Source organism: Saccostrea cucullata, unplaced genomic scaffold (assembly GCF_032062105.1).
Source record: "Saccostrea cucullata isolate Sc308-1 unplaced genomic scaffold, CSIRO_AGI_Scuc_v1 ctg756, whole genome shotgun sequence".
Lineage (NCBI taxonomy): Eukaryota > Metazoa > Mollusca > Bivalvia > Ostreida > Ostreidae > Saccostrea > Saccostrea cuccullata.
The window spans coordinates 1,448-289,805 of record NW_026930876.1 but is presented as its reverse complement, the minus strand read 5'-3'; the positions used below and the strand labels follow the sequence as shown (position 1 = coordinate 289,805).

Sequence of the window (288,358 nt, the reverse complement as noted above, 5' to 3'; positions counted from 1 at the left end):
TTTTATGCTATAATTGATTGTGTTTTTTTTCAAAAGTTCGTTGAACTTTCTTATGTTGGGGAGATATTGTCACAATCAATATTTAATTTTAATTGCATTTACATTATGTTTATGGTTTTTATTTTATTTACCCTTTACTGGACCTCTATACTTTTGTTACCTTATTGAACCTCAGTTAAGTTTTGCAGGTATTGGTCAGTTACGACCTATTGTATTTTGGGGTATTTAAATCGCTGCATAGCTGACCAGGTAACCAGGGTCCACGTTTTCATAGCTTTTAAATGGTTGACATACAGTCCAAGATGAGTGGCTAAATTTTTTCTTTCAACGGTAACCATTTCTCCAAAGGGGTAAGTTTGTTTTTTATTTCATATGTAAGTTTTTGAGTAATACATTTAAAACGTAGAACTATTTAAGAACTTGAGTTAATTAATGTTTTTGTTACTATTTACGTATACAGGTTTTGCTGGGTAGAGTTACTCATGCGTTTATTGTTCTATTTTTGTGCAATGTACTGAGTTATATACGCACGTAGGCTATTTTGTTTTGCCGCTTATAAAGTCGGTGTTGTGGGTTTAATAGTTAAAACCACTTTTGTTAAGATGTTGTGTATTCTTAACGTTTTTCTTATTATAATAGTGTTCGGTTAAAATTACCGGGACTGATTGTATGGTGTGCCATAAGTGCAATTGTAGTCAATGGTGACTTGAGTTTTCCTTTTGTATACGTGGCTTGTGACTTAAAAAAATGTTATTTAATTCAAAGGTTCCTGATGTTATCCAATGTTAATCTATCCATGTGTGTGTTGGCAATGAACTTACCAGACCGGGATACCCACTGGGAGCCAGTTGGCGGGAGTCCGTCGTGAAACGGGTCGTGTCTGGATAGACGTGGTTTAGAGTCAACGATATTGAGGATTAATAGAGACTTTAATTTCTGTGTATTGTAAATAATAGCTGTAAAAATATGTTGTAAATATTGTTTTTATTGATTTTATTTATAGATAAAAAAAAATTGTAAATAGAAAAAAAAATCTTGTTATATCTGACTGGACAGAGCACGACGGCTGTCGTGACACAATAGCGTTGCAATTATGCTTGATATATATATATTAAAAAAACTTGAACTGATGATCATTACATACATGCATGTGCATTAATCAGATTTTCAACTGTTATTGCATCTTTTAAAGAAAAAAATACTTAAGTCAATTCATAAAACCTCTTCGACGTTTGAACGAAGCAATATTAAAAGATTTATTTTCGAACACGCGCTATAGTTGTTATATTGAAATTACCAGAATGTATAAATTTTTTAACGTTTCAAAATTCAGAGAGTTTAAAAGCAACTATAACAAGCTGCAGACAAGAAACAAAAACTTATTTATTAAGAAAAACTCAATATACAAAAAAAAAAAAAAAACAAAAAAAACAAAAAAAAACATACATTTGTATTGATAGACTGAAGAGCTACGGTGTCACCCATTGAAAACTAGAGGTACTGTAAGTACTGAGCTCACTAAGTGATACCCCCGCCTCCCACATGATTATAATGACAAAGTCAATGGTTTGCTCTTGGAGACCCTCAGACTTGAAATATGTTCTAGATCAAAAAGTAGAATGAAAAGTGCACAATGGCATTATTTAGTAAAGAATCTGTAAAACTATCATTAAATTTTATTCAGTGGTGAAGGAGGAGTTGTGGATAAGAGATGGATTTATAACCTTCAATATTATAGAAAGAATGGCAGTGTCCATATCTTGTTATAAGAAACTCAAAATATGTGCATAGCTGCAGAACTGTAGCTCTCTGCTTGAGAAAATTCGGACAGATAAAGCAGAGAGCTACAGATCCAAGCTTTGCAAAAACCTTCAATTTACGCCGACGATTTTTGTCGCTACTTTAGGTATTTATTTCGTGTAGTTTAAGCTTTCTATGGTTTTTAGAATGGTACCCTATTATAATTCATATATTTAACTCTTATATTTGATACTTTGTTACCTTTTAATGGCCCGAAAACAGTCCTGGATATAGTTTTGTAATGTCGGTTTAAAAGAGTTCCATTTCGACGTCCGTAACCACAAACAGTCACTTGTTAGCGTTGAGAGGTAAGAAAATGATCAAGAATTGAAGTTGAATATATGATTAATTATTAAATACCATTTAAAATTATTTTCAAAGCTGGGGAAAGTATAAAATACACGAAAAAAATACCCATAGTGAGCGACAAAAAATCGTCGGCGTAAATTAATCGAAGGTTTTTACAACGCTTGGATCTGTAGCTCTCTGCTTTATCTGTCCGAATTTTCTCAAGCAGAGAGCTACAGTTCTGCAGCAATGCACAATGGCACTTTGTAACAAAGAGTTGAAAGTCTCATCAAATTTCATACAGTGGTATAAGAGGACTTGCGGATAAGAGATGGGTACCCCAAAGCGTAACAGATGGACAGAGGGACGGACGGACGTACAGACGAACGGACAATTCGATCCTTATACTTACCCTCCCACTTTTCAAACCGGGGGGTATAAAAACTGTATAGCATGCAAAGTTGCATGGCTTTATTTCCTCAAAATCAATTTCTTTACTTAGCTGTAGGGTGAATTCAAATTTTAAAGATCGGTTAAAAAATTAATTATATCTACATTTGTATTTCAGCTATATATACTGTCGTAGTTCATATTTGAAGCGTTTGGACCGATTGATCCTATATATAGATTTTAAGACTGCACCTTCTTCTTTTCAAATTTTGCAAAGAATGGTTGTAAAACTTGATATCCCCAAATTGGGGGCATACATGTTCAAAAGACTATTTTATAAATATAAAGTAAGATAATAAGATATAATTCTTATGGTGGCATATTTCTACCCCCTACATGCAAGATAAATTATGTTAACATGCAACATAACTATGTAGACATGCAACATATTTATGTCAACATCCAACATAATTATGTTGACATGCAAATTACCAATCTTATAAGAAAATATAATTTAGATATGGTTAAATTTACTTTCTAACGCTCGTATCTGACATTGTAGTTGCAAGATAATTATGCAGACATGCGACTTATTTATGCCAACATGCAAAATAATATGTAGACATGCGACTTATTTATGTCAACATGCAACTTATTTATGTCAACATGCAAGATAATAATGTTAACATGCAAGATATGTATGTAAATATGCAACTTATTATCTTGCATGTTGACATAAATAAGTCGCATGTTGACATAAATAAGTAGCATGTAAACATTATTATCTCGCATGTAAACATAAATATCTTGCATGTCTACATAAGTAACCCGCATCTTGTCATAATTATGTTGCATCTTGCATCTACAATATCCGATACGAGCGTCAGTACGGGATTTTACCCATTTTAAAATCAGATTCTCTTAAATACGGAAACGTATAACCGCCTCGTGTTGTTGTTTTAGAACGCGATATTATGATATAAAGATGTTGTCAAATACAATAACTTCAGGGTTTGGCGATTTGATAATGACAACAGTCTTTGGTGAATAATACTTTTTTGATATGTTTTTACGACTTATACACTTTTATATATTAAAGTTGAATTCCTAAATGTCGCACTAAAATAATGCATAAAAATTAAGCCGCTAAAATTAAATATCGCAGACATTAGTGCAATATAACATTTCTGAAGACTTCGCGTAGACGACTCGATTTAATCAAAGAGGAAATTCAGCAAAATTCGAACGACTTGTAACATCAGATTTATTACTATAACGTATTGCATTGCATCGATGTCTGGTTCAAATAAAATAATTCAAATCGTTATACCACTACTTGGGCCGTAATGCATATCTAGAAAATGCTTTCCTCTTTTTCTGAATGTGTGTTTTTCATAGGACCCGGAACACTCTTTGAAAACCGTAGCTACGTGCCGGATTTTTATTGTCCGAAATTGATTATTTTAAAAAAATGATTTTTAAACATAAAAATCTAAAAAATTTGATGCTGTCGGTAACTGCAATGTTTTTTATCTTAGAATAAACAAAGAAGAAATTTGCAGGTTTTACAGTGTTATAAGTCTTTATGTACATGTATTTTTAAATGTACTCAAAGGGCAACTTCATAAAATGTATATGATGGTATAAATTATAACAAAAATCTGAATTTACCGAATAAATCAAAGCATGATTGGGGGGAAAATGGTGTCTGTGAGAGCACTAACTAATGAGCTTGTGTGTTATCTTTAAAAAGAAAGAGGATAAAATGCAAATTATTTCATTCACTTTATCATTCTACACATCATATTAAAAAATAGAGTATGTGCAGACTCGCGCTCGATTTTTACCAATTGAATTATCAAAGAAAATATACAACTTTCTTGAAATTTTGAATTTACAATATTTTGAGGTCATATTTAATGCATGACATCACATCAGATGAAAATATTAAATGCTTATATGTCTGCATATGTTCTCTAAGCTAAGAATATAATTAAGATGGACAAGTATTACCAAATATAGTGCCTGTCCTTTGAAGAAACATTCATAAGATTTATTATTTAGAAAAGAGCCTGCAAGGTATCCTATAACTATTTGAATTATTTTATTTAAGTCAGACATTAATTCAGTGCAATATACGTTATATTTTAATTAGGATGAAATTCATTTTCTCCTGGTATGTCCTTATCTTAATGTAAAAAGACTTGAACTCATAAATATTTGTAAAATTAAATGTAAAATTTTTCAGTCTCTATTCTATGATAATCAATTTTATTCGCTCATGAATAACGAAGATTGAAGATCCTGACATCCTTGGATCAATTGCTAGATTCCTTGGTAATCTACATTAATTTGAGGATATTTTGATATGCATATATGTACTTTTTCCCAGTTTCTTGCCTTTGACTAAAATATTATTATAACATATATACAATACATGTATGTATATTCAGTGTATCTCTTATATACATTTTTAACAACTGCTCTCATTATATGTAAGATCTTCCTTGTTCTATCAATTGGATCCTCCTCCTTCTTTTGTTTGTAAATCTTGTTTGCTCCTCCAAGGGCCCAAATTGGACTGATAAAATCTTGTATCTTGTATCAATCTGAAGTTACAAGTCGTTCAAATTTTGTTGAATTTTTCTCTTTGATTAAATCGAGTCGTATTAAGTGAAGTCTTCATATATGTTATATTGCACTAATGTCTGCGATATTTAAGTTTAGCGGCATAATGTTTACACATTATCTTATGTGCGACATTTAGGAATTCAACTTGGATATATCAAAGCGTATAAGTCGTCTAAAACATATCAGAAAAGTATTATTCATCAGAGATTGTTGTCATAATTAAATCGCCAAACCTTGAAGTAATTGTATTTGACAACATTTTTATATCATAATATCGCGTTCTAAAACAACAACACGAGGCGGTTATACGTTTCCGTACTTAAAAGATTTGTAACTTGCATGTCAACATGATTATCCTGCATGTTGACATAATTTTCTTGCATGTTAACATAATTTATCTTGCATGTAGGGGGCAGAAATATGCCACCACAAATTCTAAATAATATTTAAGAAAAAATGGCAAGTAAACAGGTGCGTTTTTGAGAATTTATCAAAATTAAGGTATTTTGTGCTTTTTTTCTATATGCCGTGGGCATGCAGATTCAACATCAATTTTTAAGGTCCATCGATACTCTGATAAGAGAGATAACATAAATGTCTATTATTCCTTTATAGATTTGCCAGGTTGAAGTGTTTGTTTTTTTGTTGTTTTTTTGGGTCCAATTTTGCCCCGCAAAATATGCTATTATTGTTTGCATTTTACTTATAACATATTAAAATACATTTCTTTTGGAAGCAACATTTTATATGAGTCAGCAGACGGTTTATGAACCTTCATGTTTTTCAGGGAAATTTTTCAAAATTCTCTTGACATTCACAAATGGATATATATATATTTTATTTTGATACGTTTTTATCTGAATTCCATATGTTTTGGTGCATTCCTTAATAAAATACAAGGTCATACTTCTCTGTGTTGTCTAATTTTCAAAGGTATGTACTCCGAAACAGGTTGTAGTCTGTTCTCGGTAAAGTTTATGGTCTTTGCCCTAGGGGCCAGGAAATGTTGAGTGGGATCTAAGGCCATTCTAAGTTTTTTTCTCTGTTTAGCGTCCACCCTTATCTCAAAAACCTACCTACATATTCGCATAAACACACAAGCCAAAAATAAAACAAGGAGTTGAAAGTCATTAAAAAAATGATGCAAATCTATGGAAGGATTTAATTTCATTTTATTTTAGAAGGTATATATATATTTTGTAAGCAATTTCTAGGTTTTAAATGCTTAAATACATAAAATATTACACTGCACAAAATATTAAGAGAAATTGACAGAATTCAATTATTTCGACCAAAATAATCAATTTTCTGACTCTGATTATGTTTGTTTTTTCTCATATGGGGCGTCAAAAACCAAGGAGCACGCGGACGCTAAACATAGAAAAAATTTGTTATGGCCTAAGTGTAAGTAGAAATACATTGGGTGTTTTATATAGTTTTCATGGTATGAAATACGACTTTTCGGACTTAAAATTAATTACCGTGTAAGTTAACTTATTATACTTTATGTTAAATTGTTATAAAAACTTTTCGTATATTTCGGCAAATTATGTGATGAATTTTATAAATTCCAAAGAATTTTTTTGAATAGCACGACAATCATATGACTGCAAGCAACGTCATAGCTTCAAACAATCTAAATGTTCAATACATAATTATATAAATACATAAACTTAAAGATTCCTCAACAAGAAAATCCTCAAAAATTTAAATATATGAAATAAACATTTTAAAATGATAATTTTAACACTTTAATTGTGCAAAAATTACATCTTACACGCGACCCAAATTCTTTCCTTTTTTCGGCGGGGGCGGGGGGGGGGGGGGGGGAGGGGACACATGCACAAGTACATGGGTCTTAATTCAAAAATATTTATATCTATATTGCATTGTTGTGTACTCTTTTTAAATACCAATAGGTTTACATATTTATGAACCAAATCCTAAGAAGACATAAATTATGGGAACTGTGCGAGATTATTTTTAAGTAAAATATTTATCATATCCTTACCACTTTTTTATTGTTTTATTCAAACATTTTATAAATATATGTAATTCTGTTTAAGGTCACTAAAATAAGTCAAAAAACCTAAATTTAAAAGGTCTCAAAATAATAGAACATAAGAATGCGATGAGGATAAACATCGGGATCGGAGTGCTCTTTTCTTTCAATATAGTCTTTAAAACGTTTTTCATCTCTGGGTTTAACTCATTTAAGTTAACATCATCAAGAACCTGGAATGTGGGTGTAGGTAGAAATTGTTCACCTAGTGTATGCAACAAAGATGACAAACTCGGACATGTGGGTAAGTCTTGAATAATTTTTAGTCTATTTTATTGCTCTTAGCGAAGCAAATACGGAAAATATAACTTTACTTTGTAATGACAGAAAACTCAACTTTCAATCTCAACTAAGTTGAAACCCAAGTCCCTTACCTAGACAACAAATACACACCTATTGTTTTCAATATACTTTCAGCACTTATTGTGTAAATGCATTTGTTACACTGTTAAGCTACCAATGATACAATGTGTAACTGAAATAATACATGTTGGTAAGCACTCTGCAAAATTATAAATAAATTGTAAGTGAAGATCATTTTGGATGTAGCCGGATATAATTTGTCAGGGTATAAATTGACTACGTTGTACGACCGGTTTGGAGGACATTCATTCCACCAGCATGAGTCGAGCAATTGCCATCGTAAGTAGATAGATCTAGTATGTATGTGGAAAACAGGTCAAGCACGTACGTATGTATTGTCAGTCTCTTAGTGGGAAACACAAGTCTCGTGCCGTCTATGGTGCACGTGCTCAGTCATCCGTAACAAGGTCAAAATTTTGACAGGTGGCTAGCTGATTCTTGAATCTTGATTAGGTCCTGTTTTGTGAATGCATTATTTTGTAGCAATCGTTGTGTTGGCACTTACTCTTGGGACAAAGTCTTGGGATAACATAGCTCTCATGCTCAGCTGGCAATGATATTTTATTGACATTTAAAAGGATCATGACTCTGAAGGGAGGGGGGCTTGTAATAATTTTCCTAGTCAGATATTTTTATTTTCATGTCGGTGGAGGACAGATTGTTCATGTCCAAGATGATTGAGTCTCAATCATTGAGGACAGATTTTTAAAATTTTCTTCTTCACTGAAAAAAAAAACTAAAAAAAAAGATTGATTGATTGTATGTTGTTTGACATCCCTCTCAAGAATTTTTCACTGTCTCATATGGAGATGCCACCACTTGCTGGTGGAGAGCTACAAATTTTTACCAATACTTGGCGCTCAGGGCCATTTAGTAGTGAGGGATCTTTTTTGTGCCAGTATCTACTGCGACATAGGACCTCAGTTTATATGGTCTCATCCAAAGGGCCAGTCTCCATGTCCCACAGTGGGATTCAAACCCACAATTTAGGGATCAACTCATTACTTCGCTACTCCAGAGCAGATGCACTAACCACTGTGCCATCTAAAAAAAGAGGAAAACACCCAAACCAAACTCCAAAAACTATATTTTTCTATTTCAGGGTTGGGGGTGGGGCTGAAGCACTAATCAAGAACATATTTTTTTTTCTTGACAGTTGAGGACAGATTATTTATTTTCAATATTTATAGGACAGTTGATTTCTTTACAAAATCTGCCAGCCCCCCCCCCCCCAACATACTTGTCACACTGGGGGTTTTGGTGTAGATAGCCCTGATTTTCTGGCAAATATTCTTGTACATAAATGTTCCTTTCAGGCTTTCTTAAAGCCCACTATTAAATTAACAATTTTAATATTGTCAAGATTCACTCGCTATATTTGAGGACCCCCTTTATAAAGCCACTTACTTAGTCACTTCCATTGAAATCATTATTTTGTCACCTGTGTTGGTGGATGCATGCTACACAGTACACTGTAGGGTAAAAAAAAACGTACTTCCTCTACAACTGAAGAAAAAGATACCATACAGATGATTTATATTTGACAGGGTGTGCCAATACTGATAGGAATTTTCAGGTTATGACCTACTTACTGTTTTGACCCAGTTACTACTGATGATTTACCGGGTATATTTGACAGGGTGTGCCAGTACTGATTGGGGTAGGTGTGGTAGCTGTCACTGCTGTCCTAGCAAAGATGTTCTTGTTTGGAAACAAGAAGAAAGCCAAGTCCCCCATAACACTACAGGACCCCAATACCAAGTACCCCCTCAAACTGGTGGATAAAGAGGTAAATAAATTGAACTGAAATTTACAATCAAAATTTTGGATAAGAATTAACATCAGAATTTCGAAACATAACAAAGATCTGATTTTAATCAGATTGAGTATGATACCTGTGTATATATAAATGTACTTTAGAAATATTGTTTGACAAGTATATATGAATTTGGGAGATTGAACATTTTAGATATGTGAATTCAAAGTTATTTATGATTCTTTTTAAAGGAAGTCAGTCATGATACAAGAAGATTTCGTTTTGCCCTTCCAAGTCCAGAGCATATCTTGGGACTACCTGTTGGTAAGATTAATATGATTGAAGTACATGTACTACATGTATAAACCTAAACCTAATAAGTTCAGGCATAAAAGACAGAAAAATATTATAATTTTACTGCCATGCACCTTTCTCAGAGTTGTTCTACTTTTTTTTTTCTTTTGTAAAAAAAACCCCATAGGACAAGTTAGTAAAAATAGCCCTCAATAGTCTGTATACAAGAAAAAAGCCAGAAAAGAGAGCTTGCTTCTTTCGACTCAGCAAACAAGATAAAAATTGAAGGAAAAAAAAATTTGTAGCCTGAAAAACTTTTATGATAATTTGATAGCTTGAGGCTGTCCTGTCTATGATATTAAATTTTGATGCTATACTTTTTAAACTATAAAAATCTTTTTACACAACACATCTTAATCAGCAGAAATTGCATTATTTTCCCCATTTTCTTTGTCAGGCCAACAAATGTATAATGGGATGTACTTATGTTTTTATCCACAGGTCAACATATTTACCTGACCGCTCGGATAGACGGACAGCTGGTGATCCGCCCCTACACCCCGGTATCTAGTGACGATGAAAAGGGGTACATGGACCTCGTCATTAAGGTGGGTCTTTTTAATTAACTAATGAATGGGGATTAAGACAACAAATGAATTTTGAATTATATTGCTAAATCAGAAGTAGTAAAAAGGGAGCATAGTAAAGGTTCTGATTAATTCATGTATTAATCTACACAAATACACTGAATAATAAAATGTGCTGTCAGTAAATTATTTGATTGTTTTTGGCAGGTTTACTTCAAGAATGTCCACCCTAAGTTTCCTGAGGGTGGTAAAATGTCCCAGCACTTGGAGAACATGTCTATAGGGGACTACATTGATGTGAGGGGACCTAATGGTTTACTGGTGTATGAAGGAAAAGGTATGGTAATGGAAATGGTTTAGTATCTTACATGTAATGGCATGGCCATATAGTATGCTGTTTAAGATATGCATCTGAGAATACCATTTGTTGGAAAAAGTAAATCAAATTATTTCCAAAATTCAAAAGTATATTGGTAATGAGGATTTATATAGGACATATTTATTCAACATAAAATATTTTTGAGTGCCGCCAATTTGATTTCCAGCGATAAATCTTGAAACTGATGATGTCATAATGGATTCAGTTGCATTGTGACGTCATCAGGATTTCAGATTATTCTTGCAGAATTATCTTACTCCAAAAAATTCAAACCTCAGAAATTATATTATACATCAGTATAATAAAATGCTTATCCACTGGTTGTGAGTGGGATAACTCTTTTATCAAACCCTTGACAGGAACTATCCCCTTGGGCAAGCCCTCAAGGAATAGTTCTCTGTCGTGGGTTTGATAAAAGAGCTATCCCACTCACACCCAGTGGATAAGTGTATACTATCAACACTGCAGGTTGCACTATCCATAATATAATTGAAGAGACACAAAAAATAAGAAACTTTTAGTACATAAGTTATAAGGTAGCAGTGTAAATCATATAATAGGTTCAGTTTCCCATGACAAGTGTTTATAAACCTACGTAAACTTTGGTTGTCGATTGATTAAACTCGTTTATCTGTAAGAGTTACTTCCCTCAAATCATATTGACTACATCTTGCATTGATTTTATCCACAGGTGTGTTCAAGGTGCGCCCGGACAAGAAGTCTCCACCTGAGACAGTGACAGCTAGGAATGTGGGAATGATCGCGGGAGGGACGGGAATTACTCCCATGCTTCAGCTCATCAGGGAGGTGTTCAAAGACCCAGAGGACAAAACTAACCTCTCTCTTCTCTTTGCTAATCAGGTTTGTGCTAGCCTGTAAAGTATAGTCTGTTGTGCTTCATTTGTATTTAAGACTTCCAACTGACGCTTTTTGATGTTACATAGAGAGTTAATTAAGTGTGCATGAATATGAATTTGTTTGAAACGACTTGGAATAGGTAAACGTAGCTAAAAGTTGATTGATGTACAGTAGTTACATGTATTTTGGGAAGCATTATCATTAGAATTAGCTTTAAAATTATGCATTTAAATTTTTTTTTTTTTATTTTCCTAAATTTCACAAATGTACTTTAATATTATACAGTATTTTAATAAGTATTTTTTCAGACAGAAGATGACATTCTGTTGAGAACGGAGCTAGAAGGTTTACAAGAGAGCTACCCAACTCGTCTCAAGGTGTGGTACACCTTAGATAGACCAACAGAAGGTAACTGCTTGTAACAACCTGACAAAAAAATCAGGTCTAGTAGAACAGGACTCTACAAAAATTGAGAATTTGTAAAGAAAATTTAATATTTATCACTAGTTATTGTTACGCATCGAGCTGAAACATGAGGGGCAAATTTTATCTGCTTTCCGCTCTTTTTGCATGCAACGTTAACTTTTTAAGGTTTACTCAGTTTTGATGTAAATGGTATGGAGATGTCAATTTATCTCAAGAGAGTGTTTTGAAAGTGTTTTGTAAAGTAAAACACAAGGTTTTTTTATACACGTTTTGGATACTAATGATAACAGATATTTAGTGCATGACCTACTAATTAATGAACTAAAGACAAGAAAATTTATGCTAAAAGTATATACAAATACAGTAATGTTCTGAATACATGATGCTTCAAAGTTGACATTCAAAGTAAAGTTTCAGGTAAATGTATATAAAAGTGCAATACAAAGAAACATGAATCTCCATATGTGGTGTATTATAGGATTAAACGTTCTTTTTTCAGAATTTATCGATGTGTAAACTCTGCCTTTTTACTCACAAACTGAATAAAAGTGCGAAGCACTTTTATGTAAAGTTTGTGAGGAAAAAGGCAGAGTTTACACATCGATAAATTCTGAAAAAAAGAACGTTTAATTCTTATAATTCCAATTACGAATTTTTAAAATTATTAAAATTATTTCTCTTTGAGGCCGCCATACAATCCGTTATTTTGTACGGCGTAGGAATACTTTATGCCGCAAAGAAACATATACAAGATGAATATCGATAAAATCCAACTTAAATTGTCAAAACAATCAATAAAATAATTTTATAAAAACTCATTGAATGTTGTTTAAGTCAACAAATATCGTAAATACGCGTATTCTCCAGAATAATTCGTCCTTGACCATGGCTATGTTGACATTAGATCTAACGACGTCATAGCGAAACTTGCAGACCGACGACGTCCTCGATTTACTCTACGTCTCTGATTTACTCTGGTTCGTTCAAAGATTTAGGGAGAATATGGGATCTGTAGGATGTAAATATATGAATTTGATGCTGAAAAGGCAAGAGTCTGAAGTACGTTTCTTTTCCCTATCACAACGACACCAACTGAGCTGATATGGAACGTCGAAAAAATGACATCATGATCAGCGATTTTTTAAAATTAACACTCGTAATCCGACAGTGACATAAACATAATATTCCCGTCTGTCAGTCCTGTTTATCTCCTTTTCATTCATTCATTTTTTATTTCCAGTTTCTTGTAATCATAATTTAGCTAAAACGGAATAGAAGTATCTGTTTTCATTGTTTTTACAACAGTCGAGAAAGTAGTTCTGATTGAAAAATTCATCGATGTGTAAACTTTTTCTTGAATTTGTTCTCGTCCAATCAAAACACAGGGAATCAATAAATAAAATTAAGATTGGAATTATGTAACAAAATCCTCTTATTTATGATAGAATGCTTTCATGAACCTCTAAAGTTGTTATATGTCCAAGTAGACTATAATCCTATTTTTTATTAAACACAACATTATTTGTTGATAGGTTGGAAGTACAGTAAGGGGTTTGTCAGTGATGAGATGATAAAGAACCACCTCCCTCCCCCTAGTAATGACACTGTCATCCTGATGTGTGGCCCCCCTCCCATGATCAACTTCGCCTGCCAGCCAAACCTGGACAAACTCGGATACAGCCAGAAGTCCAGATTCGCCTACTAAACAGGGCTTTCATTGTTTAAGACCAGGTGTATGGTTGGTTGTGGATTGTATGTTTAAATTATTTGGTAAATGATGTGCAATCAAGATTTTTGCAGAGGGATTCGATAAAAATGACAGAAAAGGCACTTTATAGCCTTGAGAAATGAGAATGCCTGCAGTGAATGGCCAAGCTAGATTTTTTTATTTGATGCAATATATGCCAGCCTGCCTAAGTAAATTATTTGTTATGATATAAAAAACTCATTTATATTGTTGCTGGGCATTGTCTTACAGTACAAGTAACTGTACTACTGTGTAGTGTACTTTGTAATATATTAATTCACTTTACTTATAGGTAATAAATTTATTTCTACTTTCGTAAAATCTTTACTTTTTTTTAAAGGGCACAAATATCAGAAATTACAAAAAAGTTGTGTGATGTCCAACTTTTCAACAGAGCCAAAAAAACCCTAAAACCATCCAAGATGGGATCAGGTGTTGTGGAGGAGTAAACATCCCCTAATTGACAGGTCAAACACACTGTGTGCTCCTTGTCATGATTAGGGCAGACAGAAATTTTATGCAAGTCTAAAAAACAGATTATCAGTTATTCCATTCACGAGTTTGGGTTGCAAATATCTCTCAAATATGGGTAGGGGGTGTTAAAACTTAGCATTTTGCGACTTTTGTTATCAAAAGCTAGTCTGAAAGTCGCTGTATTCAGGGACTAAAAATGCATCAGGACAGAAAATGACATTTGTATTAGATGGAAGTTGCTAAGCTCAGGTACCTGTAAAATCAAACATTTTCCTGGAAGGAATTTAATGGTCGCATTTGACAGAAAGTCTCTTATTAATGGTGAGCACTATGAAAGATTCTACTGTGAATTTGAAAAGGTTGCCTAAAAATATGAAAAACTTGGAATTGAAAAAAAAAATTATCAGAAAAGTTCACTTGAGCTGCAGATAAACTTCCTATTCCTCCAAAGTGTTCATATCTGTATTGATGAATTCTCTAAAACTGCTTACAAGTTCAATCCACACTTTGCAAAAGTTATGTCTCTTTGCGGGGTCAACCAAAAGGTCAAAAGGGAAAGAAATGACATTTCTCGTCTTTATGCTACTAAACATTTGGGCATGCTCTGAGAAATCCAGTGTTAATTTTTTTTCTCCCAGTCTGGGGCAATCAATATACAAGATACACAGAATTTATTTTTAGTCAGATGACCAAGTTCAAACCAGAAAACTTTACAGACTATACTGTAAGGATTCTATGGGTTTTCCCCAAAATATGGCGGCCAAGGGACAAAACTTTTGAAAAGTGTGGATTCAACTATTAAAATATTGTCTCCCTCTCTTTAGTGATCATCTATATATTTAGAATAAAAAATAAAACGGATAAAAATCAACTTTAATGACAAATTGATGTTCCAGATATAGTACAAATAATATACATAAAATCTTAAATACAAATGTACATAAACATTTGGTTCCGATTCTTTGTGTATGTAATAGATGAAATGAATACAAAGCAGCTAAATAAACATTTAAATCAATGAAAAATACATTTGGTAATTGAATTCTAAAGAATTGATCATTATAATCCAAGCTAACTTTTTTATTATTTCTGAGAAGGAAATTTACAAAAAGTAATTGCACAATGCCAACCATCATATTTCAGACAATTTTAAGTGAGGGCAACAAATATATTAATCAGTCTTATATTGAAAACATTTCAATTAAATGAACGTAAAAATATTATTTATTAGTTTTCTAAGTACAAGTCATAAAATAAGGGGAAGTTCCCTAATTAATTACTTCTCTTTAACCCTCTAATACTGATTGTCTGCATGCACTTATTTCTGGAAGATAATATCATTGTTCACACAAATGAAGAAGACAAAAGCAAGCCCCTGCATTCATATACAGTGGAGCCTCATTTATCAGGATGCTTTGGTTCCTAGTCAATTTGTTCGGATATGTGAAGCGTCCGGATACCTGAATTACCAGTTAAACAAGACAAAGTAATGTTATAAAATTCCGTTTCGATTAAAAATCGTCCGGATACTGAAGCATCCGGATATCTGAAGGTCCACTGTATACTTATGTAACAGTATAAGGTCACATTTCACAGAAAAAAAATTATGACATCAGTATTTTGGTAGCACTGTAAAGACACTAGTATTCCTATGGGATCATAATCCAGGTATCAAGTAATTTTTCCTGATATACGTGTGGGTGATGAAGCATATTACATCGTATAAGATATCATGGTTACTAATCATCTATGAATCTCTATATGGTTAATATAATAATACACTTACTTTGAAGATAAACATTTAATAAGATAATCTAACTACTTACTACAGACCTAATGTAAACTTTTTCTCAATAAAGCACTGTCAAAAAGGAACTAAGTGGTGTGACAATAATATTTTTAATAAGTACATTTTTTCACATAACTGCAAAACATAGGGCAGAGGGGGTTTTAGTTCTTTTTGTAAAATGTTTTCCATTTATACAACTTTGAATTGTAAAACTTTATTAAATACATAATGAATATAAGAGAATCTGTAATTCACAACAATTAGGTTTCTTGACTAGTAAAATCATTAACAAAAACTTTGTAACAGCATTCATAGAGAATAATAACTAGCTATTCTATAACATGACAACAATTTCTGGTCAACAAACAATATATCACACAATCACACAATTCAATATGAGGAGTAAATGTCCCAATAAATTGTAGATTTTTCAAAAAACCTTCCTCTCTGTATTTGTATGAGAAGCATTTTCCAATCTTTTTCAGAGTTGGAACAAAAATCCAATTGTTATCCTAGCTATGTTTAAATCTTCCTAATTGGTATGTCTTCAAACATACAAAATTCACATGGAACATTAAGTCTACAATTTACTGTTACAGGCCTCATTCATACACACATTCTAATTTCTTACAATCAGGACTTTCAATTAATTCATAACATAGAACACTAAGAAAATCTGGACTACTGCTGGACTACAATATCCTTCTGTCTACATAATACACTATTACTTTATAGCACCTCTGAATAGCCAGTTGAGAAACTCACAAAAAATACATCAAAAAATGTACAGTAGTTTTCCAAGAAAATTTACAAAACTTTAAGACAAATATTTGAAATTTTGTTACCATTATCTATTGCAAAGTTAATCTAAAGACGGACAGGAGACATTTTTATCATTTTATAAATTTATCAAGAATTTTGCCAATACAGATAACAACAAAGAGTTGACTTGGACCTTTCAGAGTTACTGCTCTTGTTCCACAGTTTTACGTGATCTTTTCGTTGCTCCTTTCTTGGAGGAAGTCCTGTTTAGGATGGGGAAGCAGAATCTGTAGCCCAGCCCCCAGTAATATAAACAGTTGATCAGAGCACTGGACCCTCCCACCAATAGCCCCCAGGTGGCTCGACGTCCCCAAAATATCACCCAGATTGTCACTGAAAAACAAAATTGTCTATTGATCACCATTGTTCCCTTGTTGGCAAATTTTTGCCACAAATCACATTTTCTCAATTAAAAGATTTTTCATCAACTTAATCAAGCTGAATTTAACATTTTTGAATACTCGCTACAATTGTTCCCTATAACTTGAAAATATTTGCCACAAATCACATTTTCCCAATTAAAAATAAATTTTTTATCAACTTAATTTAGCTGAATTTAACAGTCTTGAATACTAGCTACAGTTATGTGCTAAATAAAAAGTTTGTCAAATTTCTTTAAAATAATGAAAAGTGAAAAAAAAAAATGTAAGAAATTTTCATTCATTGTTTCATATATTTTCATTATTTCTCATTCCTTCAATCTCTCGAAAGAAATTTAATAACTGGTATCTATATTCAAAACGCAGAGATCCAAAAGAATATCTTTGCTATTTTCAGTTATTTAAAATTAAACTTTTTTTATTAGAAACGTAACAATAACCTAGCTCTTTCAATCGATCAACTCAAGTCAAAATTTTTATTACACTGTTGTGTCTAGTCATTACTTATGTTCTGGCAAAAGAAAATCACAGTTTTTATTTCCTGAGACCACTTTCCTCCAGTCTTTATCATTACATATTGATTGTGCAAGCTGTTGTCGCAGGACTATTAGAGTGTGTACACAGTATGAAGTTACTGACAGAGTACTACGATAAACCAGTAACTGATCAGCCATTCACATTCTCAAGATATTGTTCTCTCTTTTCTGAATACTTCATTACTAAATGGCTAATAAACAAGGGGCTTCGCTCATGTTTGATTTTTACTTATGAATTGTTGACCAGAGGTGTTAGGTTCAATGACAGACAAATATCAATTTTCTGATTGTCTCTGTCAGACAATAACTTATTAATTGCCCCATGTCTATATTAGATCTATTATTTTTCAATACTGTCTTCACCCAGACTAATATATTCTTCAGAATTGAGATATCTTTAGTCATTTTAGTCATTTTCTTGCCCTTTCAACATCTATATTTGATTTCAATCTTTTATAATATAGTCTTGTGTTTTATTTCCTGCGTTGAAAATATCAAGTAGATCTAGATTTCCTTAAGTGTAACAGGAAAAATGAAGTTTCCATTCTAAAGAAATTTCAAATAACATAATTCAAATGAAATGAATTATTTTTTTTTTAATTCAGCCAAGGGTTATCTTTCATTTCCATCCTGGAACTAACCTTATTTTTCAAGGAACATAATCTAGAGAAAGAACAGGCCAATAGGCTATATGGGTTACCTGATGAGTATCAAAAAACTATTACACCAATATCTAAATGATGTACTTAGATTTGTAAACTGCACTCAGGAGCTTTTACCTTCTGAGCATGCACCAAGAATTTAATGATATCCCCCACCCCCTCCCCCTGGAGTTTTTGCCACTGGAGCAGGTATCGATAATTTAACTATTTCATTGAGACACTTTGCTCTTTATTATGCTCAGAACTGAAAAACACCATTAAAGCAAAGTCCTTCAGGGATTTGTTATATAACTTAAATTACCTTACAAAAACCATTATAATACCTGTATTTGTTTTATAGTGAATTTAGGCCATTTGCTAAATGCTTTTTACTTCCATTGCATGGTTATATAATATGTCCAGGGAAGTATAAAACAAATACTAAAAGACAGATATACCATACCAACACAGCCTGTAAGCAGGTGAGACTAATGAAACTCAGTGGTTAACTAATCCCTCAATTAATATACAAGAATTTTCAGAAAGTGACCTAAAGGAAGAGCTGAACAAATGGACCCTTTTCCATCCAGACACTAATTATCCAGATAGTTCATCTTTGAACAAAACTCTGGAGGAATAGAATAATTTTTTTATGTATCAATTTAAGAAAAGTCTGTTTCTGTAAACTGAACTCTTCATTAATCTGGGCGAGAGTTCAGGTTAATGAGGTTGGCCTGTACCAGGGTAATACCTTCTTTTCCTGACTCTACCCTATCTTTCTATAGTGCAGTATGTATGTACTGCCTGTTGTTTGTACCGTGCGTGACATACTACCTGTTGTTTGTACCATGTATGATACTACTACCTGTTGTTTGTACCATGTGTGATAATACTACCTGTTGCTTGTACCATGTGTGATACACTACCTGTTGTTTGTACCATGTATGATACTACTACCTGTTGTTTGTACCTGTTGTTTGTACCATGTATGATACTACTACCTGTTGTTTGTACCATGTATGATAATACTACCTGTTGTTTGTACCATGTGTGATACACTACCTGTTGTTTGTACAGTCGCCAGTGCTCCTTGCTGGAGAGTTTCCAGTCCCTGGTGAACACCCAGTAGAAGTAGACACTAACACATATACAGACGAGTCTAAGACACAGGAAAAGTAGAGGAAAAGCACACAGTGTGGTCACAAATGGTAGGCAGAGGGCTGAAACTGAATCAAAGCCCAAATCATTACAACATTCACTGCAGGGGGTATACCCCCCCCCCTCCAATCACTGAAAAACAAAAGGCTGGCTATATCTGTATCAACATCAAATCACTCAGCAAGGAATGGTATACATAGCAATTCCAGGTCACATGACTATATAATAATAATAATACATATGAGAATACAACACCCAGCATATATACATGTATATAATAGCTCATAACATGCATGGACAAACAAGTTGTAATAAAATTGTTAAGGATTTCAAATTATGCATATATTACACTATTCTTTCTTATCATTGAAATCAATGCACATCAGAAAGTACCGATACATCTCTTTTTAACACAATTTAGATTTTTAGCATTCTTTAGTCATGCAAACAAACTATGATCTACTATATGTGACCCAGTGAATAAATATGAAGTAAGTTCATCTAGCAAATGATAGCTGCTCAATGGTGCTGTACAGAATTGTGGTGAGATAGTCACTATTAGCTATATTATTATAAAAAGGAGATTGCATGATGCCACAAAATTTGGGAATTTCAGCAATATGTACCCGGGGTACTTTCTTGTGTAAAAACTTGCATCAGTGGGCCATTTACTGTGTTCACGAATTATAGTTCCCCCCCCCCCCAAAAAAAAAAACAAAAAACATAGGTAATCAGAGATTACAGAGCTCACCTCAACGAATGTTGTCTTTATAAGGCAAAGTCAGACAATTAACCAACAAAAAGTGTACATTCCAAAAATGAAAATATTTAAGCAATTTTGATCTGATACTTTGAAACAGACCTACATAAAAAATTTAAATTAGTTCTTCTTCATGAAAATGTAATCAAAATCCAGCATCTGAAGCAAATTTGAGAGTTTCCATCTCTTGATGCAACATTTGTGCAAGTTTGGTTTATACAATGTTATATAAGCCTTATAGTTTTGTGGAAATAGACCTGCAACCATAACTTTTACCTGGTCTATTATCTGAAAAATGTATGTCGAATTCAGCATCCGAAGCAAGTCCATTAGTGTGCATCCTAAGATGTATCGTCCATGCAAGTTTGCTCATTATAGGGCTCATACTTAATTGGAAATGAAACATGCATCAAAAACTAACATTTTCACTCATCCAAAAAAAGGAGGTCAGATTCAGCATCCGAAGCAAGCCTGGTAGTATGCATCCTTAGATGTATCTTCCATGCAAGATTGGTCATTAAAGAACTCATAGTTACTTGAAAATGAAACCTGCACCAAAAACTTTAACCTGTTCACTCAACCAGAAAATGTAGGTCAGATTCAGCATCCGAAGCAAGCCCGGTAGTGTGCATCCTTAGATGTATCATCCATGCAAGTTTGGTCAACATAGGGCTTAAAGTTACTTGCAAATGAAACCTGCACAAAAAAATTTAACCTGTTCACTCAACCGGAAAATGTAGGTCAGATTCAGCATCCGAAGCAAGCCCGGTAGTATGCATCCTTAGATGTATCATCCATGCAAGTTTGGTCAACATAGGGCTTATAGTTACCGGTACTTGGAAATAAAACCTGCACCAAAAACTTTAACCTGTTCACTCAACCAGAAAATGTAGGTCATATTCAGCATCCGAAGCAAGCCTGGTAGTATGCATCCTAAGATGTATCATCCATGCAAGTTTGGTCAACATAGGACTTATAGTTAGGCCATCCTTAAAAAATTGTTTGTTTGGAATTGCCGCCTGAAGGGTTTCAGACACAGGAGGGAGGGAGGGAAATTATTTTTTTTTTAATTGAAAACCTAATTTTACATAGATCTGACACTGTATTTCAGTGTTTTGTATGTGATACATGTAATAGGCAAAAAAATTGATTAAATAAAAAAAAATCTTCCTACTTTTGGTCAATAAAATTTTTTCAGGAGGGGGGTATTTCAATGAGGCGGGAGGCAATTCCAAACAAACTATAATTTTATTTTGGCCTTACTTGGAAATGAAACCTGCACCAAAAACTTTAACCTGTTCACTCAACCGGAAAATGTAGGTCAGATTCAGCATCCGAAGCAAGCCTGGTAGAATCCCTCCTTAGATGTATCATCCATGCAAGTTTGGTCAACATAGGACTTATAGATACTTGGAAATGAAACCTACACCAAAAACTGCACCAAAAATGTTAACCTGCTCCAAAAAACATTAATCTGGTCATTTCTTTGTTTAAACTGCAGCATCTGAATCTTGGACTGGTACAATGAAAAACACTAGAAGCATCTCCCATGCATGTCTAATCAATATAGGACATAGAAGTACTTAAAAAGAAAACTGCTCCAAAAAACTTAACCTTAACCTGGGACGCCGACGCCAAGTGTATCACATAAGCTCCTCCCAACTTCGTTGAGGTGAGCTAAAAAAAAAAACTAAAATTTTTGACAAATGGGTCAGGACAAGGAAGTAAAAAAATTATACATCTTTATGAAAGGTGTTTTCACAGGTAATGTAAATTAGTAAAATATGAAAGTTCAAATATGAAGCATTGAATAATCCTACACATTTTTGTAGGGTGTCACTATTACTGCTCAAAATGAATAGCACTGGATAGGGAAAAGTAAATTTAAGCTATATAGCTTCAGGGCATTAATAATCACTAGAAATTTTTACTTCCTTTAAAATTGCCTTATATACAATATAACGGTACCATAATTCCTCTTTGACACGTCAGACGGGAGCTTAACAAGGAAATTTCTACCGCTTATAAACTTCTTATTTCCTAGCTCTTATCTTATCACTTAATTAGCATACCTCATCAAACCCTCCACGCCAGACTTAAGGGGAAAGATACCTTTGAAGGAGTCATGTTATATCAAGATGAATCAATATTTCTTAAAAATTGATTTCTTCATCTTAACATGTTTTGTCCATTGTCAACTTGTGGATTCCTTCACAATGAGGTCTAATTTGTAGGAAAACGAGTGAAAATCAAAGATCCGGCCTCTAATGTCTAATGATGATGTATTCTGCAGAGATTTTTAATACTAAAACATTCTATCACTTCTACTGGTTATTTGGCTACATGCAGTCATATGAACATCGTATTAAAATCCAATGTAAGGGATTGAATCTTTTCGAGTTAAAAAGAGTCAAACAATGATTAGAGATTGTCTCATTTTATGGCATCAGAAATTACCAGTAGAGTACACAAATCTGTTTTTGTTACAGACTTGAAAGTTTTTTTTTAAACATTGAAAAAATTGGAAAGGCCAACATATAAAAAAAATATCTAATTCATCTTCTTACAATTAACACAGACTATGAACTTGTAATGAGCAACAGAAAAGCAATAGATATACATGTATATTCTCATCCACTCAATCAAAGAGTCCTGTTTTTTTGAATTTTAGACATGTGCTTCAGCAATTTTTTTGGACAATTTTCAGGTTAGATAGTGAAAATAAATTGACTTATGCATACATGATTACTTGTTTTTTTCACATTAAGTTGTATAATGTTTGTTTTTCCCTGTCAAACAATACAACAATTTAATGTTCAATTCAAATTCCTTTTCCATACAATTAAGGAAAATAAGATAGGGAATTAATTGAGAATGCACATTTTTTTCCATATTGCATAATTCTCTTCCAACATAAATGAGCCCCTAGTATTCAATCATTGATTAGCAATTTTCCAAGGCAAAGATAAGCAGTTGATGCATCGTTGCTTTTGTTATGTCAATATGAAGTAAACATGAAAGGCAAACATTTAGGAGATCAAGACAATTGTTTGCCATATTCCTGTTGGTCAAGGAGTATGTTACACCAGTCCATGACAAAATGAGCAAATCTATGTTATGATATACTAGAAGTTAATAGAGCTGTTAATAAATGGGTGAGTGTTTTTTGCATCCCCATGCAAGAATGAATTTTCTAATGTCTGCATTTTATACATACTGATAATCAAAGGAATAATTATTAAAGAGTCCTAAAACTTTGCTAAAAAAACACAGTCTGCATTTCATGTTACGTCTTATAAATATTTACAAATCATGCAAGCTTAAAATGAGCAACAGTACATTTTTAAAAGAACAAATGAAACAAAAAATGTTCTTAATATAATGAATAAGAGATTTAATGCAAAGCAAAAACTAGGAGGATACTACATTATGAATATGCCTAGAGCCTAAGACACATTCTAAATACCATATGGTAATGTGTATGCCTATAAGGCCTATATTCTACATGCTATATGGTGAGATGTGCCTTTATATGATTGGGAACTACTGCCTGGGGCCTGACAGGCTAACCTACACACTGCTTCCTGAGACACTTACCGATGGTATGAAGTGAGAAGAAGAGAATGCTACACAGCAGTAGGAGTCGGATCATGTCTTTATCCACCGTGTTCACTGTGTACCAGTACAGTAAGGATAAACCTAGAGAAAAATTACAGGAGAGTTATAAACAGTGGTAACATAATGATAAACCTAGAGAAAATTTAACCAATGTGTTGACTATCAAACACTATGATGAAATCTAATGGCAAGGATTTTATACAGTGGGTTCTTCTGACCTTGACCTTTGATTTAATAAATGAGTTCAAAATTATTACACATTTTTACCCAGGGGAAATCTGTTGTTGAAGTACAAGCCAGATTTAGCAAGGGGGAGGAATATATATTCGAGAAATGAGTTTACACAGGGATGTTTGTTTTAAACTTGACCTTTTAAGAAATGTTTCTAGATCTATGCACATCCTCTACACAAGGGCATGCAAGTAGTAAAGTTTGAGCCAGATTTGACCAAGGGGAGAGATGTGCTTGTGACAAGAAATGAACAGACAGACAGATGGGCAGGGGTATCAATTAGATTAATTGGTCACTACAGGACATCTGTAGAGCAGGTTCCTGATAATGGTAAATAATTTACCACATATTACAAAATAAAGCCATTGAATGATGTCAGACAGGGATACCATTATTTGATATAAAATTCAGCATAATTAATCAAAATTCAATAGAAATTACTACAATTTTCTGTTTATATGAAGAGGTAGGACATCCAGATTTTTTAATGTAATGTCAAGAAAATGGATGGAACTCATTCAGTAGATTCACTTAAAAGACCAAATACATGAACGTAAAAGCACTGGTTAATGCACCCGAATGCAACAGGCTTGTCATTACAAAAACTGCCGTCACCCACGTGGTGCAGTGGTAAGAGCGTCCTCTCTAGTCGCAGAGTAAGCTGTTGATCCTTGCATCAGGGGGTTCAAATTCCACTGTGGGACGTGGAGACTGCTCAATAGCACTGGGTGCTGAGTATGACAAAATTTGCAGCTCTCCGTCAGCAAGTGGTGGTGTTTCCATAAACAAATAACAAACAAAAACTGCCACACTGATGTTTATGAGTACACCTCACCACCTGTAGATTTCCTCCTATACTTACAGAGAAGTGCCACTCCATACAGGCGGATTGGTAAAGTGTTCTCATACTCTCCATCATACATTGTGGTGAACAGGTGCCTCGGAAAAATAAATGCCTAAAAATATAATGATATGAGAGAAACCTTTTGCAATGTATTTTTTTTTTTTTTTACAATACAATTAAATATTATTTTGGGACATACATATTAAGTAACAAGAACTATAAACTTGCAATAAATTGACTTTTGTATAAATTGTTTGTGTTATTTTTAGATCTGTCAATTCATGCTGATCATAAATTTTTAGGAAGTTTTATTACTCATATATAGAAAAATATACTCATATTAATCTATATTGATGCAATATTTTAAGTTCAATTGAAGAGACTTTTTTAAAAACATTTTGTCTAATAATGGATGAGCTTTTAATAATTTACCCATGATGCCATCACTGTCATAATGATTGCCATGGCAATCTGCCATATTCGTAGACCCGGAGGAAGTCGTATATAAAGCTGGTCACTGTGTCCCAAAATCTGACTCAACTACAAAATCCAGAAATCATTGAAATAACTCTATAGATATATTATATGCATCAATCTTCTGCTTCAATTAATTAACCACTAATATATTTTTGTATGATAATGTGCTATATAGCCAATTGCAATGAAGAGCTGAACTGAAATTAGATGTCATATTACCATCCTAAAATGTATATAAATACACTGTATTGCTTTCAATACTATATTGAACTGCATCGGTTGATTGACCATAGCCAGCGTATTTGGCAAACTATGTCCATATACTCTTTGTAATACTGATGTGTACTTTAAAAAATAGTGGGCTTCATATTTTAGCGGATTTGGTGTAGACGTTACACTAATTCGTGAATACTGCTAAAAAATCATATATATAAATACAATATACTACACAGCAATGTGTAGCGCTAATTCATGAATATGCCAACATCTAAATACCCAGCGATTGCGCTAAATTTTGAATACGCTTATCTATGTACATGTTCAGTATATTGAACAACATGATGATTGACCATATAGCCAGTATATTTTACAAGCATGTCCATATACTCTTTGGATTAATCTTAAAAGTATAAACCAGATCACCAACACTTCGTGAGAATGCAGCAGTAAATTTATTTTGTTGACCGGTTTCGACCTGTGACGGTCGTCATCAGAACAATCAAGCATGTAAATTTATCTACTGAAGTAAAAAATGCGGATGACGTTGCTATATACACAAAAATTGCGGATGGCGTTGCTAAATACAAAATAAAATGCGGAGTGTTTTGCACATATGCGGACTTGCTTAAGAATGGTACTTTATACAAAATATACTCAATTTACATTTCCTCTAAAGTTTTTTTCTAACTTAAGATTTAGTCAGTAGCTAATATTATTGTTTTGTGATTGATAAAAACGTCCATAAATTGTGTGGATTATTATTCTTCTGTTGCATCATCAAGCTGTTTCGGTAGACTGTGACGTCACAATGGAAAAAAATACGGATGGTTTGTACATGTATATATAGAGTGCGTAAAATTATACAAATGGACATTAGATTACATTTCCTATAAATGTTGGGATAACATAAAATGTAATTTGGTTTCATAAATTGCTACTTCTGAATAGTTCTATTTTATGGAGGATAATAATTGTTCGTAAAAATACATTAAAATAATTAACATGTATTAATATCAACAACGCTAATTTCTTTAAAATGTTCAAGAGTTCATTGTAGTTTTATGACAAAATTCGTTCAGACGAAATGTGAAGGTACGTAGATCCTTGCTCCAATTCGTCCATTACATCAATAGGGGGGTGTAGTTAACAATTACTGGGATTTTTTATTGTCCTTGAATGCTTTTGTTGATTCCTTATCGGCTTCCTTCTTCTTCATAAAGTTTGGGATTGCGGTTATTAGATCGTTTATATGTTCCATTTCGTTAGTGTTTTCTTTGTTTTTAAGCTGGGATTTTAAATCAAGTATCTGTGTATTAATCGTATTAATTCTTGTATTCCAATATTCATAAAGTAAGCGGATGAGGCTGCGGCTAAAATTAAGGTGTGCTTCCTCCCACTTTAGGAGAAATAAAGCATTACTGTCTGGAATTTGTGGAATGATTTTGGCTCTTAGTGTTTTTGGTATGAGGTCCTGTTGTTGGCATTTATGCAGGTATGCGGCATGGCTTTTAGTTCTTTGGAGTTTAATATGAAGTTTTCGGAGTGTCCTAAAAATGGCAACATTTTCTTCTGATATTTTCGGTTTCTCGGAAGATTCCACTGGATCGGATGTTGCAATAGCGGTTTCTTTCCCTGCTATTTCTTGTTGAGATTTGTTAGTTGTTTCTGAATATTCTATATCCGTATCAGATTGTGAAGAATTGCGGAATCTTTTTTTGGGGTTGCTGATGTCTACCTTGAGGGATTCACTCACTTTCTGGTTAATTGATTCTTTTAACTTTGGAATTGAGTTGGTGGCCATAATGTATAGCGCAGTTCGGAATGGTGTATACCTTATGGTATGCAGGGGTCCCAGTAACAATGTAGAATACAAAACAAAGAAAAGCTGGAGACCAACACCTTGAGGTTAAAATTGCGGAAGATTCTCACGTGTGGATACCGAAAGGTATTCAATAGGGTCTGTAACTAAAGTTATAAACTTAAAAGTATAAAACAGACCACCAACACTTCGTGAGAATGCAGCAGTAAATTTATTTTGTTGACCGGTTTCGACCTGTGACGGTCGTCATCAGAACAATCAAGCATGTAAATTTATCTACTGAAGTAAAAAATGCGGATGACGTTGCTATATACACAAAAATTGCGGATGGCGTTGCTAAATACAAAATAAAATGCGGAGTGTTTTGCACATATGCGGACTTGCTTAAGAATGGTACTTTATACAAAATATACTCAATTTACGTTTCCTCTAAAGTTTTTTTCTAACTTAAGATTTAGTCAGTAGCTAATATTATTGTTTTGTGATTGATAAAAACGTCCATAAATTGTGTGGATTATTATTCTTCTGTTGCATCATCAAGCTGTTTCGGTAGACTGTGACGTCACAATGGAAAAAAATACGGATGGTTTGTACATGTATATATAGAGTGCGTAAAATTATACAAATGGACATTAGATTACATTTCCTATAAATGTTGGGATAACATAAAATGTAATTTGGTTTCATAAATTGCTACTTCTGAATAGTTCTATTTTATGGAGGATAATAATTGTTCGTAAAAATACATTAAAATAATTAACATGTATTAATATCAACAACGCTAATTTCTTTAAAATGTTCAAGAGTTCATTGTAGTTTTATGACAAAATTCGTTCAGACGAAATGTGAAGGTACGTAGATCCTTGCTCCAATTCGTCCATTACATCAAGAGGGGGGTGTAGTTAACAATTACTGGGATTTTTTATTGTCCTTGAATGCTTTTGTTGATTCCTTATCGGCTTCCTTCTTCTTCATAAAGTTTGGGATTGCGGTTATTAGATCGTTTATATGTTCCATTTCGTTAGTGTTTTCTTTGTTTTTAAGCTGGGATTTTAAATCAAGTATCTGTGTATTAATCGTATTAATTCTTGTATTCCAATATTCATAAAGTAAGCGGATGAGGCTGCGATTGGATTAATGTCAAATCTTCTACTTGCTGATTTATTAGAGGCTCTCTATTATACTTTTAAAAGTACACAGTTAACTAGATGTAAATAAAATGCAGCTTGCCCACTAGGAATGAGATTAAAATCAGATTCCGAAAGATATTACATAATTTATAAATCTTAAAGACTGCTATCTATTCAGCATGACATTCTTTGAAATACAAACAGTTTATCATGCTGTAAACACTAAATCAAATATTAACATATGGACATTTTTTATACATGAAGGCCCTCTTTGAAAACAGAGAGGAAGAGATTCTGGTATGCATAAGAGAGCATTTTTTCTCGTGAGATATAAAATATTGCTTTACTTTTTACAACAGAACTTAGTTTTGTATTTAAGATGAAATGTTTTAGAGCTCTTAAGCTAAAACCTGACACAAGTGTTGTGACAGAAACTACATTAAAGCACAGTTCAAGTATTGTAAGCCATCACTTTAATGCTACATTACCCTACACAACTAAATGCTGTCTGTCTAAATGGAGATCTATGGATGTTAGCAAACTCCTACATCACATTATATAAACAAGACTGTCAATAAATATTTCATATTTCACAAATTATTGGAGGCAATCCCATACTAAAAGTGTGCATCTTCCAATCTGAACCTTAATACAAGAGATGTTTGTAAAACACTTATGCCCCCCTCCCCCAAAATTGGAATTTTTCTAAGTCCAAAAGGACATAACTCTGTCAAAAATGGTGCCCAAAACACTTGACCTAGATATTCACTGACTAATCTGTATACTAAATTCCATCTCAATGTGTGCAACCTCTCCAAAGAAAATGAACGGAAACTACAAATAATTGGAATTTTTTTAAGTCCAAGGGGTATAACTCTGTCAATTATGGTGCGATCATACCCAAAACAGAATCTGACCTAGATATTCATCTGACTAATCTGTATATTAAATTCCATTTGAATATGTGCAACCTCTCCAAAGAAGATGAACGGAAACTGCATATAATTGGAATTTTTCAAATCCAAGGGGCATAACTCTGTCATTTATGATGCGATCGTACCCAAAACATAATTTGACCTAGATATTCATCTGACTAATTTTTATACTAAATTTCATTTCAATATGTGCAACCTCTCCAAAGAAAATGAACGGAAACTGCAAATAATTGGAATTTTTCTAAGTCCAAGGGGCATAACTCTGTCAATTATGATGCGATCGTACCCAAAACAGAACTTGACCTAGATATTGATCTGACTAATTTTTATACTAAATTCCATTTCAATGTGTGCAATCTCTCCAAAGAAAATGAATGGAAACTGCAAATAGTTGGAATTTTTATAAGTCCAAGGGGCATAACTGTCATTTATGGTGCGATTGTACCCAAAACAGACATTGACCTAGATATTTATCTGATATACCTGTATACCAAATTTCATTTCAGTATGTGCAACGGTTGTGAAGAAAATGAACGGAAACTAAATGGTACGACAGACAGACAGCAGCAAAGCAATATGCCCTCTATTCTTCGAAGGGGAGCATAAAAAAAATCTCTTGATACTACCACTGAATATTATCTTTAGACAAATCATGTTAAGGAAAAGATATTATGGCCTTTGTACATAAAGCTGTATATTGAATTTGCAAAAACGCTGTATTACAAGCAACCAATAATGACAATTGCACTAGCTGATATTGGATCTTTTAAATATTATACATGCTTATAAACATGTAAACTTTAGAAATTGACTGTGAGAAAATATATTTTCATTTTTTCTTCCTATTCTCATTTAAATTTGAAGTGATGTACATTTGAATCTTGCACATTTCAATTTTTTTTTTTTAAGCTAGACATACCTCTTTAAAAATGATGGTCACAGACTAATTCCCTCAATTCCAATGTACAGCTCTATTAAGTATTTTACAAGCTTTTACACTGTACCACATGAAGTTTGAGCAGCGTTTACCTTTGACCTGTGGACATCACCATCGTCTGTTTCCCCCACCCCCAGGAGTTTCCGGGTCTTCAGTCGACTGTGTAAGTCACCACTGCTGTGCTTCCTGACAAGAAGAGAGAAATTCATTTTAATGAGCCAGTATTGATGGTTCACAAGGAAAAAGACTTCTTCCCATATATAAAATTAATTTTGCTTGCATCATAATCATGATAATATAAAAATAATACTGTTATTATTTTAATCTACAATTAACACTATCAGCTTTTCACTGCTTTTCTTTGTAATTTATGATATATGATTTTAATTACATTTAGTGGCTTAGCAACTGAATAACACATATAGTGGCTTAGCAACTGAATAACGAAGATTCAAGTCTCTTGTCTATCAAACAAAATCATAGATGACAGTGAAGTCAGAACATTATAAGAACCACTAGATAACAAAATTAAACTAGCTACCATAGACTTTTATTCAAACAAAAAAGAATCTTTCAATTACATAATGGTCTACCATAATATAATTCCTCTCTCTTGTTTGTTATTATAATAAAGCATTACATTTATCAAACTTTGCACTCTCTTGCATCTTTGCTAGCCAAGGAATTTTGGTCCATTCCACTTAAAGGACCAAAACCGTTACCTAGCAGAGATGACTCTCTTAATAGTGAATTTCAACAAATTGACAAAACAGAACCGATTAAGAAGACTTCTGATGATCTACTGGTTATGTATGCAATTAAGAACACCAATATTTTGACCATAACAGTGTTGTTAAGTTTCCATTTTTCATTTTTTACCATCTTTGTCGTGGCAAAATCAAAACTGCAGTAGCAGCTACGTTAACACAATTCAAGAGACATATGAAAAGACCACTTCAAATCCTGCCTATGATTTTTACTCTATAATCAAACTCATCAGTAACCACCTGCCTAATGCTGCTAGCTGTCCACTTTTTCCAGACCAAAGATACATGCATATCCTTTTATCAAAATTATAATCATGAGTGAGCATTTATCTATTTTACCATAAATAGAAATTTGCGAGTTTTCAAAGCATTCAATGCATTTTCTGAAAAAAGGAATTATGGCAGTTGACAATTTGATTGCAAAGGCCCTTTATAAATTCTATACTTTTAGCTGGATCAGTAAAGAGCTCTAAAAGATGCCATAAAAACAATCATCATTTTAGAATTTTATAATAATGCATTATGATATTTGATTCTTCTACTCTGCATAAAGAAAAATTGAAGAAAATGATCCTCCTTCTTCAATAATTAAAAATTCATGTATTTTCTTTTGAACATTATGGAATAGGTTTCATATGTCATGAACCTTGTCTTCTTTGGTTTATCTTTACTTCATAGGTTTTTAAAAGGCCATAGAATTAATATCGGACATCCATACCAGTGAATGAAAGACCGCCCATGGTGACCCATTCTTCGGGCCCCCTGAGGAAAAATTTGATGTATATAAATGAAAGCGTAATCATAATCAGCTGATAATGCTGATCAATATTGAGGAGAAAGATGCTCTATTTTTTCACCAACCACGAAGGCAAAAAAGATTCCATATTATTGAACCAGAAAGCTTTTATACAGAAAATAGGCTTTGTCTATGACAGACAATTGTGATTAACATTACATATCACCAGAAGCACCTGCTTCGTGTATCACATGCTAATCAGTCATTGTACATACATTATCAACCAACAGGTCCTTTACTCTTTATACTAGAAATATGAAGTCATAATACAGATCAGCGCCTTAGTCTTAATGCACTGCAGGATGCTAAAGGCATTTATTTTTCAAACAAGAGATGTTTGTAAAACACTTATGCCCCCCTCCCCCCAAACTGGATTTTTTCTAAGTCCAAAAGGGCATAACTCTGTCTAAAATGGTGCAATTCTACCCAAAACAGAACATGACCTAGATATTCAGCTGAAAAATCTGTATACTAAATTTCATTTCAATTTGTGCAACCTCTACAAAGAAAATGAACGGAAACTGCAAATAAGTGGAATTTTTCCAAGTCCAAGGGGCATAACTCTAACAAAAACGGTGCTATCGTACCCAAAACAGAATTTGACCTAGATATTTAGCTGAAAAATCTGTATACTAAATTTCATTTCAATATGTGCAACCTCTACAAAAGAAAATGAACGGAAACTGCAAATAAGTGGAATTTTTCTAAGTCCAAGGGGCATAACTCTGTCTAAAATGGTGCGATCATACCCAAAACAGAACTTGACCTAGATATTTACTTGATAAACCTGTATACCAATTTCATTTCAGTATGTGCAATGGTTGTGAAAATGAACAGAAACTAAATGGACCGACAGACCGACGGACTGACAGACTGTGAGCAGCAAAGCAATATGCCCTCCCTTCTTCGAAGGGGGGCATAAAAATACTACATTGGCATTTAACACGCATGAAAAATAGGTTATTCCATAAGATATAACAGTATTGAATTTTATTTGGGTTAACCATGATACTGAAATCTCTGAAGATAAATTCTGCATGAAACCCTTTTTTTCTATAGTTCAGTTGAATCATTAGTACTTTACTATAGTACAAGCCAATAAAGAGACATGACTTGGCCTTTGATGAACTAATTCATCTAAGTATGTATCCAAGATCAGAAATTTCTATTATCAGTACCTGGTAATCAAAATTTTAAGGGGACAGACATGCTTCCTCGTAAAACAGTATTGCAATATCAATTTGGTCCACTATATCTCACTAAATGGAACAGTGTGTAATTGGTGAAGCAGAAACCTCCATATCTGAGGAATCAGCTGACAAAATCTACATGACAATAACTTGTTTCCAATAACTTGTAAATATCCATGATTGTGGCCAGAAATTAAAGTTACAGAATTTAAGACTAGATAATTTTTGTGTTAAGAAATGTATCTTGGTTACTAAAAAGATTTCTATCAGAGAAGGATGTTGAAAGCGGCACAGTTTTACAATATATAACATCTCTGTACCAATCCATCCCCAGGGGATTGGCTGTTAAGAGGTTTAGAACCTTCTTCTTCCCAGAAGCTTGAAGTCATAATAGGATTAAGATAAAGAACTGCATGAATACATAGTCAGTGTATTACTAATCATACAAAATTTTAAGGAAATGAAGTCTGCTGAAATCTTTGAAACAAATGCTAAAGGAAAAAAGGGGTCAAGGTCATGGAGAATGTTGAAGGTCAGAAAATGTCAGCATAATTGAATGGTTCCAATACATACAAGCACAAGAGTTTTTAAGAAAATTATCATAACTGCTTTGATACTGAGCTAAACAAAGCTTTATATGGTCATGCTAACAGTCACAGGGAAGAACAGGTATTAAGTTAGATTAAAATATCAAAACCCATTCCTATGAAACTGGGTCAAGGTCAAAAGCAATGTCAAGGACAGAAAAATTATGCTAATATATGTAACAGTATAAGAGTTTCAATAATAGCTTTTTATGATAGTTCTGATAGAATTGCTTTTCAACTAGATTAAACACATCATAGATAACAGTAAGGTCAAGGCAATACAGAGTTCTCACCAATGTTTTATTGATGTAATTTTTTTTATAAAATATCTTGAATAATTACTTTGAAAATGCAACTGCACAATTAAACACAAAATACAGTAAGGTCAAGGTCATAGGGAGGGTCAAAGTCAGAAAATTATGTGATATTCACTAGCTCTCACAAAAATGTATCAGTGGCAAAGCATATCTTATTTTTTTAAACTTTCTTTGAAAATGTGTTAATTTATACAAAGTGTTATAAAGTTATACAGAGGACAGGATGGAAAAAATAGATGTCAGTCAATATTGTTTCTTTTCTAATCTTCTATATATAAACACAGGCTGAAATGAGTTGACAGATGATGGGAATATTATCGCATGCCACTAATACAGACATGTAAATGAAAGTTCACATAAGAGTACAGGAAATACACAATAGGGCATAACAATTGTATTAGTATGACAAAGCTCATAACATGAAATATATTATATATGGACTGAATTCATATATAATATACACGTTAGGTTTTTACATTGTCTAATGCAGTTCACAATGGCATACATTCTGATAAACTTTTTATGAATTTAAGTGTATTAAAACATTTTTTATCTATCACATTAATACAAATATTTACTGCTGGTCACTTTCAATGAAACTTCCCTATTTCCTAGTTCCTGCCTTTGCTATGTATATCTACAACTTAAATCCTGATAAGTCCATTGTTTATTTTTTATACGTAAAACTCCAGAGCAGCAAGAAACTATTACCTGGTGACACTGTAATGAACATAAGATTAGCCCCTCCCACTAACACACCTGCCATATATCCAAATAATAAAAATTCCCAGCATTGTGAAATAAATAGTAGAATTCTATACTGACTTACTCTGAATCCCCTATGTTATCCATGAGATAAACTCCCCGTTTTGTCAGCCTTAGTGTGGACACAGAGAGAGCCCCGCTTACTAAATCAGTCACAGATCAGGAAGTCCTTATAAACAGTATCAGTCATCAAAATGTTTCTCCCTTACGAGGAAAAAATTCCCCCTTACACTATAGGAGGGGTTTGTAAAACTGATATTTTAAGTGTGTTCATTAACGTTTCCTGGTAAACAACTTAACTGACCTGCCAATATAAAAAATTGGGCTCATCAAATTGTAGTTTTTTCCCTGATAAATTTACCTGTTATGTGCTAATCAAGCCTGAATCGATCAAAGAAACCCCTGGCAAGATCAGACCTATGCATCAATTACCAAGCTCTTGTGATTACATAACATCAATTATGATTCATTATTTTTCACTATATTTCAAATAAACAAGATAGAAATGTCAACTATACAGGAATAGTATGTTGTCGTATCTTATCTCAACTCACTGTGATCTCTTCTGAAGAAAAAACAAGAGATGTTTGTAAAACACTTATGCCCGGCCCACCCCCCACACTGGAATTTTTCTAAGGCCATAACTCTGTCAAAAATGGTGTCATCGTACCCAAAACAGAACTTGATCCATACATTCATCTGATATATCTGCATACTTAATTTCATTTCAGTATGTGCAACCTCTGCAAAGAAAATGAACGAAAACTTCAAATAATTGGAATTTTTCCAAGTCCAAGGGGCATAACTCTGTCAAAAATGGGGCGATCATACCCAAAACACATCTTGGCCTAGATATTCATCTGATATATCTGTATACCGAATTTCATTTCAGTATGTGCAACAGTTGTGAAGAAAATGAACGGAAAATAAGTGGACCGACAGACCGACAGACAGCAGCAAAGCAATATGCCCTCCCTTCTTCAAAGGAGGGCATAAAAAAAACTCAATTAGAAAAGGGGAGCAGGCGCGGATCCAGGATTTGGAGTTAGGGGGGGCGCCAAAATTAGGCAAGGGGTCTGGGGGCCGCCTTGAGGCCCCCAGTGGGTCCAGGGCAAAGCCCTGCCCTCAAAGCCCCCGGAAGCTTGGATTCTAGAGATTTTGAAGGGTTAAAATGAGGTCTACCAAAGCCCTGGTGGGGGCCCAAAGGAGGGATTCTAGAGATTTTGAAGGGTGAAAATGAGGTCTACCAAGTAGACATTTTTGATTTACGCTAACTTTGACAATTTTAGGGGGGGCGCGCGCCGGGTGCGCCCCCCCTTAAATCCGCCACTGGGGAGGGGGGTATATGGGCCACAATGCTCAATTTGGTATTAAATATGGCTCTTCTTGTTCATCACTAGTAGATCTTTATACCTATATAAACTCATGTACAACTTTGATCACCCATTGCATTCCAACCATTTGCTTTCATTTCCTGATATGACTGATCATGACTTTTCTGTTCTTAAAAGTTCTTAAGATGTTTCCTTCACAAAATTATGCAAGACTTTTGAACTTTTATAATACAGCCCAATCCTACTCTTGGGAATCACATGTTATGAACTCCCCTTAAAAGACAGTTCATCTTTCATTTGAACAATTGAATTCCCTTCAACCAAGGATACTGTTTGTCAAGTTTGCTTGAAATTGTCCTGTGGTTCTGGAGAAGAAGATGAAATTGTGAAAATTAGTTTATTAAGACACTGACAACAACAATAACAACCAGGAAAACAACAAATAATGTAAGTTTTAACTTACTAACACACACACACACACACCCCCCCCTTAACCATTTCATTTAATTTCAAAATAAATTTTTATTTTCCTTCCTGACCAAAAAGGCATTCATTAATTCTTTAATTTACATCACTGAGCAAGAAAAGCATGTAATTGTACACCAAAAGAGAACTGAAAATGATTGTTGTTAAAAATATAGTCTTATAATTCTGTAACAATTTTCCATACATAAAAAATCCAACAGTCCTTTGACTGATTTTGTGTGACCAAATTAAAAAAAAAAACCCAGCTACAAAACTATTAAGGAAAACATTCAATTTTTATTGCTCTAAAGATAAAGCCTAAATTAGTGCGATTTTTTGCTATAAAGAGTGCTATCAGAGTTTCCTTACACTGGATAGAGAAGTTCATTTCTATCTCATAAATCGCAATGTAGAAACACATTAGTAAATCAATATGACACACGGAGGGGGGTTAATGTGTAGTAATCATCTAACTTATTCAGTGGTGCTAAACTGCATAGAAAAAGACATAAACCAGATTCCCTGTGTAATTACACAGCCTTACAATAAAAGTCACTTGTATTCCATGTGAATTATCCTCTGTGACATCATCAGTATCGTACAATGAACAATGTAAAGCTAGCTAGGTGTCATCATTTTTTGCATTCTACATTAAGCTAGAAAAAATGAAACTTTTACAGATTAAAAAATTTGTGCTTTCTGACTCAAATTGCATGGTCTTTGACCAGAAAAGGTTAACACAAAACAGTTGAACTTTGGTATCTTAAAGAGTGATCTTTAGAATACCATTGACTGATTTTATTAATGAGAGGTAAAAATAAGTATTTTAAAAATTCAAATTTTCATGCCAGAGCTTAACTTGGAAAACTGCCTTACTTTGTACCTATATAGTTACTTTGTTTTATATTGAATGTAAAATGCTTATCTTTTGGTGAAAACACTGAATTTCATATTTGAAGTAAACCAAATTATACATGTTACCATTATTAAAACTGAGCTGGTTTTACCAATATTTTCAGCATAACTTGGTTTGAGAAACTTATACTTGTATTGACTAAATTTAAAAATGGAAGAATTTTGCATTTAAAAAGTCCATTTGAAAAAAAAATCCCTTCCTTCTCCAGAAAGTTTTGGTAAAGTTGAGAATCAAAAACTTGCATTTCTTTGGCCTTACAATGTAGTTACTTTGGCAGTCTTTGTGAAATATGACTAAAATCAAATTATCTGAGTCTTTCTCTATATTCTCCCTCTAGGTTTATGGTACTTATTAAACAATATCAGTTTACAGTATTAATAAGCATTTATTTCTGTTTATTAGGGCTACCAGGGAAAACTATCAGTTATTAAGATAATTATTTTCATACTATTAGAGCTTATGTTTGTATTACATTACATCTTTATTACAACATATGACCATGAAAATGAGACACAAGACTGTATCAAAAATGCTACTACTATTTTATTCTGAAAAATGTTCAAAAAAGCAGGTTAAAAATTTAATTCCAGGTTCAAGTGCCTAAATTTGCATAAAAAAGCATCCTTCCACCAAAGGACTAGATTTTATTCATTTCCATGAAGTCCTTATAAAGCCCATTGTTTGTCGGTGAATCAGGATTATGTTCAAAATGCTCATCAGCATATGCCATCATCTCCACTGGTAGCTAATCCGCGCTTTACTCTTAATGATAATCAATTGACGCACTGATCTGTCACCTTACGGAACAGTCCGTACAATGCCCTGAAAAAGTTCACAGAATAGCCAGCTCCTTACTGAAAGCCACCGAGACACAGCCCGGGCTAATAAAACCAGCAAATGCTGCAGAAGAAATGGCTCCAATTGGATCATCAAATCTGTAATTTTTCTGTCTTCAGTAAATCATTGTAGACACTTGAGGAAGAGGAGAATGGAGAGCCTACCAATAATCTTGGGATATTCACCGAATCCTTGGCAACAGTTAATTTCCAGATCAAGTTTTTGTCATTTTTTGATAACTATACTGTTCAGTTAATCTTACAACTTCAAGCAAACGACTTGTTTACTACACCAGTACAAATATATATTCTCGGGACAGCTAAATTGCCTTTTCCTGTAACTGAAGCTCTAATGTTGATTTGTTGAATATATGTAAATGCACCATTGCAAATAGTTCATCCTATTACTCTAGTATTTGTGATCTTTGACAAAGAAGACATTTCTCTCAATTCATATTTGTCAAGAAAACAAAACAGCAGTGTTTGCCAATTGCAATATGACTTAATTATTTTTAAATAACAGAACAATTAAGTATCTAAAAAAATGTTAGATCTTTAATTAACTACAGTATAATCAGTTTTGTATAATGCTGACAATTCCTAGGGAACTTAGCCAATATAGCTTTGAGTAAACTTAAAGCCATGGTCCTGTTATGCACGTACTGACAAATGCTGTTTGAAAGACAATCAAACTTTCGCTGTGGTTAATATGAGAGAAATTTGTTTATGAACAACAGCTAAACAATTAGTGTAGAACTTCATTATATGAATGCCCATGTTAAAATTAACAAGTCAACACACCTGATCCATGACTGAAATCAAGCAAAACTTAATTGTCCTCTTTTTCAATCAACTCAGTTTCCACTCCACTCAGCTTAATTCACATTGTTTGGACAAATGCTCTAAACGCTGAGCCACATGGGCCACAAGACAATTTTTACTAGTATTTCGAAGTCTATGTGTTTCTTTTCTGGTATTAAAAGAACAATCCACAAATTCTGACTTGTCTAAAACTGCTCCAGCAATTCCTTTTGATTATAGTTTGAGTTTCAAAATAAGCCATTATACAATTGTCTAATAATGATTGATAGCCTAAAAATTGGACATATAGCATCTACAGTCCATAGAGGAATTGCAGGTATTTACCTCTTAGATAGAAATAAGCCAAGATAATCTGTCATCAGTGAGAAACCCAAAACAATTCCTAAATAGGGCAAGCATCATTAATTCAAAAGCAATAATAAACAAGCTCTACCTTTAAATTCATAAACCCCAAGGGGAGACAATTCTCTCAGTTTCCCTGACAATTTGTTTGTACAAGGTGTTTGAATTAATTTTAAGGCAATGATTGATTTATGACCACAATAAGAACTTTTATAGGAAATAGCAAAAACTACGTAATAAAGGACTCACACTGGAGCCATTAATTAGATATAATATTATAGTACTGAAATTAAATGACTGAAGTTTTTTAACAAGTATTGGACATTGTTTATATGACCTAGGGAAATCAATAAATTTGTATTCCAACAAAGCAATCACCTTCAGAGATATAAAGTTTCAAAGTGACATTCATTTTATCAGATCTCTATCTTTTAATCTTGTAGCGGCAGCTATTCGTTTCTTTAGGTCTTAATGTTACAAATGAAGACACCAGTATCTGCAGTTATCAGTCTCCAAAAAAAAAAAAAAATGAAAAAATAAAGACCAATAACAAATCTCTCAAGTCCATGTCAAAAGTCCAATGAAATCCTACCAAGTCTTAATTCAGCTGAAACCGGTAAACTTCCTATTGTTTCTTATAATAGTCTTGGCTTCTGCCGACAATCGGCAATGCATCCTTAACTTCTCTGTAGGGTTCTTACTATACAATTAATGTTCATTATCACTAACATCGATTTTCTTCTTTTTTTTCTTTTCTTTTGCCCTTTTGAATATAAATCAGCAAGTCGGAATTCTTGTTAAATAATTCAGTTTATGAAATATTTGTCTTGCTCTATGTGTGACATTAGATTAGATTAACCTTATGCATGATGGGTTGCCTTCATTTTAAAGATGATATATATAAGTCAAACACAGTATTCCAGAAAAGTTTTGAAATTCCATCAAAACCCATAATCTGACCTTGACCTTACATCTGTTTGTAAGTATTGATTGTGCTAAAGATTTAGGAAAATGTGTTTTTGACAGAATACCTGAGTATGCTATATGATTTTATCTGTAAAGTATGGCATGGAAGAGCATTTAAACTCTGATTCATGTGACCTTGACCTTATGCAAAAAAAGAAACCTGACCACATTCTTAGTCACAAAAATAATTTCTCCACATATATCTTTCCTGAGGCTCCTCCAGTTCTAAGATTTGTCTTTAAGAGTTTTTTGATAATTTTCCACTACTAACATGTGACCTTCACTTTGTTTTAAATGACCTTTGTGCAGGGTCATAACATAAGATCAAAATCAGCCCTGGGGCAGTTATGATTTTAGGTTAAAAAAATATGTGGTGGGCAAGACCTTTACACTTCACACTTAGTGAACTTGCATGACCTCATTCAAATGACTCCAGTGAGGGGTTACATGTATTATTCACAGTGTTTGGTTTTTAGCAGCATTTGAACATTTACAGCACAAGGTAACATTTTTTATATTGTGATCTGTTTAACCCCTATTATTGTTCTATACCCCTATAGTTGCCCATCCTTGCTATTTTTACTTTGAAAAAAATATTACATCCCTCCTATGTCCTTATTTTTCTCATTTTAAAATTGATTTCTAATTTTTGCAAGATAAAATTTTCTGAGAGATCTATACCCAGAATTTTTTTTTCCTTTTGGGGAAGTTCTTAAAAGTTTTTTCCCCCTTTAAAATATGGCTATTATGGTAAAAAGAAAATCTGACAACTGGAGAATGGTTTATTAAAGAAATTGAAGAAAAAACCCACACACATCCTACATCTAATAAATCACTATAATGTTTTAAAGGATTTACTCAAGCTCTCAACAGAAATGTTTTATACTGTGTTCTCAGTCCAGATACTTGGTCTTCCTGGCAAATGCTTCAAAACAAATTATGTGTCTGCATGGATGCTAAAGCAGTAACTATGAACACAGTAAATCACTCAGTGCAGCAATTATAAAGTCTTGTAACACTTTCCATGATATCAAACATATCATATGGTTCTAGCAGCATTTGTTCCCCTCACAAGTTTAGTTCAGAATGATTGTCCATATCTAATGCACATTTCTTGTTATCTAAAAATTATCCTGATATTTTCACCTTGATGCAGATCCAGTTTTTTTTTATTTTGTACATCTAATTTCTTTTTTAATATGACTTTACTCAAGTGGCCATAATAAAATTAATGGCATAAATCAATTTCATTTCTGAAATATGTACAGTCTGTATGTTCTCAATGGTTGGGAATAGACCCTCTGTGTATTTATTTAGTTGTCCTGTATGGATCATAACAATGGACCCCATTCAATGGGATTCTGGATATAATAATTAAAATATCTTTTAACTGCTAGAATCAAACTGATGTATCTTATAACTTCTATATGAATTCTTTTAGTCTTAAGTTTACATGTCTATTGATCAAATGGAAGCTTTAAGCTCATTTATTACCCCTTCCATCCTGTTGTATTCTTAATTCTTTTTCCCTTAATTATTAATCAGACTTGGGGAGAAGATTCCTTTTCTTTGTTCTTTTTTTTTTTTTTTTTTTTTAATATTCTTACAATGAAATTGTGACTTATTCTACTTCATATTAATTAACAAAGTCCTGCCAGTGTCTATCAGTCATTGTCTTTGTAGAGAGACAATTTAAGGAAGGTAGGAATGTAATGGATGTAATGGATTTGGGCCATGGCTATAGCTCAGTTAATGGTAGCTAGAGAACCTGTGTTGAGTAATACAGGGGTACCAGGTTCGATTCCTGGTCCAGCCAGTTTCTTCTTTACCTTTACACAAGTTATAAAGTTGAGAAAAGAATGAAGAGCCATATTATGTCAGCTTTCAGTGATTTGATCAGCACTAACATAATTTTAACAATGCATGTCTTGCAGACTTGGGTACTCAGCTGTTGGGTTCAAGTCTGCAAAAGCAGTTATAAAAACTCAATTCTATTGAGGGAAGTTGACATGCAATGGCCTTCATCCATCCAGAAGTTACAGACATACAAAATATCTGTCCACTTCTTGACAGGGAATATATGTACACCTCTGTATCTGTTTTTAACTCTAAAATTTAGAGTCCTCAGGTGAGAATAACAAAAATCAACGGACTAGAAAATTTGTCTTTCTTCTGTTTTTATAAGGTCCGTCTGTCTGTGTCCTAAAGGAACTTTTTATTACCACACAATCCTCAATTTTAGTTTGTTTATACCTAAGTCATGTTTGTATCTTTATTATCCAAGCATAAATATACATTAGATGAATGTTCCATGCAAGAAACAAAGTTTACACTGTTATATTTACAGGACGGCAAATTTAATCCTAGTGCAGGGCTAATTAATACTTTGAACGGCAAATCTGTTTATAAACGTGTTTTAGAAGTTTCAGATAAAAATTGGAACTGTTGATAAACTAGCATGAATATGTGAAGTTTTTATATATTTAATTTATATGCACTTTCTTCTTTACTTTCAAATAACACAAAATCCCTAAACTCATATTTTACAGATTTTTATTTTTACATGAAATAATTCATGAATGCTTTTGCTACAGCAGCGGATTTAATCCTTGCTAAGAGGTGCATCAATAACAGACTTTTATTTTTTATGTTTATAAAGAGCATCTCTATCTCTCTTTCTCTCTCTCTCTCTCTCTCTCTCTCTCATCCCACATGGGATTTTTTTCACCACACCTATTGATAAACCAGAGGCTTTATGCAGAAATCAAGTATTTTATACAATTTGCAGTTTTATCTTGGACAAAGAAATTTAATTCAAAGATGTGAATATTTCAAAATGATTTTTTTATTGTTTGATTGAAAATCATGCATTGATTATTAGAAACATTTATTGGCTGAAATATTAAAAAAAAAAAAAAAAGATGCATTTTGTAAGACCAAATTTCTCTTAAGGACAGACGAGACGTTTCCCAAATATCTGTTTTGTACATCTTCATAATGTAGGAAAAATATATACAAAATTTTAATTACTTTCTGATTTCTAAACTGGTTTCTTTTTGAAAACATTTAGTTTTTAAAAAGTAGAAACACTAAAAATATGTTTTTTGCAAACTAAGTTTTTTTTCCCTAAAGGATTATATAAGAAATGCCATCCTTTGGTATCTCGTTCAAATGCCTGGTAAGGTACCTTTTTTTGTGAGTAAACATGTTAAAGTAGTAATTCTTCAAGGACAAAATCTTGGAAAAAGTTATCTATTATTGAGGAACGTCTCGTCTGTCCTTAAAACATGTAAAAAGAAATTCTTAAAAGAAACTTTTTGCAGAATTACAGTAAAACTTGGATATAACAAAGTCACTGGGACCTATGGAATTACTTCACTATATCCATAATTTGTTATATCCATATAGGGAATTCATTAAATTTTTGTAGCTGGGGATCCAAGATAACTTTGCTATATCCATGAATTTGCAATAACCTGTGTTCGTTCTAAAAAAGTTTTACTGTATTTAGGATATGGGGCAAAGGATGCAATTCCCGACTTCATAATGCATACACTAGAAAAAATTATCAATTTTTTTTTTATAGATACACAGTCACCAATGGTCTAAATGATATTTACTTCTTGGTCAACTTAACTAAGCAATTTCACTTTTTAACAAATTCAAGAAATTCACTGGGCAAAAAAAAAATTACAGCCCCAACTAAACCCTTGTTCTTGAGCAAATAGGAATTTGCACTTCATTGTCCAAATAAGCTAATTAACACAATTTTTTTCTATATTCCCATCAGTCAGAATTCTCTACACATCTAAAATTCTTCCATTTTCCACATATTTCAGCTTGTGGAAGATGTGTGTGGCACCAGTCCTTTTCCAGCTTGTGGAGATGTGGCACCCTTACTTAATTTCTAGCTTGTGATGTGGCACCCTTACTTACTTAACTTGTGAAGATGTGGCCCCTTTACTTACTTTTCTAGCTTATGGAGATGTAGCACGTTACTTACTTTTCTAGCTTGTGGAGATGTGGCACCCTTTTGATATGTGGAGTACGGAGTTCACTTCCCACAGTATCCACTTCAGTCAGAGAAGCATCATTTGTTTCCACATTTTCTGACTTTTTCTCCTCTACATTTTCTGATTTTTTCTCTTCCATTTTTTTTTCTTCCAAACTAAATATCCAGACACTAATTAATTCTAATTACACTGTAAATCCCTTTTTAATGCCTCAACATGAAGTAAGAAGTAAACTTTCAAACTAAAACACTGGACTTTCAGCCTCCATAGAATCTACTGACTATTCCCCCACGTTGTGCGTTAGTTTCTGGACGGTGGCATCTGTCGTCTGCTGAACCACTCTGTTTATCAGGATGACAGATTTTCCAAACTCTCTGATGACACACAAGGTGTTGCTGAGATCTATAAATAGTCAGATTGATCTTCCAGAGAGGCTTGCTGCACAATCGGAGAGAGCATCTATCAAGTCTCTCACCGATAATCAAAATATACACAAAAACTATCCAAAATAGATCTATCTTGTATCCACTTTCCTCAAAGTAACACTTCAATATGTTTTCTGATGATTTTTTTTTTTCTCCTCACAGATTTCCTTTATTCAGTATTTCCAATTTGTTGTGCAGACGTCTTAATGATCAGAAAGATGCGATAAAAGATTTCTTTCTCCATCAAGTGTAACATAAAAACGCCACACCAACTCAATAAAATGCCCAGTTGATAAACATCAAATTGAGAAAAGTTAAGCCCACGATTGAACTGTGGTCATTAACTTAAATGATAAAACATGTTATGAAAGCCTGAGATAAACTTATCTATACCCAGTGGCAAATACCACAGATAGAGAAACAGTGTAATTAAAAACAAATGATTTCATTTCCTAAATACGTAAACAGGCTGGACATTGCTGGAGGTGGAATATATTTAAGTTACGCACTGAATAAAATGTGATCTAAACATTAAAGTAGTGCCTCCTTATGTGTATATCCTCAATCTCAGAGCCAAAATAAAAACAGTCTTCTATTATCATTATCTCTTTCCAAAATATTTTTATACAGACATAATGCAAATATTTCTAATGTTTCTTTGAATTTAAGTTTTCTTTAATCTTTAAGTGCAGGGTTATTTCACATAAATGATGGATAAACTGAAATAGAAGCCATTAAAAGCTGTCAATTTTAGGCTACCTCTAATGTGATGTTCAATTTGTGATACAGATTGTGTATTCCCTGTGGTGTGTGTCATTAGTTAGATTAACTCTCAGGCTGCCTCTACGTAATGACAGATTATTTGAAACCAAAGCTTATACTGGTCATCACTTACAACACAGGATAAGGTGAAAACTATCTACACAACATTAAGGTTCATAAAACCTCTGCTCTAGCTCTCATATAAAATAAAGCTTAATGCTTATTATTTTCTGAATGAGTATTAAAATACAGTCTATTATTGTATAGATTGTGGGGTTAAACTGGAAAAAAAAAAAGGGATTTCAACTTATTAAGAAATATTAGTCATTTTTTTAAGTTAATTAAGAGTTATCTCTCTTATCAGAGGGTCAATGAACCTTAATATATATATGCAAACTTTAGATATGCATTAAGTGGAAAGGTTTCTATATGTTAACACCCCTTCCCCTCCCCAAACCCCAAAAACTCAATTAAAACCTTAACAAATATGACCACTGAAGTAGGAAATCATATCCCCAGTTTGGGATGAAATTAATGCTCAAATTCTTAAGGACATTCAAGAACAAAGCCATTATCACTGTTTCCCCTATGATTTTCACTCTACTTTAATTTGGTCTAATTGTTATGTAGAGAAGAGATATTTATTACTTATATATATATAATTACTCAGAATACATGTCACTTTCAGATTTTGCTATAGTCAGATCTGTAAAACAGATAATGCAAATATAAGTTTTGAAAGCCAATATTCAAGATAACTATATTCAATATTCATTCAATACGTACATTTTAGAAAATCTTAAATAATCAATGCTATTTATGTGCATTTATTACTCCTTGTAAGCAGTACTTAAAGAAGAGAAAGACATAGACTAATGTGGCAAAGGCATTCGTGCGACAAGATTAGCAATTAGTGGACAGAACGTGAAAAAGAAGAAAAACAAGTCTGATTAGATAAACGCTTATAAGCTCTAGTAGCCTACAGAAGTTACGGCTCTGACAGTAAGCCGAGGATGTGTCTTCGAGATGTGACAACGAATTATAAAACACTGGTAATGACGTCAGTGTAAGCGGAAAGTGCACAACTTACGCAGGATCAATGGAATTTCAAAAACATTGGGACTGTTACAATAATACTTGATCTACGTGACCTCTCATATGCTATAGTAATGAAGCTGCCTTTATGTCCTCCCATTAATAACAAAATGTCCAGAATAAAGCCAAGGTCCAGATTAAAGTCAGCCAAGCAGTGACAAACGTATTGAAGACCAAGATCTCAGCAGGAAATTACTCAGTCTTTAATCCTGGATTTCTCTTTAAAGAAAGATTCTGACTTTTTAGCTAATTGATCCTAAAACTTATATCCTCAAACAAATTTTTTTTTACAATTGTAGCACACAAAAAAAAGAAAAAATTTTTGAGATAGTAAACCAATTTGCAGAGATCAAATTATTTCGAAGATGAAATTGTAACACGAGGCCCATGGGCCACATCACTCACTTAAGAACATGAGCAAATTAACAAGAGGCCCATGGGCCACCTCGCTCACCCGAGCACTGTGGCTAGGAAAAAAGTAGAAATTGGTTTATTATTGAAAACTTTAAATCCAAAAGTAAACGTTTGACCAGTTCTGGTTTTGCTATTCTTGAGAAGATGATTTTTAAAGAATTTTCCTATATATTTCTATGTAAAACTTTGGTCGGCCATTTTGGCCCCGCCCTACCCCCAGGGGTCATGATTTAAACAAACTTGAATCGACACTACCTGAAGATACTTCCATATAAATATGATCAATTATGACTTTGTTATTCTTGAGAAAAAGATTTTTAAAGAATTTTCCTATATATTTCTATGTAAAACTTTGGTTGGCCATTGTGGCCCTACCCTACCCCCAGGGGTCATGATTTGAATAAACTTGAATCTACACTACCTGAGGATGCTGCCATATAAATATGATCAATTATGGCTTTGTTATTCTTGAGAAGAAGATTTTTAAAGAATTTTCCTATATATTTCTATGTAAAACTTTGGTTGGCCATTGTGGCCCCACCCTACCCCCGGGGGTTATGATTTGAACAAACTTGAATCTACACTACCTGAGGATGCTGCCATATAAATATGATCAATTATGGCTTTGTTATTCTTGAGAAAAAGATTTTTAAAGAATTTTCCTATATATTTCTATGTAAAACTTTGGTTGGCCATTGTGGCCCCACCCTACCCCCGGGGGTTATGATTTGAACAAATTTGAATCGACACTACCTGAGGATGCTTCCATATAAATATGATCAATTATGGCTTTGTTATTCTTGAGAAGAAGATTTTTAAAAGAATTTTCCTATATATTTCTATGTAAAACTTTGGTCGGACATTGTGGCCCCACCCTACCCCCGGGGGTTATGATTTGAACAAACTTGAATCTACGCTACCTGAGAATGCTTCCATATAAATAGTGATATGATCAATTATGGCTTTGTTATTCTTGAGAAGAAGATTTTTAAAGAATTTTCCTATATATTTCTATGTAAAACTTTGGTTGGCCATTGTGGCCCCTACCTTCCCCCGGGGGTCATGATTTGAACAAACTTGAATCTACACTACCTGAGGATGTTTCCCCATAAGTTTCATCTTTCCTGGCACGGTGGTTCTTGAGAAGAAGATTTTTAAAACATACCACCAAATTTTCATTAATTCCCAATTATCTCCCCTTGAAAGAGGGCGTGGCCCTTCATTTGAACAAACTTGAATCCCCTTCATCCAAGGATGCTTTGCGGCAAGTTTGGTTGAAATTGGCCCAGCGGTTCTTGAGAAGAAGTCGAAAATGTGAAAAGTTTACAGACAGACGGACAGCTAGACAGATGGAAGCCGGACAAAATGTGATCAGAAAAGCTCACTTGAGCCTTAGGCTCAGGTGAGCTAAAAAACACAAATCAGCTCAGCATTGAAAAGTTTACTTGTTGGGGGGAGCAGGATTTGAATTCTCTATTACTTAAGAATGTCACTATATCAATAAATATTACTTGATCTCCCATTGTGACCCCTAGCTAACACCCCCCCCCCCCCCCCCCCCCCGACATTCTTTGAATTTATTGAAACCTTCAATACTTGCAGATGCTTATATGTCAATTTGACTAATCAAAACTTTTCAGTTCTGGAGAAGATATCTTCCTTATATCCTTCTGGAAAACTTGAAAAATGAACCCTCATTGTGGCCCTGCCCTAACCTGGGGGGGGGGGGGGGGTCATGATTTGAACAAACTTGAATCTACACTACCTGAGGATGCTACCACTTTCATATTTCCTATATATTCCTATGTAAAACTTTGATCAGCCATTGGGCCTCCCCCCAACCCTCGAGGGTCATGAATTGAACAAACTTGAATCTACACTACTGAGGATGCTTTCACCTGAGTTTCATCATTCCTGGCCCAATGGTTCTGGAGAAGAAGATTTTTAAAAGATACCATTAATTTTTCATTAATTCATAATTATCTCCCCTTGGAAGAGGGCTTGGCCCTTCATTTGTAAAATCTTGAATCCCCTTCACGTCGGTGATTCACCCAAGGATACTTTGTGGTAAGTTTGGTTGAAATTGGCCCAGTGGTTCTTGAGAAGAAGATAAAAATGTGAAAAGTTTACAACAACAACAAACAACAGCCTTCGGCTCAGGTGAGCTAAAAAGTTATTGAATCAATGAAATTTTATGAAGGTAACTATGAAAACAATGGACAATTGACAAATTTCAGTAAAGATCACTTGTGCCTTAATTTAGCTCTTGATTTAACTTTGTTCCAATCTTTTTGTGAAGAATGTAATAAAATTCTCAGTCTACTGCAATTCATTTCTTTAGACTTGAGACAATGGTAATTTCAACTTACACATTATTTGTAGCGCACAGATACAATAAGGAGGCCGGAAAAAGCGAGGCTAAAGATTTTTGTCTTGGGGCACAAAAATTCTTTTTTCTTTATAAAAGTAGATAATTTAGGTTTCTAAACCTGCAATATTCTAAGAGGTCATACTTAAAAGAATTGTTTTTGATTGTTTTTTGTTTAACATCCCTCTTGAGAATCTTTCACTCATATAGAGATGCCAAAACTTGCTGATGGAGAGATGTAAATTTCTGGCCTTATATGCTTGGCAATCAAAGCCATTAAGCAGCAAGGAATCTTTTTAGTGTCAGCACCTACAGCGATACAGGACCTTGGTTCATACAGTCTCTTCTGATTTTTAGCATCTCTTACCACTGCACAAAGTGGGCGACCAACAAAATTTGGATGTCATGCAAAAATTCTGTTTCAATTTTTCCCATTTTGCCTCCAGGTAAAGCTTTAATTTCTTTCCACAGGTTTATTTCTCAGGAGCTAAATCTGAATTGATCGAACTTGCGTGGAAAATGACCATTAAATTAGGATATAGATGTACTTGGTCTATCAATCGTAATTTGGATCTGTTTATGATATCGATATTGTCAGAACAAGTAACAATTTTTTATGCAGGTTCATTCTATGCAAGCTCTATATTGTTTGCAAGTCCTGCCTTTGACAAAGATTGCAGATGTTGCATCTTGGGATATATAATTATAATACGACTTTCAGCTGCTGCATTTGACCTACATTTCCCAAGGTTATTAGGATCAAAGTAAGACTTTCATTACTGGATTCTGTATGCTTTGTGAATTTTACAGGAAATCTGTATCATTAAAAAATATATATATTTATTTTATGTTTGTACAGAAGTTTGTGGATTTGTGGGAAAATTACCTGATTTTTTTTTTTTTTGCTGACTAATAAAACCATCATCTCCAAAAAACCCTTAATTGTGATGAGCATCTTACTTAATGAATATATATTATTTATATCTATCTTCCATTCGACTACATATCATATACAACATTAAGCAAAGTTTCTGAATTTTAAGTTCCTATATGCATGTAAATCAATATAATCAAGACTTTGTGAATTTTAGCTAGGAATGTTAGCTGCTATGTGCCAGAAGCTTGTTAGTGAAAGCTACACTTAATTGGTTTCTTTGGAAGCCTTATATTCCAAGAAAAATACCTTTCATGTTAAATTGCCTAATCTTAGTTCTTGTACATGAAATCTCAAATCAATGTAACAAGGCAGTAATGGTTTGTTAAAATCTCGACATCCACGTTAGATCAAACCACGAGGGGAGATATGAACAAAGCCATATCTCTCCAAAAAGACATCCGAAAATCAATCCAAATTAAGGAGCAAAATTGTGATATTTATTCCATTCTTATTTGAATGACATGAATTGTCCATCCAATTACATTAGTGTACAATACTGACACGACGCAGGTCTGGGATCTGATCCCCGCAACAGTGGCTAACAATTCGGGGAATAACGAGAGTCCCAAAACAATTTTCAGATAGGACTGAAGGCAATTCTAGGCTGAAATCTTGTTCCAAATGACATTAAACAGACCTTCATATTCTGTAAATACTCCATCTAAGTCATATTAAATGATTCTCCATAAAGTAGGTTCTGCAATCTTTCAAAGGATATGAAGGTAATTTTGATTTTTTTTTTTCTACAGTGTAGGAGCACTCAATCTCAAAATAATCACGTGATATAAGACAGACACCATTGTATTTCCAATCATTTTTCTTTTATCAGTTAATCTTATACCCCCTGGGCCAAATATATACAAGATATGTTTTTTTTATGATGATTATAAAGAAATGATGATGAAATCTGCCCAATACACTGAATTTAAGATTTTATTTTTAAGCAGCAGGCAATTTTTTTAGTGACTGTTTCAATTTGGAATTTACTTAATGGAAAAGGGACCTATTATTGATCTTTCTCTATTTCAAAAAGATCAGAGATGAAAAAGACTATTTACAAATGATCAAACAGCAAAACAACAGCTAACGCGGAAAGATTACATCCCCAATACACTTTATCCCTTGTTTGAAACGCGCAAAGGACTCTAATCTGGACTACCTCGGAATGCCATTAACAAAACAACAGAGGTTTAATCAAGCTGACATAATTAGATTTTCAAGATGAAATTATAGAAGTGTATGATGGATTGGACGAGGGGGAAAGAGGAGAGAGACTGTCAGTGTCACCGGAGGCCGGTTCCTCTGCATCAAAATCAATGCTGTCAAATAATATGCTTTTCTGTGAAATTCAATTTCCTTTAAAAAAAAAGTAATTTTTTTTCAATCATTACCAAAATATTCATTTTTTTTGCATTTCTTTATTATTGCCAAAATATTTCATTGAAGTCCAATACCTTTCTTTCTGAGAACATGCTCTGAACATGATAACTATGCATATTCATAATTTGAGAAAAGGTGTCATTTTTTTTAAATTCTCCTACTATTATTGCTGAGATCAAAGAAATACTGCAGATATTATTCTCCAATAAATCTTATATTGTCATCAAAAATTTATCAGATGAGAAACATGTATCAAACCTGTGCAGGTGAAATGTACATTTGACTTAAGAATGAAATACATATTTAGACCATATAGACGTGTCGTCTTTTGCAATTTAAACACTGTATATTGCAGAAAGTAGCTGATGAATGCAGGTTTCTAAAGCTAAGCTGGGCTGTTTCACGAACCTCCCTACGCCATATTTAAACTCTGTGGTTTTAGTGATAGAGTGGTGAAATAGGAAACTTATTTTGTTATTCTATATTCCAAAAGATTAATCTATATAATCTACAAACAGATTTATAATTAACAAAAGGCTAATTTTAATGCGACGAAAGCACAAATCGTCTGCATTCTATTCACAGGTAAACAAACAAATTTACTATCAAGGTGGTAAATGGAACAGCGTCATTGCAGCTTGGTGACCTAATTCGTTTCTCTATAGAGAACGACTAGTCGTATGTTACTGCTACTTAGTAGAATAGAAATAAATTAGTCCTAGTTGTCGTAAATGATGCAGAATAACCTCCTCTGTCTCGAAATGTTGTTTGAAATATAAAAGCCTCGGCTTTTATCTTTCAAACAATGTATCTCGACCTCGGAGGTTATTCTGCAACATTCAAGAAAACACAGACTTTATTTCTCAACTCAACATGGTAAGCAAGAAAAATTTTATTTCACCAAGTCATTTCTATCATTTCCTGTCTCTTTGTGGACATACTGGATTCAGTTTTTATATTAAATCATAGAAAATCTGGAATGAGAATTAATTTCTAACAAAATTAACAGCTATTTCAACATGTTAGTTTCAGATGCATTCTGTATACATCGAGAACTTCAATGAGATGCTCCCTGACATCAATGCTGAAGCTTTGATCCCTGCCTGATAAATTTTACAAGATTTATGATTATATAATATGGTATGCAGTTTTATCACTTACATAATTTGGATTTTTATCAAGTACGCAATATTTGAGCCACATGAGAAAGGCTGCATACAGCTGTTTTAAACATTCTTTTCTCTGCCATCAAAATTACGCATTTCTGACTGTCATCCCATACAAGTTTATACTCACCAGTACTTTTGGTTACTTTATAGAGATAAAAAAAAATATACAGGCAGTCTCAAATAAAGTTTTTGCAAATAAAAAGTTTTTTTAAGTAAGTTGAATGACTTAACATCCATAAATATTTGACAGTACTTAAATAATCGCGAGTCTGACAAAAAAAAACAAAGCAAAACATATGTACATATCTGATTTATCTTCTTTAAAACACTTTAAAAGGAGGAGAAAACTAAATAGGGTGAATTCACCATGCATCGGATACCCTTGTACTTCAACAAGTTCTAGCGATATCGCTACCGACGGAAAATTATCAAAATGGAGTTTAACATTTAGTTTGTGATTAAAATATCATTTTGGGAAACAATTATATGCCCTTTATTTAGAAAATATCCTCAAAAATCGAGTTTTTAGGAATAACTCAAAATTCACCATGGATCGGACATTGTTTACCATGCATCGGACAGACGGTATTTTGACCGGAAAAATATCATACCTTTATTAAAGTGCTTTAAAATCCTTGATATGGATATATTTTTATCTTTTATCTAAGATTTAACCCTCAACTTAAATTTAATTGACAATATCGTTGCACAAATTTAGAACGATTCAGGAGACCCCACTCTGCCTTAAAAATGCTATAAAATGCTTATAATGCGGTAATTGGCGCCTTTTTTCATGGTTTATCATACTCTGGTTTGTAGAAATAAATTGAGTCAAATTCCAGACTTCATATATCGATAACTTGTATTTTGACTGAAAATATAGAGTTTTTATTTTCTTTTTCCGCAAAAAACAGCTATCAGCTGGGTTCTGTATGAAAATGGTAGTGCTTACCTTTGCATCGGAAAGTGTCCGATGCATGGTTAATTTGTGTCCGATGTACGGAGAAATGAACATACTAGTGAAAACCAGCTCTTAAAAGAATTATACGAATACTGCAGTGAAATTTCTTTAAAATTTATGTAAAATTATCAATCTTTGACTTTATTCACCAAAGTCTGCCTCGTTCCGTTGAAGTCGAATTTTAAAGAACGATAACTCTAAAAATCGTAAAATCATAAATTTCTGGTTGTTCCCATTTGATGATGTAAAATATGACGCAACTTCAAGGCCATTCTCGGGGTATTTTTATCACAACATTATAATAACAATCGGTATCATTAAAAAATTTAAGTCTTCAATACACGGAACTCTTAAGTTGAAAGAGAGTTAATTGTCTAAAGTTGTCCGATGCAAGGTATGTATCCGATGCATGGTGAATTCACCCTACTTTGAAAAATACAAATGTAAAACAATGTTTTCTGTGTGATTTACAGGTGTAGAAGATAAAATTGCAATTAACACACCGAACAGATGTAACAGGTGGAGAAAAAATAACATCACAAAGTAAACAACGGAGAGCTCACATAATCTGATAACCAGGATCTAAAACAAACCATTCAGGATACCTAGCTAATCACAGCTGTTTCCTTATGCATGCTTGTGTTTTACCATCTATTGATTTTTAGCTCACCTGAACCAAAGGCTCAAGTCAGCTTTTCTGATCAAAATTTGTCCGTTGTCTTCGACGTCGGCATTGTCACTGTAGTTGTCGTCGTAAACTTTTCACATTTTCATCTTCTTCTCAAGAACCACCACCAAACTTGCCACAAAGTATCCTTGGGTAAAGGTGATTCAAGTTTGTTCACATGAAGGGCCATCCCCTCTAATTATGAATTAGTGAAAAATTAATGGCATCTTTTAAAAATCTTCTCTTGAACCACAGGGCCAGGAAAGATGAAACTCATGTGGAAGCATCCTCAGGTAGTGTAGATCCAAGTTTGTTCAAATCATGACCTCCCAGGGGTAGGTAGGGGTCACAATGGGGGATCAAAGTTTAACATAGGAATACACAGAAAAAAATCTTTAAAAATCTTCTCAAGAACAACTGGGCCAGGAAAGATGAAACTCAAGTGGAAGCATCCTCTGGTAGTGTACATTCAAGTTTCTTCAAATCAAGACTCCCGGAGGGTGGGATCAAAGTTCAACATAAGAATACATTGGAAAAATCTTTAAAAATCTTCTCAAGAACAGCAAAGCCATGATTAGCAAAAGTCATATGGAAGCATCCTCTGATAGTGTAGATTCAAGTTTGTTCAGATCATGACCCCAAGGGATTTGATTGGGCCACAATGGGGGATCAAATTTTAACATAGCAATACATAGGTAAAATCTTTAAAAATCTTCTTCTTAAGAATAGCAAAGCCATGATTGGTCATAGTTATATGGAAGCATCCTCTGGTAGTGTAGATTCAAGTTTGTTCAAATCATGACCCTCAGGGTAGGATGGGGCCACAATGGGGGATCAAAGTTTAACATTGGAATACATAGAAAAAAAAATCTTTAAAAATCCTCTTCTCAAGAACAGCAAAGCCATAGTTATACGAAAGCATCCTCAGGTAGTGTAGATTCAAGCCTGTTCAAATCATGACTCCTGGAGCAAGGGTGGGGTCATAATGGGTGATCAAAGTTTTTAGAAGGATAACATTGAAAGTTCTTCACAAGAAGAACAAAGCCATGATTGATCAGCAATATAAAAGCATCAAAATAAGTATAGATTAAGTTGGTTCAAATACCCCCCTTCCTGAACTCACTTTTATACTTAATCTTTTCAATATGGAACTGATTTTTCTTTTACCTAGCTAGTTGCTTGGGTGAGCGATGTGGCCCCTGGGCCTCTTGTTTACAATACAACATACATGTAAATGGTATTGTATAACTGTTTCTTTTATACTTATACAAAAACACATTTCAGATACCTTATATACAAACATGAGGAAATTTTGAATAGACTGAGGTTATACCATTCAATAAAATTACTTTGAATTCTTTTTTATTTAATTTTTGCTCAATTGCATGAGAAACTTTTCTCAACGGTTTCAAATTCCAAGTTCTCGCTACATGTACTGGACAACTAAGCACTTGCATAAAATAAGGAATTTACAACAATGTTTCAAATTTAACAATGTTAATAAAATGATGAGCAAGTTAAAACAAATGATTTTAATATAACTATGGTATTAGATGATATTAAAATTCATTTAAAATTTCTTTAGTGTATGTTCACGGTGTAGTACCTAAACGGCTGCTATCGGAACAAAACCGCGTTCAGTGCTGCTATTTGAAAATTTTACGGCTGCTAGCAGAAATAAATATGTTGAAAACTCTTAGAACAAGTTGTAAAACAGTGAAATCATGACCCCAAATCAAGATAGTCTTTGAAAAGTCCGGGTGCACGGAACAAGTAAGGTATTTATAAAGATGTTGTCATGTGTTATTTGCAGAATAGCCCTCTAATAATTTAGAATTAGTAAAATTTCCGAAGCCTGTACCAAATCTTCAGTCAATAAATACCCAGTTTTCATGCTTTTTTACATCATCTATTATTCAGATTGTGGGTATTTTGGTATTTGAAGATGCGTAAATCTATAATAATTCTTAGAAATAATTTTTAAAAGAGATTTTTGGACAAAACACGATTTTTTAAAGTTACGGTTGCTATCAGAGTCTTAGCATATATTGCACCGGTTAATAACTGAAAACATCGCATCGGCTGCTATTTGAACATTTTCCTTATTAACAGAGATGTGAAACAAACTTATGGCAGCAAATGTCTAAAATATACATTTTAAATATCTAAAATTGCATGTGAAATAAGATGTCTATATATGCAGTTGACTTTTACCAACTTAACTCAGGGGTGTAACTTCGATTTTGAAAGGGGGGGGGGTAGAATAATTCAAATCTATTTTTTAAAAAGCAGACATGGGAAAAAAAAGGAAAGTTGTCAAACTTCTTTCAGTGACATTCTTTCTCACGAGCTACTGCCTACCCTTCTTTGACTGTACTGCAATAAAAAGGGGGCCTTCAATAAAAATTTTCAATATAGTAAATGTTATGCTTGGAAGAAAGTCAACAGACCTTTCAATAAACATTTTAGGAACAAATTGTGGAGGGGGGGGCGTCTGTAACTCGAATGTAGATCGTATTTTTGCAAAGTAGAGCTGATCTTCGAAAAGCATTGCTAAACAACTCAAAAAGAAAGCTTTACGAAAGGACTCGTAAATCAATTTGAAATAGCATATAATATATATTTACTATCATTTAGAATCATTAATTTTCTTTAAAACCTTTCTTAAGTTAGAGTCTTAGGGGATTTTTGTAGCCTAAATGTACACTTAAACATATATAATATCTAGAAAAGTTTAAGTGTAAGCTTTGTCAAATATTTCTAATTCCATATTTCTTTTTCGAGGTACGGTGATGCATTGGTTCGTTGTATGACTAACATGCAATATTCAAAACATCGACCCTCCTTCCCCCATTAGGCTTTTAAGAGTTCTTTAAATTATATAGGCAAGAAAAGATATACCCCCCCCCCCCCCCCCCCCCCCGAAAGAAAGCGTGTTTTTTAAATTGATGTTTTCCACTTTTTTTTACTGTCATATTTCTTGTAAATTGACTTAATATATTTCATTAAAATAATTGTTGGACTCTGGGACTCTGACACTACTACAGCAAAGATTCTTTAAAAAAAAAATAACAGAAAATTCTCTTAACACAAAGGGGGAAAGAGGAGCAGACACCCCCCTCCCCTTTACCTTCAACGTGCTTTACCCGATGCACATGTACAGTATTTGAACGTATTATACGTATCCAAATCGTAATAAATGTAAGCTCCTATGTACATACGTTATTATCCACGTTTTACTCTTATGTACATTGTGCAATTTACATGTACTTGAGAAATTATCAACGTTGGACAGCAAAACTTTATAACTTTATGTGAGCTTTATTCATTTTTCAATTCATTTATTTTTTTAAATCAGATATAGAGGTTGTTAATTTGTAGGTTTATGCTTGGATTTATAGAGGTGGGTTGCGTGAATGTTTGAGACAAATAATCTCTCGTGGTTTGTGAATCGATAATTACACATGATTTTTTAAATTCCAAATCGTAAATTTAATCAAACTGGCATAATAACATACCTGAAATATAATAAATTGAATGGTCACATGATTTAATGACCAACGCAAAACTTTAACAGTTGTGTGTGCGTGCACACGTGCCATAGGAGTCGGAAGCAAATTGGAAGTGGGGGGGGGGGGGTATACCAATAAAAAAAGATTTGCCGAAGTTTAATCATTAAGAAAGTATATAGTTTTCTTAACTATAATTGCATAACATATGTAAATTGAGGATGTGATTTCATGAAATTTAAAAACTCAAACCTATTCCAATAGTAACCGGTGCCGTTGTCTAATAGTAGCCGTAACACAAGATTCTCCTAATAAAAACGCTCTAGCTTTTAAGAAACCCATCAAAGTGGACAATGATATAAAATAACCAATACTATTTACAAATACACAACGAACTGTCGATTCATTTTTATCAAATATCTAAACCTTCTGACGCAATTTTAAAATATTTCTTACGTGCATGTAAATGTGTCCAACGCTTTCGACAGTTTTCGTCTTATATATCGGCAATTCTTTAATTCATTAAAATTCTAAATATACATGTTAGTTTCAAAATGTATGTAACGTTCCGTAAGGGTGGAATACCAGGCAGCTAAACTTTATTAATTGAATTATTGACCATTTTGTTGAGCCAGCGAAGAAAAATACTTACAATTTAGTCCATTTTTTCCACTAGCAACCGCTCAATTTTCGGATAGCAGTGATGAACGCGCAATTTTTTCTGATAGCAACCGTTTAGGTACTACACCGTGATGTTGATTTTTAATGCTTACTTGAAGGATGTACGGTCCACATATTTCATCCATTTATAGATATTGATCCTGTATGAGTTAATTAACTTAAAGACTATTTTTGACAGTAGCTAGTATGATTTGTATTTGTTTATAGCTACATTTTCTAAATATTAAATATTTTAGATGTTTATTGTAGGCCATATCATATACTAAGTGTGTTATACCTCTTTCTTCTGAAATGATTACACATCAATATGACATTTATGGTTCTGCTTTCTTACCAAGAAGATTTCTATAGATTTTTCCTACATCATCCCATGTGAATCATTAACCACTTTTCCAGTCTGCCCTTAGTCCAAGTCATTTTAACTCAACAGATCTTTATTTATACAATTTTTAATGTTTTCTGTAATTGTATTTTCATATTTTTAATTTGACATATTGTAGCATTGTCCATGTGTCACAGCCATTGGTTAGAGGCCTTTGCTCTAGATTTGCAGAGTAAGGAGCTGAACCATGTGTCATGGGTTCAAATCCCACTGTAGGACGTGGAGACTGGTCTTTTGGATAAGACTGTACAAACAGAGGTCATGTGTTGCAGTAAGTGCTGGTTTAAAAAGATCCCTCACTGCTCAATGGCCTTTAGTGCCAAGTATAAGACTCTCAACTGGCAAGTGGTGGAGCCTCAAAATAGTGAAAATTTCTTGGAATGGACATAAAACAAACAAACAAACATTCTGCAGCCAAACTACTTTGGAAGGAAAATCTAAACTTCATTAAGATCTAGGTAATGCCGTAGATATAAACTCCAGTACAAACTTTGACATGAGGCCTACCTAAATAAGCACAGTGCCAAACAAAATGGCCTTGACCTTTTCAGGACAGAATCATTAAAGTGCTATTCTTTCAAGACTCAAGTTAAAACAGCCTTAATTTCTGAATCTTCCACACAAGAGAAAATTGTTTTGCAGAGCATCATGCAAGTATATATAAAAATATAAATTTTATCCTAAGGAACTCTACAAATGAAAATATTTTACACTTTGACGGACCTTTGAAAACTGCAAGAATGATGCTTCAATTTAAATTTGAAAAAGTGAAATATTTACCTATCATGTGGTCTCAACCCAATAAGCTGATGGTTCATAGTGCTACTCCGTTGATAATAATGTCTATTTTTGGGGAAAATGATTCTCCTTAAAGAAATTCCCAGGGTGAAGAAACACAAAAGAGAGACAGATTTATGTAGTATGGCAAACCAAGAAGAACATTTATATACTAAATTTAAAAATACCATTTTCAGTTGCATACGCAATTCAAATAAAACCAATCCTTAGAGCATGAACTTAATTAAATTTACCTAACAGAAAATTACAGAGACAAATGGATCAAGCTTAAAACTACATTAGAACAATGCCATCTTAGACTATGCAATTTAACTGCAGCTTGCCATGAGTTGTTTATAAAAGATGAGAGACCCAATAAATCATTTTTAGAGTGGGGAACATTTTGCTTTTGACATAATCATAACTATTGGGAGAATGATAAAGGTTTTCCACTTCAATTCAATTTCGATCTATGAAAGTCTTGAAAATTTTCATGACTGCTGTAAAGAGTTTGTGTACGTGGGAGGGGTAAATGTTATACGAGATAAAGTGAGGAAATACATGAAAATACTAATATAGTATATACTGCTATTCCAGTATATTTTCATTATTGTATACATTTAAGAAATAAACAACGTTATTCAGTGAACATGGCGTTATGAATAGCAATTGCTCTGCTGGCATATTCCATGATGCGCGCTAGAGCATCATGGAAAATATGCCAGCAGAGCTATTGCTATTCATAATGCCATGTTCACTGAATAATCGTTGTTTATTACTTATATTTGCATTCTTTGATTTTTTTTTTCAAGAATATCAGAGGAAATCCTGACTTACATAAGGACGCAGCTTCTTGTCCTCAGTAAAGAAAAACATACGGCTTTAAAATCAGTAAACCTGATTAATGCTCCTTTTCTCTAATAAATCACAAACAATTTATAAAGTATTTCCCTCTCAAACACAGTTATCTGGATACAAGCAGCGCCGTCATCACATTTTTGTTTTGATGTAGTTGTGACGTCATCGATCAACGTTATGAAAACACTCTGACAAAAATCAATAATTTAACACTATGATGAAAAATGAGAATTTTTTTATCATGATTATTACACCAAAATGCTTTTTTATATTTTTTTAGTTTTTCTATTTATTTTTAATAGCTGAAATCATTCTTGAAATAGAAATTTTCTTTTTCTGAATGTTATTTACCCAAGTGTGAAGAGTTATCGTTCTTTGTAAAAATATGCATGATACGAAAAAATAAAAATTTGGCAGTTCTCTAAGATTTTATAAAGGTTTATTGTACAATTAAATACATTACAAAATTAAAGCTGGAGACCAACACCCTAAGGTTAAAATTGCGGAAGATTCTTACGAGTGGATACCACGTGGTATTCAATAGGGTCTGGATCAAAAGTAGTAAACTTTATTAGAACAAACAGATCACCAACACTTCGTAAGAATGCACATGTAAATTTATTTCGGTTTACCGGTTTCGACCAGAGACGGTCGTCATCAGAACAATTATACAACAAGAGGCCCATGGGCCACATCGCTCACCTGAGAATCTTTTGTCATATTGTTCTTTACAAGATTTCCCCCTTGTAATACATATTGTGGCCCTGCCCTACCCCCTGGGGTCATGATTTACTACCCCAGGTTGCATCCACATCAGTTTCAGCTTTTCTGGCCCAGTGGTTCTTGAGAAGAAGATTTTCAAAGATTTTTCCTATATATTTCTATGTAAAACATTGATGCCCCATTGTGGCCCTGCCCTACCCCCTGGGGTCATGATTTGAACAATTTAGAATCTACACTACCCCAGGGTGCTTCCACATCAGTTTCAGCTTTTCTGGCCCAGTGGTTCTTGAGAAGAAGATTTTCAAAGATTTTTCCTATATATTTCTATGTAAAACATTGATGCCCCATTGTGGCCCTGCCCTACCCCCTGGGGTCATGATTTGAACAATTTAGAATCTACACTACCCCAGGGTGCTTCCACATCAGTTTCAGCTTTTCTGGCCCAGTGGTTCTTGAGAAGAAGATTTTCAAAGATTTTTCCTATATATTTCTATGTAAAACTTTGATTCCCCATTGTGGCCCCACCCAACCCCCGGGGATCATGATTTGAATAATTTAGAATCTACACTACCCAACAATGCTTCCGCATGAGTTTCAGCTTTTCTGGCCCAGTGATTCTTGAAAAGAAGATTTTCAAAGATTTTTCCTATATATTTCTATGTAAAACTTTTATTCCCCATTGTGGCCCCGCCCTACCCTCGGGGGTCATGATTTGAACAATTTAGAATCTACAGTACCCCAGGGTGCTTCCACATGAGTTTCAGCTTTTCTGGCCCAGTTGCTCTTGAGAAGAAGATTTTCAAAGATTTTTCCTATATATTTCTATGTAAAATATTGATGCCCCATTGTGGCCCCGCCCTACCCCCGGGGGTCATGATTTGAACAATTTAGAATCTACACTACCCCAGGGTACTTCCACATCAGCTTCAGCCTTATTGGCCCAGTGGTTCTTGAGAAGAAGATTTTCAAAGATTTTTCCTATATATTTCTATGTAAAACTTTGATTCCCCATTGTGGCCCCGCCCAACCCCCGGGGGTCATAATTTGAACAATTTAGAATCTACACTACCCCACAATGCTTCCACATGAGTTTCAGCTTTTCTGGCCCAGTGGTTCTTGAGAAGAAGATTTTCAAAAATTTTTCCTATATATTTCTATGTAAAACTTTGATTCCCCATTGTGGCCCCGCCCTACCCCCGGGGGTCATGATTTGAACAATTTAGAATCTACACTTCCCCAGGGTGCTTCCACATCAGTTTCAGCTTTTCTGGCCCAGTGGTTCTTGAGAAGAAGATTTTTAAAGATTTTTCCTATATATTTCTATGTAAAACTTTTATTCCCCATTGTGGCCCCGCCCAACCCCCTGGGGTTATGATTTGAACAATTTAGAATCTACACTGTTCCAGGGTGCCTCCACATAAGTTTCAGCCTTACTGGCCCAGTGGTTCTTGAGAAGAAGATTTTTTAATGACCCCACCCTATTTTTGTCTTTTCTTGATTATCTCCCCTTGTAAGGGGACTTGTCCCTTCATTTTAACAATTTAAATTCCCCTTCACCCAAGGATGCTTTGTACCAAGTTTAGTCAAAATTGGCCCAGTGGTTCTTGAGAAGAAGTCGAAAATGTGAAAAGTTTACAGACGGACAGACAGACAGACAGACAGACAGACAGACGGACAGACGGACAGACGGACGGACGACGGACAAAATGTGATCAGAAAAGCTCACTTGAGCCTTCGGCTCAGGTGAGCTAAAAATATTTCTTACTGAAGTCAAAAATGCGGATGACGTTACTATATACACTTAGAAATGCGGAAGATTTAAACATTATGCGGATGACGTTGCTATGAAAATGCAGAAGATTTGTCCAGTCTGCGGATTAGATTTACATTATTATATAACTTCTTTAACACTTTGACCTCGTAAATAGAAACTTAAGTGTGATTTACAATATATTGTATGGAATATTTTTTAAGGTAATTAATTTAATAGTCCATAAATTCCGTGAACTGTAATCGATCTGTCCCATAATCCTGGTGGAAGTTCATCTTGACATATGGTTTCAGTGGATGTTGATTGCGTGGGTTCATATGGTTTGTTTGCTGGTAGTATCCGGAAAATTGGTTTTTTTGTAGTTCTTGGGCGGCTTTCAAACGGGCGCTTCCATTGTTTCGGTTTCTCAGCTATTTCCCTGGGATTGGTGCAGGTAAATATTAAAGACTCTTTAAATTCCGTTTCTGGGTGCTCTTTTGCGATGTGGCGTTGTACAACATCTTTACGGCAATAGGATTTCTTGCAAATATCACAGTAAAATCTGGTGACAAATGGGTTGTGTTGGAGTTCATTATGTCTCTTTAAATTACTCGCTTGCTTGAAATTACGCTTACATGTAGTGCACTGGAAGTCCTTTTTGTTTGTTTCCGATTCCTCTGGGTTATCCATCTGTTTCCTCTTGGTATATTTGACATTAACCATATTTTTGATTCAATCCTTGTGGGTGTAGAGTTTTAAATATATGTATGAAGGCTTCCTCCGTCCGTAGACGTTGGTTTATATTGTTTTTGATTTTCACGAGCGGCGTGATGGAAACATCATTAGGAGTGTGTAATTGTGACGTGTCTGATTGTGACGTGTTAGTTTGTGACGTGAAGTGACGGGACACTGGTTTATGTTGATTGGCGACTTTCATATCTGCGAAATGTCCATACATCCTTTCTCTTAGGGAGTTTCCTGTTTGGCCAATGTATTGAATAGAACATTTTTTACAAGTAATTGCGTAAATGACGGAAGTACTATTGCAATCAAGATTTTGTTTTATGGAATAAATTTTGCCAGTGGAAGAAATTCGGATGTTCTTATTATTACTGACAAACGGGCAAATTTTACAATTCTCATAACATGGGTGGCTTCCGATATTCTCGGGACTGGAGTTTAACTTTGAATGAACTAAGATACTTCTTAAATTTGGAGGTCTTTTATAGGCTATGATTATTCTCTCCATTAATTCTTTTGTGTCTGGGGATTGTTCTAGGATCGTCTTGTATTTATTGATAATTGATCTAAATTCTGGATTAAGTCTGTTGAATGTTGTAACTAGTGGGATTACTCGTTTTTCGTGTGTTTTATTTTTATTCTCCGTTAGCAGATTGTTGCGGTTGAGTTTTCTGGCTTTATCTATAGCTTTTTCAAGCATTGACGATGGATAGTTTCTGGCTAAAAAATGTTCCTTCATTATTATTGCGTGTGCTTCAAAATCGTTGTCCGATGAGCATATTCGTCTGATCCTTAATGCTTGGCTGAATGGTATACTTCTCAACATGTGTTTCGGGTGGTTAGAGTTATAGTGTAAATATAGGTGGGCATCGGTGGGTTTCGTGTATAAGGTGGTAGATAGTTCTCCTAGGTTATTAATCCGCACGGTGGTGTCAAGGAAATTGATTTCTTCTGTTGAGTGTTCATAGGTGAATTTGATTGTACGATGGAATTCGTTTAGACGGGACATGAAGGCATGCAGATCCTCGCTAGTTTCCGTCCAAATAAAGAAAATATCATCTATGTATCTCCACCAAATTAGCGGTTTCACTTCTGATTGTCGGAGAAATTCAGTTTCTAGGCGGTCCATAAATATAATCGCATTTTGTTCCCATACTTGTTCCCTGGGTTTGTAAATAGTGGTTACCATTATTTAAATTCGAAGCATGTTTTAGTTAAAATGAGGTGTAAGAAGCGGAGTATAATCCATGTGGGTATTGTGGGATTTTCTCTTGTTTCCAATGTTTCTTTGCATGCTAATATGCCATCGCGATGTGGGATAGATGTGTAGAGGGAAGAGACATCTGCTGTGACTAAAATGCTGTTTCTTGGAACTTTTTTTAATTTTTGGAGTTTTAATAGGAAATCGTTCGTGTCTTTTATGTATGAATTTACGTTTTGAGCGAGTGGTTTAAGGAAAAAATCGACTGTGGCTGATAATTTTTCGGTTGGTCCGCCAACTGCGGATACTATAGGTCGGCCTGGATTGCCAGCTTTGTGTATTTTTGGAAGCATATAGAAGATTGGAGTCCGTATCTGGTTTATTTGAAGTTTGTTGTATCTGAATATTTCGGGTGGTAACAAATGTTTGACTCTTTGTATGAACTCATTGATGGTTTTAATAATTTTTGGAGTGAAATCCGTTTCCAACAGTGTGTAGTTTTCTTGGTTGTTTAGTTGTCTGTGAGCTTCTGAGATATAATCTTCACGATTTAAAATGACTATTGCTCCACCTTTGTCTGCGGGTTTTATGATGATGTTTTGATTATTTTTGAGGTTAGATAAGGCTTGGAATTCTTCACTAGTGAGGTTGCGGTAGGGGATCCGGTTTTCATTCGTTTGGGTGCATTGGTGGGTGAGTATGTTGATGAATGAGTCTAAGAAAATGTTTTTTCCACTCGGAGGGGTCCATCCTGATGGAATGTAAAATGGATTAGGATTGTTGTTATCAGTTTGATTTTTAAAGTGTACATTTAATCTGAGGCGGCGGTTAAAAATAAAAATGTCTCTTAAGATCGTTGATTGGTCTGGAGATTTTGGAGTTGGGCAGAAAGATAGGCCTTTGGATAAAACTGATATCTCTTGTTGACTTAGTTGTTAATTAGAAAGGTTAACGACTGCTGTTTTATTACGGTTATAATGTTTATGTAATTTCCTGTATTGTTGCCTAGGGATGAATTTTCTATTGGGCTTTTTTCTTGGCATCGGGGACTTTGGTTTCTTTTTGTGTTCTGTTGAAGTTCATTGAGGTAGGAATTGCGGCTAATAAATTGTTGATGTGTTCCATTTCTGTGACGTTGTCTTTATTTTTGAGATTGGACTTTAGCTCAAGGATCTGTGTATTGATAGTATCGACTCTGGTATTCCAATAATTATGTAGTAGACGGATGAGGCTGCGGCTGAAGTTCAAGTGTGCTTCCTCCCAGTTTAGGAGGAAAGTGGCATTGCTGTCCGGGATTTGTGGTATAATTTTCACTCTTAATGTTTTGGGTATCAAATCCTGTTCTTGGCATTTCTTTAAATATGTGGCGTGGTGTTTTGTTCTGTAGAGTTTGATGTACAGTTTTCTGAGGGTTCTAAAAATGGCTACGTTTTCTTCAGATATTTTATGGACCTCGGTTGATCCATCGGGATTATCTGGGGTGGCGGCTTTTGATGGAGTGGGGTGTTCTTTTTCTGTTATTTTCTGTTGTGATATGGTGGCTGTTTCTTTTTGATACTCTATGTTGGTGTCCGATTGGGACGCATTGCGGAATCTTTTTTTCGGGTTACTGATGTCTACACCCCACTCCATCAAAAGCCGCCACCCCAGATAATCCCGATGGATCAACCGAGGTCCATAAAATATCTGAAGAAAACGTAGCCATTTTTAGAACCCTCAGAAAACTGTACATCAAACTCTACAGAACAAAACACCACGCCACATATTTAAAGAAATGCCAAGAACAGGATTTGATACCCAAAACATTAAGAGTGAAAATTATACCACAAATCCCGGACAGCAATGCCACTTTCCTCCTAAACTGGGAGGAAGCACACTTGAACTTCAGCCGCAGCCTCATCCGTCTACTACATAATTATTGGAATACCAGAGTCGATACTATTAATACACAGATCCTTGAGCTAAAGTCCAATCTCAAAAATAAAGACAACGTCACAGAAATGGAACACATCAACAATTTATTAGCCGCAATTCCTACCTCAATGAACTTCAACAGAACACAAAAAGAAACCAAAGTCCCCGATGCCAAGAAAAAAGCCCAATAGAAAATTCATCCCTAGGCAACAATACAGGAAATTACATAAACATTATAACCGTAATAAAACAGCAGTCGTTAACCTTTCTAATTATCAACTAAGTCAACAAGAGATATCAGTTTTATCCAAAGGCCTATCTTTCTGCCCAACTCCAAAATCTCCAGACCAATCAACGATCTTAAGAGACATTTTTATTTTTAACCGCCGCCTCAGATTAAATGTACACTTTAAAAATCAAACTGATAACAACAATCCTAATCCATTTCACATTCCATCAGGATGGACCCCTCCGAGTGGAAAAAACATTTTCTTAGACTCATTCATCAACATACTCACCCACCAATGCACCCAAACGAATGAAAACCGGATCCCCTACCGCAACCTCACTAGTGAAGAATTCCAAGCCTTATCTAACCTCAAAAATAATCAAAACATCATCATAAAACCTGCAGACAAAGGTGGAGCAATAGTCATTTTAAATCGTGAAGATTATATCTCAGAAGCTCACAGACAACTAAACAACCAAGAAAACTACACACTGTTGGAAACGGATTTCACTCCAAAAATTATTAAAACCATCAATGAGTTCATACAAAGAGTCAAACATTTGTTACCACCCGAAATATTCAGATACAACAAACTTCAAATAAACCAGATACGGACTCCAATCATCTATATGCTTCCAAAAATACACAAAGCTGGCAATCCAGGCCGACCTATAGTATCCGCAGTTGGCGGACCAACCGAAAAATTATCAGCCACAGTCGATTTTTTCCTTAAACCACTCGCTCAAAACGTAAATTCATACATAAAAGACACGAACGATTTCCTATTAAAACTCCAAAAATTAAAAAAAGTTCCAAGAAACAGCATTTTAGTCACAGCAGATGTCTCTTCCCTCTACACATCTATCCCACATCGCGATGGCATATTAGCATGCAAAGAAACATTGGAAACAAGAGAAAATCCCACAATACCCACATGGATTATACTCCGCTTCTTACACCTCATTTTAACTAAAACATGCTTCGAATTTAATGGTAACCACTATTTACAAACCCAGGGAACAAGTATGGGAACAAAATGCGCACCAAACTATGCGATTATATTTATGGACCGCCTAGAAACTGAATTTCTCCGACAATCAGAAGTGAAACCGCTAATTTGGTGGAGATACATAGATGATATTTTCTTTATTTGGACGGAAACTAGCGAGGATCTGCATGCCTTCATGTCCCGTCTAAACGAATTCCATCGTACAATCAAATTCACCTATGAACACTCAACAGAAGAAATCAATTTCCTTGACACCACCGTGCGGATTAATAACCTAGGAGAACTATCTACCACCTTATACACGAAACCCACCGATGCCCACCTATATTTACACTATAACTCTAACCACCCGAAACACATGTTGAGAAATATACCATTCAGCCAAGCATTAAGGATCAGACGAATATGCTCATCGGACAACGATTTTGAAGCACACGCAATAATAATGAAGGAACATTTTTTAGCCAGAAACTATCCATCGTCAATGCTTGAAAAAGCTATAGATAAAGCCAGAAAACTCAACCGCAACAATCTGCTAACGGAGAATAAAAATAAAACACACGAAAAACGAGTAATCCCACTAGTTACAACATTCAACAGACTTAATCCAGAATTTAGATCAATTATCAATAAATACAAGACGATCCTAGAACAATCCCCAGACACAAAAGAATTAATGGAGAGAATAATCATAGCCTATAAAAGACCTCCAAATTTAAGAAGTATCTTAGTTCATTCAAAGTTAAACTCCAGTCCCGAGAATATCGGAAGCCACCCATGTTATGAGAATTGTAAAATTTGCCCGTTTGTCAGTAATAATAAGAACATCCGAATTTCTTCCACTGGCAAAATTTATTCCATAAAACAAAATCTTGATTGCAATAGTACTTCCGTCATTTATGCAATTACTTGTAAAAAATGTTCTATTCAATACATTGGCCAAACAGGAAACTCCCTAAGAGAAAGGATGTATGGACATTTCGCAGATATGAAAGTCGCCAATCAACATAAACCAGTGTCCCGTCACTTCACGTCACAAACTAACACGTCACAATCAGACACGTCACAATCACACACTCCTAATGATGTTTCCATCACGCCGCTCGTGAAAATCAAAAACAATATAAACCAACGTCTACGGACGGAGGAAGCCTTCATACATATATTTAAAACTCTACACCCACAAGGATTGAATCAAAAATATGGTTAATGTCAAATATACCAAGAGGAAACAGATGGATAACCCAGAGGAATCGGAAACAAACAAAAAGGACTTCCAGTGCACTACATGTAAGCGTAATTTCAAGCAAGCGAGTAATTTAAAGAGACAAAATGAACTCCAACACAACCCATTTGTCACCAGATTTTACTGTGATATTTGCAAGAAATCCTATTGCCGTAAAGATGTTGTACAACGCCACATCGCAAAAGAGCACCCAGAAACGGAATTTAAAGAGTCTTTAATATTTACCTGCACCAATCCCAGGGAAATAGCTGAGAAACCGAAACAATGGAAGCGCCCGTTTGAAAGCCGCCCAAGAACTACAAAAAAACCAATTTTCCGGATACTACCAGCAAACAAACCATATGAACCCACGCAATCAACATCCACTGAAACCATATGTCAAGATGAACTTCCACCAGGATTATGGGACAGATCGATTACAGTTCACGGAATTTATGGACTATTAAATTAATTACCTTAAAAAATATTCCATACAATATATTGTAAATCACACTTAAGTTTCTATTTACGATGTCAAAGTGTTAAAGAAGTTATATAATAATGTAAATCTAATCCGCAGACTGGACAAATCTTCCGCATTTTCATAGCAACGTCATCCGCATAATGTATAAATCTTCCGCATTTCTAAGTGTTTATAGTAACGTCATCCGCATTTTTGACTTCAGTAAGAAATATTTTTGTATAATTGTTCTGATGACGACCTTCTCTGGTCGAAACCGGTAAACCGAAATAAATTTACATGTGCATTCTTACGAAGTGTTGGTGATCTGTTTGTTCTAATAAAATTAAATACATTGACCAAAACTGAATTTTTTAAGATATAAACCAGCAATTTTAAGTATTCTGAATTTCCTTTTTTTCAAAAAATATTATTAAAAACTTATTTTCATTCCTCTTACGAAACATTTCATATATATACTTCTCAACATGTTATATAAGTGTAGTCGAGACTGTTCTACACGAGAGTGATAGAGCAACTGCACACATAGTAGAGGCAATTGCGTCTATAGTCCAATAAACGCAATGGAAGACTACATGTTCATAGTGTGAGAGAGCAATAGATATGCAAATATATATTATTTATAGCCAACAAGAAACAGTGCAGAAGGTGCTAAATTATAATTACAACTACTTAGTTTAAAGCTCAAGTCACTTTCCCTGAAATTGTACGTCAGATGCAGCATCCATTACAAATTTTGAAGTATTCATCCATAAATCCATCATCACCTCGCAAATTTGTCCACATTAAGCAAAAACATAAAATTACTTGGACATGGACTTGCTCCAAAATTTTTTCAGAACAGAAAGGTTTCTCATTTAATTAGAAGTGGGAAGGTGCAGCATTCCATATAAGTTTTGTATTCTGCATCCATTTTAATGTTGGTTTAGTCTAGGTAAGACTTGTACATGACCTGCCCCAAAGACTGTTTAACCTGGGCTCCCATATGATGCAGGCATGTCAACATGGTCAAGGGAATAGCATATCCCAGACATTCCAAATTTTTATCAGTACAACTACCCACAGAAGCAGATATAGGTATTCAAGTCTCTTACAAAAGAGTCTCAACTCAAAATTTTACTTGATTTACAGGATTAAATAAGCTTATACCCATTCATTCACACTTTATTTCTTGCTGCTTCTCTCGGATTATTTCTTACTTATTGTTAACTAACTTCCAAATATAATTGGTGTTAAATTAATTCTTGATTGTCCATCTTTCTTTAAATAAGAAAAAATATATAAAAATTTGCAAAAAATTGTAAAAATGTGTATCTGATTGTATCTATAAACACCCCAGTTGATAGACCCTAGTCGTTACAGATATGGGTATTTTAGATTTCTCTTGAGATGCTATTAAGGCCCTCCATTACTGAATCTTTTCAGAGAATATTTTACACATCAGTAAGAATTCAATTTAGCTAATGCTGGTAGGGAGGGTTCACAGACCTTTCTACAGACCTTACGGTCGTCAAGCATTTTTCTCCCCTCCTCTACGTGAATTATTGATCAGTATTTTTCAATGCCTCCGTAAAACTACTAAAGCATCTTATCGAAGTCACCTTCGGCATTTTACACTTCAATATTTCTCAGAAATCTATTCATTAAATCTCGATCAATGAAAGGATTCCTTATTCTGTCTTAATTGTGAAGATCACGGATTTGGTTCCATCTGATCCAATATAGTTTCATCCTACGTTATTGTATATACTTCACCTGGACAATCTACTTTAAGAAATTACATGAATATTTCAGGTATTCCGGGTTGAAAAAAACACAACCAAGATCATAACCAGAAGTCTCTGTCGAGACTGAAGCTCTACGGGTTTGTACTTAATATAGCAGAGGAAGAGAAAAGTTCTTAGGAATTGAAACTTTACCACAGCAATAAAAAGAATAATAATCCTTGATTAAGTCTCTTTATGTTCTTAGTATAGTCTACTTGCATGCCACATTATATTATAACCAGACTTAAACTGCAGGAGGAGTAGCATTTTTAGAGTTTTTAACAGAAATTTCTATTTTTAGTTACCATGGCAACAACGTTCATCGAAATCAAAAACCGATATACAGAATTATGTATCTTAGTGTAGTCTACTTGTGTGCCAAGTTATATTGAAATCAGACCAAAACTGTAGGAGGAGTAGCATTTTGAAAGAATTTCACAGAAATTTCTATTTTTAGTAACCACGGCAACACCATTCATCGAAATCAAAACCTGATACACAGATTTATGTATCTTAGTGTAGTCTACTTGTGTGCCAAGTTATATTGAAATCAGACCAAAACTGTAGGAGGAGTAGCATTTTGAAAGAATTTCACAGAAATTTCTATTTTTAGCAACAACGGCGACACCGTTCATCGAAATCAAAAATCATTACACAGAATTATGTATCTTAGTGTAGTCTACTTGTGTGCTAAGTTATATTGAAATCAAACCAAAAATGTAGGAGGAGTAGTATTTTGAAAGAATTTCACAGAAATTTCTATTTTTAGTAACCACGGCAACACCGTTCATCGAAATCAAAAACCGATACACAGAATTATGTATTTTAGTGTAGTCTACTTATGTGCCAAGTTATATTGAAATCAGACCAAAACTGTAGGAGAAGTAGCATTTTGAAAGAATTTCACAGAAATTTCTATTTTTAGTAACAACAGCAACACCGTTAATCGAAATCAAAAACCGATACACAGAATTATGTATCTTAGTGTAGTCTACTTGTGTGCCAAGTTATATTGAAATCAGACCAAAACTGTAGGAGGAGTAGCATTTTGAAAGATTGTTTACAGACAGACAGACAGACGGACAGACAGACAGACGGACAGACAGACGGACGGACGACGGACGCATTACTATCGCATAAGCTCTTCTGGTCTCTGACCAGTAGAGCTAAAAAATCAGAGGTTGATTTCAATTTGATGGTCGTATTTTTTTTCAGAAACATGAGATTGGTTCTGAATTATTAAGGAGTATTTCCTTGAGAAATTTGAATTGGATACATTGTAATACAATAGGGATTTGCTTTTAAGAAGTAAAGTTAAAAGAACTCAAAAATATAAATATTAAGGAGGCTCATTAAACCCACAGTTTCATTTAGATTTCAATACAGCAACACATTATGTAGATTTCAAATATCCGAAAGGAGGTTGTACATTTATATTTCTTTGTGAATTTTTAAACTTTTTTCTAATTTTGGTTCAATATTCTAATTCAAGTTTATTATTAAAAGAATTCCAGATATTTGAGTGTCAAGTGATGGGCATCTTCTTTGGACATGTAAACAAATTGACAATACTCCGTATAAATATTCAATGATATTTTATTAGGGAAAATAGTTTTCTCTAAAAAAAAAAATTAGATGTAACAAGTAAATGAAAATAGCTGACAGATTCATCATTCATGAGAAATCAATATCTTTAACCATGTTTTAATATATATTTTTCTAATTTTTAATCTTTTTTTCTTACATATGTCCCTTAATTGAAAAAAATATTTTCTGTGATCCAACCCTTCAAAGGAACCTTGATTTGAACAAATATAAATAAGCATTGGTTCTGAAGAAGTATTTAAACTGATATAATTCCAATCTTCATTTTATCTATTGATTTCCTGTGTTTTGATTGGACGAGAACACGTTCCAGAAAATTTTTACACATCGATAAATTCTTTCAATCAGAACTACTTTCTTGATGACACTACTAGGTTATCGTATAAACAATGAACGCAGTTATTTCTGGGTCTGTTCTGGCTAAATAATGAATACAAGAAACTTTAAATTTAATTAGGGCTTAAACAAAACTGGCAACATACAAGACTGCCTAACTGATGGACGCCGTGAAAATGTTTATGTCACTGTCCGATCACGAGTGTGAATTTTAAAAATCGCTCTCTCAACGTTCATACGTAGAAAATAAGCTTAGTCTGTATCGTTTTGACAGGGAAAAGAAACGTACCTCAAACTCTTGCCCTATAAGCATCAAATTCATATTTACTTTCTATATTGCTCCTCAATATTTGAATAAACAAGTGCAAATTGAAGGCGTCGTCGGTCTGCAACTTTCAGTTGTTGTTTATGTCAACATGGCCATGGTCAAAGACGAACTATTCTGAAGTAAACTCGTAATTACGATATTTGTTGACTTACACAACATTCGATTAGTTGTTATAAGTTTATTTATCGATTGTTTTGACAATTTAAATTGAACTCTATCGAAATTCATCTCGATTACGTTCCTTTACGGTAAAATGTATTCCTACGCCGTCCAGAAATAACGGATTGTATGGAGGCCTCAAAGAGAAATAATTAAAATATTTTTAAAAATTCGATATTGGAATTATAAGAATTAAACGTTCTTTTTGAAAAATTTATCGATGTGTAAACTCTTGACATTTTACTCACAAACTTAACATAAAAGTGCTTCGCACTTTTATTTAGTTTGTGAGTAAAATGTCAAGAGTTTACACATCGATAAATTTTTCAAAAAGAACGTTTAATCCTATAATACATCACCTTAGTTTTACTTTCTTAACAATTATCTATCCTCAGAAGGGGCTTTATTATAGGATTAAACATTCTTTTTGAAAAATTTATCGATGTGTAAACTCTTGACATTTTACTCACAAACTGAATAAAAGTGCGAAGCACTTTTATGTTAAGTTTGTGAGTAAAATGTCAAGAGTTTACACATCGATAAATTTTTCAAAAAGAACATTTAATTCTTATAATTCCAATAACGAATTTTTAAAATTATTTAAATTATTATTCTTTGAGGCCTCCACTAAATCAGATATTTCTGTACGGCGTAGGAATACTTTATACCGTTAAGACACGTAATTGAGATGAATTTCGATAGAGTTCAACTTAAATTGTCAAAACAATCAATAAATAAACTTACAAAAACTTATCGAATGTTGTTTAAGTCAACAAATATCGTAATTACGAGTTTACTTCAGAATAGTTCGTCCTTGACCATGGCCATGTTGACATTAACGACAACGCTCAGAGCGAAAGTTGCAGACTGACCATGCCACCGACGCCTTTGATTTGCACTGGTTTGTTCAAAGATCATCAAGGAAGAATATAGAAAGTAAAAATATGAATTTGATGCTAATAAGGCAAGAGTTTGAGGTACGTTTCTTTTCCCTGTCACAACGATACAAACTGAGTTGATTTGCTTAGTATTATGAACGTCGAGAATATAACATCAGCGATTTTTTAAAATTCACACCCGTGATCCGACATTCGCATAAATATTTCCAGCTGGTCAGTCCTGTTTGTCACCAGTTTTGTTAAATTTATTTAAATTTGAAGTTTCTTGTATTCATAATTTAGCTAAAAGAGACCAGAAATAGCTTGCTTTCATTGTTTATACGATAACCTAGAAGCTTGGTTAAGAAAGTAGTTCTGATTTCTTGAAAAATTTATCGATGTGTAAACGTTTTCTTAAACATGTTCTCGTCCAATCAAAACACAGGGAATCAATAAATAAAATAAAGATTGGAATTATTTATTGACTCTTCCTTCAACATAAAAATTGGTTGAAATTAGCTCATTAGTTCAGTAAAAGAAGTCAAAATTGTTTAAGTATGCAAGCAGATAAATGACTGATTGAAAACAGAAAAACTTAGAGGAGAAATACTCAGAATACCTTCAACAGTATAGGATTAAACGTTCTTTTTTCAGAATTTATCGATGTGTAAACTCTGCCTTTTTGCTCACAAACTGAATAAAAGTGCGAAGCACTTTTATGTAAAGTTTGTGAGTAAAAAGGCAGAGTTTACACATCGATAAATTCTGAAAAAAGAACGTTTAATTCTTATAATTCCAATTACGAAGTTTTTAAATTATTAAAATTATTTCCCTTTGAGGCCGCCATACAATCCGTTATTTTGTATGGCTTAGGAATACTTTAATGCCACCGATGCCACAAAGAAACGTGTACAAGATGAATATCGATAAAATCCAACTTAAATTGTCAAAACAATCAATAAATAAACTTATAAAAATTCATTGAATGTTGTTTAAGTCAAAAAATATATCGTAAATACGCGTATTCTCCAGAATAATTCGTCCTTGACCATGGCCATGTTGACGTCATGACGAAAGTTGAAGACCGACGACGTCCTCGATTTGCTCTGGTTCGTTCAAAGATTTAGGGAGAATATGGGATCTGTAGGATGTAAACATATGAATTTGATGCCAGAAAGGCAAGAGTCTGAGGTACGTTTCTTTTCCCTATCACAACGATACCAACTGAGCTGATATGGAACGTCGAGAAAATGACAGCATGATCAGCGAGTTTTTAAAATTCACACTCGTGATGCGACAGTGACATAAACATAACATTCCCGTCTGTCAGTCCTTTTTTATTCATTCGATCATTCATTTATTTTTTATTTCAAGTTTCTTGTAGCTAAAACGGACTAGAAGTATCTGTTTTCATTGTTTTTACAACAGTCAAGAAAGTAGTTCTGATTGAAGAATTCATCGATGTGTAAACTTTTTCTTGAATTTGTTTTCGTCCAATCAGAACACAGGGAATCGATAAATAAAATTAAGATTGGAATTATACTTGGCTAAATACAAACCCAGCTACCATACTTGACTTTTGCAAGCTTTTAACAAATTCCGGAGTCAATAAATTCAGATTGAAAAAAAAATTTAATAATCATAAAGTAAAGAGAAAAGATCAAAGACTTTAACCCAGAAAATGCACCTGTGTTATGAAGAATGGAGGCACTGCATCAAAGATCGTGTAAATGAAATCCTACTATACAATTATCATTAGAAGAAGGCTTTAATCCGTGGCATATCATCAGTACAAGACATCATATCAAACAAGACCAATTCAGTGTTGAAAAGGTTCAACACAGTGAAGAAAGACAAGTCAAGCAAAATATATGAGAGGATAAGGGGATTGAAACATGACTAAATAGATGAGAGAGAGAGAGAGGATGAAGCCAATATTCTTGTCAGCAGTGTCAAAAGAAAGACAACTCAAGTCTCAATCTGAGTATTAACTCTACTTTACAGTGCATTTGAAAATTGTGAAATCCATAAGAATTATCAACAACATCAAGAGCTTATCTAAACTTAATTCTAAATGTCAAACTCCAGTTTTTATGACATTTTCGACCTTTCCATACCACTTCAATTTATAAATTCCAATTTTAAATCATTCTTAATTTCTTTTATTTCCAGATGTTCATCTCATATAGTCTATATAATATGGTATATTCCTGTGGATCTAAAAAAAAAAAAGCCTCCTTCTATATAAACCTACAATCAATTTCTCTTTTAACATATACACATAAGAAATATTTAAAAAGGCACCACAAATGTTCTTGCAGACAACTCTAGTAATATGCCACAATATGCTGCAATGATGTATTATTGAAAACAGATGTATTTCAATGAAAACGTTGTAATTTATTGTTGAATATTTTTTATCATTGCATATGTGATTGAATTGAACAAGGCAAGTTCCCTTAATACTTGATAAAATAAATTGTTTTATACAAGGCAATATACATGTACTTGTACATGCTGTAAAAGAATGTTCTACTACAGGACAGACAGACAACCTGATTCTAAGAGCTGCTCTGATTAGGATACATAAAAAAGAATCTCCACAGCATCCAATTTACTGCTGGTTTCTATGAACTACACTAACCGGAGTGCACTTTATAATGCATCATTAGTGAAAATAAGTATACTGAATGTGTTCATCTTTTTAAAGACTGAAAGTTAAGGGGAAGATCAAAAGTTCAAGGTTTGACAAAAATAAAACTAACATTGCAGAGTTTTCACCAGAGCTCTCCCTCCCACCAGTCAAAACTAATTTAAAAATAAGGAAGTTGATTCATTATCAATTATCAATTTATACTAGTGTTAATCAACTGTAAACTTGAAAACATCTTTAATTATTAATGTCAGAAAACAAAATTATTTGGAATTCTCTGCCTAATCAGACATCAGCATATTTTTTTGTGCCCATGCACTGGGAATGATTCCAGCACAAAATCCCTTGGGGAAAAAGCATTCAAATGTATCAATTTGAAAAGGGAATTTTCTTTCATATCAACAAATATAATTTATATTACATTTATTCTAACCTCTATAGACAAATTTCACATTCCTAAGAGTTAAATTATCTCCCTTTGTCGGCGTAATTGTCATTTGTAAGTTACCTGCTTATATTTTTAATCTTCCAACATTATCGGACAATTTCGATCTGTAGCTGTATTGCAAGAGTGTGGGGCAACATGAAAAACACAATGAACATATATTCATACAGATTCTAAGATACTGACCCATAAAGTTGGTAAAGTTACAGAGGGAAAACAGTTTAAGCCTGTTGACCCCAGATTGACCCTGCAAAAGGGAATAACTTTTGTAAATGTGAAAGTCATCTATTATTCCATGAACAAGTACTCATTGTTTAAATTACCAATCTCTATTCCTGTCACACATTTTGAAGTTGTCCAGAGTTTCCGAAAACCAAATGTTTTTATCAGCCAGAGTGCGTTCTACCAGGGCATATTCTATCAGTCCGAAAAACACAGTGTATATTGAATATGTAAAAAATTTCCCAAGCTCATCAACACTGATTGTGATACCAGGGTTATGCAACTTATAAATAATTCAAGCATGGCACCAGCCCACACAGGCTTGTGGCAGCTTATCAGCCCCAAGTAAATGTTGGGAGAAAGAAACAACTAATTATAAAAAAAAAAGTTAATTCTTGAAAAAAGAAAATTTCTTATGGTTTCTAGAATTCTTTTTAAAATTAAAAGTTTAATTCTCACTTGCAAAATTGAATCATATAAATAAATAGCAGTTATGATAGAAATTCAAAATAAAAATAAATTTTTTTAATTATCTTTACGTTTTCTCAGTGGGCACTGCACTTCATGACCTATATACTGCATGTGTTTACCATAAACAGAGGAATGGAGGAAATTCGGATTAGGAAAAAACTCGTTTTTGGAAGTAAATAAGTGTGGATAAGATAATCTTATCTTATGGATATTTACAAAGAATAGGAGCTTGCTGCATTGAAAATTTTCATTTATGAAGGCATTGCAATAGGTGTTAAATTAATCTCACCACAATACAATCTCACACGGACCGGTACTATCCTGTCACACATTTTGGTTTTGCCGGTAAGATTTCAAACTTATTGTCAATTATGTCAGATGTTATGCTGTCTACAAGACAACCTCTCGATAGGGGATGTTTACTCCTCCTAGGCACCTGATCCCATTTTTGAGAAGTGTGCAATCCTACCATTTAGGAATTGCTACTGTTGTGGACATACTATAGCCCTGACCATTTTAAAGAGAGAAATAAATCTACACTTCTTGCAGACATTTGCTCATCACCTTACCACTCTTTACTATTCTTGAACAGAAGAATAAAAAAAAAAATTAAGAATCCTTTCTGAACATTCCTGTTGATCATCAGAATTTTTTTTAAAAAGAATACCTGAAACTTCGGGGCACCCCTTTTGTTTAGAAAAAAAGTCTTTTGAGGCACAAGAGGTTGAAGAGCTGACCAATCAAATGAATTAAGTTACATCATTTGTCTGAAAATTTTCTCCCCTGAGGAGCAATATTCAAGGTGTCAGCTTTACAAGCCATTGAACTTTTTATAATTAACATATTGCCTTTCAATCCAGACACTGAACATTTTATAGCATATTGCATCATAATCTATTAATATCAGAAAACAGACAGCCACAGGTGAAATGCAACAGTAGTAATCAGACAGCTATGTAAATAATCTGATAATAAGGAATATTATAGACATATTAAATAATGTCTATAATACCCCCACAGTGTAATGATAAATCTTACCTGACTTCCGGCCCGCGCGTCTGTAAATGTTCAGTCGTCATTTCTTCTTTATAAATGGCCCCTTCCTTTGGATTGTTAACCGACTGATGGCATGTTAACGTTGTAGTAATTAGAGGCTAAAATTAAAATTCCTACAAATACCAAGTATGTGTTCAGTTACGATATACTCCTGTGAGCAAAGAAAACATTAGCTTAAGGACACTAGCAAGGTACCTAATACCTACTGATAATTTTTTAAGATATTCTAAATTTAAACTTATTATAACATTACATGTTCTTTGGCAAGAAATCAGCATGCATTACCAGGGGTTTTGAAAAGTTATCAAATAATGAAAATTTATGCATTATTCAAATATAAATGTACAAAAATTTTGAAACATAAATCCCAGATATTTTTCCATTAAAATTTGTTTTAAAAAGAGGTATACAAATCCATATAAAGACATTAAAAATATTGCACACAGGTCCTTCATATAGTGGAACTCTTCAACTCCAGGAAAGAACCCAATAAAGTTCAAACTATGTAGCGTATGACCTTAATTTAAATTACATCTGGCTAATCATTGTATCAGATCTCAAACGATTCAAAAATTAAATTAAAACTTCTGCCTAAATGTTATTTATTGAGTATAAAAAATAAATTAATAAACAGAAATGTTATTAATTTATTTTGTTAAAGTACGCAAATTGAAAGGATATACACACTTAACCAAGACATGACAACAATTTAACACGCTTCAAACTTTAAAAGCCACAAGTTGATATTACTTACATTCTGTGCAGCAAGCATGGTAAAAGTGGTTTTATATAAATATAGTCATTTAAGGACTGTCAAAGCTAATTTCAAACTTTGTTCAGAACATTTTCCCTACCTTGTTAACTAGCGTAGCAATCAAATCCTTACACCGAACTCTTGTCAACTCCGCGGGAAACAGATCTAATTTGCTGTCTGTTTCATTCCACTTTTATTTCATATCTTGCAAGTTAGCTTCCCAAAATATTTCTGTAAAGCATAAAAAACATCAATCAGTCAAACCAACACAGTCAAATTATCTCCACTGCAGAAGGAGAGAAGTTTTCTATATTAACGTGAACTACCTGTTTTAGAGCCAAGAGACAATTAACCAATAGGTAGTTCTATAGGTAATGGGCTGACAGGTAGACAGGTATCCCAAGATGCACCGGTACTGCTAAAGGTTGTCACTATCCAATACTGCACTGTGAAACTAATCACTCTATCCGATGGATTCTGGCGTGTATCTTGGAAAATTCCTGCAATTAATTAACGCTGACTTATTTAGCATGACAAAGTATGTAACCTGCAGGTGTAAGCCACTTATAGCCCATCGTCAGAATCAGATTTTTTTCATGACTTTGCAGATTTTGTACAGAAAAATGGCATGTGAATGAAAACTTACGATTTTGCATGCAAAACATTACTTTGAAATGAAAAGTAAATCGTTAAGACCTCTCCAAAGACTTCAGCACAGATAAAGATGATACCTTCTAATCTAATCTCAGTGGCCTTGGAGGTGATAAAGAACTTTTCCCTTCACATCTGCACGTTCACCTAAAAAAAAAAAATTAAGTGTTTAATGATTTATATAAGCTTCCCGAAACTCTATACTTTATACTTTATAATATGTTATGACATACTCTCAAGCCTTGTTTTCACTTTATCTAAAAATATGTGATATACAAGGTATATATAGACAAAATATTACAAGCATACACAACAAAACTGAATGAAAACAGCAAGCTAGCCACAACATCTTTAAAAGTTCATACATAAGTCTCATACAAAAATTGAGATCAATGGCATTTCCTCATCAAGAAAAATCCTTCCAAAAATTACTCAGTAACCATTAAAAAAATATTTGAATTGTTTATAAATCTTTCCTTAGCTAATAGTACGGATTTCTCCTGAACAGTACATTAAGTGGGAATTCCGCCTCCTTATCTCTTACGATGATAATTACCACTTACAGCATATTTAATAACAATAATGGACACAAAATTATCACCAAATCCTCATGAAAGATTTCATAATATCAGGAAAAATTTCATTAAGAATTCATACTACTTAAAATCTGTGGGAAAATTCTGCTCTGCTTATTATGTTCTTTGAAATTATTGATGATCAGAATATCAGTTTTTAGTATTATTGCTCAAGAAATGGTGCGATAATTTCTAGTCAGAGCATAAATTATTAGTCTGCCCACATATCATATATAATAAATATGGATGAATGATATTGTTTTGGAATAAAGACTTGCATCAATCAATGTACTTATATCACATAATTGTCAGTATTTTAACTCCCGTGTATAAAAATAGCATCATATTATCACATCTAAACAACTTAATTGTTGCTACTGTCAGCGTTACACCATTCCTACTTGTTCCCAACTGTTTCTATGACTTGTACCATCCTACAAGTTATAAAAACAAGTTAATTCAGAGAAACTTTGTCTCCCATTTAAGGGGAAAAAAGGAAGAGCATGTGCAGATCTAAGGGGGAGGGGGAGGGAGGGACGAAAGAGGGACACTTAAAGGCAGGCGGGTCTATAAGGAGGAGTAGTATGAAATTTCATTGCAAGAGCTTAAAAGCTTCTTGAGATATTGCCGGGAAATTTAAGTTTTACAAACAAACAGTATGTATGAATTTACAACTTAAACTTTTTTTTTCGGACTTAAAAATATAAAAATAGGAGTCTTCCTTTAGCCTTAAGAGATTATGGTTTAGAATTTCTCTGCAAAAGCTGAAAAGTTTCTCAAGATATCGCAAAGAGACAAAGTAAAAATAGACGGATTTTATTTATAAAGTTAAAGACCTTGACCTTTTGACCTCAAAATCAATAGGTGTCTTCCTTAGGGCTAAGGGAGTTGCTGTGTAAAATTTCATTGTAAAAGCTCAAAAGCTTATTTTTTTTTATTTGGAGATGTCCCATGTAAATGAAAGTGTTTCAGACAGAAATGCAGAATTGAAATAAATATCCCCTAATTTGTGAGAGCGGGAGACAAAAAATCAAGATTGCTTTAAATTGGTGTCTGTTTTACATACAGTCAAACCTCGGTATCTTGAACTTTTTTTTTCAAATTGGGACCGAGAAACTACTTGGAGATATCCATGGATTCGAGATACTGTAAACGTATTACATTTAGCGGTGTATTCCATTTAGCGATTTGGGCGGAAAGCAGAGTCCGCTAATTCAAGTACATTGCTAAATATACATTTATAACTTGCACATTCAGATAGCGCTAAATCAAATCTACGCCAACTTGTTGAAAATTGAATTTCCATCAAATATCGTACACGCCAAATGTAATACATTTACAGTATTCAGAGTAAAATACTTTAAGAGGTTGGGACTTCCAGACACTTCAACATATCAAATGGTCTTTCAAGATATCAGTGTCTGAGATACTGAAGTTCAGCTGTATATATATTTTTACTCAGAGTCTGTGTTTCTTGTCAGATGGGAAGCACTTGTTTCATTTTCTTGACAATATCACCACCAGATATATATATATACAGAAGGAAGTAAATCATCATGCCAAAAATTTCACTTGTCATCAGGAACAAGAAGATTTTGACATCCACTTGTCCCCCGTTAATTTTCACTTCTGAAAGACTGGGGAAAGTGTTTTTTCAATTTTTTTGCACCCATGATGGAATTTTCTAATGATTTACTACTGTAGGAATTTAGGCTGGACTGAGGACATCGGCCTGGATAGCTCAGTGGTAAGAGCACCTGACTAGTAATGCAGGGGTCCCGGGTTCGATTCCCGGTCTAGCCATATGCTTTCATTATATATGTATTTATGAATTTTCAATGTAACTACTATGTTTACTTATTCCTCCTTTCCATACTACAGATCCATTAAACACATTCAATTCTCATTCACTTTAACAATGCATGAAACATTTTACATTTTGAAATTAAATCCGTCATGTGATCTTTCTGTTGTGAGGGATTAGATGACGAAATGGGATTCAAAAAACATCAAAACACTCAGAAATCATAATTATCATACAGAAATATTCAATTCAATTTGTACTGATAAAAAAGTTATAAATACTGTACTTCTTCAAACGTGATGTATATTTATCAACAAAATCTATTGTTAACGCTTTATTCAGACAGATAAACTTAGATTCAATCGTAAACTATAGTTAACAACTGTTAAATATAGCCTCATGCTGCATGAAGTTTACGGGTAAACTATAGTTTACAGTCGATAAACCTAGTTTATCAATTGTGCAACTAGGTTTCTCATTTTTGTGAATTTGGCGTGCCATATCAATCTATAAATGAATAGGTAACTGTGTTCATCCCAATAACTGAAATGAATTTCATAATGTAGATTACGTTCAGTAATTAATTTGTATGTTAGGAACTCCTATGGTCACGACCTTAACATATTATCTTATTAAAATCTACATGATTTTTTTTATTTCCATATTTTATAACAGTATTTTATTAACCAAAGATAACATCTAAATAGGTCGAAAATACGATAATAATATCGCAGCATGTTATCTCGGATAACCACATATGTACCCCTGGAATTGACAGAATCTGAGGTAGAACTTTTTCGGCATAGTATTGTTCAATGATTATAAAGTAAACAAACTACTTATTCCACTTTGAAATACTTTGCACTAACTTACAGCCAGTTACACATCACTCGTACAACTCGACTGTTGACAAACTCCACCCAAAGTTTTTGGCGCCACAGATTTTGGAATAAATGAAATACCGATCCCGATTTGGGGAATATTTCTTGATTCCCACATATTTCCTCTGAACATTGGCGATTATTAACGGTTGTATTTAAATTCAATTTAATTTAATATATGCAAAAGCAGTGTTTCTTGCATTGATTTGGTTTTGGTTTTTAGCTTTTTCCCTCTGACGAACAACTGGAGTAAAATACTCAAAAAAATATAGATACAATGTACATGTTTATGGAAGCTAATTTTACTGACACTTTTCTATGAATTAAAAACTTAAAGTGATTCATTGATATGAATTTTATGGTTTACATTTCATATAAAATTTGACAAATCTTGACTCGAAAACACTCGTTTTTTCATTTTCAAAATTAAATGTTAACTTTCAAATAATTTTTAGCCAAAAGTATTGCCAATATGAAAAATCTTTGATATAAGGGGAAAATCCTACTCTGGGAAAAACCGGGGGAAATTGGCTTTATTGTGAGATTTCCCCTAAGTAATTCCTGCTAAATGGGATTTCCTGGAGCAAAGCTGGTTATAAAGGAATTCCTACTCTGCAACACCAGTAGTAATACATTTATCGTGAACAAAATACATTTTCCTGACATTCTTTTTCTTTATTGTTCAAAACACTTCTTACTTTCAAGTTTTATTCTAAGATTTTTTGAAAATAAAGTAATAAAGAGTGATCCATTCTGGCTGAGGCTGAGGAGCGAATATCCATAACTATATGGAATCTTAAAAAGTAATCTTTTGGAATGTAGATCCGACGCAATCAGGAAAAGAAACCGACCGGCAATATTTGCTGATTTTGTTGACTACTGACTGAATTACAATACCTTCGACAGAGATGAGATTTCAATAAAAGGTGGATATTATACGGACCTCCCGAAAATAATTTTTTTAGATTGAATAGGAAGTGGAAATATTTAGGAGCTGGAAACGTCTCTGATAAGAGAGATAACTTTCCAAGTAAAAAAATGTACTGATATAATAATTACATACTCATATAGTTTATCATTTGAAATCCGAACAAACTTAAGTCCATTTTTGAAACCCTGTAACATTGACTAAACTCTATCTTTTTGGATACCATTTTAATATTATATGCATACATGTGTATATCAAGTACAAAATGTACAATTTTTATAAGTATTTAATTTTTAAAAATTAAAATTAAAGGATGGGGGTAGAGAACGGATGCTTTGCAAGAAATCAACAAAGCTCAGCTTATGGAAATCTCAAAACAAATCAAAAATAAGAATATTTACCGCTTTTGCTGTCTGTAAATTGAATTAACGCAATAGTCTTGTCAGAATTGAGATTTCAATAAAATCTGCATGATAATAAAAAGAACAAATTTAAGAAGATAATATTGAAAAGGAGAAAATTGAGGACTATGAAATAAAGTGCATATTTTATAAATGCTCGCCTTGAATTCACATTTGATCTCCAGAGCAGGTGTTGAGGTTGTCGCCCTTTGCATGGTCTTTTAAAAAAGGTTCTTCGACACAGATTTGAAGTTAATATTTTCTCCAATTTTCTGCATACTTTCATGACTTATATATATATACATGTATATATATATGCATTTCATTGGGGGGCACTTATTATTAAAATATAATTTAAAAAAATATATTTTATCTCTAAGTTATTGAAACATCGAATTTCTGGACGTATTTGATTGACACATCCTTGCATTTCCACAAATTTTAAATTTTGTTTATTCTTAATACTTAAGAAAAATGGCAATTTTTTTATGTATTAATGAAAAATATTACCACTATACATGTAATCCAGAAAATTCAGAGTAGAAATGTTCGAAAGCAAAACCGACGCAAAGTATTGCCAGTCCGTGCTCAGTGGTGTGTGCAGAGTTCAACTGTACACAACACTGAGCATGGGCTGACGATACTAGTGAGTGGGTTTTGCTTTCGGACATTTCTACTCTGAATTTTCTGGATTATAGTTGTACATTTTTCATTGATACACAACAAAATTGCTACTTTTCTAAAATTTAATATTAAGGATAAAATAAAAAAAAAAAAAGACAAAGAGTGTGTTAATCAAATGGGTCCGGAATTCGTAGTTCTAATAATTTCCAAATAAAATACGTTGTTTTTATTATTATTATTATATTCTCGTGTGAAATGTTATTGCAATATATAAGTCGTGATATCATACAGAAAACTTGAGAACTTTTCAAATCTGTGTCTAGGCACCTTTAACCGTTGCAGTTTTCATGCCCCGTAATTGAAGTTTATAGTTTTTGGTCTATCCATTCGTCTGTTTGTTAATTTGTCAAGAACTTTAACCTTCCCAATAACTTTTGAATGATTGTTGCTGGGGCATTCATATTCCACTCGTGTTTTCCTGATGAAAACCGACAAGACTTTCTTTAGATACCAACATATCTAAGCTCTTGACCTTGTATTTTAAAATACTTTTGCAAATTTTTCCCAAGGTTTAACCTTGGCCGTTCCTTTGGACAAGGACTCCGTATATTTCATAGAAGAGACCTTCTAGGATTCTGATGTTTGCTACTGAACAGTTGGTGATGTATAGGATATTTTTAAGTTTCGTATTTCTTGTGATGACCTTTCATTTGGTACGGATACTTATGACCTCATATATATCATGTTGACCTTAAAATATGAATTACTATTGAAATCATCATATTTTCAGAATGGATGGTGTCAGGGCTTTCTTTCACGTGTATATTCCTTGAGAAAAGACCTTTATTCTGGACACCAAGATTTTACGAAACTCTTAGCCTTGGGGTTTGACCTACCTTGAAAGTCTTTAATCTTGGTTTTGAGCCGCCTTACAGTGCACCACCGTTTCAAAAAGTGAAAAATTTAACTTAGAAAAAGGGGATCAAACTGGGAATGATTTTTTTAAACTATTTCCTTTATCCATAAAAATAGAAAACTTCAAGTTGTAAAAGAATTTAATATAACAAAAACAAATTTCATACATGTAATTTGAACAGGTTTTAAATATAGATTGATTGACTAATGCTTTCAGCTGACTAGACTAAGCTCGTATAGGCTTATTGTGTACCATCCTCGATAATCTAGACATCCTCTTTATGTTGTTCTGCTGGCAGTAAGGTAGTTCTAGATTTATTATAGACTGATGTCCATTTTTTCTAATACTTTGTCCATTATAAAAATGTCTTTGGTTACTAGCTAATTCAAAAGCTGACTTAGGACGAGTATATGGAACTTCCACTCGTTCTAGTCGCCGAGATATAGAGTTCAGTTCTATATTTTTGCCATTGTTAATTTTATTGTTTCTTGCAGATTTCACCCTCGCGAGCGGCCACACAGATTTATATCCCGAATGTTTCAATGACATTTCTGGATTTTCAGGGTAACCCATATCCTCCATATGAAGAGACTGGGATAGATCTACAATGTTCATGAGTCCGTTGTTGTTTTCGTCCACTTCCGGTGTTTTCATGGATTGTCTCATTCTAGAACTTAATACAGGTGCGGTTCTAGGTCTTCTAGTTAAACTCCTGCTGTAGCTAGAGAAATTTTCCTTTTGGTCGGTAGTCATCAGGAGTTTCATGTTTATATGAGAACACACTTGGCCATTTGCGTTTGTTTTTATTGGAGGTTGACGCGATGTTTCATTGGCTTCTCGAATTGCGTTCATGTCTATCGTTGGTTCTGTATTTTGCCGTTTTAGAATGCCCTGTTCCAGTCTTTTAATCGTCTGTATTTTACTTGCTGACTTACAACGTTGTAGTTGTCTTACTGGGAAACCATTATTGTACTTTACGAATAGCGGTGCCGTTTCATACATACTATACTGCGTCACAGACACATCATTTTGCAAATCGTCGTCAGTTCCAATTTCACAATAACCATGACGCGAATCAAAGTTCTGAGTATAGTAGATTTGTCTGTCGCTCATGCTGCCTGTAAACCTGTTATTTTTGATTGGCTCTTCGTCATCAGAAAGAGCCATGCTATCCAATTCTTCAGACAAATTCAAATCACTGATGTCTGCAGAACTATGAATGGCTCTTTCATGAATACTACCGAGTCGGCTCCGAGCAGACGACAATCGACTTTTTCCTGACTGCAGACGACTCCTAGCTGATGACGTCCTTCCAGACGGTAAATCATCCGTGAACTCTCCGAACTCGTGTTCCGACTCATCGTCAATGATTGTCACGTCCTCCGGTATACTGCGGACACTTGGTGTTCCTGACACGGGGCGAGACGAGGCAGGTCGCTTTCCAGAATCTACATCTTTTTCACCTTCGTTTTCTGTTATGGATTCTAGGTGCTTCACAGTAACTGAAATAACCCCAGAACCTGGTCTGTTTGAATCATTATTTGAGTTCGCTTCAACTTCGCCTCGGAGCTCAGCGGCCCGTCTTTCTCTTGCCTCTTTCCTCCTCTTGGCATCTTCTTCCAGTCGTCGCGCTATTTCCTCCTCCTTTTTCCTCTTTTCTTCTGCTTTTCTTTTTTCTTCTTCTTCACGTTTCCTTTCTTCTTCCTTCTTTCTTTCCTCCTCCTTTTTCCTCTCTTCTTCTTTCTTCCTCTCCTCTTCTTTCCTTTGCTCCTCTTTCTTCTTGTCCTCGCCAACTTTGAGTATTGTCGTGTATCCCATTAACATGCTTTTCATCCTCCTGTCTCTCCTGGCTTTTTCTTCCGGAGTTAGTGCGGACTTTTTAGGTTCCTCTTTATTCTCTTCTTCTTTCTTTTCCTCCTGATTTTCTTCCTCTCCTTCTTTCTTTTCCTCCTGATTTTCTTCCTCTCCTTCTTTCTTTTCCTCCGTCGTTTCCTCTTTCTTTGGTTCCTCTCGCACCGGTTCTTCGATTGGTTCACCAGTGTCTCCGAGTAGAAATATTCTAAAATCTGTTTATGAAAGTAAGAATTCTTAATAAGAATGTGTTTTAATTCAACATTGTATTTTTCAATACTGAGCTGAAAATTTAATACACAATGAAGCGCATTGAAGTGGTAAAATTTTCCATTTGGACGAAACGTTCTGAGTCATGTTTCAAACGTCAATTATAACATAACGACACGCCCATTTCTTAGCAACGAGAAAGGAATATTCGTCGTAATGTTTTAAATAAATAAAACGAGGACACTACACTTTCCGCCAAAAAACAACACGAGTTATACTGTTTTTCAAAATGAAAGAGTTGTGTATATATGGAGTTAAAATTTACACGCATTGCACACGAATTTGTACATAATTATGATTTTATCATGTTTATTGGATGTGTTTCGGTAATGAAGACCGTCAATTTCATTGGCTATTATATTTACGAGAATACCTGTTTTACAGGTATTCGATTGAAACATTTGAACAGATTATTTTCCTCTCTAAAGAAATGGGCGTAGCATAAAAATAGCTCAAAAGTTTAATAGAAAATACCACTTCAATGCGCTTCATTGTAATTCAGTTGCATTACAAGTCGATACTAAGACGGCAGTTTACTTTATTTTACATACAGAATTTACGTATAGAATCTGGACATACCCCTATAATTGATTTGCCCGTCGTTGTCTAGATCTGCCGTCTTTATGAGTTCGCCGATCTCCTCGTCCGTTAACATTTCCCCCAGCCCCATCATCAGGTCGTAGATGTCAGTCGTGGTGATGACGCCATCAGCGTCCTTGTCAATCAGACTGAAGGCGGATTTTAGATCCTCCTCAAAATCCTCCCCCGTCACCTGCCGTCTCTGCTCGATCACCTTATCGTCCCACTCCAACTCATTGATGTTTCCGTAGGCTGAAAGGCAGAATAGAGAGGTCTTACATTAGTATGACATGCTGAAAAACAAAAAACAAAATATATACTAGTAACTTTGATAGGTTTCTGTAATAAAAGGTTCAAATTATCAATCGCTTTTATTTTATTTTTTATTTAGATCACACTCGCCTTTATGTCTTAAGTCACAATATACATGTAGATTACATTCTAAGTACTTGTATATAACCGCTGAAGATAGAAAAAATTCAAGCATCTTTAATTTGATAGTTTAATGTTGGCCTACAGATTATTGGGGCAAATCATTCGATTTTGCACCTGTTGAATATTATACATTTATAATGAATTTAAATGAATCACTCCGTCTATTTTACATTATAACGAAGTGATCTGCATGATCTTGTTACAGCTGTTAAATAACTCTCTGTATCGATGTCACGAATCTCTCGGGACTGGGGGTACCTATCAATGAATTTAACGATATTTTAGCGAAAACTTTTTATAAAATGTATTACCCATATGTGCCTTGTATAATCGTTCTTGCATAGTATAAAATCTACATTACCCCCACTTTGCTGGAAACACGATATAAATAGTTTTAGTTTTATTCGTAAAAAAAATTCATATTGCATCAATTAATACCAAAAAATTTAAAATCTTAAATTAAATCGTCAAATTTACGAAATAAAGAGATATTTAAAATGCCATTGCGGGGGACGTCTACGTCTAAATGGTTATAAGCCTTCTTGCTGTGAATAGCTTGTAAAAGACTTTTTTCTTTTCACGTCTTTACATGTTTTGATTCTGCTATTTTGATACTTGACTTTAAAGTGATCCTTTTTTCTTTCTTTTGTCAGATAATGTCACATACAGACCTCCATGAGAGGATTTTTTAGCCGGAGAATTATGTTTCAGATCGTCAAGGATGGTTTAATAACAATGACTATTCGTGACAAATAGCATTTTTCTTAGTTTGTGTCAGAGGATGGAGCAAGTGCATGTACACTAAAATCTCTGATTAATTCATGTAAAACTTTTTATTATCTTTTAAATATATCAGACGTGATCTTCTATCTGTTCAAAATTTTGGATTTTACTGATCTAAATTCAGCAAGATTATTCATAGTATATAAAAAAGTGAAATTCTACATTGTAATAGAAGTATTATAGAAAACCCCAACTATCTAAGAGGCTGTCCTGATGCTATTTAAAGAAAAAGACAATATGTTGTCTTTGCAGGCCGACCTATTCATAGAAATAGACACTTCCTGTCTATACAGGCTGTCCTGATCATATAAAGAAATAGACACTGTCTATACAGGCAGTCCTTATCATATAAAGAAATAGACACTGTCTATACAGGCCGTCCTAATCATATAAAGAAATAGACAATGTCTATACAGGCCGTCCCAATCATATAAAGAAATAGACACTTATTGTCTATACAGGCCGTCTTAATCATATAAAGAAATAGAAACTTCCTGTCTATATAGGCCATCCTAATCATATAAAGAAATAGACACTTCCTGTCTATACGGGCCATCCTTATCATATAAATAGACATTTATTGTCAATACAGGTCGTCATAATCATATAAAGAAATAGACACTTATTGTCTATACAGGTCGTCATATTCATGTAAAGAAATAGACACTTCCTGTCTATATAGGCCATCCTAATCATATAAAGAAATAGACACTGTCTATACAGGCCGTCCTAATCATATAAAGAAATAGACACTTTCTGTCTATATAGGCCGTCCAAATCATATAAAGAAATAGATACTTATTGTCTATATAGGCCGTCTTAATCATATAAAGAAATAGACACTTCCTGTCTATATAGGCCGTCCTAATCATACGTGTATAAAGAAATAGACACTTCCTGTCTATATAGGCCGTCCTAATCATATAAAGAAATAGACACTTATTGTCTATACTGGCCGTCCTAATCATATAAAGAAATAGACACTTCCTGTTTCTAGAGGGCGTTCTATTTTTATTAATAGACTAAATGTACTTACTGTCTATACAGGCAGTCCTAATCATATCCATGATGGGTTCATCGTTTGGGTTCAGTTCCAGGGTTTTCATCAGGGGGAATATGTTATCTACATTGATGTTGATTTCTCCGTTTACGGTGACCAACTCAAACGCCGTCTTGATGGCTGTTCACAAAAAAGAAAAGAACAAAATGTACGTGTAAAATCAATAATATACATCTAATCTTCTTAGAGTCGGAAAAATGACTGGGATTTCTTATATAGAGCAAAGAAGGATAGAAGCAAAGAATCAAAAGAGAAATCGATTTTATTTTCATTAAATTTCGATGGTTTTATGTTCTGGAATGTCTTCTTTGAGTTTTCTGATTTTTCATTATTACTCTTACTGCATATGATGAAAAGAAAGAAGTTCGATTTTCTCGTGTCAGGGAACATCGAACGTGTTTTCTTGGGGCTCTTTCATTAGTCTTTTTACAACCTTTGCATAAGATTTTCTGTTATTATCCCGAATTTTATGAACAAGATCAAGATTATTAGAAGCATGGAAGGATGTTACGTTCTGCAGTTCAAGATGGACGTTTCCCTCTCATTGTAAAGAGACAACGGATTTTTTCTTTTTTTGTTTGTCTTCAAGATTTAAATGTTGGAAGTTTCAAGAGCAAAAATAATATGATATATTTATCAGCGTTTTTTTTTTAAACCAATTTTATTTCAAATTTATTAACAGTCAAATGACAAAGTATATCGTTCTTTTATAAACATATACAATATTGTCTTAAAAAGCAGCATGCATACAATCACAAAGGTTAAGTTTTATGTCAAAAAATAGCATTTTGCTTAAATTATAGTAGAGATACTGTAACATGGAATCTTGTCTAATGTGTAGAATTAACCGACAGAGAATGGAAGTCTTCTAACACCAGTCATAGTGTTAAACTATTTTACCTATCTGCACCTACATAATAAATTGACAGGGAATCTTTATCTCTATTGGTGTTACTACGTTATCAAAGACACCAAAAAACGGATCAATGTATTTGTGTTAGGGTTTTCTGACACCTTATGAGAGCTAACATGGAAATCCTTAGAGACATACCAGAGATCTAACGCGGTCAATATCAAGCAATCGTTCTCAAAAGGAAAGTCAGTTCTCTCTAGTACAAGTCAAGATTATTTTTAACAAGAGTCGATTTTAATCTCTTTGAAAAACACTGTGGAGTGTTTCAAAGTCTGTTTGTTGTAAGTTTGACATTCAGTCATCTTCTTCAATATTTCAAAAGCAAACAAACTTTGTTACATGTACGTACTTCTTTCTAATGGTTGAGTTCAGCATTGATATTTTTGAACCGTGTACTGTAAAGTCCTCAATAAGATGTTGTCTTTTACTATGAAACCCTATCATTATGCATGAACATGTAATTATAGATGATACAATAGTCCTTTAACTAGTAATAACACTAGGCTACAGTGTAAATTCAACTTCTTTGCAGGTATGATTTGTCTCGTTAAAATACAGTAAGTCCTAAAACTTTTGGCACCAATAAAAAATACAATGTTCAAATATGAAATAGTTAAAAAGAATCGCTAGGTTTTTTAGGGAAATAAAAATTAAAAGAATTCCAAGAATATAAACTGGTTCCCTACCGTCGAGGACGACCTGTCTGAAGGCTTCCTGTGGGTCCACCTCCTCCTCCACCACCGTCTGCTTGCTGACGTCATTTTCAGCCTGTGGAGAAAACCGAGATGTCATTTCGGATATTACATATTAAATTCACTTCATTGTCAACATCAGTCTTGTACACATTACGGTGCCTTTTCAAAAGTCATCCCGTCATGGAACTTCGACGCCGTGAAACCGAAGTCCCATGCTCAACATGACAAGAACCCTCTCTATTCCTGTCGGTAGTTTGGTCCAGATTTTGTGCAAAATATACCGGATGTAATATCCTTATATTCCAATACAGAATCAATAAACTTCTTTGAGAGCAATTTTCAAAACTCTCGTGACTCTAATTCTCACTTCCTTTGGGCCTTCGTTAAATACTACCCCTTTGATTTTTTCCCCTCTTCGGGAGTAATTTGTTCATACGTAATCCAAATACTAAACAGTTTTTAGGGGAATAACAAGCGCCTTCGTTAAATAATCGATGCTTGTAAAAACAGAATTTAAATTCCTCAGAGCAAATGATCTTTCATCTGAATAGGTAATCTTCTACCATACTGAAATATCAGACTGCGGTTCTTATAAAAGACCATCCCCCAATGATGCAGAGGAACCATTGGTGGACGGGAATATGTAAAAGTTTTCATCCAAAAGATGGAAAAGTTTTGTGTCAACATGCACAGAATGACATTTGAGCTTTATTTTTGACAAATTTCGTTTGTCGCTTTTTCATTAATTTAAAAGTCCAGGTGATCAAACAACAAATTGAATCCATCAACTTTACGGCAATGCCAAACTGTTAAACAGTTTCAGGGACAAATTGATTTTATTTAAATCCTTAAATTCTTTTGACTTTCTTTGTTATTTAAGTCAAATAGAGATTTTTTTTCACTCACCATTACATGTTATAAATCTACCTAAACAGAGAATACAGTTGACTGTTCCACTATAAAGGTGGAATGTCCGAACACGACGGATATCGGGTATGTTTTATGATTATAAATTAAGACTGACCACATTGTTTTATAGTCCTCATTAAATACTTTGTTCTAAAATCATAAAACTGGAATCAACAAACTCCATTGACCTCGCTCTCGTAAGGAGAAAAGAAGATATATTATAGTGCACCAACGTTGACCCTCATTGTATTTGTGTCCCTTTGGTAAATTCATAAAATAAATTTTATAATCGAGATTACAAACATTATGTTCTCGAACCTCGACTCATCAAATCACGAACTATATGATACAGTCAATAGTACCTTCTATTCTCTAACTTCAAACACCATTTACGATGAGATTTGCACGGTGGGTAAGTACTACTTCTAATATTAATTTTTATAAAAAATAAATGTCATACACTAATGTGCAACATCATAATTATGTATGTTTATAGCAATGTTTTTTGGCATTGCGTTGTTGAAGGCAACATTGGCAGTGATCAAGATGCATCTCTAGTATATGTAACATTGATTGATTGATTGATTGATTGATTGATTGACTTTTTTCAATTTTCTTTTTAAAATGTGATCATTCTCCCTTGGATAAATCTTGCCTTCATGAAGTACTAAAAGACATAATCTTACTATTTTTCAGGTGTGATCAAATTCAAGCAGAAAAAATTGAGGAATTTTTTGTTATACATTAAAATCTGGATTCTTGCCATTATTTATGTGTTTGCATATCAACAAACATACCATTATTTTGGTCTGGCCTCATTATCAGACCGTCCACTGTCCTAACTGACGTTGACCAATCTCGCTAGGGGCTGACCATGCTTGTTTGTTTACGGTATTAAACTTGGCAAACCTCAGAATGATTGGCTTTTATTGGCTCCGTGATTTGATAATGGCGTTAGATACAATAGACTTAAGGGCGTTTAATTTCCGATGAAAAGTGACTTGGGGATCTTTAAATTACTAATTATGATATCTTAGTTTGTTTACCAAACTGTCTTATGAAACCTCTGAAAATTACACAATACAATAGAAAATGTCTAAAGCCAAAAGCACAAGATCAAATTTGTGTAAACAAATGTCTATGCGCTATTTGAAAAGAATAAAATATGAGCATGTTTTGATGTGATTTTAATTATTAATAACGAGGTATACGTTGACGTTTTCAGAAATACTTTATACCATAGATCTTTTCAGCTGCAAATCACAGGCGATTAGTGCTTGTAATCGTGCATTTAAAAATTCCTCAACAAATCTCTATATACAACAAGAAAGCATCCTTCATTTAAACTCCTTGACGTGAGAGAGCTGTATGTTTAATTACTTATTAAAGAGTAGGAATTTGGAACACTTTTTACGGTATTGAAGCCGTCACTGCTAGCCTCATTAGTCTTCAATGGAACGTTACGATCCCATGTCATGTCTGTTGACTAGTGCTTTGTATAGATACGTCTCAATTTTTTTAATTTATTTTTATCAAATGTAAATTTGACCCATATAAGAAATTCGTCACTTATGCGGAAACATCCATTCATCCTTTCTTTTTTAATGCTTTAAGCTTATGCTGTTCATTTTTCCATTGACAACTCTGTATTACAGTTTGTTATTTAATTCAGAATTCTATTTCATTTCAATGAAAAAAAAACTTTTAAACCCGTGTTTTTCTTTTCATGAATAATAAATATTAAAAATATTTTTTTTTATTATAAAAGTACATATATTTTATGAACGGTATGGAATCTTCCCGGTATTGACGATTGCAAATTCTCTACGGAATTACATATAGTGAATCATAAAACTACAATAATAATACAAATATTGCACTTTAAAATTGAAGAAAGGGTGCAGATAATTCAATGACATCGCACCACCCCCTCCATCTCAACTTTTTACAGCAGTCTTCACGATATTGAGACTACCTTTCAGTAATTTTTTTTTTATAAACTGAAAATTGTCCTTCAAATTAAATTTGAAGCCCAGTTCAAACTTGAGATTTTAAAGTAAAGGCGAAATGAACAATGGAAGGAATAAGTGCAGAATGTATACAAAATGCCAAACAAAGATAAAAAACGATTACAAGCAAGTGTTAGCATGTAGAGTAAAGTTTGGGTTTTTTCATCAGAATTAATGAAGAAGGTTATTGTTAGAGAGTAAAATCATATGTCATGAAGATGGCTCTTATTTCGGTATGTTTTGTCATAAAATTACAATAATGAAGGTGGCGATGGCTTGAGAACAAGAAAGGTTTAATCTGCCAAATAATAAACTCTTTCTCTCTCTATTTGAATTCCAATAACATTTTGCATTTGTCATTGAATCCCCTTCCAGCTTCTATTTATTTCCACAAAACAAAACCAGGAATTGATGCCGCTGTCCTGACAGCAGACGCTGGTCATAAACAACATCATATTCAATAAAAGACAAAATAATGCAAAAAGTTAGGCTTTGTAATTAGAAACCCTTAAGTGGTGCCAAATAGAGTAACAAAAAGGAAAAAACAGACAACCATTGTTTATAAATCGACCATTTAATTCAATGGCGAATTCCTCATTGATTTGACCAAGGGTATTTATCGAGACATCCACTTTTCCCAAGCAATTGTAAGAGGAATAGTTTTTAAGTGAAAAAGTCTTATGACAAAACTCCAGGAATAAAGCTTATTCAAATAAGGGATCAATGATAGTTGTTACGTTTAGATGTATTCTCTTACGTCAAAACAAACAACTTGAAGATGTTTATCCCTCCTGCGAAGTCTTCATAATGTGATATTCATTGAGTTGACAGTGTTAACTTTGGAAAATTCTGCATCAATATTATATACCGTCATTCTGAGACTTATGTATGCTGCACAGATATCATATCAGTCATTCTAACACTCAAATATGCTGCGCCTATATGATACAGAGTCATGCTGACACTCAAATATGCTGCGCCTGTATGATATAGAGTCATGCTGACACTTAAACATGCTACACCGATATGATATAGAGTCGTGCTGACACTTGAATATGCTACATGTATACCGATATGATATAGAGTCATGCTGACACTTGAATATGCTATACCGATATGATATAGAGTCATGCTGACACTGAAATATACATTACCGATATGATATAGAGTCGTGCCGACACTTAAATATGCTATACCGATATGATATAGAGTCGTGCTGACACTTACATATGCTATACCCATATGATATAGAGTCATGCTGACACTTAATATGCTTCACCGAAATGATATAGAGTCACGCTGACTTAAACATGCTGTACCGATATGATATAGATATAGAGTCATGCTGACTTAAATATGCTGTATCGATATGATGTAGAGTCTTGCTGACACATATATGCTGCATTGATATCGTATGTGTCATTGTGACACATAAATATGCTACACCGATATGATATAGAACACTTAAATATGTTGCGCCGATATGATACAGAGTCGTTCTTAAGTGGTTAATCAATGTTTTTAAGATTTGTGGTCCATAACAAGGATTCAAATTTCATACATGTAAATTATATATAAAATGATCGGGGAAAATAATGTTTACAACAACATACTGTGAATATTCTAAAATATAGATAACAAAAAACATATTTAGAAAATGAATAAACCAAAAACCAGAAAATTAAGAGGATTAATGATTGTTTATATTGTATTTAGGGATTAACAAGTCCTTAATCTTTGCTTTCTCAACATGTGAATGAACCTTTGCGATATTTTTCATATCCATAATTAATTCTGCTTTATATATAAAACCGCATTAATAAGAGATTATCAAAATTACACGTATACGGATACGCACTGACATTCAAAGAAAGTCTCATTCATTTTGTTTGTCAATGGTTTTGAAATCAAATAATTTTGTACAAGCGGTTTTCTGAATTACCAGAAACGATTTGTTTTCAAAAAAAATTATTATTGTAAATAAGATTTACATTTTTTTTTTTCAAAATTCAGTTATATTTCTCTCTGATATTATATTTGATAGTATCTTTATACACCCAAACTTATTCAATATCGTACTCTTAACTGGTTAAAATTATGCTGTGGCAATACTTTTGAAGAAAAACTTACTCTTTACCCATACACTAAAGGTAAAATTAAATTCGACATTTTAATAGAGTTTAAAATTATTTATTGACAGGTAACCACACTTCATTCATTTTCCAAAATTCTTCATATACAAGCCCCGCATTTATCACGGAAACGGAATTGTTTATACTAAGAGATTTTTTCTTCTTTTGATGGTAGTCAAATTTTCCTCTTTTGATGACAGTAGTCACAAATTTTTGTGTTTCCGTTTATTTTGCTTTTTACTAATGACAGTCTTTTTAAATATATAAGCAATGCCCACAGTAACAAAGCCATAATAAATAAGTTGTTTTGTAGGGCTGGGACGATACAACTTTTTCCATATCGATACATATCACGATATTTGAGCCACGATACGATATGTATCACGATATGTTTAATTGCTTCTAAAATCTTTTTTTGCATTGAAATAAACAAATTATTTCTTTGCAAATAAGAATAATTTATTCAAAATCATTGTTTATATGTTGTAAAACAAAAATATTTTACTCAATATCTATACTTATATTTAACATTTATTGCGTGGACCTCATTTAAACCGGATGCTATGGGCAAACGACAGGCTACGCATGCATGCTGGAGAGTACACCTTAGGTAACTTGCGCCCTTGTTCGCCATTTTGGCAAATCGTGCTTTTAAATCCGCATATCGCATTTACATATTCATAGGCGGATCCGAATTTCCCTTTTATACATATACTTTTATATACAAAGTAAACTTATTTTATAGTACAAGCATTTTGAAAAGTAGGAAGAACTTGCAGTATATAGATACATGTAACTTATAAACAACTTGAATGAAAAACGTCATTTAACGACTAAATCAAGCTTTTAAAAGATAGAACAAGTTTTCACCGGCATTTGTTTTGTGCTTCAAGGCTCGCAAAATATTTTTTTTTATTTCAGCAACCCAATACCGTTTGATAGAGGTCAATATATAGCAAAGGCTTTTAATGTGTGTGAGTGTGTTGGGGGGAGGGGTGGTTCGGACAAAAAAATCTGCGTGCTACAGAGCTGTAATACACGTGAACCATCAGATCTCTATATTTCCCCTGATAGATTTCTTTCGCATAAATCCAGAACAGGTGTCAAGTCTGAGCCATTACGGGTTACATGTATCTAAATAGCCAAATATTTGAAACTGGCAAAACTAAAGGCCGCTAATCGGAGATAAAATTTAACAATTTTGCTTTGAGATTACAATCAGTCATAAGTAGGCAGATCATTGTGGAAAATGTGAACAAACCTACATAAATATTCACTACACCTAGAAAATTTCTTAATTGAATTTCGGTTAGAAAAACATATATATGGTCCACGTATTGTAGTCCTTTTTTAAAGGACATCAACTTGTTTTATATATTAAACCCCAAATGTTAAATAAACAAAGAAAAACAGAAGTAAGATTTTTTGGGCGATATTTCGATATTTTTTCAAATGTATCGATATGTGTATCGTCCTCACATATATCACGATATATCGATATCTCGATATATCGTCCCAGCCCTATTGTTTTGTTACTTTAGTTTGAAGATACTCCGACCGCATTATTACAGCATTATTACCTGTTCAGCGCCCTTGTGTCGCTTTTTGGGGTTCAGTACAGTAGATTTCCTCCTCGACTGTTTCTCCCCCGCGGCATAAGATTGTCTTCTCCCTGCCTCAGCGGGTAACTTCTTAGGTTCACCAAACAGGGAGGGTTTCCGGGGGGTAGAGGGGGTCTGGATCGAATCCCTCCTTTGCATATTCTCAAAAGCTGTAGAAGTACGGCGGGTGGTCATTGTTACACATCCAACAAGAAATAGCAGTGCTCCAGTGCCTAAGATAGCTTCGTGTAAATTCTCAAGTGCTCCTAATTCAACTTATGGTGATGCAAAATGTATAAACTTTATATAACGCTCAAGAGAGTTTATTACTCGATTATATTAATGAACATAATGCCACTTGTGCCGCGATTTACCTGTGAAAAAAGTAGTTTTGATTGAAAATGATCCCAAGACAAAACATTGCTGGACTAGAACTGTCCGTTTAAGTGGCGTCCATAGAAGACTTAATCCGCCAATGAATGTGTTGTTTTTCACCTGTTTGAACCAACTAGCCCTTGGAGCACCTGTTACAACCACTTCTTCCTTCTCTGTGTGTATGGACCAGAAGTCAAAGCTAAGTTTTATTGTTCCACCAGGTCCTATACACTGCCTTATTAGAATAAGGCAAAAATAATTCCTCTCAGTTGTTGGAGCTAATTACTCAACACAATAGGTTCATTTGGCCAAAGCCCATAAAATTATTCCGTCCTCGTTCTTTAAAATGAACGCATTCCAAACTTTCTTCTTCATTCAATTTCTACGATATAGAACATTCAATGGTTTTACTTTCAATTCATCTTCAGACCGAATTTCTCGGATGAAAGGTCAACTTCTCCAAGATGTTGGTCATTTGGTCAATTGGTTATTTGGTCAATTGGCCATTTGGCTAATTGTAGAAGGTGTCGCCCAAATTCACTGTAAATCAGCCTGTGGTGTTGACAACAAGAGATACATGTACTACTAAACTTTGGTAAGTTACCAGGACACTATTATTGTCTATCGATATTGGATCTGCTAAAACATACTATACACGTAACGCTTTGTGATCCTGTTGCTGCATAAAGCAACAATCCAAAACGGTCGAAGTACATGACAATATTTCATTCTACATATTTATATGTATCAAAATAAGCATGTACATTAAAAATCCCATGGCTTTTCTCTTTTGGTCATCTTCTATTTTTTTGCGAAAACATCTTGTCAAAAGATGTTTTCGCAAAAAGATGTTGCTGCATAAAGCCACGATCGGAAACGGTCGAAGTACATGACAATATTTCTTTCTATATATACATGTATATTCATATGTATCAAAACAAGCATGTACATTAAAAATCCCATGATCGACAATGAAAAATGCAAGAAGCATCCTGATAATTTTGCATTGACAATGTATTTTAGCCCTCTGTCGGAATCTGCGTTAATACAACTACACTTTCAAAAATCATTGAAGTTGCACGAAATGACCAATATAAGCAATAGTTTAGCAAATTTCCAGGAAACCAAGTGAAACAGACTAACAGACAACGAGAAAACCTTTTGTTCCCTCTAGATTCACGAGAATAAACCAAATTTTACATTGAATTTCATGTAAGATCGGCAAATGATATCAATTGCAAATATTGCGCTAAGATGTAAATCCAAATTAGGAAGTGTAATTCGATGGCATTGGTCTTTGTTAAGGGTATTCTTTTTGTAAATGCAAACCTTATGTACATGTTTAGGAGAATGGATTTGTTTGTTTGTGTGCCAACGGATAGAATATTTAGCTTTTCTTTGTTGATCTTAACAATTCAATGTTATCAGATCAAGGCTGTCGTTCTTGTTAACTTTAATACGATATAATTTTATATCCCTGACATGTCGAACAAATGGCAAAATAGACTTCTTCATATCGCACTTAATTAAAAATTAATTTTTACACATCACTTCATAGATGTACAAGATATCGTCTTTATCCAACACCATTTTTGAAATCATTAAAATTACATTTAATTTGATGACGAGAGAAATATAAATTGAACACAATAGTTAAACCAATGATAGGGAGATTTGAATGTGTAAGTAAATTATTCTAATCCATTCCAGTTCTTATTAAAAATTATCCTTAGTAAAATTTAACTGTCTTTGGATTATATACGAACTTGAATGTTCATTAATTATATGCCAGTATATAAGAATTATAAGAATTTATAAAAATTATTTGGTTAATCATATATTTTAAAAATCAATCAAAACAAAAGCATGCAGAAAACCCGCGGAACATGTTTTTTTTTCTTCAGAATTTCTAATGCATTTGACGGAAGTAAAAGTGAGCAAGTTCAAGACCTTTTTTATTTATTTATTTTACATATTTTCAATAATAATAAAGTCATGTTTGTTTTTCTAGTTAAGTTAAATTTAAGGACAGTCAATGGAAATTAATTTTTCCCAGTTTCCAGAATTAAATGATCGATTCCTCGAAGGATGATTTGTCCGAGAAATTCACTTTGATATTTTATATTAATTTATTTTTCCTAATATTACATGTACATATTGATCTTATTAATACACAAAACAGCTAAATTAAAGTCCCCGATATATAATCATATTTTGTACCACGTTTGGGTGTAGTTAGCATTGAATTTTCTACAAACTGAACTCAGTCTTTTCTCCATACGTATATGGGTGATGACAATTTTAAAAACTATTTTACTTTCAACACCATACATTAATTATTTGAAGTTAAAGTAATATTTATCATTCGGGATTTATTTTATAGCACTAATCATTCCCCTATAACATTTAGACCTGGCATTTTTGTTTTGAATCCGAATTGATTTTTTCAACCAAACTTATTATGATATACAAGAAAACAAGACGATGGTGTATATTGTCTGCCCAATGCCCATGGTAATCATTCCATATATTTTTTTCCTCTAGCTTTTATTAAAGTTGAGTACAAAATATTTTTTTAATGCATTTTTTTTCTATACACCCTTTAGCTTTAAAAAGAACCATACTGACCTTTTTGTCATCTGATTTCTTTTTGCCTTTCTTGGCTCCGGAGATGGAATCTTTTCTCAGCACTTTGTGGACATTTTTCACTTTCGTCCAGTGCTTATGTGAATCCGACATTTTTTCCAAAATTTCCAGAACCAGAACTTAATCCAAAACATTTACCATTATGGGCGAACACTCGTGTCTGCAAAGATGATATAAGGGAAAATTCTTGAAGTGAAGGGCGTAATTGATAACTGAAAATTAGCTAAACTTCACCCGGTTTTGATATCTCGTTTTCATGGATAAATTGGTTATTAAGATATAATGACATTTCCATTTCATAATTCTACCCAGGTGGCTAGTTATGATGAACTTGCAGTCATTTTAAATTGCTTACCACGTGTGTTCATTTGTTCCCTCTGAAAAGAAGTTAATTACAGCCGAATTAGGACTTGTCCAAGGAGAAGACGAAAGAAAACTGCATAATGATCCATAAAAATCACTCTTTTTCTATTATTAACATGACAGTCAAAATTCTTGTATTTTTGTATGTCTCTATACCCAATTCTGTGAAAAAATATTATCGAGTTTTTCTTCCTCGAGGAAAGTGGATAAAATAACAAAGATAGCTAAGTGAATGTCCAGAATTGTTTGAAATTGACAATCCATGACAAACATAAGTAAAAGTATTTACTTGGCGTTGTTTGTTTCACTTTCTTGACAAACCTCAAAAGATTCTAGCTTGTTGTTTTGGCGGATTAATTTAAGAATTTCAATAATATTTTCTTTAGTAAACAATAGAAAGTGCGTAAACGTTTAATCTTTTTAAGAGTATATCATTTTGATATTATTTCAATCTCAACAAGTTTTATATGAAAACAACTGTTCATCTTTCCCCTTTTAATAGTGAATGTCTGATTAGTTGATATCGTCGATGTATTGTAAGACCTATACAAGTATATTCTGATTTCAAATAAAGAACATAAAAAAGATAGATTGCTGAAAATACTGTATATATTAATTGCTGGCATTCGGCGAAACACTTGTGTGCAATAGTAAAAAAGATAATGAAATTGTGAATAGTACTAAGGTTTATACTTGCTTCTGATTTAAATCGATACTGTATGGGGTAACTATGGCGGATTTAGGAGTTAATCATAAGTTTAATGCGCTTAAATATGTCAAAAAATAAAGATCTATTGAATTCACTTTCCTGCAATTAGTTCCTTTGAGAGTATACAACAATATATATGGGCAATCTGTATAATGAACTTTAATGAACTTGATTGGTTCGAACAGACGAAGGGGTAGTTATAAAGAATATATCAATGTGGTTTAGAATATTTGGAACAGAGAAATCCTAGAGAAAATTTTGACTAATAGGAAAGGGGAAATTCTATTGTGAAAGATTAAGAAATCTCAAAGTGATTTACTCGTTTGTAAATCATTTAATTTTAGCTGTAACACGTCATTTGATTTGATAAAAGATTCATTTTATATAGTATAACATTAGTTGCCTACGTCTCATGAGTTACGAGTACGTCAAAAACGTATTACTCCGCTTGCGTCGTTTAAGGAATTTAATTTCAGTGTAGACAATTAGATAATTTTCCTCTAAAATGGCTTCAAATTGAGCATATTTTAAAAATAACGTCAAGCGGAGAAAAACGCTTTTGACGTAACTCATTGTGACGCAGGCAACTTATGTTATACGATATAAACAAAATCTTTTATCCAATCAAATGACGTGTTACAACTAAAATTAAATAATTAAGTGACAACTTGAAAAAGAGAACAGAGAAGTCTCAATTAGTTGCAGAACTGTAGCTCTTTGCTTGAGAAAATTCGGACAGATAAAGCAGAGAAGGATTAAGACTATCAAGAAAATAGAAATGCCAGGGTGACAAATTATCTGGAAAAGAAAAATTCTCTGGTGCCAGAGAGAGACAACAGGAGCAGAGAAATCCAAGGATGACAGAACATACCATTTCAGACTTGAAAATTACAGTGTTCACGCTTTAATGCAGAACAGTTATCTTTGTCTCTGAAATGACTTGCTTCAAGCTTTTTTTCTATATAAAAATTATGGTTGCATTGGGAAGTAACTAAGTGCTATATCCTGAAAATTTTGTTTTTGTTTCATATGTATGTATATCATATCTCAAAATTTAACGATGAACGTTCCCAAATACCACTGAATTTTCAAGAATCGTAATAAAAATACTACATGTAGCTCCCGACGTCTGCAGACGTATGTTCTTGAGAGCAAATACCTTCAGACGTCTATATAGTCCTCTCTGCCAGATACAGTAGAATCAAAATCAATGTTAGTTTTAGTAACAGTGTACACAAACAGATAATATCTTTTTTAGACTATAAATGTTTAAACTATCACCAAGGCTTCAGTAGTCTTTTAGAATGGTTTAGACAACTAATATTGAATTATTGGCATTGAGAGAAAAGGAGAGAATATATCAATTATCAGAATTAAAAGAACTGGAGATTTAAAGTACACAGATCAGAAACACCCAAGGCCAGTCTCAATGTAATGACATTTAAAAATTGAAACATGACCACAGAGGAAAAGGAACAGTTAAAATTGTACAGAAAAAGATAGCATTATCAGATGGTTGCTTTTTGTTTTGCCTGGAATTTAAGGGTTTTTTAAAAGAATTTGTTATAGGTGTTTTAGTGCAAATTACATGCACATTTATTCAAATTAAACTAAGAATTAAATATAGATATTTTTTTAATCAGATTTGTCTGAGGCAACCGTCTTTATTTTCAAATTAAGAAATTAAGTGCCATTGTGGCATTATCGCACGATGAGAAATTAACTCCCATATACGTTTATAACGAATAGAAGAATGTCAAATTTAGACAAAATATTATAACAGATTTTTTCAAATGATTTTATTCGTCATTTCCAACTTTTTAAAACTAAATTTTAAAGATTTAACTAGATCAGAAATAACTTTGACTAAAAATATTTGAAACTTTTATTTCCTTTATTTCTTTTATCAATCTCCATTACGAAAATCATTCAGAACAAGGAGATGACACAATATTGTGAAATTTAATTCAGTGGATTTGATATCAAATCCTTCCAAGGACAAACCCGAGAGGTAAATCGTGCAAAAAGAGGATTTAATCTGCTTTGAAGTTTAAATTTCGGTGTGAAGTATTCTCTCAATCTTAAGAAATGATTTATTCAATAGACAGTTATACATAACATCTAGTTTTAAATCTTGTGTCAAAATAAAGGAAGTGTAATACACTAAGCCCACTACCCACCCCCTCTTCCAAAAAAAAAAAAACAAGAAGAAAGACATGAATTGAGGCGAGAGGCGTCATCACATATGATACTATATTTGTAGGAGAAACTACACCTATAAATGCTAATTATAATTTTTAATTTCGCCTTGGACCAAATGGGGACCCTGAAGAACCCTGTCTCTTATATGAAATATTACCCCCTTTTTCAAAATTCCTGGATCCGCCCCCAGGTTGCAAGAACTTGAAAAATGGACAATTGAAACTATTTAATGTTGTTTGTTTGGGCCATTTGCATTGGCAAGCTAAATTGTGTTATACGAACATGTATACTTTATTTTAAGCAGTTTTTTCAGAGGTCAGGTTCTACACTTTTAACTTATTTGTCGTTTAAAGTTGAGATGATTATAGAACTGGAGAAAAATGGTTAAAATCGGTGACGGGAAAGTAATTCAAGGGGTTATCTTTAAAAAAATTTTAAGGAAGAATCTAAGAACTTTGAAAATTTCATGTACAGTAAAACACAGTTATAGCGAAGTGCAAGGAAGGGACGATTTTACATCGTTATAAGCATAATTCATAAGGCTGATTCACATCAGTCTGTAGGAACAGCCCCGTTGACATGTAGCACATTTAGAAGCAAAACTAATATTTTTTCTCAAATATATGGTAGAGTATGGTTTGCTTTTCTGAATAAGTTCGTTCAAATGTTTTTTTTTTCTTTCCTTTTTATAAGTAATTTGTCCAGGTAAAATTAGCCATTGCAGAGCTACCAGTCTTTTCCAAGAGAATGCAATAAAATACTTTTCACGAATAGCCATATGATATATTTTTGATTACAGGTATATAGTATATATGATACAATCTTTCTCCTTAGTCCAACTATTACGAAATGGTAATTCAAAAATTGTTACCTGCAAATGTCAACGACATCGATGGTAAATCCAGACAAAACGAACGGAATATCAGAACGGGTGACATTTTAACACAGGACACATAGCGTGTAATTCCAGTGTTAATAGTAATTAAAGTAAACTGTCTGTATAACATTACGGAGACTTAGTCTATATAAATACAATAACCAGATTAATGTCTAACACCAAACATAATTGCTGTATTTAAAAATAAAACTTCATAATCCTTCCGTTGGTTTCTTTGCCCATTGCATGCCCTGCAAAAATTCAACAAGCAATACATGTATCGATAGTAATAATTTGAAAAAAATATGATTAATATTTTTAAGATTTTATAATGAGAAACAATCTAAAACATCTTTGCTGTTCGCCCGAAAGAGATAAAAATTCAGTGGTAAATATATGATACAACAAATTCATTATTATATTTTAAGGTTCATAATTACCCTCCCTCATTTAAATTGATAACTTTTACACTTAAGATTTTAAAATAGCTTGCGGGTTGAAATTGGACACAAAAGACATTCCGAGTTGACAAAACTATAAAGGAATAATAGACATTGATCACATAAAGAGTTATCTCTCTTATAAGATTATCAATTATCCTTAATGTAGTAAATGCTCTAATTTGAATCATAAACATGGCAAGATGTCACCTATTCGAACCTCTAATTTGAACCGTAAACATGGCATCAAGAAAAGAGTTTAAATTAAACTTTTTAATTAAAATATAATATTGGATGTTTCAAAAGCAGCCATGATATTCATCATCTTTATGTAGTTCTCTTGTCAAACTTCCTGTTCCTAATACACGTATACTTCCTTAACCTTTGAACCCAACAGGTATCTGTTACGTCATCAAACATCGCGACTCCTGCCCCGGGGGTCGTAATTCGTCAGTATAGGTAGGCACCCGGTAGTCAGTCAAAATACACCACGTTAGTGCAATCTCACACGTGTATCAATGACATTCACTGGATACTTGTGAAAACTTGCAGTCTATTCTTAAAATAAGAGTAAAATCATTGACAATGTCTCATTTGTTTGTCTTGGTGCTTTTGATTTTTGGTACTTCTGTGAATGGACAATTTCAGCGAATGTTTCAGCAGAATATTGTTGACCAGCCGCCAGATACTGGGAAGATCCTCATCCAATCAGAACTCAAGATAGAGACCCTGGTAAGTGATGGTCTCACCGGACTAAAGCATTCAAATTAATTTTTATGTCGCTTTTTCTTAATTTAAGATTATATAATGACGTATTTAAAATATCTTATCTAACGTTTATCTAAAATACAGAGAAATATTTATTTGCTTTGTACACATTGAACAATTTCCTACTCCGTCAACATATCTTTTGTATTTTTAAAAATATGTATCCAAAATGAAAGGGGGGCTAAACCACCATAAAAAGGTAAACCCCAAATTTCAATGCCTATATTATGTATACATTTGCAAAAAAAAAATGGGGGGGGGGGAACCCCCCCCCCCCCCCCGGTTCCGACGCCTATGTAGCGACCTTGAACTTTCGCCTATGTCTTGATCGATACACTTTTCTTATAAAAAAGAAATGACATAAAAATTCCATACAGTATAAGAACAATAGATAATTCAATAAGATGTTCTAAATGAGATATGGAGATTTATGGCCACTTTGATTTATGAACTTCTTTCAACAATTCTTGGATAAAATCTTTTTTACTGAAAAAATCGAGTTTTAAACAACTCCTTTAGGTGGCAACCCTTAGTTATGATCGTATCGTGCTTTATGAGTAAAGATTTGCACATTTGCGAGTACTTTAGGCATACTTTAAACGTCCAGATTATTTTTTTAATCTCGAAAGTTTAGACGTTTCTCTGAAAATGATGGGAAGACGATAACTACTAGTAGCTTTCACATATTGTACAGATTCATTACCGTTAGGCATTTGATTAGAAATACTATGTTCATTCATTTTAAACATTGATGATTCATTGAAAGACGAACGATTTTCCTTTTCCGAAAATTGATAAAAGATATCATATAATCTAAGTCTTCTTTATATAATTATGTATTTTGTTCTTTGTTTCCTTTTCTGTAATCTCGCTTTTTGTCCCCACCTTCGGGGTGACATTAAATTTCTTTTATCTGTCAGTCTGTTAGCTGCAGATCTGTAGCGTTATGGTTTTATATATTTGTCTTTGACCATAATGTCCGTCTGTCGAAGAAATAATATCCTTGGTTTTACCTTTGGAATGAGAAGCGAAGTGACTCTCATATTTCACATGTACATTATCTGTGACAAGATTTTTGACTCCGTGACCTTGAAGTTTGACCTACTTTTCAAAAATGTACACATTACTTAAAACTGCTCATAACTTTTGAAAAAGAAAAGATAAGGTTTTCATATTACAGATGTATACCTGTATTACCTTTGACGTGGCCTTTCTAAATATGCTGCAATTTATGAACCGTTGACCTTGACCTTGAATAATAAACCTATTTTTCCAAAATGTTATCTTTCTTATTTCAATATCATATTGATTGAGAAGAGATAGAACTTTCATATTTGACATGATCATTACCTGTAACAAGATGTTTCCGAGCATGCTTTTATTTTGACCCCTTGACCTTGACCTTCATTGATATTTGACCTTATTTTGAAAAAAAATTAACTTTGGTGTTTTCTTCTAAATGACATATGATAGGGCGTTCATATTTGACACAATTTGCCATGAATAATGGCATTTCATATCCTAAGAAACCGAAAGGGAGGGGGGATTTTTTTTTATTTTCGTGTTTTGTTTTGAAATTACGTGATGAAATGACGTAATTTGACGTATTAAACAATTTCTCTAGCGCGATGCGATATATTTAGCTTGGTTACAGACCTGACAAAATTTCGATCAAAAGTTTAAATAAATCAAAAGAGTCCTTTGTTTTGTTTATCTGATTTTGTGGTCATGCATTGTGTTTCGAGTTTCTTTTAAGAAATTGACGTTTTGATTACTAGTATCTCTTCTCTGTACTTTCAAGATTAGTTGTTTTATCGAAAAACAAAACGAATCGAAAAGCAAGCAAACAACAAAGACACCCCACCCCACCACGCACCCAAAATTTGATGGTCAAATTATAAATAATCTTTGCCTATCAGTGTATTAAATTCTACGTTTATTTTCATTAATAGGAAATGCCAGAGGACTGTGCAAAGAAAGCCATTTCCGGTGACACGCTCGTGTTCGATTATGAGGTTTGTAAATCACGTCAGTAAAAATTAATTTGGAACGATATTACAATTAAATCTGTATTAATCAGTAAGTTAAACAACTTTTATGTTGAAATATTTTGTTAAGATAAATTTGTAAACATTTATAATATAAATTCAGTTTTGCTAGATCACTTCAGAAAATGCTTGTATTTTCAGGGCTTAATAAACGGGATTCATATAGAAGACTCCCACAATACAGGAGAGAAGGGGGCCACTGACAAAGAACCACTGGTGGTACCCACAGGGAAGGGGGCTGTTATACCGGGTAAGTGTCCAATGAAGCAGGTGCGAGCAATGCTTTGAGTCAAGTACAGCTAAAGTATCTGCACGACTGCGTGAATGTTGTGATTTATACTTAATAAATATGTCTTTTCATGAACAATTTCTTAAGATGACTTAAAATTATTTTAAACTAAAATTCAAAACTTTTTTCTCTAGGACTAGAGGCTGGGGTATTAGGAATGTGTATCGGGTGAGTACTTTTTTAACGTGTCTCATAAACAATATACAAATAAACGTCTTTCTTCTAAAAAAATTGTGGTTTCTTACTTTAAGACCAAGAAATTTATAACAGTTTGTTGTGATCCCCATTTTATTATTATAGAGAAAAGAGGAAACTCATTATTCCTCCTCATCTGGCTTTTGGAGAAAAGGGAGTCACTGACGTCATTCCTGGTAAATATAGCACTATATTTGCAATTGTTTCCCATTCACGGTTCAGTAGGACTTAATGCAATTGGCAGATCAACAACTCTCATTGAAGACATCGAAGTATAAACGTGTGTGCGTATATTATTTTTTAACTTTTTTTCAGAGAATGCCGAGATAACCTTCATTGTGACCCTGCTGGAGATCGTTCCTAAGAGTTGGGGGGAGTGGTACGTGGATATCGTCTGGTCGGCCTGCTACCTCGCCTTTGTGGGGGGAATTATCGTCCTTATGGGGCAGGGCATCCAGGAAAAGAGGAAAGCGCTGAGGAGGGAGCAAAAGAAGGCGCAGTACTACAGCCGATAGGTCACGTGACTTACAAGGGCCTGTCGTTGTGCAAAATTTCATGCAGATCTCATGAAACATTCATAATCATAGGATCTATTTAAAAATATTTTAACTTAAACACTATTCTTTTAAAACTGTAGGCGAAACGTCACGTCAGTACCGTGTATAGCGTACAAGAGCTTTATAAGTACGCGCATTCAGATCTTGGATTTACTACTGTTGTTATATCAGAAAATGATGATGGTTGTTAATTTTGCACATATTTTGATATAAAATACTCTCCAAGTCCTTTTTACATCGTCAAGTGTATTAAGATATATTAACGATGTCATTTTACTTAATGAAATGTATTTATTTATTTATTATATTTTCAATTACCCATCTAAAAGTGACTATTTTACATGTAGATGGTTAATAATGCAATCTGAATTGCAAGTTAAATAATGAACTCCCAAGTTGATATTTATGATTGTTTTTTTATTTTTGATTTGAATATGTGTGATAAAGTAAGAAAGTGTAATACTACATTACAATTTTATCAAGAAATGTTTATGGTTTGTTCTTGTGGCTGAGTGGATACACATTTTTGAAAAGGGGCAACCAGACAAAAATTATCTTTGACTACCTAGTTGGTCCAAACTGTTTGGGGGTGGGGTAGACCATCCCTGCTACTATGTGCCTGTGTCACATTATTAAAATAAAACTTTCATTGTGTCACTGTTCTGAAAAATGTCAGTTTCATCTTAATGTAAATTAAAGAACCAGAAATAATACTATAAATATTGTTTTTATTAATCAAGACATTGAATCTCCATATTCCAATACCAGGTATACAGAAACTGATTTTTCTTTTTCAAAAATAAGATGCAAATAATATAAATATACAGCTAATACTTCATGCATTTAAGAATGACTTATATCCTCTACCCCTGAATCAGAGATGAATTATACCCCCCCTTTCTACTTTGTACATGTAGGTGAGTAAATGCATTATAACCTGTAGCTTGATATAAATGCCTTATGATCATAATCTAGAAGAAAAACTTTCATAACATGCAATTAGCATCCTTTTTCCTATGAAATTTCTATAAATATATTAAAATATAAATTATGAAAAAAAATGGCAGTAAATATCTTGCTTGCAGAAAGTAATCATTGACTACATACATGTATAAAACAAATGTAGATGCAGTATGATGTAATATGCTATATAGGTACATTTGTTGACACCTGAAATTAAAACAGATTAATCAAACTTCACAATAAGCATCAATTGCATGTAGTGATTTATGGCATAATATTTGAAGGAAATGAAATCTTAATCAATACTATGATCATAGTTACAAACAGCTAAGGAATCTACAAATATAAATCTTCACAAAATTATACAAAGAATGGAATTTTAGTAGCAAATAATAGTATGAAAACACACTGTACTACTGAAAGACTGCGTTACGAAAGATGTCAATCATTTATGAATTTTTCTCCTTGATTTAAAGTTCATTGGCATATTAGTAATATACTTTAAAGTCTAATCTACATGTACCTGTACACAGTCCTTCTTTCGTAAGTTCACCATAATGCTCATAGATTTATATTACCTTAACTTTCTGATTCTGACATATCAATTGATCCATGCTTAACAAATCTTATTAGGAGAAGAGAAATAACTTTCATATAAAAATACAAAAGTTCTTCCATACATTAAATCCATAAAGTTCAACAATACACTGTCAGAGATTACACTTCTAGCAGCTTTCAGTAAATTATACATATAAATACAAATCAATTTATACATCAAAATGATTTAATCATGCTCTGCTATGTATGGAATAATTCAATTCTCCATGAAAATAATTTAAACAGAATCAGAATCAGAATCAGTTTATTCGCTCAAACCATACAGCATGGTACATGAGGAACATAAAGTATATACAATGTCTATAATGTCGTCAGAGGTGCATTAGTATAAATATACACACATATAAATAATTAATATAAATATATATACGTAAATAAATGTTTTACAACTGCATGTAGAGAGGATACATATAGTACATGTAATAATAAAGTATATGCAAAAAGAAAATACCAGGAGGACAGCTAAGAAGGACAGACAGTCTCAAATATTTTTGAAATAAATGTACATAGTTTTTGTAAAGATTGTATATTTGAATTGGCCATGAGTTCATAAAACTGACAACATTTGGTCTGGTGCAGTAACTTTTGTGTAAAAATTTTTTTCTTATCTCTGAAAAAGCTGTACACTCTAAAATGTAGTGGTATTCATCGCCTATCTTTCCATTGTTACAAACTAAACATACTCTATCATTTAATGGGGTGCCACACCACCTCCCTGTTTCGACAGGTAGATGATGATTTGAGGTACGCATTTTCATCAATAGCTTTCTTTGTTTTGGGCGTAAATTTTTAATGTAGCTTTCAAATCCGAAATTGGTTTTAAAAATTTTATAAATCTGGCCTTTGGAAGAACTATTTATGTCATTTGACCATTTTTGAATGAACTGGTCTTTTAAATTCTGATTTACAATAGCACTTAGCCATTTAGCATTGACAACACCTTGCTCATTCCATATAAATGAAAGTCCACAATTATTTAGAATTTTTTGAATACATTCAATCCATTGACATTTAATACCATCGTTACTTAATTGGTTATACATATACTTGTACACAATATTGACAATTTTATCTTCTGCACATGTAAACATCTTTGACCAGTAAGTAATCATTCTCAAAAACATTGATGTACAAAGGGAATCTTCCAGTTTCTCCGTAAATCATGTAATTTGGTGTAGAACTTTTCAAATTAAATATAGTTTTTAAGAATTTTAAATGAACACGTTCAATTATTTCCATATTTTCATAGCCCCATATCTCACATCCGTAGAGTAAGATGGGTGTGACTATATCAAACAAGTCAAGCTGACATTCGATCGGTAAATTAAATTGTCTAATTTTTCTTATCACCCCGTACATTGCTTTCTGTGCTTGCTCACAAAGATGTTTCTTCGCTTTACAGTATGAACCTGTTCTTGATAATACAATTCCTAGATATTTAAATTCTTTTACATTTTCAATATTTTGGGTATTGTAATAAAATTTCCTCTTTAACATTGCCCCTTTGGAGAAAACCATGACTATCAAACATTAAGTTTCCATTGAGTACAATAAGTATAGAATTCATTCAATGCCTTTTGTAAATCATCATTCTGCCAAAATAACAGTGTCATCAGCATAAAATAAAATCAAAAGTTTTAAATGTAGTAATAATTCATCTTCAATTTCTTTACTAATAGTTTGTAATCCGACTATGTCCTTTTCTACCAAAAATTCTTCAAGATCGTTTATGTACAAAGAAAATAAAAAAGGTGACAGATTTTCGCCTTGTCTTACCCCGACATTACATTCAAAAAATCCCGAGGACATTCCATTTTGTTTCACTAAAGACTTAATTCCCATGTACATATTCCTTATATAATTGAAACATTTACCGTTAATACCATTTCTGAATAGCTTATTCCACAAACCGTTTCTCCATACAGTATCAAATGCCTGTTTGAAATCAATAAAGGCACAAAAAAGTTTCTTTTTTCTTTTCATAAGGATATCAGATCAAAGTTAAAATATGGTCTAATGTTGAGTAATTTTTCCTAAAACCTGCTTGATTATTATTTATTGACATACATTTCTAGTCTATTCGCCAATATGCGGGTAAAAAGTTTGCCTAAGCTTAGCAGAGATATAGGACGATAATTTTCACAGGTCTAACAATACCAATTAACCATTCATCTGGAACGAAACTATCAAAAATTATATTAAAAAACTTCTTATACAATGGTAAAAACGTTGACAATGTTGTAGAAATATGTTCATTTAGAATGTTATCATACCCTGCGGCTTTACCATACACAGCACTGAATGAAAAATATAGCACAAAAGTAATGCACATTTAACCCCATCTGATAGTTAATCCAGCAACTCAAATGGTAAGAAATATGTATCAAAACACCTATAAACTATCTGCAAAATGAATAAAATTATCACATTAGTCAGGCTTTTTAAAGCTATAAATACACTTATTATGCTAAGATCCATACAAATGTCAACAACATTGCTTCAACATTCTGTCAAAAAAAAGTCCTTGACTTGCTTCAAGAGGAACTTGTATTATCTTGTTGATAAATCCTGCATGCCCTCCATTATGACCTTCTCCGAGGAATCTGTGAATTTCTCCATGAAGTAGGCTCTCTGAAGATTTGGAGGCAAGCTACATGTACCTTCCCAATGGGCCTCATGAAAAGAATGTGACTAAAACAAGAAAGATATAAGAGATAAGATAATATGTAATCAGTTAAATCAGCATCCACTCATAATTCAGCTCTACTTCAAATGCATGAAGGAATACTGTATTTTCTCCATCATCAAGTTTAATTTAGTTTGCAAATGATTATTTATCTCAATAATGAAATGTTTATCTTTAATGGTCTGATAAATTGCCAGTACATTTATCTGTAAAATTCTACGTGCCCCATGTCACACAACAAATAAAATAAATAAAAGTTAATACATTTTGATAGATCTTACTCACACTTGTCTATAACATTATCTGAGCTTATGGACTTTATCTGAATACTTACGGACTTGACGTTCCTGGTCCAGGTCTTTTTACAGCGACCGTCACATATAGGACAGGGGCGCTGTAGGGGGTAACCTCCACATTCACGACAATTCTGACTCGATTTACCATCATACCAACATTTACCACATCTGAAATCAAATGTCATTTAAATTATCAAAGAATAATGCAAAATTATTCAGGCTATAAAGCCTCTTTTGAATCTTTCTACAGGATGCTGATGCAAAGGAATTCACATGGAACATCAAAAAAAGAAAACTTTGTCATCACGAGAGAGAGCATACAACCATGATAACAATATGTTGATTTTATGCTTACTGATAAAAGATTTGAACCTATTTTTGGTTCACTTTTAACATAATTACCATAATGTAGTTTAGACGCATTTAATACAAGAGCTTATATACATGAAGTTAAGTCAGTCAATCTTTCGATATGAAAGTTGATCGAGTGATAGTTTACATGTAACACGAAAGCATAAAATTGGTCATTTAATTCATCAGCTCTTGAAATACATGATCTAAACTTTTGATCCACAAGTACATAATTCAGAGAAGCAATGTAATGAAAAGTATGTGTGGTAACCTACAGATGACAGGTGTCAATCTTCCTCTGATAGGCGTCTGATTTCATCATCTCCTCCACCTCCTCCTTAGAGAATTCCTTCTCCTCCCCCTGGTCACCGGTCGTGTAGAATACTGTAGCCTTTGGTCCATTTAATACTTCATCTGGTAATTATATTAATGAGCAAAATATTATAATGGCAATAATATTTACAATGGAAATTCAGTATATAAATTATTAAAATTACAGATGTTTTTTCTTTTTGTTAATTTTTATATTAAAAAATCACACAGGGAATTAAATTAATAGAAAAATTTCAAGATAAAACATAGAATCCCCCCCCCCCAAAAAAATGTTATACATGCATTTTTTTTCATTTTGTGAATTATTTAATTATTAATTCCTAAAATTCATTTAAGACTATAATATAATCTTGTACAACCTTCCCCCTCAGCCCCAGCTGTCAGATTAACATCCATGGGGACCAGTTCATCATCTGGTGTGTTATCTTCAGCGAAGCCTTCATCTCCATCATCATTCTGTGCTCCCTCCATCTTATGTTCTAAAAATAACCATATTATCCTTATTAACAATAGTCACCGAGAGTCAAAACAAATGTACTATACAGTCTAACATGTTGAACATGTGCAGAGTCAGGTATGGTTACTCTAAGTAAGTGCCGGGCACACCCTCTAAAAACAAAAATGCATAGTTTTCCCTGTCATATTTATGTAATAAGTGTAATATTACAGTCATTTTGTTTTCAAATTCAGATCTTTTATTGGCCTAGCTGCAAAAACTCCACCTGACACTGCCCTTGACTTACTGGGCCTAGAAGGTATCCAGCCCGCTCACCAATCATTAGCAACCCAGCCATAATATGGTGTATTTTTGAACTTTGAAAAAGATACTTAAAATTTATACACTTTTATCAATCTCTACTATACAAAAGAACATCATTAGTCTTATTGTAAATATTTACGTCTTAATCTACATGTGTATAATTATGCTGCATGTCCTGTAAAAGTGAGGACAAAGAGCCCCTTGTCACTGCGAGCTCTTGATAAAAGCAATGTCTACATGAATAGATAATTTGGGCATTACATATTGATCTATGCAAAATATGTTCTCGTGGTAATGAGACATTCCAAGAAAAAAAATTGCCTTGATTAAGATTCGCACTGTTTAGACTTCATTTTGGTAAGCAACATACACATTAAATGTCATGTTACGTCAGTCTAGACGTACATGTAGCAAATATCACATGCAGTTTAACGAGTCGGATTTTGATTAAAACTGTGTTTGCCCTAACGGTAGCACCATCCTCAGTGTTTGAAATAACAGTGCGCCCGACCGCCCGAGACGCACAAATTTCATTACGGGTGAACAGATTTACACGTATCGACGCCCGACTGGACGTGTTAAAATTTCCCCTAAAATAAAATTCATATAATTGATAAATCTTTCTTAGATTAATGTCAAGTATAACTATTGGTAGCAAAGTGCAATAGGTACAGGGGTAGAAATCGTTATCGTTAGTCTGTAGATTTGGAATCATAATTATGGTGATCTGACCGCATTCACATTATCGCTTAATTAAGACAAATTTGTAAAAGACAATTATTTCTCGGGCTAGAGGATTTTTGGTAGGACTGACAACTTTCACTAGCAGCCAGCCCTGCATGTCTTGCTAATTTTACGGTGAGTTTCAAACACTGCTATCCTAGTTCATGAAATGGTAATCCAGAGACATATTGATAACCAGACACATTCTCTGGTAAACCCTATGTGTTGGTATGATTGACAGACACGTCTCTGTTATCATGATGTCAAATGATCCATAATTCATTCCGCATGAGCATTTTTGTTGTTGTCAAAGTCTACTTCATGAAAATGGTTCAACAAAACATAATATCTACAAATATCTGTGTAACAACCATGTACATCGATGATCTTCAACTGCTGTGTTGAAATGATCAATGAAGAAGCAATTCTGCAAAAAGTATTCAGCGTGCTACTCAAAATCACTTTAAAAAGGAAGACAATGATATGAAATATTTACACTGACAACCTCGTTGTAATTAACCTGAATAAAAATGAACAAAAAATTAACAAACCAGCAGAATTCAAAGCTTCAACTTTGTTTACTTCCCGTGGCTTTGGTTTGCGTTTCTGAACCCCGAACCCGAAATTATTATAATTTAAGAGAAAACATATATGTATGGTTGAAATAATAAATCGTTTATATCTTAAAATTATGACTGATTCATACAGTTTTAATAATATTTAAGGCGAAGAAAAAGACCCGATTTTATTTTTTAACTCTCTTTACATCGGGATCGGTATTCTAGGTCCAATTTTTAGCAAGCGCGAAAGACAAAACAAACGATAAAAAAAATGCTTGCACAATACAATGACTGAACGAGAAAGTGGTGAGTTCAGCCCTTATTCAAAGCCACTGATCATTGAGCTGTTAATGAAAAATAACATTTTATTCGGGGTACAAGGCCTTCTAAACAAAGTACGAAAGAATAGGACCTACTTTAGAGTACGCTAGAAAAATTGTGCAATTTAATGCAATTCAATTTTTTATTTAAGTATATTCAACTTGATTAAACATTATTATAAACTAATATTGCAATATTTGTTTCAAATATGTTTTATTAGCGATATTTTGACAAGAAAATAACAGTCATGATTCAATGCATTAAAGATTATTAACACACCGATTTCGATTACTATTTTGTTTCAGACTTAAAAATTCAAATAAATTTTATCAAAAATTAAATTAATTGCATTCTATATTGGTACATCACAGTAACCCATAGGGCTTTAACGTGACGAAGAGAGGGCGCGTTTAGTGGTTATCGTTATTTAGTAGGGCGAGAGAAGGTGCGTTAAGTCGTCAGCATTATGTAAATATTTTCACAGTAACAATGATTGAAACATTTCAACATGTTCAAGTTAAATTAGATCGGGATCAAACGATAAACTGTAACCTGATATCAAAAATTGAAATAACTCCTAAAATAAGGAAAACATACTAATTTTATTTAAAATATATATTCATTATGTTAAACTTAAGTAGAAAAACATATACAAAAAGCATTAATTGCATTAAATTATAAAATTTTACTAGTGCACTCTAAAGTACTCTATCGTACTAGCATAATCTGTTTAGTAGGACTGTTTTATTCATGTTGACATATTGTTCAAAGTATAGGAATGAATGGCTAATGAAGGACTGAGGAGAGTCCAGGATTGCAGCCTTTGCAGGAACTAGATCCATAAAGAACTTCTGAAACAGATTCCTGATGGAGAGGAAGTGTGCTGATATTATTAAGGAGGCCTTGATGCTTCACACCAAAGAAATCAATGGTAGTGATACTTGCTTTTCTCTGCAATTTAGTGCATGTCTGCATCAGTGCATGGCACATCATTTCCATGACTATTTTCAAAGTGGTATCATTATTATAATATAATAAATACACATTGAAGTTTGTTCATAAGTTATAAACATTGCAGATCTCACACATCAAGCTGAACAGTGGAAACAGAAATGTGATATTCAGCAAAACCAAAAACAAAGGTAAATTTCAAGCAAATTAAAAGAAATAGCTAAAAACATTTAAAACAAAATAAAACAAAAAACAGAAAAAAAGAACTCGTGTAGGTTACAATATTTTACCCTTCTTTCACTTGTCTAGATTGCAAGATGAATGCAAAACTCTTGAGTCCAAAAACATAAGCCTTCAGAGCACAGTAGAGAGTTTTAAGTTTTTTGGAGCAGTTTTCTTTTTAATTACTTCTGTGTCCTATACTGATTAGACATGCATGGAAGATGGTTTTAATGGATGATACATCTAAGGAAAGAGCAAACAGGTTGATTTTTGGTGCAGGTTTCATTTCCAAGAGAGCCAAACTTGCATGGTAAAAAATTAAACTAACTCACAAGATGATTAGCTTACCTCCACAAACTTGAATCCTCCCATCTTTTTCTTCCTTTTTTGCCTCCTAAGTCAAAGGCACGTGATCAAATTCTATAACTCTGGAAGGGCATTATAGATCACATACCAACTTCATGTCATATCCCAATTTTTTATGTAGGTCTAAAACTTTTAAAAAAAAATGTATACTTTTTGTTGGTTAATTGTGTGACTTTGCCTTACTTAAAGACAACATTCGTTGAGGTGAGCTCTTTAATCTCTGATTACCTATGTTTTATTCGTGTTACAAGGAAAAATAGGCACTATTTAGACTTTCTTTTGGAAATGCAACATTTGGTATCTATGGCATCATGTGACATCACAATCTGAACTTTCCAAATGGCTGATGCTGTTTTCTTTCCACATGAATGAAAAGTTTCTATAAATGCTATGATGAATGCACATTGAAGTATGAGAAAGAAAAGAAGTATAGAATCATAGTTCAAACAGAAAAAAATCTAAGATGTATTTAAAAACTAGACTTTGAAATTTCAGAGAGAATCCTAGCTTGGGTTGTAAGATGTGTGATCACCTCCAGCGAATGAACAACAGTCTAACGGAGGCCTACAGTAACAATCTAAAGGAAAAGGACCGACGAATCTCTGATCTCGGTAACTATTATCTAGAACAATGACATTTTTTGTCTAGTCATTGGCAAAGAACCCTAATCTTGATCAGATTCAATGATGTAAATAAAAACTTTGTCCCCTGATAACAATCTTTGGGCAAAAAAAATTGTGCATTCATTTAACTAGAAAATTAAGGATGATTGTATGGATTCATTTCTGTTTAAATCTGTTCTGCAAAAATAAATTAGCTTGCTCACCCTGAAATATTTAAATAATAATTTGCTTGCTATTTTTTTTCTCAGAAAATCAGCTGTTTGAATATACAAGAAATGCTACTTCAGAGAAGCAGTGGGACACAATAAAGTAAGAAAGATTTGTGATTGGTTTTTTGCGATGATAGTTATATTCTAATTCACAAGCTTTATTGATTGTCCAGTAAAATCCTGCAAAGCAGGCAACCTCATGTTACTTTTTTTTTAAATAACTGTATTGTGTTGAGTTCAAAATTGATATAGAAATAACATGAATTAAAAAACACCATTCAATAGCAACTAACACATTTCTTGTAATACTGTTAAAAATGTATGTAACAAGTGACAGGTTGGAAAGATGTTCCATTATTTTTATAGAGTTGTTCAAAAGCTACATACATGTATTATAATGAATAGGTTGAAATTGTCAAAGTGTTTAGAATATCAGTCATATGAATCAAATTTTCATTATTGTAGCAACACCCCCAACAAAACTAGCAGGAAGCAGAAGTCCCATCTTAACCATAGTCTAAGGAGTGAGAGTCCCGACTCAACAAGCCGCAATACTCCACACAAACCTGAATTGATCCCACAGAAATCAGCAGGGGGGATAACTGATAGTAAACAGCAAGGGTCCAGCTCAGAGGAAGGGGAAACAACCTCCAAAGTCAGTCCTGGTAATGACAAAGGTCCAAAACTACGACTCAAGTCTCGGAAACGGAACAGATACACAGAGGTTAGTTTACATCACAGTAATGGCATGTAGAGTACTGTAGGCTTGGTTAAATCAATTAAGCATAATAATGATCTTAATGATCAAAATATGATGTAATGTAATGAAATATGGCTTTAGAAAAGAAAATGTGCAATATCCAGAATTAATACAACAATTTTATGAACCCATTTTATTTGAGACAAATTTTTGTAGGATCCTTCTCCGGAAAACAAACGTTTAAAACAGCAATCCGGTGAGAAATCAGTACACACGCCGATCCATATCCTGGTGCCTGAGACCTGTGATCCTGATATCCTCCCTGGGTATCAGGAGGGGGATCCAGAGAATGCTGAGGGGAGTGAGGGGTTTTGTCACAAGGAAGAGAGGATTCCAGACACAGAGGCTGTGGGGAAAGGAACGTCAATGTCAGACAGCGAGTCTGATACAGCCCATGAGGTGACGGGAAATCGTTACAGTCTCCGGAGCTCACTGTTCAGTCCGTCCTCCACGGATTCAGACACTGTCAGATCACCAAAGAAAAAGGACAAGGAAAGGAGCTCAAAAGACAGCTTGTCTAGCAGTGCTAAACATGATAGTGCAAACAAATCTTCACTACCCACAGACAAGAAGGTAAAACCATCAGAAGAAGTTATATCATTAGGAGAGAAAGGGGATGGGTATATTCAGTCCTCTCCAATATTCCAGATGTACAGATCTTCCAACTTGGAGTCCCCTGATGTGAACAGGAAGGAAGCCTTTGTAGAGGAGGATGCAGAGTCGCCATTATTGCTGAAGGTCGCGCGGAGTACAGAGAACCAGTCAAGTCCAGCACAGACAAGACTCTTCGATGAGGACTGTATCACATCTCCTACTGCTAACAGTTCATTTAAAAGTTTTAAAAATCTGTCTCAAGGTAGACGAAAAGGGAAACTGAACCAAAGCAAATTGATAAGTTCTCAGGAAAGGAAAAAGAAAATGGATGCTGATGAGGATTGGCTGAATGCTACAAAACCAGCAGCAAAGGATTCCCCTACCCTGAGACAGAGCACGCTGAGTCAGGTCTTTATGAACATGCCTTCAAAGCCACAGCCAGAAAAGACTGAAATGGATGATATCCAAAAAGCCATAGAACTGTCACTGAAAGATGTTTCACATAATCAGGGAAGTAAGAGTTCTGAAACTTCTGATGTGAAAATAATTGAGAAAGAAAATCTGTCGCCCTTTAAAAGACCTTTAACTCCAAGGAAATGTAAAAACAATACACTAAGACAGAATGGTCTAAAAGTCAAAAGGCGAAATAAAAGGAGTCCATCCATTGACTGTGATCCTGATGAAACAGTTGCACCAGGATCACTCAGTACTGGACCTTCAGAGGCGTCTCAAGGTCAGGTGTCCTTGCTACCCCCTCTTAATGGCAGTGTTGATCCTGGGGTACAGCTGTCCTTGTTATGTGATGACTCCCAGAGTTTGAAATCTGATGACCTACCAGACATAGATGTGAATCCTGCAGGGGACAGTAGCCATATTGGAAACCTGACGGACTTTAGAATTGAAGACTTGAGGAAGTCCACCAATCCACTGACCTCCACCTGCATTGATGTGGATGATCCACAAGGAGGTGGAGAGGAGGAGTCCCAGTCCATTCCCTGTAGTATGAAGTTTGGGGGTGGCAGGAAAAGATATATCAGGATTCCCGAAAACTTCTCAGAAGGTAACTTTAAAATAAAACAAAAAAGATTTGTCATTTTAATATATACAGTGCACTGTACATTTTGAGTACATGCATTTTTTTTTTTACCAAATGTAAAGTATGTTTTAATGGAAATGCATTAATTATGGACTTTCAATGCATGTTTAACTCATCAATGAATCAGAAATCCAAAGTACTGTACTTCTGTTTCAGAACAAGGGAGCAATTTTCAAAATTTAGAAGAGGATGGCTTTATTCCAGATCATGAAGACAGTTTTGATAGGTAAAAATTACATATTGATTAATGTATGAATCTTTGAGGAATAACATACTTAAAAACTTTTTGTCTGGTTACAAGTATTAACTTTTGAAACTTTTAGGGGCCTACACATTTAGTCAAGTGTTGTCTGGTTACAAGTATTAACTTTTGAAACTTTTAGGGGCCTACACATTTAGTCAAGTGTATTAGGGCCCTAGACAGTAAAACACAGTTATAGCGAACATGCTTATAACAAATTGTCACTTACAATGAAGTGATCTGTATTCTCAAAATTTCTTCAAAATTTATTATAAACTTAACAGATATAATGAATTACACTTATAACGAAGCAAAATTGTCTTTCCCTGGCACTTCATTATAAGCATGTTTTACTCTACATCTTCAATACCCAAGAGATTCTGATGCAGCATTATTTTTTCATAAACCCTGTCTCTAACAATAAGCTGATTGTAGATAGCTTTACTTTTAACAGAGTGCCCAGTAAGGAGCAGCCAAACTTTGCCCATGTGGATGTTGTCAGAAAGCAGGACGAGAGAAGAAAACTACCAGCTCACAAATGTGACGAGTGCAGAGAGGTCAGTTACTCCAGTCTGTTACTGCAAAGCAAGTCGTATTCTAATATTAATACATTGTATTTACAAAATTTTCTTATGTAATTGATAATAGATTAAAACTCTATTACTGTATGAGTTTGGGTTGGCTGTTTATTGTTGAAGATGTATGAAGGGTGGGTGTCTGTAGCTCTTTTATTTTCACATTAATTTTTTAGAGAAAAATAAGGATTTTCCTTCAAAAAATTTTTATACCATATGTACTCCATATTGTTCTTGTAAAAACATGAAGGGCTGGTTCTTAACTCCATATTATTTTAATGTATTTTGTAGTACTATGAGGGACTGGGTCTTTCTGAGGAGGAGATACAGAAGAGAATGCAGACCTGTTCCAGACACCGAGCTAAACATGCCGCCCCCGGTACACCAGAACACTTCTGGGACATCGGCATGGAGGACACACTGGAATGTGAGGAGAAAGGTAATAACTGTAAAATAAACTCGTGTATCAGTATATCAGCTATGTAATGGGGATGGTGGACAGGGAAGTGAAAGATTCCTGTGGAATGTCTCGTGAGGCTGATGCCGTTATCCAACAGTTCCATTTACAAAGATGTGTACAAATGTACATGTAAATGTACTCTAAAGATACCAAAGTTCTTGCATCGGAAATATGCCATAATGACAAACATGATAAATTTCAATTAGGAATCATATACATGAAAAGATTTTATGTATTTTTATTAAATTAAACAGAAAAACAAAACACCGCAATTATCACAAAGAAAAGGCATATTACAGGAAGTCGCAAAATACAGGTGGTTGCTATAACAGATTTGACAGTACTTGATTTTCAGTTTCAGAGTTTATCTCAATCATTTATAACTTTGATTGAGCTTTGCAACCTTTATTATTTTAAAAAAAAAATAATTTATATTATACAAGTGATATTTGATCTATATCTTTTGTATTACTAAGACTTTCAATTAGTAAAAGTGTTTTTTCTTATGATAATTTTTTTCATTTTACAAGGTTATGTTCAAACAAAAGACCCGGATAAAGAAAAGCCACGATTCAGGAGAAAAAGACAACTGAACAAAATGTTCTAGAGGAAGTTAATACAGAAATGAGGGGAAGAGTTAAAACAGGGATAAAAGCAGCTGATTGGAGCAAAACTCAGGGTTGAATTAGCTAGTATTTAACAGTATGAAATGTATATATCACATATTTATATTATTTAGTTTTGTTTATAACAATCCCTCAGGATTTAATTAATTAAAATATAACTCTCAGGGAGATCTTAATATTTTCACATCCATTTGACTATGTTATGTTAAACATATCATATATAAATGTTTGCTTTAAAAATCAATAATCAACTGTTAAATATATATTTATTGAATTGTAGATTATAATCGGTACCACAAACATACATACCGCACTCAAATGTTTTTTTTTTATTATATTACATTTATAATATAAATATATATTTATACATGATTGTATATATTATTATTATTAAACATGGTCCCCTTATTATTTTACATACGATAGTCCCCTTTCAGTGAAACTGAGGGACTTGGTTTAACCAGTGTTCAAAATAAATAGGGAAGTGCATATTTATTTGAAATATGGTCCTTGATTAGAATTATTGATGAAATTATAATTTCCAGAAATGTATTTGTTACATAATGTATTTTTGTTTTGTTTTGGAACTTTGAAGCTTATAAATAATGTTCTGAGTCGTGTTGATTTTTGTTCCCCATTTTTGCTGGCTGGGTCATCCATCATTTTCTCTGTAACAATTTTGATTCAAATGATATCTCTAAAAGTCTTTAACATTTTGTGATGAAATTGTCCCATATCTCCTTATGTTTTTAAAAGTTTGAGGTCAAAAGTACAGGTAAAAAATATGATTATATACTTACAAAAAGTCAAGGTCACAAATTCACGCATAGTATGGGAATGCTCTCAGTGAGGAAAACATAAGCTCAATTACTACTAAGATGAAAGGGTCAAAGGTCAAGGTTACAAACTGTAACAAGTTGTTTCTGACATGTCTCCAACTTTTGCTTGTGACAAAGATTCCTTGAAACTAGATTATTCTGTATTTATTTTCATTTAAAGCATTGGTGTAAATTTAGGTATTTAAAAGAAAATTAATCTCATGTGTAGAATATTCCAAATTGAGTTATCATTTGTTTGTGGATTCGAGAATTTTTGTCTTGCTCACAGTGTACCTGTATAAATTGTGAGAATTTGATTTGGATTACATGTACTGGTCTCTTGATGTAAGGTCAGTATAGGATGTACATTGTATGTAAAATGATATATGTTCATTTATGTCACAGAAAGTTGAAATTTCACAGACAAAACATGTTTTTTTATGTATAAAATACATAACATTGTTACAGTATTAGCAAAGAAATGTATGCAAAGATTGCATTTGTGTGTCTAAAATATCAAATAAAATAAATAAATCGCTAGATTATGGGAAAATGTTGCGTACATGTGTCTAAAATATTAGATAAAATAAACTGCTAAATTATTTGAATTTGTTTTTCTTTTCCATTTTGTGATGACATCACACACTATAAAGAAGCAAATGTAACCAATTCTATACTCCTATGTCAGACAGGTGGATCCAGCACCTGTTTTTACTGGGGTGAGGATTTCGCCTCCCACATATTAACTAAACTAAAAATAAGGAACATTTCAGAAGGAACAGAAAGATAAAAATTGTTATGATGCATATAACACATGACCTGGTCAAAAGTTGTACAGATTAAAAATGTGGGGTTTTTTTTTTTTAACAATTATTGCTTACATTTGGTCCAAATTTCATTTTGGAATTGAGATATCCCCAAATCAATTTTAAACAGAATATTTAATTAAGAATGCTAATATTCTATTAAATTTATCCAAAAGATTTTGCCATTAAAAAACAATAATCTTGCCAATATCACAGATTTTTTTTTTTCCATTTTAATTTCATGTGTTGATTCTGTGCAAATGTTGGTATACCACCATGTAACTTAATAAAGAATTCACACATTTATCAGCTGATATAAAAAATTGAAATTTGTGTGTCTTTCAACATTTTGAAAAAGGTCTTTTATATATGTCATGTTAATCTAAATTAATGTGCAATGATTCGTTTTTCATCTCTATACGTCGGGTACGGACAACCAGAAAATTCGTTTCGTGAAATGTATTGTTCTGCAAAATGGATGCTGGACCGTCTGCTGCAGATGCATGACAACAATCGTGATTTATGATGCAGCAGACATCACAGGTAAAGAGATTCAAAGAAAGTAATTCAATGCAGAAACTTCTTGTGCATTTGGTGTATAGAACTGTCTGTCTAGTCGGTGTTGTAGTCTGTAAATGGAATACATTGGTACCAGGGATGCATCGCGCCGAGACTCCACAACCAGAATTTCCTCGCGTTTAAAGTTCATTTTTCTTGAAAAGTGTACTTGTAAGTGCTTATATTTGATTTAATAGAAGATTAGCAGATTCAATTATGAAGCCATTCCTAAATTCAAATAGGTTTTGGGTGTTGACGATAAAAGGGGGGGGGGCAGAATGATTTGAATCAGGAAGAAAGCCAGCTAAGACCGGATTTAATCGGTGTAAATTGTTATTAATTGATACTGAACTTGTTTTCAAAATAATTTTATTTTTATAGCAATGAATCATTACTTTTTGAAAGATATATAACGTTAGTCTTATAACTGCAACGGTGTGTGCAAACAAATAGAATAACGCGCTTATGCATGTTATTCAATTGTAGCTTTCAAAAAATAATGATTCATTGCTTGGGCACAAAGTTCCAGTTAATGGAAGAGCTAATGCAACAGCTTCTCTTCAAAGTGAGCGTGAAATTTCATTTTTCATTAGCTCCTCAATGAAGTTGGGGGAGCTTATGTAATACCCTCGGCGTCGGAGTCGGCATCGGCGTCCTGGGTTAAGGGTAAGTTTTTTGGAGCAGTTTTCTTTTTAAGTACTTCTACGTCCTATATTGATTAGACATGCATGAAAGATGTTTCTAGTGAGTCAAAGTTTCAGATGCTGCAATTTCAGCAAAGGAATGACCAGGTTAATGTTTTTGGAGCAGGTTAACATTTTTGGTGCAGGTTTCATTTTAAAGATACTATGAGCCCTATAATGACCAAATTTGCATGGATAGTACATCTTAGGATGCATACTACCAGACTATGCTGAATCTGACCTACATTTTCCGCTTGAGTGAACAGGTTAAAGTTTTTGGTGCAGGTTTCATTTTAAAGATACTATGAGCCCTATAATGACCAAACTTGCATGGATGATAAATCTTAGGATGCATACTACCAGACTTGCTTCGGATGCTGAATCTGACCTACATTTTCTGGATGAGTGAACAGGTTAAAGTTTTTGGTGCAGGTTTCATTTCCAAGGTACTATGAGCTCTATAATGACCAAACTTGCATGGATGATACATCTTAGGATGCATACTACCAGACTTGCTTCGGATGCTGAATCTGATCTACATTTTCAAGTTGAGTGAACAGGTTAAAAGTTTTGGTGCAGGATTCATTTCCAAGTAACTGAGCCCTATAATGACCAAACTTGCATGGATGGTACATCTAAGGGTGAATTCTACTAGGCTGGCTTTGGATGCTGAATCTGACCTACATTTTCCAGTTGAGTGAACAGGTTAAAGTTTTTGTGCAGGATTAATTTCCAAGTAACTTTGAGCCCTATAATGACCAAACTTGCATGGATGGTACGTCTAAGGGTGCATTCTACTAGGCTGGCTTTGGATGCTGAATCTGATTAGTGAAAAGGTTAGTTTTTAATACAGGTTTCATTTCCAAGTAACTTTGAGCTCTATGTTGAGCAAACTTGCATGGATGATACATCTTAGGATGCACACTAGTGGATTTGCTTCAGATGCTGAATTCAGCATATATTTTCCAGAAAATGGACCTCGTAAAAATAATGGGTGCAGGTCTATTACCAAGAAACTATAAGGCTTATATAAACCAAACGTTCACAAATGATGCAACATTCGTTGAGGTGAGCTCTGTAATCTCTGATTTAGACTGATTACCTATGTTTTTGCTTATGACATTGCACTTCCATGGCGTTCAACGTTTGTGAAGTCAAAATAAAACATATTCTTGTCTCTGTGTCTGTGTTGTGGTATTTTGAATGCCATAAATTTCCACACACTTTATCATGTTTATATGCAAAATACTTGTGTAATGTAAATATATATGTTCGTCAATGCTTTCTTACCTAAATGTCTTAGTGCAGAAAGGTCAATATATATGACACAATAGTATGAAAATTAATGAAAACTAGGCTTACATCATTCTCTTTTATTTTATCGTAAAGGTCTATTTTTAGCTCTTCTGAGCCAAAGGCTCAAAGAGCTAATGCTATGGCCAATTGTGCGGTGTGCGTCGTGCGGTGTGTGTTAACTTTTTAGAATATTGGCCATAACTCAAGAAACCCTTGGCCAATTATTGTAAAATTTGTCACAGGGTATCCTTGGCCCAAGGGCTACTATTTATACTAAAACTAGGGGTGGGACCCTAAAACAAGGGGAGATAATCACGAAAATAAAACCAAAAGTACTGGTTGCTAAAAAATCTTCTTCTCCAGAACCACCAGGCAGATTTTCACCAAACTTACATACAAGGGTTGGGATATGTTGAAGATTATAAATTGTTCAAGGCATGACCCTGGGGCAAAGGGCGTGGTCTCAAGGTCACTTCAAAGTTGACCAAAATTTACACTTATTAAAAACGTTGATATTTTGCTTACTATAAAGACTAGGATCGTCAAATCTTGTAAGTTGATGCATCTCAGGACTTGATATCATGTTAATGCAAAATTAGGTCAAGGTGACCTACTTTTTAAATTTTACGGGCTTTTGTTTTCAAAATGATTTGGAGGCATGTTTTGGACACTTTAAGGCCTATGATCATAAAACTTTGTCAGTTGGTGCATCTTGGGTCCACAAACAACATCAACTTAAAAATAGGTCATCGTGACCTACTTTTTGAATTTTATGGCTAATCTTTTCTAAAACATTTAATCCCATTATTTCAGACACCGAGAGGTTTAGAAGCACCAAATCTTGTAAGTTGATGCATCTTGGGACCTTAAAACATATTTATCAAAAAGAAGGTCACTGTGACCTACTTTTTGAACTTTGCAGGCATTTGTTTTCAAATTGTTTAAAAGGCATATTTTGAATACTATTAGACTTATGATCATCAAATTTTGTCAGTTGATGCATCTTTGGTTTTCAGAAAATGTCGACCAAGAAGTAGGTCACTGTGACCTACTTTCGAAATTTTATGGCTAGATTTATGTATCTCGGGTACTAATTGGCTTAGAATCATCAAAATTTGTCAGTAGATGCATCTTGGGTTTTCAGAGATTAACGACCAAATAGTAGGTCATGGTGACCTACTTTTGACATTTTATGTCTATGTTTAAGTATCTCAGGTACTTGTTGGCTTAGAATCATCAAACTTTGTCAGTAGATGCATCTTGGGTTTCGGAGAATGTCGACCAAAAAGTAGGTCACAGTGACCTACTTTTGACATTTTATGGCTAGTTTTATGTATCTCAGGTACTATTTGGTTTAGAATCATCAAATTTTGTCATTTGATGCATCTTAGGTCTTCGGAGCATAATGACCAAAAAGAAGGTCACGGTGACCTACTTTTGAATACTGTATACAGGGTTATTTTCGCCCCGTCTTATTTTCGCCCTTTCATACTTGCAAACAATTTTGCCCCTTTTTACATTCCCCCTTTCATACTTTTGTTTAAGAAATTATACTGTATTCTTTGAATTCGCCCCGTTTTAAATTCGTCCAAATGAGAGTAGGGCGAAAGGGGCGAAAATAAAACAGGGGCGAAAATTTCCCTGTATACAGTATCTCAGGTACTGATTGGCTTAGAATCATCAAACTTTGTCAGTAGATGCATCTTGGGTTTTCGGAGAATGTCGACCAAAAAGTAGGTCACGGTGACCTACTTTTGACATTTTATGGCTATATTTAGATACTGTAAATGTATTATATTTAGCGTGTACGATATTTGGCAAAAATTGATTTTTGAACAAGTTAGCGTAGATTTGATTCAGCGCATTTCTAAATGTTGTTATTAATGAATACATGCGCAAGACATTTAGTGTTGTACTTGAATTAGCGGATGTGTCTTTCCGCCAAAAGCGCTAAAAAGAATTCACAGCCAAATGTAATACGTTTACAGTATTTCAGGTACTTATTGGTTTAGAATTATCAAACTTTGTTATCACGTCGAGTTACCTTGCCTGTCAACGAGACGTGATACGGCTCTTGGGATCAATTTGATGCATCCTGGCTAAGAATCATCAAACTTTGTCAGTTGTTGCATCTTAGGTCTTAGGATAGATTGTATAATTTATCAGAAGAGCGATTCAAGGCCCTTGGGCCTCTTGTTTCATTATCAAAATAAAAAGATAATTGATTCCTTTTAAGAAAATATGAATTACAATAATTTCACCTAAAGAATTTTATCAGATATTACTTATAATGCATGACAGAATTGCAGAAAATACAGCAAGAAAAATGGGGTTAGACTTACATTGTGCTCCATTATATTTTTTTATGCAAATAAAATAGGGCCTATAATAAGTTTGCGTTCATTTAAAAGATACAAATCTAATAGTTTAATAAATACATTTTGATTTTGAATGTGTTTTGACATTTGGTTCTTTTTAGTGCAGTTTTTGTAGAATTGACACTTTATACAAACAATCTATTTTTAGCATTTCACACTGCTTTTTCAGTGCTGCGTGAAAATTAGCATATAAAGGTATTATTTTAATAATATTGCCTAAAATTTATAGGTAAGTTGCAAGGAAAGAAATTTAACAGTTGAGTCTTGCTCAGATAAATTTATTAGAGAAAATTCTTAGAGGAAGCTTGTGAACTCAAAACCTGTGGTTTGCAACAATGAAGTCTGATGGTCACGCCAAAGTCCAATGGTCTGCACCAAACCCCGATGGTTTGACACGCACACGTCTGATGATGCAGAAAACAATAAACGTTAATGACGTCATAGTACTATTGTGCAGAAATGTAATGCTGCGCAATGCCAAGGCCCAATGGTTTTAAATTACTAAATTGCAAAGACTTATTCTCATCTCTTGGATAGGTGCAAGAGTAACCCTAATCTATTAAATATCTTGAGTGAGTGCTGGAATAACCCAAATCAGTCGCATCGTATCTCAATGGAATCAAGCTATCACATTTTGGCGTGACCATCGGACTTTAGCGTCCGTAAAAACAATGAGCCATATGGGTTTGGCGCAGACCATTGGTCTTTGGTGATACCATCAACCTTTGGCGTGACATTGCACTTTGGAGTCTTACATGTACATATTTAAATTAGATTCAAAATTCTATTAATTTACTTTACATTTAACAATCCAGGAGACAAGTCCCTTTTGGGCCCATAGAGATGGTCACCATCCTGACTATTAATGATTGTCTAGTTTCTAGATGATTGAGCAGCTAGGTTAAAGGTTTTGTAGCATGTCTCTTCATAAAATTTAATATTGTAAGTCCTTCATAGGCCAAACTTAAATGAATGATGCTTATGTTGGACACAACAGCACCAGTTTTGCTGCAGATGTTGCAACTGATCTACATATTTACACATGCATGTTTTTGTAACGAGGGATTTCATATTAAAGTTTTTGAAACAGGTTCATTTCCAAGGAGCTATTTTATACCTTGACCAAACTTGCATTTGTTGTATCAACTAGAGATGCATACTTATTACGGCCTCATTTAAGATGCTGCCAATGGCATTGCGTATTTATAATTTAGATGTTTAATAAAAGCACTACAATTCAGTATGAAGAAGAAAGTTAGCTAATGAAGGAAGTTGTTAATGTCGTCTTGTAGCACTCAAAACTCAAATAGTCTATATCTTCTTAATATCAAATTGGTTTTCAATGAAAGAAATGTTCTCAATATTGGGGTTATGGAACATTTTTTAAAGAAGGATGTTTAATTGCATCATATGCCTGGCTACATTTAATTCACAGAACATGTATTATCCTTGTTGGATTAGTAAGTTTCAATAAATGTGTTTATAAGAGTTAAGATATTTAATTTATACCATGAAAAATTGCAGCATTAAGCATTGAAGATTTTGTATCAATAGATTTGTTAGAATGGCAGACAGAAATCCCACAGTGAATTGATGGGAGAACTGTTATGATGTTCTCCACCGTTTGTCACCATACCAGACAAACTATTGAATTTGTTTGTCACCTATGTTTTGTTCAGCTGAATATAGGACCTAACCATGAACTCCCACAATCTATTGGGACATTGATTGCTGTATGTATAACAGTCTGTTATAAAGTAGCCAAATTGCAAAGGAGGACTTTAACTTGGGATCAACTTTTAATTTGTTCTGGACATGTTTATCTTAAAGTTGATAAGTGAAAAATCAAAGAATTGTATGGATGCACCCTGTGAAATATTTAAAAGCCATTTTGGAGTTAACGACTGAGATATGATAATCAAGATAATTGACTGTCACCTGGTGAATCGTGTGTTCACCGAATTTTTTTAAATCGGCAACTTTCATGTACTTTGTGTTTAATTTGATGCCAAATATTACTCTGCTGCTGTGGTACTAGCAATTGTATAAATCAAGAGAGTTTTTCATCCAAGAATTTAGCATTCAATATTTGATAGAAGACATTAGTGTATATATTGATATCTTTGCATGGATAATTCTTTTTTAAAAAAGGTAAGTTCTGAGTAATTTTCAAACTTGCATGATCATATTACTTGACTCTCATGTTTTTATGAAGGTGCTTTATTATCAATTTTACAGTATACATTGTATGTTGGAAATTAAAATTGCCATCTTCTGTGGTACTTTGGAGCTTTTGGTGTAATTTTCATGCTGTATACTTGTTGGAAATTAATATATGGTTTAATTGATATGCTCTTTACAAGAATTTTTTTCTTATTTCTTTCCCAAAGCAGGACAAACCCAGGGTTAATTTATTAGCTTCAGCCTTGAGTACATAATCCACTAAGTAAATACACATCATACAGATACAATGAAAGTGACCATGCCATTGTAGATACTTCAATTTTTGTCAGTAACTCAGGATAAAATTGAATATTATATTCATTTGGCTATCTTAAGAGTTGACTATTACTGATTTTCTGCTACTTGATTATAACACCAAGAGCTACAGTCTATATTGAGAGAAACAATTCCTTATATTCTTTAGAGGTAATTTGGAGTATGTGATAAAACTAACGATATCTTGTTTATTCGTAATAAAATTTATGTATTTGGTCAAAAGGATTTGGAAAAATTACCATGTAAATCGCAGAGTTGGCCATTCACATCCGATTCTGTAATTAGATTAACACAGTACTTGGTATATTACGATCAATAAGGTAATTGTGAAGATTGTTTGCTAATTTGTTGTTTACTTTAGCTTGCTATGTCATTTTTCTCGGAAAAACTGAAGAAAGCTTTAGTTAAAGAGTGTAGATGGCACAGAATCAAGTGCTACTCTTCTTACATTAAAATGAAAGAAAAATCTCCTTTGTGAAATAATGTGAACACCAAAGGAAATATTTATTGAAACTTGATCTTCTTGTTCACTTTTCTTTTTTTTCTTTTTTAATATACAAGACTATGTTATTCAGAAAATTATCCCTAGGTAAAGTAGAAATATTTAAAAATACTTAAATCAAGCATTACTTTATGTACATAGGAATACACTGTACTTGACTGTGGTTTGGAAATTTTCCCTTGGATGTGCTTTGTGCATTAAATCTGTCATACAAGTTAATAAACCCATGGGTCTTAATCAAGTTGTAGAAATAATAACTTCATAAGATTTTTAGTGGTTTGAAAAATTTTAATTGGATATACGTTAACATGTTAAGGTAGCTCATTGAACAGGTAACCTCATTTGAGATTTAAAGTTTAAATGATTGATATTTGGAGATTTTAATAATGTGTACCCTCTCAGTATCATATATTTTTGTTATTATATAAAAAGCGGTTTTTATAGTTGGACAATCCAAGGTTATTAATGATAGAGACATCGAAACACGCAGTGCACTATTAGGTAAACAAAGGTTTACACACAAAGCAGCCCTGTTCTGTCCAAGATTGTGATCTTTGGTTGAAGAAACTTGATATTCCCTGATTGTTTAATAAGGAATTACCTTGATCAGATTCCCAAACTTTTTTTTTCCAGATCATTGATATTGTGTTGCAACGGTCCTAGGAATAGATGTGTCCTAAGCAGAAGCTGGTTATACCTTTTGCTCTGAGAGAAGTCTATCGACGGAGAAATACTTATGTCTAAACCAGGGAAAAAGAAACGGTAAGAAAGAGATTGTTTTTATTGCAGTTCATTTTATTTTGGAGGGTATGTAATGGAAATTAGAATACTGCTTGTCTTTATGTAACCTTCGTTGCATTGGGAAAAAATTGAATGGAGATTGTATGTTTCAGATTGAACTTGAAAAACCAATAAAACCATAAATTTGTTGAGTTTTAGAATTTTTATCTTTATTAGGTGACTCGTCTTTAGAAATATTTGATTTCTGTCAAAAGTTTAGAGAGCTTGTTGGCAGTTCTATCATTGGGGGATGATAAATATTGATCATAAGGGGGTGAGGAACTGTTGATTTATATGACTCCAGCCCAGTCGGTTTATTTAAATTGATGATAATGTCAACATAATATCATTATGTGGGGGGCTTAGTAGTTCCAAAATTAGATAATCTTTAACCTTTTGTTGAATTCTGCCAGGAGAATCAGCAATGATTGTTATCAATTTATCATTGAAAATTAAAGTCAACCTGATTACCACTGAAGTTCTGGTCAGATTTAGTGAAGGTGCTCAATAGTTGACACAGTTTTATCTTGTTTTATGTTGAATTTTTCTTTTTACCCGTTTTAATGTTGAAGATGAATCAAATACAGGTATTTGATAAAAACACTATATGCCAGCATGAAACGAACATAAATTAAAAATAAAAAACAAATTACACTGTTGCAGTACTCAAGAATTCAGCTACAAAGTAATTTAAATGAAACTTAAATGCAAGCGATCAAGATTTTAAATTGTCCCTGCAGATAATAGCTTTTTAAAAACCTGATTTTTAACTTTCAATGCTTCAAATAACTGACCATGACTTGAACATGTTATAACAGATGTGAGGAGCTGGACAATTGTTTGATAAGAAAATGATAATAAACATATTCCTTGTCAACTTTACCTACTGAAAATTTCATATAGCTATTGTTTAGAAGAGGTTTATTATTTATTTCAAATGTTAACTAATATGATATCATACATGTAATTCTTAATTAAGGTTTAAGTGTTCATAAATGTTACAGTTTAAAATTAACAAGATTTTTCTATGTGTTACTTTTTCCATTTTGTAAATATAAGGAATAACTGTAAGATTTTTTGGTTTCATGATCAATAGATTGGCTTGTTTGATAATTTTATGCAAATTATCGTGCAAGCCACTCGATTGATCACATCATGAAACCAAAAACTTAGAGTTTTTCCTTAAGTAAAGTCTGTCCAGCTGCATGTGGTCAGCCTAAAAATTTGTGGGTTTATAAACTATAAATATTTTATGCACATGATTCCTGCAATTCACTCGCAAAATACCCTCGTCTTTTTCTCTTTTTAAAGAAATAAAATTAGGTCAAGGTAAAAAATGTTTATGAAATTGAATAGCACCGATCAAGTCAAGGTCAAAGGAAAGGTCAAGCCAATTTATTTTTGTTAAAGTTGAATGCATCTCATCAATATAATTTTATCAACATAGTTCTAACGTTTAATTGATAAAAATATCTTAAAAATAAATTATATGATTTTTTTTTTATATTAAGCAAAACTTTAATTTAAGAAAAGGGAGTTAAAGATCAAAGGAAAGGTCAATACTATTTTTTTTTTGCCCTGGCATGAATATGGCAGGGGCATAGGTTTGTCATGTTCATCTTCCACCCCTCTGTCTTTCTATTCTTTCCTCACTTGCATTTATCTCAGTTTCAAAGAAATTATTCAAGTTTTTTTGTCAAACTTCATATGCTGGTACATATTGGTAAGAGCCATAAAATGCATTAAATTATTTTTTATATTAATAAAGTCCAAAGAAACTGTTCGATTAATTTTATCAAACCTTATATCCTAGTGACATGTATTGGTGAGAGCTGTTCACTTTATATGCACTTTTTGACATTGACCTTTCTTTTGACCTTGACTTAACCCTTGACCTTGACCTCACTTATCTTAGAATGATATTGAAATAGGGACTAAAATTCTTGTTTGGTCATTGTACTGGAGAAATGTTAAAAGTTTCTTATGAAAAGAAAGGTAGACGAGGATCAAACTGTTTGTCAAGGTCACAATAATTGTTAAAACATGCTGATTTTCTCAATCTCATTTTTGCTTCTTGTTTCTTTTGCATCCTTGCATCAAAGGAAAACAAAACACCCGTAAACACTAATAAAAAACAGTCTTGAGTGATCAACAAAAATGTTGGAATCAATATCTAATAAGTCATTTCAACTTGAAGGCTGTTTTGTAGGACGAAATTTTGAGAAGAAAATAAATTCAATCCTTATTGATGCTGTGCCTTGTTAATTAGCATTTGTTTTCTTTCTGAGACCCCCATTATTCAAACATCAGCACTTAGAAAACCAGTGCTTCCAATGTAATTGCTGCAATCACCAAGGGCTAAATTGTTCCCCAATATCCATATCAGGGAATGGTAAATTGAGAACAGGGCCATTAACACAGATCTTTTGATGGTTGTACTGGATTATGTCAAACTGTTTTGTTATTTTTTAAAAAGAAAACTCAGAAGTGAGGTATTAAGATAATAGAAGTAAGTTGTTAGCAGTCTCCACTGATATCCTGTCAGAGGCTTTTCCTGGAAACCAATGGCTGAAACCATAACATCGTCTTATTTTGAGACCATATTCTTTGGCCTGTATCTCCCCTTTTTGTCATTATGTAGGAAGTGGGTTAAATTAAGATACAGGTCTAAGAGTACAGAGCAAGGAAAGAAGCCAGTTAATTACATTGGCACAATTACTGGCAACAGTTTGATTTCATTTTCTTCATATCATTTCATTAACTACATTATTTTTGGCCTATTTAAGGGAAGAATTGGCATTTTTGTTTAATAAGATTCTGAAACTGACCTACATTTTGAGATGAGTCAAAAGGCCAAACCTATGCATAAGCTTTGCTTAATAAGTTTTAAGTCAAAAAACAATTTTTTAAGATATGTCTGTCTCGGTTTCCTTGACTCCCCTGCCCTTAAAACAACTCTCTCTTCCCCTTTCATCAATGGAGACTGTGCGCAAGTGAAATAGTTTGATTTTTCTGATAGTACATGTATAAATAATTATTAAGAATTTAAAATAAAGGGTACTTCTATTTTTAGCTTAAGGTTGGGGGATTTAAATCTTCCTGTTACAATGAATATTTCCTACCTGAAAATGCTCCTCAAAAAGGAGCGTGATAAAGATCCCAGGTAAGACTGCATGTCTACAGCATGTCTAAGGCATGTATTTATAACGCATGTCAGCAGCATAATCTAAAACAAGTATAGTGCATTACAGCAGCATGTTTAAGGCATGTATAATGCATGTCAGTAACATGTCTAAGGCATGTGTAGTGCATGTCAACAGCATGCATAAGGCATGTGTAATGCATGTCAACAGCATGCATAAGGCATGTCAGGTGCATGTCTACTGTATATATAAAGAATGTCTAATGTGTATATTAAAGTTTGTATAACAGAAAAGATGGATTAAATGAGTGAATAGAAAAAAAATATAATGATTTGTACTTTGAGATTAGTTTGGGGGATTAATTCCATCATCACAAGAAATCCTGAATTTTTATTGAATAATAAATTCAGTAAAACTTTTACATAATAAATGTATTGCATAATATTTCTTAATTATTCTTTTGAAAAAGAACTAATTTCCCTTTTTTTTTTAAAAAAACATACTACTGTATACAGGGAAATTTTCGCCCCGTTTTATTTTCGCCCTACCCTCATTTGGGCGAATTTAAAACGGGGCGAATTTAAAGAATACAGTATAATTTCTTAAACAAAACTATGACTGGGCGAATTTAAAAAGGGGCAAAATTGTTTGCAAGAGTGAAAGGGCGAAAATAAGATGGGGCGAAAATAACCCTGTATACAGTATTTGACCTCTTTTAATTGTAGAAGTGTAAACCCCCCCCCTAAAAAAAGTAACTGATGAGAGAGCTGCAGTGTCATTGGAAAAAAATATTTAACCCAGTGGTTCATTGCATGTTTTTAACCCAGAGTGATGGGTGAGATAGTTCAATTGAATAATGCCATTTAAAGTTTGCTTAATAATTAATATCAGTCAGAAGAATCTGAAAATTACATGTAGCTACATTGAACTTTGGATTATATTCCACCAAAATTACCCAAGTTGTTGGGGATTAACTTTATAGAAGTGTGGACTGACCCTGCATGAGAGTGTTTTAATGAGTTCATTCTATTTTTATCCACATATGATGCTCAATTCTTCCATCCAAGTGTTTGTTCCTTTTCAATTTCCTATTACTATCCAGAAAACTCTCCATATTATTTACTGGAATTGCATGTGTCACCTGAACCATTTTGTAGATTTTCTTGGAATACATTTCTGAAGATTAAAAAAAAATGTGGTACATGTAAAAAAATATATGATGTAGCTCATATTAATGTTCATTGTAGTTTGTTTCCATTACAATTGATTTATTTTGAATCCTACACAATTATATTACTTTCAGTTTATAAACTGTAATGATATGCTGGTCAAGGCTCAGGTGAACATCTCTGATCAAAGGAAGTCCAACCTCCATCTGTCTTGTTGACTGTAAATGTTTCACATTTTTAGCTCACCTGAGCTGAAAGCTCAAGTGAGCTTTTCTGATCACCCATTGTCAGTCGTTTGTCTGTCCGTCTGTAAACTTTTCACATTTTAAGCTTAAAATCTTCTCAAGAACTACTGGGCCAATTTTAACCAAACTTGGTACAAAGCATCCTTGGGTAAGGGGAGTTTAAATTGTCAAAATGAAGGGCCAAGTCTGGGCCTTCCAAGTGGAGATAATCAAGAAAAGACAAAAATAGGGTGAGGTCATTGAAGAATCTTCTTCTCAAGAACCACTGGGCCAGAAAAGCTGAAACTTATGTGGGAGCATCCTGGGGTACGATAGGGAATCCAAATTTTACATTGAAATATATAGGCAAAATCTTTAAAATCTTCTTCTCAAAAACATTGGGCCAGAAAAGCTTAAACTTATGTTGAAGCATTCTGGGGTAGTGTAGATTCTAAATTGTTCAAATCATGACCCATGGGGATAGAGTGGGGTCACAATAGATATTGCAAGAGGGAAATCTGGTAAAGAACAGCATGGCCAAAGTTACTCAGGTGAGTGATGTGGTCCATTGGCCTCTTGTTTATTTTCTCAAGAACCATTGGACCAATTTTAACCAAACTTGCCACAAAGGATCTTTGATTTAAGAGGATTCAAGATTTGTATGACAGTGCCTAAACAGATGAAACTTGTGTGAAAGCTTCTTTGCATAATGTAGATTCAATTTTGTTCAAATCATAACCCCCATGGTATTGGAATATATATATATGAAATATCTTGAAAAGAATATATTCAAATATATTCTTTTCAAGAGCAGCATTTTTTTAAAAATTAATTGATACTCATATTATCTTGGAAACATCAAAGGCTTTGAAGCTCACAACCTGACTGTAAATTTATATGTGCAATATGCTAAATTTATAATAAATTAATAAAGTTATCCAAAAAAAAAGTTTTACTATTATTTTATTTCCTGCTGCCTAAGACATTCATCAGTAAGATGATATAAATGAACATATAATATATTTCAAAATAATCTTTCAAAACTTTGTAGATATAAAAGAATGAAAGAGAGATCTCGTCTTGAACAGAACTCCAAACACCAATTTGTACAAGCCCTGCAGCCATTACAGCTTCCATTTATAGTTCCAGTGCCAACTCAAGTAAGTACACAGGCTATAATTATGCTTGTGGCATAGTCCCTGGCAGTGCCAACTGAATTAAGTACAAGGCTTTATGCCTGTGCCAACTGATGCAAGTCCAAGGCTATATGCCTGTGCCAATTTATTGGCTATATGCTTAAATGCTTGTGACATATTGCCCATGCCAACTCAAGTAAGTACAAGGCTATATACTTGAGGCATAGTCTCAGGGCCAACTCACAGACAAGTAAGTATGAGGCTACATGCTTGCTGCATAGCCACTGTGCCAATTCAAGTTTGTGGCATAAGTCTAACAACTTTCCAACATTTATAATAGATGTGTGGTTCCATGATTTTATATGGTTGATTCCCCTTTACTTTGAAACTTGCAGGAGGGGAGACAACTGCTTAACAGCTGTATAACAAAAGTGATAATTACTGGTTAAAAAACTAGAATTATCTGAGGAAGTACATATATTCAGAGGTTTAAAAAAAATTATAGAGGTTGTAGGCTAACAAGTTCAGCTGCGGTCCCCTAAATATGAAACCCCAGGAGGCCACATAACTAGAGGAAATAAACTCTCCTGCATCTGTCCTATATTATTGAGTGAGTGACTACTTTCATTTTTTTTTTTTTTGAAGTAGGTTAATTTCCAGTAACTTCAAAGCCTTTCCTAGACCATATTCTTCATGCTGCAGTCAATTTTTTGGCAACATTTTCAAGTGTCTCACTATCAGATTTAGGTGACATTACCAGTATTTGATTTAAGGTGGAATGCCACACCATTTTTAGCTCACCTCAACGAAGTTGGGGGAGCTTATGTAATACCGTCGGTGTCGGCGTCCTCGTCAGCGTCGGCGTCCCGGGTTAAGGTTAAGTTTTTTGGAGCAGTTTTCTTCTTAAGTACTTCTATGTCCTATATTGATTAGACATGCATGGAAGATGTTTCTAGTGTGTTTCATTGTACCAGTCAAAGTTTCAGATGCTGCAATTTCAGCAAAGGAATAACCAGGTTAATGTTTTTGGAGCAGGTTAACATTTTTGGTGCAGTTTTTGGTGTAGGTCTCATTTCCGAGTAACTATAAGCCCTATGTTGACCAAACTTGCTTGGATGGTACATCTTAGGATGCACACTACCAGGCTTGCTTCAGATGCTGAATCTTACCTACATTTTCCGCATGAGTGAACAGGTTTATGTTTTTGGTGCAGGTCTCATTTCCAAGTAAATATGAGCACTATAGTGACGAAACTTGCATGGATGATAAATCTAAGGATGCATACTACCAGACTTGCTTCGGATGCTGAATCTGACCTACATTTTCTGGTTGAGTGAACAGGTTAAAGTTTTTGGTGTAGGTCTCATTTCCAAGTTACTATGAGCCCTATAATGACCAAACTTGCATGGATGGTACATCTTAGGATGCATACTACAAAACTTGCTTCGGATGCTGAATCTGACCTACATTTTCCGGTTGAGTGAACAGGTTAAAGTTTTTGGTGCAGATTTCATTTCCAAGTTACTATGAGCCCTATAATGACCAAACTTGCATGGATGGTACATCTTAGGATGCACACTAATGGACTTGCTTCAGATGCTGATTTCGACATACATTTTCCAGATAATGGACACCTCGTAAAAGTTATGGATGCAGGTCTATTACCAAGAAACTATGAGGCTTATATAAACCAAACTTGCACAAATGATGCATCAAGGGGATGAAAACTTTCAAACTTGCTTCAGATGCTGGATTTTAATTACGTTTTCATGATGGAGAACTAGTTTGAAGTTTTTATATAGGTCTATTCCAAAGTATCAAATCAAAATTGCATAAATTTTGCATTTTTGGATGTACACTTTTTGTTGGTTGATTGTGTGACTTTGCCTTACTTAAAGACAACATTCGTTGAGGTGAGCTCTGTAATCTCTGATTACCTATGTTTTTTTATTTTATAGATCTTTGAGTCATCCCTTTTAAACAATGGTTTCAGCATTGAAAGGCCGATATTAGCTCTTAATTATTTTATATAAATTTTTTTGTATTTTTTCAAAGAAAATGAAAAAAATTATTTATATGCAGATAAGTTGTTTTTGAGTTAAAAGTTTGCTGTAAATGAATGCATCATATGAATATCTGATAAAATATGTAAAGAAAGGCTGGCTAGACTTTTTAATATTTTTTTTTTTAAAATTATTTATGAAAATAAAACACACTATTTGTGAATATTTTTTAAACCTATGGTTAAAAACACCATAAAACTAGGCACAACTGAGGAGAACATGTTTGTCAATCATATTTTAAAAAGAAATTGAAACGAAATTGAGAAATTTTAGAGAAATTACCACGGAAATTTTTTTAATGTTTGGACCTAACCAGATCAAAATTAAACTGATCCCGATCAAAATTAACACAAAATGAATAAAATACTAATTTATTGCCTCTTCATGTATTTACAATGAAGAAATCTATTTTATTGTCAAGTTCAATAATGTTTTAACCCTTATTACACCTAATCAGACTAGTGTTCTTGGGGAAATGTTAATTATTTCCAATAATTGTACAATTATGGTTGGGATTGGTTTCATTTTGATCGGGATTGGCCAAAATTTAAAAAAAATAATTTCTTTAAAATTTGGCTATTTCGTTTCAATTTCTTTTATAGATATGATTAAGGAACATGCTCTCCCCAGTTGTGACTGGTTTTAAGAAGATTTTAACCACATTTTCAAGTTTAAAAAATATTCACAAATTATGTGTTTTATTTTCATAAATATTTTTTTATTTAAAAATTTTAAATAACTATATGGTTTTTCTTTTCTTTTTATTAGGTATTCATGTGATGCATTCATTTACAGCAAAATTTTTACAAGAAAGCAGGTTATTTTGATGTAAATAATTTTTTTCATTTTCTTTGAAAAAATACAAAAAAATTCATATAAAATAATTAAGATCTAATGTTTGCTTTTCAATGCTGAAACCATTGTTTAAAAAGGTTGACTCAGAGATCTATAAAATAAAAAGTTGGTGTGGCATTCCTCCTTAAGACTGATGTGCTAAAAGGTACTGGTTAAATTTATTGAATCAAGAATTTTGATCTTTTATTAACCTTGTGTTTTATTCCTGTTGTAAATTTTATGGCTCTTTATGTTTTTATTTCTTTAGGAAGTGTGAAGAGTTATAACTGCATGATAACATGAAATTCTCCGCAAAAAAATCCTATTCAGCAAACAAAAATTTCGGAAGAGATGCACTTTTACGGAATTATAACCTAAAAGTGTTTGTGTAGTATTAAGTTTATCAGAATGTTCATAGATAATGTGTTGATTTCAATTCTTGAGGAGTTATAGTTTTATTCAGAAGTACATCTGAACTGTTAAATATCACAAGTCTTGGAGTTTATGGCTTAATTGTGTGTGTTACGCTTTCGGTAACTGGGAGCATTTAATTTTTAATCAATTGATGTAAAATTGAGATACATAGACTTTGTCAAGAAATTAAAAATTGTAAGACTTAAAAAATAACAGCTATTAAAAACTCTTATGTTATAGAGTTATCCTTCTTTGAAAGTATTTTAAATAGCATTCTTCTGCAGTGTAAACCATTTATTAATAGGAGATTATATTTACTTTTTTTGCTCTCTTGAGTTGAAGGCTCAATTGAGCTTTTCCGATCAAAACTTGTTGTATGATGTCATTATTGTAATTTTAAAAATTTGTAAACTTTTCACACAATTTCATCTTCTTTTCCAGAACCAGTAGATCAGTTTTAACCAAGTTCTAGCTTACCTCAAAGTGTTATGGCTTGTGTATTTCTATGAAGAAGGGCCACACCTTCTTTCAATAATTTTTATTGAAGATAATTAAGAAGTTAGATTAAATTTCATAGCATCTTTCAAGTATCTTCTTCTCTAGAACCATTGGACAAAAAAGTTGAAACTTATGTGAATAAGTGAGTAAAGTCTCATTGCTTAGTGTACAGTGTAGATTCAAATTTATTCAAATCATAACTCCCAAAACTAAGGGGGGCAGTTTGAAAACAAAAATTTAGGTGAAATAATACCTCATGCATTGGGTAGGTTGAATTTTTACTAGCCTGTGAGCTTCCTCCTGCAGAAAACCACTAGCCTAGTCCTAAGATATGGTACATGTAACCCTTTGTTTCAGGCACTTATATACTAGTACCGAATCAGTTGTGTTTAAGAGATACAGCAAAACTCGTTTAGTATGAACACGGATATTGAAAATTTACGGATATAGCGAAGTCACATTTGATCCCCAGCTATATAAATTTAATTACTTTCTTATACGGTTATAATGAATTACGGATATAGCGAAGTAATTTCACAGGTCCCAGTGACTTCGTTATAACCGAGTTTTACTGTAGTACTGTTGTTGAATTTTTTCTTTTTTAAATTTGGCCTATTGAAATAAGGATGAAATGGATGAAAATAAAAAGGGAGGGACAGAATTTTCATGTTTACAGTAATTATTTAATATGCAAGCAACCCCATTTACATTCTCTAACCAGAGTTGTCTTCCGCTACGCTCACTACACCTCTGTCAACGCTCGTTGTACAAGATTCTTGTACAAATTTTAAATGGTGAAAATTTGAAGTTATAATAGTAATTAATTGTTGTAATTATTGATAAAGATGATAATTCATCATTTATTTCAAACATATATTCCCTCAAAACGACTTATTTTCAAAGCTTTAAGGGAACTATTTTGCGGAGTAAAAATTAAAATCTTAATTAAAAAATCCTTTTAAGGTGTAACAAATTTAAAAAAATATTGTTTTCCGATGAGAAATATAATTATAAACGACTATTAATACAATTTTTAATCATTTACAATTTTTCCAAGTATCTTGTAAAACAAGCGTTGACAGAGGTGTATGTGGGAGCGTAGCGGGAACGACAACTCTGGATAGAGAAGGCCCCATTTAGTGCAGGCACGTAGCATCGTTTTTGAAAGTGGGGGGGCCAACCAGAGAAAATTTTTTTTTACTTACCTGAAAAAGTTGACAAGCAAAAAAAAAAAAAAAAAATTAGAAAATTAAAAGTTGCCCAAACTCGAAAATCCTATTTCGTGGGGGGGTAGTGGCCAAGTTTTTCAAAGCCAACTTACTATCACTTCCAATTTTTTCCCTACAGTCCTTGATATCACTATACTATGGTTATAAAGTGGGGGGGGCCAACCATCCTATCATTGAACATTTACTATAGTAAAGGTTAAGTTGGGGAAAAAAGTGGGGGGGCCAGGCCCCCCCTGGCCCCCCCCGGTTGCTACGTCCCTGTAGTGAACTCATTTAAATCATGAACAAAGTAAACGTACTAATTTTAAGGAAAATTAAGTTTTATGATCATGTGTCCAATTCAGTTGTATATATACATGTATACAGTTGAGCTTTGGTATCTAACTGCTTGCTACAGATCTGTAGCATTATGGTTTTATATATTTGTCTTTGACCATAACACTACAGATCCCGTAATGCAAAAAAGGTGCAATTTACGGCGCAATATTTTTTGGTAGAATTTCTCAACTTTCCAGCATCAATCTATTAACTACCTTTCACTCCCTAATTTTAGGCACATTATTTAACTAATTTGTATATTTTATCCATCTACCTACCCTTTAAAGTCGTCTCTACAAGTGATATACTCGCTTGATTAAAATTATATGTTAAATTGCTGAAAATTCACTTCAAGTGAGTTTATTGCACGTAGATACAACTATGAAGGGTTGGGAGGTGGATAAAATACAGACCCTAAACCGTGCTACTACACCTCAGAAACGAACCGTACCATTCCGTGCACAAAGCGTACTGACCGTGAACAAAGCGAACCGTTCCGTGCACAAAGCGAACCGTTCCGTTCACAAAGCGTACCGTACCGTCCACAAAGCGAACCGTTCCGTGCTCAAAGCGTATCGTTCCGTCCACAAAGCGAACCCTTCCGTGCACAAAGCGTACCATACCGTCCACAAAACGTACCGTTCCGTGCAAGAAACGAACCGTACCGTTCTTTGGTTAATTATGCAAACCACGCCCCCAATGATTTTTGAACTGGGCAATGACCAAATAAGTCATTTTGGTTTATTTTTCGCAATAGCGCCCGTGAAAAGAGGAGGGAGTTTATGTCTGGCTGTTCGAAACATCTTTATCAAGTATCATGCATCTGGGCTTTCAGCTGTGAAACTACTTGAAATAAACAACTTCAAAACAACTAGACAGAGTTTGAGACGATTCCTTATATGCTATAAATTAGATCAACTCGTTGTGTTTGTGATCAAAGGTACAGTACAGACCACGGGTTTTTCCCGCAAAACACGTGGCACCGTGAACCTCGAACTCGATGTCGGCATCCTTGATGTCAGCGATCATGGACACCATGTAAGAAGGTGTATCACAGTTCCCCATTACGGATCTGATAATAAATATTTTCATTTTCTTTATTTGAGCAAATTAAATCAACTTCTTTTTGAAATATTTGTTGTACTTAAATATTCGTAATTAAACTATACAGATGTTTTAACTAATTTCCTGGTTTTCCTGACTTAAGATTTTAATTTTGCCCATTTAAATCATTGATTCAGATACGTGATCCTTTTTGCCGTAAGTGTGCATTCATATCTAGTTCATATCAGATGCGTGATTTTACTAATTAATCATTAATTTTGTAAGAATTTTAAAACATATACGAACTGTCTAGAGTTAAAAAAAACCGTATTAGACTCGCACATTAATTCTGCTCAGATAATTACTAATCATTGATGCAGTTAGACTTACACTGAAAATCGGTAATTATGTCAAATATGGATTAAAATATTACATGCAGTAAAAAGGAAGATTTCTACTGAACGGATAGAGATGATAATCTGACTAATAAAATTGTGATCAACTTACAAGCTGCATACAAAAAAAAAAAAAACAATTTGCGAAAAATTATAGATATGATAAGGTTTGTTACACATCCCCTTTCATGAAAACGATACGAATTAGCAGGTTATAAGTTCTTTAGAAGTGTGCAAAATGTTACGTTGCTGTAAATTTTACAAAAAATCATAATCTACAGGACACCTGCTTATTTGTGTCTGGAAAAGGATAATTTACAAAAATAAAATGAAAATAAAAAAGACAATGATTTTTCTCAATCCTCTTTCAAGCCACATTTTGTTTGATACCCCCCCCCCCCCCTTTCTAGAAGGCGATACTAATTAGCTACTAAAAACTCATCAAAAGTCTGCGAATTTATGTGACGCTATTGTACATTTTTTTTTTTTATGTAAAATGATAATTAAGGGATTCATGCTTATCTAATTGCGTCTGAAATGGATATTTTAGGAAGAAAATTTCTAATTAGTGTTGTGGTGAAACCTGGAAGATGAGTTTCGCTGGATGTCAGTTGAGTGAGTTTTAAAAATGCATGTACACTTGATGTGGTCAGAGCTAAATAATTTGAAAGGTGTGTTAAACACACGGCACCCCGGCCCTCTGGCTGTTACCCAATATTTTTTTAAACAGGTGTGAACTGACCATAAGAATGTTTCAAATCACAAGAGAAATTCTTTCAGCGTAAACAGACTCTCAGGGTCACCTAGCGTCATGCGATTTTGACTGACAAGTGATGCACAAGGATTTCGTGCATGTGCCGAGAACGAATGCATTGCGCAATAGTTGTAAATAGGCTGAGTTTGAACGAAAGTTGTGGAAATTAAATAGCATCATAGACTGATTAAATGTGACTTTGGCGAGCGATGTAAATAAAACGGAGAATGAGAATAAATACATCTTTTTTTACAGATTAAGAAACAAGGGGTTGCATTTCTCTCTCTCTCTCTCTCTCTCTCTCACAACATTGTACATGTATTTACACACTTATTTACTTATTAAGATAAAGAAAAACTTATTAAAATAATTACTAAGACTGAGAGGATTTTTGAAAACATAATGCTAGTTTCTGAAAAGAAATGTTTTCTGTTATGAGAAAAACGCCCGGAAGTCATTTTATTGATTCCGAGTTTCTGCTGCCGATTTTCGTATCTAAATTCAGAATAATCAAAGATTTTCAGAATAATTAAAGATTTACATAAGAAAAAAAAACAGACAAACAAGTCTTCTATGCCCTGTAAATTATTCTTATATTCTTTTTCTTTAATTTTTTTTATTAATTACATGTAATTTGTTTTTGTCTACTGATATTTCTCTTCTAAGGCAGACGTTTAAACGACAGATCTACAATTTTAAAAATAAGAAACAATGTACATTTCTTATTACTAAGAATAAAAATATAAGCGCGAATAGTCATATTTTTTTCTACAGATCAATCAATTAAAAATAATTTATATACGTGTGTAGTATTATATAAAGAACAAGTATATATTCAGTTCTGTTCAAGCTTTATTTTAAAATGAAAAAAATATTATGTACATGTATATATTTTTTCTATTTAAAACGCAGCCTCGGCATACGTAAAAAATACGCACGGAAATATTTACCTTCTATATATCAATATATTTACAAATGCGAAAAGATCAGTGGGACGATGTTTATTTCCTTTCATTTTTTTCTTATTTTCTCCATCACTGCTGCAGTGTAAATTAATATTTAAAATTGAAACCAAGACATAGCATACAAGACTATGATCGACACAATAACATACATGTAATAAAACATTTAAACTTCTCTAATAAATAGAAACTCATTGATACTTCAATTGATATGGATAATAAATAAATTACATTCTGTAATAACGGAAATAAAATTGTAAAATTAGCAGCCAATCAAGAACCAAAGCTAACAGGCTCCGCCCACTTCATTTGCATACCGTTTCCCAAAGCATACCTTCCACAAAGCGTACCGTTCCGTGCAAGAAGCGAACTGTACCGTCCACAAAGCGTACCGTTCCGTGCATAAAGCGAACCGTACCGTCCACAAAGCATACCGTTCCGTGCACAAAGCGTACCGTTCCGTGCACAAAGCGAACCGTTCCGTGCAAAAAGCGTACCGTACCGTTCACAAAGCGAACCGTTCCGTTCACAAAGCGTACCGAACCGTACCGTGCAAGTGGTGTAGTAGCACGGTTTGGGGTCTGTATATACGAGGGTCATTCAAAAAATACGTAGACAATGCTTCTCATCGTCATATAATTATTACAAGATTATAGATCAACACATTTTCGTTAAGTTTACATAAACATTTATTTTGTCGAAGTGTGAAGTTTCATACCATTTGATTAAATAGAACTCATGTTAGCCAAATTTTTAAGCAACATGTTTTGTTAACACGGAGCACGGTTAACCAACATTGTGACGTCAAAGACAATGTTGAGGAAGTTTGTCAAAATTATACTAATTTTCTTAATTTCAAACACGGTTTGTAGTGTCATCTCCATTTAAAAAACATATCCATAACACTTAACACCTAGGTTGCGAACAATTGTACAAATATAGCTTGAATAAGAATGTCATTGTTTTCAAATCCTTTAATTTTCTTTGTAACTCCATTAATTCTGCAACAGTGAAACACACATCACGTTCAATGACGTTCCTAACTCTTTCGACAATATTTTTGACTTTAACCTGTTTCTTTGCAGACAATCCATCGTCCGATTCAAACTCGCTACCACTCAAAACTGTATTTTCCATTTAATACAAATACACAGATTATTTTTCATACAGATCCAGGATTATACGGATTTTTTAAGCTTGTAGAAGAAGTTTCCCGAATGTAAAGTACAATTCTTTGCTACTTGCTGCTCCGTGACGTCCTCCAACGTCATGGTTTATTGCTTATTTTAATCAAGTCCATATGTATTTAGATACTGATATCTTTTAAATGGAGCGACATATTACATAACCTGATTTCATTTTGATTAATACAGCAATACTTTATTTAAACATGTAAATTTTATTTCGTTTCAGCTCCATTCATTAGAGGTATGGCTGTAAATACTATAAAGTGAAAATTAGGAAATTACTCAATTTTGACGGTGCTCCGTGACCCCATTTTTGCTGTTCTAAATCCTTGGTAATTTTAATAAATATGAAGATACATTCCAATTTTTTTACTCAAATTATTTGGATATGTTGTTAAAATATTTGTATCAAATTTGGATATAATATGACGTTAAATAAAAAAGTTAGGACAAAAGTCTACGAACTTTTTGAATGACCCTCGTATATTAACTACAGAATGTGTCTAGAATGAGGAAGTGAAAGGTGGTTGATTGACCGATGCTGGAAAGTGGAGAAATTCTCCCCAAAAGTGCACAAAAAATGTTGCGCCGTAAATTGCACCTTTTTTGCATTAGGCCATAATAAATAAATTGCTAGATTCTCATCCGAATTTTTTTTAAAAATCGAGGCGGGCGGGCGGCTTTTATTTTAGGCCATAATAAATAAATTGCTAGATTCTCATCCGAATTTTTTTTTAAAAATCGAGGCGGGCGGGCAGCTTTTATTTTGTATTTTTTATTTTTTCAGTTTTGCAGATTTTTTATTGACCTGGTCAATCGGTGTAATTTTATCTACAATACCTGAATAAAAGTCATATAGTAAAGGTTCAATTATCTCTTACATCACATCATCACCAATCTTTTTCAACCTATGACCCTTGTTTAAAATATATACGCATGTATTACAGCAATTACCATCTTTTCAGCTATCAACATCATGTCCACTTTCACGGGATTTAAAACGAAAGTAGAATGGTAGATGAATACCGATCCCGATCAGAATTAAGACGAAGAAAAACGGAAATAAAAAAAATTGAGGCGGGAGTATAAAATCGGGGCGGGCGAGGATGAGAATCTAGGAATATTTTTATTATGGCCTTACGGGATCTGTAGCGTTATGGTCAAAGACAAATATATAAAACCTTAACGCTACAGATCTGCAGCTATCTAACTGCTATCTCAAATACCATGGATATGTCGAAGCCATTTGGAGGTCTTGACCATTTATTCAATACAAGTTATTTTTTCCCCTTATATCTCAAATACTCAGATATTTCTAAGTATTTTTTGGGTCCTATTGAATTAAGGATAACAAGTTTCAACTATATTTATAACAACATTTGTGTTTCTATTTGTTTTCTCTGTGATAATTCTTTGAATTTTTTTCTCTGTGATAATTCTTTGAAAGTTAGATGAGCTGATTTCTGAACCATTCTACTGGAATGTAAATTTCACCAAGCAATAGGCCAGGAGCTTAGGAGGCCTACTATGCATGTAAATCTCGTACGTCTGTTTTAGTGTCTGACACTAAGGAGGCCTTATATGCATGTAAATCTCGTGCATCTGTCTTTGTGCCTGATGCTAAGGAGGCCTAATATGCATGCATATAAATCTCCTGCGGCTCTCTTTGTGTCAGTGGGTGGGAACTATTGAAATTGACCTGGGAGGCCTTGTGTAATTTAAAATCTATTAGTCTACATTTTTAAGATCTAAATTTAAAATTTTATTTCACACAGAAGTGGAAATATAAGGAATCACTGTCTAGTTAGTAGAGTATGCCAGGGACGTCATAGATAGTTGGAAATGTGGGATAATTTTTGCATAACAGCCTTTGCCCATTATGCAAATTATCCCACATTTCCAACTATCATTGATGTCCCTGGAATACTCTAGCTACTAACTGGACAGTGATTCCTTAAATGAATAAAATACATGTATTCACATGAATTACAATTTTTTTTCGCAAATTCTCCTCTCAAAAACAGCAATGAAATAATTTATGCAAGCATCCCAATAATAGTGAAGACTCATATTTTGTTCAATATCATACAAATTATGGTCTCTGAATAATGGCTAGGGATTGGGGCAAGATATACTAGTATACAAATATTGACTGGGGTTGAGGGCAACATTTATTATGTTAGCCCCTGAGGAACGAAATATTGCCCAATGCAAAGCGGAGGGCAATATTTTCGTTCCGAGGGGGCTAACATAATCAATGTTGCCCGAAAACACAGTTAATAACTGTTTTGTTTTATGAAATACAGTACAGAATTAAGTTTTTTTTATTGTGAAGAAACATGGCAAAATGAGACATAAACAAAATTGTCTGTTTACTTTTATGAAGAAAGTGTAAATTTTTAAGGTACTAATTAGCGTCTGTCTACTCAATCCTAACTGTAATTTCTTTTCCTGAGTTCCGCATAAGATTTCCTTAATACTGAATTTAATTTCTCATTAGAATGGCTTCCCAAATCTTCCAAGGAAATGTTAGTCGCTTTATCTTCCAAGTAGTCCCGGATGATTTTCATGGCCATAGATATTAAATTTGAAGTGTTCTTGCTATTCCTATTATCCAGCAGTTGGTCAATCTCTGCTTCCGAGGTGTCCGCAAATCTAGCCATTTTTACCTGTTTGTATATTTGACTTCAACGACGAGCCTATTGTGACGTCACATTGTTTTTGGAGTTGTGAAGGTTTAATTACGTCACTTTTTAGAAATCTTCCAACATACATGTTAACCTATTGTGATGAAAAATAGGGAGATTCAGACCTCAAAAGCGGTAGCATTGCGCGTGCGTTGTTTTACGCTTGGATTATCGATATATTTCATGTAATATACATGTATGTACCCTTAAATGAAACCTACAATAATTAATCTTAAATATCAACTGCAAAGAAGAAGACAGAAGTTTGACATAAATTGTACAAATTCAAAAAAATTTCATGCTCATCATTTTGCTTGGATTGTCTGTTTAAGTAAGCCTTTTGAAAAGTGATCTTTGCCAATATAGCCTAGAAGCAATAATTCTGAATGTTCATTAAGTTGTTAAACAAAACAAATGATGACATGGTTTAAACTTTATCTAAAACAAGTTCCTATCTTTCGTTATATAAATCAGATTTCCCGCGATGATCGGAAATGAAAGTAGAAATCTTGTGCCACATGACTTGGTCAATCAAGTGATTTCTATTGACTTTATTGATAAAATTATGAGCTCCAATGCTTTTATAGACGATGCCAAATGTTTTCATCTAATTATTAAAAGCTGTATCTCCTTTTTCATGGCAGTGATGTTGACTAAATTTATCGTAACCAATGTAATCACTGGTAATCTTGAGCTGTTGTCGTTGTCAAATTCGTGCTTGAAAGCTATGTACACATCACTAATAAAAAAGCGTTTGTATGCTTCTGAGTCAAATCATGCGATATCTAATGAGATTTTATGAGAGTGGCTTCAAAAATGGATACCCAAGCGAACCAAAAATACTTTAGACGCAACTTTTGTAGAAAAGCGGTAGATTTCTGAATTAAATCGGTAGGCGGGAGGTGGAGTGAAAAAGCGGTAGACTCCCGCCTAAATCGGTAGAGTTAACATGTATGCTTCCAATAAAATGAATTTAACAGAAAAGGTGGGGAAATTCTCTACGCATTATTCCTAGCCGTTCAATAGTAAAAAAATATTGACGGTCAATATTTTTCAGGTGGACAAATATTTCAATTATCTACTATTTGTCTATATAGAGTTATATAGTGAGAATATCTTACTGAATATAACAATATTTTGTATTCAAAATTTTAAAAATCTGAAGGAAAAATATCTAGAAGAGCAGGATGAGTAGAAAAGGTTTCAAGGTTCTATTAACACAGCGCATCTTTTTTTTTTTTGAAAGGTAAATAATTGATAAGTAAGTATGTGTTGTGTTGCTTATTGAATCTGTGATCCAAGAAACTGGAAGACAAAGATGGATAGATAAGGTGTATTGATTAAGGTAAATGAAATATTCATCTGGTGAGTGGGGCAGCTCGAGTTCTCTGGCTCTAGATACACGGTGGATAGGCTGTGATGTATGATGGGATTTGATAGATAGACTGTGGTGCATGATGGGATATGTTATGTCACAAGAAGATAATTGTCCACAGGTATGTCCCATCAAATGTCTCAGTTTATCAGGTGACCCACTGTCTTAAACAATATGGCCATATTGATTAATTCTTTTTCTTGCCTTTTTTTGCATAAATAATATATTGCAGTTTGGGAGATGTGTATGATTATAGGAAGTATATATGTAATAGTTAGGTCATTGTTAACCAATTTTGTTAGAAAAGCCAACAAAGCAAATTTATTTAGATGGTGATGTAACATTATGCATGCATGCATATTATAAGATTTTTTATTTATTACAAAAACTTAATTAGATTATAGCTTTTTAATAAGATTATAGGACATCAATAGGCTTAGCTGATTTATCTGTAGATCAAAGAACAGTAAGATGTTTGTCTAGCTGTCTGTCTGTAAAACAATACTCCTATCGTTAGAGTCCAATTTCAATAAGACTTTGTACATACACAAGTAGAATCTACTAAGATAGATAATTCTAAATATCATTGTTTGATTTCATCACAGTGTTGCTATGGTTCCTAGAAATTGAAAATTCTTTGACATTATTTCAAAATACTATTCTTCCCACAGCTATAATCCATTTTAATACCACATACTATATAGGTGAACTAAATACTAAGATGGATAATTTAACATACATGTATAATTTTTTCATTGCAATACAAGGTGTTGTCAATTTAAGTTTTACTAAAATATTAGAAATTTCTTTTAAATTCTTTCAAAACTTTCTCTTCCAAAGTTTTGGTCCAATTTCAATACTATTTGGTTCATTATTAGAATTAACTACGATACAAGAATTTATATTGTGTATCTTTTTTTATAATCAAAGTGTGTTGCCTTAGTTACTGAAAATAGAAACTTATGTGAAATTCTCTCAAAATTACATTTTTTGGTGGATTTCAATTTTTTTTTTTTACAGAAATAGAATATGACTATAAGATAATTATGTAATGAAAATGTTGACTTAAAATAATCTAAAAAAAAATCTACATAAGATTAAAATTTTTTGAACAAGGCATGAAACACAGACACCTTGAAAATCAAAGGTTGGGATCAGGTGCCTAGGAGGACTAAGCATCCCCTGTTAAACTGTCACACCTGACCTAATTTCTTTAAATTGATCAGATAGCTGGGGCATTTTATAGTTTAATTCAATCTAAAAACAAAAATTTAATGAAATTGGTTGTCAATGAGTATTAATAAGTTCTATTAATTTAGGAATTAAGTTTTTTTGGGTACCATTACTAGAACTCATGCTTAGCAAGAGCTACTGGTCCAGCATAAAGGTACTAGATTAAGTATACTGGTAGCTTTCTACAGAAAATCTTTTATACACCACAGAATACCAAAAGTTCTACCAGGGAGAGAATTGCAAGTGTTAATTGTGATAAAAGTGCTAACATGTCATAGTCAATTTTCCTAATGTACCTCTGTCATGCTTGAGTTTGTCTTATTGAATTTAAAATCCTTAATGTTCATGTCTGTGCTTTAGTTAATTGACTGAAAGGGGAATATAAAACAAGTGAAATTTCTATTGTTTAGTTTCTTTGCACTTTTAAATGAAATTTGGGTGTACTTTGGGAAATTAAACTTTTTTCGGCAAAAAAAATTCTTGGTCTACATTTTTTTGGCAGAGCACTGCCTGAACTTTGATGAAATAATGACTATAAAAAATTACATAATTTTCATGTGCTTGCACTTTTAAGCAATTAATTTATGATATGAATGAAGACAGTTCTTCAATGGCCTCTTGGGGTTATTAATGTATTGTTTTGTTTTGTTTGTTTTAAATTTTCCTTTGTAAAACTATAGTGTGGTGTTAGAAAGTAGGAAACAAGATTCGTTTGAGAACAAAATGGGAGTCTGTTCTTATAACCTCAGAGGTACAGGGATATGGACTATGTAGGAGTCATTTGATTATAAGGTGTTTTGAGGAGGGGTAAAAACAAATTATATGTGATGGGAAACACTACACAGATTACTGGAAAAGTTATACTTGTTCATCAAGTCCTAGCTCTTAACGTAAGTAAACATGTAGCTGACCTTATGATACTTTCATATTGAATTTACACATTCTTAAAATCAATTCATTAATATTTTCTAAACCCCTAAGATTCACTGCAATTCACTCTTTCTCCCAAAAAAATTTTGTGGTAAAAATAAAATTCTAGCAGAACATATTTAGATCATTCCTCTCTGACATTTGCTGAAAGTGTTCATTTGCTTTCTGATGAGGTCTGCAATCTTAAAATTTGTCATTTGGTCAAAGATGAGTATAGGGAAAAACACATTGAGATCAATTTGCCAAGTGTCTGTATGTCTGTCCATCTTGCTAATTGAGACCTTTAAAATAGTTACTGTGATCAAATGAATTTAAAGTGGACCTTTGAGCTGCTTTTCAGAGATTTCATACTATAATTATTAATGGGGTCATCATTTCTCAAATTCATGTCCAAGCAAATTTATATTATTTACCGGGTTAGTTCATCAGTATTTCATTTTGGAAACTACATTAGAGGAATAATAAATGTCTGAAAAATCTATGTAAAATGACCCTGCAATGACAGCAGGTCCAGCATAACTCAAATTAATGTGCAAGCATCGCTATGAGTGTAGATTCAGGTTTTATGAAACTTGGACTGATTGGTTTCCAAGGACTATGAAGAAGCAACAATAGGAGTATGCTATTATAATTATCCATACACGCAGAATTCTACATGAAGAACACGGTTACAGTTTATAAATATGAGACCTAGATTAAATACTGTACATGTATAAAATTTGTTTAGTACAAATACGGATAAGATTAATTCATGTGACAGTTTTTTGTAAATAAAATTCATAACAACTCAATGAAAAACACATTGTTATAATGAACATTGATATAATGAGTTTGTGGATATAGTGAACTGATTTTGAGCCCTGTAGAGGTTAATTACAGTATAATGAACTTTCAAAGATCTCAAAATTAAAATGAATTGAACTGCAACTTTATTTTCCTTAAGAACTTGTATATAAAATTCAATTCATTATGAAACCTGTTATCCAAGGTATCTTTTGTATTAATTGCTTTTCTACCATTTTCAGTACTAATACTTTAAGGAAAATGTGCATATTGCGAATTGGCTATATAAATTAGTTATACGAATTGGTTATACACATATATGGAACTACGAATATGGTGAAGTAAATTCACAGGTTGATCCTCAGGACTTCGCTATAACCTAGCTAGTTTAACTATGCTTTAATTTAAATGTTGGAATTGTGAAGATGGTCACGTAAGGGTTATCCTCAAATTGATTTGAAAAAGCATTGTGAGTCATGTTAGCTTTGTGACCCACTGGCCTTCATATAGTTTGAGCATTTTGTTTCATTGTGAAATAAGATGTAACTTCCTTTATGTCCAAACTGTAACTTTAACAATCATATCCTAAATTCGCTCAGCAGGCAACAATAATAATTATTATACTTTCATGTTAAATACTAAAATCTGATTGGTTTAGACGCAGTTAACAATCCGTTCGATTACCCTGAGCCTTAGCAACACACGTGACAACGGGTAACACAACGGTAATGCCACATGCGTGGAAATTATGCGCGTACGGTTCACCGTAGAATTTAAAACGTCAGTTGCGCGTTTGAAAGAACCGGAATTAACTTGACGTCAATAAAAGCTTGCGTCCGATATAGCTTACTTGAAAACAACAAACGACAGACGATAAATGCTTGCGAGTGTAGGAAACATGCTTGCGAGCCAGAAATAACGAAACTTTATATGATAAATGACTCTAATTCGAGTATCAAACAAACAATAAAGAGATTAGTGAACCGGTGAGTGTGAAAGCTTTCTATACATGAACATAAAGACGATCGACGTTTTTTTTTTTTGCTGACGTTTAAATCAATAAGACATTCAGTATAATAAAATAAATGGTGCCTGTTTTGTGAAAGTACCATTTGAAATTGACACCCCTCGGAAAACCATTGTCAACCTCCGCTGACGCGTCGGTTGACAATGGTTTTCCTTATGAATTTCAAATGTTAAAACCATAATAAATTTATATAATGAAAACTTTTATTATGACATTAAAACATGAAAATTTCTGTTTTGAAATACAATGATTTGAAATATAGCAATTATAAATGTTGTGGTTTATTAGGATTACGTACTGGTTTATTGAGTGGGAGTTTTAGATTAAGGAGGTCATATTGACCTGATTCAGATGTATAATTCTGCATTTTTAAAAAAATATTATGGAGAAGTTACTAGTACTAATTGACATGTATAATTCAAAATCACAAAAAGTATCATTATCACAGAATAGCTGTCACACAAGAAAAAATACTTTCTCAAGTCATTATTTTATAGACCAGTCATTTCATTTATGTCTGAATAAATGCCAATTAAAATATTTAAACTGAGATTGTTAACAAATACACAAAATGAAAGGGATAGAAACTTCAGCTTTAAATTAATTAACAAATTGACTGTAGGACTTTCCTTTGTATTGAAGGCATGAATATTTAATTAAGTACTATCTGTTGCTATGGGATACCAGGGTACATAACCCTATAAGGAGTGTGTACAGATTAATTAAGTTGCAGTGCCATAATGAAGGTAATATGATATTAAGTGGTCACTTAATGGTGATCTGTTTATCCAAAATCCTAGAGAATATGAATCCCCAATAAAGAGGTGTCATAAATAATCATATCCATATATTCATGTGTCATCCGTCAAACCAATAGGGGAAAAATGGATTTCACATCAACTAATCCTGACAATCATTGAACAGCATTATAGACATTTCAAAACCAGTAGAATTAAAAAGTATTAACTGTCCAGCACATGGAAGGGGTCTAATGAATAGGTGAATTTAAACTGTGATATAACATTAAAATAGCCCATTGTTTTGTGTAAGCTGTTTTGTAAGGAAACTGAAAGCTGATAATCTTCTCAGTATATTAATATCCTCTGGCTGCTAAATGTCAGCTCGTAACTCTGTGTACATTGGATAGCGGTGATGGTAGGATGCTACCAATCGTTCTCTGACTCGGTCCGCGTATTGAAGGATAATGCATGAAAACATCTCACATCGCAAGCAGGTTAGTCAGACTCTCTTATTTTACTTAATTAAATATCCACTGTTGTTACTTAATAATTTACAGGACTCAAGAAGTAGACTAGCTTAATCTAGGCTTTGAACAAATTGCTAAAGAACATGAGTAAAAAGTACCTAAAGGAAATTTAATCATAGAGATGAAATTGTCAATTTTAAAGTATATTAAAGAAATTGTGTTATGTCGGTCAGTAAATGCTTTACCGATATTAATTAATGACAATGATACATGTATTTATAAAAGTGGCATGTTTAGGTCTTGTTTCTAATTGTATTGAATGTGTTTGTAATGTTGTCACATAATATAGGCTTATGGAAGACAAAACTTAACAATTGCATTGCATGTAACATCTAGGCTTGTCTAAAGGCCTGAATAAATATTACTTCCATTTACTCGGTATAATGTGGAAAAATGCTGTTTGCCTAAAATTAAATATCCAATTAAGAACTTCTTTAAACCATTAGTGCATACAATTTTGCCAAAGTGCATTGGCATTTAAGTGTTATAATTAGGCTGTTTTAAGCTGCACATTTTTAATATCATTGTTGCAAAACTTCAAAGGGCTTTAATGATACAGTAAAATAAGAAGCTTTTAGAGGGGTATTTCAATATTGGATGATTTGTGGACCATAAAAAGATGAAATATATAAACATTTCTGTCTGAACTCTCATTGATTTCCCCCTAAAGTATATTTTGTAAATTTTCTGGTTTGATACGTTTGTTATCTCCCTTTATGATGCTTACCGGTAGTAACTAGAAATCCATATTAGAGTTGATAATGACTCCATAGTTGATACATAAGTCAGTGTTATGAATCCTTACTTATGATTGTCATTCTTTGAATAATAAACAAATATTGATCATCTATCACGTCTTGTGCTTAAAGTACTTCTTTATTAGCAATTTTTCCAGTGTTTTAAATGTTACAGTATTTCATTTATAAAAGAGCACTAAATCATCTTCATTTGTGCGGAATTGAGATTTGAAGAAACTCTGTTGTTAAAACTGGAAATCTCATATTTCTAAACATTTATAAAAATTGAGTAGTAGAATGATGGAATGTGAGATGTATATCCCTCCCCCCCCTCTCTCTATCAAATATGTGAGAATGCGCACTGGTCTGTCTTAGACATAATTTTGGCGGTGCACGTTCATTTGGGGAATTGTTGGTTTAGCTTCACTAATAAATTAAGATATTAAGAATTAACAAAGTAAATGAATTTGATGCATGGTATGAAAAATTAGTAAAACAATTAAATATATGTAAAATAGGTATCAAAAGTGAAATGGGAGATATTTCACTGATGATAAATATATGCACAATCCATAACATGGTATAAATCTAGGAGGAATTGTATACAGATGCATTGTTACAAACATGCAGGTCACAAACCCTAACAATGGAGGAGGAAGCTTTATAGACTTGTTCTTTTGGATACTGTTGAACAGCAGACTTTGTCAACTATCCTAGACAGAGGACCTTGGCTGTGTGTCTGAAACTCAGTTTGTTTTGTTTTGCAAACATGGGTCCTTTGCACTTTTGCCTCTAGCTAAGAGCAGTATTGATGGTCTGCAGGCACACATTCTTTTTCGATGCATTTGAAGACACAAAGGGTATAAAAAATGTTGGATCTAGTACAGAATTAATTGATTGAATGATTAAAGTTCTGTGTATTGGGCCGTTGTGTTTTGATTGTTTTACAGATAGCATTCATCACTTCTCCACATGGTGAATTTGTTAAGAGATCACCAGATCTGATATATTTTAATGCTTTAAGCTAATTGTCCTCTTTTCATACCCCATCACTATAGGTGCAATTTAATCTTTTGTGTCCCATGTATTTTGTCTCCAAGTTGATATGGAGCCTGAACACATAAAAAAAAAAAATAATATTGGAGCAATTAACCATAGCGAGATTGATGTGTATATCTACATGTTTCAATCATAGTCCAGCATGGTACCTTTACTAGGGAACAGTCCAGACCATTTCAGTTTTTTATATGAGTTTTGTTTTTCCTTCAACTTTTAAATTCTTCTTCACAATTGTTTAGATAAGTTTATGGGCTCAGAAAGAATTACAATCTTAATGGCTGTTATGAATAATCAAATGGAATTGTAACTGAGGGGAAATCAAAGGCACACAGTGTAATAAATTTGGAAATATCCTGCCAGTTGATTCAATGGATTACTGTTTTTAAAAGAGAAAGTGGACAATCTGATATACTAGATGTTCATTTAAATTTTGGATATATTGATATGAATATTATTACTGACTTATTCTTATAATGACTATAGCCTTTATTCGGTGTTTGTTCAAGATACAATTTGTTCCTCAGTGCAGTGAATAAAATGTTGATTCAGACTGAACAGTGAAAGGAATTAAAGTCTTAAACATTGTGAACGAGCTAAGATATTGTTTATATCACCACTGGGACTTTTAGCATATACAGACAATCTATGATTATATGCCATATGAGGAGGGAGACAGCTATTTGATATTACACTGTATTCCTCTAGCATACTTCTGAGGTCCAAAGAACTTTTTCTGATGAGCGAAAGAATATTCCTGGAAAACTAGAGTTTTAGCACATTCAGTTACTTGTGAGGAGATGACATGAACAAAGCCATTAAATGTTTAATGGAAGATAATCTGAGAAAGATATAGGGATATTTATTCAGGTGCAAAAAAAACAACATCACAATGGCTGAACCAGGATTTTGGCCTCCATTTGACCAAAAATTGATGCGATTGCCTAATGTAGAAAGACAAAGGAATAAAGAGAGAGAGAAGGAAAACCAGATATCTATAGATGTGGTAAGGTTAATTATTAAGGTCCCTTTTGTTTTGATTATCAAAGGGAATATTTTCCTCTCTCTGGCTAGCCTATAAAGACAGCACTCAAGACTTTCATCCTCTATGGCGTAAAAAGTTTCTCAAGTCATTATACTGGTCTATTGTTGTCCAGTGGAAATGAATTTAAATTTACTTGTATTATACGGGATCACAGGCAGATTTTAATTCGCTTAGGATTTGCAGAACAGAGAAATAAATAATATCCAGGTTAATTCTCTTCTCAATGTATGGATCTTTGGTAAATCTACAAAGGGGATTTTCTTCTTTGTAAAAGTAGAACAAAGTAAAGCCATGAAATTTATTTTAATTTCTTAAATTTATTGTTTACTCTCAGTCTACAAAATGACCCCAGATTATTGAAATGCGCACGTCTGAATAAAAAGAAAATAAAATTATTTTGATGATAATTTGGTTAACTAGCTTATACACTAAATTTTATTTCTTCAGAAATTTTGAGCAACTTACATGTTACAATGTGTGGCAGTCAGGCAGGTCTGATACCAGTGGTCAAATAGTTCTGTTGGTAGAACACCAGAGGTTATGTTCAAATCCTGGTCTGGTCTGATGCATTGTTCTCCCTTGCTAGTTACATTTGGTGCTGTGCCATGTCCTGGAAGTGACAAGTTATTTTTAAATAAAAACAAATTAATTAACCAATCAAAAGACGTAATTTCATAATAACTATCGGTTGCAACTTTCCAGGAAAGAGTCACTTTTCTGAGAACTGGCAAAGGGGTAAAAATGTTTAAGGTCAGGGAGGTTAACCATGATTTCATTCAACTGATTATTATCACTTACATGTCTAATGTATTTTATATTTCATTGCATAACAAATAAATCATGGTTATTGCCAGTGTGTTGTCTTACTTTATGTCATGGCTGCAGTTCCTAAGTTTAAGGTAAAGCACCTGGAAGTGACTTAAAGACCGGTTGGGGAGGCATAAAAATCTTTAAGGTCAGGGGACATGAGTTTGATTGCCAGTGGCCAGATGCGTTGGTAAAGCACCTAACATGAAGGCATTCAGGGGACCTGGTCGAGACCAACACCTTTTTTTCCCAAATGCACAAATTCATGGTCAATAAATGTATGTTTGGCTGATAAGTAGAAGAACCATTTAATTTATTTTAAGTACAATTATTATTAAATGAATTTTTAAAAAGTGCACTTTTTCGGAATGTGCAGTTAATTATTCAATTAATATGAAAATGCCATGGTTTTGTTGCAGTAGTTGCAAACCTTGCAAATGTAAATTTATTATTAAAATTCCTATATAAATTTTAAAATGTTTTAATTACTAATTATATCAGCAAAACTGGTGGGTTGAAAAGAAATTTTATTTAAAAAGTGTTATATGTTTGGGAAATTTAAATTCGTATCTTCATGCAGTCTGAGTTTGTAAAAACTTAATTTTCCCTTCCTTTCACTCCAGGTCAGTCTAGCCTATTCCCATATTATTTAAAAGTGCTAAGAAAAAATATTTTGTTTTTGTATTTGCACTTCAGAGGGTTTTTGTATATAGATAAGATTTTTATGAAATTAATGTGAAATTTAGTGGAGGCTTTAACAGTTTCTTCCAAACAGATTATCCTTTTGAGTTTTAACAAAATATGTGTATATACCTCCTCTTCTCAAATCTCTATTTGGGGTAAGAAAAGAATGTTATAACTTTCCCACAACAAGAGTAGCCCCCCTTCCTTTCTGACTATATGTGCATATATTTTTATCATTTATCATTTTATCATGATAATGGGTTATGTTATTTTTAGTCAATTTGATGCCAGTATTATCAGAACATCTGTGTTATTAAGTGGCATTGAATTGCCTCTTTAATTTTGATAATACAGGTTGATTGATTAGTCAAAATTTTAATATGGTATTGTTTAAACCTAAATAAACATAACATTGATTCTTATGATAGATTGGGGACTCGGTAGGATTGCTTGGCTCAATATTCTAGATGTTAAGATCTTCCCACATCATCATACATAATTCAACAGAATGAGGGTCAAAGGTTTTAGCTCACCTAGACTAAGACACAATGTCGGTCAGCTATGTATTTGAATTTCCATTTTAGTAGATGTTCCTTCTCATCTCGTATTTGAATTTCCAATTTTTTTCCCAAAAGAAAGGTGTAAATTTCCCAATTTCCATAGCAAAAAATTAATTAAAAAATAAAAGTCCATGAAACTTAATCGCGAAAAAAAGAAACCCAAACAAACACACTTGCAAATGAAAGTGAAACTGTACTACTATTTTACTATTATGTCACTCAGAAAGACATAAAACCGCAATATCAACACTCAAAGATAGTAATGACAAAGCTAATGTACTTTCATAAATAGCCTACGTACGCATGTTTGTTCTGTTTAATTGTTTATTCAAAACCAGGGTTAAATTGATGACAAAATGCTAGAAAAGCAAAATTTGAGGATTTTTTTTAATGAATTTTTGGTTATCCATTTTTCCAATGCTGATAATTTTCCCAATTTGAACTGCCCCGGCCCCAGTCCCAAAAAGTGGCGTGAGAGCCCTGCTTCTATTATTCTTGGTGATTTTATGCATAGGAGGTAGATTCAAAGTACCAAACATATTCCATACAGGGTTCTTAAGACTAAAGTTACGGAGAACTGTCACATCTGTTGTGATAAGAGTTGCAAGTAGCCTTAAAAATGGCTGAAATGGAATGCTTTAGAACAAATGGACTGCTTTAGAACTTTTGAATACCAGGATTAAATCTTTATTGAGAGAGATTTTTTTTCCATAAATGCCCAGCACTTTTGATTTACATTTGGTCAGTCTTTTTGCAAGTAGTTCATCAGTCATGAAGAAATGTTATGTTGATCAAGCGATGAGCAGAATTTCAAGCTTAAATTGACTGTGCCTTTCTTATTATGTCTGCAAACAGTCTAACTCTTCATTTCAATACTCCACATATAGAGCAGTTAATTGTTTGACTGAGAAGATATTAAACCAAGCTCATGCAAATACAGTAAAACACAGTTGTAGCAAACATTTGCACTTATAGCGGATTTTCATTTCCTTTAGTTTTAAATTAGTATTATGAACTTAGCGGATGTATCTTAAGAAATAAATTAATCACATTTATCAAAATGAAGCAAAATTCTTCCTTCCTGGCACTAAGCATGTTTTACTGTGCATTAACTCAGCTTCCAAAAGATCTTGAGTTTTGGGTTGCTCTGAAAATGCTGAAAATTCATTTACAATGCAAGCACAAATTTTAAATGAAGAAAAATTCACCAAATTTGAATTTGATAGTTTCATGTGAGCATTGCGACCCATGGGCTTCTTTATATGGGCGTGTTCAAAATGATAACAGGTGAATATGGATCATACTAGTATTTAGTTCAAACCAACAGTTCCTTTACAATGCTTAATTGGCACTCAGCCTTGGTATGTTGAACCATAGTTCTTGCACTTGTTTTAGATTACATGTAGTGAGGGAATTTTTATTTCTGCATCAAATAGGTCAAAAGTTTGATGACAACAATCATGAAACTTCAAAAATAAACTGTCAATAAAAGAAATGTATTTACAGGAAAAGTTATTATGGATGTCCTTTGGTATCAGCCATTTTTTCCAGTGTTAAGTTGGAGGCCAGCTTGAAGGTTGCAGACTTACTAGAACTTTAGCAAGAATTAAAGCTCAGTTGCATACAAGACTTTTATCTTTTTTTCAGAATTTTTTGTTAGTGTGTTTGTTTGTTTTTTTTTTTTGGAGGGGTAGGGTGGGGATGATTACTAGTAAATGGCATTAATAGGAAATATTTGCATTTTTACCTCTGCTGGTTTAAGAGGAGATAAGTTTATCCTAAAGTGTCTATTTATCTAATATCTATAAACAATTTTTCTATGCTATAATTCCTCCTATGGTTTTGGTCCAATTTCAATTTTAAAAAAGTCATAAGTATAATAAATTTATAGATACAAATTAAATCCTTCTTTTCAGTTTTGACAAACAGTGTTGCCATGGTTGCTAAAAATAAGATATTTCTACAATGAAAATATTTTCAAAATGCCAAACCCTTTTTAAAATTTTTGTCCAATTCAAATTTAACTTTGGTACAATTAATTAACGCCTAATCTTTCGCATAATTTTCTGTGAATTGACTTTTAATTTCAATGAATTGTGTTGTCATCATGGTTACACAAAAAATTGATGAACAATGTTGCATTGGTTAAAAAATATAGAGCCACGTGTATTTTTTTCCCCCAAATACTGCATCACTAATTAAAATAGCTTTTATCAGATTTCAATAAAACCTGGTACACAAATCTGTATTGAGACACATTTAATTCTTCCAGTTGATATTGCCAATTAGCTTTAAAGAATCTGTGAAGATCTGTTAAAAATATATTTGATTTGATTTTGAGAAAACTTAATTGGTACAAGTTAAGAAAACATCAAGAAATGTCCCCCCAAAAAAGTCAAACCAGTTTCTTTTTTCATGAAGTCCTCATTTAGTATAAGTACAAACCAGAGGAGCTACAGTCTCATCAAAGACTTCTTATTTAGACTAACACAGTTTTAATCCTGTTATTAACCATTAAGTGTTAAATATGGTAATGTGACAATATTTGTAAAGTTAAATTGTGTTTATTAAATATCTCTTCTATTACACCAGAAAAGCCAGCCAGATCAAATGTCTTATACCTATGTAGCTATCAGCCATTATTTTTAATCTTCATATAAATTTCAAAGTTAATTGTATATACAAAATAAATATATTGGAATATACAAATAAAAGATCACATTATACCCCTATTTTGCACTGGGTATTGTAAAAAACAAGGGACAAAGTAGCATTTTTCTGATTTTGTTAATTTTTGATCGGAGTAATTTGATGACTTAGTTCACACTTTGTATATCAGAATTACGTGGCACATTTGTTCGCAGGTGTAAGGGAATTCTCCATTGCTTAAGACTTCCTCGGGCACTTTAATTAATTCCTTGTATAAATTGTTCTATGTTTATTTAAAGTATATATGCATTAAGTTTTATAAGGTTTAAAGATAAAATATGATACCCAGTCTTTTGTGTGATGGAATCAATTGTTTGGTCAAGTTTTCCACCAGTGCGACACATTGGTCTGTTTAGATTATATTTGTTCCAGTACCAGGAATATTTAGACACATGCATTTTTAATCCCAGAGTGTAACTGAACATTGAAATTCTTTTGGATTTGGGAGCATATCAGTGTGGGGTAAAAATCATAAGTGTTGTGTTCAGAGTGCCACTGGATAACTGAAGTATCAATTAATCAAACAATAATTGTGGATTGTCGTAAAGTCGTGGCTTTATAAGTGTAAAGCTGCAATTCTGTCTGGCTGACCAGAATGTTTAATGGCCTTAATTATTGCAGGATCTATTGAATTTTTCTTCACTGCTAGAAGGAATGAACATTTGACCGAATAATTAATATTTGATCAGTTTGTTTTGATTTCTGCATAGTTCCAATGGATTATTTGTCATTGAGCTGGCTTACCATTTCTATGGACCGATTGTGGTCTTTTAGTGTATCAATTCAGTAACTTTTCACACTGTCTTGTGGAAAAATTTTACCCATGTAAAGTGGCCTAAACCTTTCAACTGACAATAAGTCAGGAAGATATTAGTTTAAATTACAGCTTTTATACACTTTTAAATACTGCAACAAATTGATTAGACAGTGCTTGGAGTTAACGTGGAAAGCGACATGTGATTCTCATCCAAAAGGAAGATTAACTTTAAAAAGCAATGCAGATTTTTATTATTGTGTTGCCACACATGGCCCATGTATACATGTGATGGATAAAAAAAAAATGATGAGAAAGAAGATAATATAGGTTTGATTTTAAAATCAGTGATCTGTGATGCTAGAATAGCTGACAACTCTGTTAATCCCTATGGCAGACATTAATTTTACTGTATCCAGAAGGGACCTTCACTCGGCCCTCAAAAGAAGTGGCATAGGGGGACTGGTGTTTAGAGAGGTATTAAAATCCAGGGCAGAAAAAAAAACATAAGATCCTGTCTGTCACAGAATTTGGGTTTTTTTAAAATGTGATTTTTGTTAATTTGTTTGAACTCCTGTGTCAATGAAGTTAAAAAAGTTATCATGTAAGTCATTTGGTAAATTCTGTAACTTCTTCACAGAACTCAGAAAGTGAGTCTTTATATAAAGATCTAAGTCAATTTAAATGAATTTGTGAGCCTTAAGTCTCCCAGGGCCTGTTCTGCAGTGACAGACTATGCTTTACTAATTATTAATCTCATTTTTGGTGGAACTTTTTACCCTGTCTGTGTAAAGAAACCAGAATACAGGTCACATATGGTCCAAACACAGAAAAAAATCAGTTAATAGCCTCTTTGTTTGAAGATTAAAAATGCAATCCATATAATGTCCCATAATATTATTAGACTATTATGTCGTGAATTTGTAACTAATTTTATTTTTAATCCATGTTTTAAACAAAGGCTTTCACACTCGAGTCTTTAATTGGGCTGTATGCGCTGTTGCTACCCACAGCCAAGTTAAAGCCAGCTTTCTGATATTGCCTGAATGTTGCTTTAATTGTACGGAATAGTGACAGGATTTCTTGATTGTTTTGTCTATAGACTGTAGTGTGTTTATTTCTGGTATTTTATGACTTCTGAAACTTCTTCTGTAAGTATTATTTGTCTGGAATTAGTGTTATGTAATCATTCTGTTATCAAATCAGATTTTTATGTAAAGGGCATTCATGTAACAATCAGTAATGAATTGTGGTTAAATAATCATTTAAAATTTAATATCACCTTCAAACATTTTTGTTTAAATTTTATTCATTATGCAGTCTCTCAAATAAAATGCCTAAATTTTAAACAACCAAATCATAATTTCTTTATTTGAAACTACATGTGCCTTTGAATTTCATTAAAAGCTTTTGTGTTGTTTTTTGGTTGTCCTCTGGCAAACTTCTTTTAAAAATGGGTAATTAAACAAAAGGCTTTTTGTTGTATATAATATTAAGCAGAAATATAATTTTAAAAAATGGGGTCATATGCAACCTTGCCTCTGTGTAATGTAATGAAAAGTTCTTAGAACTAAAAACAGCATAATTATATTGAATGAATCATTATAAAAATTCTAATGAAAATACAATTTTACAAAACTAATTTTTTTCACTTCACTTTCCTCATATTTGATTTAGAGGAAGGGTATAACATCTTAGGAACCTGAGAAATAGGAGTCAGACACAATTATTGGAATTCTTTTATAACAGAAAGAAGATAATAAATTTCAAATTTATTCCATGTATGTCCTTAAATAAGCTAAATAATATACTGTCTGCAGTATGAAACTGTTTGTTATTGTGTCTTTTGTGACATTTCATAATATGAAGTATTTTTGAAAAGTGTTTTATTTTTAGTCCTCTGAGAACACCTGTTATTTTTTTTGACATATGCTTATGACAGTGTTTAGCAAACTCATTTTATTTTTTTCTAAGAATGTTTACAACTTAAAGGTCATGGAAAAACCATCTTTAATTTATATTTTATAAAAGGATTTACGTCAATTGTAGAAGGTTTGAATTATCAATTAGGGATATTTGTCATAAACTATCAAGACCTAAGCTGTTAATTGATTGTTGTTGAAATGTGCATGCTTTTGATATAAAACTCACTGAGCAAAGAGAGAGAGAGAGAGAAACTTGATGAAGGGTCCATGCTATTTTAACGCATCAAATCAGTTTAATGGAAGAAGTAAATGGCACTTTCTCATTTAGTATAAATTTATTATTTTCAGGGCTCCATTTACTTATGATATAAGAGTATTGATTATAAGAACCACAATACCTTTCATAGGAGAATCAGTTAAAGTGTTGATATTTATAGTTTGATATCTGTTAACAGAGTCAGTAATATTTCTTACATGAATGTTATTTTGATTTCAGAGCCCTCAACATGCCAATATCCAGCAGCGGTCAAATCGACTGAATGCTGATGGCAGCAAATATCAGTCCTCCTCCCAGCAGATTCCCAATAAACAACCCTCCTCACACCACACCACCACACAGAACAAACACAAGTCAGGGGTCTCCTACACCGAGGTAAGTCATCAACTCACACCACCACACGGAACAAACACAAGTCAAACCACACCACCACACAGAACAAACACACCACAACACAATACAGAACAACACAAGTCAGGGGTCTCCTACACCGAGGTTAATCATCACACCACATCACCACACAGAACAAACACACCACACCACCACACAGAACAAACGCACCACACAACCACACAGAACAAACACAAGTCAGGGGTCTCCTACACCGAGGTAAGTCATCAACTCACACCACCACATGGAACAAACACAAGTCACACCACACCACCACACAGAACAAACACAAGTCAGGGGTCTCCTACACTGAGGTTCATCAACTCACACCACAGCATCACACAGAACAAACACACCACACCACCACACAGAACAAACACAAGTCAGGGGTCTCCTACACCGAGGTAAGTCATCACACCACACCACACCACCACACAGAACAAACACAAGTCACACCACACCACCACACGGAACACACCACTGCACAGAACAAACACACCACACCACCGCACAGAACAAACACACCACACCACCACACAGAACAAACACAAGTCAGGGGTCTCCTATACCACCACACAGAACAAACACAAGTCAGCGGTCTCTTACACCACCACATAGAACAAACACACCACACTACCGCACAGAACAAACACACCACACCACCACACAGAACAAACACACCACACCACCACACAGAACAAACACAAGTCAGCGGTCTCCTACACCACCACACAGCACAAACATAAGTCAGGGGTCTACTGTGCTGAATCGTATTTTTAATATGAGGAAGATGTATGCTTGTAGCTTAGGTAATTTTATCTCTTTGTATATTCACAGGGCGGTAAGCTAGTAGCTGCTGTTGCTCCAACAACAACACTTCCACAGCTGAGCAATCAAAACGACCTCAAAAATTCCCACCAGAAACAGCACCATGAAAACGATTCCAACACCCTCCCTCAGCTCAACAAGAAATCAGAAGCTTACACTCGTCAAAGTTCCTACTCCACTATCAACACAGGTACCCCTGACAGGACAAAGAGGGATGCTTACGGGAACAAGCTGCCAATGACTCCTGGAGGTGAGGGCAGGGAACCAGTTTATCTCTTCTTTTTTTTTTAACTGAGCAGTACTACGGAATTGGGTTGTGAATAGTTAGATATTCAAATTTACTTATTTTTTATTAAATCATGATATGAAATTTGTCTAAGAATCATAGAAGAAATCTATTTCTAGACTTTGTGTTAGTTCTGTACAATTTAGAATTTAAGACATTTCAAAATATTTTTCAGAATTTTCATATAGTATCTAATGAATCTGAATTTTGTGCTTGATTTTGCATCTCTGAAAAAAAATTGATTTTCTTCATTTCAGAGGCTCTTAAGCAATTTAGAAGTAAATTGACAGCGTTTGAACAGACAGAGATCTTAGATTACCCAGAGATCTGGTTCCTCGGTCTTGAGGCTAAGAAGATCGAAGGTGTCCCCGGTGGAGCTCAAAACAATGGCTACGATGATGAAAATGGATCCTACATCAAGGTAGGATATATAAAAACCTGTAGCTGGAAGTCTTTCATCCCGCAATGATAATTTCCCGTGATTTAACTTTCAATTTAGAAGTTAGCTGTGGATAGTCATCAGATTTAATGGAACTTTAAATGTGTTTTTCTAATGCCACCATATGTAAGTTGTATGAAAAATAAATAGGAAAGGACTATATTAGGTATGCACTAAAAAAATTGAATTCAGATTTTGTGATTTAATTTGAGTTTGTGACAATCTTCTAGATAATAGGTGACCAAATGGCATTCCGCTATGAAATTTTGGAAGTCGTAGGGAAAGGGTCATTTGGTCAAGTGGTTAAAGTCCTTGACCATAAGCGTGATGAGGAAGTGGCTATTAAGATTGTTCGTAATAAGAAGAGGTAAAACCTGATTCGGAGTGAATAGTTTTGGCCGCAACATTGCTTGGAAAACACACAATATAGAGCTTGGCTAGAAGTTAAAAACCTTTTATAGGGTTTTTAGTGAACTTATCAGCTTAGTTTTAGAATCATATATATATTATTTATGTGCACGTTTGAATTTTCTTACACTTATTTTGTAAAGTAGTTGGTTTTACCCTATAGAAAACTTTTACCTGTGCCAGTTATCAACTTTTGAAACAGTTACTGGGTTCTGAGTTGATAGTGACAATAACATTTATTTAAAGTATTTATAGTTGTGTGACTTTAAAAGAATCTTTAGAATAGGATTGCTTAGGACAAAATATTATTTAACAGGGTAGAGAAGTCTATAAATAATCATAATATTTAGAGCATGTTGTCATTTGCCTAGCCATTACCAGTTCGTCAGAATGAATATATTTTCAATTATAAATTTTTAATTTTGATTTCTATATATAATATGTGGTAATATATATTTATTGAGTGATAACCTATTAGGGTACCAAGTGATAATGTAAAAGCTTCTGTAAAACAGACCTCTACATAAAAAAAAAATTCTTTATATTAAGTCCATTTCTGTTTTGTAAGATAGGATGCTGAATAATGCAGCCTCATCTCTCTATAAATGTTTTAAAGTAATACTAATATAACTGAGTGTAACTGACTTTTGGCAAAAATATTACTCACTTAGCCATTTTATACTTAAAAATTGACTATCCTCTTTGAAAACATTGATTTTTTTTGTAATTTTTCATTTGTTACTCAGTATACCATACATGTACCCGGTATATTGGATATCCACTATTTTCAAATATACATTTATATATTTGTGTTTTGGATAGATTTTCTGCATTATCCTTGCTTTAGCCCTTTTGGATAATGAGCATATACTTTGCACCCTTCTGCCATTTTGCTATTTCTGCACTAATTATTTTCTAGGTCATGCATGACCACATGGTGTATAGATATGAAATTCTTGAAGTGCTGGGTAAAGGGTCATTTGGTCAAGTGGTCAAATGCTATGACCACAAAACAGATCAGATGGTAGCTGTCAAAATTATCAGAAATAAGAAAAGGTAATATCTTAATCATTTTGCACTATAGTGAAAGTCGAGATATCACCGGTAATTAATGTGTTAATTTAGAAATGAGAATAACGTCAATTTGTTTTGATTCAATGTTCAGTACTATGGAATGTAAAAATATTTGAAAATGGAAAGAATTCAACAGAAAAAGAATTGAAATACCTTTAAATATGAATGCAGGATGTTATGAATTTGAAATTATTTTGGCTGGCAGATGAACATTATTGAACTGATTTGACTTTATAATTAATTATATTGTTGACAGATTTCACCACCAAGCTTTAGTGGAAGTAAAAATTCTAGATGCTCTGCGTCGACGAGACAAAGACAACCAATTTAATATCATCCACATGGGAGAATACTTCTATTTCCGCAATCATCTCTGTATCACATTCGAGCTCATGGGGTAGGTTTACATGTAGTTATAATGTAACTTCTTCTAATTATTGATAAAATCACGAAACAAGATGTATTTTTTTTTAGCATTGCTTTCCTGATTACTGCATGTTTTATGAAAAATATTTGGCTAGGAAAATGACAAAATAAAATAGAATATATATATGCAAAATATATGAATTATGTTTCAAACAACTAAACTGAGATTGATTTATTGCTAAAAGAATTTGAGAACTTGATTAAAAAGCTAGGAATATAAGGAATATGTTTAATGTGCCCATGCAGTCAATTATGTGCCCACTCAAAGACAGAAAATCATCTAATCATTGATTCACCATTCTGCTCAAATTTGCACTTTTATGTATCTAATAAATTCTAATTAATTAACAAATTGACTTATAAATATATTTTTTGTTTGTTTACAGGATGAATCTCTATGAGCTAATCAAGAAGAACAATTTTCAGGGATTCAGTATAGCTTTAATTCGTAGATTTGCCTTTTCTCTCCTGCAATGCCTTAAAATGTTGCATCGCGAGAGAATTATTCACTGTGATCTGAAGCCAGTAAGATTTTTATTATATCAAATTAAAATCTGTATACATGTATCACTATATCGGTTACACACAAGAAAGTTTTGAGAGACATATTTAATCTGTATTAAAGAAAGATACTGATTGATCAAGAACCAAATTTTTATTTTACAGGAAAATATATTACTTCGACAACGAGGTCAAAGTTCAATAAAAGTGATAGACTTTGGATCAAGTTGTTATGAACATCAAAGGGGTAAGATGTGATTATAATATGTTTTAGAACGATTGGGAATAAAAATCAATTCACCATGAATTCATTATAAGTGTCTTAACTATACCCATGTTTAACTGTATGTTTTTTTCTCTCCAGTGTACACGTACATCCAGAGTCGTTTTTACCGGTCTCCGGAGGTAATCCTAGGTTTACCCTACTCCATGCCTATAGACATGTGGAGCTTTGGCTGTATCCTGGCAGAGCTCTACACGGGGTACCCCCTGTTCCCCGGGGAGAATGAGGTGGAACAGCTGGCCTGTATTATGGAGGTCCTGGGACTCCCCAGCGGGAACGTACTGGACCAGGCAACCAGAAGGAGGCTCTTCTTTGGTAGGTTACAGTCAAACCTTCATATGTCTGATAGGGTACAGTCTAACCTCTGAATATTTCAAGTGTTTAAAATATTTTTGGTATATATGAAAACAAATGAGTACATGTAGATTTTTTTTTTATCAGATTCCAAGGGTAATCCCCGTTGTATAACAAACAGTAAAGGTAAAAAGAGGAGGGTGGGGTCTAAGGACCTGCAGCAGGCTGTGAAGACGTGTGATGCTAACTTCCTGGACTTCATCAGGCGTTGCCTAGAGTGAGTATAGTCAGGGCATCAAAAATCACAGAATCACAGGATGGAAAATGTGTTTTTAAAAAATCAAATGAAAAAAATTGAAGTCAACAGCTATGTTAGGAATTACTTCAGTAAATTAAATTAGATCAAATTATGCAAATTTAAAAAAAAGGTTGGGGTAGAAAATAATTGAGCTTGACACAGTGGATCATTGCAGTTGTACAAGTTTACTGTACTTATTTAGATGGGACCCCAATATCAGAATGACCCCTGAGGAGGCCCTTCAGCATGACTGGATCAAGGAGGGTCTGGTTAACCGTAAGGCGCGGGATTCCAACCGCTCACAACAGAAGGCCTCCCACCGACCCTCACCCGCCGTGTCTGACCATAACAATGAAGCCCAGAAACCTACAGACCCTTACAAGGTGCCGGCCCAGGTTCCAGGCAAAGGTAGGGGCTCCAAGGGGTAAAAAAAACATGACTTCTATATCTGTGTGGAGTCATTTACTGAAATATGTAAGAATTGTTTAACACTAAAAATGAGAAATACCTGTACCTTATTTTTCATTAATCGTTTTTCTCTATACTTAATGGCTTAAATATGATTTTAATTAAAGTATACAGTTGTTGACTTGGTATAGGGAAACAGTCGATCCGTTCGACACGAGTGCAAGCTGTTGCCCAAGGCCGTAGTCCACAGGCAACAGTTTGCACTCTGGTCTAACAGGTCGATTGTTTCTCGAGACTCCTGTCAACAACTGTTTTGTTATACTCCTTTGCTGAATGAAAAGATAACTCAGTTTAGCGCCATTTGACATCAGTGGGCAACAGTCTTTTTTAAACAGTCTATTCAAACAGTTCCTGAACCGACAGTTGGGGAAAACAGTTGAACTGTTAGACTTTTTAAAGTAAGAATTATCAAGGGACAGTTTTGTAGGGGTATAACAATTGTTAATGTCAATCAGTGTGTATATATTTATACTGATTGATTCGTGTACTGATTTCTTGGTGACCACTTCAGAGCGACAGAAGAGTGATGAATGGAAAGTGAGTCTGAAGGAAAGAAAACAGAGTGCCAAACGGGTTCCCCCCGTGGGAGCCTCAGCTGAGCACACTCGAGAAGAGCACAGTGCTAGAGGTAGCTACCAGTGTTTGTCTTAGTGTGATGATCAAATCTCATTGATTGTAGCAGTCACTTGTACTTTAGCATGATGCAGAAATGGCACACAATGAGCCCTATCAATAAAAAAAATATTAAGTATGATTTGCTGTAGAAAATCAGTTAGGTCCAGCACAATTTATTTATCCTAAATTTTGCAGAAATATAATGTAAAATCTTACAAGCAACACAGATTATCATCACCAAACAAATTTGAAGATGTTATTGTGTGAATACCACTACATTTGCACATGTCACTGTTTGAAATGCCCTGGAGTCTAGCTGACTTGAGGATGATGATGGTTCTATTATGCGCATCACTTAAAATGTTCATGTTTATCTCACATTCAACCTAAAAATGCAGCATTCATTTATCATCCTACCAAAAATTAACAAGGGAATAAGGAATAAGGACATAAACTTTTTAAAAAATGAGTCCTTTTTAAAAAAAGTATTTGCTTGTTTGAAAGCTTACAAATAAACCTGCTATTTTATTTTACACCTGCAGATAAGACCACTACACATGTCACCTATATAAAGTTATTTTAAGGAAAGCAGTGCCCCATTACAAAGAGAAGTAAGGAACTAGACAGTGATTTGTTAACCTTCTAATAACCTAATCTAGCACCTGGATCAAACTCCTCACTGTCCATCGTCTACTAAATGTAATCTCTCCTCTCAAAACGTCTTAATCTGGAATGATGCATGAACATTAAATTTACTCAAATTAAAAACCATTTAGAAAATATGCTAAATCCATGCATGATCATGAATTTGGATTAAAACTTTAGCATATTGCTACTACTGAAGTAATATTTCAACAGTTTAGACATCATTCCTTTTCTAACCAACCAAATTTTCTTTTAGAAAGGTATATCAGCAAAAATTAGACTTATTCGTTTCTATTATCAGAGTCTTTCTTATCTCTTAGTCTAAATATTTGGGGGATGGTGGGTGTATTGGTAAATTATTTCTTGTTTGTCATGCTTGTTAAAATCAATCTGAAATAAATTTTGAAAGGGCAAACTACTTGTTTGTAGCAATATATATTGGGGACAGTCTTAAGATTTTCATCACTGTTACTTTAAACACAAGAGGCACTTGAGCAAAATTTGACAGCACTTTCACTGAGTGCTGGACCTACCTTAGGAATGGCACGGTTTGAGATGCATGTGATTTGGGATGCCCAATAGCAGTTGTCTGGAATTCCAAATCAGTGGATTTAAGTTTCGTTTTCCTTTCTTTTTGCTCTTAAATTTATTACATGTTCCTGTTTAATACTGTATATTGCTAGGTAGAAAATCTAGAAAGTATCTTATATGAACAATGTTGCACAAGCTCTAGTTAATATTAAATATGTGTAAGATAATTAGTAAATTATATTAATTGTTGCATTGTATGTTTGTGCACGTTCTTTGCTTTTTATGTTAATACCACAGTTTTCCAATCAACTACTGGATCTTTGACGTCAATTAATTACTGTAAAATCACATATTTTTGTTGGGTCAAACTTTTGTACTTTATATATGGAAAAAATACTGGTTCATGGGGACTGATTTTAGGGTTGAAGATCTAGAAATTCTGAGTTGATTTATCTTTGAAATTTTACTTTTCTTGGGGGCTTTATAACACAAAAAGAAAATTAAGTTGTGATTTTACAGTAAAATAAAAGTAAAATGAATAAATATAAGCATAGAATCAGCTTCCAGGAGTTGTGATCTTGCACTCTCGTGTGAGGGGTTTTTACAGAGCAGCAATCAGTGTGTCTGTCTGTGTGGCCTGTGTTGTGCACCTGTCTGCTTTCTCTGTAGTTTGTCTTAACAACTAATCTCCAACAGGACCCCATTATTTTACAGCACCCAGTGCCAAGAGTAACAAGGACAGTGCCCGGAGGGACCCCAGCCACACCGTGGTCAATCATGAAGAGGTCAAGAACCTGGCCACCGGTCACCCCCTCCACCCCAAGCCGGACCCCACCGCCACCGACGAGTCCAAATTCTTGCCACCCATCGGAAAATAATTTCAATCTCTTTCTTGCTGAAGCAATAAACTGCAATTATTTTATTACTCTTGAAATGGACTTAAAAGTACAAGTGACAAAAATGTTTTACTTTTATTGTGGAATTTTTTGTCTTCTTCAAATACATAGATTAACAGGATTTTTAAAAATACATTTGAAATGTTGACTTTTGATGTGATTTTTTAAAATACAATCATTCTCAGATTTCACATGGCTGCATCCGTCCATTGCAGTGGATTATTTTTTACTATGCATGTCTATAAGAGAGTTTTGTTAAATGTTTACTGAAGATTCCAGCCAGATATTTTTTACTCGAGAGCAAGCCAAGACACCTGACCAGTATTATAATTTCTTGTATGTCTTATGTACATAGGTTCTGTCCCAGTATTAGTTTCTATAGTCCTGGTGGTCAGTATTGAATAGGGTATATCATACACAGTCCCCTTGTTCCCTGTCTTGTTAGTATATAACATTTTAACATGCAATCCATGAATATTTATTTTCCAACATTTTTATTGAATGCATTTATTATAAACACATTCTACTTGCATTTAGAATGACCTTTTTTAGTCATGTTGAGTCAGACATTTTGTTAATTTTTTACATGTATATATTATGTACAGTTTTATCAGCTCAATGAGGTCTCTGTATATAGTACTTAATAATTCCTTGTATTCCGTCCAATGTTGTACATCATTAACATACTGTTAAGCCCATATTCAGATGAATAACCAAATGTATATCGTTTGTTTATTCTAAATGAGAGTTTTATGCAAATTACAAAAATACTGGTGGTATGAAAAAAAAAGAAGAAGAAAATTTAAGGATGGACTTAACTAATTTATGTTTATATTAATTGATTGAAATATTTTGTGTTATATAATGAGTTTATATAGTAGAAAATGATGCCAGGCATTCCTTCATTTAATTTTTGAAACAGTGCTGAAAACCTTATAAATTGTGTAATCTTGATTTGAAGTCATATTTTGCTTATGATTTTTTTTACTGTGATTGCCATTGTAGATGTTCTTTCTGTTTTTTTTTTTTGAAACAATTTAGAGCATAGTAGATTTTGATGGAGCCATTTTTCTATCCAGTAAAATGAACATTGATCTTATTTTCATAGTTTATTTGGCATTTTAAAAAAAGGTATTAAAGAGCAGGGTTTCTTCTTACAAATTTAAAAGCTTTACTTGGAAGGCATAACAGATTTACTTTGAATTTGGAGCTTATTTAAATGATAGAGATTTGGAACTTTTTGGATCTATAAGATCAATCTTTAAAAGTGTGCTCATCAAAAATCTACTCTTAGAACTATGCTTTATAAGAAGGACATGCTAGCTTAGACAGAAAGAAATATAGCATTGATAGGAATAGCAGAGTACCGGTAGTTGTAATAGTGCTAGATGGCAAATCCTAGAGTACAATATATTTTGTTTGATATATATCTTTCATTGGGTGATTCTTCTGTTTTGTTTAGTTTTCGTTTACGTAGAAGGATTATTTAATGAAGAGACTTGTACTTAAGATAAATACTAAGATATACAAACATGTACATAGCAAATTACACAGCAATATGACACTCAGCATCAATTGTGCATCTTCCATGATCAGATATTGTGATAATCTTTGTGCAATAAACATTTTAGGTTTTAGATTTTACATTGTTTTCTATTAGAGTATATGCTTAATAGACATGTACTTAAAAGATTCCTTAGAATAAAAAATTTGGAAAAGAAAGTTTTAAAAGATATATAGTATTTTTGTTAACAATGAATGGATAGGGAAAACTTTTTAAAATAGGAAGTCATTTGACAGCTAACAATGTTTACAGACAAGTTTGTATGATAATAATAAGTGATATTTATTGTGTGCTGGTTATAACTGTCAAATACATTACATATGTCATATTTCATGTTACTGTAAATCCATCTACAAGCAGAGTGAAGAATTAAACTTTTAACTAACTTGTATCACAGATGACTTGCAGGCACAATAAGCAGTCCTTCTGTGAAGATAGGTAAATCATTGCGAAACATTTGTTTGTTAGTGTAACTGAGCCAAAGGCTTCAGTGAGCTTTTCTGATTAATGTTTGACCAATGCCATTCTGTATGGTGTATACATGTATATGTATTTACAAGTTCTATAGAATTTTCCTGAATGATCTACCCAAAATTATTCTTTTCTGAAATAATGCTTGGAAAGAGATAAAATCTTAATTTGTGCAATTTTTTAAAATGGGAGAACAAATAAGGAAGAATTGTAAAGAAGATGAGGCCAATTTAAAAAGCTTTTTGTCCAAGAATATTGAATAAAAACAATCTGTAGATGTCATTTTAATGTTTAAGGTATAGATTTAATGTACAGTTTGTTTTCTTGGGACCCCAATTCATCTACAGACAGACTTGCCAGGTGAGCTTTGTGGCCCATGGGTCTGTTGTTAAAAATCAGTTATGTTTGTCTGAGAAAGTTATAGTAAACAAAATATAAAGTCTACAAATTTAATTTTCTCTGTTTATTTTTGACTTTTTGAAGGAAGACCTTTGGAAAAAAGGGGTATAGTAAATATTATGACTCTGAAATCATGCTGGATCTCTTGATTAAGAGAAATGGGGATGCTGTACATGTGTGCAGTGGCAGACCAGGTGTATTTAAATTACTGACAGTAACAAAGAGCGATTTCTTAATTCAGTAATCCTCCATTGTAAGAAGGTTCAGTTTGGAAAAACCTCATGGTTTAAGTACACATTTAATCTTGTTAATCCTGAATTATATGAATTCAAAGGACTTTTTAAGCACACCATGCTACTCTAAAAGAGGATCAAAAGTTGAGCAATAAAATCACAATAGGTATCCAAAACAATCACCAAGTCGCACGTTCTAACGTACGTGTAAAGTGCAGCAAGTACATTTCACCGATTTCTACAAGTACAGGACTACTTATATATCAACACATGTGCAAGTGTGTTGTTTGCTTCGTTCACTCTCAGATGATTAAGTTAATCATTAAAAGTGGTCCTTGCTACATTGTAATGATGGTACATCAAATTTGAACCAAGCTTAATACATGCATCAGGGAAAGGTTAAGCCCTCTTTGCAGGATATGAACTCAATTTTTTATCTAACAAAATTACAAATACATGTAGTCTCTGAGGCCAAAAATACATGTACTTTAATTTTTGTTTACCTCCACTGTGAGTATTCAGGACCCTGATGAAAGGTCATGTCAAAGGTCAAGGTAGCTTTGGATTTAGCTAGTCTGAAAGAATGGACTGTCTCAATTTTTACAGACCAGCAATACATTTGTGCAGCCAAGGTCAAGATCATGATGCAGTGGACTTAAATTTTTCTGGCCAACTTTAAAAAATGAAAGAATGGCCAAGTATTTTACTGATGATAACCCACACTGCATATTGTACTAAAAAGTTGTAAAAATCAATGATGCCTGTAACAATTTTTTTTTTGTCCAGCCCACATCAAAGAACCACTATGTACTTATAACCTAACCCTGTGGACAAAATCCTGTCGAGTACTTGTAACCTGGCAGACACTGTTATGCCACATTTATACATGTACAATTTCCGGTGTGGTTGTACCTGATGAACAAAAGTCCCAGTGAGCTTACATGCTTTCTGCAGACTTTCAATCTAAAATTCATAAAGGATTATTTACAAGTCACACTCAGTCTTTAGATCCGTGTTGACTGTTGTAAAGTAGGTGTCAGTGACTGGACTGAAAACCAACTGACTCTATGACCGGAATATCCAGGTCATTTGCTCATCACAATTATGTATAGCAGGTATGAGATTTTTGGTTTTTGTAGTAAATTAATGTGGACACAAGCAGAAAAGCATGTACTATTCAATCACATATAAGAAACCATATGCAATTTACATCTTCATGGTCTTGATTTTGGGACTGTTTAAAAAATTAACTTGTACAACAATAATGCAATGCAGTAGACTTTTTATTATCAACAAAATTTTTTAAAAAATTGACTAAAACAGACTGAATTGTTGGTGACAATGAAAATACACATAACACATAAACAATTTCACAACTGCATTCGCTATCACAGAACAGTAGAATCAAAGCCGATTTATGACACATATATATGACGGGGTAGTCTCCTAAGACAACATCTGGCTTTGGACTCCGGTAATATTTCACTCACATGGGCAATGTGAATTGTGTTGGTTCTTCCATTCTGTAAAAATAATCATTTCTGAAACAACCTACTTCAAGTATATTTGTTTTGAATATCATAAAATTGTATTGTACGTTTCAGTTGTAAATATCTCCCGTGACAACAGAGGAGTTAGCATTTGTCCACAAATAATAAAAGCATGATTTACATCAGCAAATAAATACAACTTAACCTGAGTTTCAAGTACACTTTGATTCAATTATGAAGGCATCTGCTTAAAGATATTTTTTTGATTTGGTGGTGTGGAAATTTTACACCTTCTTTATAAAGATTCTACATATAAAGCCACATTGTAAAAAACAGGGTCACAGATAAACTATGCATGTACAACACCAGTCCAGCACGCAACTTTTTGTCAAATTTCAGCTCTTGGTAATTATCCAATGAGAGAGCAGCAGTAAACTTAATCATAAAGGAGTTTTACGTCATGTACGAAGGTGTCAGGGCCTTTATCAGAAAGAGATACTGCTCTTGGCCAATGAAGCACATACTTAAAGCAACACTCAGAGATCAAAGAAAATAAAGAACGAAAAATGATCCCGTCGTTCACAGAACTAAACAGTATGTGTGTTAAACAAACGAAAAAAGATCACACCAATTATCTTATAGCCTCGGCTACACCGAATTTCTGACATCAATACTGAGTGGTTTCTTAGACGATGACAACAGCAGAACTAGGCACATTGGTAGGGTGCATAGAAAAAAAACTTATTGGGATTCAACATACTGTATAATTTTTCTCCTCTTGTAAGAATTTCAACAAAAAAACTAAGTTGTCATGGATTCTTCACCTAATGTTAATGATTGAACATACAAAAAAATCCAAAAGAAATGTTTGACTTGTTATTTTCAGAAATAATTTTTGAAGAGGCAAGTTTTTCAAAAGTTTATACAATGAATTCTGAAGAATAAGTTTTTAACATTCTACAAATAAGAGAAAGACGATAAAGGGAACATGACACAGGGAAAGATGAGGGAAGAAAATATTAGAAAACACAAGTGTTATACAGTAAAACACGCTTCTAGCGGATACACTTATAATGAATAGACACTTACAGTGAAATTATTTTCATTCTATGAGACTTTCAGCTGCATTGTGATACAGGTGTACTAACAGATAAAACTAATTACGTTGATTTCAAATCGAATTCATCTGTCGCTGGCACTTTGTTAAAAGCGTGCTTTACTGTTATAACCCAGTTCTGACATTATTTACGACTTTACACTGAACAGTGACATATACCCTAGGTTAAAGTGTAAACACGAGATTCCAACGTACACCCTGACTCTAGACAGGAATATCAGATTTCAGATGCTAAAAAAAATAGTTACTACTGAAAATTTTAAAAAAAGAATGTAACAGGTTTCGTTATTAATAGACACACTAAATATTTTCAAAATCAACTCGGATATAGATATATAATATATATTAAGTATAAACCTAACAACAATATTTAAACATGGAGTGTAAAAATACTATTTTTTCATTGTTAAAATGTTGACCTTTAGCCTCCATTAAACACAGCAAAATACAATAATTTCTATATGCCCTCTTCCATCAGCTGTGTGTTTTTTTGTAAATCTGAACAAAATTTCACTGAGGTTTTTCACTGCACATGATCTTCACTAAAACTGAAGTGTATAAAAATATCATCCTATAATTTGTTCTAGCTAAATATCCGAATTGCACAGTTGGAGCTGATAGTTTGCGTTATTATGGGTTTGTATGAGATCAGCTGCAGCGAGGTTGCTTGGTAGCACGGCTAGAATTGTCCGTGTTTCAGTGTCTTCGTTCTGAACCTCTATTTGAACTCCTAGTGACGTTAGGTCAGATAACATCTCCATCATGTCCTCCCTGGAGAGATCTGACGACACACCATGAACTTCTAGGAACTCAACTACAACAACAAAATACAATACATTAAAAAAACATACAAATCCTAACTTATGCTACTCCTACTATATCATCTTTCATCTGATTCATCTCAGAACTAGCTTGCTTATGCATGTATTTTGAACATATTAAAATATAGGTTTTTGTATCTCTTGTGCATTTTTGAGACAGTGAAATTTGACTGTATATAAATTTTCATAGTGTATATGCAAAAACTCATTTTTGCTAGCCACTTTGTTCCACTGTAAATGGAGAGCAGTGCAGACCAAAAACCCTTGGCTAGTGAAGTTACAATAGAAAAACAAATCATTCACTTTTCTGTACAATTTCAAAACATTCTTCATAAAATGATGCAAAATTAACAAATCTTAAAGACAAAGTTGATATAGTCAATCAGATAAAATTAAAAAAACAAAATTACATTAACACAAGAGGCCCACGGGCCTTATAGGTCACCTGAGCATCATGCAACAACTTTCAAATGATTGAATTTGGTTTATGTTTTAAGCTAGATGCTATGGCATTCACAATTTTGAAAGAGGCACCATTGCTAATCATAACTTTACACTTAGCAATTGTTTAGTTTGATTACTTAATACCCATAAGCAGGGTTGGGGAACAAAAATGTATGTCAACTAATCAGTAATATTCAGCGTAATATTCAGCAATAATCAGGAGTGCTCCTACCACACATGAACACCTGACCCTAAGTCTACACATTGCACAATTTTTGAAAAGGCACACTTGCTTATCAAAATTACTTGATTAATACCAAGGAGTAGATTTCAAACAATTCATTTTCAGTATATAAGTAGAGCCCCCCCCCCCCCCCCCCCATTTGGTATCCCTGACTCAGGGGCCTTGAAATTCGCAATTCTGGAAGAGGAACCCATCATAACTAAATAAATAGTTCATCTGCTTATTACCCAGAATTAGAGAAAAAGATTTTCATAGATGTAATAGATGTAATGTATTTTCACTATATAATCATTATAGAGCCCCGCCCTAACACCATAACCCCTGACCCTGGGGCAATAAAATTCACAATTTTGGTAGAGGCACTTTTGCTCATCATAACTATGAACTTAATAAGTTTATTTAATACCTAGGAGCAGAGAAGAAGATTTTCAAAGATTTAATGTATTTTCACTATATAATCAATAGAGTCACGCCCTAACACCAGAACCCCTGACCCTGGGGCAATAAAATTCACAATTTTGGTAGAGGCACTCTTGCTCATCATAACTATGAACTTAATAAGTTTATTTAATACCTAGGAGCAGAGAAGAAGATTTTCAAAGATTTAATGTATTTTCACTATATAATCAATAGAGTCACGCCCTAACACCAGAACCCCTGACCCTGGGGCCATGAATTTCACAATTTTGGTAGAGGCACTCTTGCTCATCATAACTATGTACTTAGTTAGTTTATTTAATACCTAGGAGCAGAGAAGAAGATTTTCAAAGATTTAATGCATTTTCACTATATTATCAATAGAGCCACGCCCTAACACTAGAACCCCTGACCCTGGGGCCATGAATTTCACAATTTTGGTAGAGACACTCTTGCTCATCATAACTATGTACTTAGTTAGTTTATTTAATACCCAGGAGCAGAGAAGAAGATTTTCAAAGATTTAATGCATTTTCACTTTATAATTAATAGAGCCCCGCCCTAACACCAGAACCCCTGACCCTGGGGCCATGAATTTCACAATTTATGTAGAGACACTCTTGCTCATCATAACTATGAACTTAGTTAGTTTATTTAATACTCAGGAACAGAGAAGAAGATTTTCAAAGATTTAATGCATTTTCACTATATAATCAATAGAGCCCCGCCCTAACACCATAACCCCTGACCCTGGGGCCATAAAATTCACAATTCTGGTAGAGGCACTCTTGCTCATCATAACTATGAACTTAACAAGTTTATTTAATACCCAGGAGCAGAGAAGAAGATTTTCAAAGATTTAATGCATTTTCACTATATTATCAATAGAGCCCCGCCCTAACACCAGAACCCCTGACCCTGGGGCCATGAATTTCACAATTTTGGTAGAGGGCTTAATGCTGATTACAATCATACCAACAGTTTGACTGTTTGATGTCCAGGAGTAAAGAAGAAGATTTTTAAAGATTGCACTAATTTTAGTGGTTTTTGCCCCACCCCCCAGGCCCCAGGGGGGCAGGGACCACGAAATTCACAATTTTTGTTCCCCTTCACGCATAGATGCTATATGCCAAAATTGGTTGAAATTGGTTCAGCGGTTTCAGAGAAGAAGCTGAAAATGTTTAAATGTTAACGCACGACGGACGACGGACGACAGACGACGGACGACGACGGACAAAAACAGATAGCAATAGGTCACCTGAGTTTACTCAGGTGACCTAAAAAGCCAGAAAGACATGCCAAATAGCAGGCAGGACAAGGATGCAGTTGAGCGTATGTTAGTGGGACAGTAAGATAGTGTTAGTATTTACTTTTTGTCATTTCACACCTGAGGGGCTCTCAGAATCCACATTCTGGGGGGAGGGGCATGATTCCAAGCCTTCCTTGCTGCCCACAGTTCTTAGTTTCTGAGGCTTACTACTGGGCTGATTTGACATTCTGAAATCCAGCAAGAAAACGGGCTCAAAACCAAGCAATGCTTTAAAAAAAATTCCCTTACACAAAATACATGCAGCTCTGCAAATGAAGCTCATACTACTATGGATTCTTCAGAAAAAAATATAATGCGCTACAATTTTATCTGCCTATACAGCATTTTTTAGCAAAACAATCTAAACGTGCAGTACAAAGTAAAAATTCGTAAAGTGCATCTTTAAAGTACTGCACATTATTCAGCAAAACATTACTGTTGGAATATTGTCCACCGCCATTCCCTATCTAACTGAGCTACTCACCTTGGTTTTTGCTGATGAAGAACATTCTGTAGTGGAATTTGTGGACGTATACTAGGTTGTCCTATTAACTGAAGGTCTGAAAAATACCATCCACATTACATTGAAAACTTCAATGTACCAGTATATTAGCATCTTTATAATTGTCCATGTTTGATAAATGACAGAAAATTATGCATTTTAAAAGAGAGCTAAAATAATGATACAAATCCAATTATTCAATTCAAGGGGTTAGCTGATTAAGAATATTTTAAGACTTTTTAATTTTCTAGAAAAATAAGAAGCTTCATTTTGTACAAGTGACTAAATAATATCATATGACTACAGGGGGAACTTTTGGGTAGTTTGTTGATCAACCATCCCCCCCCCCCAAACTTGCTGACAGAAACGATATACCCTTAAGTTCATTGATCAAAGATAGGCGACCTACCTGTCTGTGTAGGGGGTCTAAGAATTTGTCCTAGAGGTCGGGGCCCTGTCACTAGGGGGGATCCTAAGCTCCCTATCCCCCCTAAAACATACTCCTGCTTATCAAAGTCCTTTTTTGGCAGTGTATTTTCAAACGTGCATCCTTTGGCACTGACAGTCACTGGTCCTCCGGGGGGAACACTCTGTGTCTGGGACACCACGCCTGGAATCTGGGGCACCTGCATGTTCATCTGCAGGCCCCGAATGATGGGAAACGGCTGGGTAGGATTTCCTGTGGGGTTCAGCCCAGGCTGGCTCGGCACATTTTGATACTGCACAATTTGAGGGCTGGCCACTCGGGGCTGCCCCTGGAATTGAGGGATTTGGGGATACACATAGTGGGATGAGGTGGGGGTGGGGAGGTTTCCTGGGATGGGGATAACCCCAGAGCCCTGGGGCACAGTCTGTAAATGTCCATTAGCACTGGGAAGAGTCTGTTGACTAGGTGGGGAGGTCTGGTAATGTCCTTGATTTGTTCCAAACGTGTAATTTGACATTCCTTGCTGTATGTTTGGTGTACTGGGATAAAACATTTGCTGGGGCTGAGGCTGCTGCCCTGAGGAATATTGCACGGGATAAGAGGAATATGTCACGTTGTTTTCACCTTGACCTACAGGATATGTAGTCTGTGAGTAGTTTACAAAGCTGTCCATTGCCTGACTTGCCACAACAGGATAGGAGTTGTAAGAGGCTCCATACTGGCTCCCAAATCCTTGAGTAGAACTTGGGGGGAAAGTTTGATTTTGCATATCACCAGACATCTGATGCTGGCACTGATTCTGACAATTCACTGGGTATACGTATCTCACTGCAGGCTGTCCGTTTATGTTCTGGGGACCCTGATAAAATGGAGGCTGCAAATATCAATAAGGGTTCAGGCTTTACACTTTCTATACAAATATGAAAATTATTAAAGAAAAAACAATTTTAAAGAAATAGAAATATGTCAATATGGCATGGTTACAACACCCACAGTACATATGAAAACAGACTTTGTCCCACCAATTTGTATTTTATTAATATTGTGAATACTTTTTTGAAATATAGGGTTCTGTAAAATCAATAATTTTTTTTTTGGGGTGGGGGGGGGGGGGTTCAAATCTTCATGGTTTGTGGAAAAAATTACTTGTGGATGGAGATTTGACTTTATGGTGAAAGGAATGTAGAATTTAAACATTTCCTTTTATCATCACACAAATAACAAAGGGAAGTAACTTCTCTTACAGCAGTGTAAAAATATCCATACATGAAACATTAAATTAAATTATTGGAGCCCTAACTTCACAATCCCTCACCCAGGGGCGATGAATTTCAAAATTTTGGAAGAAGCATTTCCTCATAACTATTCAATTTAATTTTCTGCAAGATACCAATGACTAAAGAAGATTTTCAATCAATAGAATTTGAGCGAAGAAGTGTAAATTTTCAAATGTTAATTAACCGAAGTCGCACAACGAAAACTGATAGCAATATGTCACCTGAGTAGTGAGACAGGTAACCTAACAAGAGGCCCACGGGCCTTATAGGTCACCTGAGTATTGTGTAACAACTTTCAAACAATTAAATTTGGTTCGTGTTTTAAACCAGAGGCCATGAAATTCACAGTTCACAATTTTGAAAGAGGCACCATTGCTTATCATAATTAAAAATACTCTACTTACTCAATACCCAAAGGTAGATCAGAGTTACAAAGAGAGAAAATGTTTTCCCACTTTATAACCAGTTGTGCACCTCACCCCAAAAGAACCACTGATCCTGGGGCCACATATTTCAAAATTTTGCAAATTTTATCATAAAATGGTTGATTAATACCAAAGAGCAGGTTTCAAAGCATTAATTTATTTTCAGACTACCCCCCCCCCCTTGGGCATAAAAATAACCATTTTGCTAGATGCACCTTTCTTCATCATAAATATATATACTTGGATCATTGGCATAAAATTCATAATTTTGGAAAAGGAACTCTTGCTCATCATAACTATGTGCCTAGTTAGTTTATTTAATACCCAGAAGCAGAGAAGAAGATTTTCAAAGAATAAATGTATTTTCACTATATAATCAATAGAGCCCCGCCCTAACACCAGAACCCCTGACCCTGGGGCCATAAAATTCACAAATCTGGAAGAGGCACTCTTGCTCATCATAACTATGCACTTAGTTAGTTTATTTAATACCCAGAAGCAGAGAAGAAGATTTTCAAAGAATAAATGCATTTTCACTATATAATCTATAAAGCCCTGCACTAACACCAGAACCCCTGACCCTGGGTCCATAAAATTCACAAATCTGGAAGAGGCACTCTTGCTCATCATAACTATGTACTTAGTTAGTTTATTTAATACCCAGAAGCAGAGACGAAGATTTTCAAAGAATAAATGCAGTTTCACTATATAATCTATAGAGCCCCGCATTAACACCAGAACCCCTGACCCTGGGGCCATAAAATTCACAAATCTGGAAGAGGCACTCTTGCTCATCATAACTATGTGCTGTGTTTGAGTATTTGATACCCAGAAGCAGAGACGAAGATTTTCAAAGAATAAATGCATTTTCACTATATAATCTATAAAGCCCCGCCCTAACACCAGAACCCGACCCTGGGTCCATAAAATTCACAAATCTGGAAGAGGCACTCTTGCTCATCATAACTATGTACTTAGTTAGTTTATTTAATACCCAGAAGCAGAGACGAAGATTTTCAAAGAATAAATGCAGTTTCACTATATAATCTATAGAGCCCTGCCCTAACACCAGAACCCCTGACCCTGGGGCCATAAAATTCACAAATCTGGAAGAGGCACTGATGCTCATTAAATTAGTTTATTTAATACCCAGAAGCAGAGAAGATTTTCAAAGACTAAATGCATTTTCACTATATAATCTATAGAGCCCCGCCCTAACACCAGAACCCCTGACCCTGGGGCCATAAAATTCACAAATCTGGAAGAGGCACTCTTGCTCATCATAACTATGCACTTAGTTAGTTTATTTAATACCCAGAAGCAGAGAAGAAGATTTTCAAAGACTAAATGCATTTTCACTATATAATCTATAGAGCCCCGCCCTAACACCTGAACCCCTGACCCTGGGTCCATAAAATTCACAAATCTGGAAGAGGCACTCTTGCTCATCATAACTATGTACTTAGTTAGTTTATTTAATACCCAGGAGCAGAGAAGAAGATTTTCAAAGAAATAATGCATTTTCACTATATGAACTATATAGCCCCACCCTAGCACTAGAACCCCTGACCCTGGGGCCATGAATTTCACAATTTTGGTAGAGGACTCAATGCTCATTACATTCATGCTAACAGTTTGCCTGCTTGATGTCCAGGAGTAAAGAAGAAGATTTTTGAAGATTGCTATAATTTTAGTGGTTTTGGCCCCACCCCTCAGGCCCCAGGGGGGCGGGGACCATGAAATTCACAATTTTTCTTCCCCTTCACCCATAGATGCTGTATACCAAATTTGGTTGAAATTGGTTCAGTGGTTTCAGAGAAGAAGCTGAAAATGTTCAAATGTTAACACACGACACACGACGCACGACGACGGACGAAAACGGATAGCAATAGGTCACCTGAGTTACTCAGGTGACCTAAAAATACAGCAAAGAGAAAACTGTTTGGATGAAAAATTGTGATGAACAGTGGTTTGTACCTGTGCCATAGGATAAGACTGCTGAGGTAAGTTTACAGATGGTATCTGATTTTGTCCCCCAACAATAAACTGGATGCTGGGCTGGGGGCCGGGAGGTTCCCCAACACTGTCCAGGGAGGACTGCTGACTCAGGTTCATCGCTGACAGGTGCTTACATAGCTCCGTCCCATTCATACTATCATTTACCTACAAAACAGGAAATTCTCCTGTAACTGCAGAATCTTTCAAATGGATTTAATATTATTCATTCTTAGATTTCTGCTGTTTCTATGGAGTGATAATTAAATTATTATCATATCAAAATGTTGAGAAGTTCATGTTCATGCCTTATTAATAACATGAATCTTTCTGTAAAAAGGATCTAAATATAGACTGATAAAAAGGATTTACATATACATGTACTTATCATGTATAAAAAAATGATTTCCAGACATTTTTAACATTTGGTTGTACACAAAAAAAATTAATTTAGAGAAACTAAATCCATATTTCAAACATTATTATACATATCATTGCTAACTTTTAATATTCTATAGGATTTAAATAATCATGTAATGAGTAATATGTCAAGTAAATGTCTTGCTCACACACACATATACAGTACTGTAGATTCATTATTTTTTGCGAGTAGATATTATGGCGAATAGGCTCTTCAACGTCAAATCGCAAAAATAATAATTCGCGAATGGATGGTTGATCAAGAGATTATACTTAGATTTCAGCATCAGATAAATAAAGGCGAGTAATTTTATTTCGCATGTGGTGCTCCTCGTGAAATTACGCGATGATTAATTCTACGCGTATATTTAGGAATCTACAGTATTAATTCTTATTGTTCTATATATAGAGTTAGAACTATCTTACAGAGCTGGGTGTCCAGGCCTCCTGGGTCTGGTACATTGATGTGGGGGGCTGACCATTAGGGAGGGGCAGATTGGGGTTGTACGTGTACACACTGCCGTCAGGGTTAGAGTAGGGCTGACCTGTAACAATACAGAACCCACAGAGGTTAGCATGAACAGTCTTAAGCTCCGAGTGTCTATGAAAACTCAAACAGCTGCAATTAACCATATGAATAAATTTTATCTATATTCATTTGCTTTAACATGATATGATTGGCTGTCTGGTACTTACCTGTCTGGGGGTTAATTATAATTGCACCTGGAGGTATATTCCTGTAATCTGAGGCCACCCATAAAGCTTGATTCTGTCCCTGACCAGGTAAAAAGCCTAAAAAAAATTCTGGACTTAATAGTCATTTTTAACAAGGTATGTTCCAAAAGGTAAGTGTAAATCTGCTATTAACTCAAACAAGAAAATATTCAATACTGACTTCAATGATAATTTTCAATAGTGTCAAACTTATCTTAATAACGTTTGATAAAATATTTTACTTGCATTTCCACTTGTTGCAAGTACAAATCATTTCAACATGCTTATGACTTTTCTTACTATTTGACTAAGGAGGCATTGTTACCTTGATGAATGGGGGATTGCACTGGACCAGTAGAACTACTACATGACAGGGGGGAGCTCCCGGATCTACTGCCAGGGGGTGTGGCAAAGTGTCTCTGTAGACCAGGGCTAGCTGTCCCCGAGTTCAGCGAGTCTGTAAGACAAATATACCAGGATTAGGAATCTTCCCAGAATATTCATTGTGTAAATATCTTAAATGTAAATGTCATTAGCTGTATGTGCATAAATTTCAGATTGTGTATGAGGTTGTAACTGGAGGACTTGTACTTCATTAAAAACCAAGGATAATTAATTAAAATTATTTACAGTATGGTTCTACACTTATATCACAATATATTAATTAAATTTTCAACAGCAAATTGAAAGCAGAAAGGAATACTGTTATACTGCCTTAATCCCAAGAATGAAGATAATTGCAGAATGGAGAATTGAGAAAACAATATACAATGTACCTCTCATAAAATATACTTTGAAGTCAAATGGTGTTATTCATAAAATATGACCAAGATGCAGAACACATTTTTACATGGTAGTTAACAAAATTTAGCAATCACAGAGTATATGGGTGAAACATAATGATATCAAGTTTCTTCGATAAAAAATAACATAATGCATAAATTTGGTGTAGATTTACAAAATCTTTAAAACAAAATTGCAAAAAAATAAGCAATATTTGACATTAAACACTATTAATGCATGAATCATTACAGTATACTTATTGATTCAGCATTTGTTAACATTATGACTCAACAAGAGACAATTTAATATGCTTCAAGTCAAATGTTTTAATGCCATTTTTGCAGCCCTAATCAAATCTTCTTCATAAATTACGCTTTTTTTTACGTATTTTCTTGTGACAGAGCTCTTGCTAGTCATCAGTTACTTGACTTACCAGCCTTGCAGAAACTCTGGCTTTTGTTAGATGTTTTGATATGTTGAGAGTGGGTCAACCCCCCAAAGCTGTTGGCCTTTGGAATTCCCTTTGATCTGGATGAACAGTCTGTTCCATAGCCACTAGAATCCGTGGAACTCCAGGGGTGTCCCTCTGAACTCTTACTGATACTGGAGGGGCGAACAGGCTTCTTACTACAAGCACACAACCAAATCATCAATATCAGTACTAGATTATAAAACTGTCTATTATTTTTAAAATTTCTTGATACGCTATTCCCATGAAATGGATAGTTTATCACAAATTCAATTTGCTTAATCTATCTTAAAGTATCATCTACAACATATTGGTGAAATCTGCCAAGATTACGATGAGAACTGAAGATTAAATATAAACATCTATTGTTGAAGTTCCCAGATTCCACAATATTTACCCAATATACATCATGTTTGGTATTCCATTCTTCATTTCATCCTCAGTAAATGCCATTGGCTGAAAAAAGAAAGAAAACACTTGACTTCCATGACAGATGAAATTAGAGATAAATCTATATGTTGGTAACCACAGGCCAAAATATATCTACCACTACGTAGCAATTTGCCTCTTCTGCAGATGAAATATAGTGGAGAGAGAATTTGTGGTCTATGTGAAATACCTCTTGGCTAGGATCGGCATCACAGCTATTGAAAATTTTACTTCGCACTTTCTCATAACGCTTCCTTCTCTCCTCAAACGACCTTGCTTTTGTGTGAGCTAAAGAAGGCTTGTCTAAATTTCTGGTGTATATCTGCAATCAAAATAAAACCTTTTTCCTTATTCAACTCTATACTTTGAATATTTTGCAACAATTAAAACATGTTTTCAGCACAATGAACTTGAAAATTCAGAAGTGCAAAATCAGGTCAAAAACAGGATATGATGCAATTTTTTCAAGTTTATTGTTCATAAAAAATTAAAAGAATCATTATATTATACAATTTCAAATTTTATAAAAGAGTAATTTGAGATTCATTTACTGCCTTTGTGCACTATTGACATCCTATATTCTGTCCTTGTTGACTTATGTGTTGATGTTAATGTATCTACTCAGTAGGATTAAAAACGCATATATAAGTAGTAGACAGCTCATGGCATCTAAGCTGTAGTATGGACTCAGTTGACATTGAACAGATTATACAAGCTTTATATATTATCAGCTAGGAGACCGTTAGTGGTCTGGGAATACATACATCTCTGTCATCTAAACTCTTGTTCTCCCTCTGAATAATGGACTTGACTTTAGGAGCAGAATCTAGGTTGTCGATATGTTCCTTAAAACTGAAATCAGGTCTGTAAAAAAAAAAAGATGTAAAAAATCAATATCCATTAAAATTTTACAATAAAAATGAGCATTGAATTTGAAGGGAAATGCACACATCTGGTTGAGGTTTTAATAAAATATTTATCTGAATATTAAGCCCCAAGTATGTGAAACAAAATAAATTTGACATAATTTGTATGTCTATATTAAGGATACAAAGTAATTTAAAATACTTTAATCATTACAATTGAGATATTTATAGCTTGTTGCCATGACTACAGTCAACTGAATCTGGCCTTTATTCTATTCATAAAAACGAAGTTAATGCAAGGTCACAATTATATCATATGATATAATCCGGAGGAAAAACTATATTTTTAGACTTTTGCGACACATTTTGGTCTCAGACAAATATGGACAGGAAATGAAAACTGGATGTTAATTTCCTAAAGCAAAGGGTGATCTGACATTAATGTCTGCGAGATGTAATAACTTAAAGTGTTATGTACTGATGTTGCCTACAGTTTTACGTCGACATCGGGGCTTTTATTGTGATAATTATATGACACAGGAGCCTCCACTAGGGGGAAATATTTATCAATTATGCACAACATGGTCTTACCATCTTAAATACATTCTCTATTATCACCGACCACTGTTTTCCTCGTAAAAAAAAACCCTCTCTTATCTTTGTCTATTCTCTAGAGCTATGAAATATTTATATCTGCTTTATAACCCTTCCTCCCAAAATAGCAAATCAGATGATCGGGGATATAACCCTGGAATAAGCAATCATTTTCTCACCATATTCAATATCAGACAGTTAGCCCTGGAAGAGAGCTGGCAGGATTATTATTATTACACCAATGTTTGAAGAGAGGTGTCGCTCTGACTTACATGGTGTATTTTATCATCAAAGCATTGTCACACATCAAGGTAACTAATGTCCACCTAGTAGCATGCAATACAGATTGAATTAGAATTCTCTGACAAGATTGTAGCTCTATTGGTGAGAATGCATCTAAGTAGAATGTACTTGAGTCTTATTGAAATTGTACTTAGAATGTTGGAGTAAAATTTTGTATCTTAGAATAGTGTACTTTTGTTACAACTTGAAGACTTTAATGAAATTGAACCAAAACTTTAGTACGAGTAGCTTTTTGAAAGAATTTTACCGAAACTTCTATTTATAGTAACCATGGCAACACTGTGTAGAAATATGTATCTTAGTATAGAGCATTTGTGCACAATTGCCACTGACATTGGACCAACACAGTAGGGGTATAGCATTTTGAAAAATTGTTTACAGACAGGCAGACAAATGGTTGATCGATGGATACTAAATACAATCAGAAACATAAGCTCTTCTGCCTACGATATCTAGCCAACAGTTATTCCAGCTGCTATGATCACACAGGCTTAGCTGGAAATTACCGTACACATCTAAATTTATTTCAAAGATTAAACACTTTTGCTTACTATTCCCAAGTAAAGAGAGTCTTGGTACAATAAAGTGAAACAGGAATTGCAAAATATTAATGCTCATGTGTTATGTATACCCCTTGAATTTGTGCAGTGAACTACAGATAACATGTTAACAGCATTCTAAATTTTTATAACGTTTTCCAGAAACTAATCAATATCAGGGTCTTGTTGCCAAGTTAAGTTCACCTGAATAGCTCACAAAGACACATCCCCTCACAATGGAGATGGAGAGGATATAGTAATGTGCCTGTGTGTGTGTGTGTTAGTTTGTCCTTGTGTGAAACAGAAGTGACATGATCTCCATCAGGATTGGTGTTTAATGCTGCCTTGATTTATAGATATACTCTTTTGCAAGGGGATACCCTGCTTTTTGATTCCTTGTTAAATTCATATTTACAGTACATATTTGTTTCTGATGGAGACAGACTTACATTCTCTTGTTGGATGTTTTGTTCACTATGACACATTTGCCTGTCTGGTCTACATTATGGTCGAGTCCAAAGTAAGCCGCTATTCTGTGAACTAACATCCTGTCATAGGACGACATCTGGGGAAACTTTAAGTAGTGATGTCTGAAAGAAAGAAAAGTCAATGTTAGGAGAAATTCTGTGAAAATACACTACCGTAAAGGCAGAAATACTTGTTGGAGATTTCATTTTAGTAATTTTCTTGTGAACAATTATAAAAAAAATTAAATTCCCAATAAAAATTTTATATGTCTATATATAGAATAGGGTTACTTTCCAAACAACGGAAATTAAATTCCACGACACCTTGCTAGAAAACAATTCCAAACTAACTATCCAAGCTTGCAAAATAGTAACAGTGCAAGATTTTGTGTCATTTAAATTTGAGCTAACAATCTATGCTCCTTTTCCCAATATTTCAGAACATCTAAGCACCTCAAACTTAGATAATATTTTCTACTTACTTGGGCTCATTGATAAAGTTAATTAGATCCGTTTCTAATTTCAGCAACATGTTCTACTTACTTGGGCTCATTGATAAAGTTAATTAGATCCGTTTCTAATTTCAGCAACATGTTTCTATCCTTGGGAGATTTGTTTATCGTTTTATGAATGAAGTCTTCCAGATTGATCCCTGTGGAATCTTTATACGGAGACTCAAAACTCGAATCTGAAACAAATGAAAGACTCATCATTAAATATACTGTATATTATTAAGTGGAAATTTTAGCGAGACGCAAATTTAGTGATTTTGCCTTAAAAAATGGTAATTTATTTTTAGCGAGGTAATTTTAGCGATTTTAAACGCTTATTAAAGAAGCTATTACAAATAAAATGCAATTAATTTTTAGCGATATTTAATTTTAGCGATCTCAGGACCCTCGCTAATAATGCCAAAATCAAGTCCTCGCTAAAAATTCTACTTATACGGTATCTTACCGACAAATCTAAACACTTAATACAACTAATCAAACAAAGTGAACTGAGGATAAGGAATCATGCATTAAACTTCACATTGAAAACATACTAGTGCATCTGAACTGGAAAGCATATCAGTGCATCTGAACTCCGAATTCTTTTTTTTTTTTGGAGGGGGGGGGGTCTAATCTCTGGGTTTATGTTGACCCTAAACCTGTTCATGTATGAAACCTGGCCCTTAAGCCTAACTTACATTACAAGGATGGCATTACCAAGGGTGTGCTTTATGAATAGGACTTTTTATCAAATGCTTTTAAACCAATCAGATCTGACTAGTTAATGTCCAAGTATAACAAAAAAAAATTGCTTTAGTGTTCATGTTTTAATGTTACTTTGCTCTAATCACTATGTGTCAAGATCATACAAGGTCGATGCAGTTCCACAGTTAAAGTGGTAAAAGTTTGCGTATCAAAGCTAAAATTGAGTCAACTTTGTGAATACTGACAAACTCAATGCTCTGCATAGCTACTCAATGGATACAATTAGCTGTGTGCAGTAGACGCAAATGACATAAATGAAATTTAAGTTTTGGCCTTTCAGATTCAGTTAGTCTTCAAATTAATCAATACGAAATCTATGATATCCAATTATGGCATCAACTGGCATTGTGTTCAAAATACTTCTTTTCATTTAGGATTTGGTTATAGTCTTAACATTTTGCTCATTATGAAATGTTTATATCGTTAAATAATCAAGTTCATATTACTTAGCCAGACATCTGTCTAGCAATTTCAGAAGAATGATAGAAAAAAATAATTAAAATTGTGATTAATACTGAAAATTGTTTCTCTCAGAAGTACAGCTTGGAGACTATTAGGTATATGAATAGAGTGTACAATGTATTTAAAACCAAAGATCACCAAAAGGCAACTACAATTTCTAGTTGCCATTTATAGAATGATTAGATGCTGAAAATGGAGAACTAAATGTTCATAAGGCTCAATTATCCATGCCAATGACTGAAAATCAGTCTGACAATGTTATTTTTAAAATACAGAATTAATAAAACAGATCCTGCATTCAGAATGGCATTCATCATATAAGCAACTGCTTTTCTCTTACCATAATTGTATGTCCTAGCTTACCACAAACAGACAGATCAAGACAAAGTCAACAGAAACCACACATTGTATGTCCTAGCTTACCACAAACAGACAGATCAAGACAAAGTCAACAGAAACCACACATTGTATGTCCTAGCTTACCACAAACAGACAGATCAAGACAAAGTCAACAGTAACCACACAGTGTCTTAGCTTACCACAAACAGACAGATCATGACAAAGTCAACAGAAACCACACATTGTATGTCCTAGCTTACCACAAACAGACAGATCAAGACAAAGTCAACAGAAACCACACATTGTATGTCCTAGCTTACCACAAACAGAAAGAACACGACAAAGTCAACAGAAACCACACATTGTATGTCCTAGCTTACCACAAACAGACAGATCAAGACAAAGTCAACAGAAACCACACATTGTATGTCCTAGCTTACCACAAACAGACAGATCAAGACAAGGTCAACAGAAACCACACAGTGTATGTCCTAGCTTACCACATACAGAAAGATCAAGACAAAGTCAACAGAAACCACACATTGTATGTCCTAGCTTACCACAAACAGAAAGATCAAGACAGAATCATCAACAGACAGTACCACACACAGTACCTATTAGATAATTGACTTAATCCAAACAAAGAGGACACAACAGAACTCAACAGGACGATAAATCCTTGGGAAAACACTTACCACGTGACAGACATGAAGATCCTGCTTCTGAGCCTTGTGATCCACATTTATGTAGCCTCTCTCTGGATGATGACTGTAAAACAAAATTAAAGATATATACACAATAAATCAGTTTTATAATTTTGAATTCCTGTTTACGCCTCCCAGACTATCTGGGAAGATCTCTGAGACACATTCTTGAGTCTGTCTAGACACATTTCTAATCATTTTTGTATCTCTGTCCACAAATTTAATTTTTTTCAGAACTCTTTAGATAAATAGAAAGGAGATTAAATAAGACAAGAGTAACCTTTGATCTGAGAATGTATCTTGACCTTGACTTAAAGCCAAGTTCACATTTCCTGAAAAGGAAAAATCCCTGTCTAATCCATATAGCTTTGTAACTGAAAAATATTTGAAGCTCAATTTTCCATCAAAGAAGGTAGGATCAAAAAGAGAGTTCATCACTCTGATCAAAACTCATTAGGACAACAGGGTCAAAATTGTTCTGTTACAACTAGGTTGGTTTTAAAGTATTACATTTCACAAACTTCATTTTGCTTATGATTGGTTAATACTACTAAAGTGAACTTTTTTCAACATGTACTAGGTAGCTCAAATTACAAGAGTAATACTAAACTCAGCAAGAGCAGAATTATACTGACATCTTTTAAAAATCACATTTCATTGGGTTCTTCTGCTATAGGTTTCAACTAGAACTGTCCAAACGGGACAAAATACCCCCCGCTGGGTTTTTTCAGAAGTAAGTTTTTCAATAATAGATATGTATCACACATGAATTATGAAATTTTTCTTCCAGTGACCTTGATCTTCCCCAAATGACCTTTGTCAAGGTCATGACACACCCTTGGGTCATGGGCAATCTTTGTGTGAAATGAGAACCTACCAAGTTTATCAATAAGAAAGATATGGACCAGACATGAATTATGAAATTTTTCTTCCAGTGACCTTGAACTTCCCCAAATGACCTTGGGTCAAGGTCATGACACACCCTTGGGTCAAGGGCAATCTTTGTGTGAAATGAGAACCTACCAAACTTATCCATAAGAAAGATATGGACAGGACACAAATTATGAAAATTTTCTTCCAGTGACCTTGAAGTTCCCCAAATGACCTTGGGTCAAGGTCATAACACACCCTTAGGTCATGGGCAATCTTTGCGTGAAATGAGACCCTACCAAATTTATCCATAAGAAAGATATGGACCGGACACGAATTATGAACTTTTTCTTCCAGTGACCTTGAACTTCCCCAAATGACCTTGGGTCAAGGTCATGACACACCCTTAGGTCATGGGCAATCTTTATGTGAAATGAGAACCTACCAAGTTTTTCCATAAGAAAGATATGGACCAGACACGAATTATGAACTTTTTCTTCCAGTGACCTTGAACTTCCCCAAATGACCTTGGGTCAAAGTCACCACACACCCTTATGTCATGGGCAATCTTTGTGTGGAGTAGTAGATTCTAATGTCCCTCCGTAAGAAAGATATGGACCGGACACGTTTGCACAGACAGACGGACAAGGTGATTCCTACATACTCCCCAAAACTTCGTTTGCGGGGGGGTATAAAAACATATCTGTGAAAAATTAACACAATATATTGAATCCTCCCCTTACAAACTTTACTTGTTTTATGTACTGTAGATTCCTTATCTTTCTCGCACTTATAATCACGAAAGGGCTCTTCAACTTTGAATCGCGAAAATTATAATTTCCCAAATTGATGGTTGATCAAGAGATTTAACATGGATTCTAGTAAAAAAAAAATAAAGGCAAGTAATTTCATGTGTGGTGCTTCTCGTGAAAATTATGAGATAATTAATTCCACGCATATATTTAGGAATCTACAGTATTTCAAATAAAAGAGAAACATCTCATTTGAAATAAATTGATTATTTTAAAACTATTGTTCATTCTATGCAGCTTTAAAATTGCAATACTTTAGCAGGTTCTTTCCTCAATTTTGGAAAACTTACTTTGATAACAGAGTAAAACTTACATCATCATCATCATCTTACATTACTTACTAAAGTAGTTCTTTATTCGATAAGAAGTCCACTCAAAATCCTACCTGGGAATAAATTGCTGAAGCAGAGTAGAATGCCTTACCGGTACATGGGATTACATCGCTGAAGCAGAATTTGTTTCCTTACCTAGGAATGATTTAATGAGGTCAGACCATTTGATATGGACTTGCACTTACCTGGGAATGATTTAATGAGGTCAGACCGTTTGATATGGACTCACACTTACCTGGGAATGATTTAATGAGGTCAGACCATTTGATATGGACTCGCACTTACCTGGGAATGATTTAATGAGGTCAGACCATTTGAGTTGGACTCAGACTTACCTGGGAATGATTTAATGAGGTCAGACTGTTTGACTGGACTTGGACTTACCTGGGAATGATTTAATGAGGCCAGACCGTTTGAGTTGGATTCTTACCTGGGAATGATTTAATGAGCTCAGACCATTTGAGCTGGACTTGGACTTACCTTGGAATAATTTAATGAGCTCAGACCGTTTGAGCTGGACTTGGACTTACCTTGGAATGATTTAATGAGCTCAGACCCTTTCAGCTGGACTCTTACTTGGGAATGATTTAATGAGGTCAGACCGTTTGAGTTGGATTCTTACCTGGGAATGATTTAATTAGCTCAGACCATTCGAGCTGGACTAGGACTTACCTGGGAATGATTTAATGAGGTCAGACCAATTGAGTTGGATTCTTACCTGGGAATTATTTAATGAGCTCAGGCAGTTTCAGTTGGATTCTTACCTGGGAATGATTTAATGAGCTCAGGCAGTTTCAGTTGGATTCTTACCTGAGAATGATTTAATGAGGTCAGATGGTTTGACCTTGACTCTGACTTACCTGGGAAAGATTTAATGAGGTCAGACCGTTTGAGCTGGATTCTTACCTGGGAATGATTTAATGAGGTCAGACCATTTGAGTTGGACTCTGGGGTCAGCATGTGGGGATCAGGCGAAGGCGACTCCTCAAACGCTTTCCCTGATCTCTTTAGCTGTTTCAGTTTTTGAGTTCCATTCTACAAAATGAACCAACAATCTACATAAATATGCATACCTGTTACTAGTGTAAGTAGTGTTATTTTTCTAGATTCTAAGCATTCATTGCTTCCTGTCATTCTGAGAAGTGTTCTCATCAACATTGTTTAACACTTCCTCAATGTAGAATTGCAGTATGTTAGCTAAGTGTTTAAAGAAGAATCAATCGTCTCATAATGTATTCTCACTGAAATGAACTTCATTTCAGACATAATGCTCAAATTATGCTAACATTTATGCTGAAAATGCAATTACCTGAATGGTCGACAAATTTGGCTCCTCTGAAATGCTGACATCTGATTGGACAATCTCAGGAGCGTTATCACCTTGGCCTTGCACATCCTTGTCTGTGAATCATGATCCAATAAAATTAAGAATTTCATAATATGGATTCTGATTGTTCTGATATTTTGATGAAAAATATAAAGAGGCATAAACAATGCATAATTTTCCCCAAATAACCTTTGTTAGGCATAAATGGCCTAACATGAAGCATAAATCTTCCAGAGAAGCAATTATCTGTTTCTTAGAAGCGATTCCAACCCCGTAAGATCTAATAAGAACAGAAACTTTTATGAGGGTGAGGAAAAAAATAGAGCCTTGTTACAGATAATGACATAGTCATATATCTGATAAAGGCCAGCGTTACAGGAAAAATGTACTTTTTTTCCTAAAATATGACAATTAAGTGTGCATTCACTCAATTTTTAATTTGAAATTTCCTCCTAAAATATAAGATAATTGAGAAACACTATGTTCTAACAACAGAAGGAAAATTTCTTAAAATGTTCAGTCTGACATGACTATCACATTGGTTTAGAACTAGAAATACAAAGCATTCAAAAATTCTTTTTAATATGTGATCAACTTTAAATATCCTATTAACTGGAAAATGAACATGTTATATCAATAATGTCCTTCTAAGAGTGAGGACAAAATAAGAATTAAACATGTTAAAAGTGCAAAGTTAAATGACAAAGAGACAATTTTATGATTAGACAAAATGATTTCATACTGAACAAATGTTATAAATTCCATTACTTTTTCTTTTATTTTAAACAAATTAAGATGTTGTGAATCCTTTTTAGATATAAATGTCTGATTACTTGAAAAATTTCAAGCTACATTTTCAGAGAGAGATAATATCAATTTTTGAAGTAATATTATGTCAGATATATATTGAAATTTCAATAATTTTTTTTCCCCCCGAATTCTATATCTCATATTGGAAAAATTGAACATTTTTAAAATTTTTATAATTAAGAAAGATGAACCAATTTGAACTAATCTACCTTAACCATATAACCCTCCCATGCTTACAGTGTTTAGACCCCCCCCACTCCATTCCCATTAATGTAACGGAACTTTAAGACATACCAGTGCCGATTATGGTAAAACTTACCGCTGGCTGTGATGGTAGCGTCTGACTGGTCCGATCCTGGACTGGTATCCTGCTCATCTTCTTCTATCTCCGACTGCTTACACAGGACGGCCCCTTTGATGCCACTGCCGCGCGAATCTTGTGGCTGAAGTGACTCAGTGGCCATCGTCATATGGAGATCCTACAATCAGAATATATCAACAGTTCAAGGGTGGACTATCATCATAACAATGATTTTATTTTCTTTATTTTGGGTGGGTGAGAAGGCAGAGAGAGGGGGGTCATTTTAAATAATGTGCTCATATGCATACCCCTCTTTTTACACTTCCATAAATTTTATTATAGCAAAGTATATAAATCTGTCCTGGAAAATGAAAGACAACTGTCATGCATCATTATAGGACTTTTTTCACATGTAAATGAAGGTATTATTCTATAGCTTTTTGCTTTCTTTTGTTGCTGCAGCATTTCTTAGAATACTTTGTGCTCACTATAAAAACCTCTTTAGAAAATGACAGAAGTGATTACTGACAAAATAAACCACCAAGATAATTAATTTTATCTTCTCAATCAACCTTCTATTCAATAAGCAGGCTTTCTGTAGAACTTTTGTAGATCTATCAGAGATTTGTTTTTGTATAGTCAATGTTAACATACCAAATTTTCAAATTACTCCCACACAATGTGTCAAACCGCAAACTCTCGAGGAAATCGCCAACCACAAATCACTTACAGGAGGGAGGAAGTTCCATATATCAATTCTAATTATACACAAGAGCTTTGAACACAATATCTATTTAAATACATAATCAATGATTTCTCTTATTATTAACTTTTTATACATCAAAAGCTATCTATTTTATTTTTTATCAAAATAAATGAATCGACATCTATGGACTATAAATGACAGTTCATTTCTTGAATATCCTCTTTTAAAAGAGCAAAACAGCTTTTTTGTAAATCACTTCATAATCATTAATAACATTCTCTTTATAATCTACACATCAATGTCTCTTCTGAGGGCTTGTTAACCCAGTTATTGGGACTATCAGTCGTGCATGCATGGAAATAAAAGCACATGGAAACTCCAGCCCAGTGACTGCTTCCTCTACTGTTGCCATGGAGGTAGCACTGAAGACAACCCATGTACAACACACTGTCAACTGCTGTGTTTTAAATATCCCTAATTATAACACATGCTGCCTAATAACAAATATAAGACATGATGAAGTGTCTCTGTGTCCCGGAGCAATCCATGGCTAAAGCTTTCTCACTCGTCTCTGGAGGACATCCTAGAATTACAAGGGAACACCATAAAGTAATCAGAACAATCCAATCCAGCACAGAACTCCTGACAGCTTACACTGATACTTCCTCATAGCAGTCAAAGTCACAATGGAGGATCACAGTCGGCACCTGTCCTACTGATCTATAGGACTCAATATCTCAAAAAAGTCACAATGGAGGATCGCACACAGCACCTGTCCTACTGATCTATAGGACTCAATATTTCAAAAAAGTCACAATGGAGGATCGCATACAGCACCTGTCCTACTGATCTCTAGGACTCAATATCTCAATATCTCAAAAAAGTCACAATGGAGGATCTCACACAGCACCTGTCCTACTGATCTCTAGGACTCAATATCTCAAAAAAGTCACAATGGAGGATCGCACACAGCACCTGTCCTACTGATCTCTAGGACTCAATATCTCAACAAAAAGTCACAATGGAGGATCTCATACAGCACCTGTCCTACTGATCTCTAGGACTCAAAAAGTCACAATGGAGGATCTCACACAGCACCTGTCCTACTGATCTATAGGACTCAATATCTCAAAAAAAGTCACAATGGAGGATCGCACACAGCACCTGTCCTACTGATCTCTAGGACTCAATATCTCAATATCTCAAAAAAGTCAAAATGGAGGATCGCACACAGCACCTGTCCTACTGATCTATAGGACTCAATATCTCAAAAAAGTCACAATGGAGGATCGCACACAGCACCTGTCCTACTGATCTCTAGGACTCAATATCTCAAAAAAGTCACAAAGGAGGATCGCACACAGCACCTGTCCTACTGATCTATAGGACTCAAAATCTCAAAAAAGTCACAATGGAGGATCTCACACAACACCTGTCCTACTGATCTATAGGACTCAATATCTCAAAAAAAAGTCACAATGGAGGATCGCACAGAGCACCTGTCCTACTGATCTAAAGGACTCAATATCTCAACAAAAAAACTCACAATGGAGGAACTCACATGTCTTCTAAGCTTTCCTACTGAGCCATAGGACTCAATATCTCAAAAATAAATTCACAATGGAGAATTGCTCACAGTACCTGTCTTTATAACTGATCTATAGGACTCAATATATTTTTTAAAAAAAAATCTCCCGTCGGGTTTTACTAATGAGCTTAGTAATCAATAACCTAGATCCTCAATTCACACACTTTTTTGTTTTTTGTTGTTTTGTTGTTTTTAAAAAGGATTCTCCTTATTTGTATAAAGTATTATCAGACCATATTTTTTATCACCATGAATCCAGTACTATTACAGTTAGAGTCTTGCCACATGTATGTCATGTTTCTAACATCCAAAAAAGATACTCAAATACTCACATTCACACTTCTAGTATTTCATGTGTGGAAACTGGAAAGTGAAAAATATTAAGTGTCACCTGCCTTAAGGTTTGGTTAACAGTCAATTCAAAGTCACCACATTTTTTTATGACTTTAATCGTAGAAAATCTTAATTCAATTTTATTTATTTTGCTTGAATCTAAAAGATCCGTGTTTAAAATTTTAAAAAATAAACTCACTTTTTAAAATGAAAATAGTGTCATTCAATATATATTATAATAATACTTCAATATTTTGTTTTTTTCATGATTCCCTAGAATTGGATCCTTGATAAAGACTTTGGTTCCCCTTGATTTAGCTGAGAATTTGACTGTTAAAATGTTTTTAAGAATACAAATATGCTCATCAGAAGGTTGAGAAATGGACAGAACAAAAAAGTTTGAATCTGATAAAACTAATTTAGGCTCAGAAGAAGGTTGAGAAATGGACAGAATAAAAAAGTTTGAATCTGATAAAACTAATTTAGGCTCACACTACCCATGGGGCTCTGTGTAACCCAGAGGTGTGGTATTAGAGAACTCTGGCAGTGCATGGGCTTAGAATTTCTTCAAATAGTGGATGTTAGGTATAGGTTTGTGGAGTGAAACCGATTCAAAATTCTATTCTGATCATTTTGATCAGTAACAGTTTTCTTAAGAAGAATTAATTCTGATAAAAATATTGAGCATCAATGCATTACTGTCTGAATAAAATGCCAATAGCACATGTACCCAATACACTTCATAGACAATTCTCTCACAACCTCTGAATCATTTCATAATTTCATTTTTTTTTCTCTCCAGTAAAATCAATTGAAATCCATTACATAATAAGTCTACTGAAATACTTTTGATAGAAATAAATCCATAGGAAGAATGAACCAACGTAAATAGAAGCATTTAAATAAAATCTATATATCATCACAATAGAAACACAATTGGAAATCCCTGTAGGTTGAATTGAACAGCTGACAGATGCATTCTTTTTTCTTGATCAATGCTATTTATTTAATGAAAACAGTTTCAATAAACAATCTACTCAAATCTATAATAGTTTAATGGGAAATAAAGCACCGATTCTTAAACATATCAAAAAGTTTAAAAACATGATAGGGCAATCTTTTTATAGATAAAAACATTGTGGTCAGTGAAATTATTAATCAACCAGTGAATACCTTATTGTAACTTGACTATACAACTAATTAAGATGGTCATTTCCTTGATCCCAGGCTGTACGTAACTTAGTCATAGACATCTTACCTGGTGTGTAATATATATCCACTCCAGCAAGCACCTGTTATAATCCTACGACAGCAGCAGTAGCACTGCCTGCCAGAGTCCAGGCGACTGCCAGACTCATTGATTACAGGTATATTTATAAGCTCTGGTCCTATACACAGTTCTACAGGCCCAATATTGGCCCAATGTTATAGACAACTTACAGATTTCAGCGTTCAGTTTTTCATCAAACATTTATATGATATTGTTTTGTACAGTTTTTTTTTTAAGACCAAGGTTTTTTTCTTTACTTATATTAAAGAAATCCTCAACATGTTCAGGTAATAATTTTAAAATTCATGGAAACCTACATGTGTTTGTGAATATAATTTAAACCCAGATTCATTTTCTAGTATTAGCACACAGTCTGTATAGTTCTTAATATCACAGCAATAATTGGCTTTATCAAAATATGATTTTACTAATTCATAACTGCACCTATTTGACTTGTATCAAATATTTTACACAATGAAACAAAAAGGAACTGTGGCACATATACATATTTATAAAGTGCAAGTACCAAGGTTACAATTGGCATAAGTTTAAGCACACTTGATGATTTTGTAGTAACATTTGATTCACATCTTATTTCTTTCCATAGTCCAACAAGCCCAAACAATTAGTACAATTGACTTAGTGTTGATCGTTGGTCACTTTCCCCTAGTAGTGAATGTCAATGCCCCTTTAAATTTCTTTACTTCTAACCTCCGAGTTTTCCTTATACTAGAAATCATATAACTGTTTTTTACGATTCTATAACTGATGTTGCATTTATGAATGAATAGAAATGCACACATTATACTTGTACAACTTCTGACATTTATATGTATGAAAATGCACAAGGTATGATAGGTATTTTAGGATTTATCAAGGAAATAACTGAAATAACTTTATTAATACCAGTCTATATGTCCTCAGAATAAGTCTATGCTTGGTTTAGCAACCCTTTCTGAATATCAGACAAGTTCATATAATATCAATGTACTAGCATAGCATAGTTCATTGACATATTAGAAGTACAAAATATATTATTGCATCAACTTCTGATTCACTACATTTAAACCAGACAAGTATAGGTGAAAATTAGGAATTGTAGTGAAATCATAAGATATCATATCTTGTTTAAAAAAAATATTCGCAGATGTACATAAATTAACATTTACCAATTCATAAATGGAAGTAAAAATTCTTTGCAACAATAAAGCTTTATCTATAACCTAATCAGAATTTTGATGTTTAACTTAAGTCCAAATACTTGAAACTCCCTAATATTAATAGTGAAGAGCTAGAGTCCAACAATTTCTAAATCTGTTCAGCTCATATTACATTCTAAATCTGTAAGGTACAAAAATTACTTTGCTGTTAGCATAAACTCATGATAATCGTATTCGCTACAACCATGTTTTATCGTAGTCCTATGATTTAGGTTCCACAAATTGATTTCTTGTTTTCAGGTTGTTTTCTTCAGAAGCAAATAGAAAAGACGCAGTTCAAGCTCAATAATCTCACCCTCTATATTCCTAGAGGACATAAAAAGGCACCCCCAAGTATCCAACATTACCAATGATCTAAAGATCAAAACCACCAGTTCTTACAATTATGTAAAATTTATTTCTCTGTTTTTTTGAAATGTAATCACTTCCTACATTCTTACTATGAGAGGGAATGGCTCTGACAACTAAAAGGTCAGTATCATGTAATATCAAAACCTCCTATCACTTTTTCACATTATCAAGTTACAGATAAATAGTTACCAATACATGCCATCTCATCCATACTGACTTTCATTAAACTTGATCTTTTTTTAATAAACTGTGAAATGTTTAAAAAAAAAAGTTGGGGGTTTTCCACCACATAAATGATTAAGGATTTTCATTTTCAGGACATCAGAATACCTCAAATATCACAATAGGAAGAGAACTTTAAAATCAAAGTTGAGAACTATTAGATATTTTACCTCAATACAAAGTATTTGCTTCCACGTATAAATTTTCTCTCACTTACTCCATGCCTAAGTTGTACATTTTTTCAGAATCTTGTAGATTTCCTGTAGTATTCTGATTTACACACAGTCCAGGCTTTGGTCTGCCATTTTGGGGACCCTGTGTGTGTCCCCCGGCCTGAATGACCATAAACTGAGCCCTCTATACAATGTCTGTATAATGAAGAGTGTCAGAACTGTCCAGGATTGTGTTAAAAATGGCAGTTACTTCCAAACTGTACTAGGCACTGCGGAGTCTCTGGCCAACCAACTCCATAATAACCAGGAAACAATAGATCACTACTAAACTAACTGGTTTTTTTCTATTTATTGTAAAAAATCTTGAGCTTTGCAAAAAAAAATTTCTGATCATATCTTTTAAAACAAGATTCCTTAGATAACTATCTTAAATGCATCAAATGATCAAAATTTATTAATTCTATTGAATCATTCACACTCCCAAACTTATTTCATATATTTTTTTACTTCAAAATATTTCTCTGTTAATTACTAATTACCAATTTATTTTTTTAAATCATTTTAAAATAGTACTGTGTATTAGTTGTTACATTTGAAATATAATAAAACATAAAAATATGTTGCAAAACTTCATTTTTTATTACCTTATTTCTTCAAAAATTATCAAAACACTTGTTTAGTGTTTAGTTTTTCACTGTCTGATAATTGGACCTACAGAGTTTGGACTATTAGAGAAAATTCATTTATAAAGCAAGGATTGACTGCCGAGGAGTAATTTACTGAATATTTAACAGGTTCTTCAAAACAGCATACACTACAGTAACATACTTTATACCCCCTGTATATACATATACTGTATAATAGGTAATTTTCGGCGGTTGGACATTTCTTTACAATTTGACCCCTGAAAGATAGCAAATAAATTGTGCGTTTTTATCTTTGTGGTTGCATCATGCTGCAAAAATAAGTATTTATGGGCTATGAATGTCGGAAATAAGGGATCTTATAGAACAAGCACCTCCATCGTTTTTACATATTTTAAGGTTCAATTGACATACTGACCTTGTTCAACGTGAATTGGAATCCAAAAGTATAAGCAGAATCTAAGCTCTGCATGGATTGTTCTCAAATAACTTTATTTCATATAACCTTCATTTAAGCCTTCTTTTTTTACTACATACCAAGCAAGCAGTAATAAAATTACATTAAATCAAGCAAACTTTGGCGTAAGAACTTTACAGTTTTCAAAGATTTCATGATTGTGATTTTTGAGGATTTGTCTTCTTTGCAAAATTCCACAAAAGATGGACAACTAAAGAAACCAAGTTATACAGAAGTACCAAATTCCTATCAGTATTTTTCCTTTACAACATGTTCTTCACAATTTAACAGTGCTACGGTACTTTAACCTCACTCCACAATTATATAAATTATAGATTCTCTTTACAATTTTAATTTATTTTATCTTCCCATACAGCACACAGTATCTAGAAGCAGGACCACCAGAACAAAACTGAAGCAATGACAAAACAAAATACTGTCAGAGACACACAGGGTTGAAAATTCAGAAACATAGAGGCAACGGCCAGTTTACACCCTCCATCCACTGTCCCCATGAATTATCACCCTCAAATCTGAATTCCTTCTGATAATGTCAATGTAAGGTGGAAGGCAGGTAAAAAGACCCTAACATTTCAGAACAATCTCATGACAAAGCAGCATTTCCTATTATTTCTACTTCTCTAACTTGTTCCTGATACCATTTATTCTGTACAGGCAGAAACACTCTCTTTATTTTTTGGTAAATAAGAATAATTTGATTCCATTAAAGGCTAAAATAAATATCAATGTAACTTTATAAAACTCAACAATTAAAAGCCAAGACTAATCTCAAGTCAAAAACCCAGAAGTTCCATAAAGCTAAAATTGGCTTGTCTAGTTAAAAAATTTGAAACAATTTCTCAATACTTAGTAAATATATTTATAGTACGCTGTTAACCGGAATAAAGCCCAGTATTGCTATGAACATCAGGATTACCGATATGGCATCCTCCTACACAACTCATCAGAGTTCTATCAGCTGACATTCAAAGAAATAGCGGGTCCTCATACAGCCTCATTGCATGCCAAACCTTCACTCCAAAGCTTTTCTGTTGGCCCTAGACCAGTAAAGTACATCTAAAGTGTTAGGTACCCCTGCCAGCATTAATGATTTGTGTGGGAGAGAAAGAGATATTTATCTAGACTAGCAAAAAATACCATGGAGAGGGAAACTGTTTACATTGGGTTTTTTATTTAATGTTTGTTTTAGATAACAGACCTGTGTGTGTCTTGGACTCTCTGTTGGACTCACATTCTCTACCTTTTTAAAAAGTGTATTTCTTCAACTTCACTAAGTTCTGTCATAAAGAATGTCAACTTTTTATAAATTTTCTGCCATACATTTTGACATATTTATTGCATTTACTGGTAAATTTCTTTTCTTTAATTAAAAACAGTCTCATTTATACTTCAGGGAAACAGAGCAGAGACTTTGTTCCTGAATCCAGACACAAGGAAATAACTTCAGCGAGTGGACAGCTCAGCATCAGCACCATTCAGTCCAGAGCATCATCCTGAGTAACTCCTAGACGTTATGTCACAATTAATAAGGTCCTTGATAATATAATTTACATAATACTCAGATACCTCACCTAGATAATAAGTTTTATATACCAGTAATCAAGGTTCATTGCGTACATTAATATATTTCCAGTGCTAGTAGATGAAGCACTAGTCTTGCCGATGGTTCAGTATTTAATAGCTTGGAACATCTCAATCTGAACAAGACTATCTTATTTAAAAGGTTTAACTTGTCATGGCTTGTAAAAACTCATTTTAAATGAGACATTCGAAGCTTCAAATTATTTGAGCCAGCTCTATGTGTGCCATGTTGAAATTTGTCTGTCAGTCCAACTTATTTGTCCAGAGAATATTTTCTCTCTCTTTGGTCCAATCAGACTCAAACTTCACCCATAGATTGACAACGGGCAATGGATAGAACAATGTGCTCCAACCTTCAACCAATTCTTGGGGTCAAAGGTCAAGGTTAAAACTTTATGTATAGAGGGTAAACAAAGCATTTTACTTTGCTATCTATGATCCCTCCTTTTAGATTAATTAATGGCTCTGTCTTTCATTCATTTGGATATATGGCAACAATATTTTATAAGCATAGAAACCCTTGACAGTACAGTATGCCATCTTTACTTAGTAGTACATATTCTCCCCTTTCTCCTACATAACTTGACCCCTTCTCCTTTTTTTAGCCTTAATGTCAGTACTTTGCCATCATTGCTAATCCTTAACTAAGCCACCATGCATTGCAGCATCTTGTGTTGTGTGTTCCAGTATGTGTGTGAAGGAATTAAATTAGATATTGATCTTGAATTGGTTTTAATAATAATAAAAGACCATTTTGTACTTCAAAAAGAATTCAGGGTAGAAAGTGTGTCCAACTGTAATGTTGTTACTGAACGAAATTGGGATTGATCAGAAACTCCAGTGAAGTTAGGCAAGATCAATCCACAAACTGCATTAATCACAGCCCAGTTTCCACAACCAAACACAAACAATATCTAGGGTGATCAAGCATTTCAAATTGAGCTTTTAAGAATATCAAAGCTTTGTCAAATTAGCTGGGTACTAAAATCAATCAGAACATTTTGTCAGGGCGATCTGGCCTGCTACACAAACTGCTTTGGGCTCTATACCGCAACTTAATTCTTCCAAAGCACAGCTTTGATTAAAAAACAGCTAGCAAGAACAAAATCGATTGGCTTTATCTATGCTGATGGTATCAAAAGACTTGCAGTGCTTCATGTGTATTCCGCAGGTTACACAAACAACACCTATTAAACATTATCTTGACGATGTTTTAATGGCAATTATGATTTTTTTGTGCCGTCATATAAAATTTGCCTTCTCATTGCCAGAGAGCCTGATAATGATTTAATTAAGAATTTCATCGTTTGGGTGATAAATTGATCGATTGACCTTCTATCACAGACTTAGTTGCGATGATAAAAGGTATTTACTCTTATTTAAATTCTTGATAAAAAAGCTGGCATCTCCCATGACTCGGAATCAATTCCCTCTGCACTTCTCTGTACTGCACTAAATCTGTCTGTGATTAAACGGGCACCCAGAATCTGTGGTAAATAAATTCATCACATCCTTCCTAAAACGGAGCCAGAATCCTAATGAATATTCAATAACATTTAACTGCGTAAATTTTATATTTATACCTCTGACTTCCTCCACCTCTAAACTAGTTAGCTGTCAAACTTTGGCCTCCCCTAACTAACCCTTGGCTACTGTTAATGTTTTGAATAATTATCCCTGGATGTAAAAAGTTATGAAAGTCCACATATTGACTTGCAATCAACTTTGTATTTAATCTTGTGAAATATGGGCGATTTCTGATTCAGTGTATGACTCCTTAATTGTAATTACTAAACGTAACCGCTGTCAGAATTTTTTGAGGAACCTGAGGCACACAATGGAAGGTTGTTAATAGCTCAATCTGACATGCCGCTGACTTTGAGGTATCCACTGATTTGCAGTAAACAGACAGGGTCAAATTTGATAGTCCATTCTCACTAAATTTCAGAATCCTTAATAAGAGAGTCTCGAACCAAATGGCCTCTGTCCTATCACTTAGATACCCTGTTCTCTTAGTAACCTATATCGATATACAGGCGCGGATCCAGGAATTGAAGTTAAGGGGGGGGGGGGGGGGCGCGAGAAGTAGGCAGTGGGTCTGGGGGATGCTTGAGACCCCTAGTGGGTCCACGGTAGGAGCCCAGGGGGCGAAGCCCCTGGATATTAGAGAATTTTTTTTTTAGGGTAAAAATGAGGTCTACCGAGTAGACATTTTTTACGTTTTCTTGACGAAACTGTTTTATGCTAACTTTTGATAATTTTAGGCCGGGCGCATGCTGGTTGGGCCCCCTTTAAATCTGCCACCGTATATTTTGTAGACAGCTGTGGTGTACAATCAAAAAAGCTATAGGTAAAAATTTGAATTAAAAGGGCTTTATTTATTAACTTCATTTTTGTGACTCTGGCTATCTAGTGAGGATCCATACGCAACTGCAAAAAAACATACATGTACTTTCATATGTACATATACGGTATTATAAATTCAGTGGCAAACTTTGTTTCCGTTACATGAAAGTAAACTGCAAACTGGTTTGTGAATGATCACCTGAGTTTTGTTTCAACAGTTTAAGTACAACAGATTTGTAACTCTCTAATGAAGCGTTTTTCACATCTGTAAGAACATGTCACCGACAATCAAATCTGTCCATAAAATAAGATTGTTGCTCTATACCTGGCCATAAAATCACTTGGCAATACTGAGCGTCCATTGTCAGACCAGTCATACACGGTAGTACCATCCAATGACCAAAAAAGAAGACGTTTCCTGATTGTCGCTCATTGATCTTTTTTATGCCGCTATTACCTTGAGGAGTTTCATTGAAAGGACATTGCTGCGATCCCTGACGGCTATTTCTCTATTAAGTGACACCACAAAATATCTCTCAGGAACTGCCGTGTGAATTTCAAGCCTTTTTATATCCATATCTGATCTATTTTTGGAGCATTTTAGTCTATGTTATGCATATTTCAACATCATCTAATGGGTGGCATGAGATTTGTCCAAGAGGGAATGAAAATATATATATTGTCAAATAAAACAAATACCCAGAGAGGACCCTTTAGTATGATTCTTATATGGAATTTTATTTCACTAATGCAAACTACCATTTGTGACATTTTTCTTTTCAATAAATCTTTTTAATCAAAATTTATAATAAAAATGTATTTTTTTTTTTTAAATAGTAAATTGCAACCTTTCATTGCCATTTCCTTCATCTAGAAAGCTTGACCATTTCATGACCAGGCTTAATAAATGTGGCTGGCTATAGCACACTTTAACATGCCATGTGATCAGAGTGTGATCTAGGTTTGCACATAAACAGTACTTAATGTGAACTTCTAACACCTGAGTTGATTCATTAATTTCCCTTCAAAAAACAGGTGAAAACAACAAAAACACATTGACAGAAAACAAGAAAATGTAAACAGGTTTAATAGCTCTCATCTTCCTCTTTTCTGACCTAATATCATTTGTATCTGATGGGGAATTCTCAGGAAATATGATTGCTATTTTGTTTTCGACATTTAATCTCATAAAGGGCTAATAGTCCTGTAGAATGGCTCCACACCTTTTTTCCAGGGGCTGGCTGGCTTGCGATTGCGTAACACCCACAGAGTGATTGCAATACATGCCAGCTTCATGCAGATCAATATGCCTTGATTGTGAAATTCCATCTAAAACTAGATGAGCTGCTAATTTACTAAAATCAAAAACTTGGGAACAGCACAACATTTAGCCTGATGAAAGCCTGACTTGGCATCATCCCCTGACTTTTAGTATCATCACTGATTAGTTTGATCTCAAATATCACCTAGATGAAACCAAAGATGAAAGTATTTTCCTCTTTAGTTCATTTCTCTATTCTGTCATAACACTCAATATGTAGCCAGCAAAACTTATCACTGGTCAATTTATTGTTAATGTGCAGCAACAAAAAAAATAATCTGCAAAAATTTATGCATACAAAATATGTATCACATTGATATCATCCTTAATTATTATCAAATTAAAAAAGTTCTAACAGGAAGTAACTTGGAAAAAGAGAAAGCATCAGATAAACTTACCTAGCTGAGAGCTGAGATCATGTGACGTGACAGAGTTATCTGTCCTGATATTCAATGTATGCGACTTTTGCTTTCTTCAAATGCCATGCCTCCAAGAAGATTCTCAAAACATGGTGTTTTATTCCAGTGATTGTTCAGACACCTTGATTATACAGACCCTACAAAGAAATACAAAGCTACTTAAAAAATACAAAGTTACTTATCTAAGGTTTGTTTTTTCTATTTCCTGTTTTTTCTTCAAATGATTATCAGGTATTTTTGAGGGACCGTCTCAAAATACAGGTACATTTACTATAGGATTATATTGGAAAATGCCAAATTTTAGCATTTGAAAGCAAATTATACAAATACTACAATAGACATTTTGTTCAAACTATAGTATTTGATGAGTAATACTATATTATACAATATATGTAAGAAACACAAAATTCTACCGCCTTGTTACCAGAGGGGACATCTCAAAATGAAAAAAATTAGCAAATTTTACTATTTTTATAGAGTATTACTAAACATGATGTACACAATGGATTCACATGAAAACACAAAAAAATATTGGAGATATTCTCAAATTTCTATTTTTGAAATTTCAAGAGCGTCTGTTTATTACTTTTTCTTTAATAATATTTTTATTACCGCTTTCTTTAAGAGCTACAGATTATCATAATGTCAAAAACACACTGCAACGACGTCAACCTACCTATCAATTGCAAAATCGGTTAAAAAATCAGTTATATCAAATTGTAATTACATTTTTATACCTATAACTTCTTAATTTTGTTTACTTGTATTTATTAAGCAAAAAAGTTGCATTAAAACAGTAAATTTTATTGCGCAATGGAAACTTAAGAATATACATGATCTTCACGACAATGGAGCTTCCACATAACAAATATCTGCGAGAAAAATTTGATTGGAATGATACAGAATTTTCCCATCTGAATTACTCAGTACATTTTGGGCCATTTATGGTCTTTTTAATGTTGTATTTCTATAAATACTGAGTTTATATACAACAGTCAAATTTGGAACTCTCTTTTAAGTAAATGATTTTTATTTCTTTAAATGAGAAAAAAGGGATAAAAAAAAAAAGTGCAAAAAAAAGTACAAATTACAGCTTTAAAAATGCATTTGGCTAAATGTTAGGTAACTTGGCCCACTTTGACAATCATCGGAGCGTTTCTGTATAATAAAACAATAACTGTATTGATCTGTGGAGCTAGTTTATCTTCTTCCCCACCCCTCTCCTGCAGAGTTACAACTTTAATTGATACTGGTATATACCCAGAAGTCATGTTGGATGACACTTTTCAAAGTCAGAATAATCAATGTGCTAATCAGGCCCAGCGGTGAGTGACCTGATCCACAACCAAACAGCCCAATAAGTTTAAAGTTGCTTTTTTTCCTGGTGCTGTTCACAAATATGATTGTATGTTGCTGAGCCAAAAAAAAAAAAATAGGGCCATTTTTGAAAAAACTGTTTGGTTGCCCTCTCCCGACTACTGGCTAATGACTCAGAACTTTTATTAATATCCAGGAAATACTTATTTTTTCTACAGTCCGGAAAATAAATTTTATGAATTCAGCATAGTTTTTGAAATTTTTCAGGAAAAAAATTTTCCATCTAGCTACTGACCCAATCTTTTTATCCTGAGTCTGGAAATTAAACAAATATTATTTTAAAAGTGGCTTACGTGTGACTTTACACTATAAATCATAGTTTCTGCATGTGCCAAATAATTATGATTGACAATACCACTTCTACATTTGTTTATGTAAAAATGGACATATTAATATTCTAATCAAAAGCACATTTCTTTAAAATCCCTTTTGTGCTTTATCAATTCTACATTCCTTGAACAAAAATACAGTATTTGTTGAATTTTTTTTTTCATAATCAACAAGCAGTCCTCTAACCTTATGCAAGTCTGTCAAAATGGAACTCGGATTCAAAAACACCATATACATATCAAAATGATATAGGAGTCCCAAGTTAAACTACAATTAACATATATTTTAAACTAGGTATCACCTGAGAGATGTCTTCATTGTTTTTTCTTGGTCCCATTCGGGTTGAGGTGCAGTTTTTGAGTGAAACTGATGAAACTAGAACTGTCCAAACGGGACAAAATAACCCCCGCTGGGTTTTTCAGAAGCAAGTTTTTCCATAATAAAGATATGTATCAAACATGAATTATGAATTTTTCTTCCAGTGACCTTGAAGTTCCCCAAATGACCTTGGGTCAGGGTCACGACACACCTTGGGTCATGGGCAATCTTTGTGTGAAATGACAACCTACCAAGTTTATCCCTAAGAAAGATATCGACAGGAGAAGAATTATGAATTTTTTCTTCCAGTGACCTTGAACTTCCCCAAATGACCTTGGGTCAAGGTCATGACACACCCTTGGGTCATGGGCAGTCTTTGTGTGAAATGAGAACCTACCAAGTTTATCCATAAGAAACATATGGACCGGACACAAATTATGAATTTTGCTTCCAAATTCCAATGACCTTGAACTTCCCAAAATGACCTTGGGTCATGGTCATGACACACCCTTAGGTCATGGGCAATCTTTGTGTGAAATGAGAACCTACCAAGTTAATCCATAAGAAAGATATGGACAGGACACGAATTATGAAATTTTTCTTCCAGTGACCTTGAACTTCCCCAAATAACCTTGGGTCAAGGTCATGACACACCCTTTGGTCATGGGCAATCTTTGTTTGAAATGAGAACCTACCAAGTTTATCCCTAAGAAAGATATCGACAGGAGAAGAATTATGAATTTTTTTCTTCCAGTGACCTTGAAGTTCCCCAAATGACCTTGGGTCAAGGTCATGACACACTCTTGGGTCATGGGCAGTCTTTGTGTGAAATGAGAACCTACCAAGTTTATCCATAAGAAAGATATGGACCGGACACAAATTATGAATTTTGCTTCCAAATTCCAATGACCTTGAACTTCCCAAAATGACCTTGGGTCATGGTCATGACACACCTTTAGGTCATGGGCAATCTTTGTGTGAAATGAGAACCTACCAAGTTAATCCATAAGAAAGATATGGACCAAACACGAATTATGAAATTTTTCTTCCAGTGACCTTGAACTTCCCCAAATGACCTTGGGTCAAGGTCATGACACACCCTTGGGTCATGGGAAATCTTTGTTTGAAATGAGAACCTACCAAGTTTATTCATAAGAAAGACATGGACCGGACACGAATTATGAAATTTTCCTTCCAGTGACCTTGAAGTTCCCCCAAACCTGACATGACACACTCTTAGGTCATGGGCAATCTTTGTGTGGAGTAGTAGATTCTAATGTCCCTCTGTAAGAAAGATATGGACCGGACACGATTGCACAAACAGACGGACAGCTAGACAGACGGACAGACAGACAGACGGACAAGGTGATTCCTATATACCCCCCCAAACTTTGTTTGCGGGGGGTATAATTATCTTATTTATGTCCCTTTTTAGGAAAGTTGTACATTTGAAACATAGTGACCCTTTTGTACAGAAACCTTAGTAAGGCTGCATTCTGCCTTTCATCACGTAACAGTTACACTATCTAAGTTCTAAAACATGAACTATCTACCTTAATATCTCTGTTCATTTTCCTTCTTGTACTTTATCAGAACCAATCAATTTTAATTGTAGTGATCAAGACCTAAAAAATTCAAATGTTAGGAGCTAATGATCTAACCTTCAGACTTCTTCTCATAAAATATGGCATCAAATACTGCTGACATTTTATGACAAAACCCCTGGCACAGTTATTTTGTTGAAAAAGTTTTTAACTTTCATCATTACTGACAACAATTGTTTGTTCGGCTTATTAGATCTTGAAGTCTGTACAGTAAATAATGAAAAGAAGAACTAACAAGCCCTCAATTTTTTTCATTACAAGGTTATATGAACACATCGACTCAGCAATATCTACCAAAGAGAGGTTGACAATATATGTATCGTGTTTGATGTTTAATTCCATAACTTGGTAACCTGATTAATTAACGACCATTATGAATTAGGAAATGATCAACCTGAATCATTTACTGGAACTATATATGAACCTTATTGTTCAACGTTTCCTTATTATTATTCATCATTATGAAGTTTAATCTGATCATTGCTATTTTAGCATCTCTTATCTTCCTGAGAACAGTACAATCATTTTGAAATTTTCCACAGTATCAAGAGGATAAAAATTGAACATTTTTAACAAACTTGAAAACAAAATTGAATCGAAACACAATTTTTCAACGTGGATAATATCATTATTTCGTTATAGAACTTCAAACAAATGTTAACATGTATTGTACAGGAGAGTCTAAAACAAGTACCAGTGCACCTAACAGAATTAAATCAGTCAAAATTTGTTACATTGTTGTGTATCAACATTAGATCAATAGGACAACAGCTATATTTTACATTTCTGGTCCTATAACGCCCACACACAGTTTTTATCTGGCATACATAAAAGATGGAAATCACGATGCTTCTGCCCGAATCAAAGACATTGCTTCCTACATACCGTGTAACAAACATAATATTTGGTTATCGAATCATAATTAAGCTATTTATTGTCAGCCCGGGACTAATACTTAAGCCACCAGCAATCAGATAAATTAGCACATTATAAACCAATGACCGAGAGAAAACAAAACTTATTTCCCCGGCATTCTCAAAATGTTATACTTAAAGTGTGCTGAGAATAGCACAGGGATTAAGATAGATTAACTTGATTTGAATCAGAGCTAACCCTGAAAAGTTAAAAACACTCTCATTTTAATAGACAAATCAAAAGCTGCTCAAAAGGTAAATAACTCTAAATGCTTCTTTATTACAATAACTAAGGTGACTGACATTTCATGTGATGGTAAAAATCCACGCATTGGTACATTCTACAGACATCATATATTCTGTTCATCTAGCATTTCCAATGATTTCACTTTTTCTCTCAGTAAAAGTTATAAGTCTAATATTGATTTCAATACAAAAAATCTTTGCATGAGGAGTGCAAAAAGGTTAAATCGTAGTTTCACTTAACAAAATGACTCAACATGAGTCCTGATACAAGCACTGGCAGATTTACCTGTTGTCTTATGGAAACATAAATCTCACCAGACATTTATATAAACACTAAAGATAGGATGTTATGAAACATCTCGCTTCCTCTGCCACTACTGAGAGAGAAGCTTCTTTATCTTTGATTGTATACAGACCTGCAGCATTCTGTGTTCACTGTTTACAGAATGTGTACACACAAATACAAGGCAGGTTGGCAGCCAAAGACAATCACTCTACATTGTACCATTGATCAAGTACCCCTGTTTGGTTAGGGGGAAGCTTTGGTATGACCTTGACACTTTGACATTATCATATCCAACAAGGGGAAATAACTAGCCGAATCGAGAATGAATGGCAGCGACCACAGGGTTAAAGACTGAGAAAACAAACAGCCGCACAGAAAACGTACCAGAACAGCTAGTATCCAAAAGTGTGATTAATTAACAAGTTCTGGAGGCATAAACATCACATTTATTTACTTCAATATGAACACATATTTTTTTACTTACAACTTTTGGGGGAAAAACTCTCCTAAACGTTACCACTAAGATTGCAGAGGATGCTTGTATAAACAGACTCTTCTGAGAAAAGAACTCCAGCACTGAATAGCAATACACTAAGTAAACTATGAGCTTTCCCGTTGTTCCCAATGTCAGCGAAAGACAATGCTAGTGATCATTTATAGATAATAAAAACATGCAATACAGTGTTGGGAGCTTCAGGCAGAAACCAAAGAAAACCATTCACTCACCTGCAGCTCACAGCGCCCTCTATACACCTCCACTGGGCACGCTCCCAAAGTCTGGGGAGTCATTTCTAAGCTATCACCTTCAACGACCTAATTGTGACATCAAAGAATGTGGATATTGTTCGTTTACCTAACCATGACAATTAGAACATGATTAACTAATGACTAAACGAATACACTCAAACTGACAACCCCCGGTCTTATGACCAGGTGTCCAACAGGTATTTTTACCTTTGAACTATACAACTTCTGCTGCTAAAAAACAAGACACAACACGTACCTACCCCTGAAAGTCACATTCAAACAGAAAAATTACTTTATTGCAAAACCATCAACAATGCAGTCAACTTTAAAATTAACAACAAAAACTCTGATTAATTCAAGTATTTCTAAGAATAAAACTTGCCCAATGATGCAACTGTTTTTAGGGGACTGATCAAGAATTTCGTTATGTCAGCAACCTGTGTTATACAATCGTAATATACATGTACACACTTCATTTTTAACCCCTCATTCTCAAAAATGCTCATCCCACTAAAATATTTGCAACTGATCTGCTGCCAAAACATTTCAAAAGCAATTTTCATTTTATTAATATAACCCTGGTTTTTTCTGGCAATTTTTTTATGTTTGGCTGGGGAGAAAGCAGTGCAGCAAGTGAATTTTGAAGTATTTCAGCTGCCTCCTATTAATCAGTGTTATAAAACAAATCTAGAAGCACAGTGACCCGATGATGAGATCTCAACACAAGAACTGAAAATAGAACTCAATACACGTCCATCAATCTCCTGCATGTGCAGCTCTTCAGTGTGTATAAATATATTATAGAACACCCAACTCAGGGGCTGCCCAAAGTGTGAAATTGTCTTCCTAGAAATTGTTGGAGCCTTTCCCATGGGACACCTTTCTGGTGATAACAAAGTTATCCAATACTTGTGTTACTGTCATATGGAGTCACATTCTGACAACATTAGCACAAATGCATTCAACACGCTCCCCAAGGACAGACATTTTCAAGTGTTCACAAAACTACCACCAGGCCCTCCTAAGTTAGGGTCCATTTTCCCAATCCTCAAAATTGAAGTGTTAATGATCTAATTAGTCTTACTTTCAAAGTCCCCTCTTGTAAACTAACTTGGATGTATTTGGGTCACTAAGAAGTTTTATGTTTCCAAAGATTCCTAGCCAAATAAAAATTTGTTTCAAAGATTAAACGAGAGTGAATAAACTCCATGATACTGTGACACAGTTTAACTATGTTTAAATAATATTTTGCCAGAATTTTACAAAAAAGTAACATTAAATCAGTTTTTGCTAAATTTGACAGCTCTGTATTAGACACAAAAATACCATTTTCCAGTCTTCCATTCCCTCTTTAAACTATACAGTTGGAAAGAATAACAATTTGGGTCAGTTTTCATGACATTTTTTTGCCAAAATGGACATCTTATTTTGTATAAGCTTGAAGCTACATGCTTGTTTGTCAATTTTTTCCCTAGGCAATTGCACAGTACCCCTTTCCCTAAATGATCCATATCTTAATTGATCATTTGTAGTATTTTTTTCATCCATTATGGTTTGAACAGATGTATTATACTGCCATAATGAAATCTGAATTCTTTATAGATTTTACAGTCCATGTTTATATTTATACGCAACCTTTAATGGACTGGCTGACAGATAGCACAAAAGAAATGTGGACAAATGCAATCCTTACAAGAAGCAATTGGACATGCTCATTTAAGGTTGGGGCAAATGAGATACTCAATTGAAAGTAAAAAAGCAAAATTTCATGGAATCACTGTATTCAGTCTCAGAATGAGCAACCTTAAGTCTAGTGTGTTTTGTAAGCAGAAATATTTTACTTTTAATTTGTAATTTATATTTTTATCTCTAGGTGAATTAATCTTTATTACAAAATAAGTATTTTGTTTGTGTGGAAAAACAAACTTTGAATTTTACAGTGACCAATGTTATTGGTTTGTAACTTTAACAGTGTCCAATACCTGCCTAAGAAAGAGTAAAATGTATTCCTTTTCACAATTTGTTATTCAAGAGTATGATGTTTGTGTGGCAAATGGCCATTTTCCGTGAAATAATGCATGAAAAATGATCAGAATTTGTCTGCAGGGCATAGGTTCATAAATCAGTACAAGAGGGACTTGAAGACAAGGTTAATAAAGCATTATTTTTATCATGGTCTGAATATGTAGAGAAATGCTACAGAAATGATGGTCTGACCATTAATATTAGGTATAAATATATCTAGTTCTGCGCATTAACAAATGATTTAATGAAATACACTGACGACAGAGGCCTGACCAGGAACATCTAATTAATGTCCAATTACTGGTTAAAAGACAAAATAACCAGGTCAATGTGGTCCAAACAAGTCTTTAATTGCACAACCTTAGGTGAAATTTTACATCTCAAATACCCATCACAGTCAAACATTAAAGTCAACATTTTTTACTAAATGTACGCATTATTCATTATCTTGATAATATCATCTTAATAAGATTCAATAAGTAAACAATTATCCTCTTCCTTAAAGCATTAAGATGAGACAAAAAATCTCTTCTGGAAACAGTTCCTCATGTTTAATTGAAAAGAAAAAGTTCTCGCAGAGAAGGTTTCATTAATGACTACAGTTGCTTAAACCATAGAAGAATCTACATACTAAATGGACTACCACATCATGCCCGATTTTGTGTATTTCACACAAACAAATGTACATGGACAATCAATTGAATACCTTAATTAAACAGGTATTCTAAAATTGATTTGTATGTATTTTTTTTTAGATAGGACTATCTAAATTCAATGTAAACAGGGTAATATTGACAGGTTATAGGATTGAACATTTTCTCATTTTGAAATCACTTATCAGAAAGAAAAGTAATATTGATGTAGACATGCTTTTTCTTGCAAAGAAAAAGTGCATGGATGCCAAAGTCACTTTAAGTTTGCCACTGTAATGCTTGATTATATCCCCAAAGAAGAGATTCCACTATCCAAGAATTGCTACATATCAATATGGTCAACTAGCTTTTAAATTCTTACTTTTCAATGAAAAGTTCCATTGGCAAGTAGATTTTGACTTCACAGACCCATTAAGCAGTTCTCTAAAAAAACAATTTCTACTTTATTTTGCTATATTTGAAAGGTAATGATGCAACCTGAGTTGTCAAAAGCTTCAAGAGGATGTAACTCATAATGCACATTTATAACAAACTTCTCAGTTCTGGAGAGCTTTCTTGTAAGACCTTGTAAAAGCATGCTTTCTAAACATTAAGGTTCCAAAAATACACACTATTCAGAAAGGCACACAAGTTCATTGTCACTGAAGCCCAACTTCGTGCTCAAAAGTCACCCATAGGACAAAGCCATTTCCTTGAATATAGCATACATGTACTACAAAGCAAACATGCCACATGCCTTCACAAATCTGGTGCAATTCAAATGCTACAATGTTCCTTACTAGCTCTTTTTCCTGTCAAAACACCCCAATCTAGGGGAGAAATGAGGAATTAAACTCCCTTGACCACATATTGAAGCAAACCTCAATGAAATACTGTGTGACAGCTGCTTGATTTTAGAGAGGTGACAGTGCCATAGAGTGCTGCTTGATTTGCAAGCTAAAAGCACAGAAAAATTTGGACTAGAATCTGCATAATGATCAGCATCTGTTCTTTAAAATTTCTCATAATAAATCAAAATGTCCCAATTCCCTTGCAAACAGGGATAATGGTGGACAAAACCTGAAGATCTCATTGGGTAACATAAATGATGAATTAATTGTATTATGATATTTTGCAATATTAAATCATGACAAAAAAGCTTCTCTTTTTTTTCTCGAGGCAAATATGTGTTCTGGTTGATATCAACAATGCCTGGCCACAGTGTCAGTTCATGTGGGTAGCAGAGGTTGTTATACATGCCAAAAGAATTTTTAATAATCTCAATGCTATTGTCAATTTACTGTAGCATTGTTTGTTGCCATAATTTCATAATTTATTTAACAAGGGCAAGTAACTCTGTAGTAACATTTTTTGTTAGAATATCCAACTTTTTAATTATTTATAACCATTATATTCACAAAAATGTACCATGATTCGTATTGTGAACAATGAAATTGGTATTCACAAGTTACCCAGCAATATTCCAAAGCTCTACTCATGAACCAGCATCTACATTAAGTCTGATAGTGTGCATCCCTAGAGACATCATCCATGCAAGGTAAGTCCAAGTAAGCTTAGGTATTCTTTCTTGAGAAGAAACCTGCTCCAAAATGAAGTTAGACACAGCATCTGTAGCATGTCTGGAAGTGTAAGCTAGCCTTACTCTGCATGACTGCACCTCTAGTTGTATCATCCATGCAGCTTTGGTCCAGACAGCGCTATGGTTATTGAGAATGATCCTCTGAAGAAGTCAGATCCTTAGCAAAAAACTCAGAAGCTCGTGCTTTTGTACAGCCAACAATACTCACCAATACAAGTTCAGTAACTTCTTATATGATTTGGCCAGATAAATGTTTATTGGGGCTAGTTCAATTACACTTATTAAACTGGCCTGAATAAAATTTCCAAGAATGATGTAATGATGCATACTAACAGTACCATTAAGTCTTCAATGATGGAAGAAACTTTGATTTTAAAGGGTCCTCACCCTTATTTTACAAACCAAATATGCATTGAAAAAAGAACAATGCATCTAGACTTACAAAACAGTAGACCATATTTTAGATTCCATATTTTTATACAAAGTTCTGTGAAATAAGGTTACATTGTTTGTTTGTTGGTTGTTAACCATTCCGCTTGAGAATATTTAACTCAATATGGAGACGCCACCACTTGTCGGTAGAGGGCTCTAAATTTATACCTTTACTCGGCACTCAGGGTTATTGTCTTAATTGAGCAGTGAGGTTCTTTTTCATGACAACACCTTGTCACCTACCATATGGTCTCAACCGAAGGACAGGTCTCCATGTCCCGCAGTGGATCCAACCCGCAATGTAAGGATCAATTTCTTACTCTGCAACTCTTGAGCATACGCAATAACCACTGAGCCCCGCGAGTGATGTTGAGTTACTTAATGATAGAGATGTCATACTGATTGTTTATTTTCATGTCATTTTATCCCATATAAATTGTGGATTGTTGTGCATTTGTACACATATTTAAACAGCAGGGGATGTTTACTCCTCTATGGCACCTGATCCCCCAGGTCTCTTTTTTTAGAGGTCCATGCAGGGTCTGACACTCGTCAAAATTTGATCTCGCCATTTGGGCAACCTTGGTATGATTACAGGTTGCCCGAATGAATTTCAGGTCGTCCAAATAAAATATCAAATGAAACAAAAGTTAACTTAAAGTGTAATTGTTTAAAATTTGTTAAGATAATTAAAAGAAGTTGTGTTTTTTGTATTAAAAAATGTTAACTAGACATTTTTGCAATGTGAAGATGTATTCTAGTATTTTAATCAAACAAAAATATAAGCAGAATCAGACATGCAGAATGCTAAAGTTCGTAGCTTAAAACATTCATTTTCACTTGTCATGAAGGCCTAAATAAAGAGGGTCTTTTTTTAACCCTGGATTGAATTAATCAGGTGTTATATTACAGTGGACACCCAACATGGCTGTCTAGCAGCAGAATACGATCATCAGATGATCAGAAAGTTGTAGGGGAATGCAAGATGTTACAATGATGATTATTATTACTATTTATATTTAAGGTGATTGTTGACTAAGTTGGCATATTTTATATCTCAAATAAAACTTTATGACAGACTTCTGGTAAAAATTGCATCAGCAGATTGATCGAACGCGAACGCAGATTTCGCAGGAAGTAAAATCTATGCGGCTGCAATTTGAACATGTTGAATGGGTTGGTTTTGTAACAGGAAAATATGTTTTCAAGGTCTTTTGAAGTTTATTTTTAAAAATTAAACATCATTATTAAATATTCCCAACTTGTCCCAGGTCGTCATTTGGGCGAGCCAGACTGAAAATCAGGTCGTCCGAAATCATTTCTGGGTGGAAATGACGAGGTGACGAGCGCGAATGTCGAACCCTGTCCATGTCAGCACTGCTTATATCCTGTATTGTGTAAATAGACTTTTCAGAATGATCACTGTTTTCTACACATTTCATGTATGCAGGGTTCGACATTCGCGCTCGTCACCTCGTCATTTCCACCCAGAAATGATTTCGGACGACCTGATTTTCAGTCTGGCTCGCCCAAATGACGACCTGGGACAAGTTGGGAATATTTAATAATGATGTTTAATATTTTAAAATAAACTTCAAAAGACCTTGAAAACATATTTTCCTGTAACAAAACCAACCCATTCAACATGTTCAAATTGCAGCCGCGTAGATTTTTCTTCCTGCGAAATCTGCGTTTGCGTTCGATCAATCAGCTGATGCAATTTTTACTAAGTCTTTAATAAAGTTTTATTTGAGATATAAAATATGCCAACTTAGTCAACAATCACCTTATAGATAGTAATATAAATAATAATTGTGACATCTTGCATTCCCCTACAACTTTCTGATCATCTGATGATCGTATTCTGCTGCTAGACAGCCATGTTGGGTGTCCACTGTAATATAACACCTGATTAATTCAATCCAGGGTTATTCGACCCTCTTTATTTAGGCCTTCATGACAAGTGAAAATGAATGTTTTAAGCTACGAACTTTAGCATTCTGCATGTCTGATTCTGCTTATATTTTTGTTTGATTAAAATACTAGAATACATCTTCACATTGCAAAAATGTCTAGTTAACATTTTTTAATACAAAAAACACAACTTCTTTTAATTATCTTAACAAATTTTAAACAATTACACTTTAAGTTAACTTTTGTTTCATTTGATATTTTATTTGGACGACCTGAAATTCATTCGGGCAACCTGTAATCATACCAAGGTTGCCCAAATGGCGAGATCAAATTTTGACGAGTGTCAGACCCTGTGTATGTGTACTGTAAGAGCATTTATAGAACTTCTCAATATTTTGGATCCCAGATAGACCCAGAAATGAAACACTCATGTCATGGAGTGAAACTTTTTACAACAGTGCTGATTCACCATGGTAATTTTCTGACTATTTCAAAGTAACAGTGATACTGCTCTGTTGCAAGGCAAATTGATAAATATTTTTTTCAAATACAACATAACATCATAAGAGCAATTGTTTGGTAGACTGATTGATTGTATATTGTTTAACGTCCCATTCGAGAATTTTTCACTCATACAGAGACATCACCATATGACGGTGAAGGGCTTCAAATTTTGAGCTTTACTCGGCACTCAGGGCCATTGAGCAGTGAGGGTTCTTTATCATGCCAACGCCTACTGTCAGGGGTGACACGGGACTACGTTTTTAAGGTCATATCCGAAAGACCAGTGACTTTCACTTCTAGTGCTGAGCGCTTGGTGAAGGAACAGTCACTACCTATGTTTACATCTTAGGTTTGACGCGGTGCCGTGAACAAGAATCGAACCCTTGTCTCCAGACTTGTCGAAATTTTTTAATCGCTGTCAGACATTTGGTCTGACACAGTCAAATGTTTTGTCGGACCAGTCAAACTTTCGTCAGACCAGATACTTGTACGTTATTTTAAGGCCGGTAAAATCATATGAATAACAGCACCAAAATGTCCTTTATTATTTTCAATAGCCTTCAATCTAACAAGTTTCCTTTCATGGGATAGAGAGTCTTTAACATAGACATAAATGACAAGTTTTATGACTTCGCTTTAACAAATTAACTTAGCTAGCGTCAACATGCTGCGTACACGGCCATTTTTTTCTGTGTTTGTGACCTTGAACTACGCATCCCGATCCCGACCTTTATTAAATTTGCATTACGCTCATTTTTTTCAAACGGTCATCTGGACCGACGTTTTCTTAAATGTTATCGGTCCAGACAAATTTTTACCGGCCTTGCCGACAGGACCGACGGATTTCGACAAGTCTGTGTCTCCTGATCACAAAGCAAACGCTCTACCACTTTTGGAAGAAGTCATTCAATTATTTGCCAAATAAAGCTTTGCCAAACTATATTAATTTGTGAAAATGCTAATACAATAATTACAATATTAAAGAGAGATTTTAGAACCGTGAATTCTTAAGCAGATGCTGTAATTTAATTCTTCAAAAATGCAATGAAATACATATTGTTACACTAAAATCTTCTCAATTTTCTGACTCAACATATTATTCATGGCAATAAAATATATAGAAACCAATCCCTTTTAAGCACATTTAAATTCTTCTGACAGGTAATATGACTATTTTGTACAAAAATCATTAGAACTGCTTAAATTCGAGAAAATCAATATTCGTTTATAGCTCGCAACCAAGGGATGCTGAGTGCATTAAAAAGGGGGGATTGAAAATTATTTAGGGACATATCATCTCTTTTAAACTATTTTTGGAAGAAGTTCAATTTTTCTTTTCCCCAGAGATAAAACATCGAGTTTTTCAAACTCTTGGTAACGATGTTAAACCTTTTCGCCTACGCGTCTTTGTTTTCGCGGAACTTTCGTAGATGTTTTCAGACGAAAACATCAACATGAAAAATGCCGATCAATAATTACATTCGACACCTGGTAGCCAATAAAGTTAAACCTAGCATGAAAATACTACTCTTGATATACATGACCTCTTTACCTGCAATATTGAATGAAATTAAAGTCGCTACCTCGAAATTCGGATTTCGGGATATCATGGAATGAAAGAAAATGGCAGCCTTTCACATTGATTTTTTACGTGACGTCATGGGAAGTCAATGCACTTCCGCCAGAGGAGAGGATCTAATCATTTGTCCGAGAGAGCAAATCCCAAGAGGATATTATGTTCCACATTTTGAGTTAATTCATTGAAAAAAATAACTTCAAATCTAACATTCGCCAGAAGAACCCTGCTCAGTAAAACAGGGGCTTAATATAGTATGATGATTTTTTTTAAATAAAAAAATAATAAATTTAAGTTATTAAAAAAAAACATTTTTTGATTTTTATACTCACATAATCTTAGCGTAACGTTAGGCAGACAGATCGAGAACAGAAAAACACACAATTCTGAAACTGAGCGCCGATGAAAAAGATATGCCGGTATATCACAGTGTACATTTATACTTTATTTAATACAATTATAAAATATGAATATATTTTGGATCGAGCTGGTTGAACATTAGGCCCTATAGATTGAAGTATGTAAAGCGACTTAATTAATTAACGCTATAAAATATGGCCCAGACATGGCGCAAAGAAAAATAGTCACAGAGATTTTTTTTTTTTATTTAAGAAATATATATTTCAATTGGAAGAAACTTCATACAGGAGAAGGTCGATATATTCAAATACGACTAACTGAACTAATCTAAAACATGTAGAATCTTTTACTTACCCTAAATGAATAGAGATTCAAGCTCCCTGCGCAAGTATTTATAAATAGCACAATAGTTAGATTCCACGAATGGAGACAATAGTTTCCTATTCAATGCTAAAATTTGTGCGAGGGTGTTTGTGGATTTATAATCAACCAGTGGAAATATTCTCCTTGCATGCTTGCTCGAGAATAGAATTTTAGTCAGCCTTTGTTATCCCCCTGTTTAGAATTCTAAATTAACGTTGAAGAACAACAAATCAAAAAGGAGTTCTTCAAATCATCATTATAATACATTTTTTTTTTAACGAACAGGATGTTACATATCAAATGTATGTCTTCATAGGCTTCAGAGCACATAGAGATACCAAGAAATACAATCATGTTTCAATGTTGCCCCTCCCTTTCCCAGGTATCGAATGTACATGACTGTGACATTGTTAATAGAATTCGAAAAAATCTTCTATTATAAAGATATTGTCAATCGGACATTTTTTTTTTATTTAGCAATAAAAAATATGCATTATGACTATTTAGAAAATGTACCAGAAAGACAGTATATCTCAAGTATGTGAAAGCGGAAGAATGCATCGGCACCCCACCCCCTCCAAAAACAAACAACCATACACATTCAGGATCAGAAAATTTTATTGTACCGAGAGCATGTGCCGCCCCGTCGACGCCATTATTCATCAATAGTTTTCTAATCTACTCGTATTTATTAAATGGTGCCTATATCCCAGTGTATAATTTATTTTCACAAAGAGACTCATTTGAAGACAATATTATTTCTATTGTAAAATAATGTTCATGATACAACGATGTGTGTTCGATGTGAATTCCAGTGATCGAAGACCAGACCAGCTTATAAATAAAAAGAACCGTCCACCTCCAGCTGCATATTATTCTGCTTTTCAAATTTTATTTGCTCAGATCAAACCCCATCAGATTATTGAAATCAGATACATAGGCGTTTAGTCTGGGACAAAAACCAAATATTTTCAGTTGGGGTGGGATGGGCTGCATGGGCATATACTAAAATATGTGAGTTGCGTCAAGCGAAAAGGGACCTTCGTGACCAAATTTTCGAAAATCGGTTTTTCATCGTTTCGGAAAGAGTTTTTTTTTTTTTTAAATATTTTTATACCAAATATTTTTTATATTCCTCCTAAATTCTAATTAAAACTCCAAATAAAAACAATGCAATGCTAACAGGATAACACTGTACATGTAAAACGTTTCAATAACGTCACATAATGTCATTGATAATTGGAACGTGCAACGTGATTACTAAATCACCCCTTTGTACATATTAGTTAGAAATTATTTTTTTTTTCTATAGATGTATTTTTATAAGTTTTTTAAATATATATTTCTCCAAATATTAGAATTTTTACGATCGGATACATTGTAAAATAGTGATAATTTAAAAGTCGTTGAAGAAAATATGATCTAAATATATATATATGTATATTGAAATAATAAAGTAAGTAGTCAATTTTCAAGGAGAATATTCAACGACATCATCTCACCTTTTTTTCTACATAATCATGCTTTAATCACTGGAAATTTGTATTTGAAAGGATCCCTGACCAGGGACAGACCGCTGATCATAAAAAAAAAAACAAACAAAAAAAGTTCCTACTCTGAAATCATCTCGTAAGGCATTCGTACCATTCTCTTAGAGAAATTATTTTTTGTTGACGATAATGACCGAGTAACTGAAATTATGATATCTCAAGAACCGACATCTATCTAGATTTCGTGTGGATAATTTATTACAAACTGCTATTGTTCAGAATTAATCATTAATAAATTATAAATCATTTACCAGAATATTGTTTTTAAAATTTTAGCACTGTAGTTTTCTTAAAAGCCAAATTACAGGCATATTTGAAAAAAAAATGTCTCTACTACATTGTGATGATCTCTCTCTCTCTCTCTCTCTCTCTCTCTCTCTCTCTCTCTCTCAGACTAAGATGTTTTTGATGTAGAATAATCAAAGGGATGTCTTCGTGGGGATGGGGGACTCATTTCGTCCGTCTTCGAGAAAATCTTGATTATACTCACAGCTTTTAAATTCTAAGTTGATATTTATATTGAGCCCCCCATCCAACATGTACACAATGTCACCAAGGGTTTAGCCCCCCTCCCCCCAATAAATAGAGTCTATAAGTAAACATTTTTGCTGTTAATATTTTGTAAGATCTTGAATCTGAAATTTACTGGGGATGTTCCAACCCAGTAAAAAAATCCAACTCAAAAATTTCTTGACAATTTAAGCAAAATAAAACCTGAATCCCCTTTACACAAGGATAATCTGTTCCACGTTTGGCTGAAATCGGCCCTACTTGAGAAGACGTAAATGTGAAAAGTTTATACGACGACGACGACAGACAACAGACACATTTTGATAATAAAAGTTTACTTGAGCCTTCGGCTCTGGTGAGCTAAAAAAAAGTTTATCGCAGAACTGCATTTTCAAGAGGGACCCGCGTTTTCTAGGGGGGTGGGTATGGTGGTGGTTCCAAGGTCACTTTTAGACACAGTACACTTTATACTAGTATCTGCAAAATTCAGGGAGGGGGAACCCCCCTACCCCCTCTAGATCCGGGCATGGAATCATTTTGATAAATAATAATATAATGATTTATCTTCGACCTCGTAACTCTTTTAACCCATAACAGATTTTATGGAGTTCGCAAGGTAACATGCTCTTTAGGAATCATATGGGAAGCTGATGGGGTAAACATTAATTACCAGTCCGAAACTTAGTTGATATTGCTTGCATAACCACTTGACCGTATCATTTTCTAATGACATTCAAACAATCATGTACTGTAAAAACATATATTTTTGATGGGTCAAATTTTCGTGGTTTGAGGACCACCCCATGAGTTCATGGGGATTTAATTTCGTTGACGAAGAATTGTTGAGTATTCATATCTGTGAAAAATTGCATATCATGGAGGATATAAATTTATGCATCTCTTCATACCTCAAAAACCATGAAAATTAACCCGCCCCACGAAAATTAGAGATTTTACAGTATATTGGCACCACTGAGAATGACAATCTGATCGGACGAGATAGACATCCTTTCTATTTAACCCTCATTTTTGGACTAACGGGATGTTCGTGGAATAATTAAGACCATCGTCGGTAACCCACGTCGATTCTCTTTGAGGAAGCTTGCGGACTCAAAACCCGTGGTTTGCGACGATGATTAAAGACGGGAGGACAAGGAATATGTATGCGTGGTCTTGAATTTTAAGTTTTTAAAGCAATATGAGCTGTATTGTTTAAAATTTTATTTTGATGTTAAAATGTGTTATTATGATAAATTTGTATGTAATTTAAACCTTTATGATCAATTAGACTAAAATAAAGCAGAAAAAAACTTCTATATACAATCCAATATGCAGTTTTAAATAAGAAATCACTATTGTACAGGACGACAATAATGTTATTTTGATTCAATCGAATCTTATAAATAGTTCTTCCATCGCAAATATGAACAACAGATGCTCATTAGCGTTATTGTTTCTGTCATTGACATAGTTATTATTTATAATTTTGCAACCAAAAATTCCGACATCAAAGTTGCAGCTCATATTGCTTTAACTTGTTGACTTTTAAAGTTAGTGAGGGGTCTCTCTTCAGAAGAAGGATTCATCACTTAATCAAAGTTTCATTTCTAAGCCAAGACCGCAGGACGGGAGGGGGGAGGGGGCGTTCCCCCAATATTTTTTCCGATTTATCGAACACTTTATAAAACTTAGCTACTTTTTGCTTGTGCTCCTCAATGAAAACGTCTGATGACCTTTCCGGTTCAAAAAATGTCTTATTGTCTTTCTAGATTTTTAAAAACATATTTTCTCTGGGTAAAAAAAGTCATGCAAATTTATGCGCTTTAACTGTTTAATGTGCTGCAATTTTCTATTTTTGATATTATTGTGTTTTAGTTAAGATTATATAAATACATATTGCCATGAGTACATCTGGTAAAATCTGGTATGAAATAGATGAAAATGACAATCTCAATAATATTAGATCGCTATATAACTGGAGCGGATCAGATCTAATTTTAATCAGATTGATGAAAATGGTGATAAACTTTAAAGTTTTAAAATTAGACTTTTGTGATATGCAAAAATTTACCATTGTTCAGCAAGGTGTAGACCCGCACCCTCTCAAATTTTCTTTGAAATTTAAAATTTTGCAAAATATGAGTAGAGGTCTAAAAAGTTCTTTAAAAAAAAATTCTTGATAAAATTCATGTCAGAAGTGAATTTCTTTAAAGAGAAACTAGTCAAATAAAGCCATGGGCACAGTATACAGCCTGCACATGGTTTGAAGGATTGACATTGTCTCCTTTACTGGTCAGTAGTCAGAATCTCTCTCTCTCTCTCTCTCTCTCTCTCTCTCTCTCTCAGGAATTGTTGTAATGAAACATATGGAGATAACGAACAGTATTCAAGAACAAAAGTATACATAAAACAATGCAAAATAGAAGTAGAGCAAACACGGACCTCCAAAACATCAGAGGTGGGATCAAGTGTCATGGAGGAGTAAGCATTCCCTGCCGACCGGTCACACCCGCCGTGTGCTCCTTGTCATGATCGGAAAATAACGGAAAGATCTGTCGTTGACTCAATTCAGTGTATAAATAATGGACTATCAATTAGTATGAAAAACGTCAGTCAGTATTTTACTCAATGATAAATTGTACTTGCCGACGAGGTCATTGTATCGACCATAGATCTTACGAAATGATGACTTTAAACGAGACTGGTGAAATTCTTGATTCATTAACTTGTTTGTCAATAATTTACCTCGTTTCAGAAACTGTTCATACGTAGAGTATGCTCTTGCGTATCGAATCAACTGTAAAATATCAAAATATGAAACAGATGTGTCAGACTCTTTGGTATCTTTTATCTCAGGCTCACCAGGATATATCGTATCGACATGGGAATGGAAATATCTTCATTAATGGTCTCAGTCATGAATTTATATTATGCAAAGGGGAATAACTCACTTATGTTTTTATATTAAATGTTCATTCGCGCATTTATCATAATGTCTGTTGTAGTATCCATGATTTATCTATATTTTTAGAATCACAAATATTTGCAATGTTTCTTTTTTTTTTTTTGATTTATTAAATGTCCTTTAAAACAGTTTTGTGTTATCTTACATGGACCCATATATCCCCTGATTTTGATAATGCAAAAAGTATTTCTGATTATCTTTGTCATAAAAAAAATGGTAAAGATACGGTAGAGAAGTTTAAATTAATATTTGATACTAGGTCTATTTTCAGTAAAAATAAATGTATCCTCTCATCAAGTTTTATTATGGATCCACCTTGAACGCATTGGGAAACTATATTTACCCTATCCCATTCCAAGTCATAACTTCCGGTTACGTGTCATCGTCCATTTTATTTCCACGGTGGCTCTTACCACCCGGCAAATAAAGAAGACACAGAAAGAACATGTTAACGAAGTTTGAGACCAAGTCTGCGAGAGTTAAAGGTAAGAAAATTGCTAAAATTCACTAAAATCTAACAACTTAAAAGCATAGCTTTTACCTTATGCGGAGAATCGGCTCTAACTCGAATGGCCTCAAATGTAATTCCAGTCGGTTTGTTTTCAGTTTACTCATGTTTACGAACATGACCGACAGTCTTCTCATTATAAATGTTAATGACCCACCTTTTTGATTGTTCACTTTTTAATAACTTGGTTTTTACTACTCACCTATGATAATCTTGCGTCAGCGACGATCGAAAGAGGTATTTTGATTCATATCAGAAATCAGAATATTTATCAATGGCCCGTTTACCAGGTCCGGCACAGTCTCTTGATTGAGCTATGTGGCTTTATTTAGCTGTATGGCTTCATTGAGCTATTCAGAATAGCTTGATTTAGCTATTTTCTCAGACTTTTTTCTCAAATGTGTTATTTTTTCAACATGTGAAAAAGTCGCACCTAGGTGCAGTGGAAATATTAAACTTCGTTCTCTTCTGAATACAATGCAAGTAAAAATCACTCACCAAATTGCGTCTCCTTGAGACACTTTGTACTCAAAGTTTTAAAAGTTTTGGGGCTATTGATGAGTGACCACACAGTTATTTCTTGAATGAAATTATAAAGGAGGCCAGTTATGGCCAACAGGATAATTGATTAGTAGCAGTTCAGCACAATGAGAAGCAATCATACTTACCCATGCCTCACCGCGCACACAGTTAATCAAACAATGGAAATTCATATTTTGCTTAAAGTATTCAACAGCAGCAATGTAAGAATTTTCTATGATTTAGGTTGTATTTTTGATAGTCCATAGTACATAAATGAATAGTCAAATACTTGCGACTTTTTGTTTATTTCTTTCAAAAAACGATTTTGTGAAAAACTGCATATAAATGGCTTTATCAGGCTGTTTTGAGTGGCTTAATAAAGCTGTATGGCTTTTTAAAGCTGTATAGCTTAATCAAGAGATTGTGCTGGACCTGTTTACATGGATTGATTATCACAGATGTGAGCAGGACTATGATATAATGTCAATTGTCAAATCAGTATTCAACTGTATCTTCTTTGCACATTTTGACTTGATTTCATCATTTGAAAATGTTGTCATAATAGCCTAGCCTTACTGAATAGCCTTATTGTGCAAAGAGAATTTTTATGTTGCATTAGTTTACTTCACATTAGTTGTGGTGTGAACACAATTTAATTTGCATTAATTTACGGCAAATTACACTCTCCTTGTGAACAGGGCACTTATTTGGTTTATAGAAAAGTTCTGTAACTCTTGACATGCTTTATGGACTAGTTTAAGCAGCATTTATCAGTTTAACAGTTTATGATAGCTTTTAGTAAGACTCCTAAAGCCAAAATCCAATTAACAGATACTCCTGGGATGATGGAAACACACTCCATTGTTGTACATAGCTTGATTTAGCAGTACATTCTTTTGTTTTATTGCAGGACTCTCATTCCACCCCAAACGACCATGGGTGTTGACAAGTCTGTTCAATGGGGTGATTCAGCTATGGGACTACAGAATGTGTACACTTATAGACAAATTCGATGAACACGATGGTAATAAAGAATACTAGTCAGCAGAAATTTTAAGAATGTATCCATTATAAAGAACTAAAATTTATTCTTAAACACTTTGTAATATAAATGATCTGCTATTACCTGAAATTTTATTCTTAAATCTTTGTAATATAAATGATCACCAATTACAAATGAACTCAATTTAGTGTGAAGCATGGTTGTAATATGATTGACATTGTGTTGCAGGTCCAGTGAGGGGGATTTGTTTCCACACACAGCAGCCATTGTTTGTCTCTGGAGGAGATGATTACAAAATCAAGGTGTGTGTCAAAATTTATTTATTTTCTTAAATATTTGATGGTTGCTCAGTTAGCTGCCTTTAAAGTCCAAAGAGAGCTTTGATATGTTTTTAGGATCACTTGGTAATTAATTGACAAATATTTGCTTGTTTGAGCACTCTTTGCAACAAAGTATTTTAAGTATAAAATTAGATAATGATTGAATATTATTTGAGTTTGATTTCTTTACCATGACTGTTGTTTAATATGTCCCTTGTCATTTGAAAGGTTTGGAACTATAAACAGAGGAGATGTCTGTTCACTTTACTAGGGCACCAGGACTACATCAGAACCACATACTTCCACCATGTAAGGAACTTGAGTCTTCAATAAACATAGTTATAATGCTGCAGTTAAGCATCAGCAGTAATTATTTATCAATGGATTTGTTTTATTCAGGAGTACCCCTGGATTCTGAGTTCATCCGACGACCAGACAATACGAGTCTGGAACTGGCAGTCAAGGAATTGTGTCAGGTATGAGAGGAAATGTATCATTCAAACATGTGTATTGAGTAGACTTTTATTTGGCAGTTGTTGACCTAAAAAGAGGAACTTGTGTGTTTGCACTATACAAAGGACAAATAAAAGACACCATATTATCATTAGTTAAATGTAATTGTTATATGAAGTGAAAGCACTAAGTCCTGATGTTAGAAATTTGACATAAGGTGTCAGACAATAAATTTGCAGGGCCATTTTATGCATAATGTAAAAAAAAATCTTGCATAGTATGATCTTTAAGGATGCAAGTTTTAGGTGATATTTATTTTTTACTAGTGTGTTGGAGGGACACAGTCATTTTGTGATGTGTGCCCACTTCCGATCCTTATGGACACCTATTTTAGATGATATTTATTTTTTACAGTGTGTTGGCGGGACACAGTCATTTTGTGATGTGTGCCCAGTTCCACCCCTCGGAGGACCTCATCGTGTCTGCCTCCCTCGATCAGACCGTCAGGGTGTGGGATATCTCAGGTCTGTTTTTAAACCCTACCTTAATAAAAGCATTAATTTGTGAATTTGTATTATGTAATAAACTGACTTCAAAGTATTTGTTGAGATTTAAGATGATCTGATATATATTAAAAAAAAATATTGATTGTTTTGAAAAATGCTAATGGTAAAGATTTTTTATTTTTATAAGAAAGGGTTGTTTTATTTGTTAAATAGATTATTTTTCTATTTGCTGTTTATATAACAAATGAGAATCTTCCTAATATAGGGTGTATATTAACATGAAGTTTTCTTTTAAACTAGACAGTTCTCACAAATTTTATTGATTTTTTGTTCTGCATCTTTTTTTTTATCTTACTCATGCATATATTTTTACTGATAAACTCTTTTTATGCACTTTGATTTCTATCCTTGTCTCACACTTCAAAACATATTATCCAATGTTAATCTAGTTATTCAATGATTATCTATTTATGCAACAAACTAATATCTTGATTAAAAACACTACCACTTTTGAAAACATATTTCAATCTCTTCATCATGTTCATACTTGTAATCAATCTGAAAGAAAACTGCTCTGGAAATCAATTAAGAAGAGAGCTTTTGTTATTTTTTAAAATTAAAATTGACTATTTTAGTATTATTCTAAAAATTTTCATAGTTAAATGAAGTGCTTTTATTTTTATATGAAAGAAATTTTGTTGAAAAAATGAACTGTAAGAAAGGTTAAGAAAGTTTTCATTTTCCTCAGGTTAAAAAGGAATTTTTTTCAGCATGTACGTGTATAAGATGACCAACTGTGTGTTAGTACCAACTCTGTAGTAGAAATGTGATTTTGGGTTGACATGCCTGGTGATGGGTTTTTGGAGTGATTTCTTTTCTTTTTGCTTATTCTTGCTGTGCTACTTTTCCCTTACCTATAGCCATCAGCAACTCATATAAATCTTCAACAGGACTGAGAAAGAAGAACGTGTCTCCTGGGCCTGGGGGTATTGAGGACCGCATTAAGAGCTCCGGGCAGACTGACCTGTTTGGGGTGTCGGACACGGTGGTCAAGCATGTCCTCGAGGGCCACGACAGAGGGGTCAACTGGGCCGCCTTCCACCCCACCCTCCCCCTGATTGTCTCTGGTGCTGACGATCGACAGGTCAAGCTGTGGAGAATGAATGGTGGGTCAGATTTTTGTAACTATAGTTAAAAAACATTTCTTATCTTGTCTGAACTACAGAGATATTTCATCAACATTGCAACTCTAGTTTTTTGAGAGTAGATTCGTGTATAAGACTTTTATTCTGTGAATGAAGTGAAAAATATGACATAGAGGGATTTGGTACTACTGACACAATCTCTGTTACTGTGAGAACTTAGATTTTTGCTGTTTTTATAACAGACTCCAAGGCCTGGGAAGTGGACACCTGTCGCGGTCACTATAACAACGTGTCTTGTTGTCTGTTCCATCCTCGACAAGAGCTCATCCTCAGTAACTCAGAAGACAAGAGCATCAGGGTCTGGGACATGAGCAAAAGGTGAGCTAGAAAGATCAATTAACAAGCACTGATCTACATATGTGTAAATATGTGTCATAGAAGTGTCATAAGTCATAAAGAAATTAAAAAAGAATTTAGCATCTGTCAAATTTCACATGTGAACATGGAAGACATAAGGTGGTTTTGTAGAAGGATGATATTTTTCTGCTTCATGAATTATGAGATTTTGTATGTTAGTTAGCACTGAAATACTTTGTTTGTAGAGTTATTCAGAAGGTCAAATTTTATGCATTTAAAGGATTTATCTGAGAACTATTCCTTGATATCCTTGTGAATAAAAAGTGATAACAGAATATGAAATGAATTGGACTGTGCTTTCAGGACTGGTGTGCAGACATTCAGGAGAGAACATGACAGATTCTGGGTCATGGCTGCTCATCCCACTCTGAACATGTTTGTTGCTGGTCACGACAGTGGGATGATTGTATTCAAACTAGAGAGAGAACGTCCGGCATATGCTGTACACAACAATGTACTGTACTACGTCAAGGACAGATACCTGAGAAAACTAGACTTCTCCACCTCAAAGGACAACCCCCTCATACAGCTCAGAGGGTAAGGAAGGGCAGAGTTATTTGTCATTTTGTTGTGTACTTTGTTGAATTTAAAGTGCTTATCATATATTTGTATGTTTATCTTGACTGTATGATTTTATGCATGTGCTGTTTGAAAGATGGATGGCTTTAGGGAGAAAAGTACTTAATGCTAATCAGTCTACCTTCCCAAAATAAGACATTGATATTAAATGGTATTTTTCTTCATGTCATTATAGAGGCAGTAGGAACCCTGTGTTCAGCATGTCCTATAACCCAGCAGAGAATGCTGTTCTGCTCTGTACTGTAAGTAAATCAATTCCTGAAAATAAAATTGAATCAGAGATTTGAATGCTGTATTGTCTTAAGGAAACTGGGAATAGATAATGAATTGATTGAATCGTTTTACAGAGAGCCAGCAATGCTGAGAACTCAACATATGACTTGTATACCCTGCCAAAATCATCAGATTCGCAAAACCCAGATGGTAATGGAATATAAATTACATATTGTGGCATTTTATATCTACAGTGAATATTTCAGAAAAAAAACCCAAGACATGAAAAATTAAATAGCTAACCAATGTTGTTTTCTCTTGAATTCAGCACCTGAGGGAAAGAGATCTTCTGGACTGTCAGCTATCTGGGTCGCCCGCAACAGGTTTGCTGTACTGGATAGAACCCACAATGTAAGTCTAATATATACCTATGGAAAGGTGATTTTGGAAAGAGAGTGTCATGAAATGAAAAAGGCTAATGGAATATTTCAATGTTTTTTATGTTATTTTGGTAGATTGTGATCAAGAATCTGAAGAATGAAATCACCAAGAAAGTCCAGGCCCCCAACTGTGACGACATTTTCTACGCCGGTACAGGTTGTCTACTGTTGAGAGATGCTGATGCTGTGACTTTATTTGATGTACAGCAGAAAAGGTTAGTTAGGCTATCTAAATTTAATTCTCTGGTTCTCAGGCCAATTTTCTCCAAAACAGACATGGGTGGGAGGCATTTTATTTATCATTTTATTGGCAATAAAGTAGATGAGGGAGGTATTTTTTTAATTTTAATTTTCTTTAAAATAAAGATAATTTTTTTTAATCACAGATATACTTTCCATGTCTGATCAGAAGTTTTGCTTTATCCATTGCTTATCAGCATGTGAACATTGTAGACAATGTCTTCGAATGTATTTTCAAACGAAGTAGCCAAAATCTCGTTGAAAATGGCTACTGGAAGTGATATTTAAATACTAAACTATAAAAAAAATGAGGATGGAACTTTTTTAGCTCACCTCGACGAAGTCGAGATGAGCTTATGCTATACCCCTGGCATTGGCGTCGGCGTCCCAGGTTAAAGTTTTAGGAGCAAGTCCATTCCCAAGTAACAATAAGCCCTACCCGAACCAAACTTGCATGGATGATGCATCTAGGGATGTACACTACCAGACTTGCTTCGGATGCTGGATCTGACCTACATTTTCTAGATGAGTGACCAGGTTAAAGTTTTTGGAGCAGGTTAAAGTTTTTGAAACAGGTCCATTCCCAAGGAACTATAAGCCCTACCTGAACCAAACTTGCATGGATGATGCATCTAGGGATGTACACTACCAGACTTGCTTCGGATGCTGGATCTGACCTACATTTTCTAGATGAGTGACCAGGTTAAAGTTTTTGGAGCAGGTAAAAGGTTTTGGAGCAGGTCCATTCCCAAGGAACTATAAGCACTACCTGAACCAAACTTGCATGGATGATGCATCTAGGGATGTACACTACCAGACTTGCTTTGGATGCTGGATCTGACCTACATTTTCTAGATGAGTGACCAGGTTAAAGTTTTTGGAGCAGGTTAAAGTTTTTGGAGCAGGTCCATTCCCAAGGAATTATAAGCCCTACCTGGACCAAACTTGCATGGATGATGCATCTAGGGATGTACACTACCAGACTTGCTTCGGATGCTGGATCTGACCTACATTTTCCAGATGAGTGACCAGGTTAAAGTTTTTAGAGCAGGTCCACAGGAACTATAAGCCCTATTTGGACCAATCTTGCATGGATGATGTATCTAGGGATGGACACTACCAGACTTGCTTCTGATGCTGGATCTGACCTACATTTTCATTCCCAAGTAACTATAAGCCCTAGCTAAACCAAACTTGCATGGATGATGCATCTAAGGATGGACACTACCAGACAAGCTTCGGATGCTGAATCTGACCTACATTTTCATTCCCAAGTAATTATAAGCCCTAGCTAAACCAAACTTGCATGGATGATGTATCTAGGGATGGACACTATCAGACTTGCTTCGGATGCTGGATCTGACCTACATTTTCATTCCCAAGTAACTATAAGCCCTAGCTAAACCAAATTTGCATGGATGATGTATCTAGGGATGGACACTACCAGACTTGCTTCGGATGCTGGATCTGACCTACATTTTCATTGCCAAGTAACTATAAGCCCTAGCTAAACCAAACTTGCATGGATGATGCATCTTAGGATGGACACTATCAGACTTGCTTCGGATGCTGGATCTGACCTATATTTTCCATACAAGAGACCAGGTTAAAGTTTTGGGAACAGATCAATCCAAATGAACTTGAAGTCCTTGATATCTGCAGTATTAACAGTTATAAATATTTGTTTACACGATACATGTTTTTCACGCTACACGCATAGAAATGTGTATATGCCATGTAAGGGGTTAAACACAACTTGCAAGAATATTGTTGTTGGGATGAATACTCAATATTAAGAAAATATGGTGTGAGATTTGCATTACTTAAACTGATAACATTCGTCGAGGTGAGCTTCGTAATCTTTGATTACCTATGTTTTTCCGAATTGGTCTCCGCAATACCAACTTTTATTTTATCAAAAATACAATAAAAATTAGCAATGCGGCTACCTCAAAATGGATGCGCGCGGGCCTGAGAACCAGAATTTCAATTTTAGGCATCTTCGCTAGTCAAGGGTTTCTGATACGCTACTCTCCTCATAAACCCTTTGCATACGGTGAAGTCAAAAGACGGGATTGTTTTCGTCACGTGATCTTGAATCTATCAGGTACGCACAGATTGCGTCATCGATAGAAATAAAGACGCATGTTTAAAAAGAAATTGAATTAAATTTTTTTCAAGAATAATTTAGAAGCAATAATTGAGTAATGTTTATTTATTACTTATAGTACAAATCGGAAGCTTCAATATAGATTCTTAATCACATATTTAGAAGATATTGGATGACACCATAGCTATTCATTAGGGATGTCAACGAGTACCCGGTTAACCGGGTACTCGATCGAACGTCCGAGTATCGAATACTAAAATCGGTACTCGGTTACTCGGATGTATATTTTTAAATATTTCTAAGCTTATTTATTAATACATTAAAACATCGGTTTTAAAACGTAAAATGTTCATTGCACTTGTACATACAGTAATTAGGGTTTCCTATGCCCCTAAAAGACCGTTATCGCCTGTGGCAGTGTTTATACAGTAATTACCGTGACCAAGCACCTGCTACCTACCTGGCTTTTCTCACTTTCGACTGTCTTCTACCCTTATGTTTACTTTGCTTTAATTATTTTCATTTTAATTTGTTTTCATTGAACATCGTTTAAGGTCCATTATATTTAAATAAATTAAATAATTTTGTCAAGTCTCCAAGAAGCCGTAAATTCTCGGGGAAAGAGACAGACGATATTGCACGTGCGATTGTTGATATGGATGCGTTCGATTACTTGCCAATTAATGCAAATGGTTGAAGGCAAATGCTTTAAAAATGTTATGTCCATCGTTGCTCCAAACTAAAACATACCGTATCGTAATTCTCTGAAATCTAGGATCGAAAAGTGTACAAAGTTCGTAAATTCGCACTGTTATAGAATAACTTGATCAAGTTGATACCGTACATGTACCTCAGACAACTTATCACTTGGACGTCAAACACATCAAAGAGTTACATTACAATTACGGAACAGATTATCTTTTTTAAAACAAAAACAATGTGAGCCATTTTGATTTTATTTCTCGTATTTATCTGATAAATAATTAAAAAATTGAACTTAAAATAAATGTTAGATTAAATTTCGTCTGGCACAAAGTAGTCATAATTGTTACAACGCATTTCCAGGTAATCTCCCTACAAGAGTTTACAATGTTTTACAGTTATCAATTAACTTGTTCATATTTATTTACACTTTTACCGAGTACCCGGGTACTCGATCGGAAAAACGTCCGAGTAACCGAGTATTAAAAATTGACCGATTTGACATCCCTACTATTCATAGAATTGCATGTTATCTTACGGATCGTTGTTTACTTGCGTTTTTCAATTCCGATATTAAAAAGTCAAGAAGTATCCCGAACGCAAATATCGTCATTTACAAAAAACAATTGATGATTGGTCGACAGGTGTGTACTGAAATCCAATCAAACTCTTAAAAAAATCCCGATTTTTATGAACACCGTAGGCCAAGGGTTTATGTGGAGAGTAGCGTATCAGAAACACTTGGCTAGCGAAGATGAATTTTAGGTAGCCTTACAGGAACTTGTTTCAAAGTATATCTACTTCTATATATTGTCTTTTGTTGCATTGAATTTTATGATTTTATCATTTACCTTGTATTCTATAGGTCCCTGGCATCAGTGAAGATTTCTAAAGTGAAGTTTGTGATCTGGTCCTCTGACATGTCACATGTCGCTATCATCAGCAAGCATGGTGTGTACACTATATAAATACGAAACTTGTTGATTTAAGAATTAATCGATACACATGTGCTTAAAATTAAGTTATTACTTTTGAGTATTATGTGTAAGCTTCTGAGATCTTGCATTTCTTATAATCAAATTATAAACAGAATTTGCATGTCTTGATCCCAAAGGGGCAAAAAATGATTATTGTTCTAAAAACTTGAATTTACTTGAATTATGCTCTACTTTTACAGTGATCACAATTTGTAACAGGAAGTTGGAGAGTCTGTGTACAATCCAGGAGAGCATTAAACTGAAGAGTGGGGCTTGGGACGAGTCTGGGGTGTTTGTGTACACCACAAGTAACCACATCAAATACGCTCTTACTAATGGGTAGGTACTAGTCATTAGTTATTGCCTGTACTTCTCCCACAGTAAGATTTGTTTGGCTGTTCTGCATTTCCGTGATTTTATTTTCACAGTCTGACTAGTAATTTGCAACTACCTCACACTGCTTTTCTGGTGTATAATATAAAGTTGTTTAATTTCAGTGACCACGGTATAATCCGTACCCTTGACCTCCCTATCTACATCACCAGGATTAAGGGTAACAGCGTCTTCTGTCTGGACCGGGAGGTCAGACCCAGGGTCCTGTCCATCGACCCCACAGAGTTCAAATTCAAACTGGCTCTGGTCAACAGAAAATACGAAGAGGTCAGTGGTACATTATACATTTTGTTTGGATCATGCAGTCACTGTTTGAATAGAGATGAAATTGAAATTCAAGGTAGAACCTATAAATGTTTGAGATTGAATGATGAGATATCTAGGTGATATTGTAATTTGTAGGTATTACACATGGTGAGGAACGCTAAGTTGGTGGGACAGTCTATCATTGCATACCTTCAGAAGAAAGGCTACCCTGAGGTGGCATTACACTTCGTCAAGGACGAGAAGACAAGATTTGGGCTTGCTCTGGAATGTGGAAACATTGAGGTAAAATTTTATTTAAGAACGAGATGGTATGAAACAAACAAAAATTGGATCAGTAATTTAACTCCCTATTACAAAATTGCATTGGTGCATCAAAATACATGTACATCTATTTCAGTCTTTGGTTTTGAATGTTTTGCTGTATTTTCTAAGTTTCTATTTTTATCCTGTTTAATTCTATTTTCCCTGATTCTCACTCTCATACACTTCAGTACAAGATTGAAAAGCGTAAAACAAGGCTTGGCTTAGAAAATTATTTATTTCTAAAATTCTATTAATAGATTGCCCTGGAGGCAGCCCGGGCCCTGGATGACCAGGCCTGCTGGGAGAAGCTTGGTGAGGCGGCACTGTTACAGGGGAACCACCAGGTGGTGGAGATGGCTTATCAGAGAACCAAGAACTTTGACAAACTCTCCTTCCTTTATCTCATCACAGGAAACCTGGAGAAACTCCGAAAAATGATGAAAATTGGTAAGAAAAACCAGGTTGTTTTTCATGAAATAATTAGATTTTGATTATGTTTTATTTTGTTCACCAAGAAAAGTATTTGAATGAAAAACCTTGTTTTTTTTGCAGCTGAAATAAGGAAGGACACCAGTGGTCATTTCCAGAACGCCTTGTTCTTGGGAGATACAGCAGAGAGAGTCAAAATTCTCAAGGGAGTCGGACAAAGTATATTTATTATCTTTTTTGGCAAATTTAAACTTAAATGAAATCTTTAATCTGTAGTCTTCAAGACATAATAAGTTACACATTTAGGACTGTGAAAGGATTACCATTAAGAATAAATAAAAGGAAAAGCTACATATTTTCATTGTTCTCTGTAGAGTCTTTGGCATACCTGACAGCTGCCACTCATGGAATGGAGGAGGAGGCAGAACAACTGAGGGAGAGCTTTGGGGAGGAGGAGAAGATCCCTGATCTCTACCCCCAGGCCCAGCTCCTACAACCACCCGTACCCATCATGCAGCAGGAGAGTAACTGGCCACTACTTACCATGACCAAGGGATTCTTTGAGGGAGCCATGGCTGCCGGAGCTGGTGGAGGTATAAACAACAAAACTTTAAAGCTGGAGAAAAATTTTCATGGTTTTCTATGATTTTGAGCCCTTTTAAATGCACTGTTCAAGGTGACATAGAAAAGAAACAGCTTTAGCTTCACGATATGTACTATATTCATTATGAGATCTTGAACTTTGTATCTTGGTTGATTAGGAAATTGAATTGAACACCAATTTTGTCTTCTACCTTAGTTTGCCATTCATGACCTGAATTTCTTTTCTGTAAACACTGCCTTTGGTTTTTATGGACATTTTGTTGTATTTTTAGGCAAGCGTACTGGTCTGGCAGCAGCAGCAGTAGACATTGAGGAGGGGGCAGGAGAAGGCTGGGGAGATGATGCTGATCTCGTCCTGGATGAGGGTAAGTTTACACAGACTGAACACACAGGATAATGTGTAAAGCAACTAGAAATACTCTGACATAGAGATATAAATTAGGAATGGCAGATTGTGTAACAGTAATTTATTGTTTTGTGATGTATATTACAGAGGGAGGATTTGGTGGGGAGGGTCTGGATGACGAGGCCTTGGTGGGGGCTACAGAAGAAGGAGGGGGATGGGATGTGGGAGATGATGACCTTGAACTTCCTCCTGACCTTGATGTGGGCCCAGCAGCTGCAGGGGGTGGTGAGGAGGGATTCTTTGTGCCTCCAACTAAAGGAACAAGTCAGACCCAGGTGGGTACACAGAAGTTTTATAGAATTTTTGATAAACTAGCGCATTTGTTAACTTTGAAACATCAATCATATTTAAAATACAGGCTAGCACTGTAAGTAATGCTGAATAAGTGAAATATTCAGTCAAAATTCAGACCAAAACTTCCTTTTCAGGTGTGGTGCAATAATTCTCAGTTACCTGTGGACCATGTGCTTGCTGGTTCCTTTGAGACAGCCATGCGTTTGTTACATGATCAGGTGGGCGTGGTCCAGTTTGACACATATAAACAGCTGTTTTTACAGACCTTCGCCAGATCTAGGACCTGTTACCAGGGACTCCCCTCCCAACCCCCATTATTTGGACACCCACACAGAAACTGGTATGTATAAGTTACTGTGGAATCATTTTTATTCGTGGTAACGGTTATTTTACGATAAAAAAGTATGTGTAATCGTAACTTTTAACAAATAATAGAAACAAAATGTTTATATTTACGTTCGTGGGGATGTAAAATCGTTGGTCAGGGTTACCCACGAAAGCCACGAACATTGGTCTCCTACGAACAATAATGATTCCACAGTACTCAGAGAAACATGTTTTTGTTTCTCTTTCATGTAGAGATATGAAAAGAGAATCGAGAGAAAATGTGTTGTAATTTGCTTTATTTATCTCGTACAGGAAGGAAGCGGGAGCACGGGCAGGAATGCCTGCTGTAGGAATGAAACTGAACACTCTGGTCCAGCAGTTACAGGTGGCCTATCAAATGACCACCACCGGAAAATTCGGAGATGCCATTGACAAGTTCCGCAGTATTCTACTCAGTGTGCCATTACTGGTGGTGGATAACAAACAAGAAATCTCAGAGGTAAGCTAGAACAGCAGGATTATTGTTTTTTTATTGTGCTGAAGCAAAGGTATAAGCAAAACAATGGCAGTGAAATAATTATACAAGACTTGTCTGTATTCAACGAATATGATATGATTTTTAAATACAGTAAAACTTGATTAGTATGAACACGGAAATTGTGAATTCACAGATATAGCAAAATTATCTTAGATTGCCAGGTATATAATTTTAACGTATTTCTTTTATGGATATAACAAATTATGGATATAGTTAAGTTATTTCATAGGACCTAGTGACTTTGTTATAACCAACTTTTACTGTGTAGAGATCAACTGTACTGCAAAGGTTGAAAAGGATATGATTTTAATACCTATAGAGATTGAGTTTGGTACTGTTGACTTGAGTTTGGTACTGTTGACTTGTTTGAGTTTGGTACTGTTGACTTGAGTTTGGTACTGTTAACTTGTAGGCCCAGCAGCTAGTGGAGATCTGTAGGGAGTACATTGTGGGGCTGTCCATGGAACAAAACAGAAAGGACCTCCCTAAAGCCACACTGGATGACCAGAAAAGAATCTGCGAGGTTGGTGATGATTTAACACTGTATTCAGTTTCATATTGTTTCATTGAACATTTGACATGTGAGGTTTATACTATCTTTCTGTTTTTTAGATGGCAGCCTATTTCACCCACTGTAATCTTCAACCCATACACATGATCCTAACACTGAGGACTGCATTAAATCTCTTCTTTAAACTCAAGAACTATAAAACAGCTGCCTCATTTGCAAGGAGACTGTTAGAGTTAGGACCAAAGCCAGATGTAGCAACACAGGTTTGTAGACTTTAGTTAAAAGAAACACTGTTATTACTTATACAAACTTGAAAATCCCTTGCATTACTGCTTTCCTGTCAAAGATTTGAGAAAAACAATAATTTTTTTTCAATATATGCTTGTTTTTATAGACAAGAAAGATTTTGTCTGCATGTGAGAAAAATCCTACTGATGCCCATGAATTGAAGTATGACCAACACAATCCATTCGACATCTGTGCAGCTTCATACATTCCCATATACAGGTATGTAATGATTAAAACAGTATAAAGTTGTCTGAAATTATTTCTTGAAATATCATACCCTTAATGCATAATAAAATCTAAAGATATGTAATATTTACAGTAACCAAAACAATACATTAATACAATTTCTTTTCCAGAGGAAAACCTGTAGTAAAATGTCCACTAAGTGGGGCTTGTTATTTACCCGAGTTCAAAGGTCAAGTCTGCAGAGTAACACAGGTAACTAAGATTCAAGTCATCCACTGTTTTTACTTCACTTGATAATCATATTCACAATTTAATGTTAACAGATTTTAAACCAAAAGTATTTTTGCATAAACAAGATTTACTTTATTCTTCATTTTTTCAGGTAACTGAGATAGGAAAGGACTGTATTGGGTTACGCATCAGTCCCATACAGTTCAGGTGAATCGTGACATAGAGGACATTGTGAATGTGTGTGTGAAGGATATGTGAATAGTCATTTGTTACAATGTGATTCATGACAATTAAAATGTAATATAATGGAAAGACAGAATATACATGTTTAGCACATAAGGAAAAAAAAACCAAGATGCTACTTGTTTCAGAAGAAATACATACATGTATTTAGAACTTTTTGCTTGTTATGGTACAGTTACAACTGTTGTGATATTTGTGTATATTTAATTAGTATATTAAATTAATTCAAACCTTGACCAAATTTCATGCTTGTTTTTGCATTGTATTGAATTTTACATGTGCACAGAGTGTGATGATATACATGCAGATTTATAACTATGACCTGGCTCGTTATTTAACCAGGATAATGTAGCTTAAGGTTCATAAACCCTCTGCTCACTCATATGGAATTTTTCTTTCTTTCTTTTATAGCATGGCTAGCGGGACAAAATTTGATAAAAGAGGCACTTAAACTTGACAAATTTATAAAGGAATAAAAGACATTTGTGTCATTAAGAGTTATCTCTCTTATCAGAGTATCAATGTACCTTAAGAGTTAGTAAATGATGTGGAGCAGTGGTAGCTGGAATTGATTTTGACTAAAGCAGAAGTCATTGGAACCTTCCCCCATGACTAGGTAACCCCACCCTTTCTCACACATTTGACCTCAATCAACCAAAAAGAACTTGCATAACTCCTGTAAGATGCACATGTGCTTCCATTGCACTAGACTAGACCTGCCTCGACAAGACTGTTAATTGAAGAATAAATTCAACTTTTGAATGAAAATAATTTATTACTCTATGAAGCAACAAAACAGTACTTTGAGTACAGGATAATATAAATAAAACATCTGTTATTGCACATCAACAGCAAAATTAACAAACATTGAACATCTGAAACAGATTTCTGCTGGAAACTTTTCATAGAAATGCATAAAAAGATCTTGGTTAAAGAATCTCACATACAAAAATAACATTGTTCTGACATGAGTGACAGATTTGTGTCTGTAACCATCACTTGGAAATTTTTTTTTCCATAAACTTTTCCCCAGTGAATTAAAATTTTTGAAAGAAAATTGGAATTTTCCTTCCCTTGGAGAGAATCTTCTGAGCAACAGATAAAATTAATCAAGTTTTACAAATAAATGGTAATAATAAGTGTAAAACATGAATTAACAAGAAACTATAATGTCTATAACAATGTAATTAAAATATAAACAAACATCTTTCACAGTAAAATCAAAATGAGAAACATCATCAGATACATGTAATCTTGCAACAAACAGATTCAGTTGTTACCTCCCTTACTATTCGTAGCAATACTTTCATCTTTAATATTCATTTACATAATTACTGTGTAAAATGTATAGTCTTAAAGAACAAAAATATATGTATGCCCATATATAATGACTTAAAATGTATAATTTAGCTTTGTGAACATAACATCTGAGATTTCTCAAAATGTGACTTTTACAAGAATAAGTAACAGTTACTTATATCATACTTTGTATAAAATTTTAAACAAAAAATTCTTCATAATTTAATTAAAATATCTTTGTTTGATATATAAATACTGATCTGTTGAAGTCTTTTGTTAAAACTATATGATGTGAAACCAAGTACATGTATATAACCCTCTCCTGAAATGACTTTTATACAATGTAGTTATAACAACCATTTTAAAATGAAACCATTATATATAATGTATTAAGATATCTGATCCATCAAGACATGGAATGTTTTTCATTGTATTCATAATTTAAATTGAAGTATCAATTAAAAAAATAAATAAGCAGCTATTTTACATATAACAATACTGAAATACTGAATTTTACACACTGAACTTTTACACTAATCATCCAGTAGTTATTGCTCTGATCTGAAGATGATGCTAGTTGACATGAAAACCCCTCCGCATGATTCTCTTCTTCAGTAAATTAAACTGAGCCACAAAAGCACTTTTGATTTCGGGGTGTATCAGAAAGTTGTATTTGGGAGATTCTGCCTTCCTGCTGACAGGAGAAATGGAGGATTCTGATTGGCTGTCATCCATTGGGGGCGTGTCTGGAGGAGATACCTGGACGTACCCACTGGTGCCGTCAATAAAGGCTTCTACTCGGTCCTTACTGCCACCAGAAGGCTTAAAACACAGAGGTTTTAACATCAGTATAATAACATTACCTTCCTTTTTTTGTTTTCTGATGTACATATATTCTAATAATTCAGTTATCGATAAATGCAAAACATTAACAGTCGTGACAATGTTCTAAATTCCAAGTTTTAATAAACATTTGTGTCCTACACTCTTCATACATTTTGGTAATAAAAAGTACTGCTAAACAAAATATGATGAAGTAGGTGTTTAAATGAATTTCAATGAATTAACAAAGTTTGTGTTAACTGAATATGTACCATGATAGGAAAAATAATTGTGGTAAAACAAATTAAACCTTCTCACCTGATCTGACGTGTGGAGCTGCATAGAATCCTTCCATATAATGGTAAGAAACTGCTCATTGGTTATTTTATTGCATATTTCTATTTCAGCCAATGAAAATGCCTGTTGCTGGGAATCATCCTCTAAACTGATTATGATGAGCAGATCACTGGTGAGCAAGAGATGAACTTTGACCTCTGTATCTGTGATGTCAATAAGGTCTGCTTCTACTAGTGACCAGAGCTGGGCATTAGGCAAGGAGTTCAGGAATTTTCTGTAAAAATGAATTTATAAAATTTAAACAGATTTTCAAGTTTCAGCTTTTAAGAAAAATGATGACACACAGTGGTATCAGAAAAAATATTGACTCTCAAATAATAGGACATATGTGAATAGGACATTAACTCTTACATGACATATTTTGATTCACTGTTGTTTGATAATGATGTGATAACAACATCTGCATCATATCTCGGTAGAGGAACATGGTCTGCTAGTCCTGTTCCATGCAGCAGCCCTGAAAAGATTCAGAAGACAAAAAGTTCAGAATTAATGAATATGACAGGCTCTAAAACTGTTTAAAACAGTAAAAAAAACCCAGACTTTTCAGTTACAAAATCTTTGCAACAAACCTTGTCCAGTTTGTGACACAAGCTCTGCAGCGCCACCTAGTGGTTTGGTGAAAACTCCCAGAATTCCCTTGCCGACTCCTTTGACAATCCCTGAAGCTGGTGATCCTCTGGCCATTCGTTCACTGCTGTTTTCTGATTGGATGACGTTCTGTATTGGCTGATCTGCCAAACCAGCTACCGCCCCTGTTAATCAAAAATAAGTTAAACTCTGATAGTGAAGATTTTTTTTCTGTGGTATTTCTACTAAATTGGTTATCTGACAAATATTTCAGCTAAACTTGCAATCAATCATTTCTTTATGACTCTAAAATGACTAACAAATGATGTCATGAAAAATTGTTCCTAATTTCACTTTATTCTTTATACAACCTACATGTAATTCATGTTACTCAAAGAAACCATAAAAATTGTATAGCCTTACCCAATACACTGAGTCCAAATCCTGTGAGTCCTTGTTTAAGACCGCTGGAAATCCCGTCCGGCTGCTGGCGACGCCTCTCTTCCTGTCGCTCCACGTGAGATTCATCTAGAGACAGGCGATCCATGTTCCGGGATACACTGGAAGCAAAGTTTGTCACCGATGTCAGCATACCTGTAAAATTATACATGCCATAAATAATTGACCATACTTAACTTAAATCTGTATAGTAATAAGCAGGTACATATATCTTACATGTACCCTATTCCTGTAATTAGCCTACCCGCTGATATGTTCCTGACAAATGAAGACATTCCACTGGACACTCCGCTGACAAAAGCTCCGGGCCCCTGAGTCAGACCAGCGTACGGTTTCTTCACCAGATCCGCTACCCCCGTCCCTATACTGCGGATCAAGCCAGTCGGATTTCCCAGAATCTCCAAAGAGCCCACAACTATGCCTAAAATAAGAGACATTGTGTAGTTAAAATTTTATCATGAAAAGTTTATCAACCTCAATTTAAATATATGACAGTCTGAAATTCATGTATCATAAGTCATTAGTAATAATTTAGATTCCTAATAATCCAAAATCAGATACTTATATTTGAATTAAGCCTAAAGATGGAAATGTAAGAGATAGCAATGACAAACATACATAATTATGTAAACTCACACACCACAACTATTTCAAGTATTTACTTACCTGCTCTAAAGAGAGCACCTGAAGCATAGTGCATGGCCAAGGCTCTGATCAGATGATAAGATGTGGTCACAACTTTAGTTTTCTCAAACTTCCTAAAAGCCAGTGGAGTGCGGTCTGAAGCAATAAACAACTTCAGTGAGGCGTGAACACTGAGAAGAAGAGACACTGGTTTGATACACAGGTGCTCTATCTTAACCGGAGAACTCAGGACAACTGAAGAAGCTTTGAAAGACCTGGGTAGTTTCTTTACGGTTTGTTTCCGTGAGGTAGGATATGAAAGACTGGTTGGAATGAGAATATCAAACTCCTTCAGAATCCTGTACACAAACTTGTCGTTGATGTTGGCAGTGATTGGGGAGATGCTGATTTCTAGGGACTTCACCAGGCTGTGTGTCAGACAGTCATGTTCTATCACTGCCTGTACGTGACACAAACTCACTGATTTCAGAACAGCTAGCTTCTCCATCACATTCATACCAGACACATCCGGAAAGTCTATTGGATTCTGTGCCATAAAAACAACAGGAAAATCATACAGTCCCTTGGTGAGGTAAAGCTGGTTATCGACCTGCAAGCTTCCAAGACACATTGACAAACACTGATGCTGATCTTGGTCTGTTGAAGTTTTGTCTGACCTTGACCCAGATGAGGGAAGGTGAGCCAGAAACAGATGATCAACAGAGACCTGGAGAACCTCAGAAATCTCCTCTGTAGAGCTGGTCTCGTCCTGTAGCACCACACACACATGGCGGCAGTGGAGCCCTAACACAACGTCTATTTTACTCTTCTGAGGTTTTCTCTTTGAACTTTCCTTGTGAGATACTGTTGCCATGGCTGCAGTTTCCAGACACTGGATGATGGATTCATCCTCTTGACTACCCTTATTGCTCTCAGTAGAGACTTCGGTTTTTTCTGTTTTGATCCTACTTCTGATCTCCATGGCTGATACTTCAGCTTTACTTATTGCTTCCACGGTGATATGTGTAACCATGGCAACACTTTTAACCTTGACCTTAATATCCATGGATCCAGGAATGGAGACAAAAGATTCCATGTCTGAATTGACATCAATAGCACTACTCCATACAACTTTATTTACAGTCTCAGATTGCCTCCCTTGGTTCTTCATCACTCCAAAGTGAAGTTTAGGAAATTTAAGATCACCCACATTTTCTGAAAACCTCTGGTTCATCAGTAGTGGAGTGTAGAACACATTTCTGTGAGGGGGAATGGTGGGTAGAGAACTCAATAATTCTGTCTCCTCCTGAACTACAATTCCTGGAAATAGTATTATAAAATAATAAATATTTATAAGCATGAAAAGTTACATGTACCTTATTGATTTAATTTTACATATAGAAAATTCTGGTTTATCTAGATAACATACCTGCGGTGAGCAGAGCAAGATTTTGATGTCCATAACAGAGAGGGAAGGTGGTTTTATTATGAATCAGACAGGAGGGGGACTCATCCTCCCTGACCACATAATAATAGATCCCCTGTCTGAAGTACCCCGACACACACACAGGTCTGGTGTGGAGACTCCCATCACAGGTAGGTACAGCCAATGTCAGCTTAGTTCCCTTCTCAGTGGCTGTCAATCTCACTGGATGTGACCAATCGGAAACAGTTTCACTGTGTACCTCAAGGAGATCAGAGCTCTTGTCTGATTCGATGATTTTTATGGAGATATAGTGAGAGAAGGTTTCTTCTTTGATATCTGTATTGTCTAATGCATTCCACATTAACAAAGGAGAGAAATCTGTTTGGTCCTTTTTACACTTCAGGTGACTTGGAATGTTTGAGGAGACATTAGGTGCCAAGTTAACCTGGTTTAAATGAATCTGATTTGTTACACATGAAATGAATGAACAGATACTGTATGTAACTGAAACATACATTATCAATAAAGATTTCATATTTTTTATCTTCAACATTTGAAACAATATAGCAATTTTTTAAGTAAGTAATTACATATATTCATTGAATACCAAAATTCTAATCTTTAAAATTTGATCATTGATTAAATACAAACCTTATTGTTACTGACGGGAATGGCATTGAGTGACAAAGTCATGGGGTCAAGGGTCAGATTACAGAGGTTAAAGGTCTCTGTAATCACAATTATCCTCATGTTCTTCTTCACTGATGACTGCAGGGTAAGGAAACAAATCTGCAACAGAAATAGTACAATTGTAAGAAACCAGTCATATCATTACTGCATAACATGCATTTGATTTCTTTTCAGTTTAAAATTGTCAATTTGTTCCTCTAAAGGTAGATGATTTCTGCAGCTAGACTCTCTTTGATTCCATTTTAAGTTCAATAGATTTGAATATTAAAAAATTATATTTTCTGTTATTGACAAAAATTAAAGTTGAGCAACTACAGAAAATACCCACTGCCCATTATTTATAGCATTCCTTAATATTTCACAAACACAGACTCTGTGTGGATGCAATTTGAGAATAATGTATTATAGCATCATAAGAACTCTTGCATTACTTGATTTTTCTGTGGGTGTTTGATGAGGATCCTGGTCTGGAGATATCCATCAATGAAGAGTATTCTCCCTTTGTCTGGTCTGTACAACTGTAGCTCTACTTCCTCATCAGACAGGGGGATTGGGCTGGTGTAAAACGGGGACCCTTCACACACTACACCAATCATAAACTCTGTCTGAAAAAATATAGATAATACATCAATCACAAATTTTGTCTGAAAAAATAAAGATACCTGGTACATCAATCATAAACTTAGTCTGAAAAATTGAGATACATCAATCATAAATTCTTTCAGAAAAAATAAAGATACATCAAACATTAACTCTGTCTAGAAATATACTCACTCTAAAAACAAAAATATTTCAATGAGAGCTATTAAAAAGAATAAAGATTTAACATGACACTCATTTGATCAAACCTTGAATTTTGGTGGTGTAAATGTCTTTTTGGATGGAAGTTGCCAAGATGTGCCATTTTGTTCCACTATCATTAGGTCAAGGTCAGTTTGGTTTGTCATGAGACACCATGGCGACACATCGACCAGCAGTGTGCCACAGCCAGGCCAGTACTCAGAAAGGTTGACATGTAGGTCAAGGCTGGGCTGGGACACAATCAGGTCAAGGTCCCTTGGGTCTGCTCCCTCTGATGATTGATGGCTAGAATCAGATGCAGTAGGAGATTCTGGAGGGCAGTAGAATAATCCTGGGTGCCCTCTGTTAATCAATCAAATATGAGTATGTCAAACTATTGACTTATTTTTTTTTTAAAAACTTCATTAAAGGAAGCTTGATAGAAAATAAATGTATGCAGATAATATTTAATTGGAAAAGACACAATTTACTAAGAGACTGATTCACACTTAATGTACATGTATACACAAAATGAGTTGCAAATAAGTCACAGAATTAATGTTATCATAATGGGAGTTTATTTCAAAATCTTTTAAGTATCATACTTGGCATCCTCTGTAAAACAATATGGCCACTGATCTCCATCCTCCTTCCTCCAGAACTGAGTGAGAGCCTCCACATCTATAGTGGATGGTGATGACCTTGTGATCTGATTTATGAGTCCGGTGGTCAAGGTCACTGAGGAACTGGATTTCTCCAATCCTTGACTAAAATTAGAATAACAAAAATGATACCCAAAATATGTCTAACAATCAGTGATTGATTGGCAGGTGAGATAAAAAAAATTTTGGTCAATTTTACCTGAGCTGGAAGGTGAGATTATGACTGTAAGCCGCTCCTAGACATTCCAGCTGGAGTTCTCTCCCCTTTCCAGGAACACTGACCTGCCGTGACTGTTGCATGCTGGGAGTTTCTATGTGAACGATTAGCTGTCGAGGTAGCTGGGATCTTATCACATACAGGGGACATAACAAGACCTGGAATAGGAGTTATAATCAACATTTATTCAAAGACATACTAAAATCTCAGAAGCAATAAAAATATTCCTAAGAAAGAATCCAGAATTTCAAACAATCCCCTCAATGTACTGCACAGTATTAAATTATTGGAAGGTTAAAAAATATCAAAAACTAATAGAAAACTTCTGTTAATGCTTTAGATTAGTCCCCTGTACATGTATTTACAACCTGGTTTCAACCTTCTATTCTATATCTTAAATAGTATTGAGGGTATAAGCATAAGAAAGTCAAATGGAAAGATAAGGTTTTTTGTCTAAAATTTAATGATGAGAAATACTGTGCTGTAGGAACTGTAGATTTATAAACCATTAATCATCAATACTAGGTGTACTTCAATGAGAGCACAAAATTCAAAGGGTATAATCACTTATTATAAGCTTTTTGAATCATCAGATGCTCTGCAATTCAAACATTGAGTATCTATACCCGTAACACATAAATATTTAATGTAGACGTACATACATATTAAAGTGATTAATAGCAGCATGAACAGTGCAATATATGCCTGCCAAAAAGTTTACAACATGTATTTTCTAATGATATAACTAAATATATGACTGTATATAAATTTTAATGTAGAGACTTAAATGTGAAAAATTAATCAGAGAAAAAATAGAACAGAGAAACCTAAAATTAAATGCTTAACTTTACTGAAAATCAGAAAATATTTTGTTATTATTCACACTAGAAATATGATAAAGGTCATATAGAACACTAAATGTAACCAGATTTAATAGTCAATAGACAATCTGAAAGGTTCTTCACTGCATTTCACTCTTTATATGTGAATTTCTAATTTGTATTACTCTTCTTTCTTGTGTTTTCATTTAAAATTGAACAAACTAATTTAATACTTAATGTCATTTACTGAGTCAGATCAATTTCTTAGTCCCATCAAATCAAATCCCAAAGGCCCAATAGATGGATGGTTAAAAACACCACACAATAAAACAACCATGTCAAACACTGGCAGATAGGAATTTTAGAACTCACCAATGACCCATGTATATAATGAATATGTTAATTAAAAAATCCCTCTCATTTACATAATACATGTAATTATAAATATGAAATTCTGTGCACAAATGGAAGAAGAGTATTGGAAAGAAGTTCAACTACTAAGGCTATCTAAATTTAATTCCTTGGTTCTCAGGCCAATTTTCTCCAAAACAGATGCGGGAGGGCGGCATTTTATTTTTAATTTTATTGGCAATAAAGTAGATGAGGGAGGTATTTTTTTTAATTTTTAATTTCCGAATTTTCTTTAACATAAAGATAATTTTTTTAATCACAGATATACTTTCCATTTCTGGTCAAATTCTCTGCCTTATCCATTGCTTAACAGCGTGTAAACATCGTAGGTAATGTCCTCGAATGTATTTTCAAACGAAGTAGCCAAAATCTCATTGTAAATAGCTACCGGAAGTGATATTTGAATACTAAACTACGAAACAAATGAGGGCGGAATTTTTTTTTTCCCGGATTGGTCTCCGCAATACCTACTTTTTATTTTTTCAAAAATACAAGAAAATCTGCGGCTACCTCAAAACGGATGCGCGCGGGCCTGAAAATTTTATATAGCCTAAAGTAGAAAATCAGAAATGTGAGCCATTGTAAGAACCCAGTGTAACTTACCATTCTCCTTGTGGAGGTATAGCACCTCTGAAGCTGACAGGGAGATAATCAAATGTTGAAAGGGGAGATAATACACTTAAAGAGGGGGAGCAAAACTCAAATAATAATTTTTATGAAAGATTAATAAAATAAAAATAAAAGAATAAAATTTTACTTCATGTGGTTTATTTGGTCAGGTAGTCTTTATACAACTAAAATTAGGTTACCAGTAAATTATATTTTTTTAAGTGCATATTGACAAATCAGCATTATCTAGCAGTATTCTGTACAGTGTCGTTTTAAATTTTTTTGACACTATGTAATGCATTGTATAAGTATGACTTACTGTAACTCGTGAGACGCTCTTCACATGTTGACAAATCACATGACACCAGATGTGTATCTTACTCTTGTCTGGCATTGTAATCTGTAACAATTAATTAAAGTCAGTCATCTTATTTTCCTCCTTATATTACCGTATAAGCAGACTTTTTAGCAAGAATTTAAACATTTAAATTGCTAATATTACTTCTTGCTAAAAATAAAATACCCAATTTTAAGGGCAAATCGGTAAATTTTTGGCTCGCTAAATTTCCACTTATAATATGGTATTATACAGCATATAAAAACTGAAGCAGCAAATAAACTTTGCTCCCTCTTTAATGAAATGGATAATCACATTAAGGATATCCTGTGCAATGTTTCTACAATTTATAGCTTCATTACTAATTTTTTTTTCAAAAAAAAATGCAGAGAGCGAACAACAGAACAAATAATTGAACTCTATGAGTTTGTTTAAATGTCAGTTATCTTGTCACCTACCATGACTGTCCTGCTGTCTGTAAGTTTCTCTGCGGACACATACACCTCACTGGACCAATCATAATCATCCACTGGCCCTCGGTGTGCTCGTACTTTGATGTACTTGATATGCTCGGGTTCTAGAATGTGGGAGGGGCCTGTCTCACTCTGGTGAAGCATGACTGTTGATTGGTTCATCTCAGATTCCGACGTGGAGTAGAAAATCCTGACATTTAACGGCAGGGACATGTGACTGGCTATCATCAGTTGTCCATGAATGGTCACCTGAAAAGTAGACATTTTTTTCTCCATTTCAAAACTTCTGTTTAAGTCTCAAAATACAAAATTTTATGTTGATTATTTAAGCCTAGTACAACTTCCATCTGCCAATTCAAATGTTCTCAAGAAGTTCCAATTTACCTGTTTCTGGACATTAGATATCTGTTTGACAGTAATGATCAGGGACTGCTGTTGATTAAACGTCTTCATGACTCGAACTACACTGCCAACAACGTTAATGTCAAACGGCTCAGACCACTTCCACACCTTACCATCAACACACAGATGGAGCTCCTGTAAAGGAAAATTAAATAATATAATCCCCATGCCATTAAGAATGAAACATATAATGAGGAAAATGTTCTTGTGATTAAAAATAAGCATGATGAAACTGACCTGTTTTGCTTTTTGACTTCTCCAGCTGTAGCAGTGCATGTTTCTGGATTCCAGAGCAATGTTTTCATCAGTTCCAACCTAAAATTACACAGAGACTGTAAATTGTGATCCTAATTGCATAATGTGTTTAATATATGGAAAAACAGAAATATGTTGTCAATGTGACCTACCTGACCAAACCTGATTGGTTGAGATGTATCATTACATATGATGTAGTGATTGAGTATCACTCTCTCTGTTTCTTTTGTTACACCAGACACCTAATAATATGACAGTCACATATAAAAGATCTAAATTGAATAACTTATACACAAACTTCAGTAAGTTTTCTGAGCCCATTACCTGATTCCAGGCCTGGAGTGAGCAGTTCAGAGTGTGTACAGCTCCTTTACCAAACCTGATAAACACTGGATCTACTGTCAGGTTACAATCCAACTGCTGTGTCTGTAGGGAGAAATGTAAATTATAAAAAACATTCTCCTTTCAAACTGACCAAAACTTAATTTCTTTTTCATTTTTTCCCATACATTTCATTTAAAACTGACCTGTTTGTCTTCAGGAAGTAGACATATGTCTCCGTAGAAAATAAAGGGTCTGATGACGTCATGGTTTGTCAGATTGCCGTAGTCTGTCACCTCTACACTAGCAGACCCAGACAACTACAATAGAGATATTTTTACAATTAAACATATCTGGTTAATCAAATTGTTTCTTCTGAACCCTATAACATGTGACTACAGATTTCTGAACCCTATGGTTCCATTGCTTTTACCACACTACCTTGATGACTATACCTATACTAAGGTTAATAACGTACTCTTCGGTTCCTTTAGTTTACTAACTACCTGTGGACTTTGATGACTATACTATACCCATACTATGGTTAACACTGTACTCTATGGTGCCATTGCTTTTACTATACTACCTGTGAACCTTGATAGCTATATTACCTGTACTGCAGTCCTCCTGAAGTCCCCCAGTAGATGTCTGACTTGTAGTGAGGAATTCCTGAAGGTCAGGGCACTGAACATCTGGTCCTCTGGAAGACTGCCATCAAACACAAAGGGATGTAGTTTACTGGGTACCCCTAAAAACATAGACAAACCCAGAAATAAGCATATACAGTAAACTACGCTGATAAATAAAACTGATTTCCTACATAAATCTACTAACATCTTAATACATGTATCTGGAATATAACAGGAATTTCAGAAAACAGGAGATGTCAAGAGTTCAAGATACTAAGGTTAAAATTATCCATGTATCTATGATAGATTAATTAGGACTGTCAACTCACTTCCCAACATCCTTGATATTTGACATATTGGTGTTCAGTATAGTGAAGTTAACTGTACTTCTACTAATCACGTCTGTACAACATAAACCCACCTGAGCCCAGACACCTGAAGTGGTTATACAGGTGAACGGCCACCAGACTGACATTGACGTAACACTGTAGTACCGGGATAAGACAGGGGAGGTAACTGGAATCAATCTTCACCGAGGCGGCCAGGGAGGAGGGAAGCAGGATAGAACTTCTCTCTGGGAGGTCCTCTTCTGTCAGTCTGTAAACATACAGGGATAATGAATGTTCAATTCTGTACTTTACATGACAATTTCATATAATAGGCTCTGTTGACTGTCATTGATCATGTTGATATTATAGGAAAAGGTACAAGTATTTTTGTCTTTTTGGACGAAATAATAGCATGATAATTATACATTCATGCATAGTATTCTAAGGAAAACTTACTCATGTCCGTGACAGAAGATCTGGTTATATTTGATCAGCACCCTCCACATCTTGGCAACCACCAGATCCCCCACAAGATGAACTTTGACCTCTGGAAGTTCCAGCACAGTCTCTACATTTTCTGACAAATCAAACTGTATGTAGGTAACAAACTGTTTAGTGACCACATCGTAGTACTGTAAAGCACATGGTACCTATAAACAAGAAAAAGAATTCAATGTTTAAAAATGCCTCTATAAAGAATTTCATTTTTTTAATATAACCTTAACAGTCATTTGAATATTTAAAGTGTTCAAGTCTCTCTTTCTGTAACAGCAAATGGAAGATGTCCTATTCATAAGTCCTACCAATATCTGTTTTTCCTCTGCTTTACTGGGGAAGTTCTGAGGTAAGTTAAATGGAATGGGAGTGAATGATATATGGGAGATAACTCTTGGTTGACAATAACTCCAGGTCATGCTGGCTTCGTCATTATGGTCCTCATTACAGAAGACAATCTGTCCTGCTGCCGGGAACATCACTCTGCTGTCTGTAAATACAGCAAATCACATAAGGGATCAGATAGGTTGATAAGTGTCAGGTACAGTGTAGGTTACATGAGGGGGTCAGAAAAGTCAATGAAGGACCAGCTGGGGGAAGATCAATTTACTGTCTGTAAACACAACACATATAACAAGGGCCAACAAAATTTCATTTTTGCATGTTCATCATTCTCTATAATACTTTCACAAGCCTAAAAAAAATTATATTTACTATATATACATGTATTTATCATAGAAATTCCATGTATTACCTGGATTCATGACATACAGGAACTTTCCCGTTCTCAGATCATCCTTGGAGGACTCTTCTGCCACCAATACAGACTCAACAGGTGCCCCCTCTGTCTCCACCCCAAGGTCTGGGGGGTCTTTATGCCTCTTACTGACTTTCTGGAATTGACCAGTGAAGTTCTACCAAACAAAAAATAAACTACGATAAACACTTGACAAAAGACAATTATGAAAGTTTTGTTTACTATCTCATTGGAGGAGTTTATATAAGGCAGAAACTTTTAAAGGAAAAATCATATACACCTGTATGTACAGATATTGACAAACTGGAACTAAAAATTCTGGTAAACCTAGTATTAATACAATTTACACAATTTAATTAACTTTACCTTCAAACTATCCCCGAATACTTTGAAACATTTGACATGCTCCTGACCAACTGAGATCTGTATGTGTTCTACAGTGATAGAAGTGACCACTCTGGGTACAGACAATGGGGTCAGACAATCATCCTCATAGAATCTGACCACAGCATCAGCGGCCAAACTCAGGGGCCCCAGAAAGGGGCAGGTTTTGTTTCTGTAACTGGTGCTGACAGTTAAATCCCAGAAATAAAAGTCTGCTGTCAGTCCTTCTGTCTTATCTAAAACAAATAATTCTACAATAAGCTTCTGCTCTGCACATGTATAATTTTGACAGAAAAAATTATAAAGAGAAAATACACCTAAGAAGATTTCAATTACAGTTTTAGTTTTAACCCCAAACATAAAGTCCTTGACCCCTGACCTGGATTTAGCTGATTAGGAATCAGGTTGACCTCCAGCTGGATTTCCTCTACACTACTGAACAACTGAGCATGCTCATCAGCACATTCTGTCTCCATGGCTATGACCATCTGATTACAAACCACATCCACATCTCCAATCTTAGAAATAACAGCTGTGAAATAAAGATGAATTGTACTAAAAAAATTTACTCTAGGTCTGTTTATGAGAATAATGGAAATTATATTGTCCCAAAATGTAATCAATGATATCAATTTTTTTAAATGAAAGCTTATTCATTTATGAAGGGACAAAAACAGCATATGAAATAAATTTTACAAACAAATTTGAATATAGATATATTTGAACAAACTAAGGAGTCTTACTCTGTAGTCCCTCTGAACTTGCACTAGTTGTCTCCCTTGATGGTGACCCAGATTTTCCTGGTGGTCCCGGGACTGTCCCCTCCAAGTTAGGTGGTCCCTTAGCACTCTGATCACCAGGAGATGATACCAAAATATCACTGAGGAAATCCTGAATGTGTTGCACTTTATCCAGACTTAAGTTGACTTTCACTGGTCTCTCCACTTTGACCCCAATTTTAACTGTTACAAACAAGATAACAAAGAAAATTTAAATATATCTGATATCTTCTTATTTCTATAGCTATTACGGTAATAATATAGTCCTGCTATTCATGAGAAGAATAAATGTGCTACATACTGTACAAACAACAGGGGTAAATAAAAAACACAAAAGACTTACCCCGATCCTTCATCAAGTCTGCAACAGACAGTGTACACAGACTTGGAGGGATTCCTGTCTTAGGATTGGGTTCTCCTGGTCTGGTCTCTATCCAGCTCACTCCATATGTTGACCAGTTAGGCAACTGCTTGGATAAATCTAGCAAAACAAATTTGAACATTGAGAGGATTCTAACAATTAATATGGATTATAAAATGTGATTTTATTTGCTGATATTTTAAATTAATTTCTTTTTTGACTGACAAAAGCAATAAAGTACCTGTAGGAGTGATATTTTTATGGGGCCCTTTTAAGGAAATATCATAGCATGAAATTTCAAACTTCTGGTTGTCATGGTGACAGGAAAGCACTGTATGAGGTTGCCATAGATACAAATGAAGGAATGGTATCACAGGATCTAGACATGAATCTCCTGTACTTTCTTTCCTTCCTTTTCTGTCAGAATTATTCGCTGTTCCCATGTCTGCCACATCAGCTTTATCAATGATCACCATGTCGTCTGATAGATCCACCCCTTTCTCTATCCCCTGGTTTCTGAACAGTGTACAGGACACAACATTAGCAGTCAGTAATAAGTCAAAAGGTGTGATTGACTGAGATCCTTGACCCTGATTTATTATAGAAGGTCTCTCTGTTCTTGTTTTCCCTGGGGATTTGACTGACGATATATCACTACCCAGTCCGCTGTCAGCTGACACCTCTGACTTTGCCGGGGCACCTGTCTGACTTTTTCTAGAATGTTTTTCTCTTCTGCTATGTTTCCCTGAGAGGCTTGACACAAAAGATAGAGCCAGGTCCTCAAAGAGTTTGATCTGACTTGTCCCAGCATAGATGTTAAGCTTGTTTGTTACATTGACTTCCAAGGAATGTCCACATACCAAAATCTGAAGGGGAAAAAACCATTAACTCTAATTAACATTTCAGAGAAATCAGATTATATTACCAGTTTTAGGATGTAATTGGGTCTATAGGCTCTACTGATGTCCATCAATACCTTCTGTACGGGTTGGATATCCTTCCTCTGAGAGATGTAAACAATAGCTGGAGCTGCTACAATCTTCATGTCCAATCTATACAGCATAGGCACCAACTTAATAGGTTCACGTTCATCACTGGAAAACAAACATCAAGTAAACAAGAGGCCCATGGGCCTTATAGGTCACCTGAGTATTATGCAACAACTTTCCAGTGATTGAATTTGATTCATGTTTTAAGCCAGATGCTATGGCATTCACAATTTTGAAAGAGGCACCATTGATCATCATATCAATATACAAGTTTAGCAGTTGCTTAGTTTGTTTACTTAATACCCATATGCAGGGTAAGGGAACAAAAAATGCATTTCAACTAATCAGTAATATTCAGCAATAATCAATAGTGCCCCTACCACACATGAACCCCTGACCCTTAGGCCTTGATATTTGATTAATACCAAGGAGCAGATTTCAAACCATTCATTCATTTTCAGTATATAAGTACAGCCCCCCCCCCCCTTCTATGGTATCCCTGACCCTGGGGCCTTGAAATTCACAATTCTGGAAGATATGGGCCCTTGTACAGCATAACTATATAGGTAGTTCATCTGCTTAATACCGAGGAGCAGAGAAGAAAATTTTCAAAGATTTAATGTATTTTCACTGATGTAATCAATAGAGCCCCAACCTAACACCAGAACCCATGTCCCTGGGGCCATGAAATTCACAAATTTGTTAGAGGCACTCTTGCTCATGATAACTATGCACTTAGTTAGTTTATTCAATACCCAGAAGCAGAAAAGATTTTCAAAGAATTCATGTATTTTCACTATATAATCAATAGAGCCCCGCCCTAACACCAGAACCCCTGACCCTGGGGCCAAACAAATTCACAATTTTGGTAGAGGCACTCTTGTTCATCATAACTATGCACTTAGTTAGTTTATTTAATACCCAGGAGCAGAGAAGAAGATTTTCAGAGAATTCATGTATTTTCACTATATAATCTATAGAGCCCCGCCCTAACACTAGAACCCCTGACCCTGGGGCCATAAAATTCACAATTTTGGTAGAGGCACTCTTGTTCATCATAACTATGTACTTAGTTGGTTTATTTAATACCCAGGAGCAGAGAAGAAGATTTTCAAAGAATTCATGTATTTTCACTATATAATCAATAGAGCCCCGCCCTAACTCCAGAACCCCTGACCCTGGGGCCATAAAATTCACAATTTCAGTAGAGGCACTCTTGCTCATCATAACTATGCACTTAGTTAGTTTATTTAATACCCAGGAGCAGAGAAGAAGATTTTCAAAGAATTCATGTATTTTCACTATATAATCAATAGAGCCCCGCCCTAACACCAGAACCCCTGACCCTGGGCCCATAAAATTCACAATTTTGGTAGTGGTACTCTTGCTCATCATAACTATGTGCTTAGTTGGTTTATTTAATACCCAGGAGCAGAGAAGAAGATTTTCAAAGAAATAATGCATTTTCACTACCTACTTATTTAGCCCCGCCCTGGCACTAGAACCCCTGACCCTGGGGCCATGAATTTCACAATTTTGGTAGAGGACTAATTGCTGATTACAATCATGCAAACAGTTTGACTGCTTGATGTCCAGGAGTTAAGAAGAAGATTTTTTAAAGATTGCATTAATTTTAGTGGTTTTGGCCCCACCCCTCAGGCCCCAGGGGGGCAGGGATCATGAAATTCACAATTTTTGTTCCCCTTCAGCCATAGATGCTTTAGGCCAAATTTGGTTGAAATTGGTTCAGTGGTTGCAGAGAAGAAGCTGAAAATGTTCAAATGTTAACGCACAACGCACGACGCACAACGCACGACGCACGACGACGGACGAAAACGGATAGCAATAGGTCACCTGAGTTTACTCAGGTGACCTTATTATAAACAAGCAAAGTATATTTGATCCAACCTTTTCTTATCAGTTTGTGAGAATTTATGTTGGGAAAATGTCTTTCGTAACACCTAATCTTCAGTTTTCATCTATCATAAAGAGGATTTTGAGAACATGTAATTAAAACTTACTTGAAGGGTTTGAGAACTGTATTCCATTCCAGGGCAGGAATCTGGATCTTTGGCTTGACCAAGTCTTTCTGTCTCTCTGAATGTGTCTGCTGGAGAAAATCTCCCCATTTTCCTGAAAAAAACAGATTTATTCTCAAATCTGGATATTAGTATTACAATAAGTTTTCTCTCTCTCTCTACCTCTGTCTACACTAGAACATGTATCACAATTAATATTCCCACATGTTTGTTATTATCATACCTGTACATATGGAGAGCCCCTGAATATCAATCTGGTACTGCCTATTCTCAATGGCTGACCCAGGTTGTTGTGTCAGGTTTAGCTGCATGGCCTTGTGGTAGATCTCCCTCTCGACAGCATATCTAGGTAACGGATTATCCACTTGTGGGTTCACTGCTATTTCTGGTAGAATGATCAGAGCTAGGTCATGACCTTTCTGCTCCACTGGAGATATTCTGGGAATGAAAACTCTAACATTGCTGATGGTAACATACAACAAAGGGAGAAAACTGGAGGTAAGTATGGGAAGATTTTCCTTCTTCTGAGCTGGTATTGCTGGGATTTGAACTGGTTTTGGCACAGAGGAAGATTTCTTAGGGAATATCAGAGATTCAAAGCTGTCTAGGACAGTATGCACTGCTGGAATGTACAAGATAAAATCACAGGGTTCAGTGTTTAGACACATCTCTGAGATGTGTTTGTGGAAATAAAGATCATAACTAACAGCCTCATTCTCAAATTCCTCGAAAGCTGCCAGGTCTGCATTCAGCTTCCTCATCTTCTTGGCAACATTCTTACATAAGGCACGCGTGAAAGTGAAGTTGAGGAAACCATGAGTTACGTCCCTTGACTGGGACTCTCCAGTTTTATGTAATGTGGAATGCTGGGAATGAAAACCAGTTTTGTGAGATAAAATCTGGATGTCATCCGAGATCTCTTTTCTACAACTCATCAGGATGCCTAGGTAAGGTCCCTCTTCCCAGTGGGTCAGCTCACTAGAAAATAGAGAACAAACTCATCTTGCTTTTCCATGCTCTGTTATGATCTAAATCAGCCTTTCTGTTTTTAATCTTTGATTGTTAATAGATTTACATGAAATACTCACTTTTTATTCTTGGGCATTTTTCTGTCAAAGTGATGAACATTAGCAGAATTACAGGTGACCTTGACCTTAGCATATATTTCCTGGACATCAACAGATAATGCAATATCCTCAATTTGCATGGTGACTCTATTTTCTGTTGGAATAAATTAAAAGCATGACATTATCATGTTAAAGAATCTAAAAACAAAGATTTTTTTAATTTCTTCTTTAACCTATGCAAAAAAATTCTCATTACACCTGCCATCCTGTCCCTACCTTGATTTGTGACTTTATCGTGTTTGTAGAACCTGAGTTCCAGTTTAGGGAGGGTCCACTGAAGCCAGAGGGACAGTCTCACTCTGTCTTTACTGTAGCCATCATACTCCAGATCCTGGCTCGGAGTTGTCCCCCTTGACTTATTCTCAGTAGAGGTCTCTGTTTCTGATAGCAGAACATCTGCAAAAATATTGTAAAATTTATTGATGTAAGTAGCCAGAGAGCAATGGTCTTGTTTCTTTAAACAAATTCACAATTTTTTTTTTACTGCAAAAGCATTTTAACACAGATCCTTCAAACAGTTCTTTATACCTTCTACAATAGATTTATTGCTGGTTGGTTCTGCTACAGGGGGTGTCTCTGGGATTTCATCCTTCTTGGCTTTCTCTACAGGTTTGGGTGAAAGATCCTTCATCAGAGACCTGACTTCTGTAGCCATGTCCAGTAGACTCATAGCCAGTCGAGCACACAACTTAACCTATGATTACATTCATACATTTAGTACCGTATATACTCGCTTATAAGTCAGTCCGCCAATAACTCGGTTGTATTTTCTGAGCTTAAATCAAAGGGACTGGTCCTCTAAAAACTAGTTTTTCTATAACTTGCCCATAAGTCAGACAAAGAGTTTTGAGTCAAATTTTAATGCCCGAAAAATCAACTTATAAGCGAGTATGTACGATCAACATTGACCTCATGTATATATGCCTGTTCTACATTCATAATTAGATTATCTTGATTTTATATTAACTTCATTATTGTCACAAAAAACACATTGGCCTTGAAAATGGGAAAAAAAATTAAACAAAGATATCATATGGATACTCAAATGCATATGATAGTGACCTTACTTAGACCCTTACATTAATGTATAGATGCAAAACTGGTTTTATGGCACACATAGTAGACGTAACTGAAAACAATACCTGATGTTTAGAACAAGACAGGGTCACAGCCTTCATGTCTGTGTGTAGACAGAGACCCAGTGCTGAGATAGTATCTGAGGACAACAGATCGTACTTAGAGGTGACTGCTACTGTACAACTGACTGAGGCTGGTTTGACCAGGGAGTGAATGTCTGACCCATGGAGGGAGTACACACTGAAGTCGTCCAAACTCATCTGCCATGGCAACCTCTCACCTGGAAATGAAATCCATTAAAGTTCTTAGTTATCCCTTTCTTAACAAGACAAGTAAAGCGATGATAGGAACTTCATTACATCTAGTAAATTTCAAAATTATTTCCTGTCTGATTCTGACCTTTGAGTGGTCCCTCTAGACTAGTGATAGGGATGTCCATTCCCCTGGACAGAGATCGCCCCCCAGAGCTGTATAATTTGAGGGTGGGAAGACAGAACACCAGGGTCTCGGCGGCGGGGTTTTCTGAGGTGGACTTCCTGATGTTGAGGGGTATGAAGGAGCTGGGATCAGATACCATGACACTGGCCGAGCTCAGGAACAGGCAACAACACTTCACATCCACCTGATTTATAGATAAATATGTTTCAAGTTAATTAATGTTAACCCTAAGTGTCAGTTAACATACCCATAATAAAAGATTAATGTGCTCTCAGCTACTATTCTTAATGTGCCAGTAGTTGATCATATCATATACATATACATGTACATGTAAAGTCAATTTTTTGTTATAAAGTCTGTAGATAGAAAATAAAATTTACTTATTTCTTTTGATTAGATACAAGTAAATTTCTTACCTGAAGGTAGAGTGACTTAACATAAGGAAATATCCCAGACAGCCATTTCCCAAGAACATCCTCTGTTTTCCCTGATTCTTCACTCTCTGACTTCTGATTGGTCAGTGCTCTCTGTGATGCACTATGGGTAATTGTTTTTGTTTCTACTTGACTAGTGTTTTTAGTGACAGATTCTGTTTTGTGAGTTGTTGAATCAGCACTTGAAGCTGTCAAAAAATAAATATAACTTTTAGAACAGAAAAAAAAATTAAAATGTTTTAAACCTTTGCTCTTAAAGAAAAGTAGAAACACATGAATTGTATTTATAATATGACCTTCACCTTTTGACCTTTGTCTCTGCAGTGGAATGGTGGCCTCAGCCAAGGCCATGTCAAGGCTGACTTGACTCTCTTTCTTGGCGGCTTTCTTCATTAATGTGGGTGTGTAATTAAACCATTCATTTAATGACTGGTCCATGTTACATACAAATCCTTCCATATTCAGCAAGGCCACAGTTGGTACTAAACAAAAGGAAAGAACAGTGTGTTTCAACTTCCTTAAAACCATTGTACATGTATCATCAAGAAAAAGTGTGACAATATTTTATCCTCTGCTGATTGACTGTATACAGCATTATTTTTGCCCTTTCACATTTGCAAACAATTTTGCCCCATTTTAAATTCATGCAGTCACAATTTTGCTTAAACTCACAATACAGCACATCTCTTCAAAAACAGACTTGTTAAAATTTTCCTATTGGATTTGGAATTTTTTTCATACTTATTAATGTATACACTTTCAGAAAATTACAAGTTTTATAATGTAAATAATTCTAAAATTATTTCATTAAAATTAATAATTATTTATATTATACTGAATGGTACAGTGAACCGTGCGCGCATAAATTCCGTGCATCGCTATTTTTTGTAATACCACCCGTCGTCAAGCAATGTTGACTGCTGCTATGCAGGAGGGCGTGGCTATATACATCAAATGTTTCAACGTTATTTCATTTTAATAATTATTTATGGTACATAAATATATACATGCTACACACGCATGCATATAGTTTTCATAAACAAAACAGCATGGTAAGAGAGGGAAGCCCAGTAGGCCTGCTACATTGACAAAGTCGACCAAAACGAAAAACGAAACCAAAAATAGGGCTTGAAATTGAAAAGCAACTTTCCTGACAAAATTTAGTTGGGAGATTAATATAATCATTGGATGAAGAAGAAACGGGATCTCGGCGAAATTCACGTGGGGCTCGCGAAGGTTTAGCCGCTAGTTTATGAAGCCCCCTATTTTCAGTACGCATACAGAATGTAATCTTTGAATATACATTGATACAAATTCACCTTAAAAATATGAGTATCACTAAAGGGGCAAAAATAAAACATGGGCAAAAATTTCCCCAAATACTTTAGACGTACTTTTTTCCACCTGGTCATAATTCCGCAGAATCTCAATTTCTGTTTAATCCGCTGGTAGAAAATTATTACACGGATTTTGTAGTTTGTCACTATATGCCTTACATTTATATTAAGTACACTTGGACAATTTTCCGCAGAAGATTTGTGACAGCGTACATAGCGTAAATTAATACCACGCGGAAAAAAGTACTTCTACAGTACATTATTAATATGTTGTGAAACGAAAGGACAAATATGATGATTCTTACACTCAGTTGTTGCCTGATCTTTAGGAATCTGATAAACAATTGTGATGAAATCTTTGGATTCCTCTGTATATGTAGTCTGGTGCATGAAGAATTCCTCTGTAGAGATTTTACTGGTGTCAGCCGGAGCAGTGAACACTGGGATAGGTGGTGAGTTTCTCCCCACTAAAACAAGAGTTGTCTTGTCATTAATTGAAAATATTTATACTGTGAATATCTGATCACAAAGCAATACTAATTCATAAGGAGACAAGCAACTTACAGTAGAGAGTTGCCATAACTGAGGACAGGGTACCAGTACAGGCCTGAGTGTCCACCAGTTTACTCTTCTTCATTTCTATTCCTGACACAATCAACTCTAGCACAGGGATATTCACAGCATCTACAATGGAAGTGAAATCTAAGCTAAAAACAATCTCTTTTCACCTTCAACAGACAGCCAAACATTATTATCATGATTTTAATGGGACTAAGAAAAATCTTTGAGATATTCCTTGATACAATGTATCAGAATATAGATATGTACTATAGAATCCAAGTCTTTCTACCTTCTACAAAGTTATCCTTCATTAGACTTGTGTCTGTAAGAAGAGCTGACTTTGGAGTCTTCTGTTGCCATGACGATACAATCTGGGTCAGTAGCAGTAGGCTGGCCTTGGTGAAGTTGGCCGTGGCCTGAGGAAGTTCATAAATCTGCTCAGCCTTAGGCTGTCTCCTACTGTTCCTGAAAATTTAATTAAAATTAATTGCATTTTAGCTTTGTTGTGCAAAAAAAGCTGTTGAAGAGGTTTTATAAACTGATCAAGAAACAACTGTTTTACCAATACATGGAGAGCAGCAGACGCTTGTTGTAGATGGCGCCACTGAACTCAGGCACAAGAGACAGGACATGTGACTTTGTTAAATCTTCTGACAGAGTCTGCAGACCAATGGCAGCTCCAAACAACTACAATGATAAAACATAATGTACTTCACAAAATTGACTTTCTACTAGCTAATTATATGACATACATGTACAAAGGTACCTTATATGACACATTATCTTTACAATGTTGAAGTACAAATACTTACCTTAAATTGTGTGTGTGAGTGGCAATTATGGAGAAGGTTAGCAGAAGGAGCAGCCATTTTACTGACATATTTGATAAGTTTTCTAGGATACATTGGATTAGTGACTTGAAATTCAAATTTTACTGCTGTCATAGCAACCACAGGTAATATCACAGCTGATGGCTTTGGTAAATTTGATTCTTCTTTAGAAACCTGGAAGAAATGCATTTATTAAGAGAAAGTATTGATATTTGTTTCAAGTTAGAAAGAAAATGTAATTCTTATTTGAAATATTTTCAAAGACTTTCTCATTATCTTCATAACAATATTTCTATTTTGCTTACCTTGGAAGGTTTATGAACAGTTTTGTAGGATTTCTTTGAGATATCACAGTTTTCATGTTGAGCGTAGTAGACGGAGATGAAGGGTTGTATGATGGTGAGGTGCTGGGTTCGGGTGGGTAGGACATTCTCCAGGGAGGACACCTGGGCCTCCGATGGGGCTGGTCTCTGGTCATCCACAACCTCTGTATAAAAACACAGGGAAAACTAATGTTAATGATGTACTTATGGAGAATTTAATTTAAAGAATTTTTATGATGCATATTGTTAACTTGTTTATAGTTTTTGAAAGCAAGCTGCCTTCCAGTGTTCACCACTCCTTTTCAGAGGCCTGTTCAATAGAGCGATTGCTCGTGAACATTTCTGTTGGAGGTATAAGGAATTTTGGCGAGCGCTCATTACATTTGCTCCATTGAACAGGCCTCTGATGATTTACAGATAAATTGCATTAGTTCCATTCCTCACGAATATTTTACATCATTTTTAAATTCTGTAACTATTTCCTCTTTATGGTTATTTATTCAAATACTAGCTTTAGACCTGAGGACTACTTCATTACACGGCCTAGTTGTACATACCATCTTTTGTTTTAGCGTACGGCTCGTAGCTGTGGTTCTGAGCTGCCTGTATGAACCTTTGAACTCGGTGGACAGCTGAGGAGGAGATGTTAAACTGACAGCTCCCCACAATGTACCTCATTAAGGAGTTCTCCCTGAGGAACACATGCTCCTCCCCCTCAGATATTGAGGACGTGCTCCCTACAAAAAGAAAATAAAATGAAAAGCTCAACAGTAAATTCAGGACTGCTACCTCCAAACAATCTGAAATTCTAGTATATGATAGAGAATTTTTTATTGATTTCCTTTTTGCTGGGCTTAAAATGATATAATCAAATGCTGTAGATCACTTAATTTTCGCGACACCTTATTTTCGCTAGATAGTCTTTGACTCTTTATTAGCAAGATAAAATTTTCACGAATTGTGGTCATTGCTCTCTATAATCTTAAGGAATTCCATTATACGCGAGAATGAAATTTTCGCGAGCATACAGGCTCGCGTAATTACGCGAAAATAAAGTTCTCGCGAATAAAAAGTGATTTACAGTACCACAAGTTTTATGAAAAGCCCTGAAAAACTTACAGTAACATGCAAAATTGTCATATTTCCTGCTTGTTTATAATTTCAGGGCATATACTTGTTTATATGTATTTCAAACCAGACTAATCCAAAGAAAACTTTAAAGTTCAACTTTAAAGTTCATCAGAATATTTTCTTTCAAGTTAAACTTAGCTTAACTTCACTATTGCTTTTATGATACCCTTTACAATACCCTGAAAATCTTACCAATCATTTGCGATGATTCCTCATATGGCTGCATCACATACAGATAATCCACAAAGAACACCCCAAACTTGTCCATGGCCGCCTGCTCGGTGTATGTTTGTAAGTGTTCTGGTCCATCAAAGGTCCAGGTCAATACCTGACCTTGGTTGACAGGACAACCAAGGTCAAACAGTGACCTGCTGTAGTAATTGATGACCTTGTCAGCAAGACCATCTCCTCCCTTTACAATCACCTTGCTCTGTTTGAAAAAGTACAATGATTCAAAATCAATTTGATCTCTTGATTTCAGTAATAGGTAAGTATATTTATGTCAACATTAATTATCAAGTACATGTATTACACCAACATTACAAACTTAAGAAGTTGAAATTTTCAGTATTCACCATCCTAAGTTCACTGAAAAGACAATACATTTCTTTTTTTGAAAAAAAAAGGTTTGATTAACTACACCATAGTTTCTGATAGCATGAAATAAAAAAATCTCCCTCAACTTCGTTAAAATAAGCTGAAAAACCTAGATCCTTACCCTTTGATCCTCGCCATCATCTGCCCCACAGATACAGTTTCCCCTGGTCTCCAGACTGATGTTGCTGATCCCAAACTGGACGTTGAAGAAAGTCAGGCCCTTCATCACAATGTCTACCCCTATTCCTTCAGCTTCCATGTACATAAAGGGTCGGAATGCTATCTTCTGAGGACCGTAATGGACTTTTTCTCTCATCTTCTCTGTCAACTAAAACAGCAAAGAATTATTTAGTAACATGTGATCCTTTACTTAGAAACAAGAGTGTGCCTAATTCTTGAAGATTAAAAAGTAATCAATCTAAAAGCGAAATCTTTTCAAAAAACTCTTCCACCTTAAATATTTCTAATATAAAAAGGTTTTTAGTAAGTTTTTTTTTCAAAATCAAATTCATTTTGAAACAAAAAACATAGGTAATCAAAGATTACGAAGCTCACCTCGACGAATGTTATCAGTTTAAGTAATGGAAATCTCACATCATATTTTCTTAATATTTAGTATTCATCCCAACAACAATATTCTTGCAAGTTGTGTTTAACCCCTTACATGCCATATACACATTTCTATGCGTGTAGCATGAAAAACATGCAAAGTGTTAACAAATATTCATAACTTTGTTAATACTGCAGATATCAAGGACTTGACCTGTTCCCAAAACTTTAACCTGGTCTCTTGTATGGAAAATATAGGTCAGATCCAGCATCCGAAGCAAGTCTGATAGTGTCCATCCTTAGATGCATCATCCATGCAAGTTTGGTTCAGGTAGGACTTATAGTTACTTGGGAATTAAAATGTAGGTCAGATCCAGCATCCGAAGCAAGTCTGGTAGTATCCATCCCTATATACATCATCCATGCAAGTTTGGTTTAGCTAGGGCCTATAGTTACTTGGGAATGAAAATGTAGGTCAGATCCAGCATCTGAAGCAAGTCTGGTAGTGTCCACCCCTAGATACATCATCCATGCTAGTTTAGTCCAAAAAGGGCTTCTAGTTACTTGGGAATGAAAATGTAGGTCAGATCCAGCATATGAAGCAAGTCTGGTAGTGTCCACCCCTAGATACATCATCCATGCTAGTTTGGTTCAGGTAGAGCTTATAGTTACAAAAAAATGTAGGTCAGATCAGCATCCGATTTGGTATGTTCCCTACATACATCATCCATGCAAGTTTGGCTCAGGTAGGGCTTATAGTTACTTGGGAATGAAAATGTAGGTCAGATCCAGCATCCGAAGCAAGTCTGGTAGTGTCCGTCCCTAGATGCATCATCTATGCAAGTTTGGTCCAAATAAGGCTTTTTTCTGTGGAATGGACCTGCTCCAAATTTAACCTGGTCACTCATCTGGAAAATGTAGGTCAGATCCAGCATCCGAAGCAAGTTTTGTAGTGTCCTTTCCTAGATGCATCATCCATGCAAGTTTGGACCAGGTAGGCTTATGTTCCTTGTAGACCTGCTCCAAAAACTTTAACCTGGTCACTCATCTGGAAAATGTAGGTCAGATCCAGCATCCGAAGCAAGTCTGGTAGTGTACATCCGTAGATGCATCATCCATGCAAGTTTGGTCCAGGTAGGGCTTATATTTCCTTGGGAATGGACCTGCTCCAAAAACTTGAACCTGCTCCAAAAACTTTAACCTGGTCACTCATCTAGAAAATGTAGGTCAGATCCAGCATCCTCTGGTAGTGTACATCCCTAGATGCATCATCCATGCAAGTTTGGTTCAGGTAGGGCTTATAGTTACTTGGGAATGGACTTGCTCCTAAAACTTTAACCTGGGACGCCGACGCTAACGCCGGGGGTATAGCATAAGCTCATCTCGACTTCGTCGAGGTGAGCTAAAAAAACTCAATTGATACCTTAAATGTCAGTGAGGCTTTGTGGGCATACATTCCTACAGCTAACACAGCTGGGGGTGGTTTCTTCTTTGGGGACCTTTCCTCGGCCTGTAACTCCTCCTCCCCTGTGGGTAGGATCTGGGGAACATAGGACCATGCCCACGAGGACCAGCTCTGTTGATTCTCTAGATCCTCCACCCTTTGTTTCTCTTCATCTGAAATGTCACATACCTTGATAAGGCCTTGGTTTACCTTTTTTCCTACTTGATTTACTTTGGCCCTCATTTTTCAAGGTCAGTAGGAAATAGTATTTTTTAAAGATTATTTCACACATGGATATTCATTATTATAATCAGAGCAATTAGAAATTCATTGATGTACTCATACAATGTATACAAACGACGTTAAACAGATCAAATAATTATTGCTCTTAAAAGTGTCTGAGTCTCTGAGAGATGATAAGCCTCATGGTTGGTTAGAGGTAATATTAATGTGTCTGTAAGAGTATATCAAACATTATTATTTATTGTTGCCCCAATATTTTTTCTTAATATAAAAACTGTTATTAATTCCATGAACTTTATAGATTTATAAAGTAAGTAAACAAATAAAGAACAAATTTTGATTAAATAATGTTCTTCACCTTCCTCTTTCTTGTCCTCACTTCCTTCCGCGCTCTTCACACTCGACTCCTGCTCATTCACTGAGCTCGGAAACTCGAGTGTGCCATAGTACAATGCCAAACAAAGTTCAATCAAGCGGAAAAACAATGGCAGCTGAGTGTCAGTCAGAGAAACGTCCAGAGTCTCACAAAACAAGTCAAACTTAGTGATGCTGGGAAACTTTGCATTGATTGAGTCATACTTGAGGTAGACTCTACCAGTAACGGAGCACCTGTATACCATGGGGTCCTGATAATTCTCTATCTTCCCACTGCTGTCACACTTATCTAGACAAATTGTAAGGTCCGAGAGATTGATTGACTTCCTTAGGGCAAGCTCTGGGGGACAGAGGTCAATGAAGGCTCGATTCCACAACTCATTCACACTGAAACACTCTAGTGACTTCACATTAATGGACAAGACTATGTCATCCTCCACAAACTTCACAATTAAATTGTTTATTACTATACTGACATTGTTGGAGATTTTATTCATAAGACTTTGTAAGTAACCTGGTGGAAGATCTTCCCCTGCTTGTTGTCGTCTTTGTTTTTGTTTTGCCTGGAATGATCGCGATTTCTTTAATTCTGGCGTTTGAGAACTAGCTGTGTCACTGTATGCAGATTCCCTCAGTTTCAAAATGCATTCTATTGTATTAATTGTTATAACAATAGGTTCAGATCCTAGTTTTGTCCAAGGTACATGGATTCTCAGTTCATGAATATGGCCACTTTTGAAGATGATTGGAAGCTGGATGGCCTTCTCGATGACATCCAATCTAAGGTCAAGGTTATTCAGGACTGCATCACCACCCCACAGTGACAGCTGAAAATCTTCATGTCGCAACTTCACATATTTATCTACGTAACCCATCAATAGTGGGGTGATGTAAGACTCTATCTTAAACATTTTGATTAAAGTTGGTCTACTTTACAGTTCCTGAAATGTAAATGAGAAAACTGCTAAAATGATTGTTTGTAGTTCATAGTCAGTCTACAGGAAATACTTCATTTCGTTAACAGGCCTAGAGATCTACATGTACTTTTTGCAAATTTTTGAGAATATTTTTATAAATATGAAGTTCTGTATGCAAACAAATCCTTAGCCATGTCCAAACCAAGCGCTAAATCACAAAAACAAAACGTGTACATCTACATCGACAGCACTTGCATAACAAGTGTTGTTTTTTTTAATTTAAAATTTGCATGTCATTATTCTTTTAACAAAATGCCCAATGTGAATGAATTAAACATTGTTAACCTGAATTAAAACATAAACATAGACACTGACAGGTCCAGTCCAAAGACTATTTCTACCTACGTAGCTATTAATAGCTACCTAGGTATTTAAAGCTACCAAAAGTAGCTATATTTACCTACTTTATATAATTTCTGTATTTTGCGACCAAAAGACCAAACGGCGCAACATGGTGAATACCATATTTTTTGATACGGTCACACTAATGATGAATACAACAAAATTTTGGCGAAAAAATGATTACTTCCTGAATCGGCAATTTTACATCACTTTCTATGCAAAATTGATAAAATAAAGTTTTCATTTTTTGGCCAAATTTTTGTCATATTCATCATCTGTGACTGTATCAAGAAAAATGTTGCAATGCCTTTGGCCACAAAATGCAAGTAAAGCAGAAAGTAGGTAAAAATAGCACTTTAGTTTTAAATACCTAGGTAGCTATTAATACCTACGTAACAAATAGTCTTTGGACTGGACTGATAGATGAAGTTGGAGATACCCCTTCGTCGTTTAATAGCAGACGCGTCAAGACACATTCCTAAAGGCAGTTTAATCATACAAAAAAGGTAGAAATTTTTTCAGTTGTCCCGTAATTACATTGACTTTGCACATAGCAGTGCAAATAAAATACATACTTACAAATAATTTGATTATCATATGATCTGCCAACTCATAAGTCGCCATGTTTATTTTTATTCATTCGGAACCCATGGCTTTATTAGTAAATCCGAAGACGGAATAAAGTTCGATAACTCTGTGAAATGAAAGATCATAGCCTGGTTCCCGAGGCCTTCCGATGTGCACGCACAGAAGGCCCCTGGCATACACTTTGCAATGTCAGCGGAGTGTGACTAAAATGGGTAGCGAAACCCGGGCCGGGCCGGGAATTTCAAAACTGAGAGCCGGGTTTTTGATAATTACGAGATAAATACTCATTCTTTCTTCACGAAATTTACAGACATAGTTTATAAGTACAGGTTTTGCCTTCGCTGAGAATTTTAAGTCAAAATGTTTTGTTTTTCGATGATTATCGCCGATTGTCCTTTTCCAGGTGACTAAAATGGGTAGCGAGCCCGGTTTACTCATTTTGGCGATTTTAAGCTTAATGCATCGAAAGTGTTTGTGATATTTGCATTTAATGGTTGTTTATTAACTTCAAATAGTTAAATTGTTCAATAATTATGAAATTAAATGTCAATTATTAGGGTTTTCGTCATTTTTCATAGACCCGGGACAGGTCAAAACCGGACGCGTTTGCCCGGGACAAATTAATAATTCCGGATTGCCAGAGAAAGAATGTAGATTTTTTTCAGACCCTGACCGAGATACATCTAAGAAATAAATTGGAAAAAATAAATAAAAATATGCAAATCAAAAAAGAGTCATTTATATTTCAATTTTATGTCATTTTCTTATAAGTATTTCGGAAATAAAAGGTTTTTCCTGGGTGAACGTGTCCGGTTTCGACCAATCCTGGGTGTTCAAAAAATGCGTATATTTTCAATAATCGTGATTTATTACTGCAACAGTTAAATGTTTTAGGTAGTTTAAGTTCAATTTCAAAGATCCAAATGAAATAATTGTAAACATGCTGCCGAAATTAAGTTTAAATCGCCAAAATGAGTAATCCGGGCTCGCTACCCATTTTAGTCACTTGGAAAAGGACAATCTGTGATAATCATTAAAAAACACAACATTTTGATCTAAAACTTTCAGCGAAGGCCAATCCTAGAATAATTAACTATGTCCAAAAATTTCATGAAGAAAGAATGAGTATTTATTTCGTGATTATCAAAAACCCGGTTTTCGTTATCGAAAATCCCGGCCCGGCCCGGGTTTCGCTACCCATTTTAGTCACACTCATGTCAGCGTCCTACGTAACATCCAAGATGGCGGCCGATGCGGTAAGTTTGTATAGTAAATGATACATCTTGCCCGATTAATAACATTTTTAACTGCGTCATGTCCGTTTTTTTTCATTTATTTGACATTAACTCGGTTCAATGATATTATTGAAATTGACTTTTGGCCACGAATCACCTGATTTGATCTGCCAACCTACCTATTTACATCGATCAGCTGTTTATATGTAAATGGCATAGGCCCGTATCAAAATACACCCAGATTTAACATTTTTTACTGCGTCATGTCGATTTTTTTCTTTTATTTGACTAGAATTCGGTTCAATGAGATTATTTAAACTGCCTCTTGGCCGTGAATCACCTGATTTGATCTGCCAAGCTATACCTATTTACATCGATCAGCTGTTTACATGTAAATGGCATAGGCCTGTATCAAAATACACCTAGATTAATTAATATTTTTTACTGGATCATGTCGATTTTTTTCATTCATTTGACTAGAATTCGGTTCAATGATATTATTCAGACTGTCTTTTGGCCACGAATCACCTGATTTGATCTGCCAAGCTACCTATTTACATCGATCAGCTCTTTCCATGTAAACACGAATGACATACATGTATATCATAATACACCTAGATTTATTTAATTCTGAACACTCCATCCAAAAGTTTAGTATATAGGAATGAATAAAGAATACTTTGATTTGATTTATGGAAAAATCATTCTTGAAGAAATGTTTTTTTCTGCAAGTCACTATATGTATGACAGTTAGAACAGTTACTTTTTGAATTAAATTTAACATGCGCTCTAAATGAAACCTTGGGAGATGAACGATTTAAAGAAATGGAAGTAAAAGTTGAAAATATTAATTAAACACGAAGACACACATAAGTACAATGTAATACTTTTTAACTTTTCAAAAAACTCTAAAAATTTAGTGAGGCATTTGCCTCACTTGCCTCAATGGTAGTTACGGCCTTGATTAGTAATGGATTTTATTTTAAATTAAAAACAATTACAGTGGAGCCTCATTTATCTGGACGCTTTGGTTCCCAATAAATTTGTCCGTATATGTGAAGCGTCCGGATATATGAATTACCATTTAAACAAGACAATATAACATTTAAAAATTCTGACCCGATGAAATATCATCCGAATACTGAAGCATCCGGATATCTGGCGTCCGGATATCTGAAGTTCCATTGTACTACACATTATCCTTGGATTAAATGTTTTCATTATGATGAAAGTTTCATCAACAATGAGAATTTGATCAACATGTCACCAATATATTGGCGACAAGGGTGATAGGTACAATGTATTGTAAATGACATAGTTTACAATAGATTTCTTTATTTTTCACACACATACGTGTTACCTATAGGGAGAGCTTCTGGACCGTGGGAAGGCCCTGCTTCTATTAACATGATTAGGTAAATGCATCATGATTTTTGAACAAATGTAATTTAATTATTTACAATGAAAATAGAATGAATCCATGAAATTTTATCGAACTGATTTTTCAGTATGCATATCATAGAGGAGTGTCCTAAATCGGTGTGTACCTAAATCGGTAACATCTTTTGAGCTTCTGATTTTTCTAGTATACCTGGAGATCTGACTTTATCAATATATGAAGAATGCTAGGTATAACACAGTAGCTCGTAGTAATCGATGATATAAATATAAAAGTAAAAATGTCTCCTTAGTCAGAAATAACATTTAGATACAACAGTGTAAGTGAGGAAAACCAATCATTTTTTTTTCAATGCATGAAAAATAACTTTGTTTTGGTGTAATGGTAACACACCTTATCCAAGCTGTAATCAGGGATGAGGAGATCCAGGTTCAATTCCTGGGAGCATTGTTGTTGTCATGCATTGACAAATCAAAATGAGAAAATAAAATGGAATTTACAGAAAATTGAAAACTAA

The 288,358-nt window shown here is 34.2% G+C and overlaps 10 protein-coding genes and 1 long non-coding RNA gene across 35 annotated transcripts; 6 read left to right on the top strand and 5 right to left on the bottom strand.

The window, feature by feature from the left end:
• The first annotated feature begins 7,313 nt into the window (after nucleotides 1-7,313).
• Nucleotides 7,314-13,902, top strand: LOC134230415 (NADH-cytochrome b5 reductase 3-like). 2 transcript variants are annotated; one of them, XM_062712241.1, is made up of 8 exons: nucleotides 7,314-7,415; nucleotides 9,174-9,323; nucleotides 9,542-9,614; nucleotides 10,086-10,192; nucleotides 10,379-10,508; nucleotides 11,242-11,411; nucleotides 11,717-11,816; nucleotides 13,367-13,902. In XM_062712241.1, the coding sequence occupies exons 1-8, from the start codon at nucleotides 7,395-7,397 to the stop codon at nucleotides 13,537-13,539; spliced, it is 924 nt and encodes a 307-aa protein (XP_062568225.1). In that variant the 5' UTR covers nucleotides 7,314-7,394; the 3' UTR covers nucleotides 13,540-13,902. The 2 variants fall into 2 exon arrangements, with proteins under 2 accessions (XP_062568225.1, XP_062568224.1); XM_062712240.1 differs by lacking the exon at nucleotides 7,314-7,415 and adding an exon at nucleotides 7,739-7,813.
• A 2,845-nt stretch (nucleotides 13,903-16,747) lies between these two features.
• On the bottom strand, nucleotides 16,748-81,579 carry LOC134230413 (tumor protein p53-inducible protein 11-like). 7 transcript variants are annotated; one of them, XM_062712237.1, is made up of 10 exons: nucleotides 81,530-81,579; nucleotides 81,125-81,298; nucleotides 80,899-81,029; nucleotides 80,027-80,157; nucleotides 30,444-30,537; nucleotides 25,267-25,374; nucleotides 24,853-24,946; nucleotides 23,739-23,840; nucleotides 19,150-19,449; nucleotides 19,070-19,119 (listed from the first exon to the last, which is right to left on the bottom strand). In XM_062712237.1, the coding sequence occupies exons 4-10, from the start codon at nucleotides 80,065-80,067 to the stop codon at nucleotides 19,085-19,087; spliced, it is 774 nt and encodes a 257-aa protein (XP_062568221.1). In that variant the 5' UTR covers nucleotides 80,068-80,157; nucleotides 80,899-81,029; nucleotides 81,125-81,298; nucleotides 81,530-81,579; the 3' UTR covers nucleotides 19,070-19,084. The 7 variants fall into 7 exon arrangements, with proteins under 7 accessions (XP_062568223.1, XP_062568221.1, XP_062568218.1 ...); XM_062712234.1 differs by lacking the exons at nucleotides 80,027-80,157; nucleotides 80,899-81,029; nucleotides 81,125-81,298; nucleotides 81,530-81,579 and adding an exon at nucleotides 44,458-45,279 and having other exon boundaries at nucleotides 19,150-19,173; nucleotides 19,219-19,449; XM_062712239.1 differs by lacking the exons at nucleotides 19,070-19,119; nucleotides 80,027-80,157; nucleotides 80,899-81,029; nucleotides 81,125-81,298; nucleotides 81,530-81,579 and adding exons at nucleotides 16,748-16,999; nucleotides 44,458-45,265 and having other exon boundaries at nucleotides 19,286-19,449.
• Nucleotides 81,580-87,699: 6,120 nt separating this feature from the next.
• LOC134230412 (FK506-binding protein 5-like) lies at nucleotides 87,700-104,007 on the bottom strand. The gene is made up of 5 exons (XM_062712232.1): nucleotides 103,819-104,007; nucleotides 94,156-94,237; nucleotides 92,533-92,676; nucleotides 90,279-90,530; nucleotides 87,700-89,644 (listed from the first exon to the last, which is right to left on the bottom strand). Exons 1-5 carry the CDS (start codon nucleotides 103,927-103,929, stop codon nucleotides 87,804-87,806), a joined length of 2,430 nt encoding a protein of 809 aa, XP_062568216.1. The 5' UTR covers nucleotides 103,930-104,007; the 3' UTR covers nucleotides 87,700-87,803.
• A 4,934-nt stretch (nucleotides 104,008-108,941) lies between these two features.
• On the top strand, nucleotides 108,942-112,980 carry LOC134230398 (peptidyl-prolyl cis-trans isomerase FKBP9-like). The gene is made up of 6 exons (XM_062712196.1): nucleotides 108,942-109,159; nucleotides 111,148-111,210; nucleotides 111,385-111,493; nucleotides 111,667-111,700; nucleotides 111,833-111,903; nucleotides 112,043-112,980. Exons 1-6 carry the CDS (start codon nucleotides 109,013-109,015, stop codon nucleotides 112,240-112,242), a joined length of 624 nt encoding a protein of 207 aa, XP_062568180.1. The 5' UTR covers nucleotides 108,942-109,012; the 3' UTR covers nucleotides 112,243-112,980.
• Nucleotides 112,981-116,160: 3,180 nt separating this feature from the next.
• On the bottom strand, nucleotides 116,161-119,687 carry LOC134230397 (uncharacterized). Its single transcript, XM_062712195.1, has 5 exons — nucleotides 119,566-119,687; nucleotides 117,891-118,010; nucleotides 117,474-117,612; nucleotides 116,886-117,015; nucleotides 116,161-116,556 (listed from the first exon to the last, which is right to left on the bottom strand). Exons 2-5 carry the CDS (start codon nucleotides 118,000-118,002, stop codon nucleotides 116,416-116,418), a joined length of 522 nt encoding a protein of 173 aa, XP_062568179.1. The 5' UTR covers nucleotides 118,003-118,010; nucleotides 119,566-119,687; the 3' UTR covers nucleotides 116,161-116,415.
• Nucleotides 119,688-120,688: 1,001 nt separating this feature from the next.
• On the top strand, nucleotides 120,689-121,224 carry LOC134230396 (uncharacterized). The gene is made up of 3 exons (XR_009984347.1): nucleotides 120,689-120,826; nucleotides 120,974-121,037; nucleotides 121,156-121,224. It is a non-coding gene; the product is annotated as an uncharacterized LOC134230396 (long non-coding RNA).
• Nucleotides 121,225-121,932: 708 nt separating this feature from the next.
• On the top strand, nucleotides 121,933-126,933 carry LOC134230411 (DNA endonuclease RBBP8-like). Its single transcript, XM_062712231.1, has 8 exons — nucleotides 121,933-122,045; nucleotides 122,306-122,366; nucleotides 122,732-122,990; nucleotides 123,183-124,680; nucleotides 124,873-124,942; nucleotides 125,412-125,514; nucleotides 125,824-125,971; nucleotides 126,523-126,933. The coding sequence occupies exons 1-8, from the start codon at nucleotides 121,955-121,957 to the stop codon at nucleotides 126,597-126,599; spliced, it is 2,307 nt and encodes a 768-aa protein (XP_062568215.1). The 5' UTR covers nucleotides 121,933-121,954; the 3' UTR covers nucleotides 126,600-126,933.
• A 1,804-nt stretch (nucleotides 126,934-128,737) lies between these two features.
• LOC134230410 (dual specificity tyrosine-phosphorylation-regulated kinase 4-like) lies at nucleotides 128,738-182,185 on the top strand. Of its 10 annotated transcripts, none has more exons than XM_062712220.1 (16): nucleotides 128,738-128,785; nucleotides 136,792-136,920; nucleotides 140,012-140,101; nucleotides 142,526-142,634; nucleotides 172,384-172,539; nucleotides 173,392-173,632; nucleotides 173,926-174,089; nucleotides 175,435-175,571; nucleotides 175,846-175,986; nucleotides 176,402-176,540; nucleotides 176,682-176,763; nucleotides 176,881-177,114; nucleotides 177,241-177,370; nucleotides 177,594-177,799; nucleotides 178,371-178,487; nucleotides 180,347-182,185. In XM_062712220.1, exons 2-16 carry the CDS (start codon nucleotides 136,895-136,897, stop codon nucleotides 180,526-180,528), a joined length of 2,154 nt encoding a protein of 717 aa, XP_062568204.1. In that variant the 5' UTR covers nucleotides 128,738-128,785; nucleotides 136,792-136,894; the 3' UTR covers nucleotides 180,529-182,185. The 10 variants fall into 10 exon arrangements, with proteins under 10 accessions (XP_062568204.1, XP_062568205.1, XP_062568212.1 ...); XM_062712228.1 differs by lacking the exon at nucleotides 128,738-128,785 and adding an exon at nucleotides 179,017-179,085 and having other exon boundaries at nucleotides 136,686-136,920; nucleotides 180,365-180,476; XM_062712227.1 differs by lacking the exon at nucleotides 128,738-128,785 and adding an exon at nucleotides 179,017-179,085 and having other exon boundaries at nucleotides 136,686-136,920; nucleotides 180,347-180,412.
• A 2,293-nt stretch (nucleotides 182,186-184,478) lies between these two features.
• On the bottom strand, nucleotides 184,479-233,748 carry LOC134230409 (cAMP-regulated phosphoprotein 21-like). Of its 9 annotated transcripts, none has more exons than XM_062712210.1 (20): nucleotides 233,612-233,748; nucleotides 219,110-219,267; nucleotides 206,497-206,656; nucleotides 205,350-205,441; nucleotides 204,947-205,075; nucleotides 202,018-202,090; nucleotides 199,809-199,953; nucleotides 199,248-199,388; nucleotides 197,261-197,360; nucleotides 196,615-196,818; nucleotides 196,465-196,523; nucleotides 196,032-196,225; nucleotides 195,141-195,272; nucleotides 194,798-194,893; nucleotides 194,528-194,646; nucleotides 193,664-193,849; nucleotides 189,967-190,858; nucleotides 189,540-189,615; nucleotides 189,134-189,243; nucleotides 184,479-186,634 (listed from the first exon to the last, which is right to left on the bottom strand). In XM_062712210.1, exons 3-20 carry the CDS (start codon nucleotides 206,645-206,647, stop codon nucleotides 186,408-186,410), a joined length of 3,126 nt encoding a protein of 1,041 aa, XP_062568194.1. In that variant the 5' UTR covers nucleotides 206,648-206,656; nucleotides 219,110-219,267; nucleotides 233,612-233,748; the 3' UTR covers nucleotides 184,479-186,407. The 9 variants fall into 9 exon arrangements, with proteins under 9 accessions (XP_062568194.1, XP_062568199.1, XP_062568200.1 ...); XM_062712215.1 differs by having other exon boundaries at nucleotides 189,967-190,843; XM_062712216.1 differs by having other exon boundaries at nucleotides 196,687-196,818.
• Nucleotides 233,749-239,715: 5,967 nt separating this feature from the next.
• Nucleotides 239,716-254,778, top strand: LOC134230408 (coatomer subunit alpha-like). Its single transcript, XM_062712208.1, has 29 exons — nucleotides 239,716-239,868; nucleotides 241,324-241,437; nucleotides 241,645-241,718; nucleotides 241,965-242,045; nucleotides 242,136-242,212; nucleotides 242,604-242,713; nucleotides 243,646-243,861; nucleotides 244,083-244,218; nucleotides 244,561-244,794; nucleotides 245,012-245,078; nucleotides 245,184-245,259; nucleotides 245,378-245,460; nucleotides 245,565-245,704; nucleotides 249,407-249,492; nucleotides 249,719-249,857; nucleotides 250,016-250,178; nucleotides 250,314-250,460; nucleotides 250,739-250,928; nucleotides 251,034-251,129; nucleotides 251,285-251,503; nucleotides 251,786-251,878; nucleotides 252,007-252,194; nucleotides 252,348-252,553; nucleotides 252,853-253,039; nucleotides 253,491-253,601; nucleotides 253,691-253,852; nucleotides 253,984-254,096; nucleotides 254,234-254,315; nucleotides 254,446-254,778. Exons 1-29 carry the CDS (start codon nucleotides 239,829-239,831, stop codon nucleotides 254,503-254,505), a joined length of 3,690 nt encoding a protein of 1,229 aa, XP_062568192.1. The 5' UTR covers nucleotides 239,716-239,828; the 3' UTR covers nucleotides 254,506-254,778.
• Nucleotides 254,779-255,303: 525 nt separating this feature from the next.
• LOC134230407 (intermembrane lipid transfer protein VPS13B-like) lies at nucleotides 255,304-285,251 on the bottom strand. The gene is made up of 52 exons (XM_062712207.1): nucleotides 285,199-285,251; nucleotides 283,284-284,241; nucleotides 282,662-282,855; nucleotides 280,811-281,017; nucleotides 280,285-280,522; nucleotides 279,519-279,698; nucleotides 278,944-279,125; nucleotides 278,621-278,812; nucleotides 278,371-278,495; nucleotides 278,098-278,273; nucleotides 277,812-277,931; nucleotides 277,553-277,714; nucleotides 276,213-276,392; nucleotides 275,893-276,098; nucleotides 275,438-275,660; nucleotides 275,104-275,318; nucleotides 274,490-274,655; nucleotides 274,178-274,357; nucleotides 273,923-274,055; nucleotides 273,058-273,812; nucleotides 272,817-272,928; nucleotides 270,783-270,900; nucleotides 270,048-270,672; nucleotides 269,789-269,926; nucleotides 269,410-269,628; nucleotides 269,046-269,198; nucleotides 268,649-268,902; nucleotides 268,280-268,439; nucleotides 267,834-268,015; nucleotides 267,487-267,680; nucleotides 267,123-267,298; nucleotides 266,684-266,820; nucleotides 266,279-266,392; nucleotides 266,076-266,177; nucleotides 265,904-265,993; nucleotides 265,734-265,811; nucleotides 265,479-265,631; nucleotides 265,080-265,343; nucleotides 264,604-264,684; nucleotides 262,426-262,601; nucleotides 262,170-262,331; nucleotides 261,633-261,927; nucleotides 261,216-261,389; nucleotides 260,746-260,883; nucleotides 260,098-260,539; nucleotides 258,711-259,988; nucleotides 258,289-258,465; nucleotides 258,009-258,179; nucleotides 257,588-257,770; nucleotides 257,367-257,472; nucleotides 256,977-257,229; nucleotides 255,304-256,658 (listed from the first exon to the last, which is right to left on the bottom strand). The coding sequence occupies exons 2-52, from the start codon at nucleotides 284,209-284,211 to the stop codon at nucleotides 256,410-256,412; spliced, it is 11,916 nt and encodes a 3,971-aa protein (XP_062568191.1). The 5' UTR covers nucleotides 284,212-284,241; nucleotides 285,199-285,251; the 3' UTR covers nucleotides 255,304-256,409.
• Nucleotides 285,252-288,358: the final 3,107 nt, after the last annotated feature.

Excerpts from the sequence above, each read along its gene's own strand:
- LOC134230415 (XM_062712241.1), top strand. The coding sequence starts at position 7,395 with ATGACAAACTCGGACATGTGG. Across the intron at positions 7,416-9,173 it reads TGACAAACTCGGACATGTGG|GGTGTGCCAGTACTGATTGG; the intron begins GTAAGTCTTGAA and ends TATATTTGACAG. Across the intron at positions 10,509-11,241 it reads ACTGGTGTATGAAGGAAAAG|GTGTGTTCAAGGTGCGCCCG; the intron begins GTATGGTAATGG and ends TTTTATCCACAG.
- LOC134230413 (XM_062712233.1), bottom strand. The coding sequence starts at position 44,606 with ATGGAAGAGAAAAAATCAGAAAATGTAGAGGAGAAAAAGTCAGAAAAT. Across the intron at positions 23,841-24,852 it reads GTATGGAGTGGCACTTCTCT|GTTTATCCTTACTGTACTGG; the intron begins GTAAGTATAGGA and ends ATTTTTCTCTAG. Across the intron at positions 19,450-23,738 it reads CTTCTCACTTCATACCATCG|TTTCAGCCCTCTGCCTACCA; the intron begins GTAAGTGTCTCA and ends GCTTTGATTCAG.
- LOC134230412 (XM_062712232.1), bottom strand. The coding sequence starts at position 103,929 with ATGTCGGATTCACATAAGCACTGGACGAAAGTGAAAAATGTCCACAAA. Across the intron at positions 92,677-94,155 it reads CAGACAGGTCGTCCTCGACG|CCATCAAGACGGCGTTTGAG; the intron begins GTAGGGAACCAG and ends TTTTGTGAACAG. Across the intron at positions 90,531-92,532 it reads TAGGACTGCCTGTATAGACA|CCTACGGAAACATCAATGAG; the intron begins GTAAGTACATTT and ends TCTGCCTTTCAG.
- LOC134230398 (XM_062712196.1), top strand. The coding sequence starts at position 109,013 with ATGTCTCATTTGTTTGTCTTGGTGCTTTTGATTTTTGGTACTTCTGTG. Across the intron at positions 109,160-111,147 it reads AACTCAAGATAGAGACCCTG|GAAATGCCAGAGGACTGTGC; the intron begins GTAAGTGATGGT and ends TTTCATTAATAG. Across the intron at positions 111,494-111,666 it reads GAAGGGGGCTGTTATACCGG|GACTAGAGGCTGGGGTATTA; the intron begins GTAAGTGTCCAA and ends TTTTTTCTCTAG.
- LOC134230397 (XM_062712195.1), bottom strand. The coding sequence starts at position 118,002 with ATGGAGGGAGCACAGAATGATGATGGAGATGAAGGCTTCGCTGAAGAT. Across the intron at positions 117,016-117,473 it reads AAGATTGACACCTGTCATCT|ATGTGGTAAATGTTGGTATG; the intron begins GTAGGTTACCAC and ends ATTTGATTTCAG. Across the intron at positions 116,557-116,885 it reads GGACCAGGAACGTCAAGTCC|TCACATTCTTTTCATGAGGC; the intron begins GTAAGTATTCAG and ends TTCTTGTTTTAG.
- LOC134230411 (XM_062712231.1), top strand. The coding sequence starts at position 121,955 with ATGTGTGATCACCTCCAGCGAATGAACAACAGTCTAACGGAGGCCTAC. Across the intron at positions 122,367-122,731 it reads AAGCAGTGGGACACAATAAA|CAACACCCCCAACAAAACTA; the intron begins GTAAGAAAGATT and ends TCATTATTGTAG. Across the intron at positions 125,972-126,522 it reads ACTGGAATGTGAGGAGAAAG|GTTATGTTCAAACAAAAGAC; the intron begins GTAATAACTGTA and ends TCATTTTACAAG.
- LOC134230410 (XM_062712220.1), top strand. The coding sequence starts at position 136,895 with ATGTCTAAACCAGGGAAAAAGAAACG. Across the intron at positions 173,633-173,925 it reads GCTGCCAATGACTCCTGGAG|AGGCTCTTAAGCAATTTAGA; the intron begins GTGAGGGCAGGG and ends TCTTCATTTCAG. Across the intron at positions 176,541-176,681 it reads TTCACTGTGATCTGAAGCCA|GAAAATATATTACTTCGACA; the intron begins GTAAGATTTTTA and ends TTTATTTTACAG.
- LOC134230409 (XM_062712210.1), bottom strand. The coding sequence starts at position 206,647 with ATGACGATGGCCACTGAGTCACTTCAGCCACAAGATTCGCGCGGCAGT. Across the intron at positions 205,442-206,496 it reads CGCTACCATCACAGCCAGCG|ACAAGGATGTGCAAGGCCAA; the intron begins GTAAGTTTTACC and ends CATGATTCACAG. Across the intron at positions 193,850-194,527 it reads AGGCCTGGACACCCAGCTCT|GTAAATGATAGTATGAATGG; the intron begins GTAAGATAGTTC and ends CCTGTTTTGTAG.
- LOC134230408 (XM_062712208.1), top strand. The coding sequence starts at position 239,829 with ATGTTAACGAAGTTTGAGACCAAGTCTGCGAGAGTTAAAG. Across the intron at positions 239,869-241,323 it reads CAAGTCTGCGAGAGTTAAAG|GACTCTCATTCCACCCCAAA; the intron begins GTAAGAAAATTG and ends GTTTTATTGCAG. Across the intron at positions 242,046-242,135 it reads GAACCACATACTTCCACCAT|GAGTACCCCTGGATTCTGAG; the intron begins GTAAGGAACTTG and ends TGTTTTATTCAG.
- LOC134230407 (XM_062712207.1), bottom strand. The coding sequence starts at position 284,211 with ATGTTTAAGATAGAGTCTTACATCACCCCACTATTGATGGGTTACGTA. Across the intron at positions 277,715-277,811 it reads AGTTATGGCAACTCTCTACT|TGGGGAGAAACTCACCACCT; the intron begins GTAAGTTGCTTG and ends CTCTTGTTTTAG. Across the intron at positions 258,466-258,710 it reads AGGTGCTCTCTTTAGAGCAG|GCATAGTTGTGGGCTCTTTG; the intron begins GTAAGTAAATAC and ends CTCTTATTTTAG.